At 38.9% G+C, this 276,569-nt stretch overlaps 2 protein-coding genes and 4 non-coding genes across 6 annotated transcripts; 2 read left to right on the top strand and 4 right to left on the bottom strand.

Moving 5' to 3' along the window:
* Positions 1-94,696: 94,696 nt before the first annotated feature.
* Positions 94,697-213,438, top strand: DIPK1A (divergent protein kinase domain 1A). Its single transcript, XM_022553422.2, has 5 exons — positions 94,697-94,818; positions 177,645-177,779; positions 203,338-203,445; positions 210,712-210,888; positions 212,135-213,438. Exons 1-5 carry the CDS (start codon positions 94,765-94,767, stop codon positions 212,945-212,947), a joined length of 1,287 nt encoding a protein of 428 aa, XP_022409130.1. The 5' UTR covers positions 94,697-94,764; the 3' UTR covers positions 212,948-213,438.
* A 1,193-nt stretch (positions 213,439-214,631) lies between these two features.
* RPL5 (ribosomal protein L5) lies at positions 214,632-222,633 on the bottom strand. Its single transcript, XM_022553423.3, has 8 exons — positions 222,528-222,633; positions 221,272-221,341; positions 221,071-221,186; positions 219,788-219,922; positions 218,287-218,489; positions 217,366-217,543; positions 215,202-215,290; positions 214,632-214,798 (listed from the first exon to the last, which is right to left on the bottom strand). The coding sequence occupies exons 1-8, from the start codon at positions 222,528-222,530 to the stop codon at positions 214,699-214,701; spliced, it is 894 nt and encodes a 297-aa protein (XP_022409131.1). The 5' UTR covers positions 222,531-222,633; the 3' UTR covers positions 214,632-214,698.
* On the bottom strand, positions 214,984-215,116 carry LOC115801909 (small nucleolar RNA SNORA66). Its single transcript, XR_004022265.1, has one exon. It is a non-coding gene; the product is annotated as a small nucleolar RNA SNORA66 (small nucleolar RNA).
* Positions 217,616-217,711, bottom strand: LOC115801908 (small nucleolar RNA SNORD21). Its single transcript, XR_004022264.1, has one exon. It is a non-coding gene; the product is annotated as a small nucleolar RNA SNORD21 (small nucleolar RNA).
* Positions 222,634-242,617: 19,984 nt separating the features above from the next.
* On the top strand, positions 242,618-242,690 carry TRNAG-UCC (transfer RNA glycine (anticodon UCC)). The gene has a single exon. It is a non-coding gene; the product is annotated as a tRNA-Gly (tRNA).
* Positions 242,691-253,137: 10,447 nt separating this feature from the next.
* Positions 253,138-253,244, bottom strand: LOC115801897 (U6 spliceosomal RNA). Its single transcript, XR_004022255.2, has one exon. It is a non-coding gene; the product is annotated as a U6 spliceosomal RNA (small nuclear RNA).
* Positions 253,245-276,569: the final 23,325 nt, after the last annotated feature.

Raw genomic sequence — 276,569 nt, forward strand, 5'->3', positions numbered from 1 at the left:
AAAAAAGCTTGCTATTTCCCTATGTAAACATATAAGTACAAGAGGGCAATCATTTAATTTGAGGAAGCCAGGTGCTCAGGGAATAAAGGGCACTGAAGAAGGCACAGTAAAAAAAATTCCTGTAACTGTGGTCGTAGGAATTTCTGGGGACTTCCGTGGTGACACAGTGGTTAAGAATCTGCCTGCCAATGCAGGGGACACGGGTTCGAGCCCTGGTCCGGGAAGATCCCACATGCCACGGAGCAACTAAGCCTGTGCACCACAACAACTGAGCCTGCACTCTAGAGCCCGCGAGCTACAACTACTGAAGCCCTTGTACCTAGAGCCCGTGCTCCACAATGAAGAGTAGCCCCACTCACCACAACTAGAGGAAGCCCACATGCAGCAATGAAGACTCAAAGCAGCCAAAAATAAATTAAAATTTTTTTTAATATATATATGTTTACAGAGTGAAGTAAGTCAGAAAGAGAAAAACAAATACCGTATATTAACGCACATATGTGGAACCTAGAAAAATAGTACAGATGAACCAGTTTGCAAGGCAGAAATAGAGACACAGATGTAGAGACCAAACGTATGGACACCAAGGGGGGAAATTGGGGGTGGGGGGACTAATAGGGAGATTGGGATTGACATATATACACTAATATGTATAAACTAGATAACTAATAAGAACCTGCTGTATAAAAAATAAATAAATTTTTTTTCATCTTTATTGGAGTATAATTGCTTTACAATGGTGTGTTCGTTTCTGCTTTACAACAAAATGAATCAGTTATATATATACATATGTTTCCATATCTCTTCCCGCTTGCGTCTCCCTCCCTCCCACCCTCCCTATCCCACCACTCCAGGTGGTCACAAAGCACCGAGCTGATCTCCCTGTGCTATGCGGCTGCTTCCCACTAGCTATCTACCTTATGTTTGGTAGTGTATATATGTCCATGCCTCTGTCTCCCTTTGTCACAGCTTACCCTTCCCCCTCCCCATATCCTCAAGTCCATTCTCTAGTAGGTCTGGGTCTTTATTCCTGTTTTACCCCTAGGTTCTTCATGACATTTTTTTTTCTTAAATTCCATATATACGTGTTAGCATACGGTATTTGTGTCTCTTTTTCTGACTTACTTCACTCTGTATGACAGACTCTAGGTCTATCCACCTCATTACAAATAGCTCAATTTCGTTTCTTTTTATGGCCGAGTAATATTCCATTGTATATATGTGCCACATCTTCTTTATCCACTCATCTGATGATGGACACTTAGGTTGTTTCCATGTCCTGGCTATTGTAAATAGAGCTGCAATGAACATTTTGGTACATGACTCTTTTTGAATTATGGTTTTCTCAGGGTATATGCCCAGTAGTGGGATTGCTGGGTCATATGGTAGTTCTATTTGTAGTTTTTTGAGGAACCTCCATACTGTTCTCCATAGTGGCTGTATCAATTTACATTCCCACCAACAGTGCAAGAGGGTTCCCTTTTCTCCACACCCTCTCCAGCATTTATTGTTTCTAGATTTTTTGATGATGGCCATTCTGACTGGTGTGAGAAGATATCTCATTGTAGTTTTGATTTGCATTTCTCTAATGATTAGTGATGTTGAGCATTCTTTCATGTGTTTGTTGGCAGTCTGTATATCTTCTTTGGAGAAATGTCTATTTAGGTCTTCTGCCCATTTTTGGATTGGATTGTTTGTTTTTCTGTTATTAAGCTGCATGAGCTGCTTATAAATTTTGGAGATTAATCCTTTGTCAGTTGCTTCATTTGCAAATATTTTCTCCCATTCTGAGGGTTGTCTTTTGTTCTTGTTTATGGTTTCCTTTGCTGTGCAAAAGCGTTGCAGTTTCATTAGGTCCCATTGGTTTATTTTTGTTTTTCTTTCCATTACTCTAGGAGGTGGGTCAAAAAGGACCTTGCTGTGATTTATGTCATAGAGTGTCATGCCTATGTTTTCCTCTAAGAGTTTGATAGTTTCTGGCCTTACATTTAGATCTTTAATCCATTTTGAGCTTATTTTTGTGTATGGTGTTAGGGAGTGATCTAATCTCATACTTTTACATGTACCTGTCCAGTTTTCCCAGCACCACTTATTGAAGGGGCTGTCCTTTCTCCACTGTACATTCCTGCCTCCTTTATCAAAGATAAGGTGACCATATGTGCGTGGGTTTATCTCTGGGCTTTCTATCCTGTTCCATTGATCTATCTTTCTGTTTTTGTGCCAGTACCATACTGTCTTGATTACTGTAGCTTTGTAGTATAGTCTGAAGTGAGGGAGCCTGATTCCTCCAGCTCCATTTTTCGTTCTCAAGATTGCTTTGGCTATTCGGGGTCATTTGTGTTTCCATACAAATAGTGAAATTTTTTGTTCCAGTTCTGTGAAAAATGCCACAAGCAGAGACTAAAGTTGTGCAACCATCACCACAATCCAGTTTTAGGATGTTTCCATCACCCTAAAAGAATTCATTATGCCCGTTTGCAATCAATCCTTGTTCTGACTGCCAAACTCAGGCAATCTGTTATCTGTCTCTATAGAATTGCCTTTTCTGGCCATTTCATAAATGGACTCACACAGTATGTCGTCTTTTGGTCTGACTTCTTTCACTCAGCACAATGTTTTTGAGGTTCATCCACATTGTACCATATGTCTCTAGTTCTTTCCTTTTTATTGCTGAATAGTACTCCATTGTATGAATGTGCCATATTTTGTTTATTCATTCACCAGTTGATTCACATTTGAATTGTTTCCAGTTTGGGGCTATTATGAATAATGATGCTATGAATATTTGTGTACAAGTCTTGTGTAGATGCTTGTTTTTACTTTTCTTGGATCAATTCCTAGAAGTGGAATTGCTGCATTGTATGGTAAGTTTATGTTTAATCTTTTGAGATACTGCCAAAGTGTTTTCCAAAGTGTAAGCAATGAGAGAGAGTTCTGATTTCTCCACATCCTCACCAATACTTGTTATTGTCTATCTTTTTTATTTTACTGACTCCAGTGGGAATGAAGTGGTTTCTTTTCATGGTTTCAATCTGTATTTCCCTAATGGCTAATGATGTTGAGCATCTTTTCATGTGCTTATTAGCCATTCTTATATCTTGTTTGGTGAAACATATATTCAAATCTTTTAACCACTTTTTTTTTAACACCTTTATTGGAGTATAATTGCTTTACAATGGTGTGTTCGTTTCTGCTTTATAACAGAGTGAATCAGCTATATGTATACATATATCCCCATATCTCCTTCCTCTTGCGACTCCCTCCCACCCTCCCTATCCCACCCCTCTAGGTGGGCACAAAGCATGGAGCTGATCTCCCTGTGCTGGTCTCCCTGTGTTATGCAGCTGCTTCCCACTAGCTATCTATTTTACATTTGGTAGTGTATATATGTCCATGCCACTCTCTCACTTCGTCCCAGCTTACCCTTCCCCCTCCCCGTGTCCTCAAGTCCATTCTCTATGTCTGCGTCTTTATCCCTGTCCTGCCCCTAGGTTCTTCAGAACCATTAAAAAAAATTTTTTTGATTCCATAAATGTGTGTTAGCATACAGTATTTGCTTTTCTCTTTCTGACATATTTCACTCTGTATGACAGACTCTAGGCCCATCCACCTCACTACAAATAACTCAATTTAGTTTCTTTTGATGGCTGAGTAATATTCTAATGGTGTCTTTTGAAGCACAAAAGTTCCTTAATTTTGATAAAGTTCAATGGATCTTTTTTCAATGCCATATGCTTTTGATGTTATAGCTAAGAACTCTTTGCCTGACCCAAGATCACAAAGATTTTCTATTATGTTTTCTCATGGAAGTTTTATAGGTTTAGCTCTTACATTTAAGTCTATGATCCATTTGAGTTAATTTTTGTGTATACTGTGAGGTATGGGCCTGTATTCATCTTTTTGCATGTAAATTTTTAATTAGAGAAACAAACTCTTGTTGTGTTAAGCCACTGCAATTTGGAGTTGTCTGCCACCCAGCATATTTTAATTTACTCTGACTGAAACAATCCAGATATGTTAATATGTAACAGAACTCAATAATAGCATTGAGCTCTCTACCATATTCAAAGCCAAAAATGAAAAATACAAAAATTTGAGCAGAATATTCAAAATATTAGGTAATTCTCAAAATTTATATAATTGAAAAATCACATAGAATGTTATAAAATACTGTGTTTATAAACCTACAAGCTCTCAATTATTAGCTATTATGCTCTGTGGAGAAAGACTAGAAGATCTTTTACATTATTCATTGTGCAGAGATAGAAATACGAATAACTAGACAAGTCAGAGACGTCAAAGAAACACATTCCGTAACAACAACAACAAAAAAACAATAGTTCTGATGAACCTAGGGGCAGGACAGGAATAAAGATGCAGACATAGAGAGTGGACTTGAGGACATGGAGAGGGGGAAGGGTAAGCTGGGACGAAGTGAGAGAGTGGCATGGACATATATACACTACCAAACATAAAATAGATAGCTAGTGGGAAGCAGCCACATATCACAGGGAGATCAGCTTGGTGCTTTGTGACCACCTAGAGGGGTGGGATAGGTAGGGTGGGAGGGAGAAGCAAGAGGGAGGAGGTATGGGTATGTATGTATATGTATAGCTGATTCACTTTGTTATACAGCAGAAATTAACACACCATTGTAAAGCAATTATACTCCAATGAAGATGTTAAAAAAAAAAGGAAACATATTCTGTGTCCTTATAGAGTTTGCTTTCATTGGTCTGAAAAGGGAAATGAATCTGAAATATAAAAAAAAATAATGTTTTCCTAATAATCAAATCAAAAGGATTTGTTAAAATTCCTTTCCTTTTTATCCAAAACTGAAACGTCCATATGTAACATGAACATTGTTTTTAAACCCAGTTATTTGTTGTAAAGATATATATAGCAAATTTAGACCCCTCATATAATACATCTTAAAATATAGCATGCCCATTATCAATTTATTACCTACCATTTCCAAATTCACCCTTCATTACTTGTTTTGTGAAAATGGATGTGGACCCTTTAAATATTTTTCCCTCACCAGCTGGCAGAATGTTAAGCTTTGTCAGAGGAGAGTGCTGGAGAGACCATGCCATGTAAAATGGTTTTCCTACCACAGGAAAGTATCACATCACACGGGTCAGAATGGCCATCATCAAAAATCTACAAACAATAAATGGTGGAGAGGGTGTGGAGAAAAAGGGACCCTCTTGCACTGTTGATGGGAATGTAAATTGATACAACCATTATGGAGAACAGTGTGGAAGTTCCTTAAAAAACTGAAAATAGAGCTACCATATGACCCAGCAATCCCACTACTGGGCATATACCTTGAGAAAACCATAATTCAAAAAGACACATGTACCACAATTTTCATTGCAGCACTATTTACAATAGCCAGGACATGGAAGCAACCTAAGTGTCCATCAACAGATGAATGGATAAAGAAGATGTGGCACATATATACAATGGACTATTACTCAGCCATAAAAAAAATGAAATCAAGTTATTTGTAGTGAGGTGGATGGACCTAGAGTCTGTCATACAGAGTGAAGTATGTCAGAAAGAGAAAAACAAATACCGTATGCTAACACATATATATGGAATCTAAAAACAAAAAGTGGTTCTGATGAACCTAGGGGCAGGACAGGAATAAAGACGCAGACATAGAGAATGGACTTGAGGACACGGGGAGGGGGAAGGGTAAGCTGGGACAAAGTGAGAGAGTGGCATGGACATATATACACTACCAAATGTAAAATAGATAGCTAGTGGGAAGCAGCTGCATAGCACAGGGAGATCAGCTCGGTGCTTTGTGATCGCCTAGAGGGGTGGGATAGTGAGGGTGGGAGGGAGACGCAAGAGGGAAGAGATATGGGGATATATGTATATGTATAGCTGATTCACTTTGTGATACAGCAGAAACTAACACAACATTGTAACGCAATTATACTCCAATAAAGATATTAAAAAAATAAGAATAAAGTGGTTTTCCTTCCTGGTTCCAAAGTGTACTCTCAGCAGCCTCCCACAGTGTGCAAAGCTTCCCCAGAGCTGGGACCCTGTAGCATGTGCACATTCCTCAGGCTTGTCAAATCATCTTTCCCCTACCCTAATCCCAGAATAATTTACATGTGCTTCCATCCAATGATATTTGTGCTGTCTTGGCAGTCAAAAATTTAAGGCAAGTGAAAACTGTGTGTGCAGTCAAAACAAATCATTCAATTAAGAGTCATAAGGGACTTCCCTGGCGGTCCAGTGGTTAAGACTCCACGCCTCCATTGCAGGGTGCACAGGTTCGATCCCTGGTTGGGTAAAGTCCTGCATGTCGCACAGCATGGCCCCCCAAAAAAAGAGTCATAAGAACTAGGTTCCAATTCATGCTTGTGACATATCCTGCCTATGACAGAAGCTTTTGAAGATTAAATCAGCAAAAGCTAGGAGGAAGGGGATGAGAGAGAGAATTATCCAGTGGTAAGAAAAAATAAAGCATCTTATCTGCTTTGCTCTGCTATTTTGTCCACTGAGTGTTCAAAGATGTAGACAAGAAAAGACAGAAAGCATGATGTGAGAGACAGAATAACAGAAGCAGGAACGCTGGAAGACAAAGGACCTGAGTTGCTGGCCAGCCTCTCTCACTTTATTAGCTGAGTGATCTTGGGCAAGTTTCCTAAACTCTCACAGCCTGAGCTTCATTGCTGAATTCAATGGGGAGGATAAGGATATCAACATTAAAGCTTTATCATTTGGATTAAATGAAATAATATGTGTAAAAGTACTTTTTTCTCTTACAGCAGTTATTACATGTCTGACTCCCCTGATTCAACTGCGAGCTTCTTGAGGGTAGGAAGCCATTACTATTCTTTATATCCCTATTCCTGGAAACACATTTGGACCACAGATCTGCCTTTATATAAATAAAATTTTAAATGGATATTTATTTAACAATAAATAACAGAAAAACTGTGCTACACAGTGTTCAGGACAGGGTACAAGCATTGATAATATATATCCACAAAGTGAGCTGGAGGGCTTAGAGTGTGGAGATAGTGCCATTAATAAGTAATTGAGATACAATACAAATGTACAGAGGTGTGAAGGGTGTGATGTATGCTAGGAATAAGAACAAATTTAGTGAAACCTAGTGTGAAAGATAGAAACAGGATTGAAATGTGGTTGGGTCTTATTGTGAGAGACCTCGTATGACAAGTGGTATCAGTCAAGACTTTTTTCATTGCAAGGGTCATGACTGTAACCAGAACAAGCCTTGGAAAGGTGAAAACCCTTGCCTTGGTGTTGCCTAGAAACAGAAACTAAAGAGATATAAGGATCCTCTGTCTCTCTCCCTCTCTCTCTCTCTCTCTCTCATCTCTTCTCCTCTCTGAATGGTGTTTCATCTCTTCCTCTGCAGATGGCATTCTCTGTTTAGTGGGAAACAGGGCTTTTAGGAAGGTTATATTTTCTAGAGGAACCAATTAAGAAAAGGGAATTTTCTACCTCTACCTCCTTCCCCCATCCCTACCCCCCACCTTTAGTGTACCAGCCAAAAAACTCCCAGTGAAGTATTCTGTTGGGCTAGGCTCAGGTCACATGCTTATCCTGAACCAGATGTTATAGGCAAGAAGATGAGATAGTCAACAAAAATTGAACCAATGCCCATCCCTGTAGCCAAAAAAGTGGAGTCTTATTAGCTGTCACCGCAAGAGGCAGAGTACTGGACTGGACTGGGAGATAAGATGTTTTCCCAAAGAAGGATTTGCTATTCTGGGCTATCAAAATATTTTAAATCTACTAACATGCAGTGAAGTTTGAACTTCCATTATTATAATAATAGTAATAATAATAATATTTATTGAATGTTTACCCTCTGCTAAGATGTGTGAAAAAGTACTTTACATATGCTACTTTATTTAATATTCCCAACCACCCTATGAAGCATATATTATCAATTCCTGTTTTATAGGTAAAGCATCTGAGGTACAGAGAAGATAAGCAAATTGTCCAGGGTCACAGGACAGTAAGTGCAGATCTGAAGCCGATTTTTGTTTGTTTGTTTTGGCAGCACTACGCAGCTTGCAGGATCTTAGTTGTCCCACCAGGGATTGAACCTGGGCCACCCCAGTGAAAGCGCCATGTCCTAACCATTGAACCATCAGGGAATTCCCTGAATCCAGTTTTGTTTGACTCTGGAGATGATTTTTTAATCACTATCCTATAGAGAAATAGGAGAATCGTCAGAGGATTTTTAAATAAATCCATCCTTTAGAAATATCGCTCTGGTAGTAGTGTGGAAATTGGATTCAAGATGGGAAATACTGCAAATAAAGAGGCCGCTGCAACTGTCTAGGTGAGTAATGGCTGAAGGTCTGAACAGCAAGGAAAGAAGAGACATCAGAGACAGAAGGAGATGCCAACAAAACTTGGCAGTCACTGGAAGAGATAGGTGACAGAATGAATTGATTTGAGGATAATCTTTGAGGTCTGTGGCTTGAGTGAGATGAGAGATGATGACTGTATTTCTTCGTTTCTTCTTCCCTCTTTCCTTTCTTTCTTCCCTTCTTCATTTTTGCAAAGACTGGATAAGGTGGTTGATATTAAAATTAACCAAGATAGATAATAAAAGATATGGAACAATTTGAAGGAAAAGCTAATTAACTAAGTTCTGAACAATTTGAGTTTAAGGTGCCCATGGGATATTAAAATAAGATGTCAAGTATGCAGCAGGAAGTTCAGCTAGAGCTCAATAAAGGAGAGGGCTGGTATTAGATGGAAAGCTACACACCTAATCAAGCCTTGGTACTCCAGTCCAGTTTGCTTCACTAGTGTTCTTCCCTATCTCTCCTATGCCAGGAACAAGGGTTTGGCAAAAATAGTAATTAAAAATGAATCAGAATATATTTAATTACATAATCTTGGGTATTCAAATTTAATTTCACAAAATGTACAAATTAAACTGGAGTATTTGAAGGATTGCTGACAAAAGAAAACAGGAATGAATAAATAGGGTCAATTTGTGGATCTTGTTTCACCGCTGTCATTAGTTAATCATTATCTCTGTGGTAAGATTTTTTTTCCTCCTTTATGTTCCTCTCTGTTTCCTAATTTTTCCACTCTTGTAATAGTTAAAAGGATATTTAAAACTCATGCAGTACAGTGATATAGGTTTCTGGTCATGTAACCTGTGAGAAAATGTAAATGCTGTCATCTAGGAGCGTTTGAAAGCTCCCAGGCTGTCAAAACGTGGGGAGCTCTCCAGGGTACTGGACTCCCTCTCTTGAAATTCTGACTGGTGAACCAGATCTTTATGTCTCTTCTGACTTATCTGTCCTTGTTCTACCCTGAATCCTGCCCTCTGATCAACTGGCTGTCTCAACTATGTCTTAGCCTGCAACTTAGTTCTCTGGATGAGTTCCCAACAGGCTTTAACTGTTCATTTTATGCTGATGCCTTCAAAATCGGTAGAACCAGTAACTTTCTTCCCACCCAAACTCATCTGTTCCATTTCTGTTGACATTAACCTTCCTTAATTTATCTAACAAATGCTACTGAGTATACAAAGAAATGTAAAATGCAAAACTATAAAACTTACAGAAGATAATATAGGAGGAAGTCTTTGTGATTTGGGTTTGGCAATTTGCTTTTAGATGCACCACTAAAACCATGCTCCATGAATTAAAAAATCGATAAGTTGAACTTTATGAAAATTAACTTCACTCTGCAAAAGACACCATTAAGAAAAGGAAATCAAGGAATGGGAGAAAATATTTGCAAAACACATCCAGTAAAGAACATATCCAAAAAATACAAAGAACTTTTAAAGCTCAACAATAAGAAAACAAAGAACCCAATTAAAAATGGGCAAAAAACCTGAACAGACAACTCACCAAAGAAGACATAAAGATGGCAAATAAAGCATATGAAAAGATGCTCAACATCATATGTCATTAAGGAACTGCGAATTAAAACGATGAGATACTATTACACACCGATTAGAATGGCTAAAATCCAAAATGCTGATAAAACCAAATGCTGGTGAAGATGTAGAGCAGTAGGAACTCTTATCATTGCTGGAGAATGGTACAGGCACTTTGGAAGACAGTTTGGCAGTTTCTTACAAAACTAGGTACAGTCTTACCATATGATCTGGGAATCACAATCTTAGGTGTTTACCCAAATAAATATAAATATGTCCACACAAAAACTTGCACATGAATGTTTACATATGTTTGTAGCAAAACTAGAAGCAACCAACATGTCCTTCAACAGTTGAATGGATAAACAAACTATGGTACATCCTTACAGTAGGATATCATTCAATGATAAAAAGAAATGAGCTATGAAGCAATGAAAGGACATGGAGGAAACAAATGCATATTGCTAAGTGAAAGACGCTAGTCTGAAAAGGCTACACACTGTATGAGTTCAACACTGTGATATTCTGGAAAAGGCAAAACTATAGAGACAGTAAAAAGATCAATAGTTGCCAGAGGTTAGGGAGGAGAGAGAGGAAGGAATAAATAGGAAGAACACAGGGGATTTTTAGCGTCATGAAACTATTATGTATTACACTATAATGGTGGATCGTGACATTATGCAGTTGTCAAAACCTATAGAACTATACAACACAAAGAATGAACCTTAATGTAAACTATGGACTTCAGTTAATGTTTCAATATTGTCTCTTTAATTCTAACAAAAATACCACGCTAAAGATATAATATGGGAAACCAGGGTGGGGGAGGGAACATTATATGGTAACTCTGTATATCTGCTCGGTTTTTCTATAAACCTAAAACTTCTAAAAATTAAAATCTATTAATAAAAATATTATCTAATGTTTACTATATGTCAGCCATTGCACTAAAAACTGGGATTATTGGCCCTCTTGGCATTTCAATGTAGCATGTGGGTTGTAGGGGGGACAGATACTAATGAAATATTGTCACAAGTGCGTAATTACATGCTGCTGTGAATGAAAGCTTCGTGGGACTATGAGACCTTATACCTAGTGTGGAGGTCTAGGGAAGTCTTCCCTAAGGAAGAGATGTTAGAACTATGATCTCAAGGATGAATGAGAGTTAATTAGATGTGCGATTTTGTTTGTTTTTTGTTTGCTTATTTGTTTGTTTGTTTACAGTATGGAGATTCACCCCTTTTATTTATTTAAAAAAATTTTTTTTTCAGGAAAATATTGGTCTTAGAGCAGATTAGTTATTTGGTCTTTTTACATATGCACTTTTTTTTGTGTGTGTGGTACGCGGGCCTCTCACTGCTGTGGCCTCTCCCGTTGCGGAGCACAGGCTCTGGACGCGCAGGCTCAGCGGCCATAGCTCACGGGCCCAGCCGCTCCGCGTCTTCCCGGACCGGGGCACGAACCCATGTCCCCTGCATCGGCAGGCAGACTCTCAACCACTGCGCCACCAGGGAAGCCCTGCTCTTTCTTTTGAATACACACAGCCAGGGGTTCTAATAGAGAATCTCTCTGTTTACTTTAAGCCTTCAGAGGATCTCACTGGATTGCTTTGTGTTTTGGTCAAGTGTTATAGTGTATAGGCTGTTGTCCATGTTGAATTGTTACTTGCACTTCAGGTACAAAAATTAGCTAAAAATTAAAGACTTTAAAAGATAAAACTATAAAACTCTTAGAAGAAAACATACCTGTGACCTTGGATTAGATAATGGTTTCTTAGATATGATACCAATAGCACAAGTAAAGAAAAAATAGATAAATTGGACATCAAAATGAAAAAAAAAATTGTATTTCAAAGGACACTAACAAGAAAGTAAACAGGGGGACTTCTCTGGTGGCACAGTGGTTAAGAATACGCCTGCCAATGCAGGGGACACAGGTTCAATCCCTCGTCCAGGAAGATCCCACATGCCGCAGAGCAACTAAGCCCATGCACCACAACTACTGAGGCTGCCTTCTAGAGCCCGCGAGCCACAGCTACTGAGCCCACGCACCTAGAGCCCACGCTCCACAAGAGAAGCTACCGCAATGAGAAGCCCGCGCAACACAACAAAGAGTAGACCCCACTCACTGCAACCATAGAAAGCCCGCACGCAGCAACGAAGACCCAACACAGCCAAAAATAAATAAATATATATATTAAAATAAGTAAATAAATTTATCTTAAAAAAATAATAAAGTAAATGGGAAAAAATATTTGGAAATCATATCTGATAAGGACATTTAATCAGAATACATAAAGAACTCAAATCTCTTATGAAAAGACCAACAATTTAATTGAAAATGGGCAAAGGATATGAATAGAAATTTCTCCAGAAACACAGGCAGTATGCTCTTTGACATTGGCCTTGGCAATACTTTTTTTGAATATGTCTCCTCGGGCAAGGGAAAAAAAGGCAAAAATAAACAAATGAGACTAGATCAAACTAAAAAGCTTTTGCACAGTGAAGGAAACTATCAACAAAATGAAAAGGCTGCCTACTGAATGGGAGAAGATATTTGCAAATGATATATCCAATAAGGGGTTAATATCCAAAATATACAAAGAACTCATACAACTCAATATAAAAAAACCAGCCAACTCAATTAAAAAATGGGCAGGGCTTCCCTGGTGGCGCAGTGGTTGAGAGTCTGCCTGCCAATGCAGGGGACACGGGTTCGTGCCCTGGTCTGGGAGGATCCCACACACCGCAGAGCGGCTGGGCCCTTGAGCCGTGGCCGCTGAGCCTGCGCGTCCGGAGCCTGTGCTCCGCAACGGGAGAGGCTGCAACAGTGAGAGGCCCGCGTACCGCAAAAAAAAAAAAAAAAGGGCAGAAGACCTGAATAAACATTTTTCCGAAGAAGACATACAAGTGGCCAACAGGCACGTGAAAAGATGTTCAACAACACTAATCATCACGGAACTGCAAACAAGCAAGACCACAATAAGATATCATCTGTCAGAATGGATATTATCAAAAGGAAAACAAGTGTTGGTAAGGATGTGGAGAAAAGGGATCCCTTGTGCACTGTTGGTGGGAATGTAAACTGGTGCAGCCACTATGGAAAATAGTATGGAGGATCCTCAAAAAATTAAGAATAGAACTACCATACAATCCAACAATTCCACACCTGGGTATATTTCTGAAGAAAACGAAAACACTATTTCAAAATGATATATGCATCCCTATGTTCATTGCAGCATTATTTGCAATAGCCAAGATATGAAGGCAACCTAAGTGGACATCAATAGACGAATGGACGAAGATGTGGTATATATACACAATGGAATATTACTGAGCCATAAAAAAGAATAAAATCTTGCCATTTGCAACTTTTGGATCTAGAAGATATTATGTTAAGTGAAATAAATCAGAGAAGACAAATACTGTATGATTTTACTTATATGTAAAATCTAAAAAACAAAGCAAGTGAACAAACAAAATGAAACAGAAACCAAGTCATAGATACAAAGAACAAACAGATAGTTGCCAGAGGGGAAGTGGGTAAGGGGATAAAAGAAATAGATGAAAGAGATTAAGAGGTACAAACTTCCAGTTACAAAATGTCACGGTAATGAAATGTACAGTGTGCAGAATATAGTCATATTTTTGTATAGTATCAGATGGTAACTAGACTTATTGTGATGATCATTTAAAATGTATAGAAATATCAAATCACTGTGTTGTGTGCCAGGAACTAACATAGTGTTATAGATCAATTATACTTCAAAAACAAACAAACAAACTTATAGAAAAGAGATAAGATTTGTGGTCATCAGAGACAGACAGTGGTGGGAGGAGGAACTGGATGAGGGTGGTCAAAAGTTACAAACTTCCAGTTATAAGATAAATAAGTACTACGGACACAATGTACAACATGATTAATATAAGTAACACTGCTCTATCTTATATATGGAAGTTGTTAAGAGAGTAAACCCTAAGAGTTCTCATCGCAAGGAGAAAAAACTGTTTTTTCTTTTATTTTTTATCTGTATGAGATGATGGATGTTCACTAAACTTATTTTGGTCATCATTTCATGATGTATGTAAGTCAAATCATTATGCTGTTTACCTTAAATTTATACGGTGCTATATGTCATTATAGCTCAATAAAACTGGAAGGAAGAAATTAATTTTTTTTTTTTTTTTGGCGGTACGCGGGCCTCTCACTGCTGTGGCCCCTCCCGTTGCGCGGAGCACAGGCTCCGAACGCGCAGGCTCAGCAGCCATGGCTCACGGGCCTAGCTGCTCCGCGGCATGTGGGATCTTCCCAGACCGGGGCACGAATCCGTGTCCCCTGCATCGGCAGGCGGACTCTCAACCACTGCGCCACCAGGGAAGCCCAGAAATTAATTTTTTTAAAGAGCCTAAAAAAAACTATAATTTAGTTCTTTTAAAATTACTTATTCACTTTCTAGCATAGGGCAAATATTGTGGTAAACCAAGAAACATATTTAATCATGATAATCCCTTGTATTTCCTTTGTCATACATTATCTCATTTGATCCTTTAACAGCTTAATTTTGTTCTTCTGCTTAAAATTCACAAAGGTTGGAGACTTCCGTGGTGGCATGGTGGTTAAGAAACCGCCTGCCAATGCAGGGACACCGGTTTGAGCCCTGGTCTGGGAAGATCCCACATGCCGTGAAGCAACTAAGCCGCTGTGCCTCAACTACTGAGCCCGCATGCCTGGAGCCCGTGAGCCACAACAAGTGAAGCCACCACAATGAGAAGCCCGCACACCGCAACGGAGAGTAGCCCCCGCTCGTCACAACTAGAGAAAGCCCGCAACAAAGACCCAATGCAGCCAAAAATAAATAAATAAATAAATTTATTTTTAAAAAAATTCACAAAGGTTAATTGTGAAACCTAGTCATTTTGAGAAAGGACTCTTAAGAATCCCCTGAGAATAGTTTGCTTGAAAATATATATATGAGTTCATTTTTAATAGAATCAAACTTTTAAGTCCTTGCTTGACTTTTAAGTCTAATTCTTTAGACTCTGGAATGGCTTATGCCAAGGCCTTGTGATGCTTGGTTGCGTCAATGGTCCAGGGTCATTCAAGAAAGAAGGTGGAAGGACTTCCCTGGTGGTCCAGTGGGTAGGACTCTGCGGTCCCAAGGCAGGGGGCCTGGGTTTGATCCCTGGTCGCGGAACTAGATCCTGCATGCCGCAACTAAGACCCTGTGCAGCTGAAATAAATAAATATTTTTTTAAAAAGAAAGAAAGAAAGAAGGTGGGAACGAAATGCTGTATGCCCTGCTCAGATTTTATTTGGGCAATCTTGTGAAAATAACTCTATGTTCCTTTATTTCCTCTTCTGTATAACAAATAGATTAAACAACATTACTGATTTAAAAAAGAGAGAAATTTCTCCAAAGATAATCAACAAATGGCCAACGAGCACAGCAAAAGATGTTCCACGTTATTGGCCATCAGGCTCCTTTACTTCAGCAGGAGACAGCTCAAGGATCATCTTAACTTCAGACCTTCCCATGGAGTCAGCTAAGACCTTGTTGTGGCTACATTGCAGCCAAATTCTCCCTCTGCCCACTCTTTCTTTCTTCCCTTCCCCTATAAGTGTTGATTTTAAGAGATTCCTAAATAAACTTCCCATGTGCTACTTTCCATCTCAGGGTCTGCTTCCCAGAGAACCCAACCTGTAACAAACTGTTTTTAGCAAAAGCTCATGTATTGGGCTTCCCTGGTGGCGCAGCGGTTGAGAGTCCGCCTGCTGATTCAGGGGACACGGGTTCGTGTCCTGGTCCAGGAAGATCCCACGTGCCGCGGAGCGGCTGGGCCTGTGAGCCATGGCCGCTGAGCCTGCACGTCCGCAGCCTGTGCTCCGCAACGGGAGAGGCCACAACAGTGAGAGGCCCGCGTACAGCAAAAAAAAAAAAAAAAAAAAAGCTCATGTACCTAGTAGGGGCAGATGTATGAGAGGTATTCTGGGCCAGAAAAATTGATTATGATAACTATATGGATAAAATGATGGCCAAACCAAGGACTTTGGCTCAGTGGATTTGTAATCTAAGCCAGTCAGAAAATGCATGGTGCTTGGGCTTTAACTCTTCTCCTGTGCCCAGTGCAGAGCTGACCTTGGGAAGGGAGGGGCCCAACCCTTTGGGATTTTCTGCTACCACTAGGCTAGCTCTAATCTCCACTTCAATTGTAGTTACTATATTTATGTCTTATTTCACAAGTCCCTGTATTTCCCATTATGAACTTGTTAATATTAATGGGGTTTATATTCATTAAACTGACCATACTTTATCAAATAAATATTTTAGAAATTGTACTGTAGATTTATTGTCTTCATGTGCTGTCTTGTTTGTACTAAGGCCTGATTAAAATATTTTACTCTACATAAATAACAAGGGCTAGGAACAATGATAGGTTTTGTCACTTTCATTTCTGCAAGGTTTTGAAGTTGACACAGGGACTTTGATCCTAGGGTTCAACACATATGAGACATCTTCCCCAATGAAGCCCAGGCCAGCTGGAGGGAGAAATTAGGACAACAAACTGTTTTTAAATATTTATTTATTTATTTGGTTGCGCCAGGTTAGTTGCGATGGGCTGGCTCCTTAGTTGCGGCGTGCAAACCCTTACTTGTGACATGCATGTGGGATCTATTTCTCTGGTCAGGGATTGAACCTGGGCCCACTGCATTGGGAGCACAGAGTCTTAACCACTGCCCCACCAGGGAAGTCCCTAAACTTTTTTAACTAGCCTTCCCCTAAAGGATGGGAGGATGATATAGAACCAGGGTTGGGGTAGGTCAGGGGTTGAGGAAAACAAATGCAACAGTATGGAATTGCTTTTCCAGGCCCAAGGGGATAGGTAGAGCCTGGCACAGGTCTGCATTTATATCCCAGGTCACAGTAAAATGGCAGGGATGTGTAGACAAGTGACTAAAAATATCACTGTCATTTTGATTTCTAGCATCTGGACAGTATCTGATGTTTGTCACATGAGTTACTGGAAAAGAGATGAGTGAGCATGTTCATCCTTCTTACCATCATACTCCAGAGTCTAGACCAACATTTCACATAAAGTGCTCTGAGGATGGAAGAATCTATATTTTTAACCTAAAAAACTTCGTGTCATTTTCCCTTAAATAAGTCAGTCAATTTCATCCGGGCCTTTTTTGATTCCATTATTTATTTCTAGAGATGAAGTAGGCAGAATAGAATAGAATGGATCTGGATATATTGTAGTTTGTAGAAGAGTAGAGCAGTGTTTTCAATTTAGTTTTACATTTAGTGTTTGGTAATGCTCAATCCTTTATTGGTGTGTTGCCTGTAACAGCTTGGATTAGCATCTTATTAACTACAGGAGTAGTTAATAATGACTTACCATTATTCTCTGAATATATTTTAAAGAAATGTCACCTTGCATTTGTTCATGCTGAAACCTATCTGACATGTTTTTTGCCCAGCTTCACTGTCTTACAACAGCTTCCTCTAATTCATCCTCATGAGTTTGGGTTTTCATCACAAAGAAGGACTAAGTGTCACCTACATATCACTTTCTCCCTTTAAGTCTTATTTTTCTTCATCTGTGAAGTAGGATAATACTACAATATATCACTCATAGGATTGTTGGAAATATTAAGTAAGTAACCCATGTAAAGTGCCTAGCATGATGTCTGATATATAGTGACATTCTAGGAATGTAAATTTTTCCTCCCTCTCTTATTAGGTTCCTTAACAATTGAACACTCCCATTAATTCCTTTTTTGCTGTGGTTGTTAGAACAGGTCAAAACTCCTCAATGAATTACAAACATATTCAAGGGTTATTAGAGCCAACCATATGTGTATGAACTTTCAGAATTAGATAATTACAGTAATATTGACCTAATAGTTTCAGATTATATTAGTCAGGTCAGTATGCATTACAACTCAGGTTAGGAATTAACCAATACAGCAATCTCTCAGGATATTTTCTCTCTCCAACTTTAGACAGATTTTGATTAAACGACTCAACACAAAACTTCAATTATTCTGATATTTAGAAATACATACTTGTAAATAAATAACTTCAATTATGTCTAACAATAATCCTCTGTCTCATCCATGTGCTTTCCCACCCTCCTTTTTTTAATTGCTGGGAAGTGTTATGGTTATGAGAAGCTGTTTATACAACTTTTAAAATGAGTCTTAAAACAGTCCTTTGTAGCTGGAATTTGATTGTTTGGTACCTATTATGCCTTGGCTGCTATTAAAATGTCTAAAAGGCTATAAATTATAAAGATTTCCCATACCTTATGCTTCTATTTTTTAGACTGCATCTATAATCCCAAGAAGTTTTGCTTTCAAATTGTTTAGTTTTGTTTCTGAATCTTCAGTCCTTGAAAAAATTTTAGACAAGTTATACTGTACCATGATTAAAAAGAAACAGTAGAATACAAATGGAAAGGGAGACCATAAATATCAGCCAACAGCCATACTTGATAAATTTTGGGAATTCTAGGTCTATGTAACTTTCTTAAATTGAACTCTGGGGTCTCAATTGATTTCATTTAGGATTTTTGTCAAGTGGGTGATGATAATGTCTACATAGATCTCATTCTTACTTTCCCAAACTTTGACTATGTAGTGAACTAAGTGTGGGTGATGAGTATGTTAGATTTCACAATAATGTGGAAATTATTGGGCTGAATTTGGTTTTGGAGAAGGAACTGTTGTGGTATTTACTTCTGTTTAGATCAGTTATAGTGTATAATGTCAAAACAATACTTTGGAACCAATAGTTCATAGGGTAAAAATTATCCATGTACAGATGGTAATCAGCGATCACTTAAACTCTAGATGTATAAATACCATAAGTATGTATTCAGAGTTGTGAATGGAATAAGGATTCCCACAGTTTTAACCCACCTTCAATAAGCCATGCAAGCTGTTTCACTCATAAAAAGCGTGAAACACAATCTGTTCTATACACTTTTGACAACCTCAATTGCTGTAACATGAGAAATCTTTTCTTAAGCGTAGAAACTCTCAACTGCTTTTAGACCACAAAAGTCCATCAGCTTACAGCTCGAGTCTTCTATCCATTCAGAATATTTGGTACTCTTATGGGCAGAAGTCCCACTGCTTAAATTAATAGATCTTGTATCTTTGGGAGTAAAGTGCTCTTAAGTCATGACATGAATTTTGCTTTGGCCTTAATTTTCCTTTTATTTCTAGGGGCTTCTGTAAAAAGGGTTCTTTTGTTAACATATAACATATTTTCATTGTAAAATAACGTTAGATTTTTCCTCTGTATTTTCACAAAAGCAAAATAATTTTTTTTTCTTTTTTTTTTTTTGCGGTACGCAGGCCTCTCACCGCTGTGGCCTCTCCCGTTGCGGAGCACAGGCTCCAGACGCGCAGGCTCAGCGGCCATGGCTCACGGGCCCAGCCGCTCCCCGGCATGTGAGATCTTCTCGGACCAGGGCACGAACCCGTGTCCCTGCATCGGCAGGTGGACTCTCAACCACTGCGCCACCAGGGAAGCCCAAAAGAAAATTTTTTGATCTGTGTCAGATATCCTGCAAACCGATTGCCACAAACTTCTGTGGAACAAACCACCTCACATGCAACATGAATGAACCTTGAGGGCATTATGCTAAGTGAAATAAGTCAGTCACAGAAAGAAAAATATTGCATGATTACACATATGTGAGGTATCTAAAATACTCAAATTCATGGAATCAAAGAATAACAAGCATAAAGTTTCAATTAAACAATATGAATAAGCTCTAGAGATCTACTGTACAACATTGTACCTATGTCAACTATAATATTTGTTTACTTAAAAATTTCTTAAGAGGGTAGGTCTCATGTTAAGTGTTGTTACCACAATAAAATAAAAAACAAACAAAAAAATTTTTGTACAAACCAATAGTTGTCTCTAACACATATTTTTCCAATTATAAAGTATTGATGTTATTTCTGGAAAAATATAGAAAAAAGTTTAAAGCATAAAATAAAAATTACTCATAATCTATATGGAAATAAACACTATTAACATTTGCTCTCCATAGTCCCATATAAAATATTTCTTTGAAAAGGAAGAAAAGAATTGTGACATCTATGTTTCATTTAAATTGGAAGTAGAAAATACTAGAAGTGTGATTACAAAATTTATGAAGATTTCCTTTTCTGATACCTACTTTGGACTATGGATAAATAGCTCCATGAAACCAGAAGTAAAGACAGAGGAGATAGATCTGTAATTCCCATTCTCAAGAAAAGATCTATTAATTTTGAAAAAATTTTAAAATATGACTAATTATAAAATACCATAAGGAAGAATAAGAGATGAATAAACTCATTATCAAGATGTATCTTTAAAGTGAAAAAGAACATTGAGAAGTACAATAAAAAAAAACATAGAATAGTACAACACAAAGACTGAACCCTAATATAAACTATGGACTTTAGTAAATATTAATGTGTCGATATTAGTTCATCAGTTTTAACCAAGGTACCACACCAATGCAAGATGCTAGTAACAGGGGAAACTGAAGGATTAGGGAAGGGAGTATATGGAAACTTTGTACTTTCTTCTCAATTTTTCTGTAAACCTAAAATTGCTCTAAAAAAGTCCAGTAATTTTTTAATATAAAAAATAAGTAAAGGAAAATAATATGAATCTTAAAACCTCAATACTTTTCTGATGGATTTTCTACCTGCATGTTTGCTAATTCTTCTTCCTCTGCTTAGCCCTTAAATAATAACTACGACACCCCTTCCTCAGTCCTTCTCCTTTTTATTCTATAGTCTACTTTTCATAAATTAGTTCATCCATTTCCATATCTTCAACTGTTACTTATCACCTATCATTTATTTCCTCCCTTCTTCCACTAAAAACACCCACTATCCCTGTGTTCCTATCTTGGCTATACATCTACCATTTTCTATCCCACTTCCCCCTGTGCTATGTTTTCACTTACTTCTCTGCCTTTTTTCATGCTGTGCCCTCTGCCTGGAATGCCCTTCCCCTGCATCTCATCTTTCCATACCTTAATCATCCTTTAATGTTACTAGTTTTGTGAAGCTACTCCTGACCCAACACTTGTATTCATTTAGCAATTGCTTATAACCACAATTGGCGCTTTTAAAATGGGGAAAAACACCACACAGTCTGGTTTACATTGTCATTAGTTGTATGTTTTGCTTATTTCCTTCACTAATCTTTGACGTCCTGGGAGGTAGAAAATATGTATTACTCAACTTTACATTGCCCAAATATGGTACTATAAGCACAGAAGATAATAAATACTTCAACTCATGATAATCAGGCTTTGAGCTAAACTCTAACTTACTATTCTACTTTCATAAGATAACTTTTGAACCAAGTGGAAACTTTGATGGGGGTTGGTCGTCTGCAAGAAACATTCCTGAAATATTAAATTCTACAGTTTAGTGTCAGTAGGCATTTAGTGTTGAGAGTCATATATTTCTTGCTAAGTCATCAACAAACATTCAATTTAAAATATAATCAGGGGACTTCCCTGGTGGCACAGTGTTTGGGAATCTGCCTGTCAGTGCAGGGGACACGGGTTCGATCCCCGGTCCGGGAAGATCCCACTTGCTGCGGAGCAACTAAGCCCATGAGCCACAACTACTGACCCTGTGTGCTGCAACTACTGAAGCCCGCCTGCCTAGAGCCCGTGCTCTGCAACAAGAGAAGCCACTGCAATGAGAAACCCGTGCACCACAACAAAGAGCAGACCCCGCTCACTGCAGCTAGAGAAAGCCCGTGCACAGCAACAAAGACCCAATGCAGGGCTTCCCTGGTGGAGCAGTGGTTAGGAATCTGCTGCCAATGCAGGGGACATGGGTTCAAGCCCTGGTCCGGGAAGATCCCACATGCCACGGAGCAACTAAGCCTGTGCGCCACAACTACTGAGCCTGCATGCCACAACTAATGAAGCTGAACTTCTCAGCTAGTTTTCACTTGGATTATAGGGAAAGTTAAAAAAAAAAAAGACCCAATGCAACCAAAAATAAATAAATAAAAATAAATAAATAAAATTAATTAAAAAAAATATATAATCAGCATAATTTATAGAATAATTATAAAAGCCTATTGAAGATTTTTATATTACCAGCCTTGAAGAAAGACTGGTAATACAATTTTTAAAATACCACCCAAAGAAATTGAGTCTCAAATAATCCAGAAAAAGTAAAGTTGGTAACTATAATTTCATTAGTATTTCTCTAGAACTTTTCAACTGAAGCGTGTCTGTAGAACTCAATATGAGTATTTTACTTGGCATGAGAGCTATAGTCTTACATGAAACATCAAATATTCACAAAAAGCATGAAAGAGGGATATCATAGCATGGGTGTATTTTCTGTTTTTGTTGTTTCCAAGAGCAGGACTTTCATCATACTATGAGTTTCTGGTCACTTACATACACACAAATAAAACTGAATATGCTGCAATGATTGTCAGCCAATTGTATTTATTAATTTAGACTAGAAGAAGATAATCATATAGTAAAAGACATATAGTAGATATTACAAGAAGATAATCATATAGTAAAAAAAGTTTTACTGTAAAAAGAGGAAAATAATGAATTTCTCTGTGGGAGTGGAGAAAACTTTCCTATCAAGAAACAATAAGGAAAAGATTAATAAATTTTATTTCATAAAATAATTTTAAATTATGTGATAAAAATCACAATGAGCAAAATAGAAAAATCCCAAATTGGGAAAATTTTTGCAATATTTATCATAGAAAAGGGATTAATATCTCTAGCATATAAAAAGCTTCTAAAATATAAAAGACCAAAAATCCCATAGAAAAAGTGGATTAGAGATGTCACAAAAAAGAAATGCTAATGACTCCCAACCATATGAAAAGATGTTCAATCTCATTCATAAGAAAAACAATGCAAATCAATACTGCAGTGAGATATCATTTCTCACCTATGAGATTGTCAAAAATCCCAAAGTTTGACAAGACTCTTTTAGTGAGGCTGTTTGGGGCATGGACACTTTCCTATATGGCTTATGGGAATGCAAAACACTACAACTGTGAATGGCAGGGAATTTGGCAGTATTTGGCAAAATTACATGTGTATTTGATCCATAAATCCTACTTCCAGGACTCTATCTCGAACATTTACTGGCACAAATGAGAACAAATTTTGCATGGGGCTATTCATAACTACATTCTTTGTATTATCGAAAGACTGGAAACAACCCAATAGTCCATTAATATGGGAAAAGTTGAAAAAGTTGTGATACATTTACACACTGTAGAATTATAAAACTGTAAAAAGAAATGAGAAACATCTTTATATATTAAAATGACATGATCATCAGGATGTATTAAGTGCAAAAAGCAAGGTGGACAAAAGTGTTTTGATATGCTACCATTTATCCATGCATGAGTAGAGAAAAATGGATGTACACATACATTTGCCTATATATATTTTTAAGTGGAATGATAAATCACACAATTTTTAAAATAGTTACCTGTGGGAGCAAGAAGGATAGGGCTGTGGGAACAGGGATAGAAGATAGATGTGTTTAATTATACCTTGCTTTTAGTTTAGACTCTGGAACAATGTAAATATTTAATATAGTTATAAAACAAAATGAAATTTTAAAAAATCTTGAAAAATTTAAAGCAAAAAACCAATTCAGCTTAACCACATATCCAGTTGGTGGCATAACCACACGGAGAGGAACTATTCCAAATGACTTTAAAACACAGTAATTTGACTGTAGGTTCCTATTGGGATATACCTTAAGGAAAAAGAAAAAGAAAATTGCAAAAACAAAAGAAAACAAAAAAACAAAACCCTTAAACTGTTTTCAATTTCAGTATTCATATAGTTGATGGAGGTGTTGGTATTATCCTGGGATAATTGTGTGCTGTGGCATAAAGCAAATTAGCAATTATACTGGCATCACTGAGAACTGGGATTTTTGCCATGGGACAGATGAGATATAAATGTAAAAGAGAAGAGGAAAAAAACCCTAAATTTGAATTGAAAATATCAGTATGATCTCATAATGTCTTTTATCTTTAAATATATAGATATATACATTTCCTATCTCTGCCCACCAAAATGGTCTAGAAACAATGACAAACCAGGAGTAATGAGCAACCCCAGCGCCCAGTTTGTAGGCTGTATGTAGCATTTTGCACTAAAAGAAATCAAGGATCCTAGGAGAAATGGCTGATTCTGTCTAGGGCAGAAAATATAAAAGAAAAGCTTGGAATATTTTGTAATACCACAAAGCAAGAAGGCAAATCAAAGAACTCAGAAGCCGACTGACCAAAGATGGGATAATTTAAGTATTAAGTTATTAAAAAAGAAAATAATTGCAGTGGATTGAAAAACATAAACTTTAAATCCATGAGTTCATAATGATTAGAAGAAACTAATTGGTCACATTTAGAAGGTTCTAGGGAGCCAACACTGTATTTTGAAAACCAGTAAAAAAAAAAAAACAAAAGGAAAGAATCAAACCCTTATTCTACCTTTCCTATATGAACTCTACCAAATAGTTCATGAGAGAAAATTTCTCATTTATAGAAGTATTCTAGCTAAAAATGCAGAAGGACTTAATAGAACTAGAATATCACCATTTTACAACTTCTAATGACTTAATAGATGTATTAATTACATCTGCTAACATTAAAAAAGAGAGATAGGGCTTCCCTGGTGGCGCAGTGGTTGAGAGTCCGCCTGCTGATGCAGGGGACACGGGTTCGTGCCCCGGTCCGGGAAGATCCCACATACCGCGGAGCGGCTAGGCCCGTGAGCCATGGCCGCTGAGCCTGTGCGTCCAGAGCCTGCGCTCCGCAACGGGAGAGGCCACAACAGTGAGAGGCCCACGTACCGCAAAAAAAAAAAAAAAAAGAGAGATAATCAGACATTGTGTGCCTTTTATGTGTCTAATACCACATATGAAGTAGTCCTGCCAAAAAAAAAATAAAAATAAAAAAAATCCAAAATCTAGGCAAACCTAGCTTAGATCTAAACTATCAATTTACAGGAAACACAAGGGACAGGGGAATATACTAAACAATATCATTGGGGATAACTCAGCAAATCTGGACTATGGAAACACTATAGGACAAAAAAACATGTTTTTTTCAACAAATAAATGTCAAGTTAAGGGGGGCAGAGTGCAGGGGAATCTATAGATTAAAAAAGGTAAAAGACATAGCAACCAGTTGCAATGTATGGACATTATTTGGATCTTGATTGAAACAAATACTGTAAAAACCAAACTTTGTGAGACAATCAAGGATATTTGAACACTGAATATTAGATGATATTAAGAAACTTCATTTTTAGATGTGACAATAGTTTTGTTATTATTTTTTTAAAGAGTCCATATCTTTTGGAAATACACACTGAAATATTTCTCTATGAAGCCATTTGAAGTCTGGGATTTGCTCATAAGAAATGATAAGGGCAATAGGGGGCTAACAGATTGAACAAAATTGCCCATGAGTTGGTAATTATTTAATCTGGTGACAGGAATTCTTTATTCTGTTCTACTTTTGTAACTATTTAAAATTTTTCATAATAGAAGATTAAAAATTGTCACCACCTGGCATCAAAACTCCTCTCTGTTTGGGAAAACCTTTGATCACTTTGGAAATGTGAGACCCTGTGGGCTTGAAGAGGAGATAGGCAGGTCACCAGAGAAGTGAGAGAGAACATTATTAGTACTAGCGATATTTGAGCACATTTATTGATTAGAGAAAGTTACCATTTGAGAGAGAGGGCTTGAAAATATAAGCAAGTGAGGATAGCTGATGGAGCAAGGGCTTATTTTATTGATTAGCTGAGCTCACCTATTTCTCAAAAAAGTTTTAAAAATAAATTTTTTCCTAGCAAATGTTTTTTTCAACATTCTGTCCTTCAAAGATCTCAGGCAATATTGAAATATCAACCCTTTTAACAAATATCTTCCAAGTCAATACCTTCAACTCTGTCCCTTCTCTGCCTTTTGAGTATTTCCACTCGAATATCCTGTCATTTCCTCTAACTCAGCATGAACACGAACTAACACCTGTAACTGGACACCCTTCTGACTGTCCTGCTTATGTCAATGGGGCTACAATTCCCAAAGTCACCAGCTGGTTAATCCTCTAAATCCTCTTAACTCCTTCCTTACCCTTGACACTCCAGTCCCAATCAACAAATTCTTTTTTTCTAAGCCTCTTTCTTGTCATTTTCTTTCCATTCCCATTCCCATATCCTTATAACACAGTTTGCAGATTATCCATTCATTCCAACAGCTATTTATTGAGTCAACTATGCACCAAGTACTATTCTAGATTCTGGAGATACATTAATGAACAAAAACATCAGAGACACGGTCTTTGTGGATTTTTGCATTCTCATGGAACTCACTGTCTAGAAATTCTATTGTCAAGGAGTGTAGGTCCTTAGCTGCAATAACCCAGCAACTGAAAGAGTCCTAAATCATTAATCTTTGGTGATTATCCCATTTTTATAGTTCAAGTAAAATGGAAGTTTGACTCTTGCCCAGATAAGAGAGAAAATTCACTGTTTCTACCCTCCATCTGTGGTGGTTTCTTGCACGACACTGTAGAGGGGGCTATTGTCCAAGTCCCTTCCTCTGAAAACTCGATCCAATAGACAACTGTCTGAATCTCACACTCAGGAAACAGAAAACAAATTTCAAATGGCCCTGGGAATTCCCTGGAGGTCCAGTGGTTAGGACTCAATGCTTTCACTGCCAGGGCCCAGGTTCAATCCCTGGTCGGGGAACTAAGATCCCGCAAGCTGCATGGTGCAGCCAAAACAAACAAACATACAAACGGCCCTTAAACATATAAAAAGATGTTATCATAAGATAATTGCAAAATAAAACTAGCTGAAATGACATCTTGAATCTTTCAGATTGTTAAAAAGCAAAAGTGTGGGGCTTCCCTGGTGGCACAGTGGTTGACAGTCCGCCTGCCGATGCAGGGGACACGGGCTTGTGCCCCGGTCTGGGAAGATCCCACATGCCGCGGAGCGGCTGCGCCCGTGAGCCACGGCCGCTGAGCCTGCGCGTTCGGAGCCTGTGCTCCGCAACGGGAGAGGCCACAACAGTGAGAGGCCCGCGTACCGCAAAAAGAAAAAAAGAAAAGCAAAAGTGTGACTACACACTCTGCTGACAAGACTATGGAAATAAATAAAATGCTGTTGGGAGTATAAAATCTACAGTCCCTCGGAGGACATTTGGAAGGCATTTCAATTGCATTTATTCTTTGACCCAGCAATCTCACTTCTGGCAATTTATCCTAAAAATATATTTGCATTTATATAAAACAACAAATTTACAAAGTTATGTGTTGAATAATTGTTTGTACTAGCCAAGACTGGAAAGAGCCCAAGTGCCCATCTATAGCATGGTTTCTCAATCTCAGTACTAACTGATATTTTGGACCAGATAAATTCTTTGTTGTGGGGTTGTCCTCTGCACTGTAGGATGGTTAGCAGCATCCCTGGCCTCTACTCACTAGATGACAGTAGCATTCTTCCCTCCAAACCAAAATGACTGCAGACATTCCCACATGTCTCCTGGGGTAAGGCTGGGGGACAAGATCTTTCCCAGTCCCCTGATGAAGACCACTGATCTATAGAGAACTGGTTAAATAAACAATGGTACATCCATAAATGGAATACTATGCAGCTGTAAAAATGAGAAGAGCTCAATGTACTGATACAGAAAGTTGATTGGATAATAAAAAAATGGAAACAAGAGAAGAAAGGAGGTTTCTGCTCTGATTACTACAAGGGTGCTGAGGAGAGACAGAGGGGAGCATGTATGTCCATTATCTATAATACTTTTTAAAAGTATATTTTAGATAACTTAAATTTTATTTCCGTGAAAAGTAAGGCTATAATTTTAATCAAGACTATGTTCAAGACAGTGAAGATACAGAGAGAGAAAAAGATCATTTAATAAGTTATAACAATATTTCTCATGTAAAGTTATTTATAGAAAGTGTTTTTATTTTTTTAATTAATTAATTTATTTATTTATGTGTTTTTGGCTGCGTTGGGTCTTCATTGCCGTGCATGGGCTTTCTCTAGTTGCCACGAGCAGGGGCTACTCTTCATTGCGGTGCACAGGCTTCTCATTCCAGTGGCTTCTCTTGTTACAGAGCATGGGCTCTAGGCACGCAGGCTTCAGTAGTTGTGGCACGTGCGCTCAGTAGTTGTGTCTTGCAGGCTGTAGAGCGCAGGCTCAGTAGTTGTGGCACACTTGTGGCACACGGGCTTAGATGCTCCGCAGCATGTGGGATCTTCCCGGGCTCGAACCCGTGTCCCCTGCATTGGCAGACGGATTCTTAACCACTGTGCTACCAGGGAAGTCCCTAGAAAGTGTTTTTAAAAATAGTTAAAAAGAAAGTGTTAGAAGGTTGATTGCACTTGCTTTTAACTTAGGATATTGTGCTACTATAAGGAATTGCTTCAAGATCTGTTCTAGAATCTATTAATAACTAGTGATGGAAGCTATCAAGTTGTATCTTTCCAATGGATTTTAACTTCTTTTTTAAAATATTTATTTATTTATTTTGGCTGCGTTGGGTCTTCATTGCTGCACACAGGCTTTCCCTAGCTGCGGCGTGCAGGAAAGCTGGGGCTACTCTTCGTTGTGGTGCATGGGCTTCTCCTTGCAGTGGCTTCTCTTGTTGCGGAGCATGGGCTCTAGGCGCGTGGACTTCAGTAGTTGCCGCACGCGGGCTCAGTAGTTGGGGCACACGGGCTTATTTTCTCCACGGCATGTGGGATCTTTCCTGACCAGGGTTCGAATTTGTGTCCCCTGCACTGGCAGGCGGATTCTTAACCACTGCGCCACCACGTAAGTCTCTTAACTTCCTTTTAAAGACACTTTATTCTTTAAAGTCCTAAGCCAGAAAAGAAGCAAGCTGCTGCCTTTATGTTGCCAAGGATGTAAAATCATCCTCCAGTTGTGACTCAAATAAAAATAGCTATGGCATGGGAGAAAAAAAGATACCCTGCTGATAAAATGCATATCAGTGACATTGTCCCACAAAATCTATCCCTGATTAATCTTGCAGCTCCATGAAGATCTGTTTATTTCTCTACTCGTTGAACATCATGTCTGAGTGCCTACTATGCACCAGGCATTACGTTAGGTACTGAGAATACAGTGACAGTCATAAATGATACATTTCTTGCTTTCAAGGAATGAGGGAATCAGACCCTAAAAACCCCATGTGTACAGAATGGGAGTACAGAGAAGAAGCACAGAGGAACTGGTTTATGATTTTGCCTCGTTTTATTCTATATAATGCTCATATCATTCCTCATGACTGTAGCAAATGCCTTGCTCTCTCATTGCTTATATAAAATCTATCCTTTCTATAAATTCAGTTTAGGGTCTACAAAGTTTCACCTCCTTGGAGAAGTCTTCCTGGACCATCTCCAAGACATCACAAATATAATATTTATCATTTATTGATCATATACGATGTACTAGGCCCTATACAGGTAATACATTTTTTATCTTCACATCAACGCTTTGAGGGTGTGATTATTATGCCTACTTTACAAATGCGAAAATGAAGCTCAGAAAGATTAGATAACTTGCCCAAGTTCTCCCTGCTGCTAAGTGGTTGTATGGAAATTCGATAAAAGGCCTGATTCCAAAGCCTGTACTCATAAATATTGTGCCTAATGGTCTACTACTGTGCTCCTCTGACTGTCATAGCATTTGTCAACTATACTACTCTCTCATTCATTCCAAATGACTCTTGTCATTTGCCGCTTAGGCTATTGTTTGTTTGCTAGGTTGTGGATACGTGTGTGTGCGCTTGAGTATCCATGTAATTGTCTTGCCTTCTCAACTTGATTGTAAACTTCTTAAGGGTGAGGACTTTTGGTCAGGCTCTACAATACAACTTTCAGCTTGAGTTTGACTTACATTCAGCTGATGCCTAAATCTTTTTGATTCTTCCTTGAAATGCCCCTCAGATCTTTCTTTTCCTTCCCATTGCTAGTGCCCTACCAAACTCGCATCATTTCTTGCCTTTGTCTCCAAACCAGTCTCTGAGCCTCCATTTTCTCCTTCTCCCTTCAAAGATTTTTCCTCTCTTGCAGCCCAGATTTGTCAGCCTAAAATATGCATCTTAGCATATCATTCCTGTTCTTAAAATATCCCTGATTCCACAGGACAAAGGCAACATTCCTGAGCCCTTAGCCTGAGGTCAGAATCTGCATCTGCATCTCCCTGATACACACCCCACTCTCCAGCCCACTAGTACAGTCGCATTCCCCAGACAGAATACGCTCTCTCATAGCGCTGGGTCTTCTGCCATGCTGGAGTGAACTTATTTTTATTATTATTATTTTTACTTTTGGCTGCATTGGGTCTTCATTGCTGCACACGGACTTTCTCTAGTTGTGTTGAGCCGGGGCTGCTCTGTTGTGGTGAGTGGGCTTCTCATTGGGGTGGCTTCTCTTGTTGCAGAGCACGGGCTCTAGGCGTGCAGGCCTCAGTAGTTGCAGCACACGGGCTCAGTAGTTGTGGCACGCGAGCTCTAGAGTGCAGGCTCAGTAGTTGTGGCTCATGGGGCCAGCTGCTCTGGGGCATGGGGGATCTTCCTGGGCCAGGGCTCGAACCCATGTCCCCTCCACTGGCAGGCAGATTCCAAACCACTGCGCCACCAGGGAAGCCCCCTGAACTTCTTTTTTTACATAGTGAGCCCCTCCTCATCCTTCAAAGACCAGTTCAGATGTTGTAGATATTAGTCCCATTACTGTCAGAATTGAAAGCTCCTTCTGTGTTCTCCTCTTTTCATATTTCTATGTTTCAGTTGTTCACAGTATAATTTATTTAGATATTGACTAGTTTCTTTTTTTTTAGTCTGGGCTCCTTGAAAAGAAAGAACCATGTATTTTCCCTATATATTCTACCATAGAGCAGGATCACAGTATAAATAGGTGATGAATCAACAATTAAGTGAATAGCATTCCTTTTTTTTATCTTCCTTTTTTTAACAGCATTTTTTTTTTTGCCTATGCTTTTTCATTAGAGTTAGTCTACATATACTCATGAAAGAGTAAAAAAAAAAAAAACCCATTGTGGATGGTTTTACATGTTTGCATTATGTGTCTCTTTCTCATAAGATTTTTTTTCCTTTCCCACTTCTGTAATGGCAGAAAACCCAGGAATCTTATTCAGGGTGTCCTGGAGACCATCCTTCCTCAGTCCCCACCCACTTTAATCAATTCTGAAGTATTAAAGGCACCTTCAGTCTTGTCCTTACTCTTAAGTCGTGGAGGTACTTTTTGATTCAGACTGATGTCCTAGCCTTCTTTTCATTTGAACTATTCACCAGTCAACTGAGATATATATATATATATATATATATATTTTTTTTTTTAACATCTTTATTGGGGTATAATTGCTTTACAATGGTGTGTTAGTTTCTGCTTTATAACAAAGCTGAGATATATTTTAATGGCAAACATTAGTCACAACAGAAAGACGAAGTCAAATAAAGTTACTATACTGGCTTTTATCAAATATTAAATCTTTTCTCTCCCGTCTTCAATGGCAGAGGCACTTGGCAGCTTCAGAGGCTGGGTTTCCCTGGTCCTTATCAGCATGTCTGCTTTTGCCTGCTTAATTTAGGGCAAAGGCTCTCTGTTGATCAGCCCTCAGAGAGTCAGTATTTTCATGAAATTGACCAATGCTGATCCCAGAAGTTGGAGCACACTTCCATAGAGAAGTCCCCGTCCAGGTCTAACTGTACTCTGTGTGTTGAAGTGTTTTAGTGCTAAGGGCATCTTTAAGTATTATAATATATTTGAAAGTAGTGATCCACGTATGACATGGATTTGATTTATACTTGCTTACCACACTGTAGACCACTGAAAGGCAGGCACTGTCAACTCTGATACCTTGGACGGAGTAGACACCTAACAGATACTTCTTAAATTAAATGAATCGGAACCAGGGATGGCTACATAATTTGCCGAGCCCAGAGAAAAAATAAAATAAAATACAGGTCCTCTTGCTCAAAAAGGAGGACAAAAGTGACATAAAAAGTACTAAAATATAATGTTTATAACAGCATTATTCGTTTTGCCAAAAAAATGGAAACAACCCAAAAGGTCATCAACTGATAAATGGATAAACAGAAGTGGTATATCCATACTATGCAATAGTATTTGGTTATAATAAGGAATGATGTATTATACATGCTACAACATGAATTAACTTTGAAAGCAATACGCTAAGTAAAAGGAGCCAGTCACAAGAAGACCACGTATTGTATGATTCCACTCATAATGAAATATCCAGAACAGAAGAATCTGTAGGGATGGAAAGTAAGTTATTCATTGCCTAGGGATAGGTGAGGGAGAGGGACCTGCAAGGGTAAGGAGAGGGGTTTTCTTTCTGAGGTGATGAAAATGTTCTAAAATTGACTGTGGTGATGGTTGCACCTGTCTGTGAATATTGAATTCTATACTTCTAAATTGTAATGTAAATTGTAGAGTATGTGAACTATATCATTTGTGTGTGTTCATCTTTTTTTATTGAAATAGTTGACATACGATATTATGTTCGTTTCAAGTATACTAGGTAGTGATTTGACATTTGCATACATTATGAAACGATCACCTTGATAAATGTAGTAACCATCTGTCCCCATACAAAGTTATTGTGATATTATTGAACATATTCCTTGTGCTGTGTATTACATCCCCGTGGCTTATTTATTCTATAACTAGAGGTTTGTATCTCCTTGTTCTGTCTTTTGGATTCCACATATAAGTGAAATCATACAGTATTTATCTTTCTCTGTCTTACTTATTTCACTTAGCATAATACCCTTCAGATCCATCCATGTTGTCACAAATGGCAAGATTTCATTTTTGTGAGCTGTATCTTAATAAAGCTGTTTTTTTTTTTAAAAAAGGTACTAAAATATAAAATTTTTTTCTTTCTTTTGAGGTCTTTTTCTGATTTTCAGTGGTTTTTTTATTTGATATTTTTGTCATTCTAAATAAAGAAAAAGTAAAATTTTAAATTATTAACATGAATTTTAATGTTTATCTTTGTATCGTGCAATGCCAGTTTTAAATGCAAATATAAGAGCATGTAATTCATGCAGAATTACCAAAATTACAGATTTCATATATTGTAGCTCATATATGCGCATATATTTTGTCCTTACCAGAACAGTGGAAACACAGCACAAAAATAACTCAACTGTGTTTATTTCACTTCTTGATATGCACACATCCTACAAGTACTACCTTCAGTTTACTGATGAGTAAAGAAGAACTGAAAGTAAAAGAACCATAGGTCACTATCTTTCCCTTTCCTTCTATGTCATTTTCAGTGTAAATGGTTGGCTAATATAGGGGAGCAACACAAGTAAGAAAGGGTATGATAGTGTTTTTCAGTCATCTGTGTTTCTTAGGAAACCAGAAAGCAAGTTCTGCTTTGAACAGAAAGCACAAGCCTCTTGGGGCTGTCAAGGCCCCACTTAGTTTTGTACATAACATGCTTACCTTGTACTTGTTTTGAATCTTGCTGAACACTCAGGCATTGTGGATCTCCTCCAGAATTCTGCGTTCATGGGGCAAATCTAGAAAGTTACATGCAAATTCAGCAGCAAAGAATGGAGAACACTTTTATCTCTTCTGTTCATGCACAGGTCACATCGTCCCATCAGACTTCACTTACAATATATAAGTTCAAAGTTTAAATTATTAAGAATTTCAAGATGAAGACAGTAGAGCATTAAGTCAAGTGTGGTGCACTTTTGAGTGTGGATCCTGTGTGAACTGCACAGCTTGCATGGCCATGAAACCAACTCAATGGAAGTATTTGATTTCTAAATGATTTTAGATACAGCTTTGGATAAGCAATGCATATGAGGGCATAATGTTTCCTTAGTTTAATTTTTTTTCTGAGTGACTTTGAGCAAATGATGTTTTACTCTGAAGGCTCTTAAAATTTAATTGGATGATTTCATCTCTCCCTTACACTCTCCTAACCTAAAAAAGCTAGAAGAGTGAATTACTGAGTCATTTTTCTTAACTCTTCTAGATTCAGTTGAAAGAAAAGTTCAGTGAAAATATATGCCATGATCACTTGGATATCTAGGCATGAGTCTAAGTGGGGAACAGATTGCCCTGCATAAAAGGTTTTAATCCCCAGGAGGGTCTGTGGTTGACTGAGGGAACAGGGAGGGGATGATGAGGGGAGCATGGCTGTGGTTAGCTGGGGCATGCATCATGGTTCATTGGGGCATGCATCTGGTCTGGATGTGCATCAGATAAACAAGGAGAGGCATGAGAAAAAGCTCATCAGCCTCCCAACCCTCTCCAGAGCAAATGAGTAGAAAGGTAGTTTGTAAGTTAAAATTGTAGATGCTCAATAATAACTTTTAGTAGCTTTTTATCTGTAGCTAATTTATGGCCTTAATAATTAAAGGTCATCTAAACAGATTGCTTAAGAGAAATATTCAATCAGGGTTCATGTAGCCAAAGCACAGAGCACTTCTAAGTTATTTTATAATTATTACAACATTAGGAGCTCAAAAATGCTAACAGAGTGTAGATTTAGATGAAAGAATATAGTTTTGAAGAAAAAATGTTTAAGCTTCGGTGATGGGCCACTAGATGCTATCGAATGCAGAAATTCTATTATCTTTTATTCTATTAGTGAGAAATGCCTGTTAGCTGACACTTCCCTTGTTAACCCAGTACTACATAATGATTATGGGGTTTCACGTACGACCCTGGAACTCATGTAGTAATTCAAAAATTTTCAATGATGGCATTACATTCAATTCTATTTTAATAACATCGTATTTCAGTGCTTTGAAGATTTAATTCCCAGAACATTATGTTTATAGTGTGCATGTGGTGTTTGATTATCAATATATCCTATCCTCTGACCAAATATACTCTACTTTACTTAAAGATTTTATTTACTTAGTTTTTAGAGTAAGATTTACAATCCTCTCTCTATATCAGCGAAAACATCTTTCTGCTTTTTTAAAAAATGTATTTTCATTATCGTCAAATAAATGTAATGAATTTATTTATTTTTCCAGGCCCTTGCCCTTTAAGTTTATAAAATTCACTTTTGTTGCCTTCTTGTGTCATAGCCCTGCTATGAAAACAACATATTCTTTTAAAAACTGCATGATATAAATTTTACCCCTGTGCAGATGGTTGATATGCTACCTTTTGGTAAATGGAGGTGGAGGCATGGTAAATACAATCCCAGACTAATTTTCGAAGCGTTGTTCAAGCATAGAACAATCAGAGAGACCACCTGGGATCTTCCTCTACATTAAGAATGCTTAGTGCATTCTGAAAAGAGGCATCAACTTAACCTTTTAAAATGATGATGCATCTAGCTTTCTTATTTTTTAAAGAAAACGATTTAACTATATAACTAATGCCAGAAAGGGATTTTTAAAACTTCTCTCTCAATCGAACTTCCTTGGCATGAAATTATAGAAATCAAAGCTTTTCCTACGTCTACTCTCCCATTCCCTTTATTTAACTTATATGAATTCCCATGGTATTGAGCTCTGTATGGAGGGAACAGATTTATTGAAGAACCTGTAAATGATCATTGCCAGCATGTGAAGCTGCACTGGAAACAATGAAACCAAAGAGAAACAATATTGTTTCTTTTTCTATCAACCAGACTGATAGATTGAGGTAATGCTGTGCCTGCAGTGTTTCCAGATTGGAGCAGGGCAGTTAGCAAAAATTTCTCAGTGTCTCCTTTAAGATATTAAAGTGTAGGCAGGATGATGGCATTACAAGTGTCTTCATAGTTGATGGGACATTGTATTCATGGGGTATTGTATACCAAAGGGTAATCCCTAATAGTCTGGAGAGAATTTTCTAGTAAAGTGTCCTGGGTAAGTTGTAGGACTTGCCCAATTCAGGATTTATATCGGTGATTTAGATCATGGTTTCGAAGGGTATTTTAAAAGCAAAACTTCACTCAAGTAAAATCTTCACAGAAGACAAATAAAATAGATAAAAGAGAAATGGCTTTGGTGAAGGTGGGGAGTAAACAAAGACACGTCCACACACCTCTCGGTCTTTCTAGAGCTCAGAGCCCTATTGACCCAGGTTAATAAAATGAGCTAACTTTTATTAGGACTCATTATGTGCCAGACATTGTGTTAAGAACTCTATAATCTATTATCTCATATAATAATCACCACACCTTTCTATGAGGAAGAATCCCTTATTGGCTCCATTTTACAGATAAAGAAACTAAAAGTCAGAGCTGTTAATTGTTGAGTTAATTACTGACTACACAGTGGTAAATAATGGAGCTGGGCTTTGACACCAGATTTCCTGACTTCAAAGCCCAGGCTCTTAATTGCCATGGTATTTGGCCTTCTATGGAAGTGTACATGTTACAGGTGTCAAATGCTGGGCAGTGCAGGGAGGTGAGAGGAATGATTGTAGCACTGAGCTCACTCAAAGTAACCCAAACCCCAAAACACACCAAAGTACCCTGGATTGAGCTACATCTGCTTTCCCATGTCTTATCTCCGTCTCTTTTCTCCTTCTGCCTCTCTTCCTTTCCCAGCTGCTCATCTGTGGCTTCTCTTTGTCAGTGGCAACCCCAATCAAATTTGGCATCTTGTGGTTAAACACAGGCTTCACCCTATAATGTTCCCATTGCTTCTCTGATTCAATCTGACACGTACTTCTGCTTTCTAGGAGCCCACACATCTGTTTTCAGTTTTGTGATGACCCAGGTGTGGCCACCAGAATGCCAGATGGGGGGCAACTGTTGGTACTGTGAAAATTAAGAGAGTAAACATCAAATGTATTCTGTTTCTTTTACACAAAAACCCAAGACACTTATATTCTGAGGTGAAATTAAGGGCTCTAGTTCCCACACTTATATGTGAACTTCTTCCTTCCTGATAATTCACTAGCTTGAGCAGAAGTATTTTAACATTGCTTTGAAAAGAAAAAGTTGCTTATTCCATATGGGCATGTAGTCACTAAAGAAATACTTGTAAGAAACGTGAGAAGCTCAACTGCTTATTTTTTTCTCTCACATTATATATATATATATGAATATATAAAATAGTAAACACCTCAAGTGTGGTAGGAAATTAATATTTTTATAGAGTTGAATGTATAGAAAGACTCTGTAATGAACAACAAAAATGCATATAAAGAAAAATATTTAGTCTTTCAAAGAGAACAAGAAAAAGTATTTTCACTCTGATCCTTCCAAAGTTCTCTCTGTGATGTGGTCCAAATGAACTATGGGTTCAAAGAATTTGGGTTGCTGCAGGAGCCTGGTCTTGCCTCTCATCACAACAGCTTCCTAGAAAGGAGCCCAGCAGAGAGCCAAGGAGATGAAGCAACAAGTCTGCACCTACCTCTGTGTCCTTCAGACCCCATTGTCACCTATAACTTTCTGTCAAGGGATAATGTTCTTTCAAGCTGCTTCAGCTCCTGGGTCCACCATGACTTCAAATGTTCCTATAATTCCCTAGGTCCAGAGAAGTGCCTGCCTCTCTGGAGAAGTTTTAGAGTACGGAAGCACTGTCCTTTCTACTGGAGTTTCAGTTGCATAATAAGTAATATTTCCAGAGCTAGGAACTAATCCAGAGAAAGATGCAGGAGTCAGGCAGCTGGAGATCAAAGTATCACCTTAATTGCTGATAAAGGCTAGTTTGGAGGAGGCAGTTTAGCAGCAGAATTGGACAAATTGACCCACACACTCACAGGCAGTACTGGGCAATGCTAAGCCTATCTCCGTAAAATTCACACCATAGAGGAACAACCCAGGATGTGTGTGTGTTTTTTTAGGAAGGTAGATTCCAAAGAGAAACAGGAAGGAGGATGTTCATCTTCAAAATCACCAATAAGGTAATTAACACTGCCTGCTATGGGATGGTGTGAAAGGAGAAATGGTCTGAGGAACGAATATGTAGAGACCCCTGGCAGTGGCCAATGGCATGACCATCTGGTCAGGGGTGTGGAAAGAAGAGGACTGGAAGATTGGAGATAAGGAGCACAGCCTTGTTGAAGGACACAGAGAGTAGGCACCAAGTATGAAGATTTTTGTATCAAGTATTAATCCCTGCCAGAGGCATCTACCACAGAAGTGCTGAACAAAGCAGACAAAATCTCTCAGCTAGTTGATGTTAGCCGGCCATTGCCATTGTCAAGTCTGGATCAGGCATGATGGACACATGAACAGACTGACTATAGTGAAAGAGAGGGAGGCTATGTATTGGCCACAAAACATGAACTTCTACTTCCCAGGGCCAGTCTATCTATTGCTGCCTCTGAATGTCCAAACTGTCAGCAACATGGACGAACACTGGGGTCCTCCTATGGAACTATTCCTCAAAGAGACCGACTTGAATGTCCCTTCCATCCTGGAAGAGCCAGTGGTTCATCGTCACAGAGCTAAATACTTATTACTCCAGGTATGGGTTTTCCTTTCCTGCTCACAGATCCACAGCCAGCACCATTTTCTGGGATTTATGGGATGCTTGATCCACAGGCATGAAATCCCAGTTAATGTAATCTCGGACCACAGGATCCATTTCATAGGGAAGATGTGGGAATGGGTCCACAACTCCATGTCTTGTTTGAATGGTGTGGTCAGAAAATAACTTAAAATTTCCATTTTTTATTTGGCATTACCTGAGTTGATATTGTGGAGTTGTTACATTTTGTTTTTATTATATGCTGTTATGGGCTAAATTGTGTCACCTGCAAAATTCATATGTTGAAGTCCTAACCCCCAGTAACTCAGAATGTGATTGCATTTGGAGATAGGGCCTTTAAAGAGGTAATTAAGGGACTTCCCTGGTGGCACAGTCGTTAAGAATCCGCCTGCCAATGCAGAGGACACGGGTTCGAGCCCTGGTCTGGGAAGATGCATGCAGCGTGCAGCCATGAAGACCAAATGCAGCCAAAAAAAAAAAAAAAAGAGGTAATTAAGGTAAAATGCCAATTTAAAAAAAAGGTAAAATGTAAGATAAGGTAAAATGAGGTTATTAGGGTGACCCTAACCCAGTGTGACTGGTGTCCTTATGAAAAGAGATTAGGACACAGACATACACAGAGAAAAGACCATGTGAAGGCACAGATGGCCATCTACAAGCCAAGGAGAGAGGTCTCAGAATGAAATCAACCCTGCCAGCTCCTTGATCTGGGACTTCTAGCCTCCAAAACTGTGGGAAAATACATTTCTGTTTGTTTATTTTAACTTATTTTGGCTGCGCCAGATCTTAGTTGCAGCATGCAAGATCTTCCTTGTGGCATGCAGGCTCTTAGTTGTGGCATGTATGTGGGATCTAGTTCCCCGACCAGGGATCGAAACCGGGCCCCCTGCATTGGGAGTCTTATCCACTAGACTACCAGGGAAGTCCCGTAAATTTCTGTTCTTTAAGCCACCCAGTCTGTGGTATTTGTTATGGCAGACCTAGCAAACTAATACATATGCGAAGTTAATAATAGGTTAACATTTATAACGGCTAGCTTTTCAGTTTACAAAGCACTTTCGGTTACATATCTTAATTGACTCTCATTAAGTGTTGGTAGGGTGTTATAATTTTCAGTTAGGAAACTGAAGACATGGGAATCCCTAAGGTCCAGTAGTGAGGGACAAAATTAGGTCCCGAATCCAAGTATTCTGACTTCAGCGCCTCTCTATCAAGTGAGACCTTCTCTAAAAACCATCAGTGGCCAAATTCTTTACTTAGAATGGCATACAAGGTCCCTCTCATGCTGATGTGCCCCAGCTTTCCTTTTCTGCCTACTATCACTCAACCCCTTTCAGCCTATACTTTATCAATATGGAATTGCCCACCGCTCTTTATAAATCAAATATATGTTGCTCTCCCATGGCATTGTGTGAACTGTTTCTCTACTAGGGTGCTTTTGCTACTTTCTCAACTTGACAAATTACTACACATTCTTCAAAACCCGGCTCAAATATTACCTTCTCTGTGAACCCCACTGTGAGTTTCTCTCCTCTGTGCTCCCATATTTTGTATATATCTCTACAATTGCACTTATCTCATGAGATCAGGAAGCAGATTAACAGAGTGAAGAGCGGCCAGGGCTTTGGAGCTAAGCAGACATAGGGTCAAATCCTGACTCTGCCATGTTTCATTCAATCAAATAGCTTTTTACAGTATGAATTACATGAAACACGCTGAGCCATGTTCCAGGAATACAAAGATGACAAACCTGTGCTCACCCTGAAAGAAATTAGTCCTAATGCAGTCTGGTTGCGGATTCAGACAGTAAATTAAAATTTAGAGAGACAAGTGCACTGCTAGAGATACATACAGGGAGCATTAGGCAAGGCATTGACACTTCCCAGGGTCAAGGAAGGCTTTCTTGAAGGACAAACAGGAATTAAATGAAGATGGGTAGAGGGAATTCCCTGGCGGTCCAGTGGTTAGGGCTCAGCGCTTGCACTGCTGGGGCCCTGGGTTAGATTCCTGGCCGGGGAACTAAGTTCCCACAAGCCACGTGGTGAGGCCAAAAAAAAAAATTAATAATAATTATTAATAATAAATAAATAAATAAATATAATAAATAAATAAGGTGGGTAGAAAGTTTCAGGCAGAGGAATTAAATGTACAGAGGAGACTGAGAGAATGGCCAAGGTAACTCTATAAGCCTGTCTCCTCGTCTGCAAATAGGGAGATATACCCCTATCTCTTAGGGTTGGTCGTAGGATTAAACGACATACCATATGTAAATCATCTAATAAAGTGTCTGACATTGCGTGCTCAAAGTATTGAGGTATTATTATTCTGTTGTGGTTATATCTATGTTTCTATCTCTACAACTGCACCAGGGGAGTTCCTTGAGGGCCAGGAACAGCCTTATTCACTTTTGTATCATTAGCTTCTGACACTGTGCCTGGCATTTCGAGACCGCTCGATATGCATTTGTTGAATAAGCTCATGAATGCATGAAGTACTGAGCATGCATGTGTTTCAGGATCTCATCCATTCTAAGACAAAAGTAAGAAGGAACCAAAAAAACTACAGCAACACTAAAAGACCCTTCAATCTTTTCAGAAGTTTCCCTTTTCCAATTAATAAAGCAAGTATGGATTCCTTCTGTGATTTATGTCTCCTGATTTATTAGAAATGACCAAACCTGCCATCTTAAAAAAACTCAGAGATCCACAGATCTAGGATGAGTTGATTTTGATGTGAAAAAGAAGAGTAATAAGTGCAGGTCAGACCAAGTGTAAATTCAAATCCCATGACCTTTTTCCCTTCAACAATTATCAATACTTTATTACAGAGGATTTAAAACATACTTAATTGAGAAGTTGGTCAATGATAGAAAGCTAGGAGACCAATGTCTCAGGAACTCCCTTTCCTTCTCTTTGGCAAGTCCTGAGGAAGGATCCTGGGATCATGGTGAGAACCATTGTTTCAATAAATTTTATAAATACAATGTGTGTAAATAGAAATATCTAGGTCTTCATTAGAACCATTCTTTTTAACACCAAAAAATGGTTATAAGTTAAATAGACATCAGTCTTCAAGGTCAGATTCCCTTGAAACGATTCCAAGCTATTAACTATGAGAATAATTAAACTGTAATTTAAGCACATTTTAAAGAGCCTAACAGATCTTTGTCCAGGCAAGCATTCCTAGAGGAGATGCTGTGCTTCCAGATTAATTTTAAAGCTACTCCAGCAATATATGTAAATCTGAATTTATTCTCCAAATTACCAAATCCAGATTCTACTCTCTACTGTTCAATTTAGTTTCTGCAGTTTGTATGCAGATTATGCCAAGCAGGAGGTCTGTCGTTTACAATTGACAACACTTACCAGATGTTAATTTTACACATTGCTCTAATTTAAATGCTTAATTGCTCTCAGTGAACTCAATTTACAGCTCATAAACCCCTCCCAGTGGCCCCCAAATTTCTTTGCCTATGATAAGTTCAAAGTTAAATGAACCATAGCGTCCCTTGGTAGAAAAAAATGAAATATCTGAATAATCCTATACTCTTTAAATGTTTATAATTATTTGTTAGAAAAAATTAACACCTGAGCATTTTCTCTAAATTAGTTTTAGAGAGAAGAGGTTAGGAGGTTAGGTTCAATGACTGCCAGGTCTCCTACTAGTTCCTTAACAATCTTGCTCTTTGAAACTGGAGCACAAGGATCATACATGCCTTTATATGTATATAGTATCCAGGATGATCAGGGAGGATCAAAGAAATATTAAAAACATTGTGGAGAATGACTATATAATTACAAACTGTTCCATGTCGATGGCGTCCAACTAAGGTAAAGAATAAGGTGCTGTAAGTATCATAGCCTGATGGGAGAGTTTGAAGGCTTTTCTGTCTACCCACCCCTTTAGCTGGGAAATTGAATGCTGACTTTGAAAGAGCTCATCTCATTCAACGTCATCGTTTTATGGATGAGGACACAGAGCCCCAGAAAGTTCAAGTGCCCAGCGAAATGAGTGATGGAGAACAGGACCAGAATTTCAGGTTCTTGTCTCTTCGGGCAACATTTTGACCACTTGACCACCCAGCCTATCTTGTCCCCCAGTTTGTTGCAGTCAACTGCAGCAAGGGGAAAGGGAGAAAACCTTTATTAAACCTTGCACAAGACACAGAAATGGATTTTATTCAACGAATGATACCGAGGTGCTTTCTGTTTTAAGCCAAACCACGTATGAAAATAGAGATGTACACTAGGCTAAATCACAGAGTGCTTCTTGACTTAATTTACAAGGATTCACTACTGGATTTTTGTAAACATTTAGCTCCCCTACTGAATTTTAAAGTTGGCTTATGCTAGCCTCAAGAACACATCTATTATGTAAATTAAGGTATTTATGCATTAAAACCAATTAGCAAGTGTTTATAAAGTACAGTCATCCCTTAGTATCCACTGAGAATACCAAAATCAAGTCCCTTATATAAAGTGATGTAGTATTTGCATATAACCTATGCACATCCTCCTGTATACTTTAAATCATCTTTAGATTGCTTATAATACCTAATTCAAAATAAAAGCTATGTAAATAGCTGTACATACAATGTAAATGATATGTAAATATTTGCCTTTGCACGAATTCAAGTTTTGCTTTTTGGGACTTTCTGGAATTTTTTTCCAAATATTTTCGATTTGGTTGGTGGTTGGTTGATTCCCTGGACGTGGAACCCGAGGATATGGAGTACCAACTTTACCTAACACTGAGTCAGGTGCTATGCAATTTTTTTAAATAATAAGTATAATATAAGCCATGTTCCCCATTGACAAGGAGCTTGCATCTTAGTTGTGGGCACAAGACAAACAAATTGAACAACTTGAAAACAAAACAGTATATAATGAAGCATTAAATTGTACAGCAAGGAAAATTTGTAGGATATGGATGATAAAGAAGAAAAGACAAGTGAAAACTTTTGTGAGACTTAAACATCTCTGTACTAATTTTATTTGTGTGATTTTCTGTTTGTTCATGGGCTAGCAAATTAAAACAGGTTAAAAGTAATGCAAACAAGAGACCAGGTCCTCTATTGCTCTCAAAATAATTTGGCAGGTTTGTAAGAGTTTTGACGCCCCCTAGTGGCCAGTTATAATAGCATTGTCTGCCTGCACTTACAGTTCTAAGGTAACTTGTTTTTTTGTTGTTTTTTAAATTTAATTTTATTTATTCATTTTTTATACAGCAGGTTCTTATTAGTTATCTATTTTATATATATTTGTGTATATATGTCAATCCCTATCTCCCAATTCATCACACCACCACTGCCCCACCCACTTTCCCCCTGCTTGGTGTCCATATGTTTGTTCTCTACATCTGTGTCTCTATTTCTGCCTTGCAAACTGGTTCATCTGTACCATTTTTCTAGATTCCACATATGTGTGTTAATATACAATATTTTTTTTTCTTTTTCTGACTTACTTCACTCCGTATGACAACTCTGGGTCCATCCATGTCTCTACAAATGACCCAATTTTGTTCCTTTTTATGGCTAATATTCCATTGTATATATGTACCACATCTTCTTTATCTATACGTCTGTCGATGGGCATTTAGGTTGCTTCCATGACCTGGCTATTGTAAATAATGCTACAATGAACACCGGGGTGTATTTGTCTTTTTGAATTATGGTTTTCTCTTTTGGCTTCTGTTTTGAAGCCAAAAACCATGGGGAAGACTTTGATTTAAAACTATCAATTCTTTTCAAAGTTTTCTTTGACTAATAGAGGCTGCATAGTGCAGTGGTTAACACATAATCTCCAGAGCTAGCCTGCCTCAGTCCAAACACCAACTTTGCCACTGACTAGCTGTTTGAGCCCGGGCAAATGTTGCTTAATCATTCCATGTCTCAGTTCCCTCTCTGTAAAATGGGAATAACAATAGTACCCTCTTCATGACGTTTTTACAAGAATTAACTGAGTTAATATTTTTAAAGAACTTAGAACAGTGCCTATCACATAGTAAGCATAATATAAATATATGCTAAATAAATTAGAGCAAATCATAGTAAAGCTCATTCTTCTATTTACATTATACTGACAATAATTTATAACTTCTCTGTGCTTAAGCTTCTTTAATAATAAATAATCATGTGTGAGGAAATTTTTAAAAATAGACTTTCATTTATTTGTTTTATTAAGAATTCTCTTTTAGAGGAGTTCTAGGTTCACAGAAAAATTGAGAGGAAGGTACAGAGCTTTCCCATATGCCTGCTGCCGCTACACATGCATAACTTCTCCCATTATCAACATCCTCCACCAGATAGAGCATTTGTTAAAACTGCTGAAACTATTGATACACCATTACCACCCAAAGTCCATAGTTTACAATACAGTTCACTCTTGGTGTTGTATATTCTGTGAGTTTGGACGACTGTGTAATGACACATATCCATCATTATGGTATCATACAGAGTATTTTCACTGCCTTAAAAATCCTCTGTGGTCCACCTATTCATCTCTCCCTCCCCCCAAACCCCTGGCAACCCCTGACCTTCTTCTTGCCTCCCTAGTTTGCCTTGTCCAGAATACCATATTTGGAGTTACACAGTATGTAGCCTCTTTAGATTGTCTTCTTTCGCTTAGTAATATGCATTTAAGGTTGTTGCATGTATTTTCGTGTCTCGAAAGCTCATGTTTTTAGCACTGAATAATATCGTCTGGATGTACCACAGTTTATTTATTTATTCACCTACTGAAAGACATCTTGATTTCTTCCACATGAATTATGAATAAAGCAGCTATAAACATCCACGTGCATGCTTTTGTGTGGACATATGCTTTTTTTTTTTTTTTTTTGCGGTACTCGGGCATCTCATTGTTGTGGCCTCTCCCGTTGCGGAGCACAGGCTCCGGACGCGCAGGCTCAGCAGCCATGGCTCACGGGCCTAGCCGCTCCGCAGCATGTGGGATCCTCCCGGACGGGGGCACGAACCCGTGTCCCCTGCATTGGCAGGCGGACTCTCAAACACTGCGCCATCAGGGAAGCCCCTGGACATATGCTTTTAACTCTGCTAGGTAAATACCAAGGACTGTGATTGCTGGATCATATAAGAGTATGTTCAGTTTCGCAAGAAGCCACCAAACTGTCTTCCCTTTTGCATTCCCACCAGCAATGAAGGAGAGTTCCTGTTGTTCCACATCCTTGTCAGCATTTGTTGTTGTCAGTGTTCTGAATTTTGGCCATTCTAATAGGTGTGTAGTGGTATCTATTGTTTTAATTTGCATTTCTCTGATGACATATAATGTGAAGCATCTTTTCATATGTTTATTTGCCATCTGTATATCTTCTTTGTTCAGGTATAACTTTATTTTTTAAAAAAGTTTTATATTTACAGAAAAATTGAGAAGATAGTATGCAGAATTCCCGTATACCTACACCCAGTTTTTCCTACTCTTACCATCTTAAAGTAGTATGGTACATTTGTTACAATCTATAAACCAATATTGACACTTTATTATTAACTGAAGTTCACAGTTTATTCAGATTTCCTTAATATTTACCTGATGTTCTTTTACTATACTAGGATCCCATCCAGGATACCACATTCCATTTAGTTTTCATAATCTCCTCAGGCTCCCCTTGACTATGACAGTTTTTCAGACTTTCCTTGTCTTTGATGACCTTGACAGTTTTGAGGAGCACTGGTCAAGTATTTCGCAGAATGTCCTTCAATTGGGATTTGACATGTTTCCCATGATTAGATTGGGGTTATGGGAGTTGGGGAGGAAGATCACAGAGGCAAAGAGCCATTTTCATCACATCATATATACTTTCATCATGATTTATGACTGTTGATGTTGACCTTGATCACTTGGCTGATGTGGTTTTTGTCCACAGTAAGTTTTTGTAGGTTTCTCCAGAGTACGGTTACTCTATTTCCTCCCTTTCCATAGTCTTTAGAGGGAAGTCACTACATGCAGCCCACACTTAGGGAGTAGGGATTTATGCTCCCTCTCCTTGAGGACAGAGTATCCATATAAATTATTTGAAATTCTTCTGCATAGGCTATTTGTTTCTTCTCCTCCCTTTATTTTTATTCAATGATTTATTTACACCAGTATTGACTCAGATAATTATTTTATGCTTTGGGTTATTATCCAATTTTATTTTTATTTATTTTTTCCAAATTGTTCCACCTTTGGCTATTGGGAACTCTTTCAGTTGTCTTCTCTGTCCCTTTGTCATATCCCTATCAATATGGTTTTTAAAGAAATCACCTCCTAAAAAAAAAAATAACAGAATGCAATCTCATTCATTACTTTCTGTCACTTCAACAAGCTCATCTTGTATATTTCCTGCCCTAGTCCTAGAATCAACCATTTCTCCAAAAAGCCCTAGTTCCTTTTACTGGAGAATAATGTTGGAAACCAAGATCTGAGTGCTATGTGTATTTGTGCTAGGGGATGTCATTTCTTTTATGATCCCTCTCGGTTAACAGATCAAAGAAATATATGCATGTATACTAATCAGTGTATACATACATATCTATTAATATTTCTATTTGTAACCATATGCGTCTATAGTAAGCTAAACGTGAGTTCTTCCTGATATCTCCAACTCTAACCCATCACTACACAGATCGTTCTAGCCTCCTCCCTTTGCTTGTCTGTAAATTCTTACTCCAGCAATGAGCTACACCTGTGGCCCATTCACTCAGTTGTTCAGTTCCAGTATACACATGTAGCAGTATCAGAATTGTTAACACATACCCCCAAGTGAAACAACTTTATCAACGAAAGTAGAGTTCTATGCAATTTCTTTTGCCTTCAGTCTTCCAGATTCCACTCATTTCCAATTTTACTTAAGGTCAGCACCTTTCCCTGCCCCCTCCTTCAGTGGCATTGTTTCATATATATACATATATATATATTTTTAAATTTATTTATTTTTGGCTGTGTTGGGTCTTTGTTGCCGCGTGTGGGCATTCTCTAGTTGCGGCGAGCAGGGGCCACTCTTCGTTGCGGTGCGCAGGCTTCTCATTGTGGTGGCTTCTCTTGTGGAGCACGGGCTCTAGGCGTGGGCTTTAGTAGTTGTGGTTTGCGGGCTCTAGAGCGCAGGCTCAGTAGTTGTGATGCACGGGCTTAGTTGCTCCACGGCATGTGGGATCTTCCCGAAACAGGGAACGAACCTGTGTCTCCTGCATTGACAGGGGGATTCTTAACCACTGCGCCACCAGGGAAGCCTATATATATATATATATATATATATATATATATATATATATGTATATATATATTTTTTTGCGGTACGCGGGCCTCTCACTGTTGTGGTCTCTCCCGTTGCGGAGCACAGGGTCCGGACGTGCAGGCTCAGCGGCCATGGCTCACGGGCCTAACTGCTCCGCGGCATGTGGGATCTTCACAGACCGGGGCACGAACCCGTGTCCCCTGCATTGGCAGGCGGACTCCCAACCACTGCGCCACCAGGGAAGCCCCATATATTTTTAATACAGTTAGATTCTCTTATCATGATCTGCTTTCCTTCCTGGAATTTTCTGACCTCCTAAATGATTTTATTTTAATTTTCATACATTAAAGTTCACTCTTTGTGTTTTACAGTTCTATAGCTTTTGATAATTGTAGAATGTCATGTATCCATGATTAAAGTATTATACAGAATAATTTCACCTCCCTAAATGTCACCTGTGCTTCAGCTCCCCATCCCTCCACCCTGAAACTCTGGCAACCACTGTTTTTATTGTCTCTATAGTTTTGCCTTCTCCAGAATGTCATATAATTGGAGTCATACAGTATGTAATCATTTCAGGCTGGCTTAGTTCACTGAGCAATATGCATTTGCAATTCCTCCATGTCTTTTTGTGGCTTGAAAGCTTGTTTCTTTTTATCTATGAATAATATCCCATTGAATGGATGTACAATTTATCCAGCCAGGCAATGTTTTAATAATTGAAAATGCAGAGATGAAAAAGTCATCCTTACCCTGGAGAAATTCCCTGCCACTGGAGTTGGTGGCACATAGATAAACTACAGCATGATAAGAGCTATATTACATGTATAAGCAAGGCGGTGTGGGCACCCATAGGAGAAAGTGGACATCTACGTAAAAGTGTGATGAAGCATAATACAGAGAAAAGTTGACATTTACCTTGGGCCTTGAAGAAAAAGTAGGCATTTGAGGGTGAGAAGGGAGCAGTAAGATGACTGATGAAAATGAGCCTGCCAACAAGTATTGCAAGAAGGTGAGAGAGACTGCCTCAGGTCCCGGATAACAAGTGCATTTTTCTAAGGTTGGGAGGAAGGGGCTCTGCAGTTCCCCTTCTGGTGTCACTTGGATAATAGCAATAACAATGACTCTCACTTGTCGAGCACCTACTACCACATGCCAGGCACAGTGCTGGGCATTGTATGCGTATCTTTCCCTCACAGGACTGTCCTTGTGTGTGTGTAACACACACACATGCAAAGATATGGAAAAAACTCCATCATGCTTCCTGTTGGAAGCTGATACTACTGAAGGTGAGTGCTATTCCAGTGTGTGGAGTAACTGAAGGGACATTGTCTGATACATGTCTGATAGAAAGCCTGCCCTTTGCTGTTTAGCTGCAGCTGCCACTTTCAGGCCTTGCTCACCCCAGCTCCTCGTCTCTAGGCCCCAAAGCTTTAAAATAATCACTGCATTACCAATTGCTGCATTCCATGGGATTGGCCACCTCCTCTGTCTTATCCAGGGATCAGGTCTCGAGATCACCTCATTTTCTTCTACCTCTGAGATTCTATATTTACCTAAACAATTCCAGAAATGAGAGATGATAAGAACTTGGATCAGAATTAGAAGATACCAAGCTTTTCTTTTATGAAAATAGCAAAATGAGGTCAACCTTCTCTTGACTCTGCCCCATGTAAGTTTCCTAAAGAAAGTCAAAGCAAATCTGTTGATCTATATTTAGGCTGCCTGCTTCCTACTCCAGAGTTCAGAACTGAACTCTTCTCCCTCCTGTTGACTCTGTAATATGTGACAAGGCCTTGATATTGGCCCAGCACCCCATGGAGCCCATTAGAACAGCACTGTCCTGGAATAGAGTTCTCTAGGGGAAAGAGCTATAAAAATGTGGAAACTGAGAGAGTAAGTAATGTTCCCAGAATATTAAATAGCTCCAACTCTGATAATCTTGACTTTTGACACTGGAAGATAACAGGCCAATTTGTACCAAGAGACAAATTACCAGTTTGTGATAGTCTTTAACAAAGACTTGACAACCCTATTGATACTATAAATCTTTTTCATATTTCAGCCAATGAGGTCCTCCAGGGAATGTGTACTGAGTGACACATCACACAGCTAAATATAAAGCAGCAGTTAATTTGACACCCACTACAAGATGACAGAAGTGGAACCTACCAAGTGACTCATAATTATTTTTTCCAACATTTACAATACTGGTAATTAAGTTTCCTGTATTTACTTCCTAAAATGCAAGCTTTTCCAAAAATTAAACTCAAATTTGTTGTAGAATAAAATTTCAGGATCTAAGGAATTATAGAAAGTCACAGTTGCATAAATACAAACGTGTTCTTATCCACATTTGGCTAGTTAGTATTTAGCTTACAGTCCTTAAAATGTTATCAGTATTGTAATCATGCCTTTCCCTTTAGGCAAAAAGTTATTTTAGTCAAGTTAGACTAGAGGTAATTGTGTAAACAACCAATTCTGCTACTAGGCTGAAACATCCTGAGGGTATGTATGTGTTTCAAATGTCCTTGTGCCCTTCACACAGCAGAGGCTTCAGTTGTCTTTCAGTATTCATGGTACTACAGGCCCCAATTTTTTAAGTGGGTTACATGGTCACTCAGAATAAAGACCACATTTCCTCAGGCTGACTTAACAGTAGGTGTGACCTGGTAACTAAGTTCAGACAAATGATATGTAAGCATAAGTGTAAACAGTCTCCAGGAGCCTTCCTTAATTTAGCTTTCTTTTCCATTTTTTCTTCTTCCTGCTGGCTGGATGGTGGATCTAATGGCTAGAGGTGAGCAACTATCCCGGAGGTGAGCAGCTTTGACCATGAAATGATCTTAGAAGAGAGGCCAGGCCTGGCAGAGCAACTTCATGGAACAAAATCACACACCAGTCTGGCCTGCCTCCATCTGGACTTTTATGTGGGATAAACTCTTCTATCTTATTCAAGCTACCTTCACTAGCAACAGAGCATAATTCTAACTGTTAAACCTTAAAATCTCTAGCATATGTTAATGTTACCAGTGCAAAATATATAGTAATGAAAGTTTATTGAATAAATGTTGCAAATTTGGGGGTGTACATTATTTTTGTTGGTCCAGAAGTTCATTGGCTGAAACAGGAAAACAGTGAGGTCATCCTAAGATCAGAGGGAAATCAGATCAAGGAGCTTAAGCATTCAGGAGACCAGCAATTATCAGGCAAATAAGGAAGAAACAGTCAAAGCTAAGGCTTAGTGAAAGAAGACATGGCTTGGTCTAGGGACATGGAGATAAGAGGAGTTTGGGATCATCTGTCTCTGGCCCGGAGGATAGGAAGCAAGTAGCTCAGGGTCTGTGTCAGAGGTTCTCGTGGGGGTGGGGGTAGTTTTGCTCCTGAGGGGACATTTGCAATACCTGGAGGCTTTTTTGGTTGTAACAACTGACTGGGGGAGGAGTTATGCTGTGGGCATCTAGTGCATAGAGGCCAGGGGTGCTGCTAAACATCCTACTATGCACAGGGCAGCCCCCATAACAAAGAATTATCTGGCCCAAAATGTCAATAGTGCTGAGGTAAAGAAACCTTGGTTTAGCTGACGATAGCTGTACAGATTGGACCCCAAACTCCAGCTGCTCTTGGAATTCAAGCCAGAGTTAAAATGGATCATTTAGCCAGCCTGGATAGCATCTTGGAAATAGACAATCTAGACTTTCGTGTTCAGCATCATTAAGCAGATTTCGTGACTAAGCTGAGTACCTGCAAATTGCTCCCAGAATATTAAATAGCTTATACCTCAGAGTTCCTTCCTCAGCACAAAGATAATTGTGCTTAAGTATAAGGCTGAGGCTGTGACATGCTCACAAGCCCTTAAGGAGAGTATGGGATATAAAACAGGCATATATTGGGGCCCTAAGATCTCAGATAGAGAAGCCCCCTTCTGTTCTCTGGACGTAGGGAGCGGAATTAACTTGACAAACAGCTTCTCCTTTGATGTGTGTCATCAGCTTCCTAAATGTGGGAATTGTCCCCACGTTCCCAAGGCCAGAGCTTGTGCAGAAGATCTATGCCAGAGCAGCTGAGAGGACAGACGGGTCCTTGATGCTGCAGTTGACTTGTTGTTTGAACTGAAGTAACCCTCTGACTTTTCCAGGTGCCAGTTTTCCTTACAGTGTGAAAGTCAAAATTATCATTAGCTGGAGGGGAGGCCTGAGGGAAAGAGAGAGGAAGAGCAAGTTGATTGAGCTGCTCTGGCTATTAAGCACCGTGTGCATAAATCAACTCACTTAAACCGCAGAATATCCCCCTTGGTTCTAGGATGACAGTACTGTGGAAATGAAGTCCTATTTATATTCTTATTATATTCCTGCAACATACATTTGTTTTGCATATTAATTAGAATGGCAATAATTACTTTTGTTTCTCAAGAAATTATTGCCCAGCTGCCTTCAATATTAATTGAATGCTTATACACAAAGCACTGTGCTTGGACTTCCCTGGTGGCTAAGTGGGTAAGAATCTGCCTGCCAAAGCAGGGGACACGGGTTCGAGCCCTGGTCCAGGAAGATCCCACATGCCGTGGAGCAACTAAGCCCGTGCACCACAACTACTGAGCCTGTGCTCTAGAGCCCACAAACCACAACTACTGAGCCTGCGAGCCACAACTACTGAAGCCCGTGCGCCTAGAGCCCGTGCTCCGCAACAAGAGAAGCCACCTCAGTGAGAAGCCTGCGCACCGCAACGAAGAGTAGGCCCTGCTCTCTGCAACTAGAGAAAGCCTACGCGCAGCAACAAAGACCCAACGCAGCCAAAAGTAAAATAAATAAATTTATTTTTTTTTAAAAAAGCACTATTCTTGGTGTTATGTGGTTCCTACGGGAAAGCAGACATTCACACAAATAAATTGTAATACAAGGGAGAAAGTCATAATGTCACCCGAAAACTGGGTTTGCCTCTTGGCGGCTGTTGAGCCAAAACGACACAACTGAGGCAAAGAGTGGGGGATGGAAGGACTTATTATCACTCACAGCAAGTAAGGAGAGCACCAGGGATCTTTCCCAAAGCAGTGTCTCCTCAACTGCAAAACTGGGGACATTTTAATTTAGGGGTACATGCATAGTCATGAAGGGGCTTGGGCGGTCGACAGAGGGCAAGCTCTAGTGGATTGAAGTCATGAGGGTCAGAAAAGGTCAACATTATCAGCCCTTAGGTTCCCGTTAATCTGGTGGTTGAGCACTCTAGGCAAATCTTTACCATTGGAACAGAACGGGAGTCTTCACAACGGATGTATTATCTTTGCTCTTGTTACTTCTCTGGCCTGTTAACAGCCATTTGTTTCTGCATTCTTTTGTTCCCTTAAGCTCATCAATTACTGAGAACTGTTCAAGGGCAAGCACTGCAGCCAGGCTTAGATCACAAAATGGCGTAGGCCAAAAATGGCTTCTCTTATGTCAAGAAAGCCATCCCTGGTTCTCTTTCTCCAGGGACTCCTACCTTATCTGCTTACAATAATGCCATAGAAGAGACATAAAATGTTATGGGTCCATTGGGAATGGAATAATCAATTTTGTTGGAAGAAATAGGTTCGGTCATTAGTTACTTTGTTTAAAAAATATTTACTGCACTTTTGCTATATGCCGGGCAGTCTGTTAAATGATGGAGATTCAAAATGAATGAGACCAAAGAGCCCTAAGTTGAGTGGGTAAGAGATGTATATTGAGAAGTGGCATTTGAGCTATGAGAATGGGAGGAGGTGTGGGTTATTCCAGGCAAAGCAAAAACTACAAATTAAGTTTCTCTTTTGTCTTGGTTTCTTTTCAATGCCTTCAAATAGTTGTTTAAGAATACACACACACACACACACACACACACACACACACACACACACACTGGAATATTATTCAGCCATAAAAAAGAATGAAATTTTGCCATTTGCAACAACAGGGATGGACTTTGAGGAAATTATACTTAGTGAAATAAGTCAGACAGAAAGAGACAAATGCTTTTTTTTTTTTAACTTATATGTGGAATCTAAAAAATAAGACAAACAAATGAATATAACAAAACAGAAACAAACTAAGATACAGAGAACAAACTAATGGTCACCAGTGGGGAGAGGGTTGGGTGAGCAACAAGATAAGGGAAGGGGATTAAGAGGTACAAACTACTAGGTTAAAATAAATAATATACAAGGATGTAACGTACAGCACAGGGAATATAGCCAATATTTTATAACTTTAAATGGAGTATAATCTATAGAAATATCAAATCACTATGTTGTACACCCAAAACTAATACTGTATTTCAATTATACTTCAATTAAAAAAAAAAAAAGATTCAGGGCTTCCCTGGTGGCACAGGGGTTGGGAGTCCGCCTGCCAATACAGGGGACACAGGTTCGAGCCCTGGTCCAGGAAGATCCCACATGCCATGGAGCAACTAAGCCCGTGAGCCACAACTACTGAGCCCGTGTGTCACAACTACTGAAACCCACGCCCCTAGAGCCCTGCTCTGCAGCGAGAGAGGCTGCCACGATGAGAAGTCTGTGCACCGCAGCAAGGAGTGGCCCCTGCTTGCCGCAGCTAGGGAGAGCCCACATCCAGCGACGAAGACAAAAAATAAAAAATTTTTAAATTAAAAAAAAAAGATTCAATCTTAAGGCCAAGCCTCCAGGGAAGCTTTTTTTTAAAATGACTTAATTTTTTCGGAGCAGTCTTATGTTCACAGTAAAATTCAGAAGGTATAGATTTCTCATATATTCCCTGCTCCCACATAGGCATAGCTTCCCCCCATTATCAACATGGGAAAGGTTTTAAATTGTCGATATCTCAGTGTGAATTTCTTCCAATACCCAATCAGATTACTTTCTCCTAGCACCTTGGAGAGGAATTTTATTTAGGAAGCAGAGGTTAGGATGAGCATAACTGTAGAATGTAGGGCAATTTGGGGGAAGACATTTACATTAGAACACTTCTTATCATAACAGAGATAATTGACCACAACTGGTCAGGCAAACGGGGGGAATTTATTAGCAACCTATCATGACTGCAGACAAGACATAGCCAGAATTCAAAGAAGTCTGGAACCAGGGGATCCAACACCACTATCTTTCTCATTTCTTTGCTTCTCTCAGCATGAGGCTTCATTCTCTTAGTATAGCTTCCTCCACAGCCGGGAGAGGACTGTTAGGTCCCTATCCTGGGCTCTCACAGCTTTGCCTCTAGATGACTGACTTTTTTCCCCTGAGTTCCAAGCCAAAAAAATCCCGAGAATGGGTGTTAACTAACTTGGCTTGTGATTTGACCTAGCTTTGACCAGGTTATGAAATACTCTGGTTGGCTCAGTTTGGGTCATGTTTGCACCCACAGACCCATCAACTGTGAACAAAGGGCAGGATTTGTAACAACTTGGCAGTTCCTTTGGAATCACATGATGGTAATAGGAATAATATACCCCAGAAGAAAAGGGGTGCCATTCTGAGGAAGGAAAGCATGTGGACCAACACGCATGCTAGGTGTCCACTAGGGGAACACCCCAGGTGGCTTGGCAAGGCCTTGGGCAGAAGGTTCAGAAAGATATTTAAGTGTGACAACAGGGATTTCCCTGGTGGCGCAGTGGTTCACACTCCACGCTCCCAATGCAGGGCACTGGGTTCAATCCCTGCTCAAGGAACTAGATCCCACATGCATGCTGCAACTAAGAGTTCACATGCCGCAACTAAGGAGACCACGTGCCGCAACTAAGGAGCTGGTGAACCACAACTAAGGAGCCCACCAGCTGCAACTAAGGAGCCCGCCTGCCACAACTAAGACCCGGCTCAACCAAATAAATAAATAAATAAATATTTGGGGGGAAAAAAGCAAGAATGACTTGACTGTCATAAAAAAAAAAAGGGTAACAACAAATTCCTATTACTTGCAAAGTTTTTCAAGGCCCTAGAAGTCCTAACAGCCCTACATAGCTCTCAAATCATCTCTGGCTTATGCTTCTGATAATCTAACAAACCCAGTAATAATGAGCTGGATTCCTCAGAGACCTCTTATCTTCTGCTATTTAGGTAGCTGGGGAAGGAAATGTACCCAGTTCTGTCCATTAGCATTTCTTCCCTTGAGGATTAGGTTGTAACATAAACCACAGGGTCCTAAAGTGACAAATCATATCAAATATCATATCACACTGTTTTGCTCTGAATCCTTGATATTTTCTGGCTCCTTACCTCATTGTATTCACATCAAGGTCACCTCTTCAGAGAGACCTCCCTGACCCACCCACCCAGATATTTTCACTTCTATTTCCTACCTGACTCTACTTTTCTAATCACATTTATCATTACCTGATGTCTGTTGGTCTCTTTGTTTACTGTGTATCTCTCAATAGAATTTAGGCTCCATGAGGGCAAGGATTTTGTTTACTGCTGAACCCCTGCACCTGGAGCAGCACCTGTCACATGATAAACACTTAATGAATAATTTTTGCACCGTGGCAACCCTTTGATAGAGCAGTGGTCTTCACATTTATTCAAGGTGAAATACTGGGAAATCATGATACAATGCTGGGAAAATAATGTATTTAATTTCATCTTATGGAATAGAAACAATTTTCTTACAGAAAAATGGCTGTATGTGTATAATTTTGGTGAGACTTTCAGCTGGGCCTAAACTATAATTCATACATTGATCTAGGCATGTGGATTCTACAACCAACTCACCAGGATCCTAGATAGGCATTGGATAAGTGGCCTGAGGATCCATTTTATAGATAGATAGATAGATAAATAGATAGATAGATAGATACATATTCATCAAATTCAAAATAGTGGTTACCTCTGGGAACCAAGAGGGATAACATTCAAAAGGGACTTTAGCATTAGTTTAATGCTCTAATATTTTAAGATATTTTGAATAGAGAGAGAGACAGAAAGAGAGAGATAGACAGAGAGACAGAGAGACAAAGACAGACACACAGAGACAGGGACAGAGAGGTAGAAAGAAACATTTAAAAAAATACTATAAACATGATAAAAGACTGGAAGCAAATATGCCAAAATATTAAGAGGAGTTGATTTTGAATGGTAGGAATATGGCTGATTGTTTTCCTCTTTATTCTCTTATTTATTTTTCAACACACCCTCACTAAATAAAACATGATATAAAAACAGAATTAATCATAAAAATTGAAGAATTGAACTACTGCTAAGGTTTTTACTGAAATAAACTGATGGAGTAGCTTGACCATTTTTTCTGCAACGCCTAAACCATATGGTTATATGGTTCTTGCACTTTCACTTCCTAGGCCTAGGATTTATCTTTTTTTTTCAATATAAATTTATTTATTTATTTATTTATGGCTGTGTTGGGTCTTCGTTGCAGTGTGCGGGCTTCTCATTGCGGTGGCTTCTCTTGTTGCGGAGCAGGCTCTATGTGCACGGGCTTCAGTAGTTGTGGCACATGGGCTCAGTAGTTGTGGCTCGCGGGCTCTAGAGCGCAGGCTCAGGAGTTGTGGCGCTCAGGCTTAGTTGCTCCAAGGCATGTGGGATTTTCCAGGACCAGAGCTCAAACCCATGTCACCTGCATTGGCAGGTGGATTCTTAACCACTGTGTCACCAGGGACGTCCCGGATTTACCTCTTTTTAAAAATCATTTTCTTTTTAATACTGTGGTGATGTTCTGAAAATATGTGGAGAGGGAAGATGTGAGTGTGACCTTGTGTTGAGTCTCTACTTCCCAGAATCATTTTAGATTCAGAACTGGTTACATATTAGCTCTAACCAGCAGAGTTATTCAGTTCTTTGAAAGAATAGAATTTTAATGTCTCTTTCTATTGATATCTTGCATTTTTAATATGCTTTGAAGTTTAGTCTTAGAATCCACAAAATCTATGGTAAAATTTATTTAATCATAAAGGTCTTTGCTGGATCTAGTAAATGCCCTACATTCCTTTTTAGCACTTGGAATTTTAGCAATTACTTGGCCGATGTTGTGTGAGTTACAGCATTATCCGGGACAGGGATTTATGTCTGCTTTGTTCATTGCTATATATTTCCCCAGTTCCTAGCACAATAGGTAGGTAGCATAGAAAGTGCTCAATGAATGTTTGTTGATAAATGGATTTGAAGCATTTGAGAAATTCCTACTTGTGTATTGCTTAATTTAAGATTTGGTCTATTTACTTTTTTTAAAAAAATTTATTTATTTATTTGGTTGCGTCAGGTCTTAGTTGCAGCATGCGGGCTCTTCGTTGCAGTGCAGGGGCTTCTCTCCAGTTGTGGCGCACAGGTTCCAGAGCACACGGGTTCAGTGGTTGTGGCACGAGGGCTCCAGAGTGCGTGGGCTCAGTAGTTGCAGAACGCGGGCTTTCTAGTTGTGGTACATGGACTTTACAGCATGCAGGCTTAGTTGCCCCGCGGCATGTGGAATCTTAGTTCCCTGACCAGGGATTGGACCCATGCTCCTTGCATTGGAAGGTGGATTCTTAACCACTGGACCACTAGGGAAGTCCCGAGATTTGGTCTACTTTCTCTCCAGGTGAGAGTCTCTAACAATATACATAATAAATTACCAGGAAATGGGAGACTGGAGTGATCAGACTAGGGTCCCACACAGCTGGGGGAGTGGAGGGACAGAATTAGGACTGGGGTGGGAGAGGTTCAGCTAAGGAAGGGAGGAGATAGGGTGTTGGGAAACAAAACCAATAGCTGTCCACATGGTAGCCCACGAACTCATCATAAACTATTCAATCACATTAGAAATTTCAGAAAGAAAACTTAGAATGAGAAAGAAGGAGAAAATGCTAGGTGTTATGGTGAGGGGCAGAAAGGGGTTGGAGGAACAGAAGGGAGGCCAGAATGAGTGAGGCAGAGAGCGCTTAGACCTGAAGACAGAGAGGGAGGCACAGCAGGCCAGGGTGCAAATCTAGGATTTTATTTTCAGTGTGTGGAAGTGACATGACCCATTTATGGATCATTCTGGTAGTCATGTGGAGAATGAACATTGAGAGGGGGCAAGAGTAGAAGTTTAGAAACCAGCTAGGAGCTTCTTTCAGCCATTCAGGCAAGTGATGCTGAAGTCCAGGACCAGGGTAGCAGTGGGCAAAGGTAGCAACCAGATATCAAGTGACTATTTAAACAAATAATTAATTATAATTGAGATATGTGCTACAAAAGAGTTGAATGAGGCAACTCAACTCGGTCTGGTCTGGCGAGTAGAAGAGCAGTCAGGTAAGGTTTCTTTGACCAAATGGCATTTAAGCAGGGACTGGAAGGATGAATGAAGTGGGAAAGGAGAAGAAAAATTTCTAGAACAGGGGTTGCAGGTGGGAAAGCTTTGGGGCCAGGAAGAGCACAGCTAAATCCGGGAACTAAAAAGTGGTCTGTGTGGCTCAAGCAGAGAACAAGAGGAGCCACTGTGTGGGATGAAGCTGGTGGGGTCAGCAGGAGTCAGATATCATAAGGTCTTCGAAACCTTAAGTGTCATATAAGACTGTTGAGTTTTAGCCTAAAAGCACTAGGAAGCCACAGAGGGACTTTAAGCCTGAGGGGAATGTTACTTGTTTCCTCATTTAACATATATATATTAAACATCATCTATTGTACATGACCATCATCTATGTGATCAGATTCGTAGTTTAGAAAGAGTACTCTGATTGCAATATGGGAGATGAATCAGAGGGAGCAAGAACAAGTGCAGAAGACTAGTGGGTGAGCTTCTGAAGTAGACAGTGGGAGACAGTGGTGGTTTGCCCTACAGAGGTGGCAGTGGGCATAGAAGGATATGGATGATGTAATGATTGGCAGGTTGGGGGAGCAGGGGTATGAAAGAGGCTCAGAGACTGAGCACTGCACAATAGGCTTTGGCAAATGGGGTTCAGCAAAGAGTTGGGACATTGTATGAGATTCCAAGGAGCACCTAGTCAGTCTCCTGCTTCTTGTCCTACAGTATCCTAGAATGTCCTTACAGGATCATGATAAACCTTGCAGAACGACTACCAAAAAATAGATGGTATACTTAGAATACTTGTGAGTGAGCTTCTTTACAAAGGGTTGCTTATAAAGATGTGGGCAGGGTGTAAGGGAACCACAAAGGATAACCCTAGGCCCCAACTAGATGTGACAAGGGGAGAGGGCAGTTACCGGAACCCAGAAGGAGAAAATCATATGGAGAAGGTCACTTTGACCTATACTCTTTGGTCAAGGAATTTACAGGGAAGAAGCCAGGGAAGTAGAAATTCTCCCTGACTCACTTTCCTCCCTTTCATCAGTCCACTACCTGGGATCCCCATTGGTAAACCTCAACTAGAAGGACTTGGAGACTCTGTGGTATATTCAAGTCAGCCTCCAGGTGTGAATGCAGGTGAGGGTGGAGAGTAGACCCGGAGAGGCAAACAGAAGTCCATGCTGGAGCTCCGCCAATCAAATTAACAATTCAAATTATCACCTCTTAGCCTGCATTGGAATAGGATTTCAGACATTTTAATTGAGAAACAAAAATGAAACAAGGAAAATTGTTCTCAGCTGTTAGAGGAAGTCCCTCCATCTATTCTTACCTGTTACTCAGGTTATTTAGTTGTAAAATCTGATGAAAGTAACCTTTGGGAATCTGCAGTTTTTGCCAATCTTGTAGCAAGATCTTCTAAAATACAGTTTGAGAAGTAAAGACTTTTACAGTGAAGTTCAAAGGAATTTGCATCCTGCACAAGTGTGGTTTGTTTCCTGCAACCTAGGCAACTCCTTGGAGCTTAAATGCATACGAACCAGAAAACCTGGCCAGATAACAAAATTATTTTGCTGCATCATGAATCTGAGCTACCTAGGCTTTCTGCCTTTGGTTTCCCTATTACCCAAGTTACAGCAAATTTGTTTTTCTAAGCACATTGTCTTTTTAAAATCCTTGACAAATCAAGGAAAAGTCATTATTCTTGCTTAAAATTCATCTGGTCAACACATTTTCCATATATGACCTAGTAAAACAGGTGAGTCAGGTATCTTATTTCTTTGCCCTCTAAAATGTTATTATCCTGGAACAAGCTTTCAATATTTTTCTTAATGGCTCTGGTTTCCACTGCAAGTTAACAATGATTATTTGTGGTCTGACAGTTCCCTTGGCATTACACCAAAAACAGGAGCAAGAAAGCACATTCTTAGGGAGGTTTAACATCTAAGCCAGACATTCAGCTGTGAATCCAAATTTTCTCTTCTGTACTCCATTACACCAAAAACAGGAGCAAGAAAGCACATTCTTAGGGAGGTTTAACATCTAAGCCAGACATTCAGCTGTGAATCCAAATTTTCTCTTCTGTACTCCTTCTCTCCCTCGAGTGAAAATGCCATCTGACAGTTTCTTTGGTTTCCTAGCTTCAGAAAGTTATTCAAGCCCAGCAATTCCCAAAAATATCACAGCATTTTCAAGTCAGTATAAATGTCGATCTGTTTTCTTAAGTAAGATATTTGTCTCCAAGTTAAAAAAAATGAAGTATTTTTTTCTCTTTTTTAGAAAGTTGGTTATCAAATATTGTCTTGGGGCAAAACTTCAGCCTGAGATTAGTAATGTAGACAAGTCAACGGCAGGTTGTGAGGTGCATACAAAGAAAGTGGAAAGCTCTCCCTTCTCTCCCTTCTTTCCTTTCTTCTTCTGCTCTGTTCCTGCCACCCATGCCCCACCTAAAACAGTCCTCCCCTTGAGAAGGAAGAGAACAACAGTGAGAGGATGGGGCAGGGAAGGCTGTATGAAGAACTTGGGAAATTTCTTGGTTTCTGAACACTTTAACTATCAACGTTCAATAACAGAAAAGTTTCAATTAAAGACCTTAGGCACTAAAGGCAACTTAATTTTGCCTTTTTGTTTTGAAAGTGAAGACTAGAAAACTGAAAATTCTATTTAATAAAGATAAAATTTGGCTTTCAAGAGATGTAGCTTCGGCTCCAGATCGTCAAAGGTGCTGAAGATGGGCAGGCCAGCATTGAGATAGACCAGTAAACCAGTTTACTTTGCAACTGATTCAGCAGCTATAGGAAGCAAACAGCCACAATCACTACTGGCAGCCACCCAGTCATAAGAAGAGGAGCTTAGGATGAAGCCAATATGGGGAATGTCACAGAAGAGAGATGAGAATAAGATGACGTCACTCACTGATATCACTAAAGTACTGGATAAACCAACCCTGAAGGCAACCTTCCACCTCTGGACTTTATGCCTAATAAGCAAATACATTTTTACATGATGTTAACAGATTTGGTTTACGTTGTTTGTTCTTCACAGCTGAAAGCATCTTTAACTGATGCTGGGGTCTGTCACGTCTCCAGCATCCACATGACTGTGTACTCACCCTTCACATTTTGAATGATGGTTGAGAGACCCCATACAGCCCTCAGTCAACAAACAAAAGCCAGGTTTGGGATGTGGCAAGTTTTGTGTGGTACCTTAAAGATGGAACAAATTTTTTGTCATTGGGTAGCCGCTGAAAGATGAAGTCAGTTTTCCCTTCCATTGAGCCTGGGCTGGCCATATGGCCTCTTCTGGCTAACACAATGCAGTGAAAGTAACATTGGATGACTTCTGAGGCTGGGCCTTAAGAGACTTGCAACTTTCACCATGCCACTTGGAACTCTCCCTCTGAGAACCCAGCGACCCTGTAAAACATCCACCTATCCTGTGACCGTCTTGCCGTGAAGAAGCTCAAGCTAGCCGTAAGAGAGAAAGAGACAGACAGGCAGACAGACCCTGTGGAGTAGCACTGAGGTGCCAGACATGATAAAACCTTCTTGAATGCAGCCAAGTGAACCCCAGCAGACTCCATAGAGAGCTAAGAACCACTCAGCTGAGCCCTATCCAAATTCATGACTCACAAATAAAAATAAAGATTGTTATTTTAAGCCACGAAATAAATAAATAAAATTTAACTTAAAAAATCCAGTTCTAAAGTATAATCAGAGAGATGATAGAGAAAAGCAGGAGAATGAAGAGGTGGAGGGAGAAATAGAGAAATGACTTCAGTGATTGTCAGATTTCTGAGAAACACAGATTTAATGTGTTCATATTAGTGCTTATATATTAATACCATTCTTTTTTCCATTAAAAATTTTAATTTATAACTTGTTAAATATAACTTACATTTTTAACAACTTTGAGCATTTTTGAAATAATTTTGAGTTTTTTATTTTTAATAAAAATATATGTATTTAAGGTATAACATGATGATTTGATCTATATTTATGCAGTGAAATGATAACTACAGTCAAGCTAGTTAACGTAATTTCTTCACATAGTTACCAGTTTTTTGGTGTGATGAGTACCTGAAATCTATGCTCTTAGCGTATTTCTAGTGTTCAATAGAGCATTATTAAGAAGAGCCATCATGGAACTTCCCTGGTGGTCCAGTGGTTAAGAATCCACGTTCCAATGCAGGGGACGTGGGTTCGATCCCTGATTGGGGAACTAAGATCCTACATGCCGCGTGGCAACTAAACCCGCACCACAACTAGAAAAGCCTGTGCGCCACAAAGAAGAGCCCATGCGCCACATGAAAGATCCCACATGCTGCAACTAAGACCCGACACAGCCAAATAATAAAATTTTTTAAAAAAGTTGATTAAAAGAAAATAGCCATCATGCCTGTACATAATATCTCTAGATTTATTCATGCTACACAATTGAACATTTGCATCCTTTCACCAGCATCTCTCCCTTCCACCTCCCTACTCCCTGGCCCCTGGTAACCACAACTCTATTCTCTGCTTCTGTGAGTTCAATTTTTTTTCTTTTTTTTAGATTCCACATATAAGTGAGATCATACAGTATTTGTTTTTCTTTGTCTGGCTTATTTCACTTTGCATAATGTCTCCTGGTTTATTCTGATAGGACCTCATTCTCTCCCCACACACTCCTCTCTTGCCAAACCCATCTCCACGCTCCCAGAGCCTGCCCAGTCTCTAACCTGACCTCTGACATCTACATCTCCCTAACTTCTCTAGGCCTGGTTTATAATTTATAATTCCTTGCTTTGCACTGGCCTTTAATTTTTGTGGGCATCTGGATAAAACATTTATTGCTCACTTATTGCCTAGTTTATGAAGTGATCCTTGTCTTTTTCTGAGCAATGGGTCTAGTAGAATAGCCCAGGCCTTAAAATTAGGTAGATCTGAGTTTGGATCCCACACTACCAACTTACCAGATGTTTGATTTTGGTTAAGTTAACCAACTACTTTGAGCTTAAATTTTCGCGTTTGTCAAGTATGGGCAATGGGGTCACTGTGAGGATTATTTGAGACTTCATATGTAAAACAAATAGCGTAATAGGTGACAGATACTTTTCATTTTCTTTTCTTTCCAACCCATCCAGTGGGGTAAAAGTGAGGGAAGAAGCAATGGTTTATGGGTGTCTAAAGTTCTTTTTTTTTTTTAAACTGAAGTATCGTTGATTTACAATGTGTTAATTACTGCTGTACAGCAAAGTGACTCAGTTATACATATATATACTTTTCATATTCTTTCATTTTCATTATGGTTTATCACAGAATATTGAATATATATCCCTGTGCCATACAGTAGGACATTGTTGCTTAAAGTTCTTTTTATATCTCACCAAGAAGAGAAATGGGATTCTCTGGGTTTATGAGCAATATAGTTCTTAGTGAGAGCTGAGTCTCCTAATGTCTCAAACTCAAGATTAAGAATCATAAGAAAAATGGTGTCTGTAGTATCAATGGCAGTATTCAACACCCTTGGAATATTTCAGTCAAATCTCAGTAGTGATATTTTTTGCAGTAGACCTTTTTTTTATTTCCCTTGGCACACTACCCTGGCCAAATTTTTAGAATGGAACCTGGATAGGAAAAGGAAAACTCTGAATATTAATCACCTGCCATACTTATAAATAGTAAACAGAATTAAAACTTCCTGATGAAATCAATTCATTAAAAATCCTCTTTAATAAAAGCAAAAAGAATTCTAAAAAGGCCAAAAAAAAAAAGTTTGGCATAATGTGCCTCTAAAGAAATAATTTTTTTTCAAGCAATAAAGGTGATGGCAGAAAAACCATGGCTAATTAACCAGAATAAATGTGATTAAGAAAAGTTGTTTCATCAAGTAAAAGCCAGGCAGTGTGAGAAATTCAGGCAAAGATTTAGTAATAAATAATAAAAATGATTAAGGGACTAATAGTAAAGAAAATAAGTGGCCACATAAATGAGTCCTGACTCAGGAAAAACACTCAATGTTGTAAACCATGGAGATAATCCCACGATATATAGGTAGATCTCCTGGATAATGGGCACCTGGGGAGAGCAGGGAAGTATGTGTTTTAAAGTAGGCATCTTGACAGCCTGCCATCCCTCTAGCTCTCCTATACAAAGATCTTACTCCAGGCACAGACTCTAAGAGTCACTGGGCTAAGCTTGCTAATAACCCTGTGCTCCTCCAGATCTTCCCAAAGTGTCTGAGACTTGGAATAACTAGGCCAAGATGTACCTCCCGCCTCCCACAGCAATCCTAGAGCTCTTCTTCACCCCTTACCCTGCCCCAGTTCTGGAACATATGAAGTGGCTGACCAAGTGAAAAACACAATAGTCTAGCCAGTTCCTGAAACAGCGGAGTCAAGAAATATGCAAGGTCTGTGTCTATCTATGGTCACGTCATACAGGGTCATGGATTTTGGTTTGCCTCAGGCTTCTATTCTCCCTGAACTGATTTTAGCCCGCAGTGTAATTCTCTAGGCAGCCAGCCTAACCTCCCTGTCTACCGCAAGGCTAAGGAAGGAGTAAGAACTGGTCTGTTCCACATGATGGCAGAGGACACAGACCTGCCCAGTTTGAGCCTGCGCCCTTAGGACTGGCCTAAAACCGAATCCTGGGTTTGGGGACCATCCACCAAAGTATTTGCTTTGTCATGATACTGAAGACCAAAGGTTGGGAAGATTACATTATCATGGCAGTAAAAATAAAGCTTACTTTCATGCCTGTTCTGTGACTTGTTTGCCTGGTAATCTCACTTCTTTATTGGGCAGCATTAATGGCGAGGCAGATAGTGGAGGTATAGAGGTTCTAAAGGGAGGAGCACAGCAGTAGGCAGTTGAGAAGAGAGATGCTATAACCATCAAGTCCCTTGCTGCTTACCTCTCTCCTCTAAAAACATCTCCATTCCTCCTGAAAAATTAAGGTCCTGTTTTCATGAATGTCTAGGTTTCATAGGTTGTGTCATTCTTTCTCATGGAACCATCAAGGTTTGAAAAGAGCTTAGGTGTTTGCCCACTGAGAGCAACCCTAAATGCTACAATGCCAATCTGAACATAAGCCCCCTGAAACCCCTGATGAAAAGAAGCCAGATACCCTTCTGCATCTCTTCTTGCTGGGTCTTATGGCTTTTGCATCCTTATACTGTCACTGCAGGAGAGATCTATACTCTGAGCCCCAGTTAAAAGCTAAAGTCCTGCTTTCCCACTTCATTTCTGCTATCCCATTTCCCAGGAGCTGGGTCCTGTTCTCATTAGTCCTCATTAGCTTTGAATAGATTAGTTTGAGTGACACTACTCTGCTTAGAATTTCTGAGGATGGGATAAATGCTAAGACCAGTGAATCCCATAATCACAGCCTTACTTTTTTTTTTTTTTAACTGTAAAATAAGTTCCTTGATCAGAAGCAATGTTGTATAGTATACCATTCTGGTGAATGAGGCATTACATAAGTACATGGAAATATTACTGGAGGACATACAGTGGGCAAGAAAGATTATCCAGAATAAATTTCCATTACAATGAGGACAAATTACTAAATTACTATCCCTTAATAGTACTAATAGAAGGGGGGCAATATAATCAACATGCCACCAGGTGGCAGTGTTTTCCTGCTGAGTATAGCACTGTATTGCGGGCTCAAGGTAGGTGGAATTGAGGGCTCAAGGTCAGGTTGACATTAAGCAGTGGTAGTAGCCAGACCAGCTTTGTTGAAGAGAATCCCATATTATATCCATGAATAATCTCTATCCCTGACACCATTAGTCTTTCCATGAACCTATTGTGCAAGTACTGAAGTGTCTGGGGAAAGAAGCTTGAGTCACAAAATGGGTAATTTTGTCCACCTGACTATGCAGAGCATCTTCTACTGCAAAGGCTGTTTGATGGGCATTCTCAAAGGACACAAATATTCTCACATTCGGGATCATTCCAAGATATTCATTCACATATATCTTCCCTAAACCTACAGCAACTGATCCCCTGGTTTTCTGTTCTTCCTTCCAAGTTTCTGAACATGTGACCAAACCTTTAGCCCCTGTCCTTGAATTTATATAGAGCTATACTTCAGTCCATCTCTCTTTCTTGGAAAATGGACCATAAAATGTACTGGTCAAAGTTATGCCCACTGGGAGGATTTCCATTCCTCCACTGTCTTTTCCGGACATACCTAAGTTGAACTGCCATGGCAGTTCAGTTTTGGCTTATAACATCAGATCATGCAGTCATCTGTAATCCAGGCTTAAATTTCTTTTTTCTGTCAATTGATCATAGGTAATTTCCCATAGGATATATGTGTGGAGTGAGTGTGAAAAGAGTAGTCATACTGTGAGTGAGAGACACCTGCTCATGCAACTTACTTGGGTCCTCAGAAGTTACTTAAATCTGATCTTATACATGCCATTTCCCCTAATGATGGAATGCTTAGCTCACCAAATTCATGGTTTTGTGGCTCAGACAACTGCCAGTTAAGATGGGCAACTCACTGCATATTGGGTGTTCTGTGGTCAGGTAGAGGTGGCTGTCTACCTTGGTAAGACACATGCATTCCAGAATTGGGAGAGAAACTCCATCAAGATTCAGAGACCAGCCAATTCAGTGTGGTTTTTAGGAGCCCAGTGGTCAGAGGCTTGCCAGAATAATCTCTTTAAAGTAAAATACAAATTGTAACATCTTTCACCCTCACCATAAAGAGAGAAGCAAAGAAACTGGAAGTGTCTTTGGGTTCTGGAGACAATGTATTCTACGCTTAAGAATATTGCTCCTGCTCTTATACTGGGTGACATGGAGGGATGTCAGCTTTGAGGGAGCTCAAAGCAAGAAAAGATACTCCAGCAGGTCCAAAATGTGGAGCAGTCAGCCCTGCCACTTGGGCCATATGATCCAGCAGGCCCTATGGTGTTAGAGGTATCAGTGGTGGCAAAAAATGCAGTAAGAGCCTATGGAGAACTCCACAAGGTTAGCCACTGAGATTTTGGAGAAAGGTCATACCATCCACAGCAGAGAATTACATATTATTATTATTATTATTTTACATATTATTTGAAAAACAGGTCTTGGCAAGTTACAGAGGGGTAAAGGCAGAATGCTTGATGATGGAACATCAAATGACCCATGCATTCAGAATTTCCTCTTATAAGCTGTGTTCTGTCAATTACACCAAGTCAAAAAGTTGGAGGGGCTCAGTAACAATCCTTTACAAGATGGAAATAGGATATCCAGGATCAAGTTCAAACAGGGCCAGAGGGCACAAGTAAGCTGTATGAGCAAATATCTCAGACTCTCATGTCACCTATCATAGTTGTGCTATTTCTCCTCCCATGGCTTGTACCCACGGCCTAATGAAGGGCTCCGTATGACCAGGTAAAGCAGTGAGAAAAGCCGAAGACTGGTTTATAGATGGATCTAAGTACCTACAGGCTAAAAATGGATGACTGCCTCATAGCCACATTCAGAGTTGGTCTTGGAAGACAGTGGAGAGGGCAAATTTTCCCAAATGATAGAGTTAGCAGAGAACCTGTTCATCTGCTTTGGTGGAAGGAGAAATGGCCTGAGGTAAGCATACATATAGAGTCCTGAGTTGTGGGCAATGGCTTGGCTGTTTGGTTGGAGGCCTGGGAAAAAAAAAAAATTGGAAGAGCACGGACAAAGGGGTCTGGGTAGAGGAATGTGTATGAAAATGTGAGAGGAGGTACAAGTGTGAAGATATTTGTATCACATGTTAACACCCACCAGGAAACATGCACCAGACACTAAACAACCAAGTAGACAAAATGGCTCAGCTAATTGATATTAACCAGACGTCATCAGCAGCAGTCCCAGAGCTGACATGATGGACATATAAATGGCATGATCATGTGGCAGAGATGGAGGCTACATGTGGTCCCAACAGCATGGCCTCATAGTTAACAACACTGCTGCCTCTGAATGTCTAACGTGTCAGCAACAGAGACCAATGTTAAGCTCCCAATATAACATTATTCCTCAAAGAAATCATCCTGGACATTGGAGCTCTCCTATTCTAAAAGAGCTAGTGACTCCCTCTTACAAAGATAATACCTATTCCAGGTATGAGTTTTCCTTTCCTACCCACAGAGCCTCAGCCAGGACTACTATACAGGGGCTTTTGAAATGCTTGAGCCACAGGCATAGCATCCCACACAGCATAATATCTGATCAGGTGACCTGATTTAGAGCAAAGGTGCAGGTATGGATCTATATATTCTATGGTCCTATGTATGGACCTATGTATTCTATGGTCCATTCCATGGACCTATGACCATGTACTCTACTCATCATATCACATGCCACAACATCTAGATGCAGCCAGGCTCATAGAATGCCAAAATGACCTTCTAAAGGGCCAGTTGAAGTATAGACTGTCTGTCTGTCTGCTTTGTCTGTATTTATTTATTTGTTAGAGTAACAAACCAAAAATGTTAACAGTGGTTTTCCTATATGGTGATTTTTATTTTCGTCTTTTTGCTTATCTATATTTTCTACAGATTCTGAATGTAATAGTGTTAAATTAAAAAGGGGGAAAGTAAAAGAAGCTCCTCTTTTTTCACTGCACCAGAAAATAGGCCTTTACCTTCTGAGCTCCAGAATCTTTGCCTTTTATCTCTTGAACTCTCTAAAATCTGTGTGGCTCTTTTTTCACTGTATAAAACCTCCAGCACTTTCCCTAGAACCAGAGAATCACTTTCCACAGTAAGCTGCATTGCTGATGCATTTGTCACCCATTTTCCCTGGACCTCTGAACCCATCTTGTTATTTTTCCGTCAATGTTCTGAGAGCTCCTTACAGTGTCCGGCAAAAAAATTTACCTTGGTACCTTCTGAGTTCTAGAAACCCACTATTATTTGCCTCAAGTCTCAGAAACTATTTCACAGTGAATCTGTATTAGTTATCTATTGCTGCATAATGAATCGCCCCCAAATTAGCAGTTAAAACAGCATTTATTATTTTACACAGTTTCCAAAAGTCAGAATCCTTAGTAGTAAAGATGTTGTTTGAAGCCTTATGGAGTTGAAGATCTGCTTCCAAGATGGCTCACTCACATGGCTGTTGGTTCAGTTTCTTGTAGAGCAGAGCTTTCCACACAACATGGTAGCTGGTTTCCCCTAGAATGAATGATCCAAGAGAGACTAACTTAGAAGCTGCAATTACATTGTCTTTTATGGTCTAGTCTTGGAATTGACACGTCAATTATGTCATATTCAATATGTTAGAAGTAATTCACTAAGTCCAGTCAACACTTAAAGGAAAGAAAGACTCTTGCAGGGGAGAGTATCACAGAATTTGTGGACTTTTTTTTTTTTTTGCGGTACGCGGGTCACTGTTGTGGCCTCTCCTGTTGCGGAGCACAGGCTCCGGACGCGCAGGCTCAGCAACCATGGCTCACGGGCCCAGCCACTCCGCGGCATGTGGGATCTTCCCGGACCAGGGCACGAACCCGTGTCCCCTGCATCGGCAGGCAGACTCTCAACCACTGCGCCACCAGGGAAGCCCATGTGGACATATTTTAAAACCACCACAGAGTCAAACTTTAGAAAAACTTCCAGATGTAGCAAGATCCATCAATCCCATTAGTTTCCTCTGAATCCTAAGGCTGTCCGTAAGGAATGTTGCCAAATTCCACAGTTCAGCCAAAACTGGGTATTCAGAACCCTAGATACCATCATTTATTATCCCACTGAACCATAGAAGCCATCACTTACTCCTCTTGAGCACACATGGATAAACCCCAGGGTATCATTAGATCCTTGAAATTTAAAAAAGCATAATTTATTCACTTAGACTGCCAAGCATGCTGTTATTTTCCTCAGACCCCAGAAATATGCTAAGACCTAAGATCACAAAATACAAAGAAAGGCCATAGAACATAGAAAGGAGCAATTTTTCACTCAGAAAGAACCATTAATTCTAATTTTGTTCAGAGAAACAAATGAAAAACAAATTTAAAAAAAAACCATTTATAGGAGTCTGATGCCTATTCAGCAGTACTGGTATCAAATGACAGATCTGGAATCAGTAGATCTAAAAAGTATATAGAAGGAAAGATCTGGGTTCTATGATCAATAAATTTTGATGAAGAGCTAATTCCTATTAATTATCTCTAACTTCTGTTTCCAGGTATGATGGGATACAGGAACTAGACTTCTTCTCCTGCCAGAAACCACCACCACCACAACAACAACAAAACAGACAAACTACCTTGGAAATTTAAGAAACTACCTTAAGAAACTGTCTTAAGAAGAGCGGGCTTCCTTGGTGGCGCAGTGGTTGAGAGTCCGCCTGCCAATGCAGGGGACGCGGGTTCGTGCCCCGGTCTGGGAAGATTCCCACATGCTGCGGAACAGTGAGAGGCCCGCGTACCACAAAAAAAAAAAAAAGAAGAGCAAATTATAACACAACATTGTAAATCAACTATACTCCAAAAAATATATAAAATAAAATAAATCCAATGATAGCACAGGAAAAAAAAAAGAACAAATTAAACCCAGAGTAAACAGAAAGGAAAAAATGGAGATAAAAATATGTATAAATTAAATAGAAAAAAATAAAGAAAAAATTAATAAAACCAAAAGCTAATTGAGGAGATCAATAAAATTGATAAATTAGTAAATCTATAGCCAGATTTGTCAGAGAAAAACAGAGAATATACAAATTACCAATATCAAGAATGAGAATGGTGACATCACTAAAGATTCTACAGCTATTAAAAAGACAATAAGAGAATATTATCAATAACTTTGTACTTATAAATTCAACAGCATAGATAAACTATCAAATTCTTTGAAAGACAAAAACTATTAAAATTTACTCAAGAAGAAATAAGGAACTTGAATAGCTCTATATCAATTAAAGAATTAAATCTGTGGTTGAAAACCTTCCTACAAAGAAAACTCCGCAAGTCCTCATGGTCCATTCGTAGGAGGATATAAGCAGCTGAGTTTCTAAGATGCTAAACACATCCAAATAAGGCACTGAATGTGGCAGTCTGCCTTTCTTTTAAAATTTTTAGAAATGAATGAATGATTTTTTGGAAAAGGAAGAAAACTCCAGGCCCAGATTGTTTCACTGTTAAATTCTAAACAACATTGAAGGAAGAAATAATACCAACTCTGCACAAACTCTCTCAGAAAATTGAAAAGTAGGGGTTTTCCCCTAACTTAATCTGTAAGACCCGTATTATCCTGATACCAAAATCAGACACAGACATTACAAGGAAACTATATATAGACCAATATGCCACATGAACACAGTGCAAAAATTCTAAAAATATTTTAAGTCAAATTCAACAATATATAAAAGAAATAATACATCATAGCCAAATAGGGTTTATCCCAGGAATGCAAGATCAGTTTAACATTTGAAAGTCAATCAGTGTAACACACCATATTAACAAACTGGAAAAAAAGTCATATGACCATCTCAATAGATGGAGAAAAAACATTCAACAAAATCCAGCATCCTTTGCCAATAAAAACTCTCAATGAACTAAGATTAGAAAGGAACTTCATCAACTTGATAATGGCATACATCAAAAACCTATAGGTAACATCATACTTAATAGTGAAAGATAGGATGCTTTCCACCTGAGATTAGAAACAAGCCAATGATATTCATTCTCACCACTTCTATTCAGCTTCATCCTAGAGGGTCTAACCAGAGAAGTAAGTCAAGGGGGAAAAACCCAGATCTGAAAGAAAGAGTAAAATTATCTTTATTCACAGATAAAATAATTATGTATGTACAAAATCTAGCAGACTCTCCAAAAATCTACTAGGACTAATAAATGAGTTTAGCAAGGTCTCAGGATACAAGATTAACATACAAAAATTGACTATATGCCTATATATTTGCAACAAACAGACATTAAAATTTTTAAATATCATTTACAATTGAAAATATGTCAAAAAATATGAAATACTTAGGGATAAATCTGACATAAGATGTGAAAGACCTGTACACTGAAAACTATAAAACACTGTTGAGAGAAATGAAAAAATAACTAAATAAATGGAAATATTGTTAAAATGTCAGTTCTTCCCAATTTGTTCTATAGATTCAATGCAATTCCAAACAAAATCTCAGTAGGCTTTTTCATAGAAATTGACAAGCTAACTCTGAAATTTATGTGGATATGCAGAAGTCAAAAAAAAGTCAAAAGTAAAAAAAAAAAACAACTCAAAAAAATAGGCAAAATGTTTTTGAAAAGAAAAAAAGAACAAAGTTGGAAGGCAAACACTATCTGATTTCAAGACTTATTATAAAGCTATACTATTCAAGATGGTGTGGTATTAGTGTAAAGGTAGACATATAGATCAAAACAATAGAATAGAGAGTGAGGAAAAGACTCAACAACTGTACAAAGTAGACTCAGTGGAACAGAAGTAGTTTTTTTCAACAAATGGAATTGGAACAATTGTATATTCTAATGCAAAACAATGAACTTCAATCCACAGCTCATACCATCTGCAAAAATTAACTTAGATGGATCATAACTTAAGTGTAAAACCTAAAACTGTAACACTTCTGGAAAAAAAAGGATAACATCTTTGTGATCTTAGGTTAGGTAAAGATTTCTTAGATAAAACGCACAATCCATGAAAGAAAATGATAAATTTGATTTCATCAAAATTTAAAACTTCCACTTTTCAAAAGATATTGCTAAGAGAATGAAAAGGCAAGTCACTGACTAGGAGAAAACATTTTCAACGCATGTATCTTATAAATGACTTTTATTCAGAATATATAAAGAACTTTTACAACTCAATAAGACAAACAATCCAATAAAATAAATAATGGGCAAAAAGTTTGTATGTCTTCACCAAAGAAGATATATAGATGGCAAATAAACACATGAAAAGATGCTCATCATTAGTCCTTAGGGAAATGCAAATTTAAACCACAATGAGAAACCACCATGCAGGCACTATAATAAAAAAAGACAGATAATATAAAGTGTTCGCAAGGATATGGAGAAACTGAAACTTTGTATATTGCTGGTGGGAATTTAAAATTATACCAACCAGTTTGGAAGTCTTTTAAAATGTTAAATATACATCTATCCCATGATCCAACCAACTTCTAGTATTTATTCAGGAGGAAAGTAAGCATATGTTTATACAAATGCCCGTACGTGAATGTTCATAGCAGATTTAATTGTAATAGTCCCAAACTGGAAGCAACCCAAATGTCTACTGAAGGGGGAATGGATAAACAAATTGTGGTATAACCATGCAATGGCCTGCTACTCAGAATAAAAAACAGTGAACTTTTTTTTTCTTTTTCTGTCTGCATGAGTACGTCAGGCATTTGTGGAAATCTTTATTTCTTCAAGTCGTCAAATCTCAATTTTTGTAAATTACCCCAGCAGTAATTAACAAATTGTCCTGGGGTGGCTTAGAGTCATAGGTGACCTTTTTTTTTGAGTTACGCGGGCCTCTCACTGCTGTGGCCTCTCCCATTGCGGAGCACAGGCTCCGGACGCACAGTCTCAGCGGCCATGGCTCATGGGCCCAGCCGCTCCGCGGTATGTGGGATCTTCCCGGACCGGGGCACGAACCCGTGTCCCCTGCATCGGCAGGCGGACTCTCAACCACTGCGCCACCAGGGAAGCCCCATAGGTGACCTTTTTAATGTGCAAGCCACTACATCCTTTGGTGGCAACTTGGAATCCAGAGAGGCTTCTTGCCAGCCTGGAGCATTCTGATCTGCTTCAGGAGTGCTAAGTCCTGAGGGTGAGTATGATGGTATTTTTAAAAATTTCCTGTCCTATTCCTAAATTTCCTATTCCTAAGAATAGTTGATGAACAATATTGTATGAGTTATGGGTGTACAATATAGTGATTCACAGTTTTTAAAAGTTATGCTCCATTTATAATTATTATAAAATAATGCCTCTATTCCCTGTGTTGTACAATATATCCTTATAGCTTATTTTATACATGATAGTTTATACCTCTTAATCTCCTACCCCTACATTCCCTCTCCCCTTTTTCCTCTTCCCACTGGAAGCCACTAATTTGTTCTTTATATCTGTGAGTCTGTTTCTTTTTAAACAATGAACTATAGTTACACACAACAGCATGAATAAATCTCAACATAATTATGCTGAGTGGAAGAATTCAGATCCCCTAAAAAAAGTACGTACTGTATTATTCCATTTATATAAAACCCTAGAAAATCAAACGAATCCATAGTGACAGAAAATAGATCAGGGTTTACCTGGGTAGGGAGTGGCTAGGGAGGGTGTACAGGTGTACATGAAAACTTGTGAGGGTGATGAATACATTCCCTACCTTGATCATGGTGATTGCTTCACAGGTGTATGTATAAATACATCAAAACTTACCAAATAATACACTTCAAATATATGCAGTTTACTGTATACTATTATACTCGAATAAAAATGTTTAAAAATTGTAATAAAAGTGATAATTTAGCAAGGACTTGAGGGAAGTGAGGAAGTTAACCTTGTGGATAACTAATGGGAGATTTAGAAAAACATATTAACCAAATATTTGCAGTAAACATTCTTTTTCTTTTTAACCCAGCAACTTTTCCTTTCAGTATAATATTACCTTTTGCATCAGTTAATATTATTTTTGGCTGCAAGTGACAGCAAATTTTAAAAGCTAGGAGCTAAAAATTCTAGAGGTTTATTCTTCTCTTTCATAAATCTAGGCAGTTCAGGGCTGGTATGACTCCATGATGATTAGGGACCCAGATTCCTTCTAATTTGTTGCTACAGTTTCCATTTTGTGATCATGGCTACTCCGGGTCCAGCCAGAACATTTCCCTTCCAGGAAGGAGGAAGGAGAAAAGAAGTATGCCCCTCCTGTTAGGATACTTAGAAATTGTGTATACACTCTTCTGCTTACATCCCATTGGCTAGAACTTATGGCTAGTCACATGACCACACGCAGGCCACGAGAACTAGGAGACGCTGTTTCATTCTGAGCTGCCATGTGTACAGATGTAAGAGGAAAAGGGAGAATAAGGATATTAAGAGACATCTAATCAGTCTTTGCCATATCCTTTTCTTTTTTGAAGACAACTCCTTTTCTCTTACAAAGTGTGTGTTTCTAGTAAAGGCTGCCAATCATCTTAACAGCTCATTGGTCGCAGAGATGGATGCATGACCTAAGCTGGACCAATGGGAGTGACTAAGATGGGAGATGGAAACTTGGGAGCCCTTGGAAATCATGGGATCATCCTCAGGAAAGCCAATGTGCGGAAGGCAGCGAAGACTGAAAGAAGGGTCCTGAAGGTTTTCAATCCCTGCTCCAGTTACACTTGAGGCTTGCTTGGCTACATTACTCACACCTCATTTATGTTACCTGAGACAATATACCTTCTAAGCTCAATTGTTAACCAAAGAGAATGCTAAGGGACCAGTTTTGGCCCTTGCGCAGCCTCCAAAGGGTCCAGTTTCACTAAAGAATTAACACTACCTTTGAAGCAATTCACATAAGAAGGAATATAAATGCCTGGTAAACATATAAAACAATGCACAATATCACTTCTAATTAGGGAAATTATTATTAAAGCAAAAGGAGGATACTTTTTTGTTTGCTTAGAAGACTGACAAAGTTTCAAAAACTGGATAATATTCAATTCCTCTTAATGAGGAAAGAGACATTTTAATATACTATTATGAGAATGTAAATTGGTACCACATTTGTGGAAAAAAATTTCCAATACTGTTCACAATTTAAAATGAATGTATCTTTTGACCAGCAATTTACTTTCAGGAAACTTCACTCCAGAAAACCATGCATAAGGATATTCATCAGAGCATTATTTAAACAAAGGAAAGTTGGAGACAAAGTAAAACATTTATTAATAAAAACAGTTTCAATAAATTATGGTATATTCATATGATGGTACTTTTTTTTTTTTGGCTGCGTTGGGTCTTTGTTGCTGTGTGCGGGCTTTCTCTAGTTGCAGTAAGCAGGGGCTACTCTTCTTTGCAGTGCATGGGCTTCTCATTGTGGTGGCTTCTCTTGTTGCGAAGCATGGGCTGTAGGCGCACAGGCTTCAGTAGTTGTGGCACAAGGGCTCAGTAGTTGTGGCTCACAGGCTGTAGAGTGCAGGCTCAGTCGTTGCGGCACATGGGCTTAGTTGCTCCGCGGCATGTGGCTCAAACCCATGTCCCCTGCCTTGGCAGGTGGGTTCTTAACCACTGCGCCACCAGGGAAGCCCTGATGGTACATTTAAAAACAATTTTATAACAAGGTTTTTTATAACTATGGACCTATGGTATATACATAAAACTATTGTAGAAAGTAGGATGAATTTAGATGTTGGCACGTAGGTGATATAGTTAAATGGAAAGAGCAAATTACACAACAGTATATAAAATATAATCTCATTTATTTTAAAAATAAAGACACAGACCTACTAGAGAATGGACTTGAGGATATGGGGAGGGGGAAGGGTAAGGTGTGACAAAGCGAGAGAGTGGCATGGACATATATACACTACCAAACGTGAAATAGATAGCTAGTGGGAAGCAGCCACATAGCACAGGGAGATCAGCTTGGTGCTTTGTGACCACCTGGAGGGGTGGGATAGGGAGGGTGGGAGGGAGGGAGACGCAAGAGATATGGCAACATATGTATATGTATAACTGATTCACTTTGTTATAAAGCAGAAACTAGCACACCATTGTAAAGTAATTATACTCCAATAAAGATGTAAAAAAGAAAAAAATACATGTATAGAGACCCTGTCAAAATTTGGGATTCCTTATCTCTCTAGGACCGTATTTTCATTTTTTTAAAGAATAGCAATGAGATAAAAATCAAAGAATAGCAAGAGAGAGAGAGTTGTAAAATAGGTTTGTTTTGTTTTATTGTGGGAGAGGGGGTGTGTGTGTGTGTGTGTGTGTGTGTGTGTGTGTGTGTGTGTGTTGTTTTGCAGTCCGACCAGGCGTTGTCCTGATACCAATCATACTACCCCTGCGCTTCTGCCTGAAGGTGAGCTTGCTCAGTGATCTGAATGGGATTGGCTATGCTCACTAGGCAATGAGTGTCAACAGCAAGAGGGATGTCCTCTCTCTCTGTCAAACCTTTTCCAAACCAAGCGAGCAAATGTTCCAAAGCAGGAAGATGTTCAGATGCCTTCTACTAATTTCCTCAGAGCATAAATTGTGAGCCCATGGTTATGGCCAACATTAACCCCTTTCTTGAGGCTCTGAGAGACAGATTTCTCCTCAGTCTTTTGTAGAAACACAAAAAGCAAGCAATGCTTTCTGTACTAAGAAGTGTAAAGCAGGGTACTTATGGATGCTCCATAAATTCTCCTTTATTGCAGATGTGAGTCTTATCTTCTTGGAAGGATCACACAGTCTTGGTGTAACTTGCTTAAGAATAATAGACAGTAGTTACAGCCTGTTCATCTCATCTGCTCTCCATGAAAAAAAGAGAATCATAATATATAGTGTTAGGGGTATCGTCACCCCGTCCTTCGGGATTTCCTTAAGGTTGTGCGTAGATAAAGGTCTGGAAGGAGACACAAGAAACCATCCATAGTGGGTACCCAGAGGCAGTGAGAACAGAGAGGATGCGGGTAGGAAGGCTTTCTGTGTGGTGTGACTATTTTACAAGTGTTTTTTACTTTGTAATTAAACTCTTTTCTTTCCTGCTAAGAATTCACGCTGTATGCCTGTTGTGTGTGTGAAAATGGACGCCCTAAGGGACTTCCCTCGTGGTCCAGGGGTTAAGACTCTGTGGCCAAAAAAAAAAGGACTCCCCAAAAGTATGATCTGAGGAAAAGCGTGGCCTTGCATTTTCCTGTCTACCTCCATGAAAAAGTTGAATCACTCTCCATTTAGGTATGCATAGTTGTTAGTTGCTTTCCTTTCATAAAGGGTACAAATTCTAGGTTGGTTATGCTTAATTATACCATAGGACTTCTACACTTCAGGCTCTTATCAGAAAATCCAACCTTGAATTTTCTGGTGTTGAATTATTAACAAAAGTTTAGTTGTAAAAATCATGCTCAGGGAGAACAGCCCGATGGGAATGGACCCATTCTCTAGCCATTCTAAATTTTGTTAGGCCTGGGGACAGATCCCTGGAGAGATTTCTTGGGCCACATTGTCCCAACGCCCCTCTCCCTCATGACATGGCCCTTTTCTGACCTACATTTGGCATTTTGCCTTGAGTCTACACTGAGAGGTATTTTAAGAAACAGTCAAATTATAGTCACCATGGTATAATACTGTAGAACTGTTATTAAGAACATTTTCTGGACATCACAACAATATAGGAAAAGCAACATTTTTTCCTGAGCATCTTGTCCTCTTTTATCTTATGGATACTGTGAATCTTGTAGTAGCTTTGCTTTCCCTTGGGCATTAGGAAACTCTGAGCCAAATTTGTGTTTTTCTCTATATCTATGTAGAAGTTCACGGATGAATTTTTAGTGCCTGGGTATTCTATTCCATTCTATTCTATTCTATTCTATTCTACTCTATTCTATTTTCAACCCTAGGTGTTATATTTTTCTACCTTTTTACTTTCCCTTTGCTCCCTTTTCTCATTTATATTAGTAGATTTTTATTGTTATATTTTATGTATTTCTATAAATGACTCCAAATTCTTTTTAAAAAAAAAAAATAGGGCTTCCCTGGTGGCGCAGTGGTTGAGAGTCTGCCTGCCGATGCAGGGGACACGGGTTCGTGCCCCAGTCCGCGAAGATTCCAGATGCCACGGAGTGGCTGGGCCCATGGGCCATGGCCGCTGAGCCTGCGCGTCCAGAGCCTGTGCTCCGCAACGGGAGAGGTCACAACAGTGAGGGGCCCGTGTACCGCAAAAAAATAAATAAATAAAATAAATAAATAAAGTGTACTAAGGGATTCACTTTACCTTTGGAGCATATAATTTGCTAAATCTCACATGATTGCCGAAGTCTTGTGCAATGATTCTGATTATACCATATTAATACCAGTGTCCTCAATATTAACATCAAACCCTATTATCACAACTCTAGAGTGACCATGAGAGTCACAGAACCTTATAAAGTCAATACTGTCTACAGCAAGCTATTGTGTTTTGGGTTAGTGAAAAATGTCATAAAACTTGAACTCTAGACCCAGTTAGTTTGTTCATTCATTTAAATATTTATCACTATTTTACTATGTACTGGGCACACAGGTTCTGTGGATACAATGGTAAACAAAAAACAAACATGGCATGTGCCCTCATAGAGTTTATAATCTAGAAGTGAAGACAGGCACTAATCAAATAATCTCACAAATGTAATTACAGGCCATAAGTAGGCTTTGGGAGCATATGATGTGGAATCAGAACTTGTCTTGGGAGTCAGGGAAGACTTCTCCTGCAGATCCTAGATCTGCAGGATATCTAGAAGTTTGGGGAGAGGATAGGAAGAAGTAAGAAGCATTTTGGGAAGGAGGAAAAGTGTGCGCAAAAGCCATGTGGCAGGAGGGAGCACAGTACAATGGGGGAACTGAAAGAGGAGCCGTGGTGAAATGCAGACATCTGAGGGACATTGGTGCTAGCTGAGGCTATGCCAGCAGACAGGTGGAGTGTCACTGAAGCATTTTAAATAATGACTATCTGTGAGCTATAGTAAATGATCCAACCTTTCTAACCCTGTTTTCTCCGGTGTAAAACTGATCCTTAAGTGCATGGTAAATGCTGAGCTACCAATCCAGCTACTGGTATTGGGGATTTAAGCTAAACGTTCTCTAGGGACCAGCACACTGGAAATTTCCATCTACTCAAGAGGAAAGCCATCTATAGAAAAAGAGCCCTTGGGGAGTTGTGTTGTTGTTGTTTTTTTAATGAAATTATTCACTGTGAAAGAATAGTCTCAAATGTAAATAGGTCTGGATGGATAACCTACAGGGATCAGTGTCTGCCCCATCCCCTTCAGGTACAAAGGCTTTAACTTAATGCTATGTTAATCTCCACAGAAAACTTGCAATACGCAAAACACTTTCAGATATATTATTTTGTTTAATTCACAAAGTCTGTGACTTAAGTATCATTTTTTTATCTTTCAGTGATGATAAAACTAGGCACCAGAGAAATAATTTACCCAAGTTCATATCGCTAGAAAATAATAGAGCTAGGATTCAAACTCAGGTAGTCTGGTCCAAATCCATATAAACAACAGTCATCACAGGGGTCTCTACAAGAATGAAGGTGGCTGGAATTCCCTGTCAGACCTTGTAGTGACTGTGAAGATGAGGGGGAAAGGGAAAACTGGATCCATCAGTCCTCATTCCGTGAACCCAATGTAAAAGCAATCTTATCTTCTAAGGAAATGCCCTCAACTTCTCCTATCAACCTAGTCAGGTAAGGCAGGAGCAGAGAGTCATTTATCAATGTATAGTAGACCTTGGTATCTGCCAGAGATTAGTTCCAGAACCCCCGAGGATACCAACATTCACAGATGCTCATGTCCCTAATATAAAACGGTGTAGTATTTGCATATAACCTACACACAACCTCCCATATACTTTAAATCATCTCTAGATTACTTAAAATACATAATACAATGCAAGTGCTATGTAAATAGTTGTCTGCACAGTATAATTTCAAGGTTTGCTTTTTGGAACTTTCTGAAATTTTTTTCAAATAATTTTGGTCTGCTGTTGGTTCAATCTTTGGATGTGAAAACCACGGGTATGGAGGGCCAGCTGTATGTAACTACATGAGATGGTCCCCAGCCTAAAAGAAGGAAGTGAAACCGATAAACCCTCTGCCTACAGAGATAAAAGATTCTGTTTCCCCAGATGGCCTCGACAGGGTGTGGGTTCTGTGAGACTTATGCTTTATAAAGAGAAGGGAAATGTCACCAGACTCATATCTGTAGAACTTTATTAGCGTTCTGTAAAGAGGGAGAAAATAACATGGTACTAGCTGTTAATACTTCTGTTTTAATAAGAAAACAACTTTCGGAACAAAATCAGACCCACACTGGGATAGAATAGGATGTCCTAGACACAACAAGTACTGACTTGGTGTGGGATTATTAAGAAGCAAGCTCTCCAGTCACGCTGAGTCTATGGGCAGGATCTATTTTCAGTTTTCAACTTGTCCTGAGACCTTGTAAGCCTCTTGCCAAGTTGAATTAGAGCAGCATCTGTGGAAACCGATTAAAAATGTCACATTACCTAGGAAGAGAGCAACAGAGTGCTGTAAACTCTTATCTGGATTAAAGTATCCAAAAGTGAAAAGAAAAAAAAGGCTAGCTAGTCGTTGAGTCAAATCTTTTGTTAACAAGGAAAAGGAAAGACCTCCCCTGGATGGACCAACTCTGTATTCCCCGGGCAACTAGGTGTCCATTTTTCTACTTCTCCTGACAGTCCCAAGCTGGACACGTTTGGCCTGAGAATCAAGTTTTCTTTGTAGACTTCTTTGCCTGGGTGCTTGACTTCTGCTGTCCAGACCTCTTGCAGAGGCAGTGCTCTTACCTCTTTTTTGCTCACTGGGTTCCTGTCTGCCTGGCTTTGGGTATTCCTGGTCTCCTAAAGCATTCTTTTGGGATGTCTGGTCAACTTGGTTGCTGTCTACTTGCCTGGTTTCTGGCACACTCTGAATTTTGCCTACCTTTGGCTTCTGGATCACTGATTTTTTTTTTTTTTTTTGGTTCTTGTGTATTTCTAAACTGTTTTTTCATGCTTCCTGGCCCACTGCCTAGCAGACATCCACTTCTAACTTTCCTTACGTGTTTGACTTTTTTTTACCTGTCTTTGCAAAGTGCTATCATTATTCACAACCCCACAACTGATATTTTTAGAGCCTGAGATGGAGCAATCACAAGGAAATACCTTTCTGGAAAGAGGAAATGCAAGATTAGAGTGGAAGGTTGTTTAGCCTTCTTTAGATCTGAATCTCAAAAGGCAATAATAAAGAGTATAAAGTTAAAAAAATCTGAATTCTAAGAGAAAGCCATTTATTGTTGGTAATACTTATAATAGAACAATAATTATCTAAGAATAATTTAAAGAACCAGACAGAGCATTGATTCTTAATAATATTCTATTTTTCATATCAAGAAAATTTTGTTCCTTTGAACTATATGCTTTTAGCTTACTATGAAATTTTGAATATACGAATTTCTTTTAAATGGGTACAATTGAATCGTGCTATTTTCATAGGGATACACTGGCTCCTTTTGAAACCTTTACTTTTAGATTTTAGGAATTTATGAGAGTTATTTTTTTATTTTTATTTTTTGCGGTACTTGGGCCTCTCACTGTTGTGGCCTCTCCCGTTGCAGAGCACAGGCTCCGGATGCGCAGGCTCAGCGGCCATGGCTCACGGGCCCAGCCGCTCCGCGGCATGTGGGATCTTCCCAGGCGGGGGCACGAACTCGTGTCCCCTGCATCGGCAGGCGGACTCTCAACCACTGTGCCACCAGGGAAGCCCTATGAGAGTTAATTTTTAAGGTACATATATAGAAAGCTATTCCTTACCAACAGTGTATTTTTCTTATGAATATATTTTTCTTGTCCCTTCAAAATTTATAAATGATGTGACTCTAGAATTGTACGATTGTAGTTTTCCTTGGAATCAGAAAAACAAATCCAGTTATTTTTGTATTTTCCAGAGTAGTATAACCTTTACTTTATTTTAAAGTGAATAGAGCAAAACAGCAGAAATGTGTAGGGAATCAGACAGCCTGTGATAAAATTCCAGGTGTGCAGCCTCACAGTATGACCTGGGGGAAATTACTCAATGTCTCTTCACCTGAGAAAGATTTTTAACGAACTCCACCTCCACAGTCTGTGACCTGGGGTCAAGTCATCCTTGCCACTCGTTTAATCTAGATAAGATTCTAAACTTTACCTCTCTCCATGTGTCCCTATTCTAATAGTTAGACCTTTGCCTTGACCCCTATTCCAGAATTTGTGTTCCAGTTGCCTGTCCAGCACAGTTGATCACCTCTAGGTCTAGAAACCTGCCCTTCACACAGATGACAATTTTTAGACAGATCTTCCAGTTACCACTTCCAACCTGCTAGTCTGAATCCCAGAATACTATCTCCCCCTGAACTGCCTGATTTTCTGTCAACTTGACTCAGTGATCGACTGCTGCCTTGGACCTCTCATTGACAACTGCTTAGTGAACTATGGCCTGATGCCTAGAAATATTTTGAACACTTGCTGGCATGTCAGTATTCCCAAGTTCTAATCCTATCCCAGTGGATATGTTCAAGACTGGTTCTCTTCCCCTCTCTGGTATTAGAGGGCCATACCCAGCCTACTTCCAAGATGCCAGATGTGTGATTCTGTATTGTATGATCCTACAGCACTAAGAAATTGTTAAATTGTGTTCATTATAATCTGTTTAATAAGATAGGGACTTGGGTGATATAGTTCAAAATGATCTCTATTAATGTAACAATGGTCTAAAGTTTTATAAGAGTTGGTACCTAAGGGACGAGTTTTGTTTTCTAAGAAAATTAATTTGTGTGGAAAAGCTCATTCCCCTAAAACTCAAAAATGGGTTTTTACCTAAAGCTTTTTGGGAAAGTTTCTTGAAGATGCTGACTCTCCACGAAGTTGTTCAATAATAAATTTCAAGAATGGTTATAAACAAACCTACTTATTCAGTATACCTTTGAACTTAAAAAAAACACAAAACTCCTTTTATTGTTTCTTTTCATCAAAAAAAAGTAATCTTACATGGTCTTCCAGCATTTTATTTTATTATTTTATTGGCTGCACTGTGTGGCTTTCAGGGATCTGACCAGGGATTGAACCTGCAATGAAAATGCCAAGTCCTAACCACTGGACCTCCAGGGAATTCCTGGCAACATGGCATTTTAGGCATCTCTGTGTGTAGTGCTTACTCTGTGCTAGGTATTATGCTAAGAGCTTTATAACATATAACCTCATTTAATCCTCACACAAGTTTATTAACCTATTACTAAAGATGAAACTGAAGCATAGAGATTTTAAGTAACTTGCCTGAGGTGACACAGCTAGAAAGTGGCAGAACCAGACAGTTTATCTGTCTCTAGATAGCTCCTAATCATTACATGGAAATAAGAAACACTGAGAAAAAGAGAAAAAAGAAAGGGGGTAAAAAAACCTCAGGAAAAGATAAGGAGTATGTGCAACATGAAGTTTGGAATCCTTATGACATTTTCTGGATTGGTTGGTTATAACTGGATTTTACTTGGGGTAATCAGCAAGGAAACAGATGGGTCCTCTAAGAGCTCTGCTATCATCTGAGTGAATCGGCTGTTTCCTGGATTAGGGTGGTTATTCTTGTGTTCAAGAGAATTGGGAAATATTTAGGACTGGTCTTCAGAAGGAAAGAAACACTACAAATCACCCAATGAACTGTGTTCTGGCAGTGCTACCAGGTCATCTCTTGCTGCATTATGTCTCTATGCAATTTTCCCCTTTAGAGAGCATGGCATATCCCATAAACCAAATTAAGAGGGTAGTCAAACCATATTGTGGAATGCTGTTTGAATACTATGACATTAACAGTTTGTCTGTATGAAACCCTGAGACCACTGTCAGAGGCTGAAAATATTCTCAGTCTCAGGACAAGTTCACATCCTGCTGAAGACCATAATTCACGCTAATAAGGTAATCCCTTCAATAACTCCCATGTGACAGGTTTTATATAATCATTTTTGACACACTTGCTACAGTCATTGTGAGTTCTCAATACAGGTCTTTTATTGCAACCTTTTCATTAGGGGGGATTTCAATTTCCAGAATTTTAGTATTATGTGTCAAGTAAGACAAAATCCTAGCACCAAATTATTATAGGCTATTCTTTTTTTTTTAAAGTCCATTCTACTCTCATCCTCCACTCATATCTGTTTCCTCTGCACTTTTTTTAAAATTAATTAATTAATTAATTTTTGGCTGCGTTGGGTCTTCGTTGCTGCGTGCGGGCTTTCTCTAGTTGCGGCAAGTGGGGGCTACTCTTCTTTGCGGTGCGCAGGCTTCTCATTGCAGTGTCTTCTCTTGTTGCGGAGCACAGGCTCTAGGTGCGTGGGCTTCAGTGTTTGTGGCACCTGAGCTCAGTAGTTGTGGCTCACGGGCTCTAGAGCGCAGGCTCAGCGGCCATGGCTCATGGGCCTCAGGTGCTCCGCGGCATGTGGGATCTTCCCAGACCAGGGCTCGAACCCGTGTCCCCTGCATTGGCAGGCAGATTCTTAACGGGTGAGCCACCAGGGAAGCCCCTATAGGCTATTCTTTTTCCTGAGGAACTATTCCCCCAAAATGTCTCAGTGAATGTACAGATAAGAATAAGGAATGGAATAAATGATTCTGTTTCAGATTCTGAATGTTGCTTTCAAGTTAAAAACTTCTTTAAAATCTATTCTATTCTTATACCTTATATTCTCCTGGCAGCTTCATTTATTCATTCTTTCAACAAATATTTATGAATTACCTTCTATATGCCAGGTACTGTGCTAGGTATTAGAGACATAACAATGACCTAGAATTCTAATTATTCCCTTTTTTCTTTTCTGAAGCATTCCATATAAAAACCAGATACACAAAATACTTGCTCTACTTCATCTTAAGTTTCTGTGTTCCAAAGCTTCCCTGGCACTGCAGTGATTAAGAATCCACCTGCCAATGCAGGGGACACGGGTTTGAGCCCTGGTCTGAGAAGATTCCACATGCCGTGGAGCAACTAAGCCCATGAGCTACAACTACTGAGCCTGCACTCTAGAGCCTGTGAGCCACAACTACTGAAGCCTGCGTGCCCTAGAGCCCGTGCTCTGCAACAAGAGAAGGCACCGCAATGAGAAGCCCGCGCACCGCAAGGAGTAGCTCCCGCTCACCGCCACTAGAGAAACCCTGTGTGCAGCAACAAAGACCCAACGCAGCCAAAAACAAATTAAAAAAAAAAAAAGTTTCTGTGTTCCTTACTCTTAACATCATTTCATAACATTTTGGACATAAAAGGTTCATAATACTTGGTGGTGGTGGTAGTGGAAAATGAGAGAACCATTGTATTTTTTTATTCTAATATCCAATTTGCCTTTTCATAGAAGATAAAACAGAGCCCTGTCTCTCATTTTCGTCTATGTTCTCATGTCTAAAACACAACAGACTTCATTTTTCCTGGAGTACAAACTCAGTCTCCACCTTGCCTAACCTCTACCATAAGCCATCTAGTGGATACAGGCTAAACAGTTTGAGTAAGTAATTCATTTGTCTATTCTTTTCCCTAGGGAAGTTCCGGTGAAACATGGGTTCTTTTTTAATTGCATTATTAATCCAGAGCCTAATGTCCTCTTATACTGTTCACTAGTTCCTTTCTTGTTTCCCATTTTGAAGCTTCAAAGATGCTCCTGATTGGGTCTACTTTCCCAAATCACTCTGTGGTTAACTCAGAGGTCATAAAGTCAAATGCCTACAGGGACCAGACTGGAAAAATAAATAAGTTCTGGGGGCTGGGGCAGGAAAATTGAAGAGTGAGGGGGACCATGGCAAACTGCAGCACCTGGGCCCCCTCAAGGAGGAGGATGTGGTACTCAGTGCCAGCTCATTGTTGCTGAGTGAATGAAAGCCTTGGTTAGCTGATGATCTGATTTTCAAAAGAGTCAAAAATTTGGAGCTTTATGTAAAATGTCCTGATCTGTAAATGTTGGACCAGCCAAACAAAATGTGTCTGCCCAGGGCTGCCATTTGCAACCTCTGCTCTCATTGGAGTTGAATGCAAAGAACTAAAAGCATCTAGCTTTCCGAAATGTCCTTGAAGAATGTAAGTTGAGTTCTGTGATCCAACCCCACTGTCCAGAGAAAAGGGAAAGAAAGACTTCTTATTAGAAGTGTGATTTGATATTGGTCTAATCGGTATATTTTCAGTATTACTAATTAGTAGAGGGACTTTCCTGGTGGTCCAGTGGTTGAGACTCCGCACTCCCAGTGCAGGGGGCCTGGGTTCAATCCCTGGTCAGGGAACTAGATCCCGCATGCCACAACTAAAACTCCCGCATGCCAGAACTTAAAAAAACCTGGCACAGCCAAATAAATAAATAAATAGTAGATTGTCATTCTGCAGTTAAAAAAATATATATAATAAAGTAATCCATCTTTTATGTAATAAAAGGGGGATGAAATATATATTCAATTTTTAAAATACATTCAATTTTGCTTCTATTTATAAAGGAACACTGGCACTGGAAGAATACAATAAAAATTAATAAAAGTGATTATCTATGTGGGTAGGGACAAGGTAAAAAGGCAAGAGTGTGGGAATAAGACTTCTCAATGTATGTTTTTGTTTAGGTTTTATTTTTGAACTAGGTGAAAGTATTACATGTTCAAAAATTAAAATAAATTTTAAAATGAAAGTAAAGGCATTAAAATGTCTTTTTTATTGCAGAGAAATGTGGTCGGTTGAAAAATAGATTAGAATGCATAAAGTATATAATAGGAAAAAATGCTATAAGGGAAGTGGAATTATTAAAGTTTAAGAGGAAGAAAAGGGAACAATTCTTACATTTCTGATAGCTAAAGAAACAATGTTTCATTTTCTCTTCAAGTGGGTGATACTCTTTCAATTATATTAAATCAAGATGGTATTTATATTCAACTGGACATACTTAAGAATTGTGTAACTAATTTATTTTTAAATGCCAATATTTAGAACATAATGCTGGAAATAACTTCCTTTACAATTGTTCAATTTTATGAGAAAAAATTCGTATGCTGACAAAAAAATGAGGAAGATATGCATGTATTTTTCAAAATTCTTTTGGGAATATGTAAACGAAAAAGTCCAAAGACCATTGATCTTGATTTTTCCTATATTTGAAATTACTGGAGCTGCTCCTTTGTCTCTGTAAGACCAAAGTTATGTTATACATGAGGACTGAGAGGCCACAAATTAGCACCTCTGAACACAACCATATGGAGCAGCTACACAACAATTAGTTTTGGATTAGCTAGCTTTTATTTAGAAAAACAAACTTTTAAGTTCCATAAGAATGGCTGCTAGGTAAACAGGTAAATTTAAATGTTTGTAAGGTAGGTCCAGCATAGGACATCAAGAATTCATAGGGCCACTGTAATGAGTGTGGGAAGGAGAGCAAGGTCAAGAGGTAGAAGGTTTCTTATCCAAATTTGCTACAGGTCAACCTGCTTGGACCCATCTTGGGACTCACATAGATGGATTTAAAGCCAAAAGTGCAAGTCCAGTGGTATGAGAGCTCATCAAACCCACCTACAAGGTTCCCAGGATGGACCCTGGGGTAGCTGCTGTTCTACATGGGATGACAAGATAAACTACCCAAGTGAGAAATGAAAATGATCTAAACTAATTTTCCCCTTTCAAATAAGAAAATGTTAACTACACTTAATCTTTGTTGACTCTATATGGAAAATGAACAATCATTTCTTTTCATTTGGTTGAAACTTTGTCCTTGTTATCGGTGTTTATATCCTTTACCATAAGAAGTTCCAGACTCTTGGGTCACTCTGTCTCCCACCCCCTAACTCACTCAAAGCTCTTCACATCACCTATTTTGAATCCCTTTACCACACTCCCCAATTTCTGAGACTCTTCCACTGTGTCCTCTGGAATTCACAGTCCATCTTCATCAAAAACCTTTGTATCCTCAGTCTCTTCTCTGAATATTTCCTTCACCTTCCTGTTCTAAAGCAAAGCTGGTTCACCCCTGGTGGATGCTGTTGTCCCTGCAGCCTTCCCAGAGCCCTTGTACCACTGGACTTGGAGGTGGGAGAGGGATCCTCTTTGCTCTTCATTGTTTCTCTCAGGTTATTCTCCCCACCTCCTATCTAATTCTTCCCCCTACCCAGTATTTGTTTTTTTAACTCATGTCCTCTGATGTTATCACTCTCCTCATTGTGGTAGTCCCCTAACTCGCTCATAGATCACTCTGCCTTATTTCTCAAGGATTTTAGCTTTTGACTACTGGCATCCTATCCAGCATCTCCCTTGTCCTAAATCTTGTTGTTTTTAATATATACATAGATAATCCTCATGATACTCTCTCTTTGACTCTCTTCTAGTGACACTGTATTCCACACTCCTCAGCCATTCACTGCCATTTTCAGATTCTACCCTAGACTTCATCACTTCTTCATAATCTTAATTTCATGCATCCCATTCTAACTACCACATTGTTGTGGTCACTCTGCAGAAGTGAGAAAGATTCCTCTACTTAAATTTTGTGTTGGATGTCAAGATTGATGATGCTACACATGTACCAACTTTTTCAGAGTATGAAAAAGTTTGCTGCATACATAAAGAAGCTTTCTGGGGAGAGCAGGGCAGGCTCCAAACTGATCTGAATATGGCTTGAGGGAGCAGAGAAAGGAGACTTTCTTAGGGTTTATGGTGGCTGGGAGTGGATGGGGCCAGGGTGAATGGTCCTTCACATGGACTGGGTCTTGCATAGTTTGAACTTCCCACTGACACCAAAGGAGCGAGCACCTGGGCTTTCTTATCAGCTTTCCCAGATGTCGGGCACAGAGAAAAGAGAAGTGGTAGGGCTTGATAGCTGTCATTGAGTATCAAAAATGGAGCTAGACCCTTCATGTTATACCTATCTTTTCAGATCATTCCCCCTTGTTCTCTGACTCCTACAGTCCCTCAACCCCACAAGGACTGGCAATTCACTGATCTTACCACCTTTTTCTGTCCTTAATCTCTCCATATCTACTCTTCCCTCATTTTAAACTCCACAGTGAATCATAATCACTCCCTTACTTACATCCTTGACTTCCTTGGTCCTCTCTCCTTGCTCTTATTTCCTTGGTAAAACCTGATTACATAGAATTCTAAGCCGACTCTGAGCCTGCATCCTGGCAGTCAATTATTGCTGGAGGAAAAAAAGCACAAGCACACTGACTTATCCCACTTAAATTTATGACCATGAACTCAAGTGGGCCCTTAATGACATTCAGCAAGCATATGATATTTTTTTCCTAGTCTATTCATCTTTCCATTCTCCTGGATGACTATTCCGCACCTTCGCTTCTCTCTTCACCTTCCCTTGCTCTTCTGAATCTCCTCCCCGCTGATGACCTGACTTCCTATGTCTCTGAGAAAACTGAAACAGTCAGAAGAGAACTTCCACAGATTCCCACCGCCACTTCTACCACCTGCCTGCCAGTTTCCATAGATGAACAGACTGTGCTCCTGTCTATAGATAATCCTTTCATTTGTGTGCTAGATTCTAAACTCTTTCCTTCTCAAGGACACTGCTCCAGCAATTCTCTCTTCTTGCCCCTTCGTAAAATTTTCCTTATCTTCTAGATCATTCTCATCAAAAACAAATATTTCTCCCAATTTTTTTGCCAACCCACTTTTGGCTCCACTTCCACCACCAGTTACTGTGGTAGTGGGCTCCCCATCACCATTTTGGGGCTCCCCTTTGCAGGAAAACTTCTCAAAAGAATTGCCTATAATATTAGCTATCTCCAATTCCTCTCCTCCCATTTTTTTCTTAAACCCATTCCAATCGTTTTTCCCCTTTTGCTCCACTGAAATATTACCAGTGGCTCCATGGCACCAAATCCAATAGTCAATTCTCAGTCCTCACTCACATACTGAGCACTCACACCTTCTTGATAACATTATATTCACTTGGCTTCCAGGCACCTCACTCTTGGCTCACCTACTTCACTGGCTGTTCCTTCTCAGCCTCCTTTGCTGGCTCATCCACTCTCCTGCCTTGAAGTTGCAAGGTTTCCTCCTTGCTTCTCTTCTATTTATACTCACTCCCTTGGTGATCTTGTCTAGTTTTGTGGCTTTAAATATCATTTAAATTCTGACACCTTTCTACTTTTTGACAAATATAAGTTTCTGATGACTTTTAGATCATACTACTGAACTGGCAAAAACGCCTATATATCTGGGCTCCTCCCTTACCTCTTCGGTACAGTTCCTCAGAGCTATCTGTCTCCTGGGCTGCAGTCCTCAGTAACGGGACCGAATAAAACATAACTCTCATCTTTAAAAAAAATGCGGCTATCTCTCATATATCCCTAGCTTGGACCACCCTTCTTAACCCTGGACTCATATGTACAACTGTTTACTCAAGGTCTCCACTCGAATTTCTAATAGATATCTCAAATGTAACAAAGTCCAAAACTGAATTCCTGATCTTTCTCCCCAAAGCAACTCTACCTTTAGTCTTCCTCATCTCCATTGGTTTGTTTTCTTTTTTACATATCACCTATCAGCTTTATTATCCTATTTGATTTTCTTGTTTATTACATTTATTACTTGTTATTACTTATACTTATGTAATATCCACAAGCCCTGGGGTTTTTGTATTTTGCTCAAGTATATAACCAATCAACTAGAACAATGTCTGGGTGCTCAATTAATATTTATTTATTGAATGAATGAAAGAACGAATTAAACCAATACTTATCATACTTAGAAATTACCTTAGTCTCTTAACCCAAACTGAAAATCAATGAAAAACGGGTTTATTTGCCAGCAATAAAATACCACACAGGGTTTTTTAAAATTTAATTTAATTTTTATTTTTTATACAGCAGGTTCTTATTAGTTACTTATTTTATACACATCAGTGTATACACGTCAATCCCAATCGCCCAATTCATCACACCACCAGCACCCACCCCTGCCGCTTTCCCCCCTTGGTGTCCATACGTTTGTTCTCTACATCTATGTCTCTATATCTGCCTTGCAGACTGGTTCATCTGTACCATTTGTCTAGATTCCACATATATGCACTAATAGACGATATTTGTTTTTCTCTTTCTGACCTACTTCACTCTGTATGAGTCTCTAGGTCCATCCACGTCTCTACAAATGACCCAATTTTGTTCCTTTTTATGGCTGAGTAATATTCCACTGTATATATGTACCACATCTTCTTTAACCATTCATCTGTCGATGGGCATTTAGGCTGCTTCCATGACCTGACTATTCTAAAGTGCTGCAGTGACCACTGGGGTGCATGTGTCTTTCTGAATTATGGTTTTCTCTGGGTATATGCCCACTAGTGGGATTGCTGGGTCATATGGTAATTCTATTTGTAGTTTTTTAAGGAACCTCCATACTGTTCTCCATAGTGGCTGTATCAATTTACATTCCCACCAACAGTGCAAGAGGGCTCCCTTTTCTCCACACCCTCTCCAGCATTTGTTGTTTGTAGATTTTCTGATGATACCCATTCTAACTGGTGTGAGGTGATACCTCATTGTAGTTTTGATTTGCGTTTCTCTAATAATTAGTGACGCTGAGCAGCTTTTCATGTTCTTCTTGGCCATCTGTATGTCTTCTTTGGAGAAATGTCTATGTAGGTCTTCTGCTCAGTTTTGGATTGGGTTGTTTTTTGAATATTGAGCTGCATGAGCTGTTTATGTATTTTGGAGATTAATCCTTTGTCCATTGATTCGTTTGCAAATATTTTCTCCTAATATGAGGGTTGTCTTTTCATCTTCTTTATGGTTTCCTTTGCTGTGCAAAAGCTTTTAAGTTTCATTAAGTCCCATTTATTTTTGTTTTCATTTCTATTACTCTAGGAGGTGGATCAAAAAAATCTTGCTGTGGTTTATGTCAAAGAGTGGTCTTCCTATGTTTTCCTCTGAGTTTTATACGTGGTAATAAAATACCACACAGGTTTTAAACCTGTGTCTGTGCTTGGACTGGGGGAGGGGGCGGACAAGAAAGCATCTCTTCATAAACGGAAAGCACTAGAACAAAGCTTAGGTAAAAACCACAGTAATAGTAAGTAAATGTTTGCTTCTGGGGAAACCTTTTGTCAGAGCAACAGGCCCAAATGAGTTCTAAGTGGCCACCTAAACTTTGTTGGCGTCACGTGAAAAGGTGGTATACCGGGTAAAAAGAAGCAAAAACATATCTTCCTCCATTACAAGTTGCTAGGATCAACAGCTGTTTTCCCGCTAGGGTGGCTGTTTTTTCCCTTATTTGGACTTCACTGTCAAAAGAAAGACACCACACCCTGTGTTATGTAGCCTTAACTGAGTAGCTATGCCACGTCCCAGGTCTCCTGTCTTCAGTACTGTATTTAATTCAGTAATATTTTTCTTTTTTCTTTTGACTCAGGGTTCCTGGGTGGGGCCAGGAAAACTCTGAAGCTGTCTGAAAACAATACAGACCTAAAAGGTCAGACTTTCTAAAAAGTACTCAGGAAAAAAGTTGAAGGCCGTTAGAGGACTGTATTTGGCGGGCACGTTGACTTCAGCAGAGGAGAGCCCCGTCTGCGTTCGCTCAGGGGATGCGCCCGCCGGCGCCTCCCGCGGCCAAACGGACCACCGTGCTCCAAGGAGAAAAAGCCGGTCCCCCGGGAAGGAGCCCCAAGCTTCCCTTGAATTTCCACGCAACCCGCCCAGACACGTCCGGCCTGAAGGAGCAGAGTCCAAAGGGAGCGTCAGACCCTCCGGGCGGGGTGGGGACGCGCAGCGTTGGGAGCGGGAAGCCGGGAACAGTCACTCAGGTCGGCGACGTCTGAGCGCCGGGCTCTCCCGTCCGCGGGGCGCAAGCCCTCACCCGGCTCAACCAGCCCCTCCTGGCGCCGAGCGTGCGACACCCCCTCTTCCGCGGCGCCCCACCCCTCCTCCGCACGCCTCCCCTTTAAGCGCGACGCGCAGTTGGATTTGTGTCGGCCGAGGCGAGGCGCGACTCCCTTTTATGCCGGAGACGGCGGCAGCTCTGACAGCCCCGGCAGCCCGGCGAGCAGAGCAGGAGGCCGGGCCTCGGGCAGCCGGCTGCAGTCACCGCAGCAGGGCCGGGGGAAGCGCGGCGCGCGCCGCCGCGGGGGCGGAGGAGTGGGCGGGCCCGGCCGAGCTGGGGGCGGGGGAAGGCGGGGAACCGGGTCGCCAGCGCTCGGGTCCGCCTCTGACTGCGGCGCGGCGGGGCGATGTGTGATTACCATGGCGAGGAGTCTCTGTCCGGGGGCCTGGCTAAGGAAACCCTGTTACCTCCAGGTAGGCCGGCGGCGAGCCCGCCGCGCGCCCTCTCTCTGCGCGGGACTCGCCCGCCTCCCTCCTCCCTCCCTGGGTCCGGCGCCCGCCCGAACCCCGCTGCCCCCTGCCGTCCGGCACCTGGCGGCGCGCCCTCCCTCGCCGCCCGGGCGCCGCAGCCCCAGCCGCTGTCCCGCCGCCCCCCGCATGTCGGCCGCCCCGGGCTCGCCCTCGCGCCCCTCTCATCCCGAGAGCTCCGGGACGTGACCCGGGTGCGACCCTACGCCCCTCGCGTTCGGGGCTCCGCAGTCTGGGCTCGGGACGTGCCGCCGTCTTCTCCCTGGGCCGGTGCTCTCCTCCCCCCTCCGTGGTGGGCCCCTCAGGGCGGCTGCTCTCGACTCTGTCCTGAGTCTTCAGTAGGTGGTAGGAAAGGTGGTGTGTCATTCCTCCATATTTTAGAAAATTATGGTAATTTGTCACGTCAGTGTTTTTCCCAAACCCTGGAGAAGCGGCATGTGCCTCGGGCTGAACCCCTTGGTTCGGTCTCTCCGTCACACCCGTGATTTAAATGGGAGGTAGGGCTCCGAAGCCCAAGCGAGGCGGATGGATGTTTGCGTTTTAAAAGGAAGGGGACAGTGTCTTGGCCGATCTCAGATACCCCAACAATGCAAACGTAATTTTCAGTCATGTCATGTGTACTGTTGGCGTGTTAATTTTTCATGATTTCCCGTTCCACCCTCTGTTCCGCTGCCAGTCTGTCTTCGAACCCTGCTACTGTCTTCATTGTACTGTTGGTCACCAGGGGGACCTAGTAGACACCGTGAGTAGCTGAGCGCAAATCCATCACCCCAGTGGAAAAACAACTACAAATCAATGCCTCGCGTGGGTCTGCAGTGTTGTCTGCATTCAGAGGACAGTATTCCTTTACCGCTTACCTTAAAAGGCTTAAAGATATTGATAGATTATTTTAGGATGGGAATTCATGCTCAGCTGGTGCTTTTATCAATTATTTTAAAAGTTGAGAAGAAAGCGTCATGGGGCAAGTAAATCTTACATTTTTGTTTGGAAATAGCATGTGTGAATCATTACTCTGCAATGAGTGATGTACTGCAAGTTGGAAGCATGATTGACAGCCCATGATATGAAGAGTACAGGAGTAAAACGGAACGTTCTGAGTCTTTGTAGCAGCTCCACCAGTAGTAACTGTGCCTTGAGTAACAGTAGAGCAACCCAGTCTAGAATTCAACCCAGGCCAGATACCTCTTTGTAACCCTTTATGTAAGAGAAAAAAAAAAAAAATCTTTCCAGACTCTGTACTCAAAGTAAGTTTATTGAGATATTTTAAATGTTTTTTCTTAACTAAAACTATTTATTTATTTATTTATTTATTTATTCGATTTCGTGGCAGACTTTTAGACTGTGACTCATTTGGTTCTCACTGTTCTCCACAGGTGTGGTTGTGACTTTTTTGGCACCATAGTACAAGAGCTTTCAGATTGGCTGAGTTAAGATTAGTTTTACAAATAGTTACGCTTCTGTTAATGGGAAACATTTGGTGTTTCTGCCTTCCTGAATGTGTGCATCATTATCTATTACCAAATTAAGGTAAATGCAGGTTTTAAGTATTTCAAAAGAATTTGGGGGCATAGTGGTATTTTAGTAGGCTATTTCTATATAAAATAATGATTAAGTAGAAATCTTTATTGATTATAGTATTATATTTGAGATAAATAAATTTAAAACTTGGGAACCGGGTGCGCTGGTGTTTTAAACATTGTCTTGGTATTAGTATTTATTCTCTTTATGAATTTCTTTATGAATTTTCTTGTTAGTTGTCCCTCACCATACTGTTTCAATTTAACCAGCTTTAAAAAAAAGGCCTTCAGGTTACTCGTGTCATGCCTTCTGTTCTCTATTGCCTAAATGCCTCACCTTATGTTTTTAATACTTCCTCTACCATTAGGTGCTTCAACCTTGAAATTGTTTTAGGTGAAGCTAAAATAAAATATTTTAATCTAAGACTGTTATACAGCTAGCTATTCAGTTTCTCAGCCACTGAAAGTTGAATTAACATATATAGTACTCTTATTTTTATATTTTTATTGTTTTCTTTTTCTTGAGAATAAAATCATGTTCCTTTGGGAACAGCATGAGGCTTGAGGCATTAGGACAGAGCTGAGTTTTGTTCATTTGTACATCTGGTTCATTATGCCCTTGAAAAAATTTCACAACTTTTCAGCTCTATAGTTTCCACATCATGAAGTGGAGAGTGTAGTTCTTAGCTGAGTAATCACATGAACGTAGTGAGGATTATCTAGAGGAAGTTAAATCTATTTTGTGACACCTTTACTACATTTTTTAATAGAAAAGCATATGAACTTAAGTGGTAAATACATATAGGTAAATATGTTAAATTCCTTCAACCAAAGGTCCCTGACTTTCTACCATCCCCCTTTTTATTTATTGAGTATTTATTTATCTGGGGGCATGATATGACTTAATTTTATTGACTCCATTATTTACTTAATAAATATTTGTTGGATGCCTCTCACATGCCAGGAACTGTGAGGTGGTAGAGATTCTAAAGGAGCTAAACAGAACACCTTTGTGGTTCTCATGCAGCTTAAAGTCTAGTCAGGGAGACAAACATTAATAAAATAATCTTAGAAATATATAGTGACATGAGGCATCACCTCACACCGGTCAGAATGGCCATCATCAAAAAATGCACAAACAATAAATGCTGGAGGGGGTGTGGAGAAAAGGGAACCCACTTTCAGTGTTTGTGGGAGTGTAAATTGATACAGTCACTATGGAGAACAGTATGAAAGTTCCTTAAAAAACTAATTATAGAACTCCCATATGACCCAGAAATTCCACTACTGGGCATATACCCAGAGAAAACCATAATTCAAAAAGACACATGCACCCCAATGTTCATAGCAGCACTATTTACAATAGCCAGGACATGGAAACAACCTAAATGCCCATCAACAGAGGAGTGGATAAAGAAGATGTGGTACATAGATACACTGGAGTATTACTCAGCCATAAAAAGGAACGAAATTGGGTCATTTGTAGAGATGTGGCTGGGCCTAGAGAGTGTCATACAAAGTGAAGTAAGTCAGAAAGAGAAAAATATCATATTTTAACACATATACGTGGAATCTAGAAAAATGGTATAGATGACCTTATTTGCAAAGCAGAAATAGAGACACAGATGTAGAGAACAAATGTCTGGATACCAAGGGGGAAAGGGGGGTGGTGGGAGGAATTGGGAGACAGGGATGACATATATACACCACTGATACTATGTATAAAATAGACAACTGAGTGGAACATACTGTATAGCACAGGGAACTCTACTTAATGCACTGTGGTGTCCTAAATGGGAGGGAAATCCAAAAGGGAGGGGATATATGTATATGTATGGCTGGTTCATTTTGCTGTGCAGTAGAAGCTAACACAACATTGTAAAGCAACTAGACTCCAATAAAAATTAATTTAGGGCTTCCCTGTTGGCGCAGTGGTTAAGAATCTGCCTGCCAATGCTGGGGACACGGGTTCGAGCCCTGGTCCAGGAAGATCCCACATGCTGCGGAGCAACTAAGCCCGTGCGCCACAACTACTGAGCCAGCGCTCTAGAGCCCGCAAACCACAACTAGTGAGCCCGTGTGCCAAACTACTGAAGCCCGCACGCCTAGAGCCCGTGCTCCACACAAGAGAAGCCACCGCAATGAGAAGCCTGCGCACCTCAACAAAGAGTAGCCCCCACTCACTGCAACTAGAGAAAGCCCACGTGCAGCAACGAAGATCCAACACAGCCAAAAATAAATAAATAAAATAAATAAATTTTAAAAAATTAACTTAAAAAAAGAAATATATAGTGACAACAGTAAGTGTTACGAAGGAAAAGTGAAGGAACGAAAGACTGCCTGAGAGGAACAGAACAGTTTCTCTCTTTTAAAAAGTATTTTACTATGGAAATTTTTATATATACATAAAGCAGAAAAGAATAATGAACTCTCATGTACCTTATCACTTACCCTCAACAATTATCAGTATTTTGTTTCATCTCCCCTCCCCCATGTCCTCTTTCCAACTAAAGTATTTTGAAGCAAATTTCAGGTATCACATCATTTCGTCCAAATACCTCAGTATGAATTTCTAACAGATAAGGATATCTTTAGACATAATACCATTATCACGCCTAACAAAATTAATAACAGTTCCTTATTTTCTCTCACTGTCCTCCTAGATATGCATTACCCTGAGAGGACTGACTAAATTCAATTTGCCATGGGGTGGGTTTACTATGATTTGAGAGGGTCTCTTGGTAAAAACAAAACAAAAACCTCTCCGCTTACCAGCTTGTTCCTACCAGAAGTTCTTTCCAGGGAAACTAATTCTCATTTCAGGTTTTGGGAGAATGTCTTAGAAAATGTCTGGTTTAATTAACATTTTCATGTAAATGTAATATTTTAATTTAAAGTGAGGCAGTAATTAGTCAACAGATATAAAAGGTCTTGTTTTCTTTGGAACTAGGAGGAGGGGTGAAGAGTATTGAATGTCAAAGATAGGGGGAAGAGATGAAGGGCCCAGCAAGAAGAGAGGGAAGTTGCAGACACCAGCTTTGTATACTTGCCGTTTTGCTGTTCATCTTCAAGTGGGTGGAGTCAAAAAGTAGTTTTGTCCTGAGGTGTTCGGGCCTTAGGGCTTGCAAGTTCCTCTTCCTACTGCAATTTACAGGGAAAAAAATTTAAGCAATTAACTTAATTATAAAGGAGCTTCGTTCTCAGTATTTCTTTAATCCAGATATCACTGTGATGATTGATAATGTTTCTAGAAACCGTAGTATTATGCAATTATGATAAGTTTTCAGCTATAATATGGCTTAAATAGGCATTTATGGACTAATGTGGGGACCTAAGTACTTTTTGTAGTTTTGTTTATATCGCAAAAGAGATTCTACTGCTTGTGAAGAAAAGAACTGATATGGTGTGTCCATGTAGTAGAATATTATTCAACAATAAAGAAGAATGAAGAATTGATACGTGCTATAACATGGATAAACCTTGAAAACACTGTATGAAAGAAGCCACTCACAAAAGATCACATATTCTGTGGTTCCATTTATATGAAGTGTCCAGAAAAGGCATATCTATAAAGACAGAAAATAGATTAGTTGTTGCCTAGGGCTGGGAGGGTTGGGGGGAAATGGATATGAGGTTTCTTTTTGTGGTAATGGAAGTGTTCTAAAATTGATGCTTTGCACAACTCTGTGAATATACTAAGAACCACTGAATTGTATACTTTAAATGAATAAACTGTACGGTTGTGAATTATATCTCAATAAAGCTGTAAAAAAAAAAAAAAAGAAAAGAAACTGAGTTTATCCCATTCATGTGGTCCTTCTTTCTGACTCTTGTAGATTCCACTAATGCCAGCTTTTTGGTGCAGGGAGTACTTCATCCAGAGGACTGGTGCAGGCACACTGTTTGCCTTTGCGGCCTCTCTGTGAGCCAGGAGGGATTGTGATATCCCACAAGCATTTACCTGAGCGACAAGCAGCTCACGGCCAGGCAGTATTCTCAGAGCACACTAACTTGCGGTTCTGCCCTTCCTAGCTATTTTGTTGAAAACTTACCTGGGAAATAGTACTTCCTGGACTAGCTAAATGTTGTGGCACATTGAACGGAGTAGAATCCTGCCGATGAGAACAGAATCTGTAGGTGTTAACCAGTTTGGACCATTTTTAGGCAGTGTTTTTCTTCCACACACCATTGTGATGATACTCCTCGTGGCCTGCATGGTGACCCAGAATGACACCTGCGTTTGTCTGTTTTTAGCATCATGTTTTCTACAAATTAGGATCCACTTTGTTTGGTGTTTACTCAGTCTGAGTGGGACTGATAACACAGCAGCCCTATAATTCATTGGTTTTACTTTTTAATACCTTCTTCCTTCTCACTGTCATTAAGTCCTGGAAGAATGAAAGTTAAGACAATTTAAGCTAATTCTCTATACTTAGATTAGACACATTTTCCATTCCAGTTATTCTGCCTGCATGCCCTGTTACATATAAAAAGCTGGCCCAACTCTAATGGAATTTGAAGTCTGAGATTCTTGGGTACTTCTGAAGGTTTTTCAAGTCCTTTAAATCACAAAAGTTTTAGATTTCTTAAGGCATCCTCTTGACTAACAGTTTCAATATGTGTTCAGTAGGGCTGTCATGAATGGATGGATAGATGGCATGTTCTAATCCGGGTGTTGGCACTTGTTTAACATTTCTGATACTTGCCTGGCTCTTTGACTTACATTAGTACTAGTCTTCAAATATGACTACTGTAGATAGTTTGGTTCTTTATGACTTCATGTGGATATTTTGCAGGATTTAGTGCCAGATAGGGTTACTGATACAGATTAGCTGGTAATAGTGACAATGTTGACAAATATGGTAGTAAGACTAATACAGCTTTTTGCTCATTTTCAGCTCACAGGATTATTCTAAATCTAAGGATAGTAAGAGCAAGTAGTTGTTTCCTATTCTCCAAAGGGAGAAGGACTATAAGTAGCATGGTTTAATAATATAGGTTTATTATACCTGCTGTTCAGAGCTACACTTTTGCCTTTGCCTGAAACTAAATCTGCAGAATGATGATTAGCTTCCTGAGACTTGTGAATACACAGGGAGCATCTGTATCCCATAATGTCTTAAAATCAAGCATAGAATTATAATGCAGCCTTTTGATATTACCATAAGTTGCTTTCCTACCCCTGTTAGAAACTCAAAAGAAATGGTGAATTCTCAGGCAGATTTCATCCTCACACACTTTCAGGCTGTAGCATATAGTAAAAAGGTTTCTTCATTGTCATCTTCCCAGTGCCTCAGTTTTTCATCTTAATGTTGTTTTGTATTCTTTACAGAAGTTTTCTTTTTTTAGAGGTTTTCATCTTAATGTTTTCATTTTTTAAAGTTACTTTGAAAAACAATACTATACTATTCTGTTAAATACCATCTTTTTACATTGATTGAAAAGATAAATGTCTCACATTCTTAACATATCTATTTCTAGACATTCAAATATTTTGTGAATAATTTTCCTTTAAAACCCTTTAATCTAGAAAGTATATGAGTTTAGAAAAACCAGGATACTGTAAAATGAGCGTGTTTTAAAAACCCAAAATATTAGTGGATGAATTTTTCTTTAGAAATAGTAGGGGATTTTTTTGATGACTATTTAATGAAATTAAATAATTATCTTTTTAGGTATGATCATGATGTTGTGGGTATGTTTTTTCTTTCTTTTGTTTTGTTTTTTATTGTGGCCAAAACACACAGTATAAAGTTTACCATCTTAACCATTTTTAAGTGTACAGTACAGGACTGTTAATATATGCACATTTTTGGCAACAGATCTGTAGAACTTTTTCATCTTGCAGAACTGAAACTCTGTACCCATTGCACAACTCCTCATTTTCCCCTCCTCACCAGCCTGGTGACCACATTCTATTATACTTTCTGTTTCCATGTGTTTGACTTCTTTAGATAACTCATGTAAGTAGAATCATGCAGTATTTTTTTTTTTTTTTTGGCGGTACGTGGGCCTCTCACTGTTGTGGCCTCTCCCATTGTGGAGCACAGGCTCCGGACGCGCAGGCTCAGGGGCCATGGCTCCCGGGACCAGCCGCTCCGCGGCATGTGGGATCTTCCCCGACCGGGGCACGAACCCGTGTCCCCTGCATCAGCAGGCGGACTCTCAACCACTGCGCCACCAGGGAAGACCCATGCAGTATTTTTAAAAAATTTTATTATTGTTTATTTTATTTATTTATTTTTGGCTGAGTTGGGTTTTTGTTGCTGTGCACGGGCTTTCTCTAGTTGCGGTGAGCGGGCTACTCTTCGTTGCGGTGCGCGGGCTTCTCATTGTGGTGGCTTCTCTTGTTGCAGAGCACGGGCTTTACGCGTGTGGGCTACAGTAGTTGTGGCTCGTGGGCTCTAGAGCACAGGCTCAGTAGTTGTGGCACATGGGCTTAGTTGCTCCACAGCATGTGGGATCTTCCCAGACCAGGGCCCGAACCCGTGTCCCTTGCATTGGCAGGCGGATTCTTAACCACCGTGCAAACAGGGAAGCCCTGAAGTCAGTGATTAAAGAAAGTATTGTTAGTTTCCCAGTGGTCCTGTAACAAATTGCCATAGATTTAGCAGCTTAAGAAAACACACATTTATTTGTACCCGTATCTCACACTTCTGAAGGTTAGAAGTCCCAAGACGGTATGGCCCAGCTGGTTATCTGCTCCAGGTTTCACAAGGTTGAAAATCAAGGCATCAGTAGGGTTGAGTTTCTTTCTGGAGCTCTGAGAATGAATTGATTTCCAGGCTCTTTCAGATTGTTTTCAGAATTCAGTTCCATGCTGTAGTAGGACTGAAGGCTCCATTTCCTTGCCGGCTGTTGGCTGGGGGTTGTTCTCAGCTTCTAGAGACTGCCTTCATTTCTGGGTTCATGGCTTCTTTTCTCCATCTTCAAAGCCAGTAACAGTGGGTGGAGTCCTTCGAATGTTACTCTTCTGCCTCTGCCTTTTACTGCCTTTCTCTGCCTCATCTCTCTGACTCCTTCCTCTTCTGCTTTTAAGGGTTCATATGATTACATTGGGTCCACCTGCATAATCCAAGATAACATCTCTAGTTTAAGTCTCTTCACAGCAGCATCTAGATTAGTGTTTGATTAAATAACCAGGGAGTGGGAATGTTGGGAGACAGCTTTAGAATTCTGTCTACCCCAGAAAGAATACAACTGAAAATTTTGACAGTTTAAAAAAATCAATCATTTCCTAAAATATTTTGGTTTTTCCCCCATTACTATTAGGTTTTTAAGATATTGCCAAAGAAGAGATTTTATAAGAGAGTTATTATTATATTTATCATTCCAGCAGTTACTATGAGAGGAATCTTGCATACTTATTAAAGGAAGGAAAATACAAATAAATAGCTGCTGAGCAACCACATGTGGTGATACTTGTTTTTACAATAGATACTATTCTTAAATCTTTTGTATCCTTGTACAAACTGAAGTAAAAGTGGAAAAGTATCACTTTATGAACTCTAAGAAAAGGTTCTTTAAAATGTAACCTATTTCTTTCTGTTTATTACTGTAATTAACTAACATTGTTGTTCTTTACCCCTTAAAGAAGACAATGCTTGGTTTTGTTTTAATGTGCCAGCTTGTAAGATTTTTCAGTCACACCTGAACCAGTAGAACTAAATTCGTATCCAGTGAAGGCAGAGCCTGTTTATTACCCTGGTCTTGTCCTTTATCCTGAGCTTAGTACTCAGGATGTGCAAAATGATACAGTATAGTACACATATTTTTACATATATTCAAAAATATTCTGTAATGACTTTGAGATATTGAACTGCAATAGCTCACGCTAAGCACACACTGCTGTCTCTTTCACATTCTTACTCTTTACTGTTACCAGCAGCACCATCATATCATCCTCATCATTGTCATTATAATTGAGGCTCTTGCCACCCCCATTTCTTCCAATCTGCCAACTTCCTCTGGCTTCCCTCTTTTCCCTATTTAGTTAGGATCACATGTTGTCATTTCAGCTACTCTTCTTTGCTCACTCACTACTTCCTTGCTCCTCTGACCTTCCTTTATTCTTATTCTATCCTTTATTCCACACTTTCCTTTCAATCTCATCTTCCTTTGCCCCCTGCTTTCCTCAGGATTCCAAGCTTCTCTACTTCTCACTTTGTAGTCTCCTTGGGTAATTGCATCTCTTCACATGGCTTACACTACAACCCAAATACTAATGGGTCTCAATTCTGTATCACCAGCCCAAACCTCCCCACCCAGAACTTCAGATTTGCATCTAGTTGCTTATTTGATATCTACCTCTAGATAGCACTTCGTATTCAACATGTCCAAAGCTGAAGTCCTGCCCCCAAATTGCTTCTTTCCCTATTTCAGTTAGTGATAGTCTCCAGTTACTCAAGAGATAAATATACCTAAGTCCTTCTAGACTCTCCCTGTTTCCTTACCCTCATGTTTAATCCCTCAGCAATTCCACTAGTGCATCTCCTAAATAACTTTTGATTGCATCATCTTTAAAAAAAAATACAGTGTTATCAACTATAGGCACCATGTTTTACATTAGATCCTCAGACCTTATTCATTGTGCAGCTGTAAGGTTTTACTGGCCTTTTATTGGCCTTTCCCTATTTTTCCCACCTCCCAGCCTCTGGTAGCCATTTTTCTACTCTCTAAGACTTCGACTTTTAAAAAAATTTTTAGATTCTGCATATAAATGATATACTATGTAATATTTTTCTTTCTGTCTGTCTTATTTCACTTAGTATAATGCCTTCAAGGTCCATCTATTTTGTTGCAAATGGTAGTATTTCCTTCTTTCTCATGGCTGAGTAGTATTCCGTGGTGTATGTATATGCCACATTTTCTTTATCCATTCATCTTCCAATGGACACTTTGGACTCTTAGGTTCTTTCCATGTCTTGGCTATTGTGAATAATGCTGCAGTGACCATGGGAATGCAGCTATCTCTTTGAGATCCTGTTCTCATTTCCTTTGGTTATATACCCAGAAGTAGGAATGCTGGATCATATGGTAGTTCTATTTTTTATTCTTTGCAGAATCTCCATACTGTTTTCCATAGTGGCTGAACCAACTTACATTCCCACCAATAGTGCCTAAGAGTTCCCTTTTCTCCACATCCTGGCCAACATAGTTGTCTCTTGTCTTTTTGATATAGGCATTCTAACAGGTGTGAAGTGATAGCTCATTGCGATTTTGATCTGCATTTCTCTGATGATTAGTGATAGTGAGCACCTTTTCATGTACCTGTTGGCCGTTTGTCTCCTGCTGTCTCATTAGGCCCACTGTAATAGCCTCCAGAAGGCCCTTCCTCATTTACCCCTTTCAGATACACCCTCCACATTACTTCCAGAGCAGTCTTTCCCAAAATGCCAATCTGATCTAATCTCCCTCCCTACCAGTGAAATCCTTCAGTGGCTTACCATTGCCTTCAGTAGACTAAGCAGAGTTCTGAGCGTGGCTCTTTGTTTCTGGTCCCTTCCTATCTTGCTGTTTCATTCCTGCCACTACCGTCTCATGCACTGTTTGCTCTAGCAATTCTGAAAACCTTCCAGTTTCCCAACACACTGTGCTTCTCTCTCACATGTCAACCTGTCTACCCCACCATTTCCTCTTTACCCTAGAATGCCCTTCCCCCATTTCCTGCATCCCTCTTTACCTGGTTTATTCTCAGTTTTCTACTTGTCCTTTAGGTTTCAACTCAGAGAGGAAGTGACCTTTCAGCAATTCCTCCCTAACATCCCACATGGTATTCGTGTACCTCTTTTGTGCCCCACCCTGTGGGTACATGATATCTGGCACACACTTCTCTTACAGCACTTATGATATTGAATTGTCATCAGTGATTTTCGTATCTCTCTTCTGAGCCCCAGACTATGATCTCCCTGACAGCCAAGATGTCAATTTCCTCTCTTTATCTCCTGTGCCTAGCCCAAAGCAGATGTTCAATAAATGTTTGTTGAATGACTGAATCCAGACATAGAGTTTTATGCAGTTGATCAGATTAACTAATTACTTATATGAAAGAAAATGTATATACAATAAGTAAAATAGTATAGGTGAGCTTATGATGCAAATCATAAGTCTCCCCTTCCACTTCTCCTTACCCTCAGCTTTGCTCCCAAAAGGTAGCCTCTTTGAATCACTTACCTTATTGGATTTTCTGGTGGCTAAACCTCTAAGTTCTAGAGCTGTATGTCTAAAGGGAACTGCACACACGCTGGGAGGTGCATATGATGCTGAATTTGGGTACTGGAAGAAGTTATTTGAAATTGTATTTATTCTCATATACTTTTTATATCTTAAAATGTTTTTGTCAGAATAGCTGATGATTTTTTGTTTTCAGTTCATTATTATAATAAGCATCCCCCCACAATAAAAATCTATTCAAAATTATTCTTATATACTTTTAATTTCTATTACTGTGTGAGTCACAGTATACAATTAGTAAGTTAATATAATCATGATTTTATATAGAGTATAAATAAGTAAATATACAAATGTTAGGGATTTGTGCTCTAAGATATTTTCCCTGAGAGGATTGTACAATAAAAAATGATTTGGGGCTGCTGCTCTAAATAATAAACTTTTACCTCTGTTTCTTGATTTATCAACTTTAGATATATCTATTGACTTTCTACTTTTAAGGAGTATTTAGCTTGCTTACACTACGGTCATCTCATTCTCTTCCAGTGTTTGTTTTAAATTTTACGTCTTCTGTTGCTTAACTTAGTAACTTCAGATAATGACAACTCTTTCTCATTTCATCCACTTTTGTCAGTCTGTCTACTCCCCCCTTTTTAAGAAGGGACATTAGAACATGTTCTGTTTTTCATCTGGTTTTCCCAGTTACTGTCAGCAACACTTTTTTTTTTTTTTGTCTTTGTTGGGTCTTCATTGCTGCGTGTGGGTTTTCTCTAGTTGCAGAGAGCAGGGCCTACTCTAGCAGGACCTACTCGTTGTGGTGCATGGGCTTCTCATTGAGGTGGCTTCTCTTGTTGCGGAGCATGGGCTCTAGGTGCGCGGGCTCAGTAGTCGTGGCTCGCGGGCTCTAGAGCGCAGGCTCAGTAGTTGTGGCGCACGAGCTTAGTTGCTGCACAGCACGTGGGATCTTCCTGGAGCAGGGATCAAACCTGTGTCACCTGCATTGGCAGACGGATTCTTAACCGCTGCGCCACCAGGGAAGTCCAGCAACACTTTTACATTGTCAAAGTTGATAACTTTATATTTTATCCTGTGACAATAACCAAATCTCCAAATAAGTTGACTCTACAAGATGAAAACTATAAACAGTATTATATTATTATGACTTGTTAATTCTTCCATAAAAGGAAAAATCTCCCTTGTAAACCTGAGATCCCTTGACTGCAGCATGAAATTATTTTCTCCGTGTCAGGAAAGTGGGTAGAATTACTGGGACAAATGTCTTTTGTTATTAAGCAAATTACTGCAAGGATTTGTCCCTTTCCAGAAGCTAAACCATATTTTTGCCAATAGGGAAGAGAACATGTGATATTTGCACATTCCCTATAGAAAGTTTCTTTTTGCTTAGAAATCATGCTTGCTTGCCTTTTAATATTCCTACTAAAGAATCATGATTTAAAGCCTAGCCTTTGGGATCTGTAGTGAAGTAACAGAGTTATGATTTGAGATCACTCTGAGCCACAGTGTCTCCCCTGAGCAGTCAATATACTGTCTTTTTTGGAATGATTACCTGGTTATACTCAGCTCTAGGAAGCAGACATTTATTATGTTATCTGCCCCTCAGATCCAAGTGAACTGAGCCAGTTTTGGAGTCCTAGACCATTTGAATAATGAAAACAACTTTCATCTTTGGGGAAAGCACTGCAGGTAGAACTGGCTATCATTTGATGCCACAATTATAGAAAATAAAACAAGAGTAAAGCAGTTTTGGCCAGTCTTTCTCTTAGGGTCCTGAAATTTATGTCTTGAGACCAACCACATCAAAGTTAACTCTGGCCTAAGATGAAGGGCCTCTCTATTTTTAGTACCCCCTAAAATATCATTCTGTATTTAGTGCAGAGCCAATTTGTGTGCTGGGATTACATTTTCTACAGGGCCAGGGTCATGACCCCTTGGCTCTCAAGACTGTAAGATCAAGAACAACTACATCCCCTTTTCTCATATTCCAGTTCCTTATAATTAGGATATGTAAGCGTGCTTCTTACTTGAAATGCAGCTTTTTTGTGACATTTGTATTTTTCTTTCTTTTTAATTTTCAGGGAGTTTCTAATTGTTTTTTGTTTTTTGGGTTTTTTTTTGGCATAATATGCCTTTACCATAGCCTCACTTCTTCCATATTCTCAGTTGTATTTTTTATTCTGTGGAATCCCCCTTCATGACCAAATGCTTCTCTAGGCTACTGCACAGCTGCCTTCCAAGGGTTTTCCTCTATTCTTCTATGTTGGAATCACTGTTCTTAGGATCCTGGGTCTTCCACTGTTCTGATTTATGCCATAATTTTACTGGGGTATATCCTGAAATAAGTTCTTTAGAAAGGATGTGTGGGAAGTAAACTTTCTGAGTCATGTCTAAAACTGTCTTTATTGTACCTTTGTTTGTAGTTAGGTTGGGTGCAGAATTCTGGGCTGAAAATAATTTTCTTTAAAACCATGAAGACATTGTCTTCTAACATCCTCTGTTGCTAACAAGAAGCCAGTTTGATTGTCAATCCTTGGTGGGTGACCTGTTTTTCCTGTTCAGTGTCTCCTTTTTATATTTGTTTTGGAATTCCATGAGGAAATGTATAAATGTGGGTCTTTTATCAGTTGATTGTATTGAGCACTCAGCCCTTTCAATCTTTTTTTTTTAAATTTTATTTATTTATTTATTATCTTCGGCTGCGTTGGGTCTTTGTTGCTGCACATGGGCTCTCTCTAGTTGCGGCGAGCAGGGGCTTCTCTCGTTGTGGAGCACGGGCTCTAGGTGCGTGGGCTTCATTAGCTGCGGCATGTGGGCTCAGTAGTTGTGGCTCACGGGCTCTAGAGCGCAGGCTCAGTAGTTGTGGCGAACGGGCTTAGTTGCTCCGCGGCATGTGGGATCTTCCTGGACCAGGGCTCAAACCCGTGTCCCCTGCATTGGCAGGTGGATTCTTGTTTTTGTTTGTTTTTTTTGCGGTACGTGGGCCTCTTACTGTTGTGGCCTCTCCCGTTGCGGCCTTTCCCGGACGCGCAGGCTCAGCGGCCATGGCTCACGGGCCCAGCCGCTCCGCGGCATGTGGGATCTTCCCGGACCGGGGCATGAACCCGTGTCCCCTGCATTGGCAGGTGGACTCTCAACCACTGCGCCACCAGGGAAGCCTCCAGCCCTTTCAATCTTAAGACTTGGGTGTTTCTTCAACTCCGGGGAATTCTGTTAATTAATAGCTTCTCCCTTCTCTTTTTTCGGTTTCCTCTTTGGGGGGCTCTTATTAGTCAAATGTTGTACCTGTTGGATTGGCTCTTTGTATCTCTCACAGTTTCTCTATTATTTTCCATCTTTTTATCCATACACTCTCATTCTGAGTTTCTCAGTTTTATTTTCCAGCTCATCTGTTGATTTTTTTCCTTTTCTAATCACTCTTCAAATTCTGACTTTTAAATTTAATTTAAAAGACTTATGTCAAGTTCTTTGTTCCTTTTCTGTGTGTGTGGTTTCCTATTCCTAGTTTATATGCATGTAATACCCTCTGGAATCCTTTGATTATAGCAGTTTTTAAAAAAAATATATTTTATTTTCTTATGTCCCTTAATTATATTTGTTCCCCTCAGGATTCCTTTTTCTATATGTTTTTCTTAGCTCTTCTTTTTCATGCTGCTGGATTTTTCCATGTGCCTTGGTCATCTATTCATATTTTAGAAAGCAGGGCTGAGAAACTGGTGTGGATTTCCTCTGCTATTTGAAAAGTGGGTCTCTTTTCCTCCTATACCTATCACCTGAGTGGATGGCTGACTGTGCCCTCTGTGTAGGTGGGGTGCATTGGCTGGCCTTCTTGCTCTGGGGTGAGCCTGTGCTCAGGCCCTGGGGGCCCCGTGTCAGAGGAGTGCTTTATCCCGGGCGGACTGTACTACCATTAGAAGCCTTGGCTTTCCCCAGGTTGTTTGTTCCTTCAGCTATCTGGTTCTTCAACTGTGGGTTAATGCCAGGCTGCCTGTGATCTGCATGGGGGTGGGGGAAGCAGATGGAGGTGCCAACCAGCGCAGTTCCAGGTACAGACCTTCAATTATCCCCACTGTCTTCAGCCCCACTTCTCACTCCTGCCCTCCCTCATACCTCTGGCCCAGAGCCCAGAGTCATCAGGTGTTCCAGGGCAGATTGGCTCTCTAGATTCCTTCTGGCATTCCAACAAGGAGTTTGGCTTCCAGCTTCTTTAGGTTGCTTTGTGGAGTATTCTGGGCTGTGGCTTTCTTTGCCCATCTCATCCGTCAACACAATTCAATCAGCTTTTTGAATTCTCGAAATTTGTTGGATCTTTCATCCACTGGTGAACCCCCCTACTTCCCCTTCCTCCTGATATTAAACTTTCATTGCTTCTTTTGCCTCCCTTCTTTCAGTGTGGTTTTGCAAGCTTTAAGTAGTAAACCTATATCCTCAATCTACCATCTTGAAGTAAAAGTCCTGATATGAATTTTAACTATCTGTCATTTGAATATTTACCTACCCTGTTTATCTTCATGGCTGCAATATCTGTTTAAGCATTGCATAATTAATGTTATTTCAGTAAAATAAGGTAAGAGAATTGGCGTAAATAACTTCAGAGGGATAAAGATTTATTGGCACATTTTTTCCCAGAAAATCTTGTATAATAGCAACAGTTTATTTTAGTAAAAAAAAAAAAAAAAGGAAAAACCTACTCAATTAAAGATTAGTCTTAAAATTAGCATCAATTTTGTTCCTGATTTCTATAGGTTATAGTCAACAAGGGTATACCTGCTATGTATCAGGTAAGCACTGGGTTTGTAGCAGTGACTATGATAGCTCTCTGCTGTCATAGAATTTGCATGTTTGGGGGAGGGGCCCTGATGGATAGAGAATAAATGAAGTTAAAAAATAACCACACAACAAAAACATCAGGTAGCTATGTGCACAATGCAAATAATTAAAATGGGTGAGATGATAGTGAGTGGCAAGACATCTGTGTTAGCCGGCTGGCTGGAGAACCTGAGGTCTGACTAACAAGCAGGAGCCAGCCAGGCAAGAACAGGAAACTTGGTATTACCCTGAGAGAGCATATCCTTTCCTCTTTAGTCAGTGCTACCCACCCCCCTTTTGGTTTTGATCATCCTGTCCTGTAAAAGATTTTCATGTTAATGTAATGAATTGCCTAAACATTTCATCACCTTTGAAAGAGCACTTTGGAGAAATAGAAAGACTCATGAGATAATTTACTCCCCTAGGACAGAGAAGGGATAAACAAGCCTTTTCAGTCTGTGATAGCAGAATGCTTTGGTGAATTTAAAGGCCTTAATTATTATGCTTTAAGCAACAACTTAATTTGCTTCAGTCTGATTCTTAGCTTTCAAGTGGAGTCTTCCTTTGATATATTGTGTTGCTATTTTGGTGCTTGTCATTTTGCTGTTGCACTTTTCCTCATCAAAAAGCATTTACTGGGCTTCCCTGGTGGCGCAGTGGTTAAGAATCCACCTGCCAATGCTGGGGACACGGGTTCGAGCCCTGGTCCAGGAAGATCCCACATGCCGTGGAGCAACTAAGCCTGTGTGCCACAACTGTTGAGCCTGCACTCTAGAGCCTGCGAACCACAACTACTGAGCCTGCAATTGGATATCCATTGGCCAAAAAAAAAATAACAAAAACAAATACCTTGACCTAAATCTTATATAAAAATTAACTCAAAATGGATCATGGATATAAATGGAAAATGTAAAACTATAACACTTTAAGGAAAAAAAAAAAGGAGAAAAGCTTTGGGGCCTAGGACTAGGCAAAAAGTTCTTAGACTTGACACCAAAAGCATGTTCCATAAAAGGAAAAATTGATAAATTTTAACTCACCAAAATTAAAATCTTTGCTCTGCAATAAAACCTTGTTAAGAGGATAAAAAGACAAGCTACAGAATAGGAGAAGATTTTTTGGAAGGAGGGAGGGGGAGAAGATATTTTCAAGCCACATATCTGACAAAAGACTAGTAACTAAAATACATAAAGAACTCTTAAAACTCAACTGTTAAAAAAAACAGTCCAATTAGAAAATAGGGAAAAGACATGCACAGACATTGCACTGAAGAGGATATACAGATGGCAAATAAGCACACGAAAAGATGTTCAACTTGGGACTTCCCTGGTAGCCCAATGGGTAAGACTCTGCACTAATGCAGGGGGCCCGGGTTCAATCCCTTCCCACATGCATGCTGCAACTAAGAGCCAGCATGCCTCAACTAAAAAAAAAACATGCCGCAAGGAAGATCCTGCGTGCCACAACTAAGACCCAGCACAGCCAAAATTAATTACTTAAAAAAAAAAAGAGTTCAATTCATTAGCCATTAGGGAAATGCAAATTAAAACCACAGTGAGATATCATTGGAATGGCGAAAAAAGAAATATGGCAATAACAAATGCTGACAAGGATGCAGAAAAACTGAATCATTCATACGTTAATGGTGGGAATGTAAAATGATCCAGCCACCCTGGAAAACAGATGGGCAATTTATTTAAAAACTAAACATACAACTACTGTATGATTCAGCAATTAAACTCCTGGGCATTTACTCCAGAGAAATTAAAACTTATTGCTATGGACTAAATTGTACACATACCCCCCATTCATATGTTGAAGACCTAACCCCCAATGTGTGGTATTTGAAGATAAGGCAGAGCCCTTGTGTTGGTATTGTGCCCCTACAAGAATAAACGCAGAGAGCTTGTTCTGTCTCTCTGCCATGTGAAGACACGATGAGAAGGCAATTATCTGCAAGCTAGGAAGAGATCTCTCACTAGAACCTGACCATGATGGTATCTTGATCTTGGATCTCCAACCTCCAGAACTGTGAGAAAATAAATTTCTGTTGTTTAAGCCATCCAGTCTATAGTATTTTGTTATGGCATCCTGAGATGACTAATATACTTACGTTTACACATACCTATATATGAATGTTTATAGCCACTTTATTTGTAATACCCCAAAACTGGAAACCCAGATGTCCTTCAGTGGATGAATGGTTAAAGAAACTGTGTTAAGTCCAAACCATAGAGTATTACTCAGCAATAAAAAAGAATGAATTATTGATGCATGCAACTACTTGGATGAACCTCGAGGATATTATGCTGAGTAAAAGCCAATCTCAAAAGGATACATATTGCATGATTCCATTTACATAACATTTTTGAAATAACATAATTGCAGGGATGGAAAATAGATTAGTGGTGTCCAGGGGATAGGAAAGGGAGGGAGAGAGGAAGACTATAGCTATAAAAGGGTAGTAAAAGGAGTGTTGTGGTGATACAGTTAGGTATCTTGATTTTGGTTACACAAAGTTACACATGTGATAAAATTGCATAGCAGTACACACATATGCACGCATATGCAATGAGTGCATACATACTGGTGAAATGTGAATAAGCTCTGGATTGTACAAATGTCAATTTCTTCGTTTTGATGTTTTGCCATTTTTAGTTATGCAAGATGTTAGTGTTGGGGGATGCTGGGTGAAGAGTACATGGAACTCATTGCACGTCTTAGCACCTTCCTGTGACTCTATAAATATTGCAAATTAAAAGTTAAAAATAATTTGTGGTGAAAGTAGAAAGGGAAATAAGTTCAAGAAGGAAAATAAGATACAGAAAATTTATGACCATTCTGGACCAGTAGTTCATCAGTTTTTTGAAGTGGATACTGGCGCTATCAAATTGCTATAGGATTTAAATTTCATTTGATACATTTAAGGTAACATAATAGCCTTATTTTAAAGTATCAAAACTTACAATATGTTAGCAATTACTCCTTTGTAACTATATAAACTTATGGTGAAAAATTTTAGATGTCAATTTTAAAATGTGCCAGGGGTGGGGGACAGTGTATAGTTTTCAGAATTCTCTTGGGTGTCTACAAACAAAAAAGCTAGATTTCAGTAGCATAATACCCCCATTGATGAAGGGGCTAAATTCCAAAAGCGTACTTTTATTTTTTTATTTGTTTTTAATAAATTCTGTTTATCTATTTATTTTTGGCTGCATTGAGTCTTCGTTGCTGCGCGCGGGCTTTCTCTAGTTACGGCCAGCGGGGGCTACTCTTCATTGCGGTGCACAGGGTTCTCATTGTGGTGGCTTCTCTTGTTATGGAGCACGGGCTTTAGGCGCGCAGGCTTCAGTAGTTGTGGCACGAGGGCTCCGTGGTTGTGGCTCTCAGGCCCTAGAGCACAAGCTCAGTAGTTGCGGCGCATGGGCTTAGTTGCTCTGTGGCACGTGGGATCTTCCTGGACCAGGGATTGAACCCTTGTCCCCTGCATTGGCAGGCAGATTCTTAACCACTGCGCCACCAGGGAAGTCCCCAAAAGTATACTTTAAAAAAATAAAAATCTTGGGCTTCCCTGGTGGCACAGTGGTTGAGAGTCCGCCTGCCGTTGCAGGTGACGCGGGTTCGTACCCCGGTCCGGGAAGATCCCACATGCCGCGGAGCAGCTGGGCCCGTGAGCCATGGCTGCTGATCCTGTGCATCCGGAGCCTGTGCTCTGCAACGGGAGAGGCCACAGCAGTGAGAGGCCCGCGTACCGCAAAGAAAAAAAAAAATCAAAATCTTAATTTCCAGAGGTAGTTGAATTTTTTTTTTTTTTTGCCACACCACGCAGCATGTGGGATCTTAGTGCCCCAACCAGGGGTGGAACCCATGCCCCCTGCAGTGGAAGCCTGGAGTCTTAACCACTGGACTGCCAGGAAAGTCCCTAGTTGAAATATTAAAGAACTTGGGAGCTGTCGTTTAAGGGTAGGGTTATAGTATCAAAAAGCCATTAAATAAGTAAGAATACAAATATGGCTCAAAAAAGAGTAAGAAAAGGAAGAAGTGTTGTACTGTGTTTAGATAATGTTATTGGCCTCTAATGGCCTATTTTTTGAATCAATACCGGTATGTTTAGTTGCTGTGTTCTAAATAGGCAAGAGAAGAAAAGGAAAGAGAGGAGAAGAGGGTTGGGTTTTTAGTAGTCTATGTTAGTGGGGGGCAGAATGACAAGAGATGTTCACCTCCACCTCCAGTAGTTACCCTGAAAGGACTACATCATGTTAACCTTTAGATAATGCATGATTTCAGACTTCCTGCTTTTGCCTCCCAGAAAGAAAATCTCTCTATATGATTGACGATGTCTCAGTCTTAAACAGAGGGTTAAACCTTCCATTTCACCATTAGCTGACTTAATATGCAAGTAGTTATAGTATAAATGAATTTCAGTCATTTGATACATGTAAATTATATCTAATCATCTTCTAGTTGATAGAGGAGTGGAATGTGAAGGAATATTTATCATTCGATAAAAAGGGGGCATTTGGGAAGGTGGGGAAGCAGGGAGTTAAGCTTTGAAAGCTACAGATAGGAGCAGAAAGTGAGGTATTTGGTCTTGCTAATGCATTGTTTAACATGATTTATGAATGTTTTGGTTAATATTTTAAAATACTGCTGACTGCTTTATTAAGGAATTTATATCTCTGAGGATTAATTAACCTAAAATAGATCCCATTAAATCAGATTAATATAAAAATGGCCCATAGCTAGAGCTACCAAGTAAACATAAAAGTCATTACGTTATGTAGACTTCCCTCCCCAAAGGTGATAGAAATTAATCATACAAAATGATACTCTTGGGACATAAATATCTTATGTAGCAAGTATTTTTACTGAAGTGATTTTGAATTTAAATAAAAGTGAAAGAATTCTAATGTATGCTTTTAAGATGAGTAATATGCTTTAGCATGAGATTTCAGGCATGTGATTTGACTTGTATCCAGCCCCTTTGCTTTTCTTAGCCTTATTTTTTTCATTTACTAGTGAGATGATGATGATGGTTGATAAGACAGTTTTTTCTTACCTCCCTAACAATATTTTCAATATTGAAAGAAGAGAGATCCTGTGGAAACTCGGAGGAAGGGGTGGATTCACAGTAATGGCTGGAATGTGAGTCTTCAGGTTCCTGTAACATATCGGTGGAGACAGGTTTAATCCTGGACAGATGAACCCAGCTGGTGACCCCCTGGAGTTTAACTGCCGTAGGAGTGCTCAGCAAGACTTGAATTTGCCCAGAGACAAGATGGCAGAGGACGACTTGAGCTCATCCCCTCTCACGAAAACACCAAAATCACAGCTAACTGCTGAAAAACCATCGACACAAAAGGCTCAGGCCTAGCAAAAAAGATATTCTACACCCAAAGGCAAAGAAGGAGCCACAACGAGATGAGCTATTTGTGCCTTTTAATCAAGTTTTCTGAGGACTATGGAAAAAAGGAAACACAAGAAGTAATCAATAGCCTCAAAAGTAGGAGTATATGAGAAATGACAAAAGATGTCAATAAAATACCAGAGGAATGGACAGAGGCATGAAAACTAATGCAATGGAGAAATCTGAAAACAAATTGCCAATGGGCAGGTAGGGGTAGTGAATCAGAGACATACAAAATGAGTTCATTAAAAAATAAGAAATTGCTGGCACCCACATCTCAGAAAGTCAAAGTTCAGGTGGGACTGTCAAAAGGAAGAACTACATAAGGGTTGAAGGACTATGTAAGGGGCATTTAGACCCATATACCCTTCTCCTGATCTAAGCAGCCAGGTGACTAATTTTTCCCACACCAACAGAAGATAAGATATTTACACTCTGGAGGAGTAAAATGGGAAAAGCTCTAGAGTCAGAAATACCAGTCACAGATTAATGAGAAGCAAAAATGGGGTATAAGTGTAAGTCTACATAACAACTGATAAGACCCACACCTACTAGAAACCTAGTATGCCAACTAGAAATATATTCTGCAGGCAAGAGATTGAAGGAATACTCTGGAGTGAGTGACCTGCCCCAGATGAAGATCTAGAGGGACTGACTTTGGAGGGACTCAAAAATTGTCCACCCTGTAATGAAGGTCACCATGGACAAATGTCTTCCACACATATAGAGCTTCCAATCATCTTTTTGAAGTTTCCTTTAAATATAAAAGAAAGTCTAAGATGACTGACTATAAGGTAACTAGAAATTCAAGGAAAGTCTCATATGAAAGACAGAGATAAAACAAAACTTATTTTTACAGAAAAAAGGAATAAGAGAGGAACAGAATGCAGAGAACAGAAGAAACTTTGAAACAAAAATCTGATTAATATCTTCTGAGTTATGAGCAATGGTATTGCATCCATGAAATAAAAACAGAAAACAAAAATCTCAGAATTCTCAGAATTTAAAAATATGATAGCTAAATTGAAAATTTCATAAAAGAATTAAAAGATAACATTGAAAAAAATCTTCCAGAAAATAGAACAAATACAAGATTTTGGAAAATTGAAAAGTTAGAGAATCAATCAGTGAGGTCCAACATCCCATAATAAGAGGCCCAGAAAAAAAAAATTGGTAAAATAAAGATGATGAATTTTTTAAATAGTTAAAGGAAATTGCTCAAATCATGTATTGAAAAGTCCCACAAAGTACCCTAAACAATGAATGTAAAAGACATACCAAGTTACTTCAGTGTGAAATTTTAGAACACTGGGAACAAATATAGGATCTTAAACCTTCCAGAGAGGGAAAAACAAAAACAAACCACATACAGTAGAATAGAAATCAGGATGGTGTCAGGCAAGATAAAAATGGAAATTGAAAAGAATGTAGCAATGACTTTAAAATTCTTAGTGAAATGATATCCAAACTAGACTTTTGTACCCAACCCAACAATCAATCGTGTCTGATCACAGAATGAAGACATCTTCAGACATGCAAAATCTCAAAAATTTCACTCCTGGGCACCAGGAAGCAGAGAATCTAATATACAAGATTTCTAGAATGATAGCAAAGACAGGCATTATGTTTTCAGTAGGATAGCAGTTTTCAAGAACAACTAGTTCAAATTAGAACTGATAACAGATTAATAGATGATGGATATTTGAAACTAAAGATCATTTGGTGCTTTGAATATTTTTTTTGATGATTTGAATATTAAGGACACACTTCTGGTGGAGAAATTAGGGATGTACTGTGAGTGGTAAGTACAGTTAAGTAAATGCCAAAAACAATAATTATTAATTCCTTAAAAAAAGGTAAAACAAAGCATATTGTTCATAGATGGAAATGTAATCATGTCATACATCTTACATGGCTCAGCTGAAATTAACATTCCTTAGGCCTTATTAAACGAGGAGGGAAGGGGGCAGGGCACAACGGTTAAAAGAATGACATTATCCGAGGACACGACATAAACTGATTAGAACAAAATAGGTCCAAGATGGTGGGATGAGTCGACTTCCACTAGGCCTTAAGCTTCAAGATATGCTCATGTAACACATCAGCAAGCTAAACGACACAACCACAGGCACCATGACACTTCCAAGACTGACCATAAAGGTCAAAAAGTAGGTGGTAGCCTAATTTCTGGAAATCGCCACCCCTTCCCCAAAATAGCTGGAATACTCCTCCCACTCATTAGCCTATGAAATTACCCACCCCTGTAAAAACTGACAATCCCATACTCTGGGGCTGCTTTCGCCTTCTGAGATGGCCCACACTCTGCCTGCGTGGAGTGCGTTTCTCTATAAATAAATCCACTTCTTACCTATCAAAAAAAAACCTGAAAGACGAATGCTTTAGCTTCTTCATAAAATGCTATGATATACAAAAATTATACATTTTTAAATGACTTTCAGAAAATACATTATAGCCTTCTATGTTGTACTCTTGCGTATTTCAAGGATTTTTTTAAAGTCAGATTAGTGAAATGCCCACTTTCTTCCTTCAAATTGTCTATTTATCTTGGTATGTGTTTATGATTACCTTGGAGAAATCAACATATTTTTTAATTTTGAGAGCTATTAATATATCCATTACATAAAGATTTCTAGAAATTCATATACCAGTTATTTTTACATTTAGTCATATTGAATATAGAAAATTTTATCATTATGTATGATGATAAATAAATGCTTTAACAAACTACAAAGTTCCACAGATTTTTTTTTCACTTTCAGTAAGTAAATAGGGACATATTTATGTTACCTAATATGAAAAAGATCCTTCTAATATTTTTGTAGCACTTTGAAGAAGTAAACAGTTTACATTTTTACTTGGGAAAGGGCCTAGATAGAATAACACAATGGAGGTCTAGGTCGATGCTATCTATATTTACTAAATAGAGCCACATGTGGTTTCTCCCCGCCGTATATATAAACACTTTCAAGAGTCTGGATGCTATGTCCTTCATCTAAGCGAGTGGGTGTGGCTTAGATTCACACACTGGGCCACCTCCACAGAGAAGTTGTGAGGATCATAGTGTCATTAGGAGGCTGCTTTACCTATAGGTGTTGGGAAAGGTTGGAGTGGGGAGTATCCCTAGCTCATAATTGAAGATTATGACTTTGTATGAAATACTCTAACATACTCATTAAGTATATAACTCTGTATATTGGCAAGTATGTTTTCCCTCTGTTATAAAAAATGGCATTTAAGGTTTTGTTTTGTTTTTTAATTTTTATTGGAGTATAGTTGCTTTACAATGTTGTGTTATACAGTAGGTTCTCATTAGTTATCTATTTTATACATAGTATCAATAGTGTATATATGTCAATCCCAATCTCCCAATTCATCCCACACCTCCGCCTTGGTACTCATATGTTTGTTCTCTATGTCTGTGTCTCTATTTCTGCTTTGTAAGTGAGATCGTCTATACCAATTTTTTCAGATTCCACATATATGCATTATATATGATATTTGTTTTTCTCTTTCTGACTTACTTCACTCTGTATGACAGTCTCTAGGTCCATCCATGTCTCTACAAATGACCCAATTTTGTTCCTTGTTATGGCTGAGTAATATTCCATTGTATATATGTGCCACATCTTCTTTATCCATTCCTCTGTTGATGGACATTTAGGTTGTTTCCATGTCCTGGCTATTGTAAATTGTGCTTCAGTGAACATAGGGGTGCATGTGTCTTTTTGAATTATGTTTTTTTCTGGGTATATGCCCAGTAGCGGGATTGCTGGGTCACATGGTAGTTCTATTTTTAGTTTTTTTTTTTTAAATTAATTTATTTATTTTTGGCTGTGTTGCGTCTTGGTTGCTGTGTGTGGGCTTTCTCTAGTTGTGGCGAGCAGGGGCTACTCTTCGTCGCAGTGAGCAGGCTTCTTATTGTGGTGGCTTCTCTTATTGCAGAGCGTGGGCTCTAGGTGTGCGGGCTTCAGTAGTTGTGGCATGAAGGATCGGTAGTTGTGGCTCGCGGTCTCTAGAGCACAGGCTCAGTAGTTGTGGCGCACGGGCTTAGTTGCTCCGTGGCATGTGGGATCTTCCCAGACCAGGGCTCGAACTTGTGTCACCTGTATTGGCAGGCAGATTCTTAACCACTGTGCCACCAGGGAAGCCCTATTTTTAGTTTTTTAAGGAACCTGCATACTGCTCTCCAGAGTGGCTGTATCAATTTACATTCCCACCAACAATACAAGAGGGCTCCCTTTTCTCCACACCCTCTCCAGCATTTATTGTTTGTATATTTTGTGATGACAGCCATTCTACTGGTGTGAGGTGATATCTCATTGTAGTTATGATTTGCATTTCTCTAATCATTAGTGATGTTGAGCATCTTTTCATGTGTTTGTTGGCCATCTGTATGTCTTCTTTGGAGAAATGTCTATTTAGGTCTCCTGCCCATTTTTTGACTGGGTTTTTGTGGTTTTTCTGTTTTTGATATTGAGCTGCATGAGCTGCTTTTGTATTTTGGAGATTAATCCTTTGTCAGTTGCTTCGTTTGCAAATATTTTCTCCCATTCTGAGGGTTGTCTTTTCGTCTTGTTTATGGTTTCACTTGCTAAGCTTTTAAGTTTAATTAGCTCCCATTTGTTTATTTTTGTTTTTATTCTTATTACTCTAAGAGGTGGGTCAAAAAAAATCTTGCTGCAATTTATGTCAAAGAGTGTTCTACCTATGTTTTCCTCTAAGAGTTTTATAGTGTCTGGCCTTACATTTAGGTCTTTAATCCATTTTGAGTTTATTTTTGTGTATCGTGTTAGGGAGTTTTCTAATTTGATTCTTTTACATGTAGCTGTCCAGTTTTCCCAGCACCACTTATTGAAGAGGCTGTCTTTGCTCCATTGATATTCTTGCCTCGTTTGACATAGATTAGGTGATCATAGGTGCGTGGGTTTATCTCTGGGCTTTCTATCCTGCTCCATTGATCTATATTTCTGGTTTTTGCCAGTACCATACTGTCTTGATTACTGTGGCTTTGTGTATAGTCTGAAGTCAGGGAGCCTGATTCCTCCAGCTCCATTTTCTTTTTCCTCAAGATTGCTTTTGCTATTCGAGGTCTTTTGTGTTTCCACACAAATTGTAAACTCTTTTGTTCTAGTTCTGTGAAAAATGCCATTGGTAATTGGGTAGGGGTTGCACTGAATCTGTAGGTTGCTTTGGGTAGTATAGTCATTTTCACAATATTGATTCTTCCAATCCAAGAACATGGTATATCTCTCCATCTGTTGGTGTCATCTTTGATTTCTTTCATCATTATCTTATAGTTTTCTGCATACAGATCATTTGCCTCCTTAGGTAGATTTATTCCTAAGTATGGCATTTAAGGCTTAAATAACCTTCAAGTTGGATGGTTCAAAAATAAACTTTGAAATTTCTTATAAATGAAGGGTGATAGAAACAACCTTAGGTCAAGGTGTGATTTTTAACTTTGCAATGGACCTTTGACACAAATTGACAGTTACTTTTTAAGTTTAGGATTTACGAATGTAGAATGAGTAAAAGTGCTTATTTTCTCTTAGGCAACTTGGGAAAGTATCTACTAAGTGATATTTTTTCTGACCAGAGAAGTATCTGATTAAAGATCAGAAGCTGAGTAAAGATCAATAGTCTAAACCTTCAGAATGGGAGGAAATATTTGCAAATGAAGCAACTGACAAAAGATTAATCTCCAAAATATACAAGCAGCTCAATATCAAAAAAACAAACAACCCAATCCAAAAATGGACAGAAGACCTAAATAGACATTTCTCCAGAGAAGATACACAGATCGCCAACAAACACATGAAAGGATGCTCAACATCAGTAATCATTTAGAGAAATGCAAATCAAAACTACAATGAGGTATCACCTCACACTGGTCAGAATGGCCATCATCAAAAAATCTACAAATAATAAATGATGGGGAGGGTGTGGAGAAAAGGGAACCCTCTTACACTGTTGGTGGGAATGTAAATTGATACAGCCACTATGGAGAACAGTATTGAGGCTCCTTAAAAAACTAAAAATAGAATTACCATATGACCCAGCAATCCCACTACTGGGCATATACCCTGAGAAAACCATGATTCAGAAAGAGTCGTGTACCACAATGTTCATTGCAGCACTATTTACAATAGCCAGGACATGGAAGCAACCTAAGTGTCCATCAACAGATGAATGGATAAAGAAGATGTGGCACATATATACAATGAAATATTATTCAGCCATAGAAAGAAACGAAATGGAGTTATTTGTAGTGAGGTGGATGGACCTAGAGTCTGTCATACAGAGTGAAGTAAGTCAGAAAGAGAAAGACAAATACCATATGCTAACACATATATGTGGAATCTAAAAAAAATAAAATAAAATGGTTCTTAAGAACCTAAGGGCAAGACAGGAATAAAGACACAGACGTAGAGAATGGACTTGAGAACACAGGGAGGGGGAAGGGTAAGCTGGGACGAAGTGAGAGAGTGGCATGGACATATATACACTACCAAATGTAAAATAGATAGCTAGTGGGAAGCAGCCACATAGCACAGGGAGATCAGCTCGGTGCTTTGTGAGCACCTAGAGGGGTGGGATAGGGAGGGTGGGAGGGAGACGCAAGAGGGAGGAGATATGGGGATATATGTATATATATAGCTGATTCACTTTGATATAAAGCAGAAACTAACACACCATTGTAAAGCAATTATACTTCAATAAAGATGTTAAGAAAAAAAGAGTGCAATAAAATCATAAGGCATAGTTCAGTGTAAAAAAAAAAAGGGGGTGTCTTATACATAACTGAATCTTTTGTTTTCCTGAGAGCTTGAAAACCATTTTCATTTTAACTTTTATAGTGGGAAAACTTTAAAATGTACTAGCAATTTTACCTGCCTCTGCGTAAGTCATGTAATCTTTGACAGGAACGTTCAGTACTAGGGCGTGGGCATCCAGTCAGTCAGAATTTGAGCTAAGTCTATATGCCGTAGTTTACATCCGTTACCAGAAAAATAAATTCACGACAAATAAAAAAAAATACCGTATGCTAACACATACATATGGAATCTAAAAGAAAAAAACATGGTTCTGAAGAACCTAGGGGCAAACAGGAATAAAGATACAGACGTAGAGAATGGACTTGAGGACACCGGGAGGGGGAAGGGTAAGCTGGGATGAAGTGAGAGAGCGGCATGGACATATATACACTACCAAATGTGAAATAGATAGCTAGTGGGAAGCCGCTGCATCGCACAGGGAGATCAGCTCGGTGCTTTGTGTCCACCTAGAGGGGTGGGATAGGGAGGGTGGGAGGGAGACACAAGAGGGAGGAGATATGGATGTATATGTATACGTGTGGCTGATTCACTTTGTTATACAGCAGAAACTAACACTACATTGTAAAGCAATTATACTCCAATAAAGATGTTAAAAAAAAAAGTTACAAACTACTATGTATAAAATAGAGAAGCAACAAGGATACATTGTACAACACAGGGAAATAATACCCATTGTTTTGTAATAACTTTAAATGAAGTATAATCTATAAAAATACTGAATCACTATGTTGTACACTTGAAACTAATATAATATTGTAAATCAACTATACTTCAATAAAAATAAAGGAGTTGTTAAAAAAAAAGATCAATAGTCTAGTCAATCATATATTTTCTTCTACCCTAAACTTTATTAATGCCTTACTAGCATTCATATTAAATAATCAATACCTGTCAAAATAACTTTGGAAAATAACATTATCTAGAGGAAGACTTAAAGAAATGCAGACACCCATGCACACACATGAACCTTCTCACTGATCTTCATTTTTGACAAAATTGCTTTGTTTATCCTTTGTTTATTTTTGACATTATGGCCTAAGTAGAAGCATTCACCCTGAATTGGTCTAATTTGAGACCAGTGTGCTGAGACTTCTACCCAGTTTCCCATTTAGGCAGTTGTTAAAAGCTGTCAAACATTTTCACTGTAGGCGTACTGATGGCACGGGCTTTCTGTCTTTACTCAACACCCAGCTTTTACTCCTTAACAGTCCAGTCCCTCTGTGGGTCTTTATAAAATCACTTGAACCTTCTAAAGTGATTAGGCAAAAGCCAAAGAAGATTGTCATCACCATATGCTCTAAAGCCCCCAGTATGACAATGGGGTGATATGAAATGGTGATTAACAGCATCAGCTTGGGAGTCAGACACACTAGGATTCAGATTCTGGCTGTACCATGTATGTACTGTCTGCCTTTAGACAACATACTCAGCCTAAATCTCCTTAGCATAAAATCAGGAAGATAACGAAAGTATATCATGGAGTTATGAGAATTAGATGAAATAATATACATAGTGCACTTTGCTCTGTGTATAGCTCATAATAAAGACAATGATAAGGGGAGGGGGAAGAAAATCACTCTTTTCTAATGCCTTTAAATTTTTTTTAATTCAGGAAAGAGCAAATTCCTTCCACTAGACTGTTACTAGATCTCTAATTCTGTGAAGCTGTGAGTTTGGTAAAGGTTACTCTGCAATTAGCTTAAAATCAGTTTCATTATTAGCCTTTATAGCAACTTTGACATTTATCCAAGAGGGGCTGATTTTTTTTTATGTGAAAGGCCAAAACCCTAACACAAAATAGCAGAAAAATACTACTTCTTAACTTTTTATTTAAGTGTAACATGCATATGAAAAAGTACATATATGATTAAGAACCATACCAGACTCTAGAAGCCCTCTTCATGTTCTCTTCCTATTACCACCATCCCCAGCGATGGTAAACACTGTCTTGACTGTTAATGGAATAGATAATAGATCATATTTTGTCTGTTTTTGTTTTTTATATAAATAGACTCATGTCTTTTGGGTCTGGCTTCTTTTGCTTAGCATTATATTTGTGAGATTGATCCATATTGTCACGTGTAGTTGTTACCGAGTCCAAGCTCATAGTGCTTGCCACACAACAGTCCAATAAATCGAGAGACGAGGTCTTGGGGCAAGGAGTAGTGACTTTATTCAGAAAGCCAGCAGACCGAGAAGATGGTGGACTAGTGTCCCGAAGAACCGTCTTCTCTGAATTAAAATTCAGGCTTCTTTCATACTAAGAGGGGAGGGGGTGTGATTGGTTTTTGCAAACTTCTTGGTGCCAGAATCCTTTGTTCTTGCAGCAGTCCCTGTAGGTCCAGTCATGAGATTCCTACAAACCTCCAGCAAGACAAATGTTATTCTCTGTTCTGCAACTTTTAATCTCTATATGAATGGGAAAGTGTTATACCTTGAAAGGCAGAACCTTGAGAATGGGTTATCCTGTATATTTCAGGCTATTGGCAACATGCTTTTAGTAATTAACTTATAGCAAAAGCAGTGGAATACAAAGGTTAAAAGTAAAAGAAATAGATCCAATATGGAGTCATATTTGTTCTTCTCTATTACATAGTTATATATATTCATTTTCATTGCTATATAGTATTCTGTTGTGTGAGCACACCCTAATTTATTTATCTGTTCTACTGTTATTGGATACTTGGGTTATTTCTAGTTTTTAGCAGTTACAAATATTAAAGTTGTGGAGATTTTGGTACCTGTCTTTTGGTGAATATATTTAAGCATTTCTGTTGGACTGGAATTGCTGGGTCATGGGTATGCCTACGTGCAGTTTAAATAAATAATTATACTCAATTTTCCCAAAGATTGTACCAGTTTTATACCACCAGCAATATATGATAGTTCCACTTCCAGCTCTATGTCCTCACCAATGCATTTTCTTCATTTTAGACATTCTGATGTGTGTAGCAGATCACATTGTGGTTTTAATTTGCATTTTCCTGGTGGCTAATGAAGTTGGACATCTTTTTAGGTTTATTTTCCATTTGGATGGCCTTTTATATGAAGTCACACAAGTTCAAGTCTTTTGTTCCTATTTCTGTTGTGTGGTCTCTATTTTTCTTATTGATTCATAGGAATTCTTTTTGTAAAATCTATATAAGTCATTTTTCAGATATATTATTGTTATACCTTCTTCCACTTTTGTGGGTTGTCATTTTGTTCACGTTGTCTCTTGATGAACAGAAATGATAAGTGTAATCAAATTTATCATTCTTTTTCTTTCATGGTCAGAGTTTTTATATCCTGTTTAAGAGGATACAAATACTTAAAATACTTTAAGGTCACAAAGATATTTTAGTTTTTTCTCTGAAGTTTTATTATCTTTCATATTCAGAATTGTAGTCCATCAGGAACTGATTTTTGTCTATGGTGTAATTAGAGGTTAAGGTACTTTTTTTTTTTCCAACTGGATACTCAGATGACCTTTGCTGAGATTTTTTGAAAAGCAGCATGAATACTTTGGTAATAATGGGTCATTCACCACAAGAATGAGTTCCAACCCTAGCTCAAAATGAGACTGAAAGAGCGTTTTAAGACCTCTTTTTCTTTCCTACTTTGCCATTTGGTCTCCAGCACAGAAAATCAGGTAGGGATTTCTGTTGATTCCTATAAGCTAAAAGTCATGTCTGCTAGAGTTAGGTAAAGTAAAACATGCAGTAACCGTGCAGTACTACTTGCAAACTATTCGTGATGGGTTAGTCACCAGTTAATGTGCTATAACGCGGTCCCCAACCTCCGAGTACCGGTCCGTGGCCTGTTAGGAACCAGGCCAAACAGCAGGAGGTGACCTGCGGGTAAGCGAGTGAAGCTTCATCTGTATTTAAAGCCACTCCCCATCGCTCGCATTACCACCTGAGCTCCCCCTCCTGTCAGATCAGCAGCGTCATTAGATTCTCATAGGAGCGCAAACCCTACTGTGAACTGCGCATGCGAGGGATCTAGGTTGCGCGCTCCCTATGAGAATCTAATGCCTGATGATCTGAGGTGGAGCTGAGGCGGTGATGCTAGTGCTGGGGAGCGGCTGCAAATACCGATTATCATTAGCAGAGAGGTTTGACTGCACAGAGACCATAATCAATTGCTTGCAGACTCATATCAAAACCCTATCAGTGGGACTTCCCTGGTGGTCCAGTGGTTAAGAATCCACCTTCCAGTGCAGGGGACATGGGTTTGACCCCTGTTCAGGGAACTAAGATCCCACATGCCGAGGGGCAGCTAAGCCCGTGTGCCACAACTAGAGAGAAGCCCATGCACTGCAAGGAAGAGCCCGTATGCCTCAACGAAAGATCCTGCATGCCGCAAAAAGATCCTGCGTGCTACAACTAAGACCTGGTGCAGCCAAATAAATAAATAATTAAATAAAATTAAAAAAAAAATCAGTGAGTGGCAAGTGACAGTTAAGCTGCATCTTACGGAGTAGACTGGACATAAGCAACACACTTCGGGTGTCACTGTCTCCCATCATCCCCATATAGGACCATCTAATTGCAGGAAAACAAGCTCAGGGCTCCCACTGATTCTGCTTTATGGTGAGTTGTATAATTATTTCATTATATATTACAATGTAATAATAATAGAAATAAAGTGCACATTAAATGTAATCATGGCTTGAATCATTCCCAAACCACCCCCCCAACCCCGGTTCGTGGAAAAATTGTCTTACACGAAACCGGTCTCTGGTGACAAAAAGGTTGGGAACTGCTGTGCTATAAGGAAGTTGGAGTGATTGGAGAAAGATGTAGATCTGATGGCATCTAGTTTTGGATTTTATATAAAAGTTTTTTAAAAAGTAAAAAGCTCCATAATAATAATATTGCCTTACATTTTTAGAACAGTTTACAAAGTACTTTCATTTACACTATTTCATTTTGATCATTATAGTAACTAGTATTGCAAGGTTTTCAAGACAGTTATTACTGTCCCCCTTTAACAGAAAAAAAAATAAAATTCAGATCAGTTAATTAGCTTGATAAGTAATTTGATAAAACTGATAACCCAGTAGTCTTCTTCCTTTGATCCAACCACCTTTACAAGATTTCTCTAGGCATACTGAACCAGAGATGCAGAGAGCCCCAAAATATGATTTATTCTCTCAAAGGGATGTAAAGCTTCAGTGTTTAATCAAAACAAAATATTTTAGGTCTGATGAATGAGCTGGAGCTCGAAGGGGTTCAGGTCATAGTCTGATAATCTCATATTTTCCTATTGTCTTCTTACAACTGTCAATTGAATTAGCTCTTTATGATGCCTTAATCCCTTTTTCTAGCACTTTACAAATAAACTTTGTGTTTGATATCTGTTAGCAAACAGACACAGGACCCAAATGCAATTAAACTGGACATGAAAACTGGTAAGAATTTAATTTTAAAAGTATAACTCAGAGGTCATCAAATTTGCATGATCCTACTCAATTGTAAGCCCTAGGCAGCTGGTGGGTACAGGGACTATGTTTATAGGTTCTGGTTTTCCCTAGAGTAACCAAGTGTGAACCACATGTAATGAACATCTATAGTCTGTACGAACTAACAATTGCCTCAAGTAGAGCAGTGAAGGTAAAAGTTGTTTCTACTAGTGGTAGTTAAAAAAAAAAAAAAGATCTAAATGACCTATTCATTAAAAGGCTCAAACATATGGGGCTTCCCTGGTGGTGCAGTGGTTGAGAGTCTGCCTGCCGATGCAGGGGACACGGGTTTGCGCCCCGGTCCGGGAGGATCCCACATGCCGCGGAGCGGCTAGGCCCGTGAGCCATGGCCGCTGAGCCTGTGCGTCCGGAGCCTGTGCTCTGCAACGGCAGAGGCCACAACAGTGAGAGGCCCGCGTACCGCAGAAAAAAAAAAAAAAAAAGAAAAAAAAGGCTCAAACATAAATTATCCAGGGCCATATATAAAGCATTCAATAAAGCAATAGATCAAGGTTCTTCATATCTGGTAGAGGTGCATGGTGCTTGCTATGGTGGTTCTGGCAGAACTAGACTAAAACAGTGACTCTGAGCATTTATGTTCATTCTTCTCTGTTCCCCCTTCAGAAAAACTAGACTTCGGTTTTCAAAATTATCTACTTAGATAAATGAATGCGGAAAGATATGATCTAAATCACCATAATTTCAACTGTGTACTACCACAATTTTCTGATAATAGTGTTCTCTCTGACTCTATGCGGAGCCAGATCAAATGCAGAGCCTTTTTTTATAGTGGAGATGATATTTCCTGTGTTTTAACTTGTTTAGTTAATCAAATATGGATCGATGTGTTTATTTCTTTGCTTTACTATTTGAATAAGTTCTACGATAATCAGGATAGGGACTTCCCTGGTGGCGCAGTGGTTAAGAATCCGCCTGCCAATGCAGGGGACACAGGTTCGATCCCTGGTCTGGGAAGATCCCACATGGTGCGGAGCAACTGAGCCTGTGCGCCACAACTACCGAGCCTGCGCTTTAGAGCCCATGAGCCACAACTAATGAACCTGCGTGCCACAACTACTGAAGCCCGCGTGCCTAGAGCCCATGCTCCACAACAGTAGAAGCTACGGCAATGAGAAGCCCGCTCACGGCAACAAAGAGTAGCCCCCGCTCACCGCAACCAGAGAAAGCCCGCACGTAGCAATGAAGACACAACATAGCCAAAAATAAATTAATTAAAAAAAGATAATCAGGATAAGCTAAAGATCTCGTTCTTGAGTTATCTGAAATTGCATTGTAAATGGTAGAATTAATTTTAGTGATGCCGAACCAACCTGCTTGTTTATAGATGAGGAGGAAACAGGCTCGGAGTCACGCAGCTAGTTAGTAGCAGAGCTGAGGTTTAATTCCTGGTCTTACAATCCTGATTCCAGTGCCCTGCCACCTTTAAATAAATTGGGGCATAATTTTTAAAATTTATTTTATTAAAGTATAGTCGATTTATAATGTGTTAATTTCTGCTGTACAGCAAAGTGATTCAGATATATATATATATTCTTTTTCATATTCTTTTCCATTATGGTTTATTACAGACATTGAATATAGTTCCAGGGCATAGTTTTTAAAGAATCTTCCCAAGTTTAAAGATACAGAATTTCTCAATTATGTTTTCATAGTTTTCAGTCCAGTTCTAACCTCAGATACTTTGGTGACTCTGGGACTTAAAATGTACAGTTCTTTTAAAAAGCTATTATGTGTGGGGTCACAAAATAACAGTATATTCCTATTTCTAGCCAAATACTGATTGAGAAAGAGCCTATGACTTTCAAGTTTTTGAAATGACTTAGATTAAAAGTTTAAGATACAGGCAACATGGTCATTTTAATATTATTTAGAAAGGTAGTACTGTTCAACAAAGAAGTTGAAAGGTTGTTGAACTGAGAGTCTTGAGACCCACATTTTCTACTGGCACCAACTAGCTGTGTGATTTTGGGCAAATGACCTACCTTATTTGGGCTTCAGTTTGCTTGTCTGTGAAATAAGGAAGTAAGGCTAGAATTATAACTGTCTCCTTAGTAAATAACTCTCATTACTGCAAAATATGAGAAGTTAGGCAGAGCAGGTTTGTTGTCAGTAGTCTTTGGACATGAAAATGATCTGTGCATTACATTCTTTATCTTGACACTACTAAGTAAGCACAGACTAGCCAACCAGCAATCAATCTCCATCTGTAGAACAGCCACTGTTGTCCATGTATAGAAGTCTGGAGAAGGGCCAGATTCTATTTTTGCCAGAAATATTCTTGGCAAATCTGTATCCCTAGAAATGACTGCTTAATTTTGTGGTGCAGTGCATAGTTTAGTGAAAAAGAAAAGGAATGCTGAGCTATTTCATTCTAAATGCTCTCAGAGATAGCTTTTGTTCATTTGTTTCCACTATGTTTCAAGATGTGTTGAATGGAGGTGAGCCAAAATGAAATAAAAAGAGGAAGGTGAGAAACCATCCACAGTATATGCTGACTCTGGAAATGAATTTGAACTGTGTGAGTTATGTGTGTTTACATATTGGTTGACTAAAAAGGTCGTTCGGGTTTCCATAATATCTTCCAGGAAAAACCCGAACGAACTTTTTGGCCAACCCAATATATTGGAAACTTCAGATATACGTATATAGTATTAACTGTCTTGCCAGGTTTGTCATTTTAGACATTCTTGTGCTGATTTTTTCATTTCGAACTAGTCTTCTAGCTGTAAATTTTTTTAAACATCTTTATTGGAGTGTAAATTGTTTAAAAAGAACTTCATTATTGGAAAAATTTGTACTTTTTACAGATATTCCAAAACTGTCCCATTATTTTGCCATCTGGAAATAAAGATAAAAGTATTTGAATAAATTTTCCACCACTTTCTATTTCTTTGTAAAGATCCCAATTAACGACTGGATTTAAAATTAATTTGTTTGAGAAAGTTTATTTTGTGACTGAAATTTAAATGCTGAAAATTAAATATCTGAATTTCATAAGCTATAAGAATAAATCCTGTTGAAGCTGTATTTATCTAAAATATCACTGTATGTCACTACTGATCTTCATCCTTCATTTCTTAATTCTTTCAGTCCTTCAGATACGTTTAAAATTCTTTTCTCCTAATCTCCGTATCTATTTATTAACAGATCCTAATAACTTTACTTTCATAACATCTCTCAGATTTCACCTTCTGTCCTTATTGCATTGCCCCATCCTAATCCAGGCTGGGCCTAGGTTGCTGCAACAGCCTTCTAAGTAGTCCCCCTGACCTTGGTATTCCCTTTCAAACTGTTCAACTAAAATCCAGATTAATCTTTTTTTTTAATTTATGTATTTAATTTATTTATTTTTGGCTGTGTTGGGTCTTCGTTGCTGCACTCAGGCTTTCTCTAGTTGCAGCGAGAGGGGGCTACTTTTCGTTGCTGTGTGCGGGCTTCTCATTGAGGTGGCTCCTCTTGTTGCAGAGCACAGGCTCTAGGAGCGCGGGCTTCAGTAGTTGTAGCATGTGGGCTCAGTAGTTGTGGCTCATGGGCTCTAGTAGTTGTGGCACACAGGCTTAGTTGCTCCGCGGCATGTGGGATGTTCCCAGACCAGGGCTCGAACCCGTGTCCCCTGCATTCGGCAGGCGGATTCTTAACCACTGTGCCACCAGGGAAGCCCCAGATTACTCTTTAAACATCAATTTAACCAGGCTGTATATCTGTTTAAAAATCTTAAAACCTCTTAATTCAGTTCTCAATGCTATCAAGCCTTTAAAACCATCTGTATGTGGTCCTTTCTTTTCCATCCAACTGAATTAATTCAGCAAATATTGTTTTGAGCAACTGTGTGCAAGATACTGTGCAAAGGTAAAAATAAAATCTAGCTTTTTGTAGATGTATAATATCAGCATTAATGTTAGCACATCCAGGATTTTTTTCTGTTTAGAAACTTGTTCTACTTCACTCCACTGCACTTAGACTGTTCTTGCTAAGGTTATCAGTGATCTCCTTATTGCCAGATTCATCAGGCATTTTTCAGTCCTAATTGTGCTTTACATGGCATTGGGTGCTGTCAATCTTGCCTGCTTTGTTGATACATTTTCCTTCCTCAGTTTCTAGGTATAGAAACTATTAACATTTTTTATTACTTCTTGGAATTTTTTTTTAACAACAGTTTTTATTTTGTTGATCTTTATTTTGGGTTATTTTCTATTTTATTAGTTTCTGTATTTATTCCTCCTTTCCTTCTACTTCCTTGGTTTTTTTTTTTTTTCAGTTTGTTTTCCTGTTATTTTCCAACTTCTTGAGATGTATGTTTAGCTTTTTAATTTTTATTGAAGTATAGTTGATTTACAATGTTGTGTTAGTTTCTGGTGTACAGCAAAGTGATTCAGTTTTATATATATATATATATTCTCCTTCATATTCTTTCCCATTATGGTTTATTACAGGATATTGAATATAGTTCCCTGTGCTATACAGTAGGACCTTGTTTATCCATTCTATGTATAATAGTTTACATTTGCTAGTCCCAAATTCCCAATTCATCCCTCCCTCATGCCCCTTCCCCTTGAGAACCACAAGTCTGTTCCCTGTCTGTGAGTCTGTTTCTGTTTTGTAGATAAGTTCATTTCTGTCATATTTTAGATTCCACATATAAGTGATATCATATGGTATTTGTCTTTCTGACTTATTTCACTTAGTATGATAATTTCTAAGTCCATCCGTGTTGCTGCAAATAGCATTATTTCATTCTTTTTTATGATTAATATTCCATTGTGTGTAGGTACGTATGTATATATGTATGTGTGTGTGTATATATATATACCACATCTTTTTTATCCATTCATCTGTTGATAGATATTTAGGTTGCTTCCATGTCTTGGCTATTTTAAATAGTGCTGCTGTGAACATTGGGGTGCATGTATCTTTTCTAATTATAATTTTGTCTGGATATGTGCCCAGAAGTGAGATTGCTGGATCATATGGCAACTCCATTTTTAGTTTTTTAAGGAATCACCATACTGTTCTCCATAGTGGCTGCACCAATTTACATTCCCACCAACAGTGTAGGAGGGTTCCCTTTTCTCCACACCCTCTCGAGCGTTTGTTATTTGTAGACTTTTTAATTATGGCCACTCTGACTGGTATAAGGTGATACCTCACTGTAGTTTTGACTTGTACTTCTCTAATAATTAGTGACGTTGAGCATCTTTTCATGTGCCTGTTGGCCATCTGTATGTTTTCTTTGGAGAAATGTCTACTTAGATCTTCTGCCCATTTTTTTTATTGGGTTGTTTGTTTTTTTGTTATTGAGTTGTATGAGCTGTTTGTATATTTTGGAAACTAAGCCCTTGTCCGTCACATCATTTGCAAATATTTTGTCCCATTCTATAGGTTGTATTTTCATTTTGTTTATGGTTTCCTTTGCTGTGGAAAAGCTTATAAGGTTGATTAGGTCCCATTTGTTAAAAATAGACTATTTATTTATTTATTTGGCCATCCCATGTGGCTTGTGGGATTTCAGTTCTCTGATCAGGGATTGAACCCGGACCCTTGGCAGTGAAAGTGCAGAGTCCTAACCACTGGACTGCCAGGGAATTCCCCAAAATAGAGTATTTTTAAATAGTTTTAGATTAACAGCAAAATTGATCAGAAAGTACAGAGTTCCAATATATTCCCCACACATACAGCCTCCCCCACTATCAGCATCCCCCACCAGAGTGATATATTTGTTACAATTGATGAACCTACATTGACACCTCATTATCACCCAAAGTCTGTAGTTTACATTAGCATTCATTCTTTGTGTTGTACATTCTATGGGTTTGGACAAATATATAATGATAAGTATCCACCACCATTATAGTATCATATAGAGTAGTTTCACTGCCCTAAAGTCCAATGCGTTCCACCTGTTCATCTCTCCCTGTACCCTAATCCTTGGCAACCACTGTTCTTTTTTACTGTCTCCATGGTTCTGCCTTTTCTAGAATGTCATATAGGTGAAATCATACAGTATGTAGCCTTTTCAGATTGTCTTCTTTCACTCAGTGATAGGCATTTGAGGTTCCTCCATGGCTTTTCATGTCCTCATGAAAATGATAGCTCATTTCTTTTTAAGACTGAATAATATTCCCTTGTCTGGATGTACCACGGTGTAGTTATTCATTCACCTACTGAAGGATATCTTGGTTGCTTCCATGTTTTGGCAACTATGAATAAAGCTGCTATAAACATCTGTATGCAGGTTTTTCTGTGGACTTTTTTTCAGTTAATTTGAGTAAATACCAAGGAGCATGATTGCTGGATTGTATGGTAGGAATATGTTTTATTTTATAAGAAACTGCCAAACTGCCTTCCAAGGTGGCCGTACCATTTTGCATTCCCACCAGCAATAGGAGAATTTTTGTTGCTTCACATCCTTGTCGGTATTTGGTATTATCAGTGTTTTGAATTTTAGCCATTCTAATAAGTGCATAGTGGTATCTCATTGCTGTTCTAACTTGCAATTTTCTAATGGCATATGATGGAGAGTGTCTTTTCATATGCTTATTTTCCATTTGTATATCTTTTTTGGTGAGGTATCTTTAGATCTTCTGACTATAATTTTCAAACTTCTTTTCTGACCTGTGCCTTTAAGGCTGTGTATTTCCCTGTTAGTGCTTTAGTTGTTTATCAGTTTGTATGATTTGAACCCTTCGAGTTTTATTTAGACTTTCTTTATACCTCAGCACTAAAAAAATAGTTCCATGTGTGCTTGAAAATAATATGTAGTTAGCAGTGTTGGGTTAAATGTTCTGTATTAGGTCAGACTTCCTGATCATGTTATATTGTTCAAATCTTTTCCAACCTCACTGATTTGTTTTTTTGGTCTGCTTATCCTATCAGTTATTGAGAGAGGTGTTAAACTCTCCCAAAACTATTGTGAATTTGTCTATTTCTCCTTGTAGTTCTGTCATTTTTGCTTTATGTATCTTGAGGTTACATGATTAGGAGCCTGTTAATCTAAAAATGCTGATCTTCCTGATGATTTCACATTTTTTCATTAGGAAGTGTCCCTTGAAGTCTCTTTTGGCTGACACTAATATAGCTATATTATCAGCTATGGTCCAGCTCTAGCTATACCAGCTTTCAGTTTTTATTTGCTCAGTGTAACTTTTTCTACTCTTTTACTTTCACCCTTTTTGTATTTTTAAATTACACGAGTCTTAATGAATTTTTTTGTTTTGTTTTTATCTAGTCTGAAAATCTTTGTCTTGTTTGTTTGTTTTGTTTTGATTTTTTTTTGGCTGTACCACATAGCATGTGGGATCTTAGTTCCCCGACCAGGGACTGAACCTGTGCCCCCTACATTGGAAGTGCAGAGTCTTAACTGCTGGACCACCAGGGAAATCCCAAGAAAATCGTTTTCTTTTAACAGCCTGATAATCTTTGTTTTTAACAGGAGCATTTCATTCATTCATATTTCATGTTTACTGATCTGTTTAAGTATATTATTTTGTTTTGTCTCCCTTAGTTTATGTAATGTTACTGTCTTGGTTCTCTTCATACCTGAGGTTTTTTTTTTTAGGTTTTTTTTTTTGTGTGTGTGGGGGGGTGTCACTCTCTGTTCACCATTTAAATGCTCATGTTCCCCAGGATCTCATTATTTGCCTTTTGTTTTTTTTACTCTGTGTACTTGTCCTTGGTGACTTTGTTCATACTTATAATTTCAACTACTATTTACTTGTTGAGCTCCAATCCTGTCTATTCTATTGTTTCCTGGACTTCACCACTTGGAGATCCTATCACTTCCCCACATTCACCATATCCAAAGGCATACCTTCTTTTACTCTAAAACTGGTCTACTACCTATATTCTCTGGAATATCACTACCATTCCTTTCTTATTATATCCTCATCTATGCTCCCCGCATATTCATTCTCCAGGTCATAGAGCCATCTCCTTTCTAGTCCCAGAGCCACTGCCTTATTTTAGATCTTTATCATAATTTGCCCACTTTGTTACAACAGTCTTCTAAATGGTCTTGCTGAATTTATTCTTACATCACTACATTTTACTTTACATTGCTTGCAGAATGATGAAGGGTTTTATGCAGAACAATGATATCAAATTTGCATTTTAGATATATAACTCTGAAAACGTCTGGTGAATATGGCAGTTATTAAAGATGTCTAATGGCTCTGTCCTTCTATCTCTAGTAGATTCTCTAGACAATGACTTTCTAACTTTTTCAACCATAACCTGTAATAAGAAATACGTTTTGTATGACGAATAAACACACACAAGTAACTGAAGCAAAAGTTTCAGTAATAATACTTAACTTTTCTACTTCCTTTACTGCATTCTGATATTCTCTAGCCTAGGCCATTTCATTTTTTAAAATGCTGGTTATGGTTCACTAAGTTGATTTAACTGCCTCTAGTTTGAAAAACTATGTTCAAGAGTTTGTCTCTTTCAACATATCCTATACAAAGGAGCAAAGGCAATTTGATGGAGAAAGGATAGTCTTTTCAACAAATGATGCTAGAACAACTGGATGTCCACATGCAATAAAGTAAATTTAGACACTGACCTGAAACCTTCCACAAAAGTGAACTCAAAATGGGTCATAGACCTGAATGTAAAACACAAAATTGTAAAACTTCTAAAGGATGACATAGGTGAAGAATCTAGGTGACTTTGGGTTTGGCAATGTGTTTTTAGATTCAACACCAAAAGCACGATCCACGAAAGAAAAAATTGATTAGTTGGACTTCATTAAAATTAAAATTTTCTGCTCTGCAAAAGATACTATTAAGAAAATGAGAAGACAAGCCACAGATTGAGAGAAGATAATTATAAAACATATATCTGGTAAAGGATTAGTATCCAAAATATACAAAGAACTCTTAAACTCAACAATAAAAAAGAAAAATACCCAATTAAAAGTGGACAAAAGGGCTTCCCTGGTGGCGCAGTGGTTGAGAGTCTGCCTGCCGATGCAGGGGACACGGGTTCGTGCCCCGGTCTGGGAAGATCCCACATGCCGTGGAGCGGCTAGGTCCGTGAGCCATGGCCGCTGAGCCTGCGTGTCCGGAGCCTGTGCTCCGCAGCGGGAGAGGCCACAACAGTGAGAGGCCCGCGTACCGCAAAAAAACAAAACAGAACAAAGTGGACAAAAGAGATAAAAAGACACCTCATCAAAGAAGATAAACAAATGGCAAATAAGTATATGAAAAGGTGCTCCACATCATATACCATTAGGGAAATGCAAATTTAAACAATAATGAAATGTTACTACATACCTATTAGAATGGCTAAAATTCAAAACACTGACAATACCAAACGCTGACAGGGATGTGGAATGACAGGAACTCTCATTCATTGCTTGTAGGAATTAAAATGATACAGCCACTTTGGAAGATTTGACAGTATCTTACAAAGCTAAACATAACCCCTTACCATATGACTCAGCAATCACGCTTCTAGGTATTTACCCAAATTATTGAAAACTTATGTCCACACAAAAACATATACACATATACACAGATGTTTATAGCAGCTTTATTCATAATTGCCAAAACTTGGAAGTAACCAAGATGTCTTTCAGTAACTGTAATTCATCCAAACACTGGAATATTATTCAGCAATAAGAAGGAACGAGCTATCAAGCCACAAAAAGACATGGAGAAAACTTAAATGCATATCGCTACATGAAAGAAGACGGTCTGAAAAGGCCACATACCATGTGATTCCAACTATATGACGTTCTGGATAAGGCAGACTCTGGAGACAGTAAAAATAAGAGTGGTTGTCAGGGGTTGGAGGTAGGGAAGGAAGCACCAGGGATTTGAAGGACAGTGAGATTATTCTGTATGATACTGTGTGGATATGTGACATTATGCATTTGTCAAAACCCATAGAACTGTACAATATAGAGTGAACCCTAATATAAACTATGGACTTTTGTTAATGTGTCAATATTGGTTCATTAATTGTAACAATTGTAGCACACTAAGATATCAATAATAGAGGAAAATGAGAGGAGGGAGGAGAAGGAGTATATGGGAGCTGTGTATTTTCTGCTTAATTTTTCTGTAAGTCTAAAATTGCTATAAGAAGTAAATTTATTAATTTTTAAATAAAAAAGAGTATGTCTCTCCATTCATTTGACGAACATTTGTTAAAAACCAACTATGTGCCAAAGAGTGAAGTACTCGAAGTAATAAATTATGTAAGACATGTATCTTTCAAAGAGTGTATAGTCTAGTGGGGAAAGTAAATCAACAATTGGGGTGATATTTGCTATATCAGAAGTGTGTATAGACTGTTATGGGACCCAGGAAGGGATCACCTTAGTCTGGATTGGGGAGGGGGAAGAAGTCTCAGAAAAGCCTACTCAGAGGTCATGCTTTGTTTGAGATTTTTAGGGTGAGTAGCAGTTGACTAGATAAAAATTTGTGTGTCAGGTAATGAGCACCTTGAGAAGGTGATATTCTATTGTCTGTCTGTATAGACAAAGCAGTATCTGAAAAGGCATAGAGGTAAGAATCAGCATGGTATGAAAAGAAAATTACAAAATTACAAACTTACCTTAGTTATAGGAAAGTTTGCATCTAGGGGTAATGTGAGTCATGAAATTAAGGGGGTAAATAATATCATGAAGGACCCCTGTGTATTAAATGAGCTAGAGTTTGTACTTTATCCTGAAGGCTAAGGAAAGTTACTTAAGGTGGGTTTACCTGATATAAGAAGATCCCTCTTGCTTTCTTCTTCAAATATGTAGTAATGCTGGATAAATTATAAACTCTCTTTCCCAGCTTTGTAATAAATATATAACAGAGCTTGAAAGCAAGAAAAGGAAATCTACAGATACCAGAAATGAAGAAGAAACTAAACATGAAAGGGAGTTAAAGCCAAGTGGACAGTGAGGAGTGGGAGCTGTAGTTTTTGTGTTTTTTTTTTGCAGTACATGGGCCTCTCACTGTTGTGGCCTCTCCCGTTGCGGAGCACAGGCTCCGGACGCGCAGGCCCAGCGGCCATGGCTCACGGGCCCAGCCGCTCCGCGGCACGTGGGATCTTCCCGGACCGGAGCACGAATCCGTGTCCCCTGCCTCGGCAGGCGGACTCTCAACCACTGCGCCACCAGGGAAGCCTGGAACTGATCTATGTGTTGAAAGTTGGGAGCCACAAAGGGCTCTTGAGGAAAGGAATACAACAACTACACCTAAGGAAGCAACAAAGCACTTAGAGCTGGGGTTTTAGGCCTTTGGGGAGTCAGAAATAAGGAATAGGGCTAGAGGGAGGAGATGGCCAGTGACCCAAGATTAAGCCATTCAGCTCATGGCATTCTTCTAAACACCGTGCGTAGTTTAACAGTAGTTGTATGTTATAAAAATGTGTTCAGATGAAGTGAAGTCCAGGACTAAGTTTGATGGTTGCATAGTGATAACCTCTTAAGATCTCTTTATCTGGATTTGGAGACTGGAAGCATGTGACTATGCTAGCTGCTGGTTGCATCTCCTGACAACTTGGAAAGTCAGCCTTCAGATGAAGATGAACCTCTGAAAGGTAGAATGGAGAGTCAAAGAAACTGACTCTTGGGGAATAGTGTTGAGATACTGAATCAAAACAACACTGAATATTTCCCACTTCTGATAATGGCATAGTAGCTTGCTCATGCTAGGCTTCTGCGTATAATGTGTGCATGCACGACTGTGTAGTGTGTGTGTGTGTGTGTGTGTTCGTGTGTTCTTAAACAACTATTTGAAGGCACTGGAAAGAAACCAAGACAAAAGAGAAACTTAGTTTGAAAGACAGAAAGTCCCTTTGAGGGCATTGCCCAATCTTTGCCTGGTTCCATAGGCAAAGGTCATAGATAACAGGGTTCAGGACTAGCAGAGCAACTGGGAATTTAGGAAGAAAATCATGGAAGGGAAGGAGTTACATAAAAGCCCATAAACCTGGATTTAAAATTTCCCAACTCCTTTGTATAGATGGGAAGGCCCCAGGGAATGCAATGCAAAATCAGTACCCAGAAGCTAGAAGAACTGAGAGAGGTTTCAGCAGTTGCTCATGGCAGGGAAAACAGAATTTGAGAACTGAGTCCAGCCAAATTAACTGCCTGCTAGAACAAACACCAGTCTTCAGAGGAACATAACAAAATTCAAAGTCTTGACAACATGTACATAATATATAGTATCTAATAAAAAATCACTACACATATGAAGAAACAAGAAAATGTGGTCATACTCAGGAAGAAAGTAGTCAATAACAAACCATCTCCAGGATGATCCAGATGTTCAAAATAGAAGCCAAGAACTTTAAAGAAGTCATCATAAATATGCTCCAGGACTAAAAGGAATATATGTGTACAATGATTAAACAGATGAGAAATCTCAACAGAGAAACTATCCTTTAAGTCAAAATTTTAGAACAGAAAAGCACAATAACCGAAATGAAAAATAAACTGGATGAGCTTAACAGCAGACTTGAGATGTCAAGGAAAGAGTCAATTAACTTAAAGACGCAGACATAGAGAATGGACTTGAGGACATAGGGAGGGGGAAGGGTAAGCTGGGACGAAGTGAGAGAGTGGCATGGACATATATACACTATCAAGTGTAAAATAGCTAGTGGGAAGCAGCTGCATAGCACAGGGAGATCAGCTCAGTGCTTTGTGTCCACCTGGAGGGGTGGGATAGGGAGGGTGGGAGGGAGATGCAAAAGGGAGGGGATATGGATGTATATGTATATGTGTGGCTGATTCACTTTGTTATACAGCAGAAACTAACACACCATTGTAAAGCAATTATACTCCAATAAAGATGTTAAAAAAAGTCAGTTAACTTGAAGACAGATCAATAGAAAATATTCAAGTTGAAGAGCTGATAAAAAAGATTCATAAAGAGACTTCCCTGGTGGCACAGTGGTTAAGACTCTGTGCTCCCAATGCACGGGACCCGGGGTCGATCCCTGGTCAGGGAACTAGATCCCACATGCATGCCACAACTAAGAAGCCCACATGCCACAACTAAGGAGCAGGCAAGTGGCAACTAAGGAGCTTGCCTGCTGCAACTAAGACCTGATGCAACCAAATGAATGAATGAATGAATTATTTTTAAAAAGAGAAAGATTCATGAAAACTAGACAGAGCCTCAGAGACCTCTGGGACAACAGCAATTGGCTAACATAACATGTAATTTGAGTCTCTAACGGAAAGGAAAGAGAAAATGAGGCCAAAAAAATTGACAAATAATGGTAAATTTGGCAAAAAAAAAAATCAATTATGGATCCAAAAACCATAGCTAACCCTAAGAAGAATAAATACAAAGATAACCACACCAGGTACATTGTAGTCAAACTGCTGAAATCCTGGTTTTAGCCAGAGAAAAACAACACTTTATACACAAGGGGCCAATCATACAAAATTATAGCTGATTTCCACCAGACCTGTACTATAAGAAATGCTAAAAGAAATTCTTCAGGTTGAAAGGCAATGATACTAGATGGTAACTCATATCTTCAGAAATGGATGAAGTTCAATAGACATGGTAAAAATGTGGGTAAATTTAAAAGACTATATTTTCTTCTGTTAGTTTCTTTAAAAGACATAGTGGTTAAAGCAAAAATTTTAGCACTGTATTGTGGAGTTTATGCCAATAGGACAAAGAAGTGAGGTATGTAGAATTATGCTGTTACAGGATGGCTATATTTAATGCTCAGTAGTACAACATTAAGTGTAAGTAGATTATATTAAGTTAAAGATGAATGTTTTAATCTCTAAAGCAACCAATAAAACAAAATGCAGAGTTACAACTAAAAGTCAATGGGACCACAGTGAGATACCAGTTTATACCCACTAAAATAGCTATAATAAAAAAGATGGACAGTAACAAGTGCTGACAAGGATGTGGAGAAATAGGACTTCTTATACATTGCTGGTGGAAATGTAAAATGGTGCAGCTGTTTTGTTAAGTTTAACGTACAGTATGACTCAGCAGATCCACTCTTAGGTATATAGTCAAGGGAAATGAAAATGTACATCCACACAAAACACGTACATGAATATTAATAGCAGCTTATTCATAATAGTCAAAAAGTGGAAACAACCCAAGTGTCCATCAACTGATGAATGGAAAAGTAAAATGTGGTATATCCATTCAATGGAATATTGTTCAGCAATAAAAAGAAATATAGTACTGACACATGCTACAACATGGATGAACCTTGAAAACATTATGAAAAAATGAAAGGATCCAGTCAAAGATGACCACATATTGTATATTAATATTGTATATTCATTTATATGAAATGAATAGGCAAATCTATAGAGATGGTAAGTTGATTAGTAGTTGCTTAGAGCTGAGTGGATGAGGGGGAATGGGGAAGGACACCTCATGGGTATGGAGTTTCTTTTAAGGGGATGAAAATGTTCTAAAATTAGATTTCGGTAATGGTTGTGCACCCTGTGAATATATATTTTTAAAAACATTGAATTGTATACTAATTTAAATGGGTGAATTGTATGATATGCGAAATATATTTCAATAAAGCTGTTTTCAAAAAGCCAAGGGAGAAATCAAAATGGAATACTAAAACCTTTTTCTCAGTTAACCCCAAAGGAGGAGCAATAAAACAAGCAAACAAATGAACAGATGACACAGTAGAAAACAAGTAGCAAAATGGCAAATCTAAATCCAGCCAAATCAAATGTAAATGTTAGACTAAACCCTGCAATTAAAAGGCAGAGATTGTCAAACTGGATAGAAAGCATGACTCATCTATAAGTTGTCTACAAGGCATGCACTTTTAACACAAAGTCACAAGATTGAAAATAAAAGGATAGGAAAAGATGAAAAGATATGCCATGCAGACATGAATCATTAGAAATTTAGAGTAGATATTTTAATAATGGACCAAAAATAGACTTCAAAACAGGGAGTATTATCAGAGATGGAGACATTTTATAATGATAAAAACCCCAATATAACAGGAAGACATAATTACAAATGTGTATGTGCCTAATAATGTAGCTTTAAAATAGATGAAGCATAAAACTGACAAAACTAAAGGAAAAAGGATTAAATTCCCCAATTGTAGTTGGAGATTTTCACATCCCTTTACAGTAATTAATTGAACAACTAGGTCAAAAATCTGTACAGATATAGAAGATCTGAATAGCACTGTAAACCACCTTGACCTAATTAACATTTATAGAATCCAACACCCAACAATTACAGAATACAGAATCTTTTCAGGTATCCTGGAACTTTTACCAAAATAGACTGTTCATAGGACCATGAAACAAGTTTGAATAAGAGTCAAAAGACTGAAATCTAAGAGAGTATGTTCTCTATCACAATTGAATTAAATTAGAAATCAATAACAAAAAGATATCTGGAAGATTCCCAAAGATTTAGAAATTAAGCAGTATATTTCTGAATAATGCATGGATCAAAAGAATATCAAAGGGAAATTGGAAAATATTTTCATGTAAATGATAATGAAAAACAAACATGAGCATTGGTGAGATGTAGTGAAAGCATTGCTTAGCAGAAAATTTATAGCTTTAATTGTTCATACAGGTGTACCTTGGGGATATTATGGGTTCGATTCCAAACCATTGCAATAAAGTGAATACTGCAGTAAGTCGAGTTATATGAATATTTTGCTTTCCCAGTGCGTATAAGTTATGTTTACACTATACTTAGACTATTAAGTGTGCAACAGCATTATGTCTAAAAAATATATACATAGCTTATCTTTAAAAGACTTTATTGACAAAAAATGCTAACCATCTTGCCTTCAGCAAGTTGTCACTGATCACCATAACAAATATAATAATAATGAAAAAGTTTTAAATATTGTGAGAATTACCAAAATGTGACACAGATATACAAAGTAAGCAAATGCTGTTGGAAAAATGGTGCTAATAGACTTGCTTGACACAGGGTTGCCACAAACCTTCAATCTGTAAAAAATGCAATATCCGTGAAGTGCAGTAAAACAAGATATGCCTATATTAGAAAGAAGGAATGGATAAAATTTATTTTGTATATTTCCGGAAGCTAGAAAAACATAAGCAAAGTAAAACCAAGAAGAAAATTAAGAAAATAGCAAGTATCAATTAAATAGAAAACAGACAACAGAGAAAATTAACAAAGCCAGGGCTTCCCTGGTGGTGCAGTGGTTAAGAATCCGCCTTCCAATGCAAGGGACATGTGTTCGACCGCTGGTCCAGACAGATCCCACATGCTGCCAAGCAACTAAACCCATGCGCTGCAACTACTGAGCCTGCCCTCTAGATCCCGCAAGCCACAACTACTGAGCCCGCATGCCACAACTACTGAAGCCCGCACGCTTGGAGCCTGTGCTCCGCAACAAGAGAAGCCACTGCAATGAGAAGCCCGTGCACAGCAACAAAGAGTAGCCCCCAATCGCCCCAACTAGAGAAAGCCTGCGCGCAGCAACAAAGGCCTAACGCAGCCAAAAATAAATAAATACATTTTTTAAAAAATTAACAAAGCCAAATGAATTCTTTCAAAAGATCAATAAAATTGAAAAACCCCTAGAAAAACACAAGTTATCAGTATTGGGAAAGAAAGAGATCCGTAAACTTTAAAGAATAATAAAGGAATTCTAAAACAACTTTTGCCAATAAATTTGACAACTTAGTGAAATAGAAAAATTCCTGGAAAAATACAACTTGCCCAAACTGACACAAAATGAACTAAAAAGTCTGAGTAGGCCTGTCGAAGACTTTGTGAAAGAAACTGAATTTGTAGTAAAAATGATGCCTCCAAAGAAAACTCCAGGCCCAGAGAATATCACTGGTAAATTATATCAAATATTATGAAAGAAACTAAACCTTACAAACTCTTTCATAAAATAAAGGAAGAAAACGTTTTCAACTAATTTTATGAGACCAGTATAATCATGAGACTAAAACATAGTAGAGATATTATAAAAAATTAAAATAAGGGGCTTCCCTGGTGGCGCAGTGGTTGAGAGTCCGCCTGCCGATGCAGGGGACACGGGTTCGTGCCCCGGTCTGGGAAGATCCCACATGCCGCGGAGCGGCTGGGCCCGTGAGCCATGGCCGCAGAGCCTGCGCGTCCGGAGCCTGTGCTCCACAACGGGAGAGGCCACAACAGTGAAAGGCCCGTGTACCGCCAAAAAAAAAAAAAGAAAAAAATTAAAATAAAAAAATCTCTTAGACATAAAACTGTCTAATAAAATATTAGCAAATTGAACCCAGGAATGTATATAAGGATTAACACAGCATGGCCAAGTAGGTTTTATCCCAAGAATGTAAACTGGTTTTGTATTTGAAAGTACACATAATTACCATAATAACAGAATAAGGAAAAAAACATATGATCATCTCAATAGATGCAGAAAAAACATTTGACAAAATTCAGCATAAATACTTGATACATGGATCTGGAATTAGAAGGGAATTTCCTCAACATGATATAGGGCATCAACAAAATAACCTTCAGCTAACGTAATTCTAAATGGTAAACCACTGGGAATTCCCTGGCGGTCCAGTGGTTAGGAATCTGTGCTTCCATTGCAGTGGTCACTGGTTTGATCCCTGGTCGGGGAACTAAGATCCCACAAGCCGAGTGGCCTGGCCAAAAAAAAATAAAGTCAAAAAAGTTGAAGACAAATTTAAAAAATAAAATAAAATAAATGATAAACCACTGAACACTTTCCTCTTAAGACTAGGAACAAGGCAAAAGTACCACTCTTACAATTTCTACTCAACATTTTCCTGACTGTCCTTGCTAATGCAGTAAGGTAAGGAAAGGTCAAAGGAATAAAGATTGGAAAAGAAGTAAAAACTGTTCCTATACACAGATAATTTATATAGTAGAAAATGAATCGTCAAAAAACTTATTATTATCAGTAAGTGAATTTAGGGACTTCCCTGGCAGTCCAGAGGTTAAGACTTTGCCTTCCAATGCAGGGGGTGCAGGTTTGATCCCTAGATGGGTAGCTAAGATCCCACATGCCTCATCGCCAAAAACCCAAAACATAAAACAGAAGCAATATTTAACAAATTCAATAAGGACTTTAAAAATGGTCCACATCAAAAAAAAAAAAAAAAAAGTGAATTTAGCTTAGCATTGTCTTAAGGTACAAAGCCAATAAAAATATTAATTGTATTTTTACATATATATGAGATTTTAAAACCAATTACATTTTAATAGTATCAAAAATAAAATACTTAAGAATAAAATTAACACTCACAGCTCTACACTGAAAAGTACAAAATACTGCTCAAGAAATTAAAGATGTAACTACACGAAGATACATAATTTTCATGGATTGGAAGCCTTGAAATTGTTGACATACCACTTCTTCTAAATGAATCTATAGGTGCAATGCAATGCCAGTCATAATCCCAGCTGATTTGTTTTGTAAATAAAAACAGATCAGCTAATTCTAAAATTTATATGGAAATGCTAAGGACCTAGTATAGCCAAAACAATGTTGAAAAAGAAGAACAAAGCTGGAGGATTTATTCTCATCAAGGCTTAGTTATAAAGTGACAATGATCGACATACTGTGGTATTGGTATAAGGGTAGACACATAAAGAAATAGAAATAGGGTTCCAGAAATATACACACATATCTAAAGTCAATTGATTTTTGATGAAAGCACCAAAGCAATTTAATGGAAAAAAGAAACTTCAAGAAATGGTGTTGGAACAACTGGCTATCTAAAAAAAAAATTAACCTCAATCCCTACATTACACCATGCACAAAAATTAATTCAAGGTGGATCAGAGACCCAGGTGTAAAAATTAAAACTATAAAGGCTTTAGGGAGTTTCCTGGTGGCCTAGTGGTTAGGATTTTGGGGTTTCACTGCAGAGGGCCCAGGTTCAATCCCTGATCAGGGAACTAAGATCCCACAAGCCATGCACGGCCAAAAGAAAAAAAACAAAAAAACCCCCCAAAACAACTATAAAGCCTTTAGAAGAAAATATAGGAGAATTTTTTTTTTTTGTAACCTGAAAGGCAAAATTTTCTAAGGCATAGAAAGCAAAAACATTAAAACAAACATCAATACATTAAACTTCATCAAAATTAAAAACTTCTGCCCATCAAAACATGCAGTTAAGGAAATGAACGTGGAACCCACAGGCAGAGTTCAGAATTGGAGGGGAGTCACAAAACATGTATCTGACAGAAAACTTGTACCAAGAATATGAAATAAATTACTCCCAAAACTCAATAAATGACACCCACCCCCAAAGACTTAAAAGACCTAAACAAACACTTCACAAAAGAAGCTATTATATGAATGGCTAATGAAAATACAAAACACCATTAATCATCAAGGAAATGCAAACTAAAACACAATGAGATACTTCCTATTCCCTAGAATACCTAAAATAGTAAGGCTGAAAATACCAAATGTTGGCAAGAATGTGGAACAACTGGAATATTCATACACTGTGGATGGAAATTTTTTTGGCAATTTCTTAGAAAGTTAAACATATACCTACCCTTTAAATCAGTAATTCTACTTCTGTATATTTATACAAGAGTAATGGAAACATACTCCACAAAAAGACTTGTGCAAGAGTGTTCATAGCACCTTTATTCAATGTACAAAACTAATAACCCACGTATCCATAAATGGGAGAATAAACAATTGTGGTTATATGCATACAATAGCATACTGCTCACCAAAAAAAGGAGTGTACTATTGATCTATGCAACAAATGGATGAATCTCATACACATAATGCTGTGTGAAAGAAACCAGACATTGAAAAGCATATGCTGAATGATTTCATTTATATAAGATTGTAGAAGAGGCAAAACTAATCTCCACTGGAAAAAATATTGGAACAGAGGTAGCCTGGGGCTAGCAGTGGGAAGCTATGGGTTGACTGGGAAGAAACACAAGAGGACTTTCTGGGGAAACAGAAATGTTCTATGCTTAAATTCGGTGTGGGTTATAGATGTGTGGCCATTTGGTAAAATTTTACAGTGAAGATTTGTGCACTTCTATTTATGTAAATGTTACCTGAGAACTTCCATTACAAAAATAACAATCAAGTAGGGGTAGGGAGAAGGTGGAGGCATCCATGATACAAGAATGGCAGAATCTTAAATTGTTGAAGCTGGGTGCTGAGTACATAGGGGTTCATTGTACCATTCTGTTTACTTTGTACAGATTTGAAATTTTCCATAATAAAAAGTTTTGCTTTTTTTTTAAACTGGATGCCCACCATACTACAGAATTTTCAAGTTATTTGAGCCCATAAATTTTATTTCAGTCAAAACCAATTAGAGATGGATTTTCTATTACTCATAGTCAAAAACATCTCAAATAATACACTGAAGATTGTAGTGATTGGTTTTTAAAAAAATATTCTATCATTTCTGCATAACAATAAGCCTAGTAGTTGGATCTTATCTCAATTTAGCAGATGGAGACCTGTTAGACACCAGGAATTAGATAGAAGTTGTACTCATCCACTGTACCGCTGTAGATTGGAGCAGGGGAATCCACTAACACATACATTGACAGAATGGGGCCAGTGACAGTCCACACGTTCTGTTTGTTCTCAAACAGCAGGTCTAGATGTCTTTCTCATCCTCAAATGAGAGGTCACATAACAATATGGGACTTATAAAACTTTTAGAACAAGGGAAAGGGAACATCATCACAGAGATTTAAAGGAAGAGCAACTCAAAATTATATTTTATAAGAATTATAAGAAATTTTAAAACTTTTCTGTATCCTTTGTTGATGCAAGAAGAAAAGGCTTCTATGGAACTGAAGCATAAAAACAAAAGGAGCAAATAGGCTGAGCTGAAAACAGGGCAAAAAGGATGGATAGATGTAGGTAAACAACATGCAGTAGCAGAATTAAAATACAAATTGGAGACGGTAAAAAGTAGGATTCACCCTGAGGTGTACTGAGGTAATGATGTGGAAAACACATTTGCGAAATGTCCTGGGAAATCAGAGGGATAAATAAAAGAGATTGAAAACTGTGGGAGGATGGTAGCTGTTGATGACATCAAACGTCAGAAGGTGAGCCAAAGTTTTCAAGGGAAAAGGCTGTGACTAGGCAATCTTGTATCCAGCTGCATTTTGTTTTGTTAATGAGGGTAACAGACATTCATGTATTCCGGGGTTCAAAACTATGCCAACAGTACACATAACCTTCTTGAAAAACAAAAACATTGAGTTGACTGAAAAACAAATCAAAATGAAGAACTTAAGGGCAGAATATATGTTACGAAAGTGGCAGATTTCCTAAAGGACTACCAGTAAGCAGAAGGCAGTCACAAGCTCTTAGTGGAATCCTCATCCTACCAAACCACTCTGATGGAACTGAGCACACTGATGAATCTGCAGGAATGTGTGTCGTGTGCTATCTGGACTAAACTTAAAAGCAAACGGTTTCCTTATGAGTTGTTATTCCCCCTGGACAAAATTGTGTAATTGGGCACAAACAACTCATCTGGAAATCATCTCGCTCAGGCACTGTTTACTACAAGATTCAGAAGCTCAAATAAGAGCAAAGTACAATAATGTTTAAAAAGAAGAAAAGAATAACTTCTCAGAAAAAAAGACTGAAAGGAAATACTTCAAAATGTTAAGTAACTTAACACAACATTGTAAATCAACTATACTTCAATTTTAAAAAGCTAAATAAGTTAAATGATTACTACAAACCTATATGATTTTTAATCTTTGACTTTCTTGTATTTTTTAGCTTTTGAAATGAGCACGTATTATTTTTCATTTAAAAAAAGAAAGAAAAATTGATGAAAATGCTGTTACTAGCAAAAAAAAGCATACAAAATAGTGGAACAAGAAAGAGCCAAAAACAATTAAGACTTCATTAAACAGTTAAACCGGAGAATACATGTATTATTCAAAGTATAGTATTAGCTAAAACAATGTAAAAGGGAACACTGAAACATTCACCTTTTTCAATTTCAAAATTCTTAAATTTTATTTTTATTTATTTAAATAATGACTTATTTTAATAGTGGCTTTACAGTTTTTCAGATATATCAGTTTATGAAACATAACAAATAAACAAACGGAAACAACAAACCAAAAACAACAGATTGGGATTGACATATATACACTAATATGTATAAAATAGAAAACTAATGAGAACCTGCTGTATCACCAGCCCAAACCTCCCCACCCAGAACTTCAGATTTGCATCTAACTGCTTATTTGATATCTACCTTTAGATAGCACTTCATATTCATCGTGTCCAAAGCTAAAGTCCTGCCCCCAAATTGCTTCTTTCCCTATTTCAGTTAGTGATACTCTCCAGTTACTCAAGAGATAAATATACCCAAGTCCTTCTAGACTCTCCCTGTTTCCTTACCCTCATGTTTAATCCCTCAGCAATTCCACTAGTGCATCTCCTAAACAACTTTTGATTGCATCATCTTTAAAAAAAAAAATACAGTGTTATCAACTATAGTCACCATGTTTTACATTAGATCCTCAGACCTTATTCATCGTGCAGCTGTAAGGTTTTACTGGCCTTTTATTGGCCTCTCCCTGTTTTCCCCACCTCCCAGCCTCTGGTAGCCATTTTTCTACTCTCTAAGAGTTTGACTTTTTAAAAAATTTTTAGATTCTGCATATAAATGATATACCATGTAGTAGTTTTCTTTCTGTCTGTCTTATTTCACTTAGCATAATGCCCTCAAGGTCCATCTATTTATGAACCTGATTCCCGATCAAAACTATGCGCCCTTTGAGGGAAAGAATCATATCTCATGCATTGGAGTGTCTAGCTTAGTTCTTGGCACTAGGATTCTGTAGAATCTCAAGCTGGACCCCTAATGTGCTTGTGTGCACCACAATTGATTTGGCTCAAATAATACACTGTTTTGATTAATGGCAGTTCTCCCTTTGATAAGAATTTCATGCCAAGGTGGTTCATTGCTTTTTCCTTTAAGATATATGTCAAATCAATTTATCAAACATTGAATGAAGCCCTATGTGTCCTAAGTACTGACCAGTCCCATGGAGATATGGAGATGAATAAGACATGGTTCCTGCACAGTGGAGGTCACAGAAACTTTTTTGGGTCTCCCTCCCTCCATTTCTCCATTCTTTCCTCCCATTCCTTTTCTGGATAAATTTTTGCTGAGTCTGGAATTGTGTCCGATAGGGTAAATACATGTAAAGAGTTTTTTAAATTTTCTTTTTGCAATACAGTCTACTCAGTGCAACAATAGAAGTTTATTCCAGATATAGAGATAGCACAGAAGAAAGCATCATAGAATTCTTAGGGTAGACATGGGGGATCCTGGAGGTGGTGACTTCTAAGTGAGTTATAAAGAATAAAAAGACACTCCAAATGCTCAGGTAGGTGAAAGGTACTTTCAAGCAAAGAAAGAGCATATGCAAAGGCCTAGAGATGTGAAGTAGCATCATGTGTTCCAAAAACAATTCTACTTTGGTATCTCTGCAGCATAAAGTTTAGTAGAATGGGGATGGTGTGGGGTGGGAGATGAAGCTAGGGTAATAGGCAATATTTTAAGTGCTAAGGTCTTTTGTGTTTGGCAAACTTTTTAGTTAAGAGAAGGGTAGTCTCCAGTATGGTGGTATTAATAATCCAAGTGTGAGCCATTATATTGCAAATCTCCATCCGTTTCCATCGTAGAATTAAGCAAGGTTCTGTGATCATCTAGCTGTAGTTTAGTGTTCATTGTATGGGTGAATAAGAATGAAAAGAATATGCTCCCTGGAGTTGATGGTCCTATTGTGGATAAAGAATTTACCCACACAAACAGTTCAGAGCCCTTACCAAGCAATCTACAAACTAGTGCAAACTAAAATTGTAAAGGTAGGGCTTCCCTGGTGGCGCAGTGGTTGAGAGTCCGCCTGCTGATGCAGGGGACATGGGTTCGTGCCCCGGTCCGGGAAGATCCCACATACCGCGGAGCGGCTAGGCCCATGAGCCATGGCCGCTGAGCCTGCGCGTCCGGAGCCTGTGCTCTGCAACGGGAGACGCCACAACAGTGAGAGGCCCACATACCGCAAAAAAAAAAAAAAAAAAAATTGTAAAGATAGTATATAAGTACAATCTTTTGTTTTAATTGAAGTATAGTTGATTTACAGCATTGTGTTAGCTTCTGGTGTACAGCAAAGCGATTCAGTTATACATATATATACATATTATTTTTCATATTCTTGTCCATTGTTGTTTATTACAAGATATTGAATATAGTTCCCTGTGCTATACAGTAGGACCTTGTTGTTTATCAGTTTTATATATAATAGTGTATGTCTGCTAATCCCAAACTCCTAATTAATTCCTCCCCCACCCCCTTTCCCCCTTGGTTAACCATAAGTTTGTTTTCTATGTCTGAATAAGCACAGCTGGATGAGTTATAGGAGTGATTTAGGAAAACATGGGTTATAAAGAGACAACCTGATCTGGGGCTTAAAAACAATTTCCATCAGAGCTAGCTGAGCATAGAAAATACAGAACTGAGTAATGTACTTGTAAATTAGAAACCTTTGAATGTTCTGTAGTCTATAGTCAAGAAATGCCCTTCTAGTTAGATCAAACACATAATCATCTCTGAGCTTTATAGTATAAGCAGGAGACAACTTTATTTTTTCTTTATAATAAATTTATTTGTTTTCTTATTCTCTACTGGTGACAGAGGCTGTGTCAAGTATTCAGTGGACAATAACAGTTATTTTCCACTAATTTTAGTCTTAAGGCACTTTAAGGTATTCAATTTGCCTTAGAGATTGTTTATATGAAATGAATCCCTGTGTCTCTGCCAAGTCACCCTCAGACCAGGGTACACTAGGGCCACCTTAGATTCTCCTTTCATCTCACTACTCTCAAAAATACACCACAGCATCTGCCTTTTTCCTTGTGGAATGCATTAACTGTTCTTGTTCACTAGGGCTCACATGCCCACAGCCCTCTACTTGGATATTCTTTCCTTTCATGGAGCTTGGGTGGACTTTTGTCAGCTCATAGGGTTTGTATGTGGACCATCCTAGAGCCTTTGATCCTTAAATCACATTTCCCACTTAGGCAAACTCAAATTTACGAGATGGTGTGTTGTAATCAATCCTCCAAAAGAAGGATGGGGGAAACTTTCACTTTCTATTTGTATGCCTCATAAATTATTTCAGTTTGACAATGAGCATTTGCTATGTTCATAATAAAAAGTAAAGATGACCCACTTTTGAAAAATGAAATTCAACAGTAGAGCCTTTAGTACCATTTTCAGGTCTGTTAAATTAATCTATCTATAATCTACACACACACACACACACACACACACCCCATAGTGCAAAATAATGTCGAAAAATTCATACTAGTTTAGAAAGCAAGAGCCATAAAAATGTTCCTACTGTATGACCCAGAAGCTCTACTGCTGAGAAACAACCTAAGGAAATAATTCAAAACAAGGAAAATTTAAAAATCTTTACAAAGCTTGTATACACACAGAAAAATTGGAGAAAGAAGACTTTAAAGTCAACATAAGGGGAAAAGTTAGGAAAATAATGATATATCAACTGGATGGCATATTATTGTAACACTGAAAATGAATGTCGTAAAACTATGTTAACAACACAGCATGTTTACAGTATAACGAGAAAAAATACAAAATTATATATACCCTGATTATAGATGTGTATAAACTGAATTACATGTGGACAACTAGAAGGAAATGGATAATGAAAACAGCTGTTGTTCTAGTTCAGTGGAATTATGGGTGAATTTAAAAATTTTATTGAATGTCTTTTCAGTAAATGAAATTGGAAAAATTGAAAGAGTTTCAAGTTGTCAGTTAATTCAGATTATCTTTGTTCTGGGACTTTTGCAGCAAAAAGAAGGAAAGACTGCAGAATCTCAGCCCCTTTCCTCTTTATTTCACTGGCCAAAAGAATTACTCCCTAGGAAAGAAGGAAACATCTACTTTCTTAGAAAGTTATAAAAAGGAACATTCTCAGGGCGTATGACACTGGAATGACCTCCTGCAGAAGACTGTAGGCTCCATTCTTAGAAATTATTAAGAAAGTAGTTGTGGTTGATTTATTTGTTCATATTACTAAACATGGATTAAGTCCAATAATTTTTAAATAACCTCTTTATTGAGATAAAATTCACATACTATAAAACTCACCCTTGGGACTTCCCTGGTGGCGCAGTGGTTAAGAATCTGCCTGCCGGGACTTCCCTGGTGGCACAGTGGTTAAGAATCTGCCTGACAATGCAGGGGACACAGGTTCGAGCCCTGGTCCGGGAAGATCCCACCTGCCGCGGAGCAACTAAGCCCGTGCGCCACAACTACTGAGCCTGCGCACCTAGAGCCCGTGGTCCGCAACAGGAGAAGAGACGCAGTGAGAAGCCCACGCACCGCAACAAAGAGTAGACCCCACTCCCCACAACTAGAGAAAGCCTGCGTGGGGCAACGAAGACCCAACGCAGCCAAAAATAAATAAATAAAATGCTAAATAATTTTTTTTTTAAAAAGCTGGATTCTGACCATTAGATTTTCATGGTCACTTGGGTTTTGGAGAAAATTTGAAAGTATTAGACTATAAGTTCTAGACCTTTGGACTCATCAAGCCTTGGAGAAGGGGGTATTGGGGCTTGAAGTATCAAGCAGGTGAAACATTTTTACAGGTATCTAATACCCTACAGTATTTTGAAAATTACATCTATATTTTCATAGAAAACTTTGTTCTCTGCCTTTTTCCCGTTAGAACAAAAGGAATTCTAAGCTATAATGAGAGGTATATTATTTTCAAAATTCCATGAATGTTTGACGTATATATAAATATATGTTATATATATATACATATATGTGATATATATATCCCATTTGTAAGTTTTGAATCATAATTTAAAAAACTAACATCCATGAACCTATCACAACTTAAGAGTTTTAAGTTAAAGTTTGTCCATGTAACTGCTGGGAATGGGGCAGGAACCTAAACATTTTCATCCTAAATCCATTGCTCTTTCTAATAAGTATTTTTATGTTGATACATATCATTCCTCATTATTAAAATGTGCAATGGTGTCATGAAAACAAATTGAAATCAGTGACAACACCAAATGTTGGTGAGAATACAGAGAAAATGGATCCTCATACATTGCCGGTGGGAATATACAAGGGTATAGCTGCTCTGGAAAATAGGTTGGCAGTTTCGTTAAAAATTAAACATGTATAACTGCCATAAAATCCATCAGTTACATTTTGGAGCATTTATTCCAGAGAAATGAAAACTTGTTTTCAAACAAAAACCTGTAAATGAATGCTACAGCAGCTTTATTTATAATACTCTAAAGCTGGAATCAATCCAGATATCCTTCATTAGTTGAATGATTAGAGAAACAGTGATACGTACATACTACGTGGCTGCCAAGGAATCAGAGGAGGGGATGGAGATAGATGTGGTTATAAAAGGGCAACATGGAGATCTTTGCAGTGATGAAACTGGTGTGTACTTGACTGTAGTAGTGGATACACAAAGCTACCACATAAAACTGTATAGAACTAAATACATTCACACACACACACAAATGAGTACAAGTAAAACAGCAAATCTAAATAAAAATCAGTAGATTATATCATTATCATGGTTGTGATATTGTAATTTTGTAAAATGTTACCATTGGGAAAAATGGGCAAAAGGATCTCTGTATTATTTCTTCTTTTTTTTTTTAAGACTTTTTTGATGTGGACCATTTTAAGTCTTTTTTTGGCTGCGTTGGGTCTTCATTGCTTCACCTGGGCTTTCTCTAGTTGCGGCGAGCAGGGGCTACTCTGTTGTGGTGTGTGGGCTCAGTAGTAGTGGCGCACAGGCTTAGTTGCTCCGCAGCATGTGGGATCTTCCCGGACCAGGGCTCGAACCTGTGCCCCCTGCATTGGCAGGCAGATTCTTAACCACTGCACCACCAGGGAAGTCCCTTTTTTTAAGTCTTTATTGAATTTGTTACAGTATTGCTTCTGTTTTATGTTTTGTTTTTTTGGCTGCGAGGCGTGTGGGATCTTAGCTCCCTGACCGGGGATCAAACCCGCACCCCCTGCATTGGAAGGCGAAGTCTTAACCACTGGTCTGCCAGGGAAGTCCCTCCTGTATTATTTCTTAGAAATTCGTATGATTCCACAGTTATCTCAGAATAAAAAGCAAAAAAAAAAAAAAGGAAATCCAATTTTAAATAACTAAATTATTGGTTCAATTTTTAAGAGCTATAGCATATTTCTTTTATTAACAATAATTATTATTACTTATAATAAGTCATTTATTGTTTATTGAAATCTGGGAATGGAAGGGATCTTGAATGATGCATTCTCCTTCTGGCACTATTGCCAGTTAAGTAGTTGTTCAATATAATCTCGTTTTAGTAAACTAGACAGGGGTTTCCTGAGAGGTTTTTAATTTATTTAGCTTGTATCTATAACTCTTTCCCCCCAGATTTAATATGAATAATTTGGGGAACTTTTAAAATGCATGTTCCCAAGCTTCATCTGTAAGGATTCTGATTCAGTAGATCTGGGGGTAGGTCCTAACAACCTGCATTTAAAAAAATTGTATTAGCAGACTTTGATTCAAAAGAACAATGGGGGCTTCCCTGGTGGTGCAGTGGTTGAGAGTCCGCCTGCCGATGCAGGGGACACGGGTTTGTGCCCCGGTCCGGGAAGATCCCACATGCCACGGAGTGGCTAGGCCTGTGAGCCATGGCCGCTGAGCCTGTGCGTCTGGAGCCTGTGCTCCGCAACGGGAGAGGCCACAACAGTGAGAGGCCCGCGTACCACAAAAAAAAAAAAAGAAAGAAAGAACAATGGATTGTACTTTGAGAAACATTGAATTATAACTTTTATGATGAATAAATAAGAACGCTTTAAATTTCTTTGTGGCATGGAGGATTTGTGGTTAGGTGAGAATTTTAAAAGCAAAGTACTGATACAATTTTTCAAACACCCACGTGTTGGAAAAAGAATGTTTGATTAAACTGAGAATGTACTTACTCTGAATCAACAAGAACTCTGAATAAAAAGGAGCTTGCCTTTGGTTCTTATTCATGTTGAAGAGTCCTGCCCATCTCTTAACTGTTTGGCCTGCCTGACCTCTCATGATTTACTTGGTACAAAGAAGGCAAAGACTCCTGTTTTAGTTACATAGACTGTATAAAGGGAATGCTTTGCTAAGGTGAACGATTTATAAGCCCTGAAAATAACGTACTCATTAATTCTTATTTTTTGTAAATGAAGTTCCACCTAAAGTAATTGACCCATCCTTATTTTTTTCCCTAAACTCTAGTAGTCAGGTCATTTTAAATGAATGTTGTTGTTGAAAAGCAGATGTAAAGAGATTGTCCTGTTCTACCTTTTGGGGTGCTCAGTTTGCTTGCTGAAAGCTGGTGGGTCTCTCTCTGCACTGTCTCCTCAAACAAATAATGGGAACATTTTCATTTGGGAATACGTCAGGCTTACAGTGGAGTCCAGTCCAACTCCTCGGTATATGCTTTGAGCTAGTGAGTTGTCCTGTGGAAGCCCCTCTCTCTAGGCTTGGGGCGAGGAAGGATCAACCCTACCCTTCCTTTCAAGAATATTTATAGGATAACAACACATCTCTCCAAGAAAACCTCTTGCAAGTCCTCCCTCTCTAATATCCCCATCTGACTGGGGGTGTAGTCAGGGAACCAGCCCTGGCCCTTTTGACTTTTAATGTGTGCGTTTTCTTGGGCACCTCACTTTGGTATGCAGCTTTTATTGTATCTTTGTGCTTCACAGCACAAAGCATATAGCACCATGTATTGTATATAACTTGGTAATTTATGTAGTAAAAATACAAAAATATATATGGGAAAGATAGACACCAATATCCAGATAATGATTTCCTCTGAGGATGAAAGGAAAGATGAGGAATATAAGGGGAGAGGGTTGAGATCTGGTTGTAACATTGTATTTCTTCTTAGAAAAGAGTTTTAAATTAATATGGCAAACTGTTGACATCTATTTACATTTAGTGGTGGGTACAGAGCTACCTTTTATGTTATTTTCTCTATTTTTCTTTTTTTTTAATTTCTTATTAGAGTATAGTTGATTTACAATGTTGTGTTAGTTTCAGGTGTACAACAAAGTGAATCAGTTAAGCATATACATATATCTACTCTTTTTTAGATTCTTTTCCCATATAGGTCATTTTAGAGTATTGAGTAGAGTACCCTGTGCTATTCAGTAGGTCCTTATTAGTTATCTATTTTATATATAATAGTGTGTATATGTCAATCCCAATCTCCCAATTTATCCCTCCCCCCTTCTATTTTTCTATACAGACATTTTATCTGTATGTTTGAAATGTTTTATAACTTCAAATTAGTTGGAAAAATGAATCTAGGTTACAGTAATTTTTCTGTTTTAGGTTTCTCTCTCCCTTTATTCTCAAAGACAGAGAAAACAGAAGTCATCTGATGGAAACTACGCAACCTCCCCACTCAGATATACACGCACACGTGCACCCTCCTTTCCCTCTTGCCTCTGGGCACAGTGGAGTTGCTGTCTCTTCATCTCTGCTCTGGGTCCCCTCCCTTCTGACCTCTCAGAAACCTTGTGCTGTTAATCTGCCAACACCCTACTCTCTTCAGACTCTTTCTGCTGATTTCCTGTCAATATTTTAATATGTGCTAGTTACTCTTAGCTTAAAAAACAAAACAAAACAACCCGTGCCTCAAGTAGGTGCAGTACTATTTACAACGCAGGCAGAAACATTTTCATTTAGAAACCTGTCTCAGTGCATTTTCTTTATAAGTGAGCTCCTTTTCTTCTGTTGTAAAAATTGCTGTGATCAAAATAGCTGTCGTCTGTCTCGGAAGCATTTTCTGTAGGTTTCATTTTGTTTTGTTTTTTGCTTTCTTTGGAATTTAGGAGAGAAATGGGAAGGCAATTTAGATTAACACTTGTCTGAGAAATTCCAAAATTAGAGATGGCCATCTGGTTTGCATGATTTGTAATATTTTTGAAATAAGATTATCATTCCAAACAGATTTTTAGTCTATTCTAAAATAATACTTAATTTTTAAACTGCTACAACTATCAACTATTTTACTATTCAACTGAAAAGAGGGTCGTTAGGTGTTGGTGATGTTCACTCCAAGAAAGAATGCTTCTGTGACCTCTCTGTTCTCTGAGAGACTGATTTGAGCAGTGGAAGGCTGTATTTCTCATTCCTTGGACTGACATAACCTGAAGGCCCATCTTAGATTTCTCTGTGCTTCTAATAATTCTTTAGGATAATGTACTTAGGTCAGGCCTGAAGTAGTCAACCACAGTAGCTCTATTCAGTGCCCCACTGGTTCTTGTATACCTAGGCTTTTGTCAGATCTAGTGCTAAAGATTCAGAGTATCAACTATTCAATTTAAAAAAAAAATTAAAAAGAAAAAGATTCAGCATATTAAAAAAATTCAAGGCCACTGTCTTAAAACTGTAACTGTAAATGAAACTAAAAATGTAACTGCCTATAGAATTGGATGCTGGTGAAGGTGAAAAAAGTGCATTTGAAAAACCAGTGAATGTTAATTGTTGTAAGCTTTTTGGAAAGTATGTAACAATATGTATCATTAACCTTTTAAAACTAGTTACCCTTTGACCTAGAAATTTTCTTGCTGAAATCTCTCCTGAAGAAATAATCAAATACTCAAGCAAATACTTATGTATTTGATACAGTAGGCAATAGAGTAGAGCGAATATGGACTCTGAAGCCATGTGGCCTCAATTCAAATCCTGGTTCTCCTATTTACTACTAGTATAGCCTTGCTTTAACCTGAATATGTTTCTCAGTTTCTCCATCTGTAAAATGAAGAATAGTCCCCACTCATAGAGTTCTAATAAGGAGATTTAAGCATAAGGAGGGGTCCAGTATCACTTAGCTACAACAACAATGCTGCATAACAAATTGTCCCCAAAACTCGGTGACACACAAGGACCATTAATTTCTCACTCATACATCAACAGGTCAGCTGGAGTTCAACTTTTCTAGGCTGGGATTGGCTCCCGGCTATGGGTTTGGTTCAGGTGGGCTACAGTGTCACTTACTGTCCTGGGATGAATGGACTACCAGGGACCTCTTCTTCTCCTGTCAGTGCCTGAAGTGTAAGAAGGCAAGTCCAATTGTACACTTGTCTTTGCATCACATCTACTAACAAACATTGGCCAAAGCAAGTCACATGGCCAAGCCCAACATCAAAGAGGCCGGGAAAGCGGGGAAGGGGGAAGGAATGAATATTTACAATCCAAACGTTGACAAACTATTTCTCTAAAGAGCCAGATAGTAAATATTTGGCGCTTTGCTGGCCATACGGTCTCTGTTGCAACCACTCAACTCTGCCATTATAGCATTAAAGCAGCCTTAGACAGTAAATCAGCGAATGGGGTGGATGTGTTCCAATAAAATTACAAAACCATGTAGCAGACTGGATTTGGCTCATGGTAAACAGTTTTCTTACCCCTGACCAATTTACTACCCCAGAGCAGACTTTTATGAAGATAACAGTTCCTGGTACAGGGTAACACTAATAAATATTGGCTCTCATTAATAATATTGTTGTTACTATTAATAGATCACAATATTGGAAATAATAAAAATGTCCAACAATAGAAATAGGATTAAATAAATTATGGTATACCCATACTGCAAAATGTTATGCATTCATTTAAATATCATATTTTTTTAAATATCAAGACTATGTAATGGCCTAAGAATGTGTTTAATGGTATGTTAAGTGGAAAAAAGTAATAAATGACATTTATCGTAAGACCGCAATTTTATTTTTCTTAATGTATGTTATATATGTACCTTATATAACAGCTACAAAAGAAATACACCAAAACTCGATCATTTACCTTCTTTTTTACATAATTATTTTTTGCTTTGTTTTTTTATTGAGATATAATTAACATATAACATTGTATTAGCTTTGGGTATACAACAGAGTGATTTGATATGTGTGTATATACTGCAAAAGATCACCACAATTAGTTTAGTTAACATCCATCTCCTCACATAGTTACAGTTTTTTTTCTTGTGATGAGAATACTTAAGATCTACTCTCTTAGCAACTTTCAAATACACAATACAGTATTGTTAACTACAGTCACCGTGCTGTACATTACACCCCAGGACTTATTTGTCTTATAACTGGAATTACATAATTCTTTATTGTCCATTTTTTCTATACTGGGCATGTACTGTTTTCTGGTATGAAAGTACTTTGATGAGAAAAAAGATAATAGAATCTGGGTCCTCTGAGGACTCTTCTAACTCTGATGTAGTTACCATTTAACATGTCACTTCTGTTTTAATTGCTTTACAAATGAGGAGCTTACCTTCAGAGATGTCTGATTAGAATGGACTAGATAGGCACTGTTATATATATATTTCTTAATTTATTTATGGCTGTGTTGGGTATTTGTTGCTGCGCGCGGGCTTTCTCCAGTTGCGGTGAGCGGGGGCTACTCTTCGTTACGTAGCACGGGCTCTCGGTGCACGGCCTTCAGTAGTTGTGGCTCACGGGCTCTAGAGCGCAGGCTCAGTAGCTGTGGCGCACGGGGCTGAGTTCCTCCGCGGCATGTGCGATCTTCCTGGACCAGGGCTTGAACCCGTGTTCCCTGCATTGGCAGGCGGATTCTTAACCCCTGCGCCACCACCCCAACCTGTTATGTTTTTAAATTAAATTTCCGCTCTAGGGCTTCTGAAAACCTGTGCAGGGTACCAACCAACGGGAATAGAACCTCCACACGCCTCTCGGGTCAGAGGAACCGTAGCTCCTTTCTGACCGCATTCCCTGAGCAGCGACAGAATGCTGTCGCACAGAGGTGAACCACCTCCCGCAGCCCTGCTCTGGCCACCCCAGTATTTGAACACACACATCTGCTTTTCTCATGTATCAGAGAGAGGTGAGGTTTCAGTATTTAATTGCTACTGTGTCTGGAAGTCACATAAATGAATCCTGGGAAAGGAAGCTTCAGAACCCAGCTTCCTTCTTCATCAATCTCACAGAATATTAACTAACATTAATTTCCTTTTAAAAACCCTTTACAATAATCAAGTTTCATCTAAATTATAATCAGCCTCTGGATACTCCAAGATTCCAAACTCTGTTGAAAATTGTTAAATCAATCAGGTTGTACAACCGTAGAGGTAACTATTCCAAATAAATTTTGCCCTAAAATGTACTTCAGAATCTGAAGTTTAAAGGGACCATGCTGTTCAATCTCCGAGTTTAGGTAAAACATAGCTAAACTTTATTTTTAGTAAGTGAATTGTTAGTGAATTTAAGTGCCCACTAGGATTCCCATGTGAGATTTGCATGTGGATATTTTATGTGTAGTAAGTTCTAGACCCAGTATGGTGCCTCAGATGCACTAAAAAGGGGAAATGGACACGTGATTTGCCCATTCTGGGTGCCCAAATCTTAACTGAAATACTAAGGTAATGTGAATTCTATTTGGAAACTTATGTATAACCATATCTTAAGTAGTTCTTTAACTTGGAACTTTGTGTACATAAGCTAAAAGATTTGTTGACAGTTACTGAGCTCATGATATGGAATGAAAACTGTATTCAGTAACTTAAACACAAATACATACAACTACAAATACTATTAATGGATTTTAATTGCAATTTCCAGTTCTGTCCCACTAAGGAGGAAGGGAGAACCCTTAATCTGAACGGCCAAGAAAATTGTCTCTGTTCTGGGTAGGACCTCCACATTGTTTTTCTCTTCTCCCATAGACCCTGCTTTGTTGATCCTATCTGGGAGTGGTAGCTACTCTCCAAAGATGACCCCTCAGTAGCCATGCTTCCTGGTATGCAAGCCCTTATGGAGTACCCCCTCCATTCCATCTGATCTGGCCCTGTGTAACCAAGAGAGTGGGGCAGAAATGATGCAGCTTTTCTGCCTTGGTCTCTGTGAACACGTGCCCTGGAGTAAGTCAGCCATCATGTAAGAAGCCTGACTACCCTGAGCACCATGCCCAGAAAAAGGCCAGCTAGGCCACATGGAGCTAGCTGGACTTGTGAGTGAAACAGCCACCCCCCCGTCCAGTCCACCCCCTGGACTGACAGTCCAGCCCAGTCAGTCCTTTGTCACATGTCTTCAGCCCTAATCACGAATGCATGAAAAACTGGAGAGAAGTGACCAGCTGAGTCCAATCAACTCGGAACCATGAGAGACAAATTATTTTTGTAAACCACTGAGTTTTGGGATAGTTTATTATACAACAATGGAAAATTGGAACACTTAGCTTTCTTAACCCCTGTCTTTCTGCACTGGGATGTTGAAGAACTCCATGACTGAGTTCATTTGCTCTTGCAAATGCTAATATTCCTTTTATGTAGAGTGCTGATGGGGGCTGCACCTCCCTCCCATGTGCTCTATGAAATGCCGGCTGTCTACTTGTTCATTAAAAGCCCTCTGTGTGCCTGCTTTTTTAATCCTGGGCATGGCTTTGCTCTATTTTCCTGGCCTTACAGCTCTTTTAAACATGAGCCTGGCTTGTGGTCTCTAAAGCAGCAGCAGCAAAACAAAGGATTATAGTCTTCAACTTTTAGCGACAAAAAGTCATTCCCTCATTGACTGATAACTAAAGTCGCACCCACCCCCAGGCAGTTCTGTGACACTCCCCATGTAATGCCTTTAGACTTCCTCCTGGCACAGCTGACTTAGGACAAAACTGTTCACATCAGCCTCATACCACATCAGTGTATGGTTGAACGATTCGTTTTCGTTGTCTCTCGCAAACCTTCTGAATCCATGATTTCTAGGAACATTGGATGACATATATGAGACCCACAGAGTGCATGGAGCCAAGCATAGAATGCATCTCCATACTATGTGGTTTTTTTTCCAACGGAGCTTGAAGAGAAATGTATACATTTAAAATTTTATGTATTGATTGTGATAAGACAAAGTAAATTTCTCACTTAAAAAAATAATCAAACAGTGGAATACTCTGCAGCAAAGAAAATGAACAAATTATGGCTGTATGCATCAGAGAAAGGTGCAAGTCACAATAGAATATATGGTATATGCTTCTATTTCTGTAAAGTTCAAGAGAAATTAACATCAAATTCTGTGTTTTAGGGATACATGATCAATGGTTAAATTACATAGGAAAGCACATATATGATTATCATTGAAGTCAGGAGCATGTTAATTAACGCTTACTGGAGAGGTCACATGGGGGTCAGTGAAGGCACTAGAGAAACTGTTTCTTAACCCAGGTGGTAGTTATATGGGTATTTATAATTTAAGTTATACTTATGTATTTTAAACAATTCTATATGAATGATATATTTTCCAGTTTAAAAAAAAAAAGTTTTTGAAAAGCAGTCAGGAGACTTCTAGATCCTAGAGGTATGTTTTGGTTTTTTTGGGGTTTTTTTTGTGATACGCAGGCCTCTCACTGCTGTGGCCTCTCCCGTTGCGGAGCACAGGCTCCGGACGCGCAGGCTCAGTGGCCATGGCTCACGGGCCCAGCCGCTCCGCGGCACGTGGGATCTTCCTGGACCGGGGCACGAACCCCTGTCCCCTGCAACGGCAGGCGGACTCTCAACCACTGCGCCACCAGGGGAGCCCGAAACACCCTTTAATAAAGGTACAGGAGGGACTTCCCTGGTGGCACAGTGGTTAAGAATCCGCCTGCCGGGACTTCCCTGGTGATGCAGTGGTTGGGAATTTGCCTGCCAGTGCAGGGGACATGGGTTCGATCCCTGGTCCGGGAATATCCCACGTGCCGCGGAGCAACTAAGCCCATGCACCACAACTACTGAGCCCGTGAGCCACAACTACTGAAGCCTGTGCGCCATTTATTTAAAAAAAAGAATCCACCTGCCAGTTCAGGGGACATGGGTTTGATCCCTGGTCCGGGAAGATCCCACATGCTGCAGAGCAACTAAGCCCATGCACCACAACTACTGAGCCCGTGAGCCACAACTACTGAAGCTCGCGTGCCTAGGGCCCATGCTCCGCAACAAGAGAAGCCACTGCAATGAGAAGCCTGCTCGCCACAACTAGAGAAAGCCCAGGTGCAGCAACAAAGACCCAACGCAGCCAAAAAATAAACGAAATTGAGTTATTTGTAGTGAGGTGGATGGACCTAGGGCCTGTCATACAGAGTGAAGTAAGTTAGAAAGAGAAAACCAAATACCGTATGCTAACACATATATATGGAATCTAAAAAAAAAAAAAAAAAAGTTCTGAAGAACCTAGGGGCAGGAAAGGAATAAAGACACAGACATAGAGAATGGACTTGAGGACATGGGGAAGGGGAAGGGGAAGCTGAGATGAAGTGAGAGAGTGGCATGGACATATATATACACTACCAAATGTAAAATAGCTAGCTAGTGGGAAGCAGCTGCATAGCACAGGGAGATCAGCTCGGTGCTTTGTGAGCACCTAGAGGGGTGGGATAGGGAGGGTGGGAGGGTGACGCAAGAGGGAGGAGATATAGGGATATATGTATATGTCTGGCTGATACACTTTGTTATAAAGCAGAAACTAACACACCACTGTAGAGCAATTATACTCCAATAAAGATGTTAAAAAAAAAAGGTATAGGATCCATTCCAAACAAAGTTTATCTGTATGTGTTGTGGTATAAAGTATTTACCTTATTAAGTGCTTTCTTTATATTTCTGTTTTTTTACAGCTAGCATATTTTTCAAAAGTATTATTACTATAAATCTCTAGAGTTTATTTAAAGAAAAGGGTAAAAGTTATATTTGGGGATATGTGTCAATAATTTTAACTTCAGTTTTTTTCAGCCAGATTACTCCTAAATATTTAGCAGTAAAAGCTAGCTACAATGTTGTCAATATAACAATAAGGAAAAAAAAGATTTTTGAAGTTTATTTCAGAGTAACTGGTAATTGAAAAACTTGAATGAAAATATGTTGTACACATGAAACTTACATAAATCTTATAAACCAGTGTTATCACAAAAGAAAAAGGGCAAATATGTCTCTCAGCTTTTTCTATGAAATGATGAAATCATTGTATTTGAGTTTTTGCAAGGAATAGCCTTATCAATTTGTTAGGTTTTCTGAGTGTTCAAGTCCACTAAACATATTAAGTAAGACATGATACCTATTTTTCTTCCTTACTTTTCAAAATTAAGAACGTCTGTGTAGGAAGTATTTAGAGGTAGAGCAGATGGGACTTCGTGCTTTATATGTTTGTAAAAGATGTTGAAAGTGAAAAATTGATAAGTAACATAGAAGTAGTCTTACATGGCTAAATTTTGAGGTGTTGCTTCTTTATGCCTATTTTTAAAACTTAATGTAAAATCATTTGAATAAGATCATAGATTTTCAGATTTGTTTTGAAATAAAGTTATCACAGTGAGATCAAACAATATAAAAAAAGAAGAAAAAGTATCACTATTCTTTACAGTAGAAATGGTAGAAAAGTTTATTTCCTCATTTATATATTTTCCATCTCCAGTGATTTTTCTTTATTTATAATAAGATATTGCCAATCATTTAGTCATAAAGAATTACTTATTTCCAGATGTTATATTTTTCTAATTAGTAGTAGTTTATGCCTTAAAGACTAAAATAAAATGATAGTGTCATACAAATTTGATTCTTTCAGCTGCTTAATTTTTGTTTTCATTTTACTGTGTAACCATAATACAAGTTTTCTCAGCCTTAGCACTATTGACATTTGGGCAGATAATTCTTAGTTGTGAAGGGCACTTCTGTGCATTGAAGGATGTTTAACAGCATCTCTGGCCTCTACCCACAAGATTCCAGTAGCACTCCCCAGTTCCAGACATTGCCAGGTATCCCCTGGGGGGAAAATTGACTCCAGTTGAGAATCACTGCTGTAGTGTATTTACTAAAGTTCTTATCGTGACTTTCAGGAGCATAATTTGGAATAAAGCAATGTACCACTAGTAGCTAGGCACAAAATCAGCAGAACAGAAAATCTGCTGGGCCATATTTTGGATAGTTCAGCAAAAATAAAAAGGTCAGAAACAGTAACTTCATTTCTTAATCAAAGTCTAGATTGTCTAGGTAATTGGTATGGAACAGACCACTGGGAACATTTTAGTGAGTGCCACACAGGGAAATAAAATTAATTAATAGCTACAGATGTCATTTATGGCTATTTTTTTAAATCTTTATTTTAAAATGTGAAGCAGCAGGATCTGCAGAAATTAAAGAACACATGAATATATACGCAAATCAATCAATACGATACACCATATTAACAAATCGAAGGAGAAAAACCATATGATAATCTCAGTAGATGCAGAAAAGGCTTTCGACAAAATTCAACACCCATGTATGATAAAAACTCTGCAGAAAGTAGGCATAGACGGAACCTACCTCAACATAATAAAGGCCATATATGACAAACCCACAGCCAACATCATTCTCAATGGTGAAAAACTGAAACCATTTCCTCTAAGATCAGGAGCAAGACAAGGTTGCCCACTCTCACCACTATTAGTCAGCATAATTTTGGAAGTTTTAGCCACAGCAGTCAGAGAAGAAAAAGAAATAAAAGGAATTCAAATCAGAAAAGAAGAAGTAAAACTGTCACTGTTTGCAGATGACATGATACTATACATAGGGAATCCTAAAGATGCTACCAGAAAACTACAGCTAATCAATGAATTTGGTAGAGTAGCAGGATACAAAATTAATGTACAGAAATCTCTTGCATTCCTCTACACTAATGATGAAAGATCTGAAAGAGAAATTAAGGAAACACTCCCATTTACCAGCGCAACAAAAAGAATAAAATACCTAGGAATAAACCTACCTAAGGAGACAAAAGACCTGTATGCAGAAAATTATAAGACACCGATGAAAGAAATTAAAGATGATACAAACTGATGGAAAGATATACCATGTTCTTGGATTGGAAGTATCAACATGGTGAAAATGACTACCCAAAGCAATCTACAGATTCAATGCAATCCCTATCAAACTACCAATGCATTTTTCACAAAACTGAAACAAAAAATTTCACAATTTATATGGAAACACAAAAGATCCTGAATAGTGAAAGCAATCTTGAGAAAGAAAAACGGAGCTGGAGGAATCAGGCTCCTGGACTTCACTCTATACTACAAAGCTACAGTAATCAAGACAGTATGGTACTGGCACAAAAACAGAAAGATAGATCAATGGAACAGGATAGAAAGCCAGAGATAAACCCATGCACATATGGTCACCTTATCTTTGATAAAGGAGGCAAGAATATATAGTGGAGAAAAGAGATCCTCTTCAATAAGTGGTGCTGGGAAAACTGGACAGGTACATGTAAAAGAATGAAATTAAAACACTTGCTAACACCATACACAAAAATAAACTCTGGATTAAAGACCTAAATGTAAGGCCAGAAACTATCAAACTGTTAGAGGAAAACATAGGCAGAACACTCTATGACGTAAATCACAGCAAGATCCTTTTTGACCCACCTCCTAGAGAAATGGAAATAAAAACAAAAATAAACCAATGGGACCTAATGAAACTTAAAAGCTTTTGCACAGCAAAGGAAACCATAAACAAGACGAAAAGACAACCCTCATAATGGGAGAAAATATTTGCAAATGAAGCAACTGACAGGATTAATCTCCAAAATATACAAGCAACTCATGCAACTCAATATCAAAAAAACAAATAACCCAATCCAAAAATGGACAGAAGACCTAAATAGACATTTCTCCAAAGAAGATATACAGATTGCCAACAAACACATGAAAGGATGCTCCACATCACTAATCATTAGAGAAATGCAAATCAAAACTACAGTGAGGTATCACCTCATAATGGCCATCATCAAAAAATCTACAAACAGTAAATGCTTGAGAGGGTGTGGAGAAAAGAGAACCCTCTTTCACTGTTGGTGAATGTAAATTGATACAGCCACTATGGAGAACAGTATGGAGGTTCCTTAAAAAACTACAAATAGAACTACCATACGACCCAGCAATCCCACTACTGGGCATATACCCTGAGAAAACCATAATTCAAAAAGTCACATGCCACAATGTTCACTGCAGCACTATTTACAACAGCCAGGACATGGAAGCAACCTAAGGGTCCATCAACAGATGAATGGATAAAGAAGATGTGGCACAAACATACAATTGAATATTATTCAGCCATAAAAAGAAACGAAATTGAGTTATTTGTAGTGAGGTGGATGGACCTAGAGTCTGTCATACAGAGTGAAGTACGTTGGAAAGAGAAAAACAAATACCGTATGCTAACACATATATATGGAATCTAAAAAGAAAAATGGTTCTGGTGAGCCTAGGGGCAGGCAGGAAGACACAGACGTAGAGAATAGACTTGAGGACACGGGGAGGGGGAAGGGTAAGCTGGGACGAAGTGAGAGAGTAGCATTGACATATACACACTACCAAATGTAAAATAGCTAGCTAGTGGGAAGCAGCTGCATAGCACAGGGAGATCAGCTCCGTGCTTTGTGACCACCGAGAGGGGTGGGATAGGGCGGGTGGGAGGGAGATGCAAAAGGGAGGGCATATGGGGGATATATGTATAAGTATAGCTGATTCACTTTGTTATACAACAGAAACTAACACAACATTGTAAAGCAATTATACTCCAATAAAGATGTTAAAAAAAAAAAAAAGAACACATGAAGGTCCTTATACTATTTTGTGTTACTCTCAAATCATGGTAAGTTCCGTGGCATGCTGGAATAAAAACGTGTTTCACTCCTTTTGTCATTATATGTACAACAGGTGATGCCCAGTGCCCTGCTGGGAACATCATTAATCCAACTTCCTCTCCAAAATTTTTGACATTCTGTATCATGATGAACACTCAACGGGCAAGCCAGTTTACAGGGTGTTTTTCCATTTAAACATATGCCAGGGAAAAAATTTAACGTAGCTATTTGAGAGAAAAGCAAAATGATTCCAAGTTTTATTAAACTGCCTCTGCAGGAGGGAGAAATACACAAGTCTTAGCTGCTGGCATCTATTAAGCTCAATATGCATTTGAAAGCTAATAGAAATCATTGATGGAGAGTCCAGAGGGTAGTTGACATTACTAGGCTTCTTGAGGTAGGTGTCAAGAAGAAGGTAAGACAGGACCAAATTCTGAACACTAAGAGAGAACCCTACTCACCAGGTCTGTGTTGTTTCCTTTGCTCTGCGACTTCTACCTGCTGTGGAGCAAGGCAGGAAGGAAAAAAGAAAATATTCTTTTACATTGTATTGCATTTTAAGGTCTTCCTTGACTTTTTACTGAATGAATTGAGATTAATCTTCTTTTAAAACCCTATCTGAGTGTTAATATAGGGTTGGACTTGTCACGCAGGTGGGTGATTGTAACTTTATTGCCATTAAAAGATTTCATATTGCATTCATGCTTCTTTGTGCACGTAAAGAAAAATGGACAAAATAATGAAGATTGATATTTCCTTAAGTCTGCTCTGTTTAATTCTGATGTCTGCTCTTCTACAATGCTGTGTTTCTAATTGTACACAGTTTAGTGATATCTAGGAGTATATAGTTGTTGCCCATAAATAAAAATCACAAAGTTGGTTTAAAAAAAAAAATTGGCTTTTCTTTTAGCTTTCCTAAAATAAAATGGTTTCAATAATTTTATTCAGTAACTTCTTGATTCCTACATTTGTATTATATTATTTCAGATTTTACATGTCCATCAGTTTCATGTGGAATTTATTATTTTTTAAAATAAATTTATTTATTTATTGGCTGTGTTGGGTCTTTGTTGCTGTGCATGGGCTTTCTCTGGTTGCGGCGAGTGGGGGCTACTCTTTGTTGCAGTGTGCGGGCTTCTCGTTGTGGTGGCTTCTCTTTGTTGTGGAGCATGGCTCTAGGCACGCGGGTTGCAGTAGTTGCGGTGCATGGGCTCAGTAGTTGTGGTTCGCAGTCTCTAGAGCGCAGGCTCGGTATTTGTGGCACACGGGCTTAGTTGCTCCGCAGCATGTGGGATCTTCTCGGACCAGGGCTCGAACCAATGTCCCCTGCATTGGCAGGCGCATTCTTTTTTTTTTTTTAACATCTTTATTGGAGTAAAGTTGCTTTACAATGGTGTGCTAGTTTCTGCTTTATATCAAAGTGAATCAGTTATACGTATACATATGTTCCTATATCTCTTCCCTCTTGCGTCTCCCTCCCTCCCACCCTCCCTATCCCACCCCTCTAGGTGGTCAGAAAGCACCGAGCTGATCTCCCTGTGCTATGCGGCTGCTTCCCACTAGCTAGCTATTTTACGTTTGGTAGTGTATATATGTCCATGCCACTCTCTCGCTTTGTCACAGCTTACCCTTCCCCCTCCCCATATCCTCAAGTCCATTCTCTAGTAGGTCCGTGTCTTTATTCCTGTCTTACCCCTAGGTTCTTCATGACATATTTTTCCTTAAATTCCATATATATATGTTAGCATATGGTATTTGTCTTTCTCTTTCTGACTTACTTCACTCTGTAAGACAGACTCTAGGTCCATCCACCTCATTACAAATAGCTCAATTTCGTTTCTTTTTATGGCTGAGTAATATTCCATTGTATATATGTACCACATCTTCTTTATCCATTCATCCGATGACGGACACTTAGGTTGTTTCCATCTCATGGCTATTGTAAATAGAGCTGCAATGAACATTGTGGTACATGACTCTTTTTGAATTATGGTTTTCTCAGGGTATATGCCCAGTAGTGGGATTGCTGGGTCGTATGGTAGTTCTATTTGTAGTTTTTTAAGGAACCTCCATACTGTTCTCCATAGTGGCTGTACCAATTCACATTCCCACCAGCAGTGCAAGAGGGTTCCCTTTTCTCCACACCCTCTCCAGCATTTATTGTTTCTAGATTTTTTGATGATGGCCATTCTGACTGGTGTGAGATGATATCTCATTGTAGTTTTGATTTGCATTTCTCTAATGATTAATGATGTTGAACATTCTTTCATGTGTTTGTTGGCAGTCTGTATATCTTCTTTGGAGAAATGTCTATTTAGGTCTTCTGCCCATTTTTGGATTGGATTGTTTGTTTTTTTGTTATTGAGCTGCATGAGCTGCTTGTAAAGTTTGGAGATTAATCCTTTGTCAGTTGCTTCATTTGCAAATATTTTCTCCCATTCTGAGGGTTGTCTTTTGGTCTTGTTTATGGTTTCCTTTGCTGTGCAAAAGCGTTGCAGTTTCATTAGGTCCCATTGGTTTATTTTTGTTTTTATTTCCATTTCTCTAGGAGGTGGGTCAAAAAGGATCTTGCTGTGATTTATGTAATAGAGTGTTCTGCCTATGTTTTCCTCTAACAGTTTGATAGTTTCTGGCCTTACATTTAGGTCTTTAATCCATTTTGAGTTTATTTTTATGTATGGTGTTAGGGAGTGATCTAATCTCATAGTTTTACATGTACCTGTCCAGTTTTCCCAGCACCACTTATTGAAGAGGCTGTCCTTTCTCCACTGTACATTCCTGCCTCCTTTATCAAAGATAAGGTGATCATATGTGCATGGGTTTATCTCTGGGCTTTCTATCCTGTTCCATTGATCTATCTTTCTGTTTTTGTGCCAGTACCATACTGTCTTGATTACTGTAGCTTTGTAGTATAGAGTGAAGTCCAGGAGCCTGATTCCTCCAGCTCCGTTTTTCCTTCTCAAGATTGCTTTGGCTATTCGGGGTCTTTTGTGTTTCCATACAAATTGTGAAATATTTTGTTCTAGTTCTGTGAAAAATGCCAGTGGTAGTTTGATAGGGATTGCATTGAATCTGTAGATTGCTTTGGGTAGTAGAGTTATTTTCACAATGTTGATTCTTCCAATCCAAGAACATGGTATATCTCTCCATCTATTTGTATCTTTAATTTCTTTCATCAGTGTCTTATAATTTTCTGCATACAGGTCTTTTGTCTCCTTAGGTAGGTTTATTCCTAGATATTTTATTCTTTTTGTTGCAATGGTAAATGGGAGTGTTTTCTTGATTTCACTTTCAGATTTTTCATCATTAGTGTATAGGAATGCAAGAGATTTCTGTGCATTAATTTTGTATCCTGCTACTTTACCAAATTTATTGATTAGCTCTAGTAGTTTTCTGGTAGCATCTTTAGGATTCTCTATGTATAGTATCATGTCATCTGCAAACAGTGACAGCTTTACCTCTTCTTTTCCGATTTGGATTCCTTTTATTTCCTTTTCTTCTCTGATTGCTGTGGCTAAAACTTCCAAAACTATGTTGAATAAGAGTGGTGAGAGTGGGCAACCTTGTCTTGTTCCTGATCTTCGTGGAAATGCTTTCAGTTTTTCACCATTGAGGACGATGTTGGCTGTGGGTTTGTCATATATGGCCTTTATTATGTTGAGGAAAGTTCCCTCTATGCCTACTTTCTGCAGGGTTTTTATCATAAATGGGTGTTGAATTTTGTCAAAAGCTTTCTCTGCATCTACTGAGATTATCATATGGTTTTTCTCCTTCAGTTTGTTATTACGGTGTATCACGTTGATTGATTTGCGTATATTGAAGAATCCTTGAATTCCTGGAATAAACCCCACTTGATCATGGGGTGTGATCCTTTTAATGTGCTGTTGGATTCTGTTTGCTAGTATTTTGTTGAGGATTTTTGCATCTATGCTTATCAATGATATTGGCCTGTAGTTTTCTTTCTTTGTGACATCCATGTCTGTTTTTTGTTTCAGGGTGATGGTGGCCTGGTAGAATGAGTTTGGGAGTGTTCCTCCGTCTTCTGTATTTTGCAAGAGTTTGAGAAGGATAGGTGTTAGCTCTTCTCTAAATGTTTGATAGAATTCGCCTGTGAAGCCATCTGGTCCTTGGATTTTGTTTGTTCGAAGATTTTTAATCACAGTCTCAATTTCAGTTCTTGTGATTGGTCTGTTCATATTTTCTATTTCTTCCTGGTTCAGTCTTGGCAGGTTGTGGCAGGTGGATTCTTAACCACTGCTCCACCAGGGAAGTCCCTCATGTGGAATTTATTTTGATATAAGATATGTTTTAGGTATTTAAATATGCTATTTCCAAATGATTAACAGTTGTCTCATCATCTTTTATTAACTAATCTTTCTCTAGTGGCCAAAAAAAAAAAAAAAAGATTGAACTTCTAAAAGTAAAATCATGCCATGCTACAGTTGTTCAAAGAACCCTCTTAACTGGGTTAAGAGTACTTGTATGGTGGGTTTATAACTTGTTTGTCCCTTTAACTGGAGATGTTCTAAAAGTGCCTAAGGCAGCATCTGACACTTAGTAGACAATAAGTAGTTGCTGAATGAATGTGTGGGAAGGGGATGTCTTGGTGTGGGAGTATTCCTTATCGCACAACATAAAAAAAATGTTAAAAAAGTAGAGAAAAACATGTACAAAAGAAGGCATGTTAACTGTCACCCAGCTTGAACAGTTACCAACTCACAGCCAAGTTTGTTTTAATAATACCCCACGTACTTTTCCCTTCCCATATTATTTTGAGGCAAATACCAGATATTATTTTACTCATAAATATTTCGATGTCTATCTCTAAAAGATAAGGTCTCTTTTCTTTAAACATTACATTATTACACCAGAAAAATTAAAATAATTCCTTAACGACGTCAGGTATCCTGTCAGTCTTCAAGTTTTCAATTGTCTCATAAATGTCATTTTCTTTTACAGTTTTACATTTGAATCAGGACTCAGGAAAGATCCACAGGTTGTGATTATTTAATATGCAGTATTTCTTATGTATTTTTTGATCTTTGGTTTTCCCATCTTCTCTCTATTTTCTCCCTTGTATTTTATTTGTTGAAGAACTGGGTTGTTTGTACTCCAGCACTTCCCACAGCCTAGAGTTTGCTGATTGTATCCTAATAGTGTCACTTACTTAACTGTCACTTATATTCCTCTGTCTCCTGTATTTCCTGTAAACTGGTAAGGCTTAATCAGATTCAGATTCAGTTTTCTTTTTGGCAAGCCCAAAAAGAAGGTGGTGGCCAAACCATAATGACAGCATTATTGGCTTTTTGTTCAGTGCCTTTGCAAATTGATTTTGCCATTTGTTGAGTATTTTCTATGTGCCTTGCAATGTGCTTATGTTCTATAGGCATTATGTCATTTAATCATATTTAAGCTTCATAATACTAATACATATCAATTTCTCTCTGATGACTAGACCTCTTATCAGGGCCAAGTAATCTTAAATGTCTTTCAAACAACCCCCTTTGTGTAAACCCCATTGTCATTTATGTGATTTAATTTGGAATTCTATATGAACTTTCTTTTTACTGAATTCATTTAGAGCTATACAAAAATAACTTGCATTAAAGGCATTTTAAAAAATATTTTAATAATAAAGCTCAAAGACCTATCATATAATTGTGAGTTCGTTGTACTCAAGCCTTTTGGTACTGGGATTCACCATCTGTTAACCTCACAGAGACCGATATCTAAACCGCAGATAAAGCCAACAGAATTCAGTATTTCCTGAGTCTCTTTTTCCTCTGCACTCATTGTCTTCTGCAGATGCATTTACGTCTCTTTCATCTCTTTCTGCTTTCTTTGCATGCTCACAGTATCCTACTGTTGGCCAGTGTGAGAAACTGACTTGTGATTGTAAAAGCAAAACTAGCCTTTCGTTGTTTGTTTACGTATCTTTATTTTGCTCAATTCTCCCCATAGTCCTAAATTCAGTTGTTTATAAAACCAGACCACTGGCGTTCCAGACTCAAAAAATAAATATCAAATTATCTTGACTAGCTGACATTTTGATGATTAAACTGTTTGATATGTGGTTGATGGAGAAAAAGCACTAACTGACCCGAGTCACAATTAGATACCAGAGCACTGAGAGCAAAACAGTGCAAAGAGGATCCTGTTGTGCAGCCTTACAGACTGACATGCAGGGCGTATTTTATTCTTTATATATCTTAACCTTTCTTCTCCTTTAATAGTTGTAACTTTCTCCTTAAGTTTCCAGAATATCTATTAGGTGAAGCATTTGATTAGTTGAATAGAAGGAACAGAAAGCATTGGTGAATACAGCAGGGAAATAGGAATCAATGTGAATAATTTCTTACTCTGGTTGTACCTCACTGTGAGACATTAGACAAGTAGCCAAATTCTCTGTTCTTATTTCTTAAAACACAATTATTTTACCATGCTTATTCATGAAGAACTTTAAGATTCTTATTTGAAACACTCTTCTGTAAGCTTGTAGTAAGTGGGAATTGTGTCTTTCTTTACCTGATCTTACTGGGTGCCCAGGGTAGCATGGAGCACGTGCTTGTGCTTAATGAGTAGGTTTGGATGCTGGTGGTATTTGAAAGGTTATACATTTTAAAGGGTATTTTGTTCCCTTTTCCTTGGCAAGACCAAGGAGCTTCCTTTTCTAAGACCAGTTGTGTTTGGACTAAGTGAAAGTACACTTTGTTCTAGGAGAATTGCCATATGAAAGCCTAGAATATATATTGAGTTCTTCCAAGAAAGGGGGAAAAGTCATGTTCTAGGACAGTGAATGCTGACTTGGTGCTGAATGAATGATTGTTATGTGCTCTTTTACTTACAGGCTCGCTTCTCATATGTGCGAATGAAATATCTTTTCTTTTCCTGGTTGGTGGTTTTTGTTGGAAGCTGGATTATATATGTGCAATACTCTACCTATACAGAACTATGCAGAGGAAAGGACTGTAAGAAAATAATAGTAAGTATTTTTTATTTTCTAGTATATGGAAAGACCTATTTTTAATTGAAGTACAGTTGATTTACAATGTTGTGCCAATCTCTGTTGTATAGCACAGTGACTCAGTTATACACATAGAGACATTCTTTTTTTAATATTCTTTTCCATTATGGCTTATCCTGGGAGACTGGATATAGTTCCCTGTGCTATACAGTAGGACCTTGTTGTTTATCCATTCTAAATTTAATAACACATTAAAAAACTATATTAATAACACATTATATTTACTACTATATACATGCTAAAATTTTTTTTCAAAAAGTAAAAGTTAATTTGATTTTGAGTTGTGCTGAACTTCTTAGCATTTTGATATGACCAAGTTAGTAGGACTGTTCCCCACTTTGAAAAATCCAGTATTCAGAAATCTGAATATGTGATACAGACTAGTGTGAAAGCATCCTTATTACAAAGAGGGATTTTTGTTTTTCAAATATACTTGAAGTTTAGTTTACTGTAATCAGATGGGTTTTTAAAAAATAAATATATTTATTTATTTTTGGCTGTGTTGGGTCTTCGTTGCTGCACGCAGGCTTTCTCTAGTTGTGGCGAGTAGGGGCTACTCTTCCTTGCGGTGCGTGGGCTTCTCATTGCAGTGGCTCCTCTTTGTTGCACAGCCCAGGCTCTAGGCTCACGGGCTTCAGTAGTTGTGGCACACGGGCTTAGTTGCTCTGCGGCATGTAAGATCCTCCTGGAGCTGGGATTGAACCCGTGTCCCCTGCATTGGCAGGCGGATTCTCAACCACTGCGTCACCAGGGAAGCCCAGTCAGATGGGTTTTTAAATATTTATAGTATGAAAGTGTTATTTGCAGGCAACCTTTCTGGAACACATCTTTTGAATAAATGGAGTCATTCTCAAATACTGAAAATTTACCTAAAAAGCATATAAGTGTATTTATTATTTAATTTCTATTCCAATTATTGGATGTATCTCAGGAAAATCACTCTATCAGTCTAAGATTTCTAGAAAATCCAGGATTAAGTAAATTTAATTCCTTGTTTTCTGCTGATATCTTCTATATAAATAATATTAAAACATTTCATCTGAGAATTATATTTCTGATATAATAGTGGTTGGGATCCCAATTATTATAACGTGTTAACAATTCTATAATTATTGAGTGGTTACTCTTTAACTAGGCCAGTGGTGCTAGGGGTGTGCATTTAGCAAGGAAGAAGATATCCTGACCTTACGAACTTACAGTCTAGCAGGGAAGAAAATGAATAATTACAGTAAGGTAAAATAAATATTACAGTAGCAAATGTCTCCCCATAAGACAGGGAGAGCTGAACCTTTCCAAAGTTCTAAGAAAATAAAAATCAATTTAATTCCAGCTACTCAGTCAGGATAAAAAATTTAAAAAAACAACAGCAAAAACAAAAACCATTATTCCCCAGGAGTATTACAGCCACTTAACTAGGCAGGGGAGAAATTACTCATATAAGAAGCAAGGGAATTAATGAACAAAGAAGAGTCCCAAATCAAGGAGGGTTGAAAGATGTCAATCTTATGTTCATTCCAATGGGCCATTCCAGATCCTCGAGGAATTTTACTAGGAGGAACCTCTGGAGCCAGACAATACACTGGGTACTTTACATGGTCATTAGTACTTAAAATAATGCTGTGAAAGCCCCCCAAGCCCACTTTACAAATAAAGAAATATGGCTAGCAGAGAGAAGAATTTGCCTGTGATGGTGGAGCCAGAATTTGATCCTAATTCTGCCTCTATAGAAAGCTCATGCTCTTTCTGCTACCCAATGTCAGAAAAGACTGATAAAGGAAGTTATAGATTAATGAAGCTAACAAAATCCCCCACAAAACTCACCAGCTCACCTTCAATGAAGAAGAAAGAAGTTATATAATCAACTATAACATATAAATAACCAAAACTATTTGAAATGTTTATTTCCTTTTTTTTTTTAGGTCACCTTTCTCACACACTAAAGTGTACACATTAAAGTGTATTCCATGATGAGACGTATTTGAAAACAGAGGGTTAAACAAATATAAATAACTGACTTTACTGGGGACTTCTCAGGATCTTTAATATTCTGCATCTCCAGAGAAAGCAAATATACTTGATTAGGAAAAAAATCCATCTCCACTGCAGCCCTCCCAGGAAGACCTATTAACATCATCTGGTTATGTTAGAAGTACTGTTCTAGAGATTAAACCCAAATGAAATAGACATGGTTTTATCTGTTTTAATACAATAACCTTTAAAATGTTAGGCATATATTGGTACATATTCTGTTATGGGTGAATTATAGTTGAAGTACCATATTATTTTCCTTTAAGTTCACTTTAATTGATAAAGAATGGAAGCAGAATATAATTCTAGCATAATTTAATGGTTATCATTCTAAAACTTGAAAATAATGAAAATGTTTTCTGAGCCTAAAATATATCCTTTTTCCTAAGACTGGCTTTAAAAAAAATTGTAGTTTCTCTGCATTTGGGAATTATGTTCTTAAAACTTACCACAACTAGTAGTACTAAGACCAGTAGTACTAAGATAGTACTGATATGGCATAGGAATTGTATGATTAGAACTAAAAAGCAGGCAGAGAAAATATTTTTAAAGTATATGTTAAAGCTTCAAAGAGCTAACAAGATAGTGAGGAATTACTTGATCAAGATCTGGGAGAGGATAAGATTTAAGAGAGGTGAGCCTAGATTTTGTGGCTGTGTTTGCCTGGAAATGTATGACCTGAAATACAGTCTTATGGGGCTAGGAAGATAAAAATATAGTCCATTTTCTACCAAGAGTGGGACTCTGGTACACCATGCTTTGGGCTGAGATTGCAAAGGATTGAACACTAAGAGTGAAGGTGAGCTAAAAGAACCTCAGAGAGGCAAGCTGACTTTGTAGCTTCTTTTTCGCTTGAGGAATTTGCTGATGCTGGGCATGAGCAGGGTTCTGAGAACCAGGACTGTATACTGGGAGAGTGCTGCTGCTGGGGATAAGAAACCAGCAAGCTTTTATAGAAAACTAAGGGAGCCTCAAGCATAAAGCCAGTTATCCTGTTGGGATATTTGCCAAATCCTGGGGCTTTACAGAGTGGGAGGCTAAAAAAAGCTCATTGGAAAGCCTTTGAAAAGCAGACGTTTTGGCAGTCTCACAAGATACAGACTAGAGTTATGAACCTTCCAGGCGGAGAAACTTCAATGAATTCCCAAGCTCTCAGTTAAAAATCCTGGAGGGCTATGCTCTTGGAATAGAGATGAGTCAAAAATAGATTGACCTTTACCAGGGGTACAATTCAGCCTGCACTCAGCACAGCCCCTCATTGGATTAAGGCAATCAGCTACCATTATATCTGCCTACTAGAGGGAAGGGAAATCCTCTCTGGAGGCATTATGTAGACAATTACAGAGCATGCCAAAAGACAAGATGACATGACTGAAAACCAAGAAATAAACACAGACAATAGAAGCAGATCCACAGATGACCTAGATATTGGTGTCATCCTAAAAGTATTTTAAAATAACTATGTTCATGTTCAAGTAAGTAGGAAAATAGGTAAAGAATATAAATAAAACAATGGATAATTTCAACAGGGAATTGAAATGTATTTAAGAGAATCAGGAAGATAATATGGAAGTTCTTCAAAAAGTTAAATATAGAATTACCAGTAATTCCACTTCTAGGTATATACTCAAAAGAAATGAAAGCAGGGACTTAAACAGATACTTGCACACCAATGTTCATAGCAGCATTATTCACAGTAGCCAAAAGGTGGAAACTCTCTAATGTCCATTAACAGATGAATGCATAAACAAAATGTGATATATACATACAATGGAATATTATTCAACCTTTAAAAAGAATGAAATTCTGATGCATACCACAATATGGAGGAACCTCGAAAATACTATGCTAAATGATATAAGCTAGATGCAAAAGGACAAATGTTGTATGTGTCCACTTACATGAGGTACCTAGAGTAACAATTACATATAAATTAGGAAAAGGGTAAAAGGAGCTAAAATGTTTAAAATCCTTATCATATTGCAGAGTAGGGGAAAAGTATTAATCAATTAACTTTAGACATGCTAATTCAACTATGTATTTGTTATTTCTAGGATAGCCTCTGGAATAGAAAAAGAGTGTATCATTTCCAAACTAATATAGGAAAAATGGAATAAATAATAAAAGAACACTCAGTCCTAAAGAAGGCAATCAAGAAAAAGAAACATAACAGGCAGAAGAAGTAGAAAACATATAATAAGGTGATAGATGTCACAAATTGAATTCCCTGGGAAACAGACTCAGAGACTGAGATTTACCTGAAGGAAGTTTATTGGGATGGGCTTTTGAGGTTAACATCTGTGGGGGAGTGAGGAAGGAAGATAGACCAGAATGAGAAGTTTAAACTGCAGTGCAGTAGTAATAAAAGCATCAGTTGATTCTACAGGGAACCTGGGGTTGGGATGGCCTTGCAAAGGTCCAGGCCTTTATACCCTCCTCACTGACCAGTCATTGTATACAGTTTTCCATCCTCTCCCACCCTCCCTAAAGGGGATATGACTTTGGATAAGGCTGTATTCCAGCTGAGGCCAAGTCCCAAAGCAAGATTCAGCTGAGAGCTGTTGACTGCCTATATGCTCAGCAGCTGAAGGAATGAGTGTTCCATTTCTAGAGGAAATATGGGTGGCTTAACACGGCACTGACTGTAGTATATCTAAACCCAAATATGTTGGTAATTACATTAAATGTAAAGGGACCAAATGCTTCAGTTAAAAGACAAAGATTGTTAAAAAAAAAAAGACCAAGATTGTCAGACTGTGTTAAAATTTAAAAACAACTATATGATATTTATAAGATACACATCTAAAATATAAAGATGCAGATAGATTGAAAGTAAAAGAATAGGAAAACATTCATGCAAATTCTAAAAGCAGGGATGTTTAGAGGAAAAACCATGGCTATATATATTTATGTAAGTTTTATATTACACAGACTATACCTCTTTTTTAAAGTCTGAATCAGCCCTTACTGGCTTGAAATGCAGTTCCTTGTAAATTTGCTTGTCCCGGATTGCAGTTTTACAATAGCTGCTAAGTAATTGTCTGGCCTTTTCATAAATTATGGCAATATCCATGCATACTTGTTCTGGTCCTAGTAATTCCTGGTTTGAAATGTGGAGTCTGATTGTCTCTCTCCCTCTGTATTACTGCATAGATTGTTCTCTTAAGTGGAATGAACTGAACAGAGCATATAATAAGATGGCTGCTTTCAGTTTGGGATATAAATATATAAAACTGCATTATCTCAAAACCACATTTAGCAAAAACATGCTTGCCAAAGGATTATAGTATCTTGTGTATAAACTCTGAACAGATTTCCTTCAAAAACCTCAGTCAGTTTCATCTTAGTGAACTAAGGAAGATTATAAAGAGACACAGAAGATCCAAAAGTAGCCCTACAAATATTGTTTGCTAAAGATTAACAATGAGGGTTCTTTTCTTCCTTTGAAAGTTGGCAGCTTAGCTTTTAACTTTTATCAAGTTCTTTTTCTCATTTTTAATAATTTAATATTTATTTTCAAGGTAATTACTATCACATAGGAATCATATTAAAAGTATAGTCCATTTTAGAAGAGACATCGATCAACAAATATTTCTTGAACACTTACTACATGTTAGTGATTATTCTAGGTGCTGTTGATACAGTAGTAAGCAGAGTCCATGTCTGGAGGAGCTTATATTCTGGTAGCAGAATATGAATAATAAAGACAAAAACAAATAAATGACTTCAGGTACTGAGAAGTGCAGTGAGAAAGGATATAATAGTAGTATTTAGTAAAGAATGGCAAAGGCATCTTATCTTGACCAGAGTGGTTGGGACAGGCTTCCCTGAGAAGAGGGCATTTTGAATTGAAACCTGGTGAGAAGGAAACAGTTGTGTATCTGGGCAAAAAGCATGTAAGGAGAAAGGACAGTGAGTGCAAATGCCCAAAGAACAGAGCAAGTTTGGGAAATACAACTGGTTTCATGTGTGACTTATGAAAATCTGTCTCATTACTTTAGTCATATCAGTACATTATAAAACCTTGTATATTAATGGTACGGTACACCAAGTATGAGGAACTTCTTGATTACGAGTACTCAACTATATCATGTTAGGCTACTGGAAAAAATACTAGCCTAGAGTCAAAGAACCAGCCTTACCCTTTCTTGTAGTCTATTGTATGGTTTTGAATAAGTGACTTCATTTCATCGATTTGCTATTAATTCCATTGTACAGGTGAGAAAAGTATTTCTGCCTTACCTGCATCACAGATTTTATGAGGATAAAGTGGAAGTGAATCAATTAAGCTGAATGATACTCTGACATATGTATTTCTTTTGTTTTAAAATAAATGTTTATTTTATCCCACAATATGAAAAACAAAGAAGTTTCTTGGGCAGCTAAAGCATCTGACATATCTGTTGAATATAGAGGAGGTTCTCAAGTCCTTGACTTGATTTCACTTGGCTTGGGGCACCTACCCTAGTATTTGTAGCCCCTGTAACCAATTGTACTTCAGAAGTTTCCCCCGAAGATTGCTGTGGCTCTCCCATTTAGAGCATCGCCTCCAAGGTGAGAACATTGTTTACATTAGGAATGACAGGTGATCAACAGAGTGTGATAATCAGTTTACTTATGTTTAAGAATAATGGTCTCTCAAAGCTTACATAGCTTTCTTCTTTCTGTATATCTCTGTCTCTGTCTTTTCACCTTTCCGTCTGTTTGTGTGTGATGGGTCATGTCTATTGCAGTAGTTAAGTGCATAAGCACTGGAATAAATGAGGTTCAGGTTTGAGTTCTGGGTTTGCCATTCCTTAGCTGTATAGGTTAGGCAAATTATTTAGCCTCTATAAAATGGGGATTAAAATGAGGATTTTAATATTCTCAGGTGGTTGTGAGTTCACGTATTAAAAGGCTTAATACAACACTTAACTCTTGACACGTAGTAAGTGCTCAATAAATTATTATTATTATTATTTCAAGTTTATGCCTTTGAATCTGACTGGGACAATAAGACATATACATACATACATGACATTATACGATCAGTTGTATCAGTCAAGTTTCAAGCAGAGAAGCAGAGCCAATAAAAATATATATTAAGAGATTGATTATTATTTTAAATTTTATTTATTAGTACAAATTTATTAATATTATTTATTAACAACATGTGTGGACCTTGAGGGCATTACACTAGGTGATATAAGTCAGCCAGAGAAAGACAAATACCACATGATCTCATTTATATGTGGAATCTAAAACACAACAACAACAAATCCAGCTCATAGATACAAAGAACCTATCAGTGGTTGCCAGAGGAGGGGGTGTAGGGTGGGCAAAATGGGAGAAGGAGGTCAAAAGGACCAAACTTCCAGTTATAAAGCAAGTAAGTCATGGGGACACAATGTACAAGATGGTGACCATAGTTCATACCACTGTATTGTATATTTGAAAGTTGCAAAAAGATTAGATCTTAAATGTTCTCATAAGAAAAAAATTCTGTAACTATGTATGGTGATGGATGTTAACTAGACTTCTTCTTCTTATTACAACTGTATATACAAATATTGAATCATTATGTTCTATACCCGAAAGTAATATAATGTTATATGTCAATTATATCTCAGCTTTTTTAAAAGTGAGAGATTTCTTGCAAGAAATTGGCTTACCCAATTGTGGCAAGTCCGAAATGACAGGCTAGAACTCTTGGGCCTAGGCTAAAGCTGCTATGCACAAACAGAATTTCTTCTTCGTCAGGGAAGCCTCAGCAATGCTCTTAAGGCCCTTCAACTAATTGAATCAGGCCCACCCAGGTTATCTGGGATAATCTCTCTTAAAGTCAGTTGATTATGGACACATCTCTAAAATACAGCAACACCTAGATTATTGTTTGCTTCATTAGCTGGGAACTGCAGTTTAGCCAAGCCAACACATCCGAAGATTATCACATCTGGTTAAAATGATTTAGTTTGTGCTACAAATAGTTGTATTACAAAAATTTAAGAAAGGTTTCCATGAATAGATAAATCACTATGGGTAGCATAGTAGAGAAAGGCTTCATAGAGGAGGTAGATCTTCTGTAGGACCTTACAGAATAGGAAGAATTTGGAAAGACACTGAGGAGCACCTTTCTCCTTCTCATTACAACCAAGCTTGCCTTAGCACTTTTATCCCTCAGAGCAAGATGCTGATTAACATTAGATCTGAGAATTCCCAGAATCATGCATCAGTAGCCAGTGAACCACAGCCTTGGTCATTGGGCCTTTTGGCTACCTGCAAATTAATATCTTTTCCTCTTTTTACAGTAAATTTTAAAAACAAACTTAGAATGTTGAACAAATCAAATATGTATTTCATATGCATTATGTACTGGGTGTGAATTAGTCTAATTTAGTAATCAAGTACATTTCTTATAACTTCAACATAGGAAGTCGCTACAGAATATTAGTATTACTGCCCTGAGATGTTTTTCTCTAACCAATGGATCATTTTTGTTAAAAGATGTTAAAGTTAATGGGATTCTTAACTTCTAGCGAAAACTGAGATTAATTTTGCACCTTGTACATTGACTTGCAATTTCAATTCAAGTTTCTTGTTTTCAGTTTTTAATAAAAGTATGAAACCTTCCACTGTTATATCCATTATTTAGAGCTGGATTCTAGTGAAATGCGTAATAGGCTTTTAAAACTCCAAGAGGGGAAATGGAGTGGGGGTGGTGTTCCTGGGAAGCCAAGGTTAACTTGTGGAAGCATAAGGAATAAGAACTGTGTTCTGCTCATCTTTGTTTAAAGGCAGCTGTCTCTGAAACTAAGGGCAACAGTAACTAAGCCTAATTGGATGTGCTTAGAAGGATCCTTTTTTTTTTTCCATTTGTGCTTTTTAAAATTTTTTCCAAGCTAGTTACAATATGTTGTATAATTCACAGTACATCTTCTCTGATCATAGCAATCACTAATGGACTCATTATTTCAGCAAAGTTCTATTTTGTGCCTAACCATAAAGAAATTTTGTACAGTTTGACTCTGGTTTGCTGGGTTCTTTAAAAAAGAAAAAAAAAAGAATGGTGGGAGAGGGAGAGAAATTTTCCTTCTGTACGTTTTTCAGGACAACTTTGTTTAATATTGAAATTTCTGGCAAGTTCCTCCATGATCGAGAGTGTTTGTTCTGAGGTTCTACCTGGATAATAGAAGAATCACTCTCTGTGATATTCTGGTGAACCTTTGTGACTATTATATGAGCACATGCTTTAAAATGGAAGCATCAAAAGATGAGAGAGCCTCTAGATTTTATTACAGTCTCTTAAGATTTAATTTCTAGAGATAATGATTTGTTGCTTAAAACAACTAGCTTAACATATACTAAATTTGGGGACTTCCCTGGTGGTGCAGTGGTTAAGAATCCGTCTGCCAATGCAGGGGACACGGGTTCGATCCCTGGTCTGGGAAGATCCCACATGCCGCAGAGCAACTAAGCCTGTGCGCCACAACTACTGAGCCTGCTCTCCAGAGCCTGCAAGCCACAACTACGGAGCCCAGGTGCCACAACTACTGAAGCCTGCGCACCTAGAGCCCGTGCTCTGCAGCAAGAGAAGCCACCGCAATAAGAAGCCCGCGCACCGCAACGAAGTGTAGCCCCTGCTCGCCGCAACTAGAGAAAGCCCGCACACAGCAATGAAGACCCACTGCAGCCAAAAATAAAAATAAATAAATAAAATAAAATTTATTAAAAATATATATACTAAATTTAAGATATTTAGAACCATGTTTCCAATTAGATAGCAGTACATAACTAATGGTTTCACTTAGCTATTATTTGCTCAGGATCAATTATTACCTGACTCTAGAGGTTCATTTTGTGCTGTTATCCTATATTTTTAAAATACACGGAACCAGTTCACTTGGAACATACTGCTTTTAAAGTGCAAGCTTAACGTTTTCCTTTTAAAAATATGGTCTTCCTTTATGCCAACTTGAGTTAGGTTACCAATTTCTTCTTCACAAACTTACAGAAAAATATTTACTGAACAAATTTATTTCAAATCTTAACAGACATAAGCCCTATTCCAAGGATAATCTTACTGGTTAAATTATAGTAGCATTCCTGGTGGCCTTCACGTGCTGGGCTGCACTGTCTCATGTCACGTTCACCATGATGCTGAGGCAGGTGGCATCACTGTTACCATGAACATCATTCCTGAGAAGCAGTAAAGAGACTAGGGGTTAAAGCCAGCTTAGAAGAAACAAGCCAGCAGTAAAACACCATGTGATTTTAGTTATGTGCTTACTAGCAATGTCCTGGAACCTGGAGTTACAGAGATAAGGCATGTTCCCGCCCTGAAGACGCTTACAGACTAGGAGAGGACATGAAAAAATAAACAAGAAGTACATAATTGAGACTGGGAGTAGTTTTGCTAGATTTAGGGGGAAAAAAAACCAAAGAGGATACCCAGTTAAATTTGAATTTAATATAATGAGTGTTTTTTAGTATATGTCCCAAATATTACCAATAAACAACTAATAATTTTTAGTATATGTCCCATGCAATGTATTTTTTTATTGAGCCATCCTGAGAAGGTTCCAGAAGACTTTCTGGAAGAGGTTGTATCTGGACTGAATTTTGAGCAGTGCAGGCAGAAAGAAGCATGTGCAAAGCTACAAAGATATGAAAGAATGCTACATTCCAGAAACAGCGTGGCTAGAGCGGAGTGCATGAGGGGCAGTTTATAGAGCTCAAGTTAGCAGAGTCAAATTCAAAAAACAGGGGCTTCCCTGGTGGCGCAGTGGTTGAAAGTCCGCCTGCTGATGCAGGGGACACGGGTTCGTGCCCCGGTCCGGGAAGATCCCACATGTCGCGGAGTGGCTAGACCCGTGAGCCATGGCCGTTGAGCCAGCGCGTCTGGAGCCTGTGCTCCACAACGGGAGAGGCCACAAGAGTGAGAGGCCCGCGTACCGCAAAAAAAAAAAAAAAATTCAAAAAACCATTCATGTTGTATTAAGGGTAGTAGAGAATCAATAGAAGTTTTTAAACAAGGAGTGAGTGATCAGATTTATGTTTCAGACGAATTTCACCGGTTGTAGTAGAGGGTAAATTGGATAGGAGACTATCACACACAGGGAGACCAGTTTTATGGTTGTTGTTGTAATCCAGGCACAGAGCAGTGAGAGCTTAAACCACGGCACTGGCAGAGGGAATAGAGGAAGAAATAGCTTCAAAGGATATTAAGGAAATGATTTGATTGCCAGCACATGGTGACCAGCTGAATGTGGGAGGATGAGGAGGAAGGAGGCGGTTAAGACAACTCACTGTTCCCTCCCTTGGATGCCTGAGTGGATGATGGCACCTTTCAATGAGGTAGGGAATAAAGGAGAACAACCCTTGGGGGAGAGGAAGGCGGGAGATGGTGAGTTCAGTTTGGGGAAGGTTGAGTGTGAAGTACTTGTAAGTTATCCAAATGGAGACAGGAGATGTCCAGGAAGCACTTAGATATTTAACCCAGCAGAAAGGCCTGTGTAAGGACAGAGGTTTGTTAGAGCCATGGAAATAAATGTTACCCATGATGACATACAGAGAACCCAAAGAAAGTAGAACAAAACCCTGGAAAACAATATTTATGATTATGAGAAAGGAAGAGAATGACTCCACAGAAAGACTCAGAACAAGTGGCCAGAGAAGTAGGAGAAAAACATGGGGACAGAAGCCATTAGAAAAGTGGTCAACAAGGACGAATGCTGAAGAGAGGTTAAATAATGTAAGAACTGAAATTTGCAATTCAGAGTTCATTGTCAAAAGTGTTATAAGCACTACCAAATGTAAAATAGACAGCTAGTGGGAAGCAGCCACATAGCACAGGGAGATCAGCTCGGTGCTTTGTGAGCGCCTAGACGGGTGGGATAGGGAGGGTGGGAGGGAGATGCAAGAGGGAGGGGATATGGGGATATATGTATATGTATAGCTGACTCACTTTGTTATAAAGCAGAAACTAACACACCATTGTAAAGCAATTATACTCCAATAAAGATGTTAAAAAAAAAGTGTTATAAGTATTTTCAAAGTATAGTACGGTCCAAAGCCAAAATACGTTGGATTAAGTTTGAATGGCAGGAAATAAGTGTTGACATTGAGTTTAGACTACTGTTTCTAGAAACTGTGCTGGGAAATCTGTTGGTTTGGGTTTGGTTTGGTTTGGTTTGAATTTTTTTTGATTGTGATAACATCCACATAACACCCTCTTAACCATGTTTGTTTCTCAGTTTGTTATTACTTTTAGTCCCCACTCTATTGAAATATAATCAACAAATAAAATTGTAAGATATTTAAAGTATGTGGTGATTTGACATGCATATATATACACTATGAAAGGATCCCTCCCTCGAGTTAATTAACACATCCATTACCTAGCATACTTCCTTTTTTGGTGTGTGAGAACAATTAAGTTCTACTCTCTTAGCAAATTTCAGTTATACAATACAGTGTTATCAGCTATAGTCACCATGTTATGACACGTTAGAGCCTTAGATCTTATTCATTTTATAAATGAAAATTTGTACCCTTTACTATCCTCTCCTTATTTCCCCCACCCTCTCAACCCCTGGCAACTACTTTCCTACTCTCTGTTTCTCTGATCTTTTTTTTTTTCAAATGCCACTTATGAGTGATACCGTGCAGTATTTGTCTTTCTCTCTCTGGCTTACTTCACTTAGCATAATACCCTCCAGGTTCATTCATGTCATTGCAAATGACAGGCTGAATAATATTTCATTGTGTCTATATACCACATTTTCTTTATCCATTCATCTGTCCACAAACACTTAAGTTGTTTCTATAACCTTGGCTATTGTGAATAATACTGCAGTGAACAAGGAAGTACAGCTATCTCTTTGAAATAATGATTTTGTTTCCTTTGGATATATACCCAGACATGAGGTTGCTGGATCACATAATACTACTATTTTTTTAATATATAAATTTACTTATTAGAGACTGCATTGGGTCTTCGTTGCTGCGCACGGGCGTTCTCTAGTTGCAGCAAGCAGGGGCTACTCTTTATCGTGGTGCGGGCGGGCTTCTCATTGTGGTGGCTTATCTTGTTGCAGAGCATGGCCTCTAGGCATGCGGGCTTCAGTAGTTGGGGCTTGTGGACTCCAGAGCGCAGGCTCAGTAGTCGTGGCACACGGGCTTAGTTGCTCCATGGCATGTGGGATCTTCCCAGACCAGGGATCAAACCCGTGTTCCGTGTATTGGCAGGCGGATCCTTAACCACTGTGCCACCAGGGAAGTCCCAGTAGTACTATTTTTAATTTCTTTAGGAACAGCAATACTATTTTCCGTAGATCATCTTAACCATTTTTAATTGCACAGTTCAGTAGTGTTAGGTATATTCACATTGCTTTGCAGCCAGTCTCCATAGCTTTTTCATCTTGCAAAACTGAAACTCTATACCCCTTAAACAACTTCCCATTTTCCCTTCCCGCAAGCCCCTAGCAACTACCTTCTATTTCTATGAGTCTGACTACTTTAAAGATCTCACATAAGTGGAATCACACAGTATAGTTACACTTGAACCACATGGATTTGAACTGCATGGGTCAATTTATGGTGGATTTTTTTTCACTAAATATGTACTACAGTATTATACGTACCGCAGTTGGTTGAATCTGCGGATGCAGAACCATGGATACAGAGGGCTGAATATAAAGTTACACACAGATTTTCTGCTGGGGAGGAGATTGGTGCCCCTAACCCCCATGTTGTTCAGGGGTCAACTGTGTTTGTCTTTTTGTTGACAGTTTTGTTTCACTTAGCGTAATATCCTGAAGGTTCATCCATATTGTAGCATGTGTCAGAATTTTCTTCCTTTTTAAGGCTGAATAATATTCCATTGTATGTATATAACCACATTTTGTTTATCCATCCATCCATCCACGGATTCTTGGGCTGCCTCCACCTTTTGGCTGGGAAATTGTTTTAAACTGACCTAATCCAGTTTGGTCATGCACACTTCCATAGATTCTGTTTTGAAAGATAATGGTAGCCACAGAAAATGTTTGATATAGGTGCATTAACTACTCCCTCACAACCTTTTTACTAGGTTGTAATGAAAATGATTTCTACTATACACATAGGCATTTATTCAGCACATATTTATTTGTAAGCAGTCACAAAACATTTCATATAATCAGTCTGTAAACTCATTAAAGTTCTAACTCTGGCCTTTTAGGTGTTCCATCAACTTTGATGAAAGATTTCAGAGGCAGCTCCTGTTACCCTTACAATTAGCATCAGGCAACTAGAAATTCTGAACCAGTGATTCTCAAAATGTGGTCTCTTGGACCAGCAGCACAGTACTGTGCACGGATCTGTGCTGAAACTCCCCGAAGTTGAGAACCTCTGCTGTAAAACGATTAGCTCTGGTTACCTCCCTAAAGATAAAGGTATGGCTTCAACTGGTTCTTATACCCTCTTTGTGAAAGAGGAGGAATGTCTCTTATTTTAGCCAATCCATATCTCTTAATTTCACCAATGATAGTTCATTTCTAACTTAACCATGCTATTTAACTAGCCACAAATTTCACCAGTTAAAATTCTAATTTGCTAGTTAACAAAACCTCAGAGATGGATCAATCCTTATCAAGATATGGATAATATTGTAGAAGCCCTTACAGCAGCTACCTCTGGAGCATGGGCTTCCTGACTACCTTATTAGAATGCTAGCCAAGCACCTGTGCATTCCTGATTGGGACATTAGAGGCACCTGGACTTATAAACGCGCACACAAGTAGCACACTGTATATGCTGAAAATAAAATACAGACATTATAACAGAAGGGAACAAAAGAGAGAGGGTTCGTGTGTGCGTGTGTGTATGTGTGAAGAGAGAGAGGAAAAGAGACTGAGTGTGATGAGCACCGTTAATGGCCGAGAGAAAGAAGTTAGGAGAGAATGGAAGAATGAGAGGTTGAAGATACAGTGAGAGTGCAGAGAATGGTAAAGTTGATTTAAAATAGATGATGTAGGGAATGGGTGAGGGTGCTGACTAGAGACTTGGAGAATTTTCAGGAATTAAGAACCCAACTATTGGGCTTCCCTGGTGGCGCAGTGGGTGAGAGTCCTCTTCCGATGCAGGGGACACGGGTTCGTGCCCCGGTCCGGGAGGATCCCACATGCCGCGGAGCGGCTGGGCCCGTGAGCCATGGCCGCTGAGCCTGCGCGTCCGGAGCCTGTGCTCCGCAACGGGAGAAGCCACAACAGTGAGAGGCCCGCGTACCGCAAAAAAAAAAAAAAAAAACCCAACTATTGTGTTTCCTCCTAAATAAGGAGAAATTGATAAGATTGTCTGAAATACATTTTTAGAACGTGGATCTTAGAAAATTATTTAAAACCTGCTACTATACATCTGTTCATTGTTATCGCCCCTTGTGGTACAGTTGCCATAGTTGAAATTATTCCTTCAGCGTAAATGGGTTTTGTAAAATGTAGCTGAAGAGTGCCATCTTCTGGTACTATGAGGTATGTACAAGCAAAGGGGGTTGTGTGGTAGAATCATAGTGAAATAAAGCCTTTGATGTTTTGCGCTGAGTATTGTAAAGTTGAACATTCTTTATAGTTTCTGTGTCTTTTTAGTTAGAATATCAGATTACTGACAGTGATTATAGTTTGTGTGTATGGCCGAGCCTAAAAACAAGACAAAACAAAAACAAAACAGTATGTGGCCAGCCATCCTTTTCATAAAAGCATGTGGGAAATTTGCTTTTGGTTTGTGATAGAAGCCACAAGTTGAAGAGCCTGTTCTTTGTGACTACCTCTTTGATGCAGGCTTGGCTTGGTGCCTTTGCTCAAAACAGGAATCTGATTCTTGTAGCTGAATACCAGACTTGTCTTCACTGTTTCACAGCTTGCTAATAAGATACTGGTTTGTCCCTTTTTTTTTTTAATGTTTTAAATATTATGGAAAAGCATTCATTTTATCCTCAATGAGGTTTTAAAATCAAAACCTCTATGTTCTTTATGGTGGTTATTTAATAAACATTTATTAGACGCTTAAATATCAACCTCTGTGCTATGTGCTAAAGGGAAGTGGAGATTCAGAGATGACTAAGACCATGTCTGTGCCTTCAAATCATCTTACTTTGTATTAAGGAAGATAATGTGAACGTAAATGATGTTAGATTTGGGAATACAAGAAAAGAAGGGAGGAGAATATTGGCTCAGGAAGGAAATAATACAGCCTCAGGATTATTCACTGGAAGACAGGTGTGGTAGAAAGGGCCATGTTTAAATCTTGACCTTGGGCAGAGTTGCAGATAGAATGTGCTTTAGGATGCAGGAGCCAAAGATCAGGACAGTTAAAGTGGATAGCTCTATTAGTCCTATTCCAGGAGTTGTTCATAATAGCATGCCCTATTTCTGGATAAAAACCCAGACTACACTTCATTTATTCATCCATCCAGCAAGTGCTTTTTATATGATTTGAGTATATGCAAAATCCCAAGGAAACAAATGTGAAAGTCCTGACCCCACTTTGAGTTGATTGTACAAAGGGAATGAGTGTTATCAGGGCCCCTAAGCAGGAGCACTGGGGACAGGCATCCGACCCCAACACTATTAAACCTGCTCTGCATGTTGCTCTCCAAGATGAGTAATCCTGGTTCTTTTACTTCAGTGGTTAAAAGCACAGGCTCTGGAGGCAGACTATCTGGGTTCGGCCAGCACCACCACTAACCTGCTCTGCAAGTTTCTTAACCTCATGACCTCTCTTGCCTCAGTTTCTTTAACAATAAAATGGAAATAATGATAATACCTCTTTCATAGGGAGGTTGTGAGGATCAAAGAGAAATACATGAAAAGTTCTTAGAACAATGTTGACATATAGAAAACAATATAACAAACACCTGTGTACCTACTATCTTCACAACAGACCTTAACCTTTTGCCATGTTTGCTTCATTTTTTAAAAATTTTATTTTATTTATTTATTTTTGGCTGAGTTGGGTCTTCGTTGCTGCGCGCGGGCTTTCTCTAGTTGCCGCGAGCAGGGGCTACTCTTCATTGCGGTGCACGGGCTTATCATTGCGGTGGCTTCTCTTGTGGCAGAGCGCGGGCTCAGTAGTTGTGGCTCGTGGGCTCTAGAGCGCAGGCTCAGTAGTTGTAGCACACGGGCTTAGTTGCTCTGCGGCATGTGGGATCTTCCCCGACCAGGGCTCGAACCCGTGTCCCCTGCATTGGCAGGCGGATTCTTAACCAGTGTGCCACCAGGGAAGCCCCTACTTCATTTTTAAAAAGAAAAAACACGGCAGTGCAGTTAAGCTCTCTTTACCCTCCCTGGTATTCTCCTTCCTCCTCCCCAGTGGTAAACACCATCTTGAATTTGGTGTGAGTTCTTACCATCATGTTTTCATACTTTCACTAATTGTTTATGGGTACATAACCAATATATAGTATTGCTTTGCATGTTTCTAAACTTTAATAAATGACACTAAACTGCACATACCAATCTGCAACATTTTCCACTTGATATTATGTTTTCAGCATTTTTCTGTGTTGGTATGCATAGGCTGAGTTCTTTCATTTTAAGTACTGTATAGTATTGCATTGTATGAAGATACCACAATTTACTCAGCCATTCTCCTGGTGATGGACATTTATGTTATTAATCATTTTCCACTCTTACAAACAGCACTGCATCCTGGATGGCACCTTGAAGTCCTCCTAGACTATACCTTGACCTGATATTTTTAGAGGGAAAGATTTTTTGTTACTGATTAATTTTTTTTAATGTTTATTAGTCTTAGATTTTCTATTCTGGTATCACTTTTTATTATTGTTTTAGACGTATTGCTCATTTTAAATGCATTGCCAGAGTTGTTTACATTATTTACTAGCACTACCCTTTCTATCCTGATAATCTTTATTTGTGCATCCTCTGTTTCTCAGTGATCAGTCTTGCTAAAGGCTTATCTCTTTTGTTAAAGTTTTCAAAGAACTAGCTTTTGGCATTGCTGATCTTTTTTTTCCCATTAATTTCTTTTTTAAAAAAAAATAAATTTATTTATTTAATTATTTTTGGCTGCGTTGGTTTTTGTTGCTGCCTGTGGGCTTTCTCTAGTTGCGGTGAGCGGGGGCTACTCTTCATTGCGGTGCAAGGGCTTCTCATTGTGGTGGCTTCTCATTGTGGTGGCTTCTCTTGTTGCAAAGCATGGGCTCTAGGCACGCAGGCTTCAGTAGTTGTGGTGCACGGGCTTAGCTGTGGCATGTGGGATCTTCCCGAACCAGGGATTGAACCTGCATTGGCAGGCGGATTCTTAACCACTGTGCCACCAGGGAAGTCCCTCCCATTAATTTCTGCTGTTTCATCTCTTCCTACTCCTCCCCTCTCCCCCTCCCTCTCCCCCTCCTCCTCCTCCTTCTTCTGGGGGTTGGTTTATTCTCTTATTGTTATTATTGTGATTTTTTAAAACATCTTTTGTTGAATGTTTACTATTTATTTCAGTCTTTTATTTTTTCATCATTGCATTTAAAGCTGTAAATTTTCCTCTAAGAACTGCTTTAGCCGTATCCCACAAGTTTTCATACATATACCTTTGTTGTTGTTCAGTTCTAAATATTCTGCATATCCCTTGTGACTTCTCCTTTAACCCAGAAGTTATTTAGAGATGTGCTGTTTTGTTTCCAAACATGTCTGTGTCTATTTTTACATTATTTTTTTTGTTGATTTCTTATTTATTTGTTGTCAGCAAATTGTTCTATGTTATCTAAAATCCTTAGAAACCCTAAGCTATACCTGCAGGAGGTTTCACTTCTGAGTGAGGCCCAAGAAGTCACACCACCTTTGCCTCAGTGAAGAAACATGGCAATGAAATTGCTGACCATCTGATACGAAACAGATGGTTCTGCATTTCCTAAAAATCCCCAGAGGTTGACCTGGGCAAGAAAGTATTGAGCATCTCCCTGTGTAGTCCCTCACAAACTTGAGTCCAGGAACTAGATTGCTCTGCTCCTCCTATGAAGATGAAACCTAATATTCTTGGTTACAACCCAGTCTAAAGGAGAAAGGAGGCATGGTCAAGGGCTCACCCAGGAGCTTCTGCTAGTGATAGCTGAAGGGCAACATAGGTGTTGGTATTTAACTCTACACGTGGGCAGGACTCTCGATCTTATCTGGGCTATCCTTATCCTCAGAGCAAACTGTGGCAAGTGTTGGAAGGGGGACCCGGTGGGCAGGTCTGAGGAGCCTGTGCTGGCCTTTCCAAGTATTGAATAATTACCAGAGCCCACTGTGCTTTGGTTATTTGCTTGGGATCATGAAAAATTTATGCCCCCAAAGTGAAGGGCTCAAGAAATTATCCTCAGCCCCTATCCCACACAAGAGGAAGCACAATCATTGGAAGCCCAGTCATTGCAACCCTCTAATAGGTTGCATTGTCCCAAGAGCCAGAAGTGGGCAAGATTGATCTATGAGCAGCGTAATGTCATCAGACTAAGAGAACCAGACAGACAGGGAAAATTCTGGGAAAGAGCAAACAAAAGGTAATTGCAGAAACCAGAAAAGAACAAGAAGATCTAAAGCAGAGAATAGGAGATGAAGATTAGAGGAATTCTCTCAGTTACAGAAACATAGCCAATGTAATTAAGACTTTGCATTCTTCTCTAGTTTTTTAATTTTATCATTAGTTTTAGCTTTAGTTTCTGATATTTAAAAAAATTTTTTTAAATAAATGTATTTATTTTTGGCTGCATTGTGTCTTTGTTGCTAAGAGCGGGCTTTCTCTACTTGCGGCAAGTGGGACCTACTCTTTGTTGCAGTGTGCGGGCTTCTCATTGCAGTGGCTTCTCTTGTTGCAGAGTACGGGCTCTAGGTGCATGGGCTTCACTAGTTGTGGCACGTGGGCTCAGTAGTTGTGGCGCACGGGCTTAGTTGCTCCACAGCATGTGGGATCTTCCCGGACCAGGGATCGAACCCGTGTCCCCTGCTTTGGCAGGCGGATTCTTAACCACTTCGCCACCGGGCAAGTCCCTAAGTTGTTTTTATTATTATTTTTTATTTCCCAGTTGCTTAACATTTCAATTTAGGCTCTCTCTTTGACTCAAGAATTAAAAGAATATTTAAAATTTTCCAGGTAGATTTTTTGTTAATTTCAAATTTTATCATATTGTGATTGGAGCATACTGCTTCTGCCATGTCTACTTAGTGGAATGTATGGAGGTTTTGGTGTAATTTTGTAAATGTTCCATGGGCTTTTGAAAAGGTCTGTTTGTTCTCAGGGCAATTAGATCTACCTTATTAGATTATTGAGTTCTTCTGTATCTTTTTTTGTAAACTTTTTTATCTGTCATAGACTAAGAAAAGTGATTTAGGGTCTCCTACTTCTAATGCCTTTCTGTTTATTTCTTTTTCTATTTCTTATAGATTTCACTGAATCAATTTTGATGTTACTTTATTCTTAATAGAAATTCATGACTGTAGTATTGTAATATCTTCATTGTGGATTATATGTTTTAGCATTATAAAGAGCTTTTCTTTTTTGCCTTTTTAATGCTCCCCCCCACACTTCCCAAAATTCAGCCTCATCTGGTATAACATTGTGGCTTAACTTTTCTCTTTGCATTTGGCTGGTATACCTGTACCATCTTTTATTTTCAACTTTTTTGACATTGTTTTCTAAAGATATTTTTCTTATAATAGGTAAGCTTATCCCATTGACATTTATAGATATGTCTTAGTTCTGTATCACATTTTATAACCTACTTTGTTTTTAAGGATTCATTTGGTTTGTATCTTTCTCTAGAGGATGTATATTTCTATGTTTTATATGTGTTCCTTTTGATAATTTAGGAAGGTTTGTATTCAGATTTTAGCTCTTCTAGTGGTTAGCCTTATACTATAACTTTTAAAAGTATACTTTATCCTTTATTGCTTTAGACCATATCTATTTATTCCCCACTACAAGCAATGACAAAATTATTATACTTCCATCCATCCCATCTCCTTTACTCCACCTAATTTTAATTAATATATTATTATTATTAGTTCTTCAACTAGTCATCTCTATACTTTTGAATATACTTCTGTCTCTGTTATTTGATTTATAAGATAGAAATATTATCTTTTTATAAATTTATTTATTTATTTTTGGCTGCGTTGGGTCTTCGTTGCTGCGCGCGGGCTTTCTCTAGTTGCGGCGAGTGGGGGCTACTCTTCGTTGCGGTGCGCGGGCTTCTCATTGCGGTGGCTTCTCTTGTTGCGGAGCATGGGCTCTAGTTGCGCAGGCTTCACTAGTTTTGGCTCCTGGGCTTCAGTAGCTGTGGCTCGTGGGCTCTAGAGCACAGGCTCAGTAGTTGTGAAGCACGAGCTTAGTTGCTCCGCAGCATGTGGGATCTTTCCAGACCAGGGTTCAAACCCGTGTCCCGTGAATTGGCAGGCGGATTCTTAACCACTCTGCCACCAGGGAAGCCCAATATTATCTTTTCACCTTGGATATTAAAGATAAGGAAATCAGGGACTTCCCTGGTGGTCCAGTGGTAAATAATCCACCTTCCAGTGCAGTGGACGCAGGTTCGATCCCTGGTCGAGGAACTAAGATCCCACATGCCACAGGCAACTAAGCCCACATGCCACAACTACTGAGCTCGTGTGCCTCAACGAGAGAGACCCCATGCCACAGACTACCGAGCCCATGTGCTCTGGAACCCGCGTGCCACAACTAGAGAGAAGCCGGACACCGCAACTAGAGAGAAACCCGAGCAGACCACGTGCTGTGACGAAAAGATCCTGCATGCCTCAACAAAGATTCCATGTGCCTCAACTAAGACCCGACTCAACCAAAAAAGAGGGGGCGGGAGGATAAATAAATAAAATAAACATTTAAAAAATAATAAAGGTAAGGAAATCAACATCCTTTTGCCATCTCTCATCTTGCATCTCTCCTTCTTGGTTCTTGTTAATTTTATTAGTTTTACTGGTATAATTTATAATATTAACATTCTGAACAATATACAGTAGTAATTAAGAGAAGGAGCTCTGGAACCAGACTGCCTAGGTTGGAATCTTGGCTTTATCATTTTGTAGCTTGAGCAAGTTACTTAATAGCTATTTCTGTTTCCTTATTTTTACAATGGCTATAACAATAGGTTCTACCTCACAGGGCTATTGTCATAATAAAAGTACAGCACTGGAACAGTGCCTGACACATGGTAAGTATCTAGTAACTACCATATACTATATTAACAATTATTATGAAATAGATTTCCACAGTTGTTTTCATCCCAGTCCTACATTTCAACTGGCTTACATGTTCAGTTTCTCTGTTCATCTCTTGGTTGCCTAAAATTCATTCTCTAATAGTTCTTCAAGAGTTGCTAATGGGAATTCTATCTTCTGATCCTTACATGTTCAAAAACATTTAACACCTTTTACTTGAAAGAAAGTTTGGCTATGGAGAATAAGAAGAGCTATTTTGAGCACTTATTGAAATCACAGGTGATCTATCCTCATTAAACCATTATAGCTCATAATAATGCTATAAATCAAGTAGTAGGTACATCCCCTTTTACAAATGAGAAAATTAGGACACAGGCAGGTCACACTTCCTTTCTCAGACTTTGCTGGCATTGCACCACTGTTATCTACCTTTGAATGTGGCTATGGAGAAATCTGAGGCCAATCTGATTTATTTCCCCTTAAAAGTGTCTTGATCTTTTTGCCTGGATGTTCAAAGAATTATTTATTTTTGAAGTCCAGTAAAATTCAATGGGATATGTCACAGGGGTCATTCTGTGTCAGTTTCCTTGGGACAGTGTGTATCCTTTCAATCTGTAGATTAAAGACTTCTCTCACTTACATGAAGTTCTCTTGAATTCTACTTTGATTATTTTTTTTTTCTATGTGTTCTATTCTCCCTCCTGTGGACATGCTGGATATCCTTTGTCTTCTATATCTATAATTTTATCTCAAATTCTTTTTAGTTCTTTTTAAATTTCCATTTCATTTTGCTCACTTTTTCAACCTAGCCCTCATAAGTCTTACTATGTTGTTATTTTTGTCTGCCCCCCCTTTTTCCCCATTCATAATGTGACTTTAATTTCTTCGATTTTTTTCTTTTTCTTAATTTTTGAGTTCTGCTTGCTTATTTTACATTTACTTCTTTTGTCTCTCATTATGTCTTCTGCTTTGAGACATTATTTTAAACTGTTTCATTAAGTCCTTTGAATTCATAACAGTATGTTTGGTGTGCTTCATGGCAGTATTTTTCTGGAAAATTTCTTTATTTGACATGTCCTTTTCCTATTCCTTTCCTCCTTTTCCTTGTACATTTGCTGTATAGATCTCCTGCTTGTTTTCTTTTGAGTATTACTCATTACTGAATGAAAGGAGTTCTTCAACCACTATTTGCAAGAAGCAACTGGGACAGTGAAATGAGCAAGTGGTGAAACTTCTGTGGCCCAGAGTTAGTGTGCGTGTGTGTGTGTGCGGGGGGGTAAAAGAGAAAAAAAGATGAGATGGAGACACTCACACAGATTGGTTTAGCCTGTCTATCTCCCCAGCAACTACAGAGATGCTCATAATATAGTCTCTCCCAATGCTTAGTTTATTTACAGACTGCCTCCAACATAGATAACATTTTTAAGGATTTTATCAATCAGCACTGCCTTGCCCCGCTACTTTACAATGCCAAATAGAGTCCTTGGAAGTTCCCACAGCTTGTGCCCCTTAAACTTTCATTGCAAACCAGAGTGACGGTTCTGTTCCTCTGGTGTACCACCTATTTAGTGCTCCGCCAACTTTGTCTGAGAAGTGAGGTCACAGCAGGTATTTAATCTCAGCATCCTTCTGTACTCTGCTGTAATTTTCACTGTATTTTGCAGGCCATCCTCATTTATTGTGCCTTAGGGTTACACTGGTACCTTATTTTGTCAAAGCGTTTGGTTTCCTTTTTTTTTTTCGGCTGTGCCACATGGCTTGTAGGATCGTAGTTCCTTGACCAGGGATTGAACCCGGGCCCTCGGCAGTGAGAGCTAAGAGTCCTAACTGCTGGACTGCCAGGGAATTCCCATCTTTTTCTTTTTTGGGGGCAATATCAAAGATGACAAGATGACAGACGTGACTTAATTTTGTTATTTTAAAATATTTTGGTATTTAAAACTTTATTTTTTATTTTAAAATTGAGCCGTTTTTAAAAATTGAATGCCTACCTTCTCACAGAGAGTGGGTACCTCAGGCCACGCTAAGTGGGAAAAACAGTTTCAAAATTCTATGCATACCCTAGTCACAACAAGATCTCTCATCATTATATAGCTAGTAAGGAGCAGAGCTTGTATTCAAATCCAAGTCTGTCCTGATCCAAAGCCTGAATTCTTTTCATCATAGGACTTTCTCTTAAAGAATATAGATATCTCTTTATGGTGTCTTTAATATGTTTTTTCTTTTTTAAATTTTAATTTTCTTGGTGTATAGTTGATTTACAATGTGTTAGTTTCAGGTGTACAGCAAAGTGATTCAGTTATACATATACATATATTCTTTTTTAGATTGTTTTCTCTTAAAGGTTATCACAGAATACTGAGTAGAGTTCCCTGTGCTATATACAGTATGTCCTTGTTGGTTATCTATCTTATATATAGTAGTGTGTGTGTGTTCATCCCAAGCTCCTGATTTATCCCTCCCCCCTCTGTCCCCTTTGGTAACCATAAGTTTGTTTTTGATATCTGTAAGACTGTTTCTGTTCTATAAATAAGTTCATTTGTATCTTTTTTTTGGATTCCACATGTAAGTGATATCATATGACATTTGTCTTTCTCTTTCTGACTTACTTCACTTAGTATGATAATCTCTAGGTCCATCCATGTTGCTGCAAATGGCATTATTTCATTATTTTTTATGGCTGAGTAATATTCCATTATATATATCTTCTTTATTCATTCCTCTGTCGATGGACATTTAGGTTGCTTCCATGTCTTGGATATTGTAAACAGTGCTACAGTGAACACTGGGGTGCATGTATCTTTTCAGATTATGGTTTTCTCCGGATATGTGCCCAGGAGTGGGATTGCTGGATTGTATGGTAATTCCATTTTTAGTTTTTTAAGCGACCTCCATACTGTTCTCCATAGTGGCTGTATCAATTTACATTCCCACCAACAGTACCAGAGGGTTCCCTTTTCTCCACACCCTCTCCAGCAGTTATTGTTTGTAGATTTTTTGATGTTGGCCATTCTGACTGGTGTGAGGTGACATCTCATTGTAGTTTTGATTTGCAGTTCTCTGATGATTAATGATGTTGAGCATTCTTTCATGCGTTTGTTGGCAATCTGTATATCCTCTTTGGAGAAATGTCTATTTAGATCTTCTGCCCATTTTTTGATTGGGTTGTTGTTTTTTTTGACATAGAGCTGCATGAGCTGTTTGTATATTTTGGAGATTAATCCTTTGTCAATTGCTTAATTTGCAAATATTTTAATATGTTTCTTCTTAAGAACATTTTTCTGTTAACTACTTTTCTATTTCCTGGTTTTTAGTGTGACAAGTACAAGACTGGAGTTATTGATGGGCCCGCATGTAATAGCCTTTGTGTCACAGAAACTCTTTACTTTGGAAAATGCTTATCGACCAAGCCCAACAATCAGGTATGGACATTATGAATAAACAGTCCAGATTTATGGTGCTCTCTGATTTTACCTTAAACTAAATTAAAGCATTGTTAAGAGCATTCTTGAACTAGAACTTTAGGACATTTTAAATACTTCAATTGTGCATGCGTTGATTCACTCATCCAACAGATGTTTATAAATCCCCTATTCCCAGCATGTTCCAGACACTGTTTTAGTTATTAGGAAAATAGTGGTGATTAAGACAGATAACTTTCCTGTGAGTCACATTATTCCAGAGGGATGGGGAACATAAACAGTTGATAGATAAATAAATAAGCAAGGAAATTACAGAACGTAGTGTGTTTTATATAGGTTGTACACAGGATGGGTTGATGAAAAATGTAGGGGATGGTGAGGGTAGAAATATGCTTTAGAAGAGGTGAACAGGGAGGACCTTTCTAAGATAAAATTTGAGCTTATACCTGAATGAAGAATTAAACTAGAGGCATGGGCAGAGGACAGGATGAGCTAAATCACAAAAGAAGAACTATAAATAGCTGATAAGCATAATGAAAAAAATGTTCTACCTCAACTATCATCAAAGAAATATAAATTAAAACAATAGGACACCATTGTGCTAGAAGAAAATACAACAAAACATCAAAACCGGGACTTCTCTGGTGGCGCAGTGGTTAAGAATCCGCCTGCCAATGCAGGGGACACAGGTTCGGTCCCTGGTCCAGGAAGATCCCACATGCCGCGGAGCAACTAAGCCTGTGCACTACAACTACTGAGCCTGCGCTCTAGAGCCCATGAGCCACAACTACTGAGCCCGCATGCCGCAACTACTGAAGCCCGCGCGCCTAGAGCCTGTGCTCCGCAACAAGAGAAGCCACCACAATGCGAAGCCCGCGCACCACAACGAAGAGTAGCCCCCGCTTGCTGTAACTAAAGAAAGCCCATGCGCAGCAATGAAGACCCAATGCAGCCTAAATAAATAAATAAAATTTATTTTTTAAAAAAGTTAAAATCCATTGGAAAGATATAACTTGATAGCTTCCATCACTAGTTATTAATAGATTCTAGAACAGATCTCTAAGCAATTCCTTAAGTAGCACGATATCCTAAGGTAAAAGCAAGTGCAATCAACCTTCTAACACTTTCTTTTTAAATCTTTTAAAAAACACTTCCTAGGGACTTCCCTAGTGGCACAGTGGTTAAGAATCCGCCTGCCAATGCAGGCGACATGGGTTCAAGCCCTGGTCCGGGAAGATCCCGCATGCCGCGGAGCAGCTAAGCCCATGTGCCACAACTACTGAGACTGTACTCTAGAGCCCGCGAGCCACAACTACTGAGCCTACGTGCCACAACTACTGAAGCCTGCATGCCTAGAGCCCATGCTCTGCAACAAGAGAAGCCACCGCAATAAGAAGCCCGCGCACCACAATGAAGAGTAGCCCCTGCTCTCTGCAACTAGAGAAAGCCCGCGTGCAGCAATGAAGACCCAGCACAGCCAAAAATAAATAAATAAAATAAAATTTTTAAAAAATGAAGCAAATATGGCAAAAGGTTAAGGTCTGTTGTGAAGATAGTAGGTACACAGGTGTTTGTTATATTGTTTTCTATATGTCAACATTGTTCTAAGAACTTTTCATGTATTTCTCTTTGATCCTCAGAACCTCCCTATGAAAGAGGTATTATCATTATTTCCATTTTATTGTTAAAGAAACTGAGGCAAGAGAGGTCACAAGGTTAAGAAACTTGCAGAGCAGGTTTGCACTGCAACGAAGAGTTGCCCCCACTTGCTGCAACTAGAGAAAACCTGCACGTAGCAACCAAGACCCAATGCAGCCAAAAATAAATAAATAAATAAATTTATAAAGAAAAAACAATCAACACTGGTTATCCTTGGGCAGTGGAATATTGCATGATTTTTATGTTCATCTTTTTTCTTCAAATTATTTCTAAATTTCCAATATAAATACTCATTCATCTTATAGAAATTTAAAATAGATTTTAAGTCTACACTACTAGCCATGTTTAAGAGGATTTCTGAAATAAAGTCCAATATTTGAGTATCTACTATGTGCTAGGTACTGCTTAAGGCATTGGGAGAGACCATGGGGAATAAGACAGACAAAGCCTCTGGCCTCATATGCCTTATGTTTCATGTGAAAGAGGACAGATGATAAAAGAGTCAATAAAGAAATAAGATCATTTCAAGGACTTCCTCGTGGTGCAGTGGTTAGGAATCTGCCTGCCAATGCAGGGGACACGGGTTTGATCCCTGGTCCGGGAAGATCCCACATGCCACGGAGCAGCTAAGCCCGTGCACCACAGTTACTGAGCCTGCACTCTAGAGCCCACGAGCCACAACTACTGAAGCCCACGTGTCACAACTACTGAAGCCCGCGTGCCTAGAGCCCATGCTCTGCAACAAGAGAAGCCACTGCAATGAGAAGCCAGTGCACTGCAACGAAGAGTAGCCCCTGCTCGCTGCAACTAGAGAAAGCCCGCGCATAGCAACAAAGACCCAACGCAGCCAGTAGATAAATAAATAAATAAGTAAAAATTTTAAAAAGGTATAAGATAATTTCAGACATTGGTAAGGGCTGTGAAGAAAATAAAATGGGGTCATGGGTTAGAGAGTGACCTGTGATGGAAGAGGGATCTATTTTAGGTAGGGGGTTGGGGAAGGCCTCCCTAAAGTGACATCTGGGCTGAGACTTGAATGATGTGAAGGAACCAGCCGTATGAAGATCGGTGAGAGTGCATTCCAGGCAAAACCAACAGCAAGTGAAGGAGGTCATGAAACAGGAATAATGCTGATAGGTTCAAGGAACATAGAGAAGAGACATGTAGATGGGATATAGAGACCCAGGGAGTAAGTGATAAAGATCAGGTTGGAGAAGCAGGCCAGCTCATAAGAAGCCTAGCAGACAATGAAAAGGGCTTTGGACTTTATTCTGATTGAATTAGAGGGTTTGACGCAGAGGAGTGATTAATATTATTACCAATTAATATGGTCATATTTGGTTTTTATATATAAGCATGACTAGACTGCCCGGGTTAATATGTTGGCTTTGCCACTATTGTATTCCCTTCATCATGCTGCTTCACTTCTTTCTGCTTCAGTTTCTCTATCAGTTAAATCAGGATAATAATAGTATCTACTGCATAAGGTTGTTATAGGGAGTAAGATAAATTAGTAGACTGTAGCACAGAGTAAAGCACCATATAATGTTAGTTTGATAAATAGCTAGATAATTAATAGTGACTAATTCTGGGAATTAGAGAAATGGGTGTAGAACTTTTCCTTTTATCTTTCTGTGTAATTTGACTTTTAAAAAATTATATTTACATCTATAAACACACTAGAAATATGAAAGATCTCAAATAAACAACCAAACTTTACAACATAAGGAATTATAAAATGAAGAGCAAACTAAACCCAAACCTAGCAGAAGGAAGGAAATACTATGGATTACAGCAGAGATAAAGGAAATAGAGAATAGAAAAACAATAATAAAGAAATAATAATAAAGAAAATCAATGAAACCAAAAGTTGGTTCTTTGAAAAGGTCAACAAAATTTGACAGACCTTTAGCTAGATGGACTGAGAAACAGAGAAGACTCAAATAACTAAAATCAGAAATGAAGCAGGGACATTACTATCAGTTCTACATAAATAAAAAAGATTATATGAGAGTACAGTGAACAATTGTACACCAACAAATTGGATAATCTAGATGAAATGGGCAAATTCCTAGAAACACAAAACCTACTAAGAAATAGAAAATCTGCATAGACCTATAACTAGTAAGGAGACTGAATTGGTAATCAGGCCTCCCAACAAGAAAAGCCCTGCACGTGTGGGCTTCACTGGTAAATTCTACCAAACATTTAAAGAAGAGCTAGCACCAGTCCTTCTTTTTTTGGCTGCGCCATGAGGCATGTAGGATCCTAGTTCCCCAAACAAGGATCAAATCCATGCCCCCTGCAGCGGAAGCTCGGAGTCCCAACCACTGGCTACTGGACCACCAGGGAAGTCCCACATTAATCCTTATTAACTTTTCCTGGTTCAACACAGGAAAATTGAGCAGTGTAATACACCAAATAAACAGAATGAAGGAGAAAAAAAGGATCATCGCAATTGATGCAGAAAAGGCATTTGACAAAATTCATGATAAAAACACACAGCAAACTAGGAATAGAAGGAATAGAATTTAGGAACATACTAAAAACACTTATGTGAAAAACCCACAGTTAACATCATACTCAATAGTGAAAGACTGAAAGCTTTTCATCTAAGAACAAGGCAAGGATGCCCACTTTCACCACTTCTATTCAACATAGTACTGGAAGTTCTGGCCAGATCAATTAAACAAAGAAATAAAAGGTATCCAAATGGGAAAGGAAAAAGTAAAATTATCTCTGTTGACAGAGGATATGATCTTATTTGTAGAAAAACCTAAATATTCCACAAAAAAATCATTAGAACTAATAAATGAATTCAAAGTCCACACACAAAAATCAATTGCATTTCTATACACTAACAATGAACAATCCAGAAAAGAAATTAAGAAAACCATTGCATTTATAATTGCATCAAAAAGAATACTTAGGAATTAACTTAACCAAGGAGGTGAAAGACTTGTACAGTGAAAACTTCAAAACATTGCTGAAAGAAATTAAAGACATAAACAAATGTAATCACATCCCATGTTCATAGATTGGAAGACAATATTTTTAAGATGTTAATGTTACCCAGCGTGATCAAGATTCAGTGCAATCCTGAGCAAAATCCCAAAGACAGCTTTTTGCAGAAATAGAAAAAGTCCTGAAATTCGTATGCAATCTCAAGGGACCCTAAATAGCCAAAACAATCCTGAAAAAAATACCAGAAAGCTGGAGGACTCACTTCCTGATTTCAAATCTTACTATAAAGCTGCAGTAATCAAACAATGTGGTAGTGGAATAAGGACGGATATATAGACTAATGGAATAGAACAGAGAGCCCTCACATATATGGTCAAATGATTCTTTTTTTTTTTTGGCTGCATTGGGTCTTTGTTGCTGCGCACGAGCTTTTTCTAGTTGCAGCGAGTAGGGGCTACTCTTCATTGCGGTGCATGAGCTTCTCATTGCAGTAGCTTCTCTTGTTGCGGAGCTCGGGCTGTAGGCATGCAGGCTTCAGTAGTTGCAGCACATGGGCTCAGTAGTTGTGGCTCGTGAGCTTAGTTGCTCCGCGGCATGTGGGATCTTCCCGGACCTGGGATCGAACCCGTGTCCCCTGCATTGGCAGGCAGATTCTTAACCACTGTACCACCAGGGAAGTCCCTCAAATGATTTTTGACAAGGGTGCTAAGACCATTCAATAGGAAAAGGACTGTCTTTTCAACAGATGGTACTGGGAAAGCTGGATATACACATGCAAAAGAATGAAGGTGGACCCTTACCTAACACCATTCTCAAAATTTAAGTCAAAATGGATCAAAGATCTAATGGTAAGAACTAAAACTATAAAACTCTTAGGGACTCCCCTGGTGGTGCAGTGGTTAAGACTCTGTGCTCCCAATGCAGGGGGCCTGGGTTCGATCCCTGGTCAGGGAACTAGATCCCACATGCATGCTGCAACTAAGGAGCCCTCCTACCGCAACTAAGACCTGGCACAACCAGATAAATAAATAAATATTTTGAAAAATAAAAAATAAATAAAACTCTTAGATGAAAACATAGGGCAAAAGCTTCATGACATTGGGTTTGGCAATTATTTCTTGCATATGACTCCAAAGCCACAGGCAACAAAAGAAAAAATAGACAAATTGTACTTCATGAAAATTTTTAAATATTGTGCATCAAAAGACAATATCAGTAGAATAAAAAAGAAGCTCACAGAATGGGAGGAAATATTTGCAAATCATATATCTGATAAGGGATTAATATATAGAATATATAGAGGGCTCCTAAAACTCAACAACAAAAAAACAAACAGCCGGATTCATTCTCGAAAAAGGTATACAAATGTGCAATAAGTGCATGAAAAGATGCTCAGCATCACTGGTCATTAGGGAAATGCAAATCAAAACCACAATTAGGGAATTTTTTGGCAGTACAGTGGTTAGGACTTTGCACTTTCACTGCCGACGCGTGGGTTCGATACATGGTCGGAGAACTAAGAAAAAAAAAGCACACGGTGAGATACCACCTCACACCCATCAGGATGGCTACTATCAAAAAAACCAGAAAGGAAGGATTGCTACGTGTCCTTGGAATCATTTTCTGGTTGTATAGAGAGTGAAATATTGACAAGTGGTAAAACAACGCAGGACAAGCATTGCTCAGTAAAATAAACTCTGTGAGTTTATTCTGGAAAAAAAAAAAGAAAATAACAAGTGTTGGCAATAAGGCAGAAAAACTGGAACCCACTGTTGGTGGGAATGTAAAATGGTGTAGCCGCTGAGAAAAACAGGTTGGCAGCTCCTCAAAAAATTAAAAGTAGCATGACCCTATGATTCAGAAATTCCACTTCTGGGTATATATGTAAAAGAATTGAAATCAGGATCTCGAAGAGATATTTGTATATCCATGTTCATAATATTCACAATAGCTAAAACATGGAAGCAACCCAAGTGTCAATCAGTGGATGAAAGGAAATGCAAAATGTGGGATATTCCTACAATGTAATAGTATTCAGCTTTAAAAAGGAAGGAAATTGTGATACATGCTACAATGTGGATAAACCTTCAGGACCTTATGAAATAAACCAGTCACAAAAGGACAGATTCTGTATGATTCCACTTATATGAGATACTTAGAGTGAGTCGTCAAAATCATAAAGACAGAAAGTGGACTGGTGATGAGCTGGGGGCTGGGGGAAGAAGGGGAACAGGGAGTAGAGAGTTTCAATTTTACAAAATGAAAAGAGTTCTGGAGACAGATGGTGGTGATGGTAGCACAGCCTCATGAATCTAATACCACTGAACTGTATGTTAAAAATAGTTAAGATGGTAAATTTTCTATTTTTGATATTTTACAATTTAAAAAATGGAAAATAATAAAACTGATGACCATGGTCAAATATATATATATATATATATATTTAGGTATGCGATACTTTTATAATTTAAAAAAATTAAGGAAAAAAGCTTTGAAGTATGATTTCAAATTTGCAATTCAGGAAGTCAGCTCAATCTCGGTTTTGTTGCTTTTGTGTTTTTTTAAGAGGAGGACACTAAAAATATCGTGGTAGATTAGAGTTTTCTACTCTGCCTAAAGCATAACTTGTCATTCTTTTCACAGATGTATTTAGGGATTTGGGATAATCTACCAGGTGTTGTGAAATGTCAAATGGAACAAGCACTTCATCTTGATTTTGGAACTGAATTGGAACCAAGGAAAGAAATAGTGCTATTTGATAAGCCAACTAGGGGAACTACTGTACAGAAATTCAAAGAAATGGTCTACAGTCTCTTTAAAGTAAGTATATGCATTCACATGTTGCTAGTGTGAAGTGGTACTCTTCTGGAAGCTGGCAGGACCTCATTCTAAGCCATAAAAATGTTGGTATTCTTTGACCTATATCAGGGACTCTATCTTGAGGAAATAATTCAAAGAAAAAAATGTATGGAGGGTGTTTAACATTACTTACTATCGCTAAAAATGTCCAGATGTGAGTTCATTAAGTAGCTGGGCTGCTCTATAGCTTGACATTAAAACTGATACACTTTTTTTAAAAAAGTGAAATAAAATTTGTAGACTGATTGCAATTTTTTTTTTTTTTTTGCGGTACACGGGCCTCTCTCACTGTTGTGGCCTCTCCCGTTGCGGAGCACAGGCTCTGGACGCGCAGGCTAGCGGCCATGGCTCACGGGCCCAGCCGCTCCGCGGCATGTGGGATCTTCCCAGGCCGGGGCACGAACCTGTGTCCCCTGCATCGGCAGGCAGACTCTCAACCACTGCGCCACCAGGGAAGCCCGCGAATTATTTTTTTAATTTAAAGAAATACTCAGAGATTAAATAGAAGTATGAAAATATTGGGAATTCCCTGGGTCCAGTGGTTAGGACTCCGCACTTTCACTGCCAAGGGTGCGGGTTCGAGAACTGGTCGGGGAACTTTCGCAAGCCACGTGGCACGGCCAAAAAACAATGAAAATAATTACACTTCTGGAAAGAATCTTTTTCTCATTTTTATTGCTCTTATAACTCAAAATCTTTCTTTTCTTTGAACAGTTTACAGTTTTAGACTGTTTTATGCTAGAGTCTCCACAGGGAAATACTTGTAGCATTCATTATTGGAACACCTTGAATAAAATAATATAATAACAGTTACAAAATAGGAGAAAATAATTTGTAGTTGACCTGTTAACTTTGGATATGGGCAAATTACACTGCAATTTTGCAAGTAAGTGTATGAATAAGACAAAGATTAATTAATGGCTTGGTTAACTATTTATCTACAAGGTCTAAGGAGGCTATGGGCGTTAAGGTGGCTATTTCTTAACATACTTAGCAAAGTGGGTTTCACCTCAAGTACATAAAACATAGTTCTGACTCACTTAGCAAACATAAATATTTGTAAAGGTATTAAGTCTCCTATGGGTATTCAGTAGCAAGATTATTACTTAGCATGGTAATTATCCCTGTAAAGGAAGTTAGTATGTTACATATGAGATTCTTGTTTTTCATTGCTTCTGTATAATTAGCCAAATTCTTATCTTTACAGGCAAAGTTGGGTGACCAAGGCAACCTCTCTGAACTGGTTAATCTCATCTTGACAGTGGCTGATGGAGACAAAGATGGCCAGGTTTCCTTGGGAGAAGCAAAGTCAGCATGGGCACTTCTTCAATTAAATGAATTTCTTCTCATGGTAATACTTCAAGATAAAGAACATACCCCCAAATTAATGGGATTCTGTGGTGATCTCTATGTGATGGAAAGTGTGGAATATACCTCTCTTTATGGAATAAGCCTTCCATGGGTCATTGAACTTTTTATTCCATCTGGGTTCAGAAGAAGCATGGATCAGTTGTTCACACCATCATGGCCTAGAAAGGCTAAAATAGCCATAGGACTTCTAGAATTTGTGGAAGATGTTTTCCATGGCCCCTATGGAAACTTCCTCATGTGCGATACTAGTGCCAAAAACCTAGGATATAATGATAAGTATGATTTGAAAATGGTGGACATGAGAAAAATTGTGCCAGAGACAAACCTGAAAGAACTTATAAAGGATCGTCACTGTGAGTCTGATCTGGACTGTGTCTATGGCACGGATTGTCGAACTAGCTGTGATCAGAGTACAATGAAGTGTACCTCAGAAGTGATCCAACCAAACTTGGCAAAAGCCTGTCAGTTACTCAAAGACTACCTGTTGCGTGGTGCTCCAATTGAAATTCGTGAAGAATTAGAAAAGCAGCTGTATTCCTGTATTGCTCTCAAAGTCACAGCAAATCAAATGGAAATGGAACATTCTTTGATACTAAATAACCTAAAAACATTACTGTGGAAGAAAATTTCCTACACAAACGACTCTTAGTTCATTTGGACATTGTGACCATTTTAAGAAACTTAGCACTTCAAAAGAAAAATCTTGAACATTTTTTCTAAATGGCTTGATTCAAATCCTTGCCAGTTATCACAAAACTCCTTTCCCCTGATCCTAAGGAAGCCATCATCTTAAAATACATGTTGATTGCTGAAGTAATGGCAGGAGGTATAGGATCAAAAATATTCATTCCTGCCCTTTTAGAAACGCTGGTACATTTCCTAGTACATTCACTGTGTAACTATTTTGACTAATGACTTAAAATAATGCTGTGAAAAGCCTCATTCCATAAACATCAACGGTCAGAGTATTTTGTAGATTTGTTAGCCAAAGTATCAGTGCTGGAAATTGTGTTTGCATTGAAGCTGCTGTTTAAAAGAAAATTTATAAATTTACTAATGTCTCAGCATGGTAAAGTTTGCACATTAACAGAAATTAAGACTGCAAAGCAGGTAAATTAAAATTACTCCTTTATAAACAGATGTTGGGTTAATAGCATGGTTTCTTATAAATACACTTTACTCATTTAGACATCACATTTTATGTGGCTTCAGAAAGTTTTGACTGGCTCTTACCCACTGAAAACCCATCAGAAGCATTCTACTTGGCAATATATAATTGCCAATTTTAGAGGCTGAATATGGATGAGTTCATCATCCTAGATTTAAGGGTCTGTATCTTAGTATCATCAGCCAGCCAACTGGTCTTCAAAACTCGTATCTTTAGGCCACAGACCTAACACAGGTACACATATGCTGAATCTGAGCTATGGGAAAGTGGGACATTAAGAGCAGGACTCTGAAATCATAAACTTCCTATTAATAATTTTCCATTTTCAAACAAACAGTATTCCCTACTGGCCAAAGGACTGTTTCTCAAGAGGCATGTAAATATATCCATCTCTCTTTCTCATGTAAACTTGATATACAAGGGTTAGTATTTGCTCCTCTCTTTTGTGTTTATTCAGATCTGGCCTTTCAACTCCATAAAACGAAACACCTCTTCTTATAATTAAAGAACCAGTATTTTCGGGCTTCCCTGGTGGCGCAGTGGTTGAGAGTCCACTTGCCGATGCAGGAGACACGGGTTCGTGCCCTGGTCCGGGAAGATCCCACATGCCGCAGAGCAGCTGGGCCCATGAGCCATGCCCGCTGAGCCTGCACGTCCGGAGCCTGTGCTCCGCAACGAGAGAGGCCACAACAGTGAGAGGCCCGCGTACCACAAAAATAAATAATAAATAAAATTTAAAAAGAACCAGTATTTTCTGCTCAAAGGTTTCACCTGGATAAATGTGTTAAAATTATATGACCTTCATTGGAGAGCTATCATCTCTCAAGAACTAAAGCCGTGGAGTAGCATCAGTTTCACTTACTTTAAAATTGTAAACTTCGAAGGTACTTTTTCTTCCAACTCATCATGTGGTTACAATAAATGAATGGAAGAAATATTTCTAGGGGAAGGTTTGTCTGTTGCTTGCCAGACTTTTTGAGGACAGCTGCACATCATACAATTCAAGGGATAACTCCTGTCAGGAAGAACAGATGCCCAAGGTATGGACTTTGAGGCAATACGTAAGATTTTCTGGAAAAAGCTACACTTGTTTCTGGAAGGAAAATACTGTCAATTTCAGGTACTTCCCACAGTTTCATTAACAAGAGCTTAACACAGAAACAGCTACTTGTTCAATAAGTTTATTACTGTCTTTATCTGAAAAATCTTCATAGAAATTGTGGTTTGGTTTATTAACTCTCAGCAGCCCGTTCCTGAGCTCTAAGGAAGCTTGCCTTCTTCTGAGCTACCCGGTCTTTCTTCTGGGCAAGTGACATTTTGGGACGGTTCCACCTACAGAACAAGGTAAAAAGAAGAGAAAGGGACATAAATTTTAAAAACCATAGCGAAAGAGAATAGAGAATATTTAACTTTGAAAAAGACACCCTTTGTAATAAAATGGAGGTCAAATAATCCCAAGTCCAATACCTGTTCTCTTCCTTAGTTAGCCTATTAAAAAATGCAGTAATTGACAGTTACAATGTACTGGGACAGAATGGGCCACCTCGGTAGCATCCAAGGCTAATACATTTCTATCACCACAATTACTTTAGCAAACCTGGTTCCCCTCACCTCTGCAACATCATGCAGAGCTAGTGATCGAGTTTGCACAACTTCACTCAGAGTCTGAGCGAGATGAAACAAGGCAGGAACCCCTCCCAACCTCTTTCTCTTCAAAAAACAGTAAAACACATACCTCTTCTTTTTAACTTCTTTCTTAGGCTTCTTCTCATACACTGGATTCTCTCGTATTGCAGCATGAGCCTTCTTATACATCTCCTCCATCTGAAACAAAGCAAAGCAAACAGTACTTGGTTTCATTTCATATGCCCTAAACAGTAATAAAACACACTATTCTACTGCTTGCTCTATTTTGTCCTTCTAAGCCAGATTCTCAAAAGGAGCTAAACTAGGTCAATATTGGTATCTTTTTGTAACCCATCTTTTCCTAAGAAAGTCCCAGTTTTTACCATAAGCAACATGAATTGACACTGTTCACAAAACATAACAATCTTCCTCAAGAAAAATTCGCATGTATTTCTAAATAATTCAGCTATACTTCATGAGTCACTCAAGTTTAAAGCAGACTGTTTTCTGTAGAAACACGTCTTATGCTCATTTAAAACCATCTGACCTAAATTCTTTCATTCAAGTATGGATACATGCCAGCATTTAAGATGTCAAGATGAAAAATATACGGGCTAACAAGCAACTGCCAAATACAGCTCTGTCCTCCCACGTTCCCCATATGTCTATTTCCCACTGATTTCTGATAGGTCTTTTCAAAAGTTACTCCCAGGATCCCACACCAGGAAGCTCTTGATCTACTACCACAAATCACCAGTATCTGGCAGCAGTATCAGGCCCCTGTGGAATCAGAAAGAGGCCCAAATTTCCCTAGAAAACCGCTGTCCAATTAGAAACATTAATGAGAATTTTGTTCTAAAATTCAACAAAAAACAATGCTGCAACTCTCTGAAGTGTTTTAATACCCCCAACCCAAATGACTACTGATCACATGGAAGATCAAGTCAGGAAGAGAAACTGTAAAATGTGTGAAATTCAGTAACAATTACAGCCTTCCTGAAGAATGAGTCAAGGTAATCCAGGTCTCTAAAACTACTCATTCCATGTGAGTAAAATGCAATTACTGGGCTTCCCTGGTGGCGCAGTGGTTAAGAATCCACCTGCCAATGCAGGGGACACGGGTTCGAGCCCTGGTCTGGGAAGATCCCACATGCCGTGGAGCAACTAAGCCCGTGTGCCACAACTACGGAGCCTGTGCTCTAGAGCCCACGAGCCACATACGCCTACTGAAGCCCATACGCCTAGAGCCCGTGCTCCGCAACGAGAAGCCACCGCAATGAGAAGCATGCACACCACAAGGAAGAGTAGCCCCCGCTCTCCGCAACTAGAGAAAGCCCGTGTGCAGCTACAAAGACCCAACGCAGCCAAAAATAAATTTTTTAAAATGCAATTACTACATGCATTTGTATAAAGCTCATTAGCAAAGGAAAATAATGCAAAAACAGAAAGTGATCTTTCCCTCAATTATAACTCTATTTTAAAAATAATTTTCAGACATAGGTATGCCAAATACAAAATATGCAGCAACAGAAAAAACCTAATAAAAACAATTACTTGCTATATATCAATTTACATATAATTCTGTATTTGTAATACGTTTATAATAATCTGTGATTTTTGTGTTCTATGCCTTCACTATCGAAACTCGCACTGTCATCATCAATTACCCCAACGTATTAATAGAGAGCGCCCTGAGACTCCACTTTAGGGGTGATAAACTTTGCAACATTAAACTGACTTTTGAAAACACGGGTCCCTTCACTTTTGCAACATCACACAGAACTAGTGATAGAATCTGTACATCTCCCTTTTTGTGTGCATGCCTGAGACACTGAGAAAGTCCAGAACATAGCACTTATCTGCTAAGAATGAAGAAAGAACCTTTTTCCCCATGACCTCAAAATGAGTGAAGTCTAGTAACTAGCACCTCGTATTGGAGTAGATTATGACCACATGAATGAAATTTATAAATACAGAACAGCCAAATGCATAAAAGCCACCAAAGGCTTTAGATCTGGATGCCTGAAGCCTGCCATCGTTCAGCATCTAAAAGATTCCTAAAAGCTTGTTGACAAGTCCAGCTCCTCCTAACAGTATCTTGTCTGACTTTTAACCTACCCTAGGTCCAACATCCCAATTTCATTTTAACATGCCCATATTCAACTTTTAACTGTTAACCTGAAATAAAACTGTATTAACATACCCACTCAAAACAGGTAGGAAACCCGGTTCTATAAATTTACCAATACAGGTATTTTTAGTTAAATTTTTACCATGTCTGGAGTTACGTTGTTCTTTATGTATTGAGAGAATTGTTTCTTGTAAGCATCTTCATCTTCTTCAATCAGGTAACGCATATAATCTGCAACGTTCTGCCCCATGATGTGCTTTCGGTGTACCTCAGCATTGAATTCTTTGCTTTCTGAATCATAACCAGGGAACCGTTTGGTACTGAAATAAAGTTTTCCATGTTTTAGTATATATTGGTTGAAATCAGTTCCCTAGAAGGAATTCATTTCAGTAGCTGCCATCAGTCCCGTCTTGAAACAATTAATTGCATCATATGCAACCAAAGGACCAACTACTGACTGCTCAGTTAGTGGGACATCATCATTCAGCAGCTAATTTTTGAACTCCAGGATAGAAAATCATGCCACAAGCACCTTTAAATACCATTAAATGAACCAAGGCCACTATATAGTTCTCCTTATTTCATAGCAAAGGACAGCCTACACTCTTATTTCCAGTTGAAGGTTTAAAAATTCATGTCTTTTTCTCAAACTTTTTTCCCCCCTAGAGTCCATATTTCCCCATAACTCAGTAAACAAATTTTCATTCTGAATTAACCAAACAAAAAAAAAAATAGGGGGAGTACTGGTGGAATCAAGTTGCTCATTTCTAACCAAAACTTAGCCACACACAAAGGTAGTGGTTTCAACACTGGCTCTTCCCTTTATTGGCTCTAAAACCTTGGACAAATAATTTTACCCCGGAACCCCAGTCTCTTCATTTATAAACCATGTTACAGTTCCTTCCCACCCTGCCAGGTTCCCTTTGCACAGTACCCAGCACATGGCAGGTACACAATGATAGCTACTATTACTCTAATTGGTTCAGTTATCTCCACAGCCCAACCAGTTAGAAACAGTGCAGTACTGGAGTCCAGGCAACGAGGCCCTGAATACTATTATTACCTGTGAGGGATAGACAAGCCTCCATCGACAGCTCCCTTCAGGGCCCCAAAAACTTTATTCCCAGTAGTAGTCCTGGCAAGCCCTGCATCCAAGTAACAGGTGAAGGCACCAGGTTGACCATCAATGCTTTCAACATTGTATTCATCTCCAGTCACCTCGACTTGGCCTTCATAAATTTTGTCCATACCAAACCTATTAAGAAGCTATTAACAAAGAAGCCAATCTAAATGCTTGTTAGAATATATTCAAACAACAATATCTCAAAATTCACAACTCTAATGACCTGACAAAAAATTTCCTTCCAAATCACTTTTTCTCTTTATCCCAATCTGCTTTTAAATATCAATTTTTAAATGCCACAAAATTTCAGATATCCAATTTTACCAACAAGTGTAACTGTTTAACAGTTTCTGAATCTGCTACATTGTCCATACCTGATTTTTGTAGCAATCAATAAGGACATAATAAATTTCTTATATATTTACTCAAGGGAAGTAATCTCCACCTTTCCTCAGTCATATTTAGCTATAATTCAACAACCAAATATTGTCATAGGCAGTTTTGTTTGACTTCATTACAGTATTACGAGTAGGATCCTGTGCTGAAGAGAACACCTTTTGTGGCTCTACCCTGCCACTGTATTATGTTAACAGGTGCCACTACTCTGCTAGTTATCTATAGTGCCTTTGCCCCAAGATGCTCATATAAAAGACAATGTCCCAACCCAAACATGTTTATAACCAGTGAAGATGTGGGTCCCCAACAATGATGCATGCTTAACAATTCCACTGCAAAACAAGGTCAGAAAACAAAAACAAGGTAAGGTCACATTTTCATTTCCTTTTATAGGAAATGTTGCCACCCAAAGGCAAAGATTATTAAAACAAAAATGAATCCCCCCACCAATGCCTACCCCCGCCTCAAAAGCTTAAGGCACTGCTTCTCAAAATTTAGCATGCATATAAATCACCTGGACACCCTATGAGAATATAAATTCTGAAGGTGTGGGGTATAGTCTGCATTTTTAATGTACGCTGATGGTGAGATCTACACTTCTGACTAGATCTGTCCAACAAAATAGTCACCAACTAGCCACAACCGGCTATTCATATTTAAGTTAAAAACTCAGTTATCAGCAGCACTAGACACATTTCAAGCACTTAATAGCTACATGTGGCTAGCGGCTACCATATCAGACAGCACAGATTACAGATATCCATCAATGCAAAATAATTCTATTGGTCTAGATATACCCAACAAATGGGAGAAAACAGAAAAAAAGGCTTCCCCAGATTATAAAGTACATCTCTGTCTTAAACAATGTATTTATATAAAATTATCTTCCCTGGTGATGCCCTTATAAGCCACAGGGCAACAGGAGGCACTCCTCTCTCCCCACAGCTAGCTGAAGGTGTCTTATCCATGTGTGAACCATCTATGTTGCAGACAACTCCAGTGAGCTAATTCCAAAATACATCACTTAAAGTAATCTTGTACATACCCTGCGTGCCAGCAGCAGGCCAGTACAATATGCTGCAGCATAATTTGTCAGGCCAACCTTCACACCATACTTCGGGAGTTCATGAGCATAAGCTGCACAAACTATCATATCTCCTTCTATACGGGCATAAGCAATCTACAATAAGAGAAAAAACAGGTTAGTAATCTGTTTTCACTGTTTTGTGGATTACTTCCTAAGTGCCTTCTTTTTCAAAAGATTTAACAAAAAAACAGACACAGATCTGCATCACTTAAGATCTTTGTTAAACCCACTCACCTTCAACGATTATGGCCTGGTCAACTACAGAAGGTAGGTTTATGAGTTTGTGTATGTTTGACTAATTTCACGGTACATAAGTCTCAAATTACCACAGACATCGAATATTAAAATACCTTTGGAATAAGTTATACTGTAGTTCCTTACTTCTGAGAAATACTGAAAAGACCTTGAGCTGGGAAAGCTGGTGAATTAAGGAGGCACTTTGAAAAATCAAAAAGGAATCCCTGATTATTTCAAACACCTTTTAAACTAAGCATATCTAAGTCCAACAATGTTTCAGAAAACCTAATATTTAGTTATCTGAACTTAGGTATGGAGGAACAGATTGCCTTCACAACCAACAAATTAGTCTGCCCAGAAAATAAATGTGCCTGTCTCCTCCAAATCTCAAGTACGAAAAGTTTTCCTAGTTGTAAAAGCCCAGAAAACTACCTTCTAGGAGCAAATTGCCACTTTCTGTAAGTCTTTTACGTGGGAGACACCTTCATAAGTATTTACTAAAACCTATTTTGAACAGTAATCAAGAATAAAAACAATCTTAAGAGTCTAATTTAACATTCACAACTACCTACCTCTTCAAAGTATTAGATAAGTGAACTCAGTCCACAATAAATTCTATTATCTTACTGGAATTGGAATGGGCAAGAACCTTCTACTGGGTCTCAAATTTACCCTCCCACCCCCACAAAAATAGCACAGTGCCATGAACTTCTCTAATCCCCCCCACCCCCCCCCACCAATTAGAAAGTGAATGGAATTAAACTGGGTCAGGATTGCCAAACAGCTGATCCTCAGAGTATTTTTTACAGTACCAATTTCCCAGGCTCCAACTTCAGACCTACTAAAAGAACTACTCAATGTTCTTTGGAGTGCCAGGCACTAGACTAGATGAACCTAATGCATACGTTGTGTTTTGCTCCCCGAGTACAACTTTTCTACCACAGTGAGGGCAGAAGGGGGGGTGGAGGTTACCATCCATTACTTGCATCTAGAATACAACTTACCTGACAAATGATATCTCTGTTAGTTACACGAACTATCATTCTGTATTTGGGTGTGTTGTACTTATTTTTATCTTGAATTACCAATCGTTTCCGAGCATAGTAGTCAGTTTTGCCCTCTGAAAAAAAAAAGTAATTTAAAAAAGTCTATTCCAGTACAAAGCAGATTCTTTTCATGTCGTGAACATGAAAACCTGACCATACCTCGCCGTCTTCTAAATTTCACTTGGTATCTCTTGAAGTAGGCCTTATTCTTGACAACTTTAACAAACCCCTTTAAGATAAAAAAATGTTATTAAAACTTTGATAAATGTTTTAGCTTCTGATACTTTTGACATTTGTGTTAACTGTGTAACAAAATAACACTTAAACTTCAAAAGTGAATCCAGACACAACCATCACTTTCTCAAATCTGAAGTCAAGAATCACTTTTTCTCCTACTTTCCATGTCAAGACTGACAGTTTCATAAAGCAAAATAAAAATGAATCGGCAGGAAAAATGGAATGAGAAAACATACAAAATGCAGGCCAATTTATTATATTCACCAGATATAAAACTGTCACATTGATTTTAAATTCTTAAACTTACTCTCAACTTTTGTTCCCTATTGGACCAGGAATAATCCTAGTGACCAACTTTGCAAAACACCGTTCAAGACAGCAATCTTGCAAACATCAATCTGTTCTTAATACTGTCCCATTTCAAGAACCTAATATTTCCCTCTTTCCACAAATGTTTTTCAAAAGCCTAAATTACTTGCCACAAAACATAACTGGCCAAGGATATATTCAGCAATTACTCCCGATTAAAACAACACTGACCCCCACCAACTAAAGCAACACCCACCCGAAGAATCATTAAAAAGCGAAGCCAGCGACGATATAGAGAAAGAGGCAGGCGACGCATACCAAAGTAAATGAGCTTCTTTTCGGGGCCCAAAGACCCCACAGCCTCCAGGTTCTACTGACGGTTGTGGCTTAAAAGCCACTTCGTCGGCCCCAAAAACACAGGTTTTCCGAGCAACTTGCCAGCCCCGACGCTCTCCCAGAAAACCCACCAAGCAGTCATGGGTGGAGCTGGGTCCGAGGAGCTGCAGCCCGTCTCCACTCAGGCATCCCCCAGCTAGTCTGAGACTGACTCTACGCAATCTCCTCGTCCCGGCCGCCTGCCGGTGCCCCCTCTGCCGGGCCAGCACTACCCCTGCCGTTTGTCTACTATACTCACCCCATCCCCAATCCTCTGCCCCAACTCCCCCTCTTCTTCAACCCCTCCCCCCGCCCGCTTGTGCGCCGTGGCAGCCATTAAGGCCACGCTGGGAGCTGCAGCCCGACCACGGCAGAGCCGGCAATCTAATGGCATCCGATCCCTGCACCGCGCCAGATGGAACCTAGGCTGCCTTTAGGACAAGGAGAGAGAACCCCCGTGCATCTGTAGCCCCGAGACCGAGATACACACTCACCATCCTGTAGAACAGAAGCTCTAGCCTCCACCGAGCTGCAGAAACAGCACGGCTCCGGGGGGGGAAAAAGGCCGCGGTGCGTGCGCAGGCGCAGTATGTAGCGCCGACGCTCACGCCAGCGACGTGTGGAAGAGAGACCCGCCGGCCTCCTGGCATGCAGTACTCCACCCCCTGCTGGTGGGAGGACCGATGCTGGACTTCGCCTTCCCGAAACAAATCTTCAAAGTCGCGGAGTCCCAATCTCCTGACTGGTGATCCGACAGGGAAGGGCGGTGATCAGTAGCAGGGAGGATTGTAAAATGCTTTCACTTTCCTATGCTAGGAAGTTGTTTCATAACAAACATTATTACTTTTGTAAGCAAGAAAAAAAAAAGTTTAAAAATTAAATAGAATGAATTAGCTCTAGAGCCCCTTTGCCCCCTCCTTGACTACTCCTCCGGGTCCAGAGCATGCAGATTCCCCCTCAGGAAGCCAAGCCTGGGTTAGGGGCCTTCCCACAGCACCTTTGTACCTGTCTCAGCCTACCCTAGATTGTAAACTCCCTGAGGGTGGGCCCTGCTGTCAAGTTCACCTTTGAATCTCCAGCATTTAGCACAGTACTCACATTCAGTAAGTATTCGGTATTTGTTAAATGGTAAAAAAAAAAAAAAAACCTACTACTGTCTCCCTCCATCGTCTTCCCTGATCCCTGACTGCCTTATTCCTTTTCCCTCCCTCCATCACTCTCATCTAGTCAACATAACTTTTTTCTAAGTCCTTTTTTTCATTCTTTTAAAACTAATTGCAACTTAAGAATTCCCTATTCTCCACACAGAGACTGAGAAGAACCAATCAACCAACCCACCAAACAAAAAAGCACCTCAAGAAACAGTATTCCCTCACCCGACAGTATTTCAAAGGTGGTCTTTGGGCTATTGCATGGGAATTGTTTGGGTACTAGGTAAAATGCAAATATCTGAATATTCACCACCCTTAGTAAATCAGACTGGCTGGCTTGGGGACTGGGAGTCTACAGTTTATATTTGGCCTTAATCAAGCCAAGCCAAAAGGTCTCAGGAACGTAGAAAACAAATTCTATTTTCCCAATATTGGAATTTACTGACTCCACCAGGAAAAAAAGACAAATTACATACTGGCACAGCAATTTAAAATTTACCCATCCTTAGAATGAATTTTAACTCTGTACCCCCATCCTCCAATGATTTAAGACTGCTCTTGGGACATGAGTGTGTATAAGTTTAACCTAGCAGGAAAGAATCAGCATGTAAACTGCTCAGTGTCAGAGATGGGAGAAGGGTCTGCTGAACAGAATGACCAGATTAAGTGGTTCCAAAGAACTGCCACTTGAAACAAATCAGAATCGTGAGGCCAGTTTCCTCTGGTTTCAATTTGTAACTCCTTTTATAACCAGAAAAATTTACATTGAGTCCACTCTGGCCAAGGTCTACAAAGCCCTCAAGGAGAAAAGCTGAAACATTCCTCACAGGCAAGTGTGGTTCCATCTTTGTCGAGTGGCTTTTGGAAATGTAAAGAAAGAGGAATACAATTTGTGTTTATAGAAAGTACATAAGACCTTCATTTTGGTAGTCCATCAAGTTATTAGCCTACAAAACATGCCACTTGTCTTGGTCAGGCCCTGCTTACATTGCAGGTGGAATCGTCAAGAGGGAAAGTCTACCTGGAAATAGGTCCAGCCCTAATTTTTGCACGTTGTAGGGCAAGGGTACATATGAAGGCCACATACCATTAACCTGAATATTTGGATGTTATGAAGCAAGCTAACACACAATTAAATGTTTTATTCTTCTTATCTTGCTTCTTCTTACCTTATAAACCTTTATAAGAACAAAATTAAAATATGTGAACCTATTCCCTTTGGTTGCAGCTGGGGGGTTGTGGCTAGCGTGTCTGGCTCAGCCAGTGCAGTTGGTGACACCAGGAACCAGGGGGAACTTGTCCAGCATCCTCGACCAACATAATCTTGTTCAAGTAGTAATACTTAAAAATCACAGTAATGGGACAAGTCAGTTTTGTGTGCCTCCTGATATCATGCACTGAGAACACAGTCTAATTTAATTGTCTGATACATGATGAAACTGCAAACAAACCTAGATTGAGGGATATTCTACAAAGTAACTGTCTGCATTCTTCAAAAGTGACAAAATCCTGATGGATAAGGAAAGACTAAAGAACTATTCCAGATTAAAAGAGACCAAAGTGACATGACAAACTTCATGCAATGTGTGATCCTAGACTTCATCCTGGACAAGAAAGGAAAAAAAGAAAAAGGAAGGTTTTTTATTTCTTTTGTACGAAGGACATTCTCAGAACAATCAGTGAAATTTGAATGGAATCTGTGAATTAGATGGTAGTAATAGATCAATGTTAATTTTATTTTGATAAGCACACTATGGTTATATATGAGAGTGTTCTTATTTTTTAGGAAATATACTCTGAACTATTTTGGAGTAATAGATATTATTTCAGCAACTTACGCTCAACAAATGACTCAGAAAATAATTACATTTGTGTGTATGTACACATATACATACATGTAAAGAGAAAGAAAATGATAAGGCAAACATTAAAATGTTAACAGTAGGGAATCTGGAAGAAGGGTATATGAAAATTCTTTGTACTGTTCTTACAACCAATCTGTGATCTTGAAATTGTTTCAAGATAAAAAATAAAACATTGGGAATTCCCTGGTGGTCAAGTGGTTACGACTCGGTGCTTCCACTGCCCGTGAAATACCTGGTCGGGGAACTAAGATCCTGAAAGCAGCACGGTGTGGCCAAAGGGGAAAAAAAAAAAAATAGGGAAATTATTAAAAATAAAACATTGATTCCTGTTAGAAAAGGAAATATTTCTTTTATTATTTGAAATGAAAGCAAACTCAGTTTTACCAAATAAATCAGCAGTTTTTAGTTCTGGTAGTGATTATTTAACAACAAAATATGGAAAGTTTTCCCATATTTATTTTCCCATATATGTTACCCATATATTATGAATTTGAGGTACCTACCTACTGCCCTGATCAGCTAGTTCTTTATTGAAACCACCATAATTATGATCAAAAAACATCTTAAGTTATCTCAAAATGTTTTTTTGCAATTGTTTTTTATTAAATCATGATGATGACAGATTTTTTAATATTTTATTTATTTATTTGGTTGCGCTGGGTCTTAGTTGCAGCACGCGGGCTCCTTAGTTGTGGCATGCAAACTCTTAGTTGCGGTATGCATGTGGGATCTAGTTCCCTGACCAGGGATGGAACCCGGGCCCTCTGCCTTAGGAGTGTGGAATCTTAACCACTGCACCACCAGGGAAGTCCCTGAAATTGGTTTTTGCTTTACATGACCTTATGGTTATACACTGAAGGATAGCAAATAGGTAAACTCCTTTATGGTTGGATCCCCTCTTTTGATATCAACACATGAGAAACATTTTAAACCTGTATTTTTTTTGCCACACTGGTTGGCATGTGGGATCTCAGTTCCCACAGTGGTCCCTGCAGTAGAAGTGCAGAATCCTAACCACTGGACCGCCAGGGAAGTCCTGTAAACCTGTATTTTTATCTAGGAAAAAAATAATTAGTCTTCAATGAAAGAATAAACTTTGTTTCTTAACAGGAAAATGTATAAAGCTATGATTTTTATAGGACTGAAAGTCAACAAAATATCAAGGACAATCAAACATAATTAAGATTGAGCATGTCTGGGTGTTCCGTTCATAGGCTATTTATGTTTGAATGACTAATAAGATAAAGACATACAAAATTCATAAATTATAATATATTTATTCCATAAAACTTCCTTTTTATCTCTTCATTTCAGCAAAATCTCTGTGTTGTCATCATCAAGATAGCTCATCATTTGTGTTCTACATAGAAGAAGGCCAAATTGGACAACTTTTCTTGGGTCATTGTGGTTCTTGAATAATTTTTATTAATTTCAATTTGGAGAAACTTTGCTATGCTGAAGCAAGAGAAACTGGAATTTTAAATAATGTTCATAAGGCAATACTTAGATTTGGAAATGAACCGGATTTTTCACATATCACATTCAAACAATATAATGGTATCATATATGATAAATTCTTGTTTTCAATAGAATACAATAGAAACTATTACCAGATATTTTGGTGTTATATAAACCACTGCCAGTTTTATTGCAATTTTCTCTGTCTCTTACAATAATATCCACATCCACCCAAGTTTTGTTATTATTCTTACAATATTTCAACGATGGGGTGTAATACAGGAAAACTAAAATAGTAGTATGTTGCTCAATTTGTTCAAATGTCTTTTCAATCAGACTATATACACTGACCTATTAGGGTCAGAAAATAATCTCTATCGAAATTAGGTTTAGGTTTATTTGTACATGTTTTCTTCTTCACATTCATGCAAACTTTTCCGTTTCCTTCTTCTAATTTCCTTATATTTCATTAGAATGTCACATTTGTTGAATATTCCTCATGCAGTTTCATTCAATTTAGAAAAAAATTTGTCTACAATTTTCATATTTTTAAAAATTAGATCTGTTTGGGGTTTGAACACTTGTACTATGATTAAAAGCAAGTGATACTACATATTAAAAAATTAGATAGCACAAATTTAAAATTCACTTTTTTCTGCCAAAGACTGATTTGCTCATTATTTGAGCACCTTCTGTCGTTTCACTTTACTCTTCTACAACCTCTCATGTCTGGTCTAAATCAAATCTAACTTTTAACACAATGAAAAACCTCTGGAACCAGGAACTGGAACATAAAGATAAGCAAGAAATTGGAGGCTTGGCTTTACTCAGTCATGAAACTTCGTTATTCCAGAATCTTTTGTGTTCACATTATCACAAAGAAAGGATTCAACAAGTTAATTTGTTTTTTTGTCTTTCCTAAAAAAAATTTCCATTACTCAAATCCTCCTGTACTCCAAAGCTGTATCTGTTTCAAACGTTAACAGCAGCACAAACCTAAAACCTTCATGACATTCAGACACAATTGCCTTTTGTGTCGAGGACACGGCACAAGAAATGTGGAACAGCAATTCCCTGGGGCCTGGAAGGTGTTCATTACCAGGGCAGATGCTTAGAGCTTCTGGTGAGAGCTAAATGCCGAGTCCTAAATGACAGAGGCAGCCATAGCCACGCATTCCTTGATAAATTTACTTTCCTGTGTGTTTGTGATATGCAGGGTTTTATTAAGTACAGGACCAGGGCAAGGGGCCTGGCAAGGGCGCCTCTTGCCTGGATTAAGGGGAGGTGCTTTCTGGAAACATCACAACCACCGAAGATCACCTGACTTGAAATGTCTGAGCTCCTCCCTATTGGCCTGTTCTTCCGGACTGGCCTCAATGACTCACACTTGATTGGGAGGGTAGTGAATGGGGAATAGAAAGGGAGTTGGAGGATTTCTACATATACGTTAGAAACAGCAAACATCTACTGAGACTTTACTAAGTGCCAGAGTCTATGCTAAACGTTTACTACATTTTCTCATTTAATCTCAAAACTGCTTTAGCAGTAGTTCATTATCCCCATTTTACAGATGAAGAAAAGGATCCCACAGCCAATCACAGTGGAACACAGGGATTTTTTGAATCTAAGCCTGCCTTAAAACTGTACTAAAATAAGGACCTTGTACTCTAAAAAAATTCATAAATGTGTATATTTGACTTTGGAATATATTCCCTGATGTATTTTTGTTTGACTAAGGGGTAAACATTCTTTGGCTTAGACTAACGACAATTAACTTTGTTTAAAAATAAAGGTGAAACTGCAGCTAGTAAACTGTTGTCATCTTCTAAGTTATCAAAATGAACCTGAACTTCTGAACTTTCTGAAACTTCCAGAAAATGAAGACTTAACAAAATTCTGATCAGTTTGAACTAAGGAATGTAACTTGTTCACTAGATGAAGCCCATATTATTAGAAGTAGGAGAGAAGCCCTTTAAGCTAAAGAAGACAGTCTCAGGACAAATCTGAGAAGTCCAGAACCACTGTGTTAGATGCTTAGTTAATACATGAAAGTCCAAAAACTTAAATGATTCAGTAATATTTACATGTTTTCCTGGAGACTAGATTTATAGTAAGTTATTAAGAAAAAGTTTGAATGTCTAGGGATTGCTAAACTTTAGAGGTCAGTGCTGCTTTCAGGGCAGTTATCACATACCTGCTCACCTAATAAAATCTATTACTGCCACAAAATCCATGGAGGTATGAAATTAGGGGAAAGAACCTACCTGGGAATTAAAAGTATGTGTCTTCTTCTTTCCTGGAATCATCAAAATTAACTATAGTCTTATTTCGCCAGTTCTTCAAGGCTTAAAATATATGACTAATGACAAACTCCATACATCCTTTTGAGATTCCACTTGTTAAATGACACTAATAATATTTGTCTCCCTCTTCAGTTACTTCGGGAATATAAGGAGGACCCAAGGTACACACAAGAAAGCCCACCAAGTTCTTTGGGAGAAACAACATAAATTATTGTGGCTGATTCTCCCCTTACGACATGACAGTAAAACCAGCTTCTGGATTCTCCCTATTTCCTGAGTCAACTTCTTCAAGGAAATATTGCTAACAAAAAAGGTGTAATTAGATCTGTTACAGACAACTTCAAAGTGATGGTCATAACGTTCTGAGTCATTCCTGTATTTCTGTGAGGGGTCAGCATCTTGAAGAGTCTGTGATTAAAGGCACAGTGTCTTGAATGGCACTTGGTACTGGCATCATAGCCATTAGATGAGTGAATACTCAGAATGACTCTAGGAGCTCCAATGGAGGGCAGGACAAGTACATGTAATGTACTTGCTATAGAGCAAATAACACCAAAAGCCTTATAGTTATACTTGATGCCTCTCTTCTAATCAAGTTCCACATCCATACCCTGGTGGTGGCTGTATTTTTTTTTTTTTTTTTTTTGGTCACACGACATGGCTTGCAGGATCTCAGCTCCCCAGCCAGGGATTGAACCTGGGCCACGGCAATGAAAGCCCAGAATCCTAACCACTAGGCCACCAGGGAACTCCTGTGGTGGCTGTACTTTTATATATATATGTAAATAAAATATCTGACCACTTCTCATGCCCTGGTCTAAGCTACCATCATCTGTTACCTGGACCATTGCATTAACCTCTTAGCAGTTCTCTCTGTTTCAAACCTTGCACTCCTACAATCTATTCTCCACACAGTCAGACTGATCTTTTAAAAGTATGTCAGATAATGTCACTTCTGTCCTCAAAACCCTTCAATGGCCAAAGTTCCCGCCATAGCCTATGAAGCCCTACAGGGTCTGTCCCTGCCCCTATGTATCTCTGACTTCATCTCCTCTCATTCCATCCCTGCCTCATTCTACTCCAACTTACTGGCCTCGAAGCCATGCCTATCTTGGAGCTTTTGCACCATTCCCTCTCTCTTGATAGCTCATCCCCCAGATATTCATGGGATGTGCTGCCTTACTTCTTTCAAGTCTCTATTCAATTGTCTTCCTTTCAGAAAGGCCCTTCTTAACCACTCCATCTAATATAGAACACTCCATCACTCTCTATTCCCCATAGACTGCTTTTTCTACAAAGCATTTATTACCACCTAGCAATTATCAATTTATTTGTTAGTTTTTTAATAATCTATCTGCCCTCCCTATAGCAAGCCCTCCCCTTAAGGAAAGGAGGGACATTATCTGTTGCAATCACTGCTGTGTCACCAGCATGAAGAACAGAACTTTGTATGCAATAAATTGAATGATAAATAAAATGAGAATAATATCATGATAGGCACATGATAATCTCTGATCATTTATTCTGATTATCCCATTTATCAATTGGTATGTAACAATCTACCTCAAAACATAGAAGCTTAAAATAATAACATTCATTTATTTTGCTGTGAATCTGTAATTTGGGCAGGTCTCAATTTGGACGGCTTAGCTCTGGTCCATTTGGCATCAGCTAAAGGAGCTCAACTGGGGCCAGAAGGATCCACATTCAAGATGGCCCATTCACATGGCTGGTAATTTGGGCTTGCTGTTGGCTAGGAGCTTGGTTCCTCTCCATGTGGGCCTCTCTATGACTTCCTCGCAGAATGGTGACTTGGTTCTTAGACAGAGTTCCAAGAGAACAAGGTAGAAGTGCATGACATAGTGTGATTTCTACAGTACTCCACTGGACGAGGCAGTCACAAAGGCCCACCCAAGAGGAAAAGAGGCATGGACTTCACCTCTTACCCAGTAAGTGGCATGGTTCTAGAAGCACATGTAGAATGGGAGAGATTGTTACAGACATCTATGAAAAATACAATATTCTAGGGACTTTCCTGGTGGTCCAGTCGTTAAGACCCTGTGCTTCCACTGCAGGGGGCAGGGGATCGATCCCTGGCTGGGGAAGCAGCGTGGCCAAAAACAAACAAACAAACAAACAAAAAAATAATCGTCTATTCTAATTAAACCAATTTTTGAGAAACCATAAAATAATTATAACAAAAAATATATTGGTGTGTATGGAACTGTGCCACATAATAACTGTACGTTTTGGGGGCTCATGTTACAAGTTATGCTTAGAGTATCTCAGAAAAAGAAATATTCAATTTCTTTCTGGTCTTCACCTCTGGTCCTACCTTCTGTGGCTCTTTTCCAGCTTCTATAACCAACTCTTTAAAAGGAACTTCAACCAGGACTGAATTCTTGCTCTTTTCTTTCCTCTACTATTAAAAAAATATATTAAATAAAATTTAAAATAGCAATTAAAAAGTCATTAAATGTATTCTGACCACACATCCCAAACGTTTTCTTAACTGTCTTCATTTTCAAATATTCCTTCTTTTGTGTAGTTGGATACGCATGATTGTTTGTCTTTTAATTTTACGTGAGGTATTTTTTGATGTTTATAAGTTTACAGTTGATTATGGGTAGTTTGGTATTGCTTGCAGTGCCTCTGTGCACCAGAAGGAGGACTGCACTCAGAAAGCTGCCAGAGGGGTTTCCCTGGTGGCGCAGTTGTTGAGAATCCGTCTGCCAATGCAGGGGACACGGGTTTGAGCCCTGGTCTGGGACGATCCCACATGCCGCGGAGCAACTAAGCCCATGAGCCACAACTACTGAGCCTGCACTCTAGAACCTGTGAGCCACAACTACTGAGCCCACATGCCACAACTACTGAAGCCCGTGCGCAGCAACAAAGACCGAACGCAGCCAAAAATAAATAAATAAATAAATTTATTTAAAAGAAAGAAAGAAAGAAAGAAAGCTGCCAGAAGATCAAGCTGTATTTCAAGGGAGAAAAGTCAGTAGGGAAATGAACAAATGACTTGCTCCTCTCCGTCCAAGTGTACCTGAAGGAGGGCACAGCTACTGGCTACTGTCCCAAAATATGGGAAGTACAGGAGGAGGATGCAAATGAAAAGCTGGGGGAAGTTTTTAAAGATTCCTCTATTTCCACTAACGGCGGGGCAGGAGCAGGTCAGTTTTAGGGTTTGTGCATGTGTGTCTGTGTGTATATTTCAGGTGGGGTAGGGAGGATAGGGAGGAATGTCTCAGGGAGAGAACATGGGTAATGACAGTCGGTAGGTGTCAGTAAGCAACTTCACAAAAAAACAAAACAAAAACAAAACAGGAAGTAAGCACAGGACTTCATAGATATTATACAGTTCATATCCATGTGCACTTCTATGTTTGGCCCTAAAATATGAGATGACCTATATGTGTGCCACAACTGTCCTTTGTATTTCAATCTTCTATAATACATAGATGGACATTCTGCCTCCAGCACAGAATTGACTGTATCTCCTAGGCCCACTGTCTCCTAATTTTTGCCCCATCTCTTTAACCCATTAATACCTTCTGCCACTCTTTGGTTGAGATAAAGACCAGCTTAGTGTGGGACACCTTTTCAAGAATATCTGAGGTTCAGTTGTAGTGACTTTGTATGTTCTGAAGATCTTAAGTGACTGAATCACTTCTGGGATAACTTTAAATTTGAAACCACCAAACCAGAAAGACTCCAGACCATTATGGGCCCCAGGGCCAGGGTAGTGTCAAAGAGGGAGAATAGGCTTTAGTATCTGCACAATGTTCATTAGCACCGCAGTCATTGAATAGACAATTAGTATTTTCTCAATTTCGGTAAAGTGTTATGTAAATGCAGCTTCGAGACCTGTTCCCTCACCCTACCTTCCCCCCCTAGAAAGCTGCCTGTCCCAGGCCCCTGCCATGTAGGAATCCTAAATCCATCACTAGTTCCTTATCTGCAATGACCCAACAACATTTGGCTTCCTGACTTGGCTTGATGATTAGTCTCATCTTCAGTTTTTGAGTGGGTGCAATTGAGAGTCTTTGAACTTTGCTAAACTTCAAGTCTCATACAACCAATGTAACTGCAGTGTTTACACTGGAATAACAGGTTCTGATCAGCATTAGTATGGGTACTTAAGTGTAGTTTTAACTTCTTTGCTTTTAGTTCACTGTGCATACTTTGGCCATTTAATCATGGAAGTAATCATTAAAACATGGTGCTATCCCAGTCATAGTGAAGTAAAGGCCCAGTCCAAAAAAAAAAAGTCTAAAATGGCTCTTTGCTTTATTTTTTTTAATTTTTATTTTATATTGGAACATAGTTGATAAACAATATTGTGTTAGTTTCAGATGTATAAAATGGCTCTTTGGCTTAAAACCACAAGTATAAGAATAATTTTTTATCTGCCAAAAGTATAAAATTAACATGACTTTCTAGACAGAAGACTTAAAATTTTGCTGTTACCATTACTTGACACATTTGTTAATGAATCATAAGTCCTTTTTCCCAGAACAAAGTAAGTTTTTTCTCTATAACAGAGTAGATAACTTTTTTTTTTTCCTACCAGAATTCTTCTCAAAGAGAGCACTTGAGAAGAAAATATTTGGTTAAGGTGCTGGTGTGAAGAGTGAGATCCCAAGGACATGTTCAAGCAACAAGCTTGCTAAATTGCTATGCAGAAAGCCAGGTGAAGAATTTGCTTTGCTTCTGGAAGGGAGTAGGATAGATGAGAGAGAATAGAAAGCAGAGAGAGAAAAGTGAAGCTTTCTATGAATTGACCTCTCACCATGATCCCACATATCTTCAGCGAAGTCTACTAAAATTCACAAAATGTTGGTGGAAGTGAATTTCTTGTGAAAGCTCATGAAGGGCTGAGTTCTGGGAAGGCATTAATGAAAGAGGAACAAAAACAGCAAGGCCCAAAATATGAGCTAAAGGCAGAGATGGCCACGAAATCAGAAGCCACTGGGAAGTAACAGAAACCTTGATTAGGACATTGTATTTTACAGATCTCAGAAACTGAGGGGTAGACTTCCGGGAAGATGGCGGAAGAATAAGAAGTGGAGATCACCTTCCTCCCCACAGATACACCAGAAATACATCTACCCGTGGAACAACTCCTACAGAGCATCTGCTGAACGCTGGCAGAAGACCTCAGACCTCCCAAAAGGCAAGAAACCCCCCCACATACCTGGTTAGGGCAAAAAAAAAAAATAAACAGAGACAAAAGGATAAGGACGGGTCCTGCACCAGCGGGAGGGAGCTGTGAAGGAGGAAAAGTGTCCACACACTGGGAAGCCCCTTCGCGGGTGGAGACTGCGGGTGGCGGAGTGGGGGAGCTTCGGAGCCGCGGAGGAGAGCACAGCAACAGGGGTGCGGAGGTCAAAGCGGGGAGATTTCAGCGCAGAGGATCGGGGCCGACCGGCACTCACCAGCCGAGAGGCTTGTCGGCTCACCCACCGGGGCGGGCGGGGCTGGGAGCTGAGGCTCCGGCTTCAGTCGGAGCGCCGGGAGAGGACTGGGGTTGGCGGCGTGAACGCAGCCTGCAGGGCGTTGGTGCACCGCGGCTAGCCGGGAGGGAGTCCGGGGAGAGGCGGGGTCTGGACCTGCCGAAGAGGCAAGAGACTTTTTCTTCCCTCTTTATTTCCTGGTGCGTGAGGGGAGGGGATTAAGAACGCTGCTTGGGGGAGTTCCAGAGACGGGCGCGAGCCGCGGCTGAGGGTGCGGACCCCAGAGACGGACATGGGACGCTAGGGTCGCTGCTGCCGCCACCAGGGGGCCTGTGTGCGAACACAGGTCACTGTCCACGCCCCCCTTCCGGGGAGCCTGTGCAGCCCGCCACTGCCGCGGTCCCGGGATCCAGGGACAACTCCCCCAGGAGAACGCATGGGCGCCTCAGGCTGCTGCAGTATCACGCCGGCCTCTGCCGCCGCAGGCCCGACCCGCACTCCGTGACCCTCCCTACCCCCCGGCCTGAGTGAGCCAGAGCCTCCGCATCAGCGGCTCCTTTAACCCTGTCCTGTCTGAGCAAAGAACAGACGCACTCCAGCGACCTACACGCACAGGCGGGGCCAAATCCAAAGCTGAGCCCCTGGGAGCTGTGAGAACAAAGAAGAGAAAGGGAAATCTCTCCCAGCAGCCTCAGAAGGAGCGGATTAAAGCTCCACAATCAACTTGATGTACCCTGCATCTGTGGAATACATGAATAGACAACGAATCATCCCAAATTAAGGAGCCGTGTGGATGAAAGGCTCTTGGTGCTGCAGCCAGGAGTTAGTGCTGTGCCTCTGAGGTGGGAGAGCCAACTTCAGGACACTGGTCCACAAGAGGCCTCCCAGCTGCACATAATATCAAACGGCAAAAATCTCCCAGAGATCTCCATTTCAACGCCAGCACCCAGCTTCACTCAACGACCAGCAAGCTACAGTGCTGGACATCCTATGCCAAACAACTAGCAAGACAGGAACACAACCCCACCCATTAGCAGAGAGGCTGCCCAAAATCATAATAAGTCTACAGACACCCCAAAACACACCACCAGACGTGGACCTGCCCACCAGAAAGACAAGATCCAGCCTCATCCACCAGAACACAGGCACTAGTACCCTCCACCAGGAAGCCTACACAACCCACTGAACCAACCTTAGCCACTGGGGACAGACACTAAAAACAACAGGAGCTACGAACCTTCAGCCTGCACAAAGGAGACCCCAAACACAGTAAGATAAGGAAAATGAAAAGACAGAAAAACACACAGCAGATGAAGGAGCAAGATAAAAACCCACCAGACCTAACAAATGAAGAGGAAATAGGCAGTCTACCTGAAAAAGAATTCAGAATAATGATAGTAAAGATGATCCAAAATCTTGGAAATAGAATAGACAAAATGCAAGAAACATTTAACAAGGACCTAGAAGAACTAAAGATGAAACAAACAATGATGAACAACACAATAAATGAAATGAAAAATACTCTAGATGGGATCAATAGCAGAATAACTGAGGCAGAAGAACGGATAAGTGACCTGGAAGATTAAATAGTGGAAATAACTACTGCAGAGCAGAATAAAGAAAAAAGAATGAAAAGAACTGAGGACAGTCTCAGAGACCTCTGGGACAACATTAAACGCACCAACATTCGAATTATAGGGGTTCCAGAAGAAGAAGAGAAAAAGAAAGGGACTGAGAAAATATTTGAAGAGATTATAGTTGAAAACTTCCCTAATATGGGAAAGGAAATAGTTAATCAAGTCCAGGAAGCACAGAGAGTCCCATACAGGATAAATCCAAGGAGAAATACGCCAAGACACATATTAATCAAACTGTCAAAAATTAAATACAAAGAAAGCATATTAAAAGCAACAAGGGAAAAACAACAAATAACACACAAGGGAATCCCCATAAGGTTAACAGCTGATCTTTCAGCAGAAACTCTGCAAGCCAGAAGGGAGTGGCAGGACATATTGAAAGTGTTGAAGGAGAAAAACCTGCAACCAAGATTACTCTACCCAGCAAGGATCTCATTCAGATTTGATGGAGAAATTAAAACCTTTACAGACAAGCAAAAGCTCTACAGCACTACAACAACTGCTAAAGGAACTTCTCTAGGCAAGAAACACAAAAGAAGGAAAAGACCTACAATAACGAACCCAAAACAATTAAGAAAATGGGAATGGGAACATACATATCTATAATTACCTTAAATGTAAATGGACTAAATGCTCCCACCAAAAGACACAGATTGGCTGAATGGATACAAAAACAAGACGCATATATTTGCTGTCTACAAGAGACCCACTTCAGACCTAGAGTAACATACAGACTGAAAGTAAGGGGATGGAAAAAGGTATTTCATGCAAATGGAAACAAAAAGAAAGCTGGAGTAGCATTTCTCATATCAGACAAATAGACTTTAAAATAAAGACTATTAGAAGAGACAAAGAAGGGCACTACATAATGATCAAGGGATCGATCCAAGAAGAAGATATAACAATTGTAAGTATTTATGCACCCAACATAGGAGCACCTCAATACATAAGGCAAATTCTAACAGCCATAAAAGGGGAAATCGACAGTAACACATTCATAGTAGGGGACTTTAACACCCCACTTTCACCAATGGACAGATCATCCAAAATGAAAATAAATAAGGAAACACAAGCTTTAAATGATACATTAAACAAGATGGACTTAATTGATATTTATAGGACATTCCATCCAAAAACAACAGAATACACATTTTTCTCTAGTGCTCATGGAACATTCTCCAGGATAGATCGTATCTTGGGTCACAAATCAAGCCTTGGTAAATTTAAGAAAATTGAAATTGTATCAAGTGCCTTTTCCGACCACAATGCTATGAGACTAGATATCAGTTACAGGAAAAGATCTGTAAAAAATACAAACACATGGAGGCTAAACAATACACTACTTAATAACGAAGTGATCACTGAAGAAATCAAAGAGGAAATAAAAAAATACCTAGAAACAAATGACAATGGAGACACGACGACCCAAAAAATCTATGGGATGCAGCCAAAGCAGTTCTAAGAGGGAAATTTATAGCAATACACTCCTACCTTAAGAGACAGGAAACATCTCAAATAAACAACCTAACCTTGCACCTAAAGCAATTAGAGAAAGAAGAACAAAAGAACCCCAAAGTTGGCAGAAGGAAAGAAATCATAAAAATCAGATCAGAAATAAATGAAAATGAAATGAAGGAAACAATAGCAAAGATCAATAAAACTAAAAGCTGGTTCTTTGAGAAGATAAACAAAATTGATAAACCATTAGCCAGACTCATCAAGAAAAAAAGGGAGAAGACTGAAATCAATAGAATTAGAAATGAAAAAGGAGAAGTAACAACTGACACTGCAGAAATACAAAAGATCATGAGAGATTACTACAAGCAACTCTATGCCAATAAAATGGACAACCTGGAAGAAATGGACAAATTCTTAGAAAGGCACAACCTGCCGAGACTGAATCAGGAAGAAATAGAAAATATGAACAGACCAGTCACAAGCACTGAAATTGAAACTGCGATTAAAAATCTTCCAACAAACAAAAGCCCAGGACCAGATGGCTTCACAGGCGAATTCTATCAAACATTTAGAGAAGTGCTAACACCTATCCTTCTCAAACTCTTCCAAAATATAGCAGAGGAACACTCCCAAACTCATTCTATGAGACCACCATCACCCTGATACCAAAACCAGACAAGGATGTCACAAAGAAAGAAAACTACAGGCCAATATCACTGATGAACATAGATGCAAAAATCCTCAACAAAATACTAGCAAACAGAATCAAACAGCACATTAAACGGATCATACACCATGATCAAGTGGGGTTTATTCCAGGAATGCAAGGATTCTTCAATATATGCAAATCAATCAACGTGATACACCATATTAACAAATTGAAGGAAAGAAAGCATATGATCATCTCAATAGATGCAGAGGAAGCTTTTGACAAAATTCAACACCGATTTATGATAAAAACCCTACAGAAAGTAGGCATAGAGGGAACTTTCCTCAACATAATAAAGGCCATGTATGACAAACCCACAGCCAACATCGTCCTCAATGGTGAAAAACTGAAAGCATTTCCACTAAGATCAGGACCAAGACAAGGTTGCCCACTCTCACCACTCTTATTCAACATAGTTTTGGAAGTTTTAGCCACAGCAATCAGAGAAGAAAAGGAAATAAAAGGAATCCAAATCGGAAAAGAAGAAGTAAAGCTGTCACTCTTTGCAGATGACATGATACTATACATAGAGAATCCTAAAGATGCTACCAGAAAATTACTAGAGCTAATCACTGAATTTGGTAAAGTAGCAGGATACAAAATTAATGCACAGAAATCTCTGGCATTCCTATACACTAAGGATGAAAAATCTGAAAGTGAAATCAAGAAAACATTCCCATTTACCATTGCAACAAAAAGAATAAAATATCTAGGAATAAACCTACCTAAGGAGACAAAAGACCTGTATGCAGAAAATTATAAGACACTGATGAAAGAAATTAAAGATGATACAAATAGATGGAGAGATATACCATGTTCTTGGATTGGAAGAATCAACATTGTGAAAATGACTCTACTACCCAAAGCAATCTACAGATTCAATGCAATCCCTATCAAACTACCACTGGCATTTTTCACAGAACTAGAACAAAACGTTTCAAAATTTGTATGGAAACACAAAAGATCCCTAATAGCCAAAGCAATCTTGAGAACGAAAAACAGAGCTGGAGGAATCAGGCTTCCTGACTTCAGACTATACTACAAAGCTACAGTAATCAAGACAGTATGGTACTGGCACAAAAACAGAAAGATAGATCAATGGAACAGGATAGAAAGCCCAGAGATAAACCCACGCACATATGGTCAACTTATCTTTGATAAAGGAGGCAGGAATGTACAGTGGAGAAAGGACAGCCTCTTCAATAAGTGGTGCTGGGAAAACTGGACAGCTACATGTAAAAGTATGAGATTAGATCACTCCCTAACACCATACACAAAAATAAGCTCAAAATGGATTACAGACCTAAATGTAAGGCCAGAAATTATCAAACTCTTAGAGGAAAACATAGGCAGGACACTCTATGGCATAAATCACAGCAAGGTCCTTTTTGACCCGCCTCCTAGAGAAATGGAAATAAAAACAAAAATAAACAAATGAGACCTAATGAAACTTCAAAGCTTTTGCACAGCAAAGGAAACCATAAACAAGACCAAAAGACAACCCTAAGAATGGGAGAAAATATTTGCAAATGAAACAACTGACAAAGGATTAATCTCCAAAATTTATAAGCAGCTCATGCAGCTTAATAACAAAAAAACAAACAACCCAATCCAAAAATGGGCAGAAGACCTAAATAGACATTTCTCCAAAGAAGATATACAGACTGCCAACAAACACATGAAAGAATGCTCAACATCACTAATCATTAGAGAAATGCAAATCAAAAGTACAATGAAATATCATCTCACACCAGTCAGAATGGCCATCATCAAAAAAATCTAGAAACAATATATGCTGGAGAGGGTGTGGAGAAAAGGGAACCCTCTTACACTGTTGGTGGGAATGTAAATTGATACAGCCACTATGGAGAACAGTATGGAGGTTCCTTAAAAAACTACAAATAGAACTACCATATGACCCAGCAATCCCATTACTGGGCATATACCCTGAGAAAACCATAATTCAAAAATAATCATGTACCAAAGTGTTCATTGCAGCTCTATTTACAATAGCCCAGAGATGGAAACAACCTAAATGTCCATCATCGGATGAATGGATAAAGAAGATGTGGCACATATATACAATGGAATATTACTCAGCCATAAAAAGAAATGAAATTGAGTTATTTGTAATGAGGTGGATAGACCTAGAGTCTGTCATACAGAGTGAAGTAAGTCAGAAAGAGAGAGACAAATACCGTATGCTAACACATATATATGGAATTTAAGGAAAAAAATGTCATGAAAAACCTAGGGGTGAAACAGGAATAAAGACACAGACTTACTAGAGAACGGGCTTGAGGCTATGGGGAGGGGGAAGGGTAAATTGTGACAAAGCGAGAGAGAGGCATGGACATATATACACTACCAAACGTAAGGTAGATAGCTAGTGGGAAGCAGCAGCATAGCACAGGGAGATCAGCTTGGTGGTTTGTGACCGCCTGGAGGGGTGGGATAGGGAGGGTGGGAGTGAGGGAGACGCAAGCGGGAAGAGATATGGGAACATATGTATATATATAACTGATTCATTTTGTTGTGAAGCTGAAACTAACATACCATTGTAAAGCAGTTATACTCCAATAAAGATGTTAAAATGAAAAAAAAGAAAAAGAAAAAGAAACTGAGGGATTGAGCTCTCTGAGAGGAAAGGAGGTTCCCCAGCTGAATCTGAACTAATCCTTGAAGAGAATTTTTTTATGGAAGGTAGAGGACTGCCTAACACGGAGTGTCAAACCTGACAGTTCCTGTCAAAAGGAAGGGTAATTGTTGCCTAACTTCATAATTTGGAAATTTAAACCCATGTAATAAGAATTGGCTTTTTAAAAAAATAAATTTATTTACTTATTTATCTTTGGCTGCATTGGGTCTTCCTTGCTGCACACGGGCTTTCTCTAGTTGCAGCGAGCAAGGGCTGGTGGCTTCTCTTGTTGCTGAGCATGGACTCTAGGCACATGGGCTTCATTAGTTGTGGCACGTGGGCTCAGTAGTTGTGGCTCGTGGGCTCTAGAGCACAGGCTCAGTAGTTGTGGCACACAGGCTTAGTCGTTGCGTAGCATGTGGGATCTTCCCAGACCAGGGCTTGAACCCATGTCCCCTGCATTGGCAGGTAGATTCTTAACCACTGTGCCACCAGAGAAGTCCCAAGAATTGGCTTTTTTGTATGACTTTAAATAATCTACTAATTGTGTTTTTTAAAATTTTCTCTTCCATCTCCAAAATTTTGGAGAAATATATCTCATTTTTAAGCAGTTAACTGGGGCTTAAGAATGGAATTCTGATATGCCCAAGTATCAACTTTGGTAAATCTTCCCAGAACTGATTTATGTTCTGCTCCATTATTATTTACTCTATTCCTCTGCACCTTGTTTCTCTGGGATGAACGTTAAGCTGTACCTGTGAAAGCCTGGGTTTTAGGGTGAGCAGCTTCTAGATTTCAGCATGGCTCCACCACTTATTATCTCTCTGAGCCCCACATTCTTTTCTTTTTTTTTTAAACATCTTTATTAGAGTATAATTGCTTTACAATGGTGTGTTAGTTTCTGCTTTATATCAAAGTGAATCAGCTATACATACACATATATCCCCATATCTCCTCCCTCTTGTATCTCCCTCCCACCCTCCCTATCCCATCCCTCTAGGTGGTCACAAAGCACCGAGCTGATCTCCCGGTGCTGTGCGGCTGCTTGCCACTAGCTGTCTATTTTACATTTGGTAGTGTATATATGTCCATGCCACTCTCTCACTTCGTCCTAGCTTGTCCTTCCCCCTCCCTATGTCCTCAAGTCCATTCCCTATGTCTGCATCTTTATTCCTGTCCTGCCCATAGGTCCTTCAAAACCATTTTTTTTTTAGATTCCATATATATGTGTCAGCATACAGAATTTGTTTTTCTCTTTCTGACTTACTTCACTCTGAGCCCCAAATTCTTTATCTGAGAAATGGCAATAATAATAGTACCTACCTCCCAGAGTTACTGTGAGAATTAAATGAATACTCAATGTTCATTCTTATTAGCAGTATTGATGGAAATATTAATGGAAATACATATAAACCCAGTTTCTATGCTGATGTTTCAGAATCTTCTTAGTGTTCAGGTTTATCTCTTTAAATGGATAGGAGGAAAGTGTCAGTGTACCTGAACACAAAAGGAGTTTCTCCTGAATAGAGCTAGACATAAACAAGGCAGGCGCAGGCAAATGATAACAAGGGATTATTCAGAACACCACAGCCTGAAGGCTCCATAACTACCAAATGCCTCCTCAGCTCTTGCCTAATATTCCGGGATCAGAAATCTAATCATTCGGGCTTCCACAACTACTGAAGCCCACGTGCCTAGAGCCCTTGCTCTGCAACAAGAGAGGCCACTGCAATGAGAAGCCTACGCACCGCAACGAAGAGTAGTCCCTATTCGCTGCAACTAGAGAAAGCCCGCGTCAGCAACAAAGACCCAATGCAGCCAAAAGTAAAATAAATAAATTAAAACACACACACACACACACACACACACATACAAGAGATCTAGTCATTTAAGTAAAGGCTTGAATTCCCTGATGGTCCAGTGGTTAGGACTCCGCACTTCCACTGCTGGGCCCCAGGGTTCGATCCCTGGTCAGGGAATTAAGATACCACAAGCAGCCTGGCTGGGAGCAAAAATTAAATAAATAAATAAATAAAGGTTTTATTCAAATGTAAATACAAATACTGCTGGTAAAGATAACCATGGAGTGAATAATTTAAAACCTTCCGTTCTTAAGAAGAGGTTTTGAATGAGATTATGAAGGAGAAAATATGGGGGCAATGAACAGACTTCTGATAATCAAAAAGAGAGAAAAAGTTAGAAAATTGAGAAGAGGTGGGCCTCAAAGACAAACTTGATGGATTTAGTGATTCAAATGTTAATAGTTAAGAGAGTCTGTTTGCAAAATCCTGATAGTGTAGCAGATAATGAATGTGGGCAGTGTTAGACAAGCCAACATGGAGAGTGGATATTTCAGTCTGTGGGTGTTGTCTTCGAAACCAGAGTGAGTGGTTAGGTTTGCTTTCCTCTCACTCTTAAATTGCTTAACCTCACCACCAGAATTTATCTGGGCTAATTTCTCTGGAAAATCATGTGGTCGTGGAAATTGAGAGCTAGAACTGAGGGTAACAGTGAGTGCGCTGGCCACTCACAGACCTGGGGCTCTTGGCTTTGAGGTAGTTTCTGTGATTTCACCAGAGACTTGGGGACTAAGCATACACAGGAGATCTATTCGAGACCAAAAAGATTCCCTAGAACATGGACTTCTCAGGAGTCAGACAAGCCTAGGTTTGCATCCTGACTCAAAGGCTTACTCACTGTGTGACTTTAAGCAAATTACTTAACTGCTCTAAACCTCAGTATCATCATCTGTAAAACAGGGTTAATAATACTTACCTCATAGGGTTGTGAATATTTTTTTTAACATCTTTATTGGAGTATAATTGCTTTACAATGGTGTGTTAGTTTCTGCTTTACAACAAAATGAATCAGTTATATATATACATATGTTCCCATATCTCTGCCCTCTCCCTCCCTCCCACCCTCCTTATCCCACCCCTCCAGGCGGTCACAAAGCACCAAACTGATCTCCCTGTGCTATGCGGCTGCTTCCCACTAGCTATCTACCTTACGCTTGGTAGTGAATATATGTCCAGGCCTCTCTCTCGCTTTGTCACAGCTTACCTTTCCCCCTCCCCATATCCTCAAGTCCATTCTCTAGTAGGTCTGTGTCTTTATTCCTGTTTTACCCCTAGGTTTTTCATGACATTTTTTTATCTTAAATTCCATATATATGTGTTGGCATATGGTATTAGTCTCTCTCTTTCTGACTTACTTCACTCTGTATGACAGACTCTAGGTCTATCCACCTCATTACAAATAGCTCAATTTCGTTTCTTTTTATGGCTGAGTAATATTCCATTGTATATATGTGCCACATCTTCTTTATCCATTCATCCGATGATGGACACTTAGCTTGTTTCCATCTCTGGGCTATTGTAAATAGAGCTGCAATGAACATTGTGGTACATGACTCTTTTTGAATTATGGTTTTCTCACGGTATATGCCCAGTAGTGGGATTGCTGGGTCATATGGTAGTTCTATTTGTAGTCTTTTAAGGAACCTCCATACTGTTCTCCACAGTGGCTGTATCAATTTACAAACCCACCAACAGTGCAAGAGGGTTCCCTTTTCTCCACACCCTCTCCAGCATACATTGTTTCTAGATTTTTTGATGATGGTCATTCTGACTGGTGTGAGATGATATCTCATTGTACTTTTGATTTGCATTTCTCTAATGATTAGTGATGTTGAGCATTCTTTCATGTGTTTGTTGGCAGTCTGTATATCTTCTTTGGAGAAATGTCTATTTAGGTCTTCTGCCCATTTTTGGATTGGGTTGTTTGTTTTTTTGTTATTAAGCTGCATGAGCTGCTTATAAATTTTGGAGATTAATCCTTTGTCAGTTGTTTCATTTGCAAATATTTTCTCCCATTCTGAGGGTTGTCTTTTGGTCTTGTTTATGGTTTCCTTTGCTGTGCAAAAGCTTTGAAGTTTCATTAGGTTCCATTTGTTTATTTTTGTTTTTATTTCCATTTCTCTAGGAGGTGGGTCAAAAAGGACCTTGCTGTGATTTATGTCATAGAATGTCCTGCCTATATTTTCCTCTAAGAGTTTGATAGTTTCTGGCCTTACATTTAGGTCTGTAATCCATTTTGAGCTTATTTTTGTGTATGGTGTTAGGGAGTGATCTAATCTCATAGTTTTACATGTAGCTGTCCAGTTTTCCCAGCACCACTTATTGAAGAGGCTGTCCTTTCTCCACTGTACATTCCTGCCTCCTTTATCAAAGATAAGGTGACCATATGTGCGTGGGTTTATCTCTGGGCTTTCTATCCTGTTCCATTGATCTATCTTTCTGTTTTTGTGCCAGTACCATACTGTCTTGATTACTGTAGCTTTGTAGTATAGTCTGAAGTCAGGAAGCCTGATTCCTCCAGCTCTGTTTTTCGTCCTCAAGATTGCTTTGACTATTCGGGGTCTTTTGTGTTTCCATACAAATTGTGAAATTTTTTGCTCTAGTTCTGTGAAAAATGCCAGTGGTAGTTTGATAGGGATTGCATTGAATCTGTAGATTGCTTTGGGTAGTAGAGTCATTTTCACAACTTTGATTCTTCCAATCCAAGAACATGGTATATCTCTCCATCTATTTGTATCATCTTTAATTTCTTTCATCAGTGTATTATAGTTTTCTGCATACAGGTCTTTTGTCTCCTTAGGTTGGTTTATTCCTAGATATTTTATTCTTTTTGTTGCAATGGTAAATGGGAGAGTTTTCTTGATTTTACTTTCAGATTTCTCATCATTATTATATAGGAATGCCAGAGATTTCTGTGCATTAATTTTGTATTCCGCTACTGTACCAAATTCATTGATTAGCTCTAGTAGTTTTCTGGTAGCATCTTTAGGATTCTCTATGTATTATCATGTCATCTGCAAAGAGTGACAGCTTTACTTCTTCTTTTCCGATTTGGATTCCTTTTATTTCCTTTTCTTCTCTGATTGCTGTGGCTAAAACTTCCAAAACTATGTTGAATAAGAGTGGTGAGAGTGGGCAACCTTGTCTTGGTCCTGATCTTAGTGGAAATGCTTTCAGTTTTTCACCATTGAGGACGATGTTGGCTGTGGGTTTGTCATATATGGCCTTTATTATGTTGAGGAAAGTTCCCTCTATGCCTACTTTCTGTAGGGTTTTTATCATAAATCGGTGTTGAATTTTGTCGAAAGCTTTCTCTGCATCTATTGAGATGATCATATGGTTTTTTTCCTTCAGTTTGTTAATATGGTGTATCGCGTTGATTGATTTGCATATATTGAAGAATCCTTGCATTCCTGGAATAAACCCCACTTGATCATGGTGTATGATCCGTTTAATGTGCTGTTTGATTCTGTTTGCTAGTATTTTGTTGAGGATTTTTGCATCTCTGTTCATCAGTGATATTGGCCTGTAGTTTTCTTTCTTTGTGACATCCTTGTCTGGTTTTGGTATCAGGGTGATGGTGGCCTCGTAGAATGAGTTTGGGAGTGTTCCTCCCTCTGCTATATTTTGGAAGAGTTTGAGAAGGATAGGTGTTAGCTCTTCTCTAAATGTTTGATAGAATTCACCTGTGAAGCCTTCTGGTCCTGGTCTTTTGTTTGATGGAAGATTTTTAATCACAGTTTCAATTTCAGTGCTTGTGATTGGTCTGTTCATATTTTCTATTTCTTCCTGATTCAGTCTTGGCAGGTTGTGCCTTTCTAAGAATTTGTCCATTTCTTCCAGGTTGTCCAATTTATTGGCATAGAGTTGCTTGTAGTAATCTCTCATGATCTTTTGTATTTCTGCAGTGTTAGTTGTTACTTCTCCTTTTTCATTTCTAATTCTATTGATTTCAGTCTTCTCCCTTTTTTTCTTGATGAGTCTGGCTAATGGTTTATCAATTTTGTTTATCTTCTCAAAGAACCAGCTTTTAGTTTTATTGATCTTTGCTATTGTTTCCTTCATTTCATTTTCATTTATTTCTGATCTGATTTTTATGATTTCTTTCCTTCTGCTAACTTTGGGGATTTTTTGTTCTTCTTTCTCTAATTGCTTTAGGTGCAAGGTTAGGTTGTTTATTCGAGATGTTTCCTGTCTCTTAAGGTAGGAGTGTATTGCTATAAACTTCCCTCTTAGAACTGCTTTGGCTGCATCCCATAGATTTTGGGTCGTCGTATCTCCATTGTCATTTGTTTCTAGGTATTTTTTAATTTCCTCTTTGATTTCTTCAGTGATCACTTCGTTATTAAGTAGTGTATTGTTTAGCCTCCATGTGTTTGTATTTTTTACAGATCTTTTCCTGTAACTGATATCTAGTCTCATAGCATTGTGGTCGGAAAAGGCACTTGATACAATTTCAATTTTCTTAAATTTACCAAGGCTTGATTTGTGACCCAAGATACGATCTATCCTGGAGAATGTTCCATGAGCACTAGAGAAAAATGTGTATTCTGTTGTTTTTGGATGGAATGTCCTATAAATATCAATTAAGTCCATCTTGTTTAATGTATCATTTAAAGCTTGTGTTTCCTTATTTATTTTCATTTTGGATGATCTGTCCATTGGTGAAAGTGGGGTGTTAAAGTCCCCTACTATGAATGTGTTACTGTCGATTTCCCCTTTTATGGCTGTTAGAATTTGCCTTATGTATTGAGGTGCTCCTATGTTGGGTGCATAAATATTTACAATTGTTATATCTTCTTCTTGGATCGATCCCTTGATCACTATATAGTGTCCTTCTTTGTCTCTTCTAATAGTCTTTATTTTAAAGTCTATTTTGTCTGATATGAGAATTGCTACTCCAGCTTTCTTTTGGTTTCCATTTGCATGAAATATCTTTTTCCATCCCCTTACTTTCAGTCTGTATGTGTCTCTGGGTCTGAAGTGGGTCTCTTGTGTAGACAGCAAATATATGGGTCTTGTTTTTGTATCCATTCAGCCAATCTGTGTCTTTTGCTGGGAGCATTTAGTCCATTTACATTTAAGGTAATTATAGATATGTATGTTCCTATTCCCATTTTCTTAATTGCTTTGGGTTCGTTATAGTAAGTCTTTTCCTTCTCTTGTGTTTCTTGCCTTGAGAAGTTCCTTTAGCAGTTGTTTTATAGATAGTTTGATGGTGCTGAACTCTCTCACCTTTTGCTTGTCTGTAAAGGTTTTAACTTCTCCATCAAATCTGAATGAGATACTTGCTGGGTAGCATAATCTTGGTTGCAGGTTTTTCTCCTTCATCACTTTAAATATGTCCTGCCAGTCCGTTCTGGCTTGCAGAGTTTCTGCTGAAAGATCAGCTGTTAACCTTATGGGGATTCCCTTGTGTGTTATTTGTTGTTTTTCCCTTGTTGCTTTTAATATGTTTTCTTTGTATTTAATTTTTGGCAGTTTGATTAATATGTGTCTTGGCGTATTTCTCCTTGGATTTATCCTGTATGGGACTCTCTGTGCTTCCTGGACTTGATTAACTATTTCCTTTCCCATATTAGGGAAGTTTTCAACTATAATCTCTCCAAATATTTTCTCAGTCCCTTTCTTTTTCTCTTCTTCTTCTGGAACCCCTATAATTCGAATGTTGGTGCGTTTAATGTTGTCCCAGAGGTCTCTGAGACTGTCCTCAGTTCTCTTCATTCTTTTTTCTTTATTCTGCTCTGCAGTAGTTATTTCCACTGTTTAATCTTCCAGGTCACTTATCCGTTCTTCTGCCTCAGTTATTCTGCTATTGATCCCATCTAGAGTATTTTTCATTTCATTTATTGTGTTGTTCATCATTGTTTGTTTCATCTTTAGTTCTTCTAGGTCCTTGTTAAATGTTTCTTGCATTTTGTCTATTCTATTTCCAAGATTTTGGATCATCTTTACTATCATTATTCTGAATTCTTTTTCAGGTAGACTGCCTATTTCCTCTTCATTTGTTAGGTCTGGTGGGTTTTTATCTTGCTCCTTCATCTGCTGTGTGTTTTTCTGTCTTTTCATTTTCCTTATCTTACTGTGTTTGGGGTCTCCTTTGTGCAGGCTGCACGTTCGTAGTTCCCATTGTTTTTAGTGTCTGTCCCCAGTGGCTAAGGTTGGTTCAGTGGGTTGTGTAGGCTTCCTGGTGGAGGGGACTAGTGCCTGTGTTCTGATGGATGAGGCTGGATCTTGTCTTTCTGGTGGGCAGGTCCACATCTGGTGGTGTGTTTTGGGGTGTCTGTGGCCTTATTATGATTTTAGGCAGCTTCTCTGCTAATGGGTGGGGTTGTGTTCCTGTCTTGCTAATTGTTTGGCATAGGATGTCCAGCACTGTAGTTTGCTGGTCGTTGAGTGAAGCTGGGTGTAGTGTTGAGATGGAGATCTCTGGGAGATTTTCGCCGTTTGATATTATGTGGGCTGGGAGGTCTCTTGTGGACCAGTGTCCTGAAGTTGGGTCTCCCACCTCAGAGGCACAGCACTAACTCCTGGCTGCAGCACCAAGAGCCTTTCATCCACACGGCTCAGAAGAAAAGAGAGAAAAAGTAGAAAGAAAGAATAGTAGAAGTAGAAAGAAAGAAAGGAGGGAGGGAGGAAGGAAGGAAGGAATGAAAAAAAGAAAGTAAAATAAAATAAAGATAAAATATAATAAAGTTATTAAAATAAAAAATAATTATTAAGAGAAAAAAAAACGGACGGATAGAACCCTGTGACCAATGGTGGAAGCAAAGCTATACAGACAAAATCTCACACAGACGCATATACATACACACTCACAGAAAGAGGAAAAGGGGAAAAAATAATAAATCTTGCTCTCAAAGTCCACCTTAATTTGGGATGATTCGTTGTCTATTCATGTATTCCACAGATGCAGGGTACATCAAGTTGATTGTGGAGCTTTAATCCGCTGCTCTTGAGGCTGCTGGGAGAGATTTCCCTTTCTCTTCTTTGTTCTCACAGCTCCCAGGGGCTCAGCTTTGGATTTGGCCCCGCCTGTGCGTGTAGGTCGTTGGAGGGCGTCTGTTCCTCGCTCAGACAGGACGGGGTTTAAGGAGCCACTGATTCGGGGTCTCTGGCTCACTCAGCCCGGGGGGAGGGAGGGCATGCAGTGTGGGTCGGGCCTGCGGCGGCAGAGGCCAGTGTGACATTGCACCAGCCTGAGGCGCGCCGTGCGTTCTCCCGGGGAAGTTGTCCCTGGATCACGGGACCCTGGCAGTGGCAGGCTGCATAGGCTCCCTGGAATGGGGGTGTGGATAGTGACCTGTGCTTGCACACGGGCTTGTTGGTGGCAGCAGCAGCAGCCTTAGCGTCTCATGCCTGTCTCTGGGGTCCGCGCTTTTTGACGCGGCTCGCGCCCGTCTCTGGAGCTCCTTTAAGCAGTGATCTTAATCCCCTCTCCTCACGCACCAGGAAACAAAGAGGGAAAAGTCTCTTGCCTCTTCGGCAGGTCCAGACTTTTCCCCGGACTCCCTCCCGGCCAGCCGTGGCGCACTAAGCCCCTGCAGGCTGTGTTCACGCCGCCAACCCCAGTCCTCTCCCTGCACTCCAACCGAAGCCCGAGCCTCAGCTCCCAGCCCCATCCGCCCTTGTGGGTGAGCAGACAACCCTCTCGGGCTGGTGAGTGCCGGTCGGCCCCGATCCTCTGTGCGGGAATCTCACCGCTTTGCCCTCTGCACCCCTGTTGCTGTGCTCTCCTCCGCGGCCCCGAAGCTTTCCCCCTCCGCCACCCGCAGTCTCCGCCCGCGAAGGGGCTTCTAGTGTGTGGAAACCTTTCCTCCTTCACAGCTCCCTCCCACTGGTGCAGGTCTCGTCCCTATCCTTTTGTCTGTGTTTATTCTTTTTTCTTTTTCCCTACCCAGGTATGTGGGGTTTTTTTTGCCTTTTGGGAGGTCTGAGGTCTTCTGCCAGCATTCAGTAGGTGTTCTGTAGGAGTTGTTCCACGTGTAGATGTATTTCTGGTGTATCTGTGGAGAGGAAGGTCCACGTCTTACTCTTCCGCCATCTTCCCATAAGTCGGGTTGTGAATATTAAATGATACAGTTTATGTGAAGTGCCTAGCATTATATTTGGTGCATAGTAAATGCCCAAAAAAGTAGAGGATTTTTGTAATCACTTTTATTTGGAGGTATGATGGTTTGTCTTACTTGGCTAGGCTATGCTATTTATTCAGTCAAACATTAATGTAAGTATTGCTGCAGTGGTATTTTATAGATATGGTTAACATCTACAATCAGTTGGCTTTAAGTAAAGGAGATGATCTTGATAATGTGAATAGCCCTCATCTAATAAGTTGAAGAACTTAATAGCAAAAACTGAGATTTCTTGTAGAAGAAATTCTGTCTCAAGTATGTAGCATAAAATCATGCTTGAGTTTTTAGTCTGTCAGTCTGCCCTGCAAGATTTCACATTAGCCACTCCCCACAATCACATGAGCCAATTCCTTAAAATAAAGGAATTGTGTGTGTTTGTGTATTATATTGGTTCTGTTTCTCTGGAGGACACTGACTGATACATGGGTTATACTATGGGCACAGATCAACACAAGAGGCTTAGAAAATCCAGTTGAGAGAGTGGAAAGAAGGAGAGAGGGCAAGAGAGGTTATAAGAAAAATAGGATCCTCTAAACAGCTCCATAAACCCAATTAGAATTTCCACAGGAAGTGGGAGTCCCTCAACTAGTGTGCAACCCAAAGTGGCTGCACAAAGCTGGGCCTGGTCCCCCCAGAGGAACTTCTACTCGCTCTTACTGAGGATCTTCTTCCACTCTGAGTTGCTTGCTCAACCACACCCCTTCCTCTGTGGTCCTATGGGATTCACTGGGAGGAGCGGTCAGAGGTGCTTCTTTCCTCCTGGCTCAGGGACTGAGGACTGAAAGATGCTGTACCACAGTCATTGCAGGAACACTGGCCCTCTCAGCCTCCTATTCCTTAGTGGCTCTGGAGAAAGTCAGATGGGAACAAAAATCTCCTCCAACCCCTAAGGATTCCAAGGATGGACTCTCTCCTGCTGTGTGTCACTTACTGTTATATGTTTCCAAAAATACTACAGATATAACATAGTGATTGGAATCAGAGTTGGAAATTCCTCTCTTAGAGTCCCAAAGGGCACCCAGCTATTAATTAGAACTCAGATAAAATAACTGCTGCTTCTGGGCAATGAAGCAGTTAATTAAGCAGAATTTGTTTAGATAATACTCATATTAAAGATTCAGATTTTTAAAATTCAACTTGTCAAATGACTCAGGAACCACTCATTTCATACTCTGCTTAAAATTACTTAAAAATCAAGGCATTACTATGCTTTGAAGACCATCTGAATAAAGGGAAACCTAAGAGGCACAGTACCAGTGTGGACTGTCTCAGTGAGAAGCTTTTCTTTGTATTACAAACATCAAATGCTTAGCTGATCAAACATGGCCAATTATACACACTCTTTTGTCTCGCTTAAGTTTCTTGCACCATGGGTAACTTTCTAACCTATCATTAGCATCTTCTACCTCCATCTATTCTCCTTACTTCCATTGTTTCACCTTTCTGAAATTCCAGCTTTATCAGATCATGATTAATAATGAGCTTCCTCTGATTTAAACCAGGGTACATAAAACAGTAATATCTATATTTTCTAATTAAAATTCTATAAAACTTTCTTCCCTTGTAAAAAGTGTTTCCAAAGATAGATCAAGATCATTACAATATCAGTGGATATTTATTGGAAATTATGTCATTGTTTGGACAAACTAATTTTGAAAAAGTTTGAGCTGAGTTAGGAACTAATTACGTCCCATCAGGTGTTCATATGTTTCCCAGGTCCTAATCAAGGGTAGGGAAAAAGGGTCTGTGGACAAGATTAAGCATGGAAAGATGTGATCCTTAGGATACTCAAGAATTTACTAAGCCAAAAAGCACAAAAGAAAGTAATAAGGAAGGAGAAATTAATCAATGTGTGAAAACTGTTGATAAAATCTTGGATGACTAACCTGAAGAATCAAATTGAAGGGTCAGAATGGGTAGACAGTGAAACTGAGGTCCGTGAAACTGAAAGACCAAAATGAAGAGGCAAGTACTGAGTAGATATTGATAACATTTTGTATTGGTAGAAATATGTTTCATCCTATTTTCCATGAAAGAAATAATTTGAGGAAGAATGAAGCTGTAAAATCATAGAGAAAATGCTGTTCATTTGACCAAAATCTGAGTTTTGATTTCATTTGTATCTCTGTCTACTATGTGTCTACATCCAGGTGGCTCAGTGTGTTTGAGGTAAAAGCACAACCATACTGACTGCTCTCATTTTAAATTTGTGACTATGCACATCAAGTGGGCCATTGATGATGCCTGGCAATCATATTATATTTCTCTAGTGAATTTATTTTTTCACTCTCCTAGACAACTATTTCATACTTTCCTATTAGCTACATCTTCCACTTCTTCTTCTCCTTCTTCTTCCCCTTCTTCTTCTTCTTCTCCTCCTCCTCTTTCTTCTTCTTCTCCTTCCCCTTCCCCTTCTTCTTCTTCTTCTCCTTCCCCTTTTTAATGGATGCTTCACAAATTTGCATATAATCCTTGCACAGGGGCTATGCTAATCCTCTCTGTATTGTTCCAATTTTAGTATATGTGCTGCCAAAGCAAGCATTCTCTTAGCTTAGAGAAGATGACTTCTCCTCTTGTTTCACTGAAAAATAAGCACAATCAGAAAAGAATGTCCACAAATTCCCAGCATCTCTTCCCAACTAAACACTTTTGTGTACAGATACCCTGCCTTTTCTCTTGTAACAATGGATGAATTGCCCATGATTCCATCTGAGGCTAACTCTTCCACGCCAGCACCTTACTCTGTGATATTGTTCCAGTAATTCTCTCCCTTCTCTCCTGCACCCTCAATTTCCCCTTTCTGATAGATCTTTCCCATTAGCATCCAAACAAGATGTTATTTATCTCACTTTAAAAACAAACAAAAAACACTTTCTCACAACTACTCCTCCATTCTTCACCTTTCCTTTACAGCAAAGCTCTTTCAAAGGTTTGTCTGTTTCTCTGATTCCATTTTCTTTCCTCTTATTTTTTTCTTGGTCTCACTCCAGTCAGGCTTTTGCCTACACTGTTCCATGGAAACATCTCATGGTCACCAATCATTTCCATTTTGCTAAATCAAATGGTCATTTCTCTTTACTCATCAATAGCAATTGACTCAGTATTCTTTAAATACTTTTTTCTCTTGGCTTCCCAGACACTATACACTCTCCTGGTTTCCCTTCCACTTCACTGGCTGCTCTTTCCCAGTCTCTTTGGTTAGTTCCTCTTCTCTTCAACCTTTCTAATTGTGCCCTAGGTAAGACTCAGTCTTTGAACCTCTTCTTTTTTTCATCTATACTCACTCAGTTCAATCTTACGGCTTTCCACGTATCGTATCAGTAACTATGATCCCATTTTTATAAATTAACCAACTATAGGTATTCATTTACTCAGAAATGAGACAGAAAGGAAAGAGACCAAAAAAGTCAAGGGTGATTATCATTCAGTGATGAGATTACAAGTGATTTTAATCTCTGTAATCACATTTTATACAATTAACATATTTCTGTAATCAGATTTTAAAAAAAGAAGGATACATGGCTGGAGGGATGCAGAGAGATTTACCCCAAAAAACTTTCAAACATTCTTTTCCCAACCTAAGCATCAGAACGCTTTGGAAATAATGAGAGGCATGCAGATTTGAAGCGATTCTTTAAGAGCAGGAGAAAAGAAGCCTTGGTCAGCAAAAACTATGCCAACTTGCTTGCACTGTCCAGGACGGGACCTTTTTATATTTCCCAAGCTCTGAATGACTGACAGTCACAGTCATTCTCCTGGGGAAGGACAATGGGAAAGTCTGAAGGCTTGAGGATCCCAGTCCTTGAGTACTTAGGCTCCAGAATTTTCTCTGATGTAGAATAAAAATTCACTGAATATTTTGTTCCCTACAAATAAAATTTTAATAGTATTACTTCTTGTTTATTAAATCAGAGTTTTCCTCTTTAAAATTGTTTTGGTATGTAATATTTCCTCAAAAAAAGGATATCTGTGTGTAATGAAACTCAGCAACAAAACAGATGGCCTTGAACAACCCAGAAATTTACCTGGTCCCTATACATCACCAATACCTTTGCATGTACCTGGGCCACTCCTTTTCTATCCTATTCCCCTACCTCTCTCCCCAGAAGAAAAAAACCACTAACCTGATGTCGTTGCCATTTTCATATCTATTTTAATAGTTTTGTTGGGTATGTATACTTTCTTAAACAATGTATTATTTAGTTCTTTTTAGAACTTCCTAAAAATAGTATCATATCTTATGAGGCTTTCTGCAAGGTGATTTTGCAACTCAATATTATGTTTCTAAAGTTCATCTACACTGTTGTGTGGAGCTGTAGCTCATTCATTTTCACTGTTACATAATATCCCATTGTGTTAATATTCCATACACATTCACCTGTCAATGGATATTTGGTTTGTTTTTAATTTTTTCTATTACTAGCAATGCTGCTATGAACTTTCTTGAAACTAATATACATGTGTAAGCGTTTTTCTAGGCCAATAGCTTTCAGGCTTTTTTCACTGCAACCCAAGCAATAAGTATATTTTACTTTGCAGTTCAGTACACCTATACGGCACAGATGGTTAGGGGTTCATACATTTCCATAGTGTAGAGCTATTGCTGGAAAACAGAAGTTATTTAGAAGTGTATTTTCAAATATTGAGATCTCTAGGGATTAAAATTGATTTATCTGGGCTTCCCTGGTGGCGCAGTGGTTGAGAGTCCGCCTGCCGATGCAGGGGACACGGGTTCGTGCCCTGGTCTGGGATGATTCCACATGCCGCACAGCGGCTGGGCCCGTGAGCCATGCCGCTGAGCCTGCGCGTTTGGAGCCTGTGCTCCGCAACGGCAGAGGCCACACAGTGAGAGGCCCGTGTACCGCAAAAAAAAAAAAAATTTGATTTATCTATCTTCTTATCTTTAAGATAGAAATGTAAATAGATAAAGTTTTTGCTGGTGACTTCTAATTTAGTTGCATTTTGGTCAGAGAAAATATTCCATATGATACCAATTGCTTGAAATTTGTTGAGACTTGCTTTATTGTCTGAAAAGTGGTCAATGTTTAGAAATGTTCCATGTCAATTTTTAGAAATGTTCAGTGTGTGCTTGAGACAGATGAGTATTCTCAAATTATTGGAGACAGGTTTCTATTTTTCCATAATAAGTCAAGGTTAATTACTTTTTAAAAATTTTTAATTTATTTTTTTTGCTGGCGCCTTGAGGCATGTGGGATCTTAGTTCCCCGACCAGGGATGGAACCTGCGCCCCCTGCAGTGCAAGTGCGGAGTCTGAACCACTGCACTGCCAAGGTTAAGATTTTTTAAGAATGTTTAAAACAATGTTTACAGATGAAATGACTTGCTGCAAGAATTTGCTTTAGGGGCTTTTCTGGTGGTCCAGTGGTTAAGAATCCACCTTCCAATGCAGGGGACGCGAGTTCCATCCCTGGTTGGGGAACTAAGATCCCACATGCCACGGGGCAACTAAGCCTGTGCCACAACTACTGAGCATGCGGGCCACAACTAGAGAGCCCACACGCTGCAACTAAGACCCGATGTAGCCTAAAATAAATAAATATATTATTTTAATTGCACACAATACAAAGTTAAAAAAAATTGTTTTAAAATACTCCAGTTCCTCTTACTCCCTCAGAAAAAAATTGCAGAGATATCTTAAACAAGATTCCCAAAATGGGGAATTCCCTGGTGATCCAGTGGTTAGGACCCAGCGCTTTCACTGCGGTGGCCCTTGCAAGCCGCGCAGTGCAGGCAAAAAAAAAAAAAAATTGCCCAAATGGTTTAGCACTTAGAGGTTCATTACATCATACCAAGGTTCCACAAAGCGTGGTATTCCAGCCAGTAGCATCAACACTACCTGGGAACCTGCTATAAATTGGTCTCACCCTTAACCTACCGAATTAGAAACTGGGGATGGAACACAGCAATCTGTTTTAACAAACTCTCCAGGTGCTTCTGATGCACACTAAAGTTTGAGATTTTACCACAGCTGTGTTTAGTTGATATTTGCCTGACTTCTTTTTCTAGTTGAAATTCTATTAAGATAATTGTACATTTATACACAGTTGTAAGAAATAATACACGGAAATTTCTTGTATAGTTTGCCCAGTTTCTCCTACATTTTGCAAAACTATGGTATATCATCACCAGGTTACAGACACTGATGATTTGTCTTTTTTCTATCTCTTTAAACCTTTCTATATTCTTATGTTTTAGGTATGTCTCTTGTAAATAGTTGGGTTTCATTTATTCTTTAATCCAATCTACTTTACCAAGCTAGTTCATTCCATTTACATTTATTAAATTACTAACATTTCTACTTGTTTCCACTTTCTATTTATTCTTTTTTCCTGTTTTTTTCTTCATGACCCTTTGTTTTTTCATATTAAGGTTTAAAAATTATTGTTATCTAGTATGTTATCATATTCCATTTTCTCCCTTCTACTAACTTGGAAATTGCATATTCTATTTTTGTTCTTTTAGTGGTCACCCTTGAAGCATTCGTAACAATATCCCAAGTTAATTCTTCCCTCCGAAACAATATAAGGAACCTTTGAACTCTTTAACTTTGGTCATCACCTTACCAACCTAAATGCTATTTTTTCCAGTTTTTGTTTTACCCTTTTCTTTAATCTTTCAAATTAGCAATATTTATTGTTATACAGATATTTGTTTAGATTTGACTACCTGCTTACCTATATCTTTGCTCAGTAGTTCATCTCCCACCTTTTAGCTAGGATTCTTTTCCTTCTTTCTTTTCCTGCTCCTGGTCTGAGACCAGCAACATTGGCATCACCTGGGCAATTATGAGAAATGCAGACTCTTAGGCTCCTCCTCAAGATCTACTGAATCAGTATCTGCATTTAATACAATCCCTGGGTGATTTGTATACATGTTAAAGTTTGAGAAGCATTGTCCCAAAGAATTCTCTTTCAAAATTCTGTTAGTGCAAGTCTCTTATGGTAAACATTCTCAGTTCCTATTTGTCCAAAAAGATCTTCATTTCACCATTCTTCTCGAATGGGAGCACAATTCTTCATTAACAATTATTTTCTCTTAGCATTTTTAATGACCTCATTTCTCTGTCTTCTAAATTATTTGCTTTTAAACTTGCTGTTTATCTAATTACCATTCATTTCTCTCTGGCTGCTACGGAGATATTTTCTTTGACACTATTCTGTTTCACTACAATGTTTTCAGCTTTGGATAGATTAGGAGTTTTCCTTGTGGTATAGATTTGGGAATATCTAAGATAAAAATCTAGAGTGAATAGTTATATTAAAAAAAATAAGTGGATAGAGCTCATGGAGTCACAGGTGATAGTTTTACAAATGATTGATAATTTCTTGATGGTAATAAATTTCTAGATGGTACCATTTCTAGATGGTAATAAATCTAGATACCATTTCTAGATGGTAATAAATCAGACCTGATTGTCATTCAGGCAAAAATATACAATAGAAGTGAATTACATAGTGTTTTTCTTATTGCTGGATGTTAATTGTGACTTGAATTAGATATTATTTGAGACTCACAAAGCTACAGTTTTGCCTTTTTTATACTTAAGTATACTTAATTATTACAAAAACTTTATGGATCATAACTAAACGGGAGTTAAGCCCTTTAAAAGATAATATGATGGAGAAAATAGAATTCTGTGCCATTGTTTCAGGTCTACCTCAAGAGACTAAAGTCTTAAAATTTGAACTCAGCTATAAAAAAAAGAAATATTGCCATTTGCAGCAACATGGATGGACCTAGAGAATACCGTACTAAGTGAAGTAAATCAGACAGAGAAAGATAAATGTTATATGACATCACATATGTGGAATCTAAAAAATAATACAAATGAATCTATATATGAAACAGAAACAGACTCACAGACATAGAAAACAAACTTATGTTTACCAAAGGGGAAAGGCAGGGGGAGAGGGATAAATTAGGAATATGACATTAACAAATACAAACTACTATACATAAAAAAGATAAGCAACAGTAAATAAGGATTTATTGTGTAGCACAGGGAACTATAGCCAACATCTTGTAATAACCTATAATGTAAAACAATCTGAAAAAATATATGTATATATAATTGAATCACTTTGCTGTATGCCTGAAACTAACACAATATTGCAAATCAACTATATTTCAATAAAAGAAAAAAATATTAAATGCTGAAATGAGCACAAGTTAGGATCCAAGACTAGTAAATTGTGTGTTGCCCATAACTTATACTTAATTACAAACAAAGATAAAATGTTCTTTTTCATCCTCCCCAGTTTTTACAGAATGAGTAGTATTGGGGCAGGGAAACCACTTTCAGCTTTCTGGGAAACAATAAATAAATAAGGTTTACAAATTGAATAGATTTTAGTTCTAATTTTTATTATTATCTTTAAAATTAAAAAAAAATTTTTTTTTTTTTGGCCTCACAGCTTGTGGGATCTTAGTTCCCTGACCGGGGATTGAACCCTAGCCCTGGGCAGTGAAAGCGTGGAGTCCTAACCACTGGATCACTGGGGAATTCCCAGTTCTGATTTTTTTTTGTTTTTTTTTGCGGTACGCGGGCCTCTCACTGCTGTGGCCTCTCCCGCCGCGGAGCACAGGCTCCGGATGCGCAGGCTCAGCGGCCATGGCTCACGGGCCCAGCTGCCTCGTGGCATGTGGGATCTTCCCGGACCAGGGCACAAACCTGCGTCCCTTGCATCTGCAGGCGGACTCCCAACCACTGCGCCACCAGGGAAGCCCTCTAATTATGTTTGTATTGGTCTAATTTAAATGAGGTACTTACAGCTTTTATTTGTGAATACAATATTTATTATTATAGTTATTTCATATGTGTTTAATTGCTCATTTTCAATATGTGTTCCAAAATATCTAGGGTTTTGTCTGTTTTGTTCATTATTGTATTCCTAGTACTTAACCTTGCCTGGCATGAAACAGGTGTTGAATAAACATTTGCTGATTGAATGAATGAGTGAACATAGTGATGCCATACAACAATTCTCCAAGTATTACATGTCACCATCTAAAAGATAAAATGAAGCTGGTGTGGAGCAGAGCCTGCCATGGAAGGAAACGTAAGTGGAAAATAAATCTCTGTTGGTGTAAGCTGCCAAAATTTGGGGGACTTTTGTTACTCAAGATTTGGAGGTTTTTGTTACTGCATAACTCAGCAAAAGCCTGATGATACAGCATATACAATAATGTGCACATATAGAATACAGCCCAATAGATGAGATTCCAAAGAAAGTGAGCTCAATAAGCATTGACTAAATACATCTACACCCTCTTCAGTTACCTAACAGAACAGAACTTTTGTTCACTAAGATCTGCCTCAAATATCACTTACTTTGTGGAAACTTTTCGGACTACCTCAGTATTAGTCAGGACTCTTGACTGCACATGACAAAAACCCAACTCTAACTTGTTCCCCACCACCACTTTCGCTGCTCATCCTTCAGTCTTCCCTGTCTTGTAAATGGCAACTCCATCCTTCTGTTGCCCGGCCCCCAAATCTTGGAGTCATCTTTGATTTCTCTCTCTTTTTTCCCATAGCCAATCTGAAGACAAATCATGTTGACTGAAAATACATCCACGTTGATCACTCCTCACCCTCTTGCACTTCCTACTCTGGTCCAAGCACTCACTTTTCTCAATAGCTTCTGACTCGTCTCCCCGTTTCTACTCTTCCCTAGAGTCAATTCACTGCACAGCAGCCAGCTGATGATTTTAAATGTAAAACATGGATCAGATCATGTCACTCTGCATATCCATCCCACTTAGAGTAAAAGCCAAACTCCTAAAGATGGCAGGGTCCCCTATGTATTCTGGTTCCATTTTCTCTCTGATTTCATATCCTAGCATCTTCTATATTGCTCTTCCCATTCTAACCACACCAAAGCCTCCTTGCTGTTCCTTGGATACACCAGGCACATTCCTGCCTCAGAGCCTTTGTACTTGCTTTTCTCTCTGCCTGAAATGCTCTTTGCCAGACCTCTTGCTCTCTTACCACCTTATTTGTGAGGTCTTCCCTGACTATTCTATTTAAAATTGTAATAACCCTCCCCCACACCCCTTCACTTCTGTTTGTTTTCTCCATATACTTACACCATCTCATATACTATATATTTTGGGGGGTGGTTATTTATGTGTTCAATTTATTATTTCAACTAAGTCAAATCAAGATTCTCTTTCTCAGGCTTCCCTGGTGGTGCAGTGGTTAAGAATCCACCCGCCAATGCAGGGGACACAGGTTCGAGCCCTGGTCCGGGAAGATCCCACATGCCACGGAGCAACTAAGCCCGTGCTCCACAACTACTGAGCCTGCGCTCTAGAGCCTGCAAGCCACAACTACTGAGCCCACGTGCCATAACTACTGAAGCCTGCGTGCCTAGAGCCCGTGCTCCGCAACAACAGAAGCCACTGCAATGAGAAGCCCGAGCACTGCAACAGAGAGCAGCTCTCGCTCACCACAACAAGAGGAAGCCCGCGCACAGCAAAGAAGACCCAATGCAGCTAAATTAATTAATTAATTTAATTAAATCAAAAAAAGAAAGAAAGGAAGTATGTGTACATTATTTAAAAAAAAATAAAGAAACTCTTTACCCATTTTGCACTAACTCTCCATGTCCCCCTCCCCTGGACACTAGTAACCTCTATTCTACTTTCTGTCTCTGTGAGTACCTAGATATCTCATATAAGTGAAATCAAACAATATTTGTTCTTTTTGTATCTGGCTTATTTCACTTAGCATAATATTTTCAAGCTTTATCCATCTTGTATGTATCAGAACTTCATTGCCTTTTACAGCTGAATAATATTCCATTGTATGGATATACCATATTTTGTTTATCCATTCATTTGTTGATAGACACTTGGGTTGTTTCCCTTTTTGGCTATTGTAGATAATGCTGCTATGAACATTGGTGTATATGTTTGAATTCCTGGTTTGAATTCCTTTAAATAGCTTGTAGAATTGCAGGGTCATATGGTGATTCTATTTAACTTTCTGAGGAACTGCCAACTGTTTTCCACAGTGGCTGCATCAGTTTACATTTCCATCAGCAATGTATAAGGGTTCCAATTTCTCCAATGTCCTCAGCAACATTTGTAATTTTCTGTTTTTTCTTGATAGCCATCATAGTGAGTGTGAAGTGGTATTTCATTGTGGTTTTCATTTGCGTTTTCCTAATGACTAATAATATTATACATCCTTTTGTGTGTTATTGTATATCTTTTTTGGTGAAATGTCTGATCAAGTTCTTTTCCCATTTTTTTATTGGCTTATTTGTGTTTAGTTGTTAAATTGTAGCAGTCCTTTATATAGTTTAGATATTATTCTTGATCAAATATATGGTTTGAAAATATTTTCTCTCATTCCATGAGTTATTTTTTAACTCTTTTGATAGTGTCCTTTGATGCAGACACATTTTAAAAAATACATTTATTTATTTTTGGCTGCATTGGGTCTTCATTGCTGTGCATGGGCTTTTCTCTAGTTGCAGCGAGCAGGGGCTACTCTTCCTTGTGGTGCACGTACTTCTCATTGAGGTGGCTTCTCTTGTTGAAGAGTATGGGCTTTAGGTGCACAGGCCTCAGTAGTTGTGGCTCATGGGCCCAGCTGCTCTGCGGCATGTGGAATCCTCCCAGACCAAGGCTTGAACCCGTGTCCCCTGCAGTGGCAGGCAGACTCCTAACCACTGTGCCAGTAGGGAAGTCCAGACACATTTTTAATTTTGATGAAATCCAATTTATGTATTTTTTTCTTTTGTTGCCTGTGTTTTTGGTGTCATATTTAAGAAATCCAATGTCATAAACATTTTCCCGTTTTTTAAAAATATTTATTTATTTATTTATTTAGGCTGATCTGAGTCTTAGTTGCGGCATGCATGCAAGATCTAGTTCCCCCAACAGGGATCGAATGTGGGCCCCCTGCAATGGGAGCGCAGAGTCTTACCCACTGGACTACCAGGGAAATCCTATATTTGTTCTTAATAGAGCTGCTCACATATAGCAGCTGGCTTCCCCCAAAGCATGCAATCTAACAGAAAAGGGGAAAACTACGGTGTCCTAATGACTTAGTCTCAGAGGTTATACTCTATCATTTTTGCCGTATTTTATAGATCACACAGTCCAGCCCTTACTCAGTGCGGGAGGGACTATACAAGGACATAAAGAACAGGCAGCAAGGATCACTGGGGGCCAAATTAGAGGATGGCTACCATGTGTATATATCCCCAGTACCTAGAACAGTGCCTAGAATAATAACCTGGTATAATAAGTAGTATATTATATATAAGCAGTATATATATGTAAATGTTCAGAAAATACTTGATGATGAATGAGTCACTTGGAGGTTCTTGATGAGGTCACAGCATTAAAGAAAAATCAGAGTGACAATCATCGACAGAAAGACATTGGAACTCACTAAAAAAGATACCCCACATCCAAAGACAAAGAAGAAGCCACAATGAGATGGTAGGAGGGGCGCAATCACAATAAAATCCAATCCCATAACTGCTGCGAGGGTAACTCACAAACTGGAGAACACTTGTACCACAGAAGTCTACCCACTGGAGTGAAGGTTCTGAGCCCCACGTCAGGCTTCTGAACCTGGGAGTCCGGCAATGGGAGGAGGAATTCCTAGAGAATCAGACTTTGAAGGCTAGCGGGATTTGATTGCAGGACTTCGACAGGACTGGGGGAAACAGAGACTCCACTCTTGGAGGGCAAACACAAAGTAGTATGCTCATCGGGATCCAGAGGAAGGAGCAGTGACCCCACAGAGACTGAACCAGACCTACCTGCTAGTGTTGGAGGGTCTCCTGCAGAGGCGGGGGTGGCTGTGTCTCACCGTGAGGACAAGGACACTGGCAGCAGAAGTTCTGGGAAGTACTCCTTGGCATGAGCCCTCCCAGAGTCGTCCATTAGCCCCACCAAAGAGCCCGGGTAGTCTCCAGTGTTGGGTCGCCTCAGGCCAAACAACCAGCAGGGCGGGGACCCAGCCCCACTCATCAGCAGACAAGCAGATTAAAGTTTTACTGAGCTATGCCCACCAGAGCAACAGCCAGCTCTACCCATCACCAGTCCCTCCCATCAGGAAACTTCTACAAGCCTCTTACATAGCCTCATCCACCAGAGGGCAGACAGCAGAAGCAAGAAGAACTACAATCCTGCAGCCTGTGGAACAAAAACCACATTCACAGAAAGATAGACAAGATGAAAAGGCAGAGGGCTATGTACCAGATGAAGGTACAAGATAAAACCCAAGAAAAACAACTAAATGAAGGGAGAGAGGCAACCTTCCAGAAAAAGAATTCAGAATAATGATAGTGAAGATGATCCAGGACCTCAGAAAAAGGATGGAGGCAAAGATTGAGAAGATGCAAGAAATGTTCAACAAAGATCTAGAAGAATTAAAGAACAAACAAACAGAGATGAACAATACAATAACTTAAATGAAAAATATACTAGAAGGAATCAAAAGCAGAATAACTGAGGCAGAAGAATGGATAAGTGACCTGGAAGACAGAATAGTGGAATTCACTGCTGCAGAACAGAATAAAGACCAAAGAATGAAAAAAAATGAAGACAGCCTAAGAGACCTCTGGGATAACATTAAATGCAACAACATTCACATTATAGGGGTCCCAGAGGGAGAAGAGAGAGAGAAAGGACCCGAGAAAATATTTGAAGAGATTATAGCTGAAAACTTCCCTAACATGGGAAAGGAAGTAGCCAGCCAAGTCCAGGAAGCACAGAGAGTCCCATACAGGATAAACCCAAGGAGAAACACACTGAGACACATAGTAATCAAATTGGCAAAAATTAAAGACAAAGAAAAATTATTGAAAGCAGCAAGGGAAAAATGACAAATAACATACAAGGGAACTCCCATAAGGTTAACAGCTGATTTCTCAGCAGAAACTCTACAAGCCAGAAGGGAGTGGCATGATATATTTAAAGTGATGAAAGGGAAGAACCTACAACCATGATTGCTCTATCCAGCAAGGATCTCATTCAGATTCCATGGAGAAATCAAAAGCTTTGCAGACAAGCAAAAGCTAAGACAATTCAGCACCACCAAACCAGCTCTACAACAAATGCTAAAGGAACTTCTCTAAGTGGGACACACAAGAAAAGAAAAGGACTTACAAAAACAAACCCAAAGGGACTTCCCAGGTGGTGCAGTGGTTAAGAATCTGCCTGCCAACACAGGGGACACGGGTTTGATCCCTGGTCCGGGAAGATCCCACATGCTGTGGAGCAACTAAGCCCATGCTCCACAACTACTGAGCCTGTGCTCTAGAGCCCACGAGCCACAATTACTGAGCCCGCATGCTGCAACTACAGAAGCCTGCTCACTTAGAGCCCATGCTCCACAACAAGAGAAGCTACCACAACCAGAAGCCCACGCACAGCAATGGAGAGTAGTCCCCGCTCCCTGAAACTAGAGAAAGTGCGTGCACAGCAACAAAGACCCAACACAGCCAAAATAAATAAATTTACTAAAAAACAAAAAAAAGAAAAAAAAAGAACAATTAAGAAAATGATAATAGGAACATACATATCAATAATTACCTTAAACATGAATGGATTAAATGCTCCAAACAAAAGACACAGGCTTGCTGAATGGATACAAAAATAAGACCCATCTATATGCTGTCTACAAGAGACCCACTTCAGGCCTAGGGACACATACAGACTGAAAGTGAGGGGATGGAAAAAGATATTCCATGCAAATGGAAATCAAAAGAAAGCTGGAGTAGTAATACTCATATCAGATAAAATAGACTTTAAAATAAAGAATGTTACAAGAGACAAGGAAGGACACTACATAATGATCAAGGGATCAATCCAAGAAGAAGATATAACAATTATAAATATATATGCACCAAACACAGGAGCACCTCAATACATAAGGCAACTGATAACACCTATAAAAGACGAAATTGACAGTAACACAATAATAGTGGGGGACTTTAACACCTCACTTACACCAATGGACAGATCATCCAAACAGAAAATTAATAAGGAAACACAAGTTTTAGATGACACAATAGACCAGAGAGATTTAATTGGTATTTACAGGACATTCCATTCAAAAACAGCAGATTACACTTTCTTCTCAAGTGCGCACGGAACATTCTCCAGGATAGATCACATCTTGGGTCACAAATCAAGCCTCAGTAAATTTAGGAAAATTGAAATCAAATTAAGCATCTTTTCTGACCACAATGCTATGAGATTAGAAATCAATTACAGGGAAAAAGCCGTAAAAAACACAAACACATGGAGGCTAAACAATACGTTACTAAATAACCAAGAGATCACTGAAGAAATCAAAGAGGAAATCAAAAAATACCTAGAGAAAATTGACAATGAAAACACGATGATCCAAAACGTATGGGATGCAGCAAAAGGAGTTCTAAGAGGGAAGTTTATAGCTATACAAGCCTACCTCAAGAAACAAGAAAAATCTCAAATAAACAATCTAACCTTACACCTAAAGGAACTAGAGAAAGAAGAGCAAACAAAACCTAAAGTTAGCAGAAGGAAAGAAATCATAAAGATCAGAGCAGAAATAAATGAAATAGAAACAAAGAAAACAGTAGCAAAGATCAATAAAACTAAAAGCTGGTTCTTTGAGAAGATAAACAAAATTAATAAACCATTAGCCAGACTCATCAAGAAAAAGAAGGAAAGGACTCAAATCAATAAAGTTAGAAATGAAAAAGGAGAAGTTACAACAGACACCGCAGAAATACAAAGCATCCTAAGAGACTACTACAAGCAACTCTATGCCAATAAAACGGACAACCTGGAAGAAATGGACACATTCTTAGAAAAGTATAACCTTCCAAGACTGAACCAGGAAGAAATAGAAAATATGAACGACCAATCACAAGTAATGAAATTGAAACTGTGATTAAAAATCTTCCAACAAATATAAGTCCAGGACCAGATGGCTTCACAGGTGAATTCTATCATACATTTAGGAAGAGCTAACGCCCATCCTTCTCAAACTCTTCCAAAAAAATTGCAGAAGAGGAACACTCCCAAACTCATTCTATGAGGCCACCATCACCCTGATACCCAAAGCAGACAAAGATACTACAAAAAAAGAAAATTACAGACCAATATCACTGATGAATATAGGTGCAAAAATCCTCAACAAAATACTAGCAAACAGAATCCAACAACATATTAAAAGGATCATACACCATGATCAGGTGGGATTTATCCCAGGGATGCAAGGATTCTTCAGTATATGCAAATCAATCAGTGTGATACACCGTATTAACAAATTGAAGAACATAAACCATATGACCATCTCAATAGATGCAGAAAAAGCTTTTGACAAAATTCAACACCCATTTATGATAAAAACTCTCCAGAAAGTGGGCATAGAGTGAAACTACCTCAACATAATAAAGGCCATGTATGACAAACCCCCAGCAAACATCATTCTCAATGGTGAAAAACTGAAAGCATTTCCTCGAAGATCAGGAGCAAGACAAGGATGCCCACTCTCACCACTATTACTCAAAATAGTTTTGGAAGTCCTAGCCATGGCAATCAGAGAAGAAAAAGAAATAAAAGGAATACAAATTGGAAAAGAAGAAGTAATACTGTCACTGTTTGCAGATGACATGATACTATACATAGAGAATCCTAAAGATGTCACCAGAAAACTACTAGAGCTAATCAATGAATTTGGTAAAGTAGCAGGATACAAAATTAATGCACAGAAATCTCTTGCATTCCTATACACCAATGATGAAAAATCTGAAAGAGAAATTAAGGAAACACTCCCATTTACCAGTGCAACAAAAAGAATAAAATACCTAGGAATAAACCTACCTAGGGAGACAAAAGACCTGTATGCAGAAAACTATAAGATACTGATGAAAGAAATTAAGGATGATACCAACAGATGGAGACATATACCATGTTCTTGGATTGGAAGAATCAATATTGTGAAAATGACTATACTACCAAAAGCAATCTACAGATTCTATTGAATATCTACCAAATTACTAATGGCATTTTTTACAGAGCTAGAACAAAAAATCTTAAAATTTGTATGGAGACACAAAAGACCCTGAATAGCCAAAGCGGTCTTGTGGGAAAAACACGGAGCTGGAGGAATCAGACTCCCTGACTTCAGACTATACTACAAAGCTACAGGAATCAAGACAATATGGTACTGGCACAAAAACAGAAATATAGATCAATGGAACAGGATAGAAAGCCCAGAGATAAACCCATGCACTTATGGTCAACTAGTCTATGACAAAGGAGGCAAGGATATACAATGGAGAAAAGATAGTCTCTTCAATAAGTGGCGCTGGGAAAACTGGACAGCTACATGTAAAAGAATGAAATTAGAACACGCCCTAACACCATACACAAAAATAAACTCAAAATGGATTAGAGACCTAAATGTAAGACCAGACACTATAAAACTCTTAGAGGAAAACACAGGAAGAACACTCTTTGACATAAATCACAGCAAGATCTTTTTTGATCCACTTCCTAGAGTAATGGAAATAAAACCAAAAATAAACAAATGGGACCTAATGAAACTTAAAAGCTTTTGCACAGTAAAGGAAACCATAAACAAGACGAAAAGGCAACCCTCAAAATGGGAGAAAATATTTGCAAACGAATCAATGGACAAAGGATTAATCTCCAAAATATGTAAACAGCTCATGCAACTCAATATTAAAAAAACAAACATCCCAATCCAAAAATGGGCAGAAGACCTAAATAGACATTTCTCCAAAGAAGACATACAGATGGCCAAGAATCATACGGAAAGCTGCTCAACATCACTAATTATTAGAGAAATGCAAATCAAAACTACAATGAGGTATCACCTCACACCAGTTAGAATGGGCATCATCAGAAAATCTACAAACAACAAATACTGGAGAGGGTGTGGAGAAAAGGGAACCCTCTTGCACTGTTGGTGGGAATGTAAATTGATACAGCCACTATGGAGAACAGTATGGAGGCTCCTTAAAAAACTAAAAATAGAATTACCATATGACCCAGCAATCCCACTACTGGGCATATACCCAGAGAAAACCATAATTCAAAAAGACACATGCACCCCAATGTTCATTGCAGCACTATTTACAATAGCCAGGTCATGGAAGCAACATAAATGCCCATCGACAGACGAATGGATAAAGAAGATATGGTACATATATACAATGGAATATTACTCAGCCATAAAAAGGAATGAAATTGGGTCATTTGTGGAGACATGGATGGATCTAGAGACTGTCATACAGAGTGAAGTAAGTCAGAAAGAGAAAAACAAATATCGTATATTGACGCATATATGTGGAGCCTAGGAAAATGGTACAGATGAACCGGTTTGCAGGGCAGAAATTGAGACACAGATGCAGAGAACAAACCTATGGACACCAAGGGGGGAAAGCGGTGGGGGGTGGTGGTGTGATGAATTGGGAGATTAGGATTGACATGTATACACTGATGTGTATAAAATGGATGACTAATAAGAACCTGCTGTATAAAAAAATAAATAAAATAAAATTCAAAAAAAAAAACACCCCAAAACAGGCCAGGCATTAAGGCAAAAAAGATTTAGAAGGGGGAAAAAAAGAAAAAGAAAAATCAGAGCAACAGAGGCTTAGGAAAGGCAGGATTGACTGGAACCAGGGATTGTATATCTTCAGGATGCTCTCCATTTCATTTTTAGTTTTCTGAGAATAGCCAGGATCTCTGGGTTCAAATCCCTAGAGCTTCATAATGAGAGGGCAAAGGGACTTTACTTTTGCAGCTCTGGTTTGAAAAATTCTTGGTGAGGACTCTCCCAGTCTTACCTCCTTGACCCAGTTACTATGGTCAGAGGGTTAAGGTAATGTGATTGGTTTAGCTTGTGTCAGGTGCCTATAATTGTTCATAGAAGATGGAAGGGGATGTGGGCAAATAAAAATAGTACAACTCCCTGGCCAGGTTAGGTAACCCCCATACCGTATGTTCCCGCCATACTATATGTCCATATAATAGAACATATCAGTATTGTCCATTTATTTGTTCACATGTCTGTCTTCTACTCCAGACCATATATTCTTAAACTAAAGTCTGAACACAGGTACTACATTTTGTAACTCCAGACGACACAGGTTTTGTAGTGAAGACAGAGTTATGCTTGTATTTTTGCTTTTCATTTTTCTGTCACTGTGACTTTGGACCAGCCAGAACTTCCTCAACTTTTAAATGGGTCTAATGATGGCTGCCTCATTTAGAAGCACATTATATTATTGCTGACATGTTGTAGGAGCTGAGAATGTTAGTTATTATCCTTCCTGTTAGGAAAGTGCCTGACACAATTGTATGTCCTTAATACCTTTATGAATGAATGATTGAATGAATAAATAAATGAAGCATTCTTAGTGATTTGCTTGGGTTCACTTGTAAATGAGGACAATAATAGGGTTATGGTGAAGATTAAGTGAGATGATAGATAAAAAGTGCTTCCATAGCCCAGTTCACGGAGAATGGAATATCTCCATTTAGATTTCTCTCACAAGGTGCATCACTTGCCTTTGTATTTCATAGAAACTCTCAAGTCCTGAATAACACAAATGCAATACCCATTAATAGAACACAAAAGCCTACAGTATTCCAAAACCTCAGTTAAAGAGTTAAAAAAAAACCCAAAAGGGTAAGTTCTACCAAGTTAGTAATTTTGTCTAATGTCAAATTCAAGTGCTGAAACCACCTAATATATAGAAGCTTCTAATGCCTCAGACTGGGCACCCCCAAACACAGTAACAATTAGTATACAATTGTCATTCTGAGACCAATCAATTCATTGAAGGAAGGAAAGTGAAAGAAAGAAAAGGGAGGGATGGAGGAATAAAAGAAGGAAAGGTAGAAGAAAAACAAAATCAATTAGCACTCATGGCCAGAAAGCTTTGTTTATTGCATTCCTAGTCCTCCACATTCTCAGCTTCCCCTAAGGATACTACCTAGCAAATGTACAGGGTGGAACTGAAAGGGTGTTAAGTGGGTGGATCCCAGTGGCAATGTCTTGTAAACACTCCCTATGAGTCAGCTATAAATTCAATTCAAATCCCCAGTCTCCCTGTCTTTGCTTATCATGGTTACCACCAAAATGACTTCTGCCTTTAGAAACCCTAATAGGAAACAGGTAAATGTCTAACAATGTTCGATTTTACATTAAAACTTATGAAAATATAGTTACTGTGCAGAAGATATTTTGTTACTGAGTTAGGGTTAATATACCTTCCTTAATCTTCAAATCACAGGAACAGCTGTGAACATTTCAGTTTTATTTTGAGAATGTTATCTCATTGTATTGCGGCCATTTGAGTGAGGAACAAAAATTTATGAAGGGTTAGGTTTAATTCCACACCTGTAAGAAAGATTATTTTAGTAAGTGCCTTTTGTAATTCAATACCATTTCTCTCCTTGCTGTAATTGGCAGCTGGTTATCTTTTTTGAATGTGCTTTCTCAGAGGAGACAATGTGTCTGTATGGGTTTCAAATTTCTCACGTGGAGAAAAAGATTAGCTGAGGAAAATGCTGGTTACCAGTATTTGGTCCTAATGTTGATGGCTGTATGGCCTTTCAGTGATGACTTCAGCAGTGGTTGCTTCCCAGTCCTGTTTAGGAGCACAGGACATAATAAAAACTAAATTAATTTTACCATAAAGTAACACCTTCCTAATGTAGTTTCCCAATTTCCTTTTTGGTAGAGGTGGGGACAGAGTACTAATTAACATTAGCTAAAGTTTGTACTTTACTGTTATTAGACAATTTTCACATGAAATAACACATCTATTGTTGGCAACTCTTATCCTTATTTGTCTGATGAAGAAACTGAAGCTTACAGAGGTCAAAGGCCAAACAATTAGCAGGTGGTAGAGTCAGGAGTTTTCTACTTAAGAGTCTGTTTAAAATCTATTTAAAATTTTTTGCATGTTGGTGCTTTGTGGCTTTGGATAATAGCAATTACCATTCGTTGAATGCTTATTTTGTGCCTTGCATATATTATTTCATTTAATTCAACACCTACATAGATACTTTTATTATCTCCAGTTTATAGATGAGAAGATTGGAGCTCAGTGAGGTTAAACACACTTTTGGAAAGCACACTTGAAATTTTAGGTCACAATCTAGTCACATGCATTAATTTGGAGGTTACTAGTTCCCAGATAATTGGATAGATTAGAATTGCTACTATAGTTGCACTAAATTTTGTCTTGCGGTAAAACAGATATTTCAGACAGTCAAGAAAAGAATAGACTTCTCCTCTGGTGGGTGAGGTGGAAATTAGCACTCTACTGATGTCCCATTTTGGTGGCACAATTTCAAAAGCTGTTGTTGGGTTGATAATGTGAATGTCTGATATCACACGTAGAAATGATGTCCAACCTCTAGAGCCTGAGAGCAGGTTCTTTACCACAACTGTGGCAGATATTGTCCCTACCTGTGCACAAACGCCAAGAGATGGCAATAGAGTTGTGTTCCTCTTAACAAACAATGTTCTTTCCTAAGGTAATGTGTCTTGCAAACAACAGAATGCAGTGGAGGTGAAGTGGTGACGTTAAAGCCATTCTTCTAAACTCGGTATAAGGAGAGGCCACAGTTTTTGCACTTGAGTGGCTTTTGGATTTGTGCTGTGGAAAGCATTGAGCCGAGTGAAATAAGCTTTCACTATTTCGTTGTGAGCCTTCAGTTTTCAAGGCAAAAAAAATCTGAATATTAGCTGGAGGTCACAATGGAGTGTTGTTTCTCCTTTTTCTAGAATAGTTCTGCCAAGAGAACTTTCTGATGGATGGACATGGTCTATGTGTGCTGCCCTAGTAACAAGCAGCCACATGTGGCTATTATTAAGCACTTGAAAGGTGTGAGCGCGACTGAGAAACTGAAATTTTAATTTAAGTTTAAATGTAAATAGTCACACGTGACCAGTGGCTGATGTATTGGACAGTGCAATCCTAGAATGTAACTGAGATGCCCTGGTTCTCTCTGGAAGCTCCAGATGCCAGCTGCTCAAAGTGAGAGTGGGCAGTGAGTTTGACTCCACTGGTGAGTTCCTTTTCTGTACTCTGGGTAGTTTTTGCCTCTCAGGGGAATGCCTCCCTTGCCTTTCCTTTCTGTGAGCCATGAGGCTCACATGGCTGACTTATAAAACACTTGGCAGTTGAGAGCACTGTGTTCTGATACTTAACCCTTGCCTGGTTTAGAGGGGATTAGAGCTCAGACCCTCCTTCTGTTCCCCTCCTGGACAGTGAAACAAATCAATGATAAGGGTGTGTGGTATTAGAACATAGGGAATCTTGAATTGCTAACTGAATTTGCCTCATACTCAACTGTCTCTGAGGAGGGTGCCCCTGCCCACTGCCCCCATACTTCCTCTATCTTCTACTCTAGTTTCAGGGTGTGAACAGCCGAGGGCAGAAAGCTGGAGCAGAGGCGGTGTTGGTGTGGAATTCACACAGTGGGATTTCACTTACGCGAGTGCTCAAGCACTTGGGAGAGGTTAGAATTAGCTATTTCTCTAGTTAGAATTAGCTTTAATGTTAATTTATACAAATTTTATTTATTAAAAATAAAAATTTTAATTTTAATTTTTCAGTAAAATAAATGTGCAAGCTCTTTCATCAAATAAATTGGAAAGTCAGAGCTAATGGTAGAAGCTTCTCTCCTCAGGCCCATGACCTCATTAGAGATAGTACATCTCAGGCACTTAACACAATGGTACTGATTATTTGGATTATTTAGAATATTTTTTATATATATGTACAATTTTTACCAATTAAAAATGTGTAATTTGTACCAATAAAATTAACACCAAGCTTGCTCTTTATCATTGATTCAAAACACATTGAACAGCTACTATGCAAAGTGCTGGGGCAACTGAATAGTCTAAGACAAAATATGATTTCAGTCATTGCAAAGCTCTTGATCTAGTGGGTAAGTAATATAAACCACTTCTGACATTAGACGGACTGGTTTCAAAGCCCTGCCCCACCATTTTCCATTTGTATAAATGGGGGCAAGTTACATTGTATTTACTAAGTGTCAATTTTCTCATATGCAAGGGGGTTATAATGATATCTGCCTCATGAGGATAGTATGAGGCTTAAAAGAAATAATGTGTGTATAACCCTTAGCCAATACTCACACACAGAGAGTGCTCAACTGTGTGTTAGCTTATTTGTTTTAAAATGAAGTATAATTGACTCAGAATATTATATTAGTTTCAGGTGTACAGCATAGCGATTTGATATTTTTATATGTTATGAAATGATCACCACAATAAGTCTAGTTACAGTCTGTCACCAAAGTTATCACAACATTATTGACTATATTCTCTACATTACATTCCCATGACTTATCTATTTTATAACTGGACATTTTTACCTCTTAATCCCCTTAACCTATTTTACCCAATCCTCCACCCCCTTGGTGACCACCAGTTTGTTCTCTGTATCTTTGAGTCTGTTTCTATTTTGTTATTTGTTTGTTTTGTTTTTCAGAGTCCACATGTAAGAGAAAACATATGATATTTGTTTTTCTCTGCCTGACTTATTTTACTTAGCATACATACCCTCTAGGTACTTCCATGTTGTTGCAAATGGCAAGATTTCATTCTTTTTTATGCCTAATATTCCATTGTGTATATATACACAATATCTTTATCCATTCACCTTCTGATGAACTCTTAGGTTGCTTCCGTATCTTGGCTATTATAAATAATCCTGCAGTGAACTTTGGGGTACACATATCTTTTTTACCTTTTTTTTTTTTTGGCCGTGCCGCAAGGCTTGCAGGATCTTAGTTCCCCGACCAGGGATCGAACCCATGCTCCCTGCAGTGGAAGCACGGAGTCCTAACCACTGGACCTCCAGGGAATTCCCTGCGCATATCTTTTAAAATTAGTGTTTTCATTTTCTTCAGATAAATACCCAGAAGTGAAACTGCTAGATTGTATGTAGTTCTATTTCCAATTTTTTGAGGAATCTCCATACGATTTTCCATATGGCTGCACCAATTTACATTCCCACCAATAGTGTGCTACTGATTTGAGTACTTGGACTCTCTAATCAATAGAAATTGATAAGAGGCCAGACAAGAAATTCAGGCAAGTTACTGGGGCTCCTGGTGCAGCATGAGGGAGCAAAACCAAGTAACAGGTGCTCTTACTCACTCCTAGGGGTCAGGGGGCAAGCTGGTTCCCTTGGGCAGGAGGCATAGCTTAGGTGGTCTGTCCACCCCCTTGGTGGTGCTATGTGCAGGGGTCCTGCATAGTACCCTGCTTCCGCTCCTGGCATCTCAGAAACAGCAGTTCGTTTGTGGCCTTTTTGTATTGTGTCCTAACTGCCCCAACTGCACATGTGCACAGTTATTTTTAGTCCCTTATAGTTTCTTTGTATTCTGTTGCTCAAGGAAACATTTGTGCAGGTGCAAGCACTTTAGTAAAGGGTCCCAGGTCCTAGCCTAGCTCAAGTGCGGGAGGGTTTTATGACCCAGAAATTTCTCTCATACACCTTCCCAGCCAATTTCCGGCCAGAGGCAACCAGTTACAATTTATTTTCGTAGAATTTCAAATAAATAGAATCATAGAGTATGCACTCTTCTGTGTCATTTATTTATTTTCAAATAGGTAATATATTCACATGGCTTTAAGTTAAGAAGGTATACAAAAGGGCAGGCAGTCTCCTTCCCAGCCCTGACTCCCAATTATTCAATCTTCCTCCCTTGAAGCAAAAATTATTATTAGATTCATGTGGGCCCATCCCATAGCTATCATTATTAATTCAGGGCTTTACACAGGTACTTTGAGAACTCAGTTTTAAAGGTTACCCAAAGGATCTTCTGACAGCCCAGCTAAAACAATATAAAATCAGTTTAAAAATAACTGGAGTTCTTTTTAGACTCTGATTCCGAATGTCAGATTGTGACATTTTACCTATCTATGACTTAGGTAACCTTCAAGCCATATCTAGTTCAAGTTCTGGCATCCTATGATTCTCATTTATTGATGAAACAAAAAAATATTGAACAAATATGGAAATACAACCATGAACCAAAGAAAACCAAGCTCCTGGCCTTATTGATGTAATTAGTCCAGTGGGGGAGGGGAAACAAAAATTCACCAAAATAATCATATAATTACCGTTTCAGTGTCATGTGATAGGAATGGACCAAGATAGGGAAGTGTGAAGATGCTTCTCAGAGGTAGAGACTAGAGGTGTGGTTAGAAGGATGAGGATTGGAAGAGCCTTCCAGGCACAAAGCAAAGCATATGCAGGTCTGTGCAGGGAGAAAACTGAGGAATTGGAAGAGGCCAGTCTGGCTGGAACAGAGAAAGGATGGAATGTGGTCTGAGCAGTGAGAAGAGGTGGAGAGGTGGGCAGGCCACCAGACCATGCAGGTTAGTTAAGAGGTTTTGTCTAAGGAAGTGGGAGGCCATTGAAGTGGTACATGCTGGGAAGATAAAAGATCGCACAGCCATTTGTGTGGAGAAGAGATTAGAGAGGGGCTAGAGGGCATGAGGGTAAACCAATTAGAGACTAAATTTGTAGCCCTCCCAGGCCCCTGGCCCTCCCAGACAAAGGGAGTTTGGACTAGGGTGGTGATGCAGGAGATGGTAGAGGACAGATTCAAGGAAATTTTGGGACGTAAAATCTATAGAATTTGCTGATAGATGGAATATAGGAAGGAAAGGTAGATTAACAAAATGTCTCTTAGCTTCCTATACAAGATGGATTCAGTTGCAATGAAACTGTTAGTTGAAATTACTTTAAATAATGGCATAATCTGAAGTTATGCAAAATTTTGCTTCAGATGC

This window comes from Delphinapterus leucas, chromosome 1 (assembly GCF_059928025.1).
Source record: "Delphinapterus leucas isolate spDelLeu-1000000601 "Yukka" chromosome 1, BTC_Dleu_Yukka2, whole genome shotgun sequence".
In the NCBI taxonomy this organism is placed as follows: Eukaryota; Metazoa; Chordata; class Mammalia; order Artiodactyla; family Monodontidae; genus Delphinapterus; species Delphinapterus leucas.

Bases quoted from the DNA above. Each gene is read 5' to 3' on its own strand.
- DIPK1A (XM_022553422.2), top strand. From the start codon at position 94,765: ATGGCGAGGAGTCTCTGTCCGGGGGCCTGGCTAAGGAAACCCTGTTAC. The intron at 94,819-177,644 runs GTAGGCCGGCGG...TTTTACTTACAG, and splicing joins GGAAACCCTGTTACCTCCAG to GCTCGCTTCTCATATGTGCG. The intron at 203,446-210,711 runs GTATGGACATTA...TTCTTTTCACAG, and splicing joins CGACCAAGCCCAACAATCAG to ATGTATTTAGGGATTTGGGA.
- RPL5 (XM_022553423.3), bottom strand. The intron at 218,490-219,787 runs GTATGTACAAGA...CTTTGTTAATAG, and splicing joins GCCTGCTGCTGGCACGCAGG to CTTCTTAATAGGTTTGGTAT. The intron at 217,544-218,286 runs GTAATAATAGTA...ACTTTATTTCAG, and splicing joins GGCTTGTCTATCCCTCACAG to TACCAAACGGTTCCCTGGTT.